The 288358-nt window shown below is 35.1% G+C and overlaps 1 protein-coding gene across 5 annotated transcripts; it reads left to right on the forward strand.

Annotated features, from left to right (window-relative positions):
• Nucleotides 1–30420: 30420 nt before the first annotated feature.
• TFEC (transcription factor EC) lies at nucleotides 30421–153831 on the forward strand. 5 transcript variants are annotated; one of them, XM_032870974.1, is made up of 9 exons: nucleotides 90289–90441; nucleotides 95322–95401; nucleotides 114238–114489; nucleotides 123180–123266; nucleotides 138472–138586; nucleotides 139699–139755; nucleotides 143326–143401; nucleotides 148067–148214; nucleotides 149087–153831. In XM_032870974.1, exons 2-9 carry the CDS (start codon nucleotides 95375–95377, stop codon nucleotides 149465–149467), a joined length of 1143 nt encoding a protein of 380 aa, XP_032726865.1. In that variant the 5' UTR covers nucleotides 90289–90441; nucleotides 95322–95374; the 3' UTR covers nucleotides 149468–153831. The 5 variants fall into 5 exon arrangements, with proteins under 5 accessions (XP_032726849.1, XP_032726858.1, XP_032726882.1 ...); XM_032870958.1 differs by lacking the exons at nucleotides 90289–90441; nucleotides 95322–95401 and adding an exon at nucleotides 30421–30667; XM_032870991.1 differs by lacking the exons at nucleotides 90289–90441; nucleotides 95322–95401 and adding an exon at nucleotides 30746–31114.
• The last annotated feature ends 134527 nt before the right edge of the window (nucleotides 153832–288358 follow it).

Consider the following 288358-nt stretch of genomic DNA (forward strand, 5'->3'; position numbering starts at 1 on the left):
TCTACTCTGTTCCACTGGTCTATGTGTCTATTTTTGCGCTAGTACCATGCTGTCTTGGTGATCACAGCTTTGTAATAAAGCTTGAAATTAGGCAACGTGATGTCCCCAGTTTTGTTTTTCTTTTTCAACATTTCCTTAGCAATTTGGGGTCTCTTCTGGTTCCACACAAATTTTAGAATTGTTTGTTCCAGCTCTTTGAAAAATGCCGGATTATTTTAATGTGTTTCCTGGCAGTCCTTCACCTCTCTTGGTAAACTTTTGCACTCTTGTCTTAATCTAATCTGCTGACTGTAATTCTAGAACATTGCTTCTATTGCCTCATGTTCCAGCATAAGACAGTATAATGGCTCCCGTTTGCTTTTTAAACCTGTTGTTCTGTTTCTCCTGAGCCTCTACAATCCAGCCTACTGGAGGTTATGTCTATTTCTGTTCAAGCATCTCTAGGTGCCCAGTCTAGCTGGCTTCTCTGTTTTTTGCTTATGTGAGGGCCTTTTTTATATCTGTGTTCTTTCACTTGGTGATTTTCCCCTGGTCTCTCCTTTTCCTCCCTTCTTTCTCCCAGTTCCTGGAATTCTTTAGATTTAGTTTAAGCTCCCACCCCTCTATAAACCTGTTTTTTCCAGACACAAATATAATCTTCCCTGAACTACCATTGTAATTCTTCCCAGGATCCCATAGTTTATCATTAAGTTGTTTTCTAGTTGTTTCTTCTGATTTGGTTGAGTTTCCTAACCTTGATCATAAACTAAATAAATTTAAGGCTTGATGGTTTTAACTTTTTTTTTTGACATTACCTCCATTCTTGGCACACTCCATAAATAATAACAAAAAAATACTAAAGAGATGAAAGGTGAGCTTTAATCAAAGAAAGCACGATCAAGAAGTGGCTCTTGAATGGAGAAGGTTTGTTGAAAGGCTGGGGACGGGTTGGGAAGCGGTGAGAATGGCCCATTGTTCCTACACGGTGCTGGATGGAGTGCTGGGCAGAGAATGGAGGCTGTCAACCCTGGTTATACTTGGCCATTGTTCCTGGGAAGCCCGTGTTAGCTCTGAGTAAGAGATAATTCATCAGAACGCTCTTGTACTTTTTTTCTCTCTTGCTCCGGGGCAGAAACTGCTCTACTTCACAGGCTGAACTTTTTACCTCTTGCCCTGCGAGGCAGAAACATGCTGCCTGAGTGCTTCCATTTTGAGACACCTTGTAGGAATCCTTATTGAATTGCTTTAGAAGAGTAGATTCTCAGCCCTCTAGTGCAGCAATCTGCCACAGCAACCACAGAGGGTGTTATATTTCTATCAGAGGCAGAAGCCTCCTGTAACATGGGCTCACTGGGCTTTTGGGGGAAAAAAGAGCATTTTGCAAGCCTAGTTCTAATTGAACATCTCCACGTTGCAATTATTATTGTATTTCAGTCTTGTAGCCTTTGTTACAGAGGTTTTTGTGTGAGTTAGGAGGGGACGCTTTGGGTGACTATTCAGGCTTTTACTTTTCTTCTTTAATTTATTAAAGTTCAAATTAAACAAGGCTCCTGCTGTTACCAAAGTTTTCTGAACTATTTTGTGTAAATGTTATTCACTCTTTGAAATCAATACAATTAAAAGTTGTGTTAAGAATCCTCCTTTTCAAGGCTGTGAACTTTTTTTCTAAGGATTTTGAACTTGTTTCAGGTCTTTGATTTCTTAAACACATTTCAGAAAGAAGATATACATGTTCTTTAATTGCTTCTTAAATTGGCAAAGTTATATTCTGTCTCAGACAAAAAACTTTAAATGATTGCATTTCTCTGTAGATTAGTAGCTTGTTAATTTTGAGGATGAAATGAACGGAGGAATAAAAATCATTTGACAAGGTATCTCAGGAACTCACTTCAAAAAGAAACAGTAGATGCAGATTCTGTCTAACAAGGCCCCATCTGAGATCAGAGCTTCTGTATGACGTGCTGGAGACATCTAGTGGACAAAAGTCAGAATGGAACATAAAACTGCACCCAGGCGGGATCCTAACTTTGAGATAACATTATGCTTTAAAAAAATAGGAAGGTATTTCCTTCCTGCATAAAAACCAGTATACTTTCTCTGAAAATAAATTGTCCTGTGTGTTTTAAATCTGATTTTAACTTTGTTGTTTTGAACTCATTATGACTATAATGGCCTATCTTGCTTAACTTGGCACAGTTATCTGTGTCAGTGTCAGATTTTAATTTAATATATCCTATACGTAGAGGGAGATCTCTCACTACCAATCTCGGAGAGGTAGATTTACATGGAACAAAGGACTGTTGTATTTGGCTAGTTATGTAATCTTTTTTTTTTTTTTTTAAAGATTTTATTTATTTGAGAGAGAAAGGGAGAGCGAGCGAGCACGAGTGGGGTGAGGGGCAGAGGGAGAAGCAGGCTTTCTGCTGAGCAGGGAGCCTGACCTGGGGCTTGATCCCAGGACTCTGGGATCATGACTTGAGCCGAAGGCAGATGCTCAACTAAGCCATGCAGGTGCCCCTAGTTATGTTATCTTGGGAAAACCTGTCTGAATCTCTTCTTTCACATGTAAAATGTGTGGTTAAACAAATATTTTTTTCTGGTTTGGAAATTTAAAAGCTTATTTGTATAGTATTATTTTTGTTTTCTATACTCCTTGACACTTTTGCGAGGGTTTTCACAACTATCATCTAAACTGATTCTTAATAAATGTCCTAGTTATTTACTGTAAAGTTTGTTCAGTGATGCTCTGGAAGGTGAGGGGGCTTATGACCTGAAGAAAGAGACCAAGTTTCTTGACATTCATTCTGACACACACCTAGTAGATCCCACTGTTGATGCAGTTCGAGTAAATTTCTTAATGTCTGGGGGGCTCAGCTCAACTTTCAACAGCTAGTAACTACCAGCTAACATCTACAGTTACCATATCCTTTACATACATTATTTCTAATCATCTTAGTAACCATGCAGAAAAGGATTATTAAACCCAATATAAAGTTGAGAAAGTTAAGACTCAAATAAGTGAAGACTCAAGCTCACCAGAGGGTCTGTGACAGGGCCTATGTGGACATTCCAGTCTCTGGCTTTATTACACAAAGCTGCAGAGCATCCCTTGACCAAACAAGGGAACCCCTGAAAGCTGGTGCTGTGTGTGTTTTCCCCCTGAGGATTGAAAAGCCTGTGGTAGGTGTTCCCAAAGTCTCAAACTGGACCTCTTAAACATAAAAGCCTGGAAACATAAATACAACTACACAATGAATGTCCCAGAAAATCTCTTAAAAATTATTTTAAAAAACAAATTAAAACAACTTGGTGAGTCTTTTATCTTGGGGGAAGAAGATCATCAAGAAAATTTATGACAATTGCTGATCACTGTGTGTTATATATTCATGAAAAAATGTTTAAGACACAGCAGAGACATGATAAGACATGTAAGTTTTAAGATTAAATTAGCCAAAACAAAGTTATAGAATAATTTTAAACAGCAAAATTGATTAAATTTGGAAAAATAGTACACAGAATCAAAAAATTACGTATTGTAGTTGGCCGCTTGTATGGATAATGCAATGAAAAATATTCATTAGGAAGTTTTTGGAATAGAGAGATGGATCAATTAATTAGTTGTGGTGACTTAAATACTCATGATTTATTCTGACAACATTGATCTGGTCACTTTTAGTTAAAGTATTTTTAAAATGTCACTAAAATTAAATGCTAACGGTATCATTAGAAACAGCACTTTAAGTATTTCATTTATTTTCATAAACGTGTTTAGTTTTATAAACAATTTGAAAAACTACTTAGATGAACTGCATAGTTATGTAAAACAGTACTCAGGAATAAATTGTTACATGAAAACTTGAAAGTCAATGAGCCAATATTTTAAATAACTTAATATTCAAATTTCTATTGAGTTTGGAAATATGCTCTGATTCATTAATGGTGAAACATTTACATTATTTTCGTTGCTATGTTTAAGAGAAATCCAGTGTGTTCAGTAATTACATTTTAAAAGAATAAATCTTTCATGACAAAAAAGGATCGATTTACTAGTACATAATTATAGATTTTGCCTCAACTAGATCTGTAATCCTAGCAGCATGCCCTATTTACAGCTAAACCACTTGCTTGATGAAGTCTATAATTTATTCAGTTGTTAGCATTTATCCATATTTGAGTTTTATGTAACTCAAATTAGTATACTTTTTAAAACAATGCTTTGAATTACTAAGCTATTTGGGCTTGTTTTCATTAATAAAGCTCAAAATATTACTGCTTACAAATTTTTTTCCATGAATAATGTCATTTAATTTTGGTCCCCCCCACCCTTGCTTTTTTATTCTGAGTAAATTAAATGCATAGCTTAAAACCAATTTCCTACACAATGCATGCAGTAATTGCAATACCTTATCGATACATATAGAGGAACATATAAAAGACTGATGTAAGTGAACCAAAAAAAGTGTATTGAGTATGCAAAATAAACAAATAAGTCACATACATACTAATAAGCCTTAAGTAAAGCCCTCTTTTATTTACTGTGAGGAACTGACCAGTCCTTGCAGAGAACCCTAAAAACTAATTTTCTAAAGCAATTTTTTTCATGTTAGTTTTAGTGATCGTGCACATTATAGAAAGGTAGTAACTAAATAAATATTATTTTAGTTTAATTGGATTAAAAATTAGAAATGCAAATTCTCCTTGTACTATATCTATAAGCCCACATCTCTGTTTTTATGGTAATACCCTTTTCATGGTTTAAGCCTATGAAGAAAAAACACTGAAGATTTTTAACTAGCTGCTTTGCAGGGGGCAGAAATGAGCAAAGAAGATTTAGTGGTGAAAAGAGCAAATAAATAGGTGCTCCAAGATTAAAAAGAGGGTAGAAGTGCATGCTGAGCTGTTGAAAGACCTCTCTGTGTTTAAAGAAAAATATTGTTTGGTGCTTTCACCAGTGCATGATCAAAATAAGAGGTACAAATTAGTTCATGGCTGCTGAAACTACAAAACATCATGCAGAGAGCTGTCTTTGGGAACGTTTTAATGAGGAGAAGAGGTCATCAGACTGTGACATTGCTTTTCAGAATTCTTCAAGAACAACACAGACTTCCTGTTCCAAATGTGGTAGAGAATAAAACAACCTTAGTAGTAATCGTACAACTTTTGAACCGTGCTCCTTGGAAATGCCGTACAGTGCTCATTTTGTAGCTTTAGTTAGCCATCTCAAAGGAAACGCTTCCATATTTTCCATGTGCCCTTATTTCAAAAGTACAGTGAAACGGTGGAGCTTTAACATGGATTATATTTATAAAATAAAGTTTTATTCAGGCTTCTAAAGAGATTTTAATGTTTTCATTGCTCCAGGTGAAATGGTACACGGTGGCTCTGTTCATTAACATTTAGCATCAGTGCAAAAAATCAAGGATTACCACATACAGCATAAAAGGAGGGATAGTATGACTTTGAAATTAAATTCACTACAATCTTAGTTTTGCCGCATTTCAAAACGTGATTTTAAAATGTATAAGTTGTTAATGACATTCTAGGTCAAATATTCATAGTCCAATATCAATCCTACAGAGACTGGCATTATTCAAATGTGTAACGTATTTGAACAGAAGCTGAAGAGGTTTTCCTGACGCTTAATAAATAAGACATTTATTTTGGTTTCAAAGACCAGTGTTATAATATTATTTAATACTTCAAGTATGGGTTGGTGCATTTTTGCCACTCCACCATGAAGCCACAAACTTCCTTTTGTTTTCCATGGATGTGATACATTTGTAAGATGTGTATAGAGAAAGAAAATATTTACGTCCATATATTTAATACAGTTATAAAAAATAAGAGACAAAAAAGGTGAATAGTCTTTTATATGCTAATGCTCACAATCTTATTAATCTCCAAGTTTTCTTATAATGTTTTTTTTCTTCCAAAATAAGGGATTCACAAATAATCACATTTCCTCCTGATGTGTAAAATTAATTGTCAAATGCGTGAAAATAATGTCAGACCTACAGGGAACAGTTTGAACTTGAGTTGAGATGGAAGACAGGCCATTTCTGCACACAGCAATGTTTCTGATTAACTTGTAAGAGGTGATTCAATTTGTGTTCAATTAATTGATTTAGAGGTAGCATTTTTTCCTTCCCTCTTCCTTTTTTATCTTATTTTCTTTTTCATTTTCAGCATAGAACAGAAGTCAAGCGTAGACTCTCTGCTTTACATATGATAAAGAATAAAACTGTCATACTAGCATTATAGCTTTTCAACTATTTCATGGAAAAGTTTCTTAACTTACATAGATCATTTACTGGACTCGGTCTTTTATATTAATTTTATTTCTTTTAATGTATGCAGCCTTTGTTCTTAAATGTTCTTATTCATAAACCAGACACATTTATGTTGACATCCTTAGCATGTAGAATTTTCTACAAAGATCTAGTATGGTACTTATTTTTAGCTTAAGCTCTCAGTCTGGTTTGTCTGGCCTGCTCTTTTGATTGCTTTGTAGGCTTTTCCTGTCAATAATTTACGCATTAGGAGCTGGTGTCAATCTATTTTTTGGTTATTTTTTGCATTATTAGCTTTCTGGACCTATTCTACTTTATCTGCACTATGAGTTCAACAATATTCTACTTCATAAACATTGTTTTTAAATCTTAAAGATGTCTTAGGCATCTAGTAAGCTGCTGTTCATGAGGCTTTAGTTAGCACTTACTATGGTAGCTTAGGGGAAGCCCTGGAAAATAACACACACAAAAAAATGAGAAATAGATAAAAATCTAAAAATTTCTCCCAATTGTTTCAAAGTACAATCCTGTCAGGAAAGAAAAAGGTGAATTTTGAGGGCATCAAAAAGAGTGGAATGAAAATCTTTAATTTAAGTAATTAAAGTATGTTATCTTTCCCACAAAACATTTTTTAGCAAAGGAAATTTTCTGATAAAGGAAGGATTTTTTTTCTTGCTAAATAAGATAAGCTTATACTTTTTGTTAGCAGGAATCTAAACATAAGGCATTGTGATGTAAACAAAAATCGCTATTAATCACTATTGTATAATTTTTGAAAATCAACAAAAACTTAAAAAGACTAAGTCCTTAAAAGTTTATGATAGCTATTATTGCATAAATTTATTTCTCTCTAAGGTACTGTATTAATGGATTTCTTTATCTCCTAATCTAGGAGAAAGCTATTATGAATAAAAATTTAAGAAGTAACTGGACAGAGCTACAAAATTGACGTTGTTCTGGAAAAGGGACAAATAAGGAATGGGATAAAAGGCAAAAATAAAAGTGATTTAAAATTGGCACATATTATATTGGTTACATTTTGATAAGAATATTCATCATATAAATAGTCTCAGTAAAATTTAGAGATATTTTGCCATTTTGAGAAAAGAATTTTCATCTTTTTTTTCAGCTACTACTCTTCCCTAGTTTGTTTAAATGTTGACTAAATGTTATAGTTCTCAGAAAGTATTCCACAATCCCCAGGGCATCTCCAAGACTCTTTCAGGAGATCTGCACTGTCAAAATTATTTTCAGATTAATTGTGAGAGGTTGTTTGCCATTTTCACAGTTTTGATATTTGTACTGATGGTGCAAAAAACAGTGGTGAGTAAAATTGCTGGTGCCTTTTCAAGCCTCAATGCCTCAGGGCAGTGGCACCAAACTGGTCATAATACTTACTGTGTTCTTCTTAACCCTGTACCCATGGGTAGAGACAAAAGATATCAGTTTTACTTAAAAATACCCTTGATCAGGCAGGAAATATTAACTTATTAAATTTTGACTCTTAAGCACATTCAGTTTTTCAAAAGCTGTACTTAATTGCTGATATTCTAAGTACCTCCTGAATATGGAGCTTTGATTTTTTTGTGTTTGTATTTTGTATTCAGTGTCTACCTAAATGGCCAAGTACTTCCTCTGACATATAACTGAAGAGGCTATAGTTGTTCAAATCCTTAAGAAAACATCAAGAAATGGTATTTTTAAACAGTGTTGTGTGAACAACACTGAAGGATACAGCTTATGGCTGATTGGAGGGATTTCCATGAATAATTTTGATTATGTACATTTTTGGGGACCCATAGGTCAACTGTAGGCACTAACTTTTCAAAACAATGCTGCCAGCTCCTTGGTACAGCTCAACACCTGGTATGTGTGTGGTGATGGAACATCATCCAGATCTAGAGGGAACAGCACTACTTTCTGATTTAAAAAAAAAAAAAAAAGCATTCATTCCCATCTTTCCATCAAATAATCTCTACTTTGGAGCATAAACTGAATATAATAACCTAATATGATTATAGGCAACAATAACGAAGTACCTGGAATCTACCATTTATTGTTATGTAGAGAAAGCTCTTTCGAAGCCACTTTCTATTCAATATGTGTTAACATCTCAGGGTACTAAATACTGTAAATCATCATTTGCTGTGAGTCCTTCTGGAGCAGAGGCTCCTCTTAATTTTACCATTGCTTAACAAATTCTCTCTTTATGGGTGGTGGAAATGATATAAAAGATAGAGGAAACAAGATATTTAAGGAAACAATTTTTTTAAGTATGCTCATGTTCTCTAGAAAAATATGCTTAAATATAAAAAAACAAGCACTGTTAATTAAAATCTTTCCTTCCCCCCCTTTTATTTTAGAAGACTCTATGAGGCAATGTTTTATCTGCAATTAGTAAAATGAATATGAAATAATATGATATACTTGTTTTTAAAAGATTTTATTTATTTTATTTATTTGACAGAGAGAGAGATCACAAGTAGACAGAGAGGCAGGCAGAGAGAGAGGGGGAAGCAGGCTCCCTACCAAGGAGAGAGCCCGATGCAGGGCTCGATCCCAGGACCCAGGGATCATGACCTGAGCCAAAGGCAGAGGCTTAACCCACTGAGCCACCCAGGTGCCCCTGATTATACTTGTTTTTACAATAAGTATAAAGTTACTAGACTGGTAAATGAGGAATCTATTCTAGGTATATATGTTAATGATATCTTTGTGATCATAGTAAAGATCTATTTTCTGAATGATAATATCATTAATTAATTATAACTGATTAGCAGACTAGTCTTGATTAGTGGGTCCATATTACCCCAGAGAGAAGTCTATATTGGCTGATCTTTGTGCCTTGTTTTTGTTTTTATCCTGCCAAGATATTTATTAATTATTTGCATGAAGATGCAGAAGTCTTATTGATAGTATATTGGCCCAATTTCACATGGTGTAAAAGCATGGTCATGTCTGTTTGCCATCGATATTTCATATTTAATAAATAAACCTACTTATAAATAAATAAACTTATCTTTAAAATTTGCTGCACATAAGCAACACCATAAATGAGATTGTGGCTCTCAATTTCCTAGGTATAATTTTTATTAATATAGATTAATATAAATTTTATTAATGTAAAAGGAAAATGCAACCATATAATCATGTCATATAGTTAAATTAGTGTTTATACTATACTTTGAGTGATTTTAATTTAGGCAGAATCTTGGCAAAAGGAAAGAAGATGGAAGGACGTCTTCAAGAAATAATGAGAAACAGCAGGACTGGAGGTTAGCTCTCAATGAACAGTTGTACAAAGGTTAAACCTGATGTGTCTGTGATTCATAGATGGAGCTGTCCATTAGTTGGTTGGAAATATGACTTAATGGAGTCATAGTTATCACTGGTATGAAAATTATTAATTGCATATATTACTTCATTTGACATTCACAATAAAGCTGTAACTCAGTTACCATTTTCATTTTATAAATATTCATTCACTCACTGATTTATGCAAATAATATTTATTAAGTGCTTACCTCTGCCAATAACTATTTTAAGTAGTAGGATGTAACAATAAAACATGCAAAAATCTCTGTCTTCAAGAAACTTCCATGCCAGGACAAGGAGAAAAAAAAATAGAAATTTAAAGACAGATTAACTAACCTAAGCTAGTAAGTGGTAGAGTTAATACTTAAACCTTAGTTGTTATTAGTTTTAAATCTCAAGTCTTTGATCTTTTCTTTTCTAAATAGAACTCAGATTAGTAAACCATGTCATGTCACAGAAGAGAGAGACACTAGTAGTGCTTATATTAATAGATGTGATACATAGAATGAGGAGAGGTCCATTTCCACCACAATTAGATTGGTCATTCTATGTCTGGGGTGTTATATTCTATTTCTGGCATGCTTGGATAATTCTTATGTAGTGGAATTTTTCAGAAGAGATGTTATCATAAGCTATGCTATCTGGAGGAACTGAGTACACTTTGCATAAAGAAATGAAGACTTAGAGGATACTTGGTAATTGTTTTATGATTATGAAGAACTGTGAAGTGATAGAGACTTGATTGGTCTGAGAGCTGTGTGAGACTAGATAAGGTTGCTCAATGCTGATAGTTTTCAAGAGCTTTGGGGAGATTTTTTATCGTATGAAACTGAGGTGGACAACAAAGGTCCTTTCTAACTTACAGAACATTGGATGGATAACATAAAAATTTATGATTCTATTCTGGGATTCAAATGTCTTATTACTTCCGCATGGTTTTCCATTCCTTTCTTCTAAATTAGTTTTGCTGTGAATTAAAATATAGACTATACACTTTTCATAGCAAAGATTTTTATTATCTTTTTATTTGCTTCTATCTTGTATAATTTTGATAAAAGCTCTACCAACTGATGTTTCCTTCCTAGTCTCCTATATTTGGGTGTTTATCGCTTCTTAATTTCTTTTTTATCATTTAGTATCTTAGATAGGAATTTCAATAATAATATGAGGTAAATTTAGAACAGTTACCTGGAAGTTTACAGATCTTTTAAACTCAGTGTTCGGACAACATGTGCCTTCTCAGTCTCCTCACTGGACTTTCTCCAAGTCTTAAACATATAGTACTAGTTTTTCTCAAGGGTCACCATATTATCATTTTCATTCCCTTTCCCCTGCATTTGATAGAATTCCTTTCATTTACTTACATCTTTGTTACGCTGTCCTAGATTGGCAACAGCGAAAAAGACAGATTAGGTTTTAGCTTTCATGGACTTCCTAGTCTAGCTAGTGAATGGATAAGAAAACAAATTACGAGCACTTTGTGGTAAGAGCAGTGGTAGCGAAACCATAGCAAGGAAACAATACACCTAACCTGCACTTGTTTAGTCTGAGGAGATTTCTAGTGAATAGGGTTTCAGATCTGTAAGTGAACAGAAAGGAATTTGCCAAGCAAATGTGTGTGTGTGTGTGTGTGTGTGTGTGTGAATGTGCACACTCATGTATGTGTGTTCTTGTATTAATGGTGGCAGGAATATAGTAATGCAATAAGAATGCAGACAAAAATATTAAATCATTAACATTATAATGTGTGGGGGAGGAGATTACTGAGTGTTGAAGGTGACAGGGAACCACCATCAAAGAGGAAAAAGTACAACAGGGAAAGACATCTGGGAGAATCACAACAGCCTCTTTTTCTTCACAATTTGGCTAAGAACTAGCTTTAGAAATTATTAAAATGTAAGAATACTGGGAACCAGAAAGGTAACAAGAGAAAAGCCATATAAAAAGGTTAATGTTCTAGATCTTGTTCTACTACCACTTTGTTGGTGAGACTTAGAAATCAATTTTATTACCTTTAATACACAAGTGATATTTAATGTTTTCCATATGCTTATTGAAATATGGTGTGCCAACATAAAGCAACATATGAAAAAGAAAATACAAATCTGTGTTTCCCTTTGTCTCTCAGTAACAATTCTTCCTCTACATGATACATCCTTATGTGGCAGCTTCTCTCTGTTGCCCTCTCTAGCCCAGTCACACTCAGACACTGCTACTATATTACTCTTCAGCACTTGCCTTTAAATAACACCTTGTCAAGTTACTTTGATTTTGTTTTGTTTTGTTTTGTTTTGTTTTTACCAATCTGAATATTTGTATAGTCTTTGGGTTTATAATACTTTTCTAAATTTGAAATCCCCTCGAAAAACACTGATAGATGAACTAAACCAAGAAATAAGCCAAAGGATATATAGCTTCTCTAAAGCACAAACTAAATGTCCTCTGAACTAAAATTCAAAACAGTCAATAGAACTGAAGCTGTGAGCATACTAGTTTGAAGTTACACTCTCCATATCTAGAAAGATAAGTGACGTTATATCCATATCAAACAGAATATCATATATGAAGCAGAAATATTTAAAGCGAGTAGAGAGAAAAAAATGATTTTTTTAAAGATTTTATTTATTTATTTGACAGAGAGATAGAGAGCACAAGTAAGCATAGTGGCAGGCAGAGGCAGAGAGAAGCAGGCTCTCTGCTGAGCAGGAAGCCCTAGGCAGGGCTTGATCCCAGCACCCTGGAATCATGACCTGAGCCAAAGGCAGCTACTTAACCAACTGAGCCCCCCAGGCGCCCCAAGAATGATGATCTTAAAAGGGGTGAGAATTCGTTAATTGAAAATTTCTCATCAGCAACAACAGAGGCCAGAAGATAATGGAGTAGTGAAGGGAAATAATTATAATCTAAAATTTTATACCTAGCTAAACTATTACTGTAGGGTCAGGTCAAAATAAATCCATTTTTAGAAATATAACTATTTTTAGAAAAGAATTATTCCTCAAAATAAAACTGATGCCATTACAAGAAACAGTGATGAGCCAAGAAATGACAAAAAGATGTCAATATATTTATTTAACTATCGACCGTATGAAACAATTAATTTTTATTTTTATTGTTATTTTTATTTATTTTAGAGAGAGGGAGAGGAAACAAGTGAGTGGGAGAAGGGGCAAAGGGAGAGAGAATCTCAAGCAGACTTTGTGCTAAGCACAGAACCTCATGTGGGACTCCATCTCATGACCCTGAGATCATGACCTGAGCCAAAACCAAAGGTCTGTTGCTCAACTGACTGTGTCACCCAGGCACCCACCTAATTTTTATTTTTATAAATCAAAGCTAAACTAAAACTACAGGCCAGTACTACTCAAAGTATGGTCATCAGATCTGTGTCTGTGCATGAATTACTTGTTATTGATCTTCAGTAAGTACAAGAATTGAGAGTAATTGCTTGCAATTGTTTTAGACATTTGATTGTACCTCATTATTGATTAGGGAGATTATTCCCACCTACTGAAAGCAGAGATTATTACATTGGATGAAAAAACCTAAGTCCAGACATGAACCATTTTTAAGAGCTCCATCTAAAACAAATCCCTTCAGAAAGGTTGATATTACAATAAAGAACAATAAGCCAGGAACCTAACATTAAAAAAAAAATCTGTAACAATATTTGAAACATAAAACTTTCCATCTGACCTGTTCCAAACTCCTAAAATTACAATTTCTCTATAGAGAAACACTCCTCCTTCCCCACTGTCTCAAGAGTTCTCCTTTCAGGAGTCCTCTGTTCTCTTGCTCCACTCTGGACTGGTTGCTGTGTAGATGCAGGACATAGTGATCCTTTAGGTGTCCTTTGTCTTCTTTTCTGTTGGAGTCCCAGTTTTTAGTTTTTTGAATTCCACTCCTTTTCTTTTTTTTTACTTTCACAAATGACTAACATATATTATTCAGTAGTGGATCAAATGAATATGCAGGGGAAATGAAATTTCAGAATTTCACAAATTTGTGAGTTTTTCTCCCCCACCCTCACACTTGCCTAATAATTAGGATGGTAAAGAATTCTAGAACAAAAATAATTTTCCCTCAGATTTTGAATGCTTATCTCCATTGTTTCCTAGCTTCCCCAGTTACTGATGTTGATTCCATCTCAAGTTCTGATCCTAGGTTTCTTTCTCACTAAAATTTCTTGGGAGAGTGATTTTTGTCATTCCCTAGGCTAGTTGCTTGATAGTCTTTTCAAACTGGAAATTAATGATCTAGTAAATTTTATTTATCAATTTATTAATTCTTTGATCATTTTATTCCCTCTTTTTTTTTCTTTATGTATCTCTTGACTCTTCATTTAATTACTTATTTCCTATTTTTATCCTATATATTTCCATTATATTTTTGTTTATGCTTCTTTGGATAGTCTCTTATGTTTATTTAGTTAATCAAAATTGATTTTTGCTATTTTTAGTGCATCCTGATTTTTATTTCATAAGATACATTCTTTTGTCATTCTGAGGCTATTAATTTTAGGCTCCGTTTTTTTCTCATTGCTTCTTTTTTTTTTTTTTAAGTTTTGTTTATTTATTTGAGAGAGAGAATAGAACAAGAGAGAACATGAGCAGGGGTGAAGAACGGGGAGAGGGACAAGTAGACTCCCTGCTGAGTAGGGAGCCTGATCCCAGGATCCTGAGTTCATGACTTGAGCTGAAGGCAGATGCTTATCAGTCTGAGCCACACAGAAGCTCCTCATTGTCTCATTTTCTTTAAGTTTCTTTCCTATAATGACTTTTTGGGGGAATTTTTTTCTACTGCTTGGTTTAATATCTCTAATGTGTAAAACTCCCACCTTCTAACATATCGGTAGAGGACTAAATACAGTGTGAGGATATGGTGAGCTAACTGTTCCTAAGTCATCAAACTGATTTCCCTTGCTGCCATCTGTACAAGCTCTGAAATTTCAGTTTGTTCAGTTCTTATACATTCATTCTAGATGGCTTCCAAATCTACAACTTTAGCTCTGATCTCAATTGTCCTATATTGTAATTCACAACCAGATATTTCCTTTTGAAAGGCACTTCAAGCAGGAAAATATGGCTTAATGAAGTAATCAACTCTCCAAAGATACCAGCCTTATTCCTCTTTTATTCTTAGTTTCTTTAAGTGGCATCATCTTTGAGTTCATTCTCTCAATTATCATTCATATTTAATCGATTCAACCAAATCTCAATTTTGTTTCTGTAGGATCTTTTGGAATTATCTTTTCCATTTTCTCCTGGTCACTACAATATATATCACCAGCTTTACTTTTTCCCTAAACTACTGTAATATAGCCTCTAAAGGGATCCCCCAAGCTTCCACGTTCAAGACCATTACATGCATTGTCATCTGGTTAATTGCCCCCAAGCAATGCCCCGATCGTGTCATTCAGCTGCTCAAAATTTTAATGACTTCTTGTTCGCTAGAGTAAAGCCAAATTCTTCAGCCTAGAATTGAACGGCTTCCATATTCTAGTTCCAATCTAGCTTTCTGATTTTTATTTCTCATTGTTTTGTGTCACATTTTCCATATATCCCAGTAAAAGAAATTAACGTTCTCTTACCCATCCTAGCTTTACCAGCTCTGTGACTATGCACATGATAAAACCTCTGCCTGGAATGCTTTCTTTAATATCTCTCAACCCTGTATATTTGAACTATGCATGTGCTTTAAGACAAATCACTGAGTCTACCTCTTCTATCAAGTAATCTCTTGTCCCTATTTTGCTGTACCTGCCATACATTTCTTAGTAGACATACTGCTCTCAAGGGTCAATTTAGTAGTTCCTTTACTTTTTATTCCCCAAATGCCTAGTATAACATCTTGCCAACTATGGGCATTTAGTATCTGTTGAGGCATGAAAATATAGACTTTATGCATAATATGTGGTATACATACTTGAAAGCTACCATGAAATCATTTACTAACTATTGAATATATATTGGTCTTCTTATCCCAGAAACACACTTGAGGACAGGGTCTGTGGCATTTTGTTCTTTGTTTCCCTCTACAGTGTCTTTCATCATGCCTTCATATGTTTTCCTCTTTTGTGGTAAAATAGCAATATATACAGCATAAAAGTAATTGTCCTTCTGTGATGCCTTTGAAATGTCAGCTTGAGGAATTGGGGGGGTGGAATTTACATAGGAGAAGCATTTTTTTTTTCCTTTTCTCAAGATAGAATCAGCTGCTACCCCTTAAAATAGTCTAATTATTTTACTGGAGGCCTAGTTATAAAACTACTGGCAGTTGCACTAGAAATAGAATTCTGGTGTCACTTAATGAGATTTTTCAAGTTCACATTACTTATTCTGCAGACTTCTTTATTTGAGTAGATTGTTTAATATTTTATTTGTTTTATTATTCACATTTTGGGGGTAAAATATCCGTTCACATTCGAAGTTGGTTGAATTGTCTGCCAGAGTTTGAGTGCAGAGAACTTTCTCTTCGTTCTGTTATTTCTAAGTTTGCCCCTGTCTCGTGTGTCTGTTATTCACATCCCTGGAGCAGGTTTGCTGCTGCTCTCCAAGAAGCAAAACTTTGTCTTACCTGAGAATGCAAGTGAACATTTCCTTACTTCTTCACAACAACTTCCTTTTCCTCCTGTGTTTCCCTGCTTCTCATCTGTGAAGTGAGCTTCTCTTTCTGCACCCTAACCAACTATCTTCTGCAGCAAACTTTCCTGATTAAATTGTACTGTATATTTTGAAGTATATTTAAATGCATCCTCGTGTTTGGGGGTGTGGTACTTTTCTATCTAATTTGTCACTTCCATTTTACATGTTAATGGTGGATAGGATTTATTTTTCATAGAATATGATTCCAGAAATCTTATCCCATTTTACACTCCCTCTTCTTCCCTGTCCCCACCACCAGACCACTGTCTCTTTCTAAGTCAGCCGTTTAATTTTTTGCACTCTCATGTTCTGTTTAACACCATCCTGAGATTTGTGGAAAGTGTATTGAAGCCATGAAACTTCCTTTGCAGAATAATATGTGTAAAACGATTAGAAAACAATTAAAATACTAAACTCCATGGTAATGACCACAAATGTCAGAAAGTAGAGAAAAAAGAAGTGAGCTTTGTGGAATTTGGATTGGCCCAGAGGACTTGGAGGTTGGTGAAAGGGTGGCTGTGTTTGAGATCTGGAAGCGGTGAAGTAACAGTGATGAAAGTAGCCCAATGCACAGGGAATATGTGTGCTGAGTGGAGTGTGGGGTTACACAAGGCTTGTAAAAGATCATGTCAGGGTCCTTAAGCATTCAAGCTTGTAATAGGGAAGTGGGATGACAAAAATTTTGTTTAAAGAGATTGACTTCAGTTAAGATGCTTAGGGGCTTATGGCATATAATAAAAAGAGAGGAGGAGCTCAAAATGTGACAAAGTAGGCAGCTCATTGTAAAGATTAAAATAATGGTAACTGTAAATAAAATACTTTAAAAACAATTTGAATTATAAACTAGGAGGAACAAGGCCAGAGTGAAAGGAACATGGGAGATTGAAATCCAAGGGATGAAAGAAGAAGCTTCAATGTTACCTTACGTTTTTATAACAAACCCCAGTATTTTTGGATTTTACTGTGCTTTTATTCAAGTGCAATTATCCTGCTGGGGCCACTAGGTGGTGATCTTTGTTAGTCGGTAACGTGATTCTTTAAAGAGTTCAGCAGTTGCGAGAAAACCCACGTTTTTGTTTCATGCAATTCCTCATATACAGCATTTTCACCTATGGTTATACATCCATAAATGTTTTTCCTCCTCCTTTATTCTTTTTAGCCTGTGCTTTCAGGTAAGATAAGGGAGATGGGAAGGAGGTAAATATGAGATCTCAGTCCTTATACCTGTTTGGTTTTAACACTCCTGGCATTTCCCAATCCTGGTCCCTTGCCCTTTGGAACAGTGGAGAGGGAAGAGGCATCATTTATCTTGTTGGCCTCTTCAGGATCCTCTGCCAGGGGTTCTCTAGGATAAAGCCAGTGTTGACTATGGTGTGGTGAATGGGGAGATGGGGCTAGGTGGCTTGCCTGATGGGTAATTCCCACGCCATTACTCTGTTTTACTGGTCCCCAACCCTCATTATGTTTACTATCCATAGAATCCCATCTTCTGCCCCTATAAAGACCCCACCATGATGGAGTTTATAAACTAAGCCCCTAGGTCCTTATGCCAAGTTGCAAAGAGCCTACTACCTGGCAGGTGGAAAGGGATAGAACTTGTCCAGTGCCTGTTAAATGAGTGATCAAAGGATGAAGGAACAAATGAGCGTTGGTAATACCTTGCAGGGAGGGGGAGGTCCCAGAATGCCAAAATGAATGTTTCCACGGAAATCTTTCCACGGAAAGTTTTCCACAGAATGGTTTCCACGGAATGCCAAAACACAACATATGTGTTGTGCTCTTTAGTGCTCTTGGTGTGGGTGTTGCAGGTTACCTGGCCCATCATACCCTGTTGACATGGAGTCCAACCACCACCGTTAACATTGTTCTGTGGGGAAATGCTTCCCGAGTTCCAAACACTTAACTTACTAATGAACTTTTGTTAACCTGTGACTTTATAAGAAGTTCTTATTAAATAATAGCACAGTTCATAAAAGTCACTTTTGAAGTTCTTAGTCACAGCAACATGTAATTAACTGTAAAGGCTTAAAGTGCAAACACTTTTTTAATGCCGAGTTTCCTGATGATCTTTAATAAATCCTTGCAAGTGTAACAACAATTACAACTTCAATGGCTTAGTAAGTCTGAAGGCTCTTCCTAAATTTATTTCCAACATCTCCCTGTAGAGAAGAAATTCTGGGCACCTAGCTACAGCTGTACATCTGTTACCTGTTCTGAAAATTAGGTTGTCAATTTTATCTGTAGTGGAAGAAAGGAAGGTTATTTTCTTTCCTCCCAATAGCTAAATTTTAATGAAATTTTTTATTTCACTGATTTAGTCTTGACTGCTTTTTCCTTTCCATTTGACCTTTTGGGCAAATCAGGCTTTTAGCCAAGAATCAAAGAAATTTGGGTCCAGGTTTAGGCAAATCCCAGACGCATTTCTTATACCTTATTTCCCTGTCTTATCTCTGTCTGACAGAGATAATCACCACTTAATATTTATGATTTAGAACTCTGACCTAGAAATAGTAAGTCTGTAACATAAAATTTCTTGATAGCAAGTCAATACATTTAAATGGTGCTACATTTTAAAATAGTGTTTTGCTTTTTATTTACTTTTTGAGGTGAAATTCACATCACATAAAATTCACCATTTTAACCATTATGAAGTGTATAATTCAGTGACTTCCAGGGCATTCACGGTAATGTATCTGATTCTGAAACATTTCATAACCCCCAAAATAAACCCGTACCCATTAAGCAGGCATTTCCCATTCCTCCTTCCCTCTCACCCCTGACCACCATTAATCTGCTCTTTCTGTTTGGGTTGGCCTGTTCTAGACATTTCACACAGAATCAATTAATCAGTATGTGGCATTTTTGTGTCTGGCTTTTAATTAACATATTGTTAAGGTTCATCCATGTCATAATATGTATCATGACTTCATTCCTTTTTTATGGCTGAATAGTATTCCATTGTATTTATGCAACACATTTGTTTATCCATTTGGGCTGTTTCCACTTTATTTGCTATAATGAACAATGCTGTTATTAATCATGTTTAGGTTTTTGTTTGAACACCTGTTTTTAATTCTTTTGAATATATACCTGGGAGTGGAATTACTGGATCATATGGTAATTATATGTTTAACTTTTTTAGGAACGTAGTTTTTATTTTTATATATGATAATATTGATTATTCTTCAGAAGGTTATTGGATGGGATTTATTATTGCAAACACAGATATTATTTACATATGATGTCTTGGACTATAATATTAATCAGTTAATCTACTAATTCTTGTCTCCATATTCAATAATAAAACTTCAAAGACAGAGTAACTCTGACAGTTAAGGAAACATGAAATAGTATGTCTTCAATCAAAATTACTGAGGCATATTTTCTGTTCCCATCCTGTGCTTTCCTTCAATAAACATTCACTGTGTTCCAACTGTGCATCAAGAATGATTGTAGGAACTTGGAATACAGACAAAAAGACAACAGGATTTTTACCCTCGTGGAACAGGGATGTAAGAATATAAGAAGGGGGAGAGAATTTTAGATATGGATAAGAGCTATGAAGACAATTATGTAGGGAACTGGTATGAAGTTTCCATCCTAGACTATAAAATTGGTACTTCTCAAATTTTAAGATGTTTGAGAACACCCTGGGATATTATCGAACTACAGATTTGAATTCAGTGAATCTTAGGCGAAGTGCCTTGGGCCAGGCAGAGAAGGCCTTACCGTTTAATGACTTTTCAGCAGGGACATGAATATGGAGTATGCGTCCAGAGCCAGCCTAGTCAAAAATATGAGAGAAAATTCCAGGGAGAGGAAACAGCTTTTGCAAAGGTTCCATGAAGGGAGTCGGCTTGGCATATCTGAGGGAAAGCGCTGTAGAGTAGTGGTCCCTCCCTGACCCATACTTGGTTCAACAAACAGAACAAGCCAGAACTCTTTGATCTCTTACACCAGTTATAGCCTCTTCCCCAATAACCAATGAATGAATTCATTCTTAGATTGAAGTGTACCTTTCAATCAGCTTCCTTTATCTTGTCCAATCTATGTTTGCAAAAATGTCTTCTCACACACCACTTACTGCAGCTCTAATTTCTTTCTAACCTTTGATTTTTTTTCTTTCTTTTTTGTTTTCTTGCCCTTTCACTTAACATTGTGAACATGTCCAGTGAACTAAACTATTCTGAAACTTGATTTTACATGGAGATAGCTAGGTATATTTAGGAGTTCCTGGAGTTTTATAGCTTTTGTTGTTTTAATTCTTTTGGAGGGGACTATTATAAATAAGACTATGTTATGTATATAAGTTTATATACAATATAATTGTATATAAATCCAATGATGTATCTCCAATTAGTTTCTTAGAATAAATTTTTAAAAATGTAGTAACTAGACTTTTGATAAACAAAGCTTAATTGCCCCCCAGAGAAAAGTTCTAATTTATATTCATACTGTCAGCAAATAGTCCTTATTTCACCTCCTTTTCCCCCATATTAACTGACAGGATAATCTTTTTTTGTTTATTTTTTATTGAGATACAATTTATATACCATAAAACTCATTTATATACCATAAAACTCATTCTCTTAAAGTATACAGTTCAGTGGTTTTTTTTAAAATGTATATTCATAAGTTTGTGCATGTAATCTTATTTTTTTAAAAGATTTATTTATTTGAGAGAGAGAGCATGTGCATATGCAAGCAAGAGTGGGAGGGACAAGGGAGAGAGAACTTCAAGCTGACTCCCTGCTGAGCATGGAACCCAACACAGGGCTTGATCTTGAGACCTTGACATGACCTGAGCTAAAATCAAAAGTCAGATGCTTAACTGACTGAGCCATCTAGGCATCCCTTGTACATATAATTTTAAAAGCTTTGTTAAATTTGTGTGTTCAAAGTCCTATTTACAATCACTTTTTTTGTTTCTCTTAGTTTTATATATAGTTACTTGGATCATTATAAATAATAATCATGTATTATTTCTATTAGTTTTAATTCCTTTCTTTTTCCTGACCTATTTCATTGGCTGTTCCATACTTTTCTCAATGACCGATAAGACTATTTTGCTCTGTAACATAGGAGTTTGGAAAGTCCAACTGATCTGGATTTAGTATTCTGCTTATTAAATACATAGTGTGGTGCAAATATTTGTGATTGTTGAGTTTTAAGTTCTCCATTTGATAACAATAAGGAGTATTCATAAATAGGCTTATTGAAAACATTGAAGTAGATAACTAATATAAAATACTTAACCAAGTGTTCCATATATGGTGATATTGATTCTTTTTTCGTGAATTTCTAAAGATCATTGCTGCCCAGGAAATAAAACCATGTGACAATAATACACAAAAGAAGACAAGTGCTACAACTAAATTATGTTCATAGAAATAGTTATTACTGAACAATATCTTCTAGACACCCTTGAGCCAGACTATCTCTGCCTTTTCTACATAGAGTTATTTTATTTTATTATGCTGCCTACATATATCCAGGATCCCATTTATGTCAGCTCAGAATTACAGCTGTTTGTATCATTAAAAATCTCCAGAGAATCTGCAAACTCTCTTGGATAACTCACAAAGGTGCCTCACAGCCCTGACAGCCGTAAATTCTTTTTTTTTTTTTTTAAGATTTTATTTATTTATTTGACAGACAGAGATCACAAGTAGGCAGAGAGGCAGGCAGAGAGAGAGGCGGAGAGGCAGAGAGCCTGATGCGGGGCTCAATCCCAGGACCCTGGGATCATGACCTGAGCTGAAGGCAGAGGCTTAACCCACTGAGCCACCCAGGCGCCCCACAGCCGTAAATTCTTAATCTCCAAATTAGATACTTCCTACTGTACTTTTGGACTTTTCTCTTTAGTATAGTAATATTTCATAACATGCAGCTATTGAGTTTGTTTTTGTTAGAGAAAGACTGTTAGACTATACTAATCATATCTAAATCCTTTAAATACACCTCATTTATTACATTAAGAAATAATGACCTATATACAATGAACAATTGTATATAGGCGCAGGACTTATCTGGGGGGAGAAGAGCCACCAGAATGCCTGAAAGTTAATTTCCTTGTTATGGAAAGATTCCAGCAGGCAGTCAGCTGACCAAAAGAAACTGTTTAAACTTGTAATGCAGACACAATCAGCTGGCTATTTTTAAAAGTAATTGAGCACAAACATCTTAGTGAAGAGCTTAGTAATAACTCTGAATAATAATGCAGATTATTTTGGAACTTGCAAACATTTTCCAGTTGTGAATATATTTGAAATGGAAGAGATAAATAATTGAATAGAAAATTTTAGTATTTTGTAAATGCTGAGAAATGTGTTTTCTTTGTTAGACTGACCATCAGCAGTGGTATGAAGTGATGATTTAGAGACAGGGTGAGTGAAATGTCTATTCTTGTCCCAAGTCAAGGCATTCACTGAAAAAATCGCTTCAGGCCATAACTTTGGCATGCCATGGGTTAAGTAAAGGTCAACTCCAAGTGAAAAATAAGAATCAGTTGATCTTTTGGTCTTAAAGGGGCAAAATAGTTATCATTTTAGATGCTTTTAGTGCTCTTATAATTCAAGGATTTTGGATTTCTTTTTCCCTCAACTGAGAATTTTTAGGCCAGTGGTGTCCATAATGTATACGAGTGCCTGGGGGCATTTTGAAGGGGAAGAGAAGAAAATTTACCATATTTTAAAAAATGTTCTCACCTATACAGGCTCTTGCATGATATTTAATAACTCAGTGATGTGGCTAGCCCTCAGGGGTTTGCAGTGCTTTTTATATTTAAATTAATCATAACCATTTGGAACACAGGTTATCTGGAATACTGTGTTCTAAGCCCATCTTTGGCTCACTGTTTACGCCTATAAAAGAAATCTAAATACAGACTTATAATTAGTTCCAATATTTCTTCTAACTTATTTGTCTCTGTTAAGAAGGTTGTGGTGCCAACCTTTGTCAGTCAGTGGGAGCTCAGGAGCTCTCCATGTCCCTTTGGTTTTTAATCTTGGGCTCCAACCCATTGTTTAGAGAAGCTAGGGGTGGTACCTGCCCAGCTGGGTGCTGAAAAGATTGCCCAGGATGGTTCATATGATGTAACCATCATATAGCAAGAGCTCGTTAAAGGTCATTTAGGGTTATTCTTATCCCTGCTCTGTACCTTCTGCAAAGAAAATATTGAAAACAGCAAAAAATAGAGGACTCTCCAGTTATCTGGGTAATTCTGACACATACTAACAACTGTGTAATCAGTGCATGATTATGTGTTGTGTGGGTGGTGTAGATACTGGGCACATTTCTCCCAGGCGTTGGAGACTTTCTTGGATTTCCTGTGTAATTCCGATAATTCTCTAAAAACAGTCTCCCACAGCCAGGGGGATTTGGTGAGAGGTAGCTAGATAGCATCATAATAATACCTAGGACCAACCAGGCTTGATAGATTTCTACTACAACTAATTTGTTTGTGAGCTCAAAGGAAGGGGTGAAGTTTCTGAATAGCTTTGCTAGAGAAAGATATTGGCAAAGCACAGACTCTGCCAAAAGTGGCACATGGTCCAAATTAAATGAGAAGTGTCCCACCTTTTCCCTTTCTCTTGGTTACAAGATGTCGGTTGTTATTATATTTGGTTGCATAGGCCAAAAGGAAAAACACCTAAGCTTGTGAGGTAGAATTCGTTTCTCTTCTTTTAAGAAAACTCTTCCTCTTGGAATGTAAAACTGGGTAATTTTTTTTCCTATTAAAAACTGATGCTTTCCTGTAGGAAAATTCTTCCTGTGACTGGTAAAAAATGATTGTGAAAATAAAGGCTTATTGTAGATTACACTAGACCAGCCAGAGAGCCTTGGAGTTCAAGAATTAGTAGACCTTTCCAATGAGAATCAGCCTGAAATTATGTCTATTTATGTGACATGTGTTCTTATTTGCTCATTCATAGAATAGTAGATTCTATTATTTTTGGAGTTGTAAGGGGCCTTACAGGCGCTGCACACCGAAGGTGGTCAGTCAATATTTGCTGAATAAATGCATGAATGTATTTTAATGTCCCTCTCATTGTTGAAACCTTTTCTATTTTTTATATACTACAAAGAGTCATTTAGCCTGTGCTTGCACATTCTAACGAACTAAAAGCTTACAAAATTCAGAGGCAGCCCTTTTCATTGGTAGATCACTCTAATTATTGGATCTTTTTCTTTCTTACTTTCCTTTTTTTTTTTTTTTTTGAGCCAGATTTTATCACCGTGTAATTTCCACCCTTAGGTTTTAGTTTGGTTTTATGGGAGAACATTAAAATAAATCTACTTCCCCTTTCACATGAAAGTTCATCACATATTTCAAGACAGCTATCATGTCCCCATAAGTCTTTTCTTCTCCAAACTAAACTACCATTTTTCAACTGATAGTGTTTCCAGTTCCCTAACCATCCTTATTCTTCTTTTCCCTGTTTTTTGGTCAATGTTTCTAATATATTTATTTATTTTATCATCTTCTGTATAATGAGTACTTTATGAATCAACAACTGTGACAGCTATTTTATTTACATTATTTTATTTAACTCCCACACCAACCATATAAAGTCAGCTTTCCCCAGTGAAAACACCATGTCAAGGCCATCCAGCTAAGAAACATGACTTGGATTCATACTGACTGTAGATAACCACCAAATCATGTGAAAGTATCTTAGCCTTTCTTTGCCTCTGTTTTCTCATCAGTGAAATGAGGATTATAATCATCCCTACATCCTAGAGCTGTCATAAAGATTAAATGAGTTCATATTTGTAAAGCACTTAAAAAAGCATCTCGCCAATAAAAAGCACTGTAAGTGTTTGTGAAACAAGCAAACCTAGTTATGCTTCCACACCCTACCATATCCTATAATGTGTTGCTTTTTTTTTTCTTTTTTAAGTGGGTTTGGTATGTCTCATCAAGGTCCCCCAAGTATATCCCTGTGTTAATTCCCAGAACCTGTAGATATTACCTTATACAGTGAAAGGGACCTTTGCAGATGTGATTAAGGATCTTGAGATGGGTAGATTTTCCAGGGGGACCCAATGTAATCATAATAGTCCTTATAAAAGGGATGCAGACATTTGAGTCAGGGAGAACGCCATGTGACTGTGGAAGCGGAGATAAGAATGGTGTACTCTGGAAGAAAGAGCCACAAACTGAGAAATATAAACTATTTTTAGAATATGAAAAGGCAAGGAAATGGATTCTCCCCTATTGCCTCCAGAAAGAACTAGCCCTGACAACACCTTGACTGATTTCAGACCTCAGTCCTAGAAGATAAAAAATTTGTGTTAAGCCACCAAATTTTTGATATTTTCTTACAGCATCCACAGGAAACTCATCCAGCAATTGTCCCTATTTGATACCTTGCGTTAGAAAGATCTCAAGTATAAAGAACCTGAGTTATATCTGTGATGAGTATCATAGGCATTGTGCCCTAATCAACATCCAGGAAAATACATTTTATGTCCAGAACATTCCTAGTTGCCTGTGATAGTCCCAAGAGCCTTGAGAAAGAAGTCTAATTAGTAAAAGGCCATACTAGCAACATTAAGTCTGCCCTACCTTCCCCCTTTTCTTGGGTATCAGCCATGCTCCTGACAATTGGTAAGGGGGAAATTTATCTCATTGGTGCTTTTGTTTTTATCCTCCGTCAAATGCCCTCCCTCCCCCTTTTGTTTAGGGCCTCCTCTGCATCTTTGAGAGTGAGTTGCTCTTTCTAGGTGGTATCTTCCTTCAGCCCCTCAAATGTCTGTTGTCATTCTTTGCACATCAGTCTTAACTGAGTGAGTCTGATATTCCTTACTGCTGGCCACAGTACATCTTGGAAGCTGCTTTTGTAAACCTTCAGTTGTTTCTAAGAGGTAGAAGAAATGTCTTCCACTGAGATCTACTTCCTGTGGCACAGATTTGCATTTCATGGAATCCTACATCCTTTAATCTTCCTGAAGTTTGGGTAAGAATATACAGAAATCCCTCATCTCCTCTAAAATTCTACCTCCCTCATTGCACCATGTTGACCATTGCTAAACTTAAAGAGGAGCATCACTGCTTTTAGAAAAAAAAAACCTCTTATCTTCCCTCTCCGTAAATTATCACAGGCTTGCATATATATATTAATTCATCCCAAGTCATCACCTTTGCTGTTGGATTTGTTTTGTTTTTGTTTTAAAGGCCACAAAAAATGCTGTTCGCACACATTGAGTCTTTGGTCAACTGAAATCTCCAAATCTATCCCATATAAATTAATGGGGAACCTGGATATTTCCCAACTTACATCTATTTAAATTTTGAACCCACATGAAATATTGTGTATTTTCCACCTAAGTGGGTTTGGCCCACTATCTTAGGCTATCACACTATTAATAATAATAGTAATTTACTGAGTATTATGTATCCAGTACTATTAGGGGTTTAAATTATTAAATTGCTTTTAATAATAATTATTACTAAATCATATTGTTATAATAATAATAAATATAATAATAACTTTATTTTTTTTTATTTTTTTTTTTTTAATTTTTATTTATTTGAAACACAGAGAGAGAGAGAGAGAGAGCACAAGTATACAGAGAGGCAGGCATAGAGAGAGAGGAGAAAGCAGGCTCCCCGCTGAGCAGAGAGCCCGATGCGGGCCTCGATCCCAGGACCCTGAGATCATGACCTGAGCCGAAGGCAGAGGCTTAACCCACTGAGCCACCCAGGCGCCCATAACTTTATTTTTAAATGCTGATTTTGGCATTCAGTCAATGTTATTTCTCCCAAGTTAGTTTTCTTCCCCCATATTTGAGCGGTATCCATACTACATATTTAGCTGTGTCCTGTTAAATATGTTAAACAGCAATGCAGAAATGAAAGGTTCTGTGTTGGGGTGCCTGGATGGCTCAGTTGGTTAAACATCTGCCTTCAGCTCAGGTGTGATCCTGGAGTCCCAGGGACTGAACCCCCACCCCCACCCCAAGCTGGGCTCCCTGCTCAGCAGGGAGTCTGCTTCTCCCTCTCTGTCTTCCCCTACCCACCACCCCTGCTCATGCACACTCTCTCTCTCTTGCTTACTCTCTCTCAAATAAATAAATAAATAATCTTAATTTAAAGAAAAGAAAAGAAAGAAAGGTTCTGTGTCCACCATTACAAATGTTACTCAAGGTCAGTCTCCCAAACTTCTTTGCATTTGTCTTCAAAGAGCCCTAAAATATAGATATCCAAGGACTGAGAACTATTTTTAATATATCAAGTGAAAATTTTGGGAAAAATTAGGCTCATGTTGAAATATTAATCAGCTCTCTTTGGGATTGATAGTTTTAACAACTTTGCCTCACTAATAACTGAGCTTGCGTGATTTATTTTATCATTGAGCACATTATAAAAGACTTTGTAAGATGCTTTGCTGAAATTAAGAACTGATATATTATACTCCTCCTGACAATCATCTTAGGAAGATGCATCACTAATTTTATTTTATAGAACACTGTATTAGTTTCCTAGGGCTTTCATAACAAATTTAAGCCACAAACTGGGTGGCTTAAAAAACAGAAATGTATTCTTCCACAGTTTCGAAGACCAGAAGCCCAAAATCGAGGTATCAACAGGAGTGGTCTCTTCTGGGGGACTCAGAGGGAGATTTCCGTGCTTCCTCTCTCCTGGCACAACTCCCATCTCTACCTCTGTCATCACATGGAACTACTCTTCTCTCTGTGTCTGTCTTGTTGCTGTCTCTTTCCCTCCCGTAAGAACTCCAGACATACGAGTCAAGGCCTCACCCTATTCCAAGATGACCTCATCTTTTTTTTTTTTTTCTCAAAGATTTTATTTATGTGACAGAGAGAGATCACAAGTGGGCAGAGAGGCAAGCAGAGAGAGAGAGAGAGGAGGAAGCAGGCTCCCTGCAGAGCAGAGAGCCCGATGTGGGGCTCAATCCCAGGACCTTGAGATCATGACCTGAGCTGAAGGCAGAGGCTTAACCCACTGAGCCACCAAGGTGCCCCCAAGATGACCTCATCTTAATGAGCAATTTAATTACATCTGCAAAGACCCCATTTCCAAATTAGGTCATATTTACAATACCAGAGGTTAGGACTTCAACATTTTGGGGCGGGGGGTGGGGAAGGACATAATTCAACTCATAACAAAGAGAGAAAAGGTGAAATCACTAAAGTGACCAGGGAATGCATACGGAATGTGAAGCCAATACTTTTGTCATCATATCATACTCTATTGTTTCCAGTTCCCTGTCTCCTAGAGAATTCCACTTTATTTTCCATGTCATCATAGGCTAGCTGATTAATAATTTTCTGTAGAATTTCATGGGTACCAAAAATATATCTCACTAATTCTTGGCATCCAAATCTATTATTTCCCATCTTTATTAAGTTGTTCTTACCATTAACTCAGGTTCCTCAAGTACTTTTCTTGTTTCCAAACTCGCATAATTGCTCTTGACAATTTATTTAGATTGGTTTGCTGATTCCTTATCACCCATACTCCTATACTGCGCTTCAATTTCATTTTAATGATTATTCTATATATTCTAGTTTAATGCATAATGAGTTCTTCTTCTCCATGTGCATATCCATTGTTCCTGCTCTGTGATTTGTCATGGAAATCACTGGTCTTTTCCTGCATCCACCTTCCCTTTATAGTTCTGGCACCTTTCCCTAAGGATTGGCAGTTCAAAGTAGGGCTCAGCCAAATTCAGTCAGTTAACCGACCAATTGATAATTATTGGATTTCTATTATGGGCAAGGGCTGTTTAAGATGGGGGGTGGGTTCTAACAATGTTAGAAGCAACACATAAGAAACCTTGCCCTTGAGGAGCTTGTATTCTAGTATGGGGAACACAACAGAGTAAGCAGGTAATTGTAATAGTATATGGTAACTGCTCTGAAAATTATTGAGCAAAGATGCCCATGTGCAAGAGGAATACCTTACCCATCTTTTAAATAGTTGCTAGTATAGCATTTTTGTAATTAGTTATGTTTTTTCATATATTGTTCCCTTATTATTCTATCATAATATCTACTTTTTGAAGACATGTGTTCCTTTTATAGATCCGGTGGTGCCTAAGACCAGAGCTCCCACATTCTGTAGCCACTGTATTTTTTTGCCTTATAATAATGTACAATACATTAATCAAATAAGAACAGTATTATTAGGGTTAATAATATTAACCTCCTCTTTTTTTTTTTTTTTGCAGATTCATATCAATGATATTGTTCTTTAGAAAAAAATCAGAAAAACAAAGGTTGGTATGATATCTTACGAACGCTTAAACCAGAGTTTATCTAAGAGAGGTTATTTAAAGATATGTTAGAGCATTATTCTAAATTCCCTGGGGTGCATTTGTTTAATCCAGACACTTCACATTATTACAAAGTCTTATGCGGTGTGAGATTTTATAGAGACTAGAAAGAAAAATATATTTTTCCAGATACATTGAACAGTAATATGGATGGCCATTAGCTACACATTCAGTTCCTCTAGCAGCTTCCTTGTTTTACTTTCATGGCTTTTTAAGAGGTTACTTCTAGGACAGCACTGCTCTTCAGTCTGCAATAGCTCAAGTCAGAAACTGAGTGGGGGAAATGCGGTATCCATTGTGGTCTGTTTTTCACTGTGACAGTTGTTCATATTTTGTGTTTGTTTCTCTTTTAATGAGGATGCAACTTTCATCTAGGGAGATGTATGGATCACTTGCTAGTGCACTTAAATGCACTAAGGCACTCCATCAGCTGGAAATTGTGACTTGTAGCTGAATTATTTTTGCACAGCGAATGGTTTTCCTTTTGACATATTTTAATATACTTGCACACTGAGAGCAAGAGTGGGTGAACAGAAAACAGACTGTTTTATTAACCCAGCAGTCACCTTTGAGGTTTGTACATGTCCACTTTTTTTCTTGCCTTTGTACATAATCCCAAGAGGCTGGTACCTGGCTTTGCTCAGAATAACAAAGTCAGGCACAAATCTCCAAACACAATTGTTAGCTGAATGCCAACTGTTTCTTCTCATCTTTTTTTTTTTTTTAAACTTGAGCATTAAGAATTGTATCTTTATGGGTGAACCATAACCATTAAAGAATGAGTTTGTTTTTCTATTTTAGATGCTTCCCCTATCATTTACTAGATTTATTTCACAATATATAATCTTAGATAATAAAAGAGAATAATTTTTTGCATGTTTTTTGCAGAGCTCCTTTTTTTCAAATCCATTATTAGTGAGAAGAAAAGAAGACAAATATGTTACAAGCTCTAACCGGACTCCAGTTTCAAAAGAAAGAACAATTAGGAGAAAAGGAGAGGAGACTTCATCTCAGCCAGGAAGCCAGGGCCCAGCATACACAGTTCCACATGCAATTTTCATACAAACCAATGTTTCAGAGACTTTTCCCAGTAAGACCAGAAATTTCTTCAAGTCAATTACCATCCTTTTCTAAGGTATATATCTATCTGTGTATATATATACATATATACACACATATAGAGAGAGCCATAATTTCTAAGTAAATATAGTAGGTAATCACCTCTGAAATTTTACATTTTACACCTGTGAAAATTACATTTTAATTTTACTCAAAAGTTGAAGAGCAAGTAATAAAAATCCAGAGCCTTCTCCCAGCTCCCAGTAAGTAGCTCATTTAAAAGAATGTAAGTATCAGAGTGACAAAACATCCAAAGTACATAATTTTCTCTTCCATATCATCTTTATCAACATCAGCATCGTGATAATAACACCAGTTGATATTTTGGATGCTTTTATACTTTACAAGGAAGTTTCATATCCTCTCATTTGACTATCCAAACCAGTGAGGTGCGCCTTATGAACAGAAACATTATTAAGAGTGAAAAGCCTTTTAAAAGCATTCCAAGACTTCTAAAACACAAGTAAGTGGTGTGGTATGTAGAAAGCATGACATCTTTGAGTTAGAATTCTGAGTCTACTTTGCTGATTCTATAATATTGGGCCTTTTAAAACATCACCTTGTTGAATTGTTCAATTTGAGAGATAATAATTATTCCAAGATTGGTTATAGAGTTTGGTTGAAGATTACCTTTTGTAGAGGGTCTGTTTTAGTGTGTAAAGGTAGCAAATGTATTTTAGATGGGATTTTTGCAGGGAAGTGGGTTAGAGAACACAACTTTGAAGACAGACACAATGAGTGTTTGATCCTAAAGCTAGCAACCTATTCAAGAGAACACACATAGATACCTAGTAGATCACAGATGCAAGATTAGAATCCATTTTTTTTTCTGACTCCTAGTGTGCATCTAGAATTCGGTTTCATTTAAACACTCTATATTTTGAGCCTTCGACCAGTTTCTTGATCTATAATTATAAGATACAAATATGAAAAAGAGAGACCTTACTATGAAGATTTTGTAATGTAGACGGGTAAGTAAATAAATACATTAAAAGAAAGACTGTACCATACGTATGGTACATAGTAATTGTACATGGGTTCAGTGATGCCATGGAAGGCTTTATTATTGTGAGGCATTCGAGTTGGACCTAAAAGTATTGCTACATCCATTTTCAGGGAATAGCTATATCAATCATATTTGCTTTAGCTTTCCTATTAAGACTATTCTTAAAAATAAGACCATTCCATTAACCTCTTATAGACTTTCAACCGCAAATGCTTATTTATTGTGAATTAAGCTTTCAAAAATCATTGCTCCTTAAGGTCATGGATACTTTTATTTATACTTATTTCTGACTTTATTACATTTTTAAAATTCTTTCTAACTTGTATTTACTAAACTCTGTTTAGGTAGGAATTTTTTTTAAATTTTTAATCTTTAATTTTTAAAATTGAAATATAGTTGCCACACAGTGTTACATTGGTTTATAGCATAGTGATTCACCATGTCTGTATGTTACTCTGTGCTCCCCACAAGTGTAGATGCCACCTATCCCCATGCAAAGCCATTAAAACACCACTGATTATATTCCCTCTGCTGTACCTTTTATTCCTGTGACTTATTCATTCCATAACTGGAAGCCTATATTTTCTACTTATCTTTACTCATTTTGCCCAACCCCTCTCCCTCCCCTGTCTTCCTAAGTAGACTTGCTTTTCATGGAAAAATCACCTAAGATTGAGTACTATAATTTTTGTCTTCTTAGGGTTCTCCTCCCACCCCCTCCTCAAAACCTCATTATCAAAACAATAAAATTTTAGCACTTTTTAAGCAAGTGCTATGGGAGAGCCATCCTGTTAAGTACTTCATGTACATATTCCTAATTTCTTAGTAATTCAGTAGAATAGTTGTAAGCCCCAGTTTGCAGATGCTGAGCTAAGGCTCAGAGATTTTAAGAAATTAGTTCAAAACTACACAATTAGCAAAATGGCAATATTGACATTGATTATTTTTCTACCTAGTTGGAGTATAACACTTTCTTACTAGGTTTATTAGTGAGAACTCAGATGGTTTCCAGTAAGAATACCGATGTGGATGCAGATTGAGCCACCAAGAGAATTTGTTGGTTTCTATTCCTAGGAAAGATAGCTGATACCAGGGCTGACTGTACCAGGACTTCAAATATGTTAAGAATGTGTTTGTCTCTCATCTTTGCTTTTCTCTGCATACTGTGTTTCTCAGACCAACTCCTCCTAGCAGCAAACCATGTAGGCTTCATTCCCTCCAGACTTACATTCTCACAATTTGCAACTTAGGAAAATGGGGGCTTATGTTACCTAGCTCCAGTGTGAAAAATTTCAGATTAAGACTTGCCCGGGATCACAGTTCCATCCCTTGGTCTGGTCATTAAGGTGATGGTGAGTGCTATGCTCATTTTTTTTTTTAAAGATTTTATTTATTCATTTGACACAGAAAGAGAGATCACAAGTAGGCAAAGAGACAGACAGAGAGAGAGGGGAAAAGCAGGCTCCCTGCTGAGCAGAGAGCCCGACATGGGGCTCGATCCCAGGACCCTGAGACCATGACCCAAGCTGAAGGCAAAGGCTTAACCCACTGAGCCACCCAGGCGCCCCTATGCTCATTTTTTATTGGTCAGGCATTCACTTCTGTGACTGTAGGAACAGATGGAAGGGATAGTGTGTTATTTGAATTAGGTGGTTGATACTCTATAGATATGCCTTCCAGGAAACAATTAGGCAGTAGTCCCAATTTGGGGCTCTTTACACAGGCCGTTATGATACCTGTTCTCATAGCGTTTGTTAATTTTCTACCAGTAACACCCCTAACTGATTAGATCTATTAAATTATATCTGCAGGATGGAAAATTTCTCTCTAATTTTACCCACTAAGCTAAAGTATGTCAAGTTTGTTACAAACATTTCTTTATGGGGAGGAAGGATAGAGGGAGAGCAAGTCTTAAGCAGACTCCACACTTAGAGGGGAGCTCCACTTCTGGCTCGATTTCATAACCACGAGATCATGACCGCAGTTGAAACCAAGTCAGAAGCTTAACTGATTGTGTCACCCAGGTGCCCCAATATATTATGAGATTTCTTAACACATTTTAATATGTTTCAATAAATATTTTTTATTTTGAAGTATGAAATGTGGCTGTTTTAGAGTATATAAAATAGGCATCTTCTTTAAAATGGAACATTTCTTTCTGAGCATAGTCATGTGCCATCCCTGTGTAGAATGTTAATGGACAGACTCTATGTGGGAAGCTCTAGCCTCTGGAAGTATCTAATTTCATTTTGTTGATAACATGTCAAGGGGATAAAAATTATGAGAAGAATGTAGTCCCTTTCTTTTCTATAATAATTTCAAACTTTTCTTAAATTTCCCACTGCCCTTCCAATACTCATAATTACTGGGGGATGGGTAGGGCCTAAGAGATGGGGAAGAGGAGATGGCTGATTGGGGAAAAGATAATGGGATAAAAATTTAACTTTCTAGTTAAATGTATTTCAATCTTTCAGTTTAAAGTGTTTGCTTTCAGGTTAAATCTGTCTCTTTTTGGCTAATGTTGTCTTTCATGGGTATGAGGTAAAGCTTATGTGTCTATGTGTCCTCTGACCAGACTTCTTGTTGGCTTTCACTGCTATATCTATGGCTAATGGGATTCATGGCCTCTCCTCTTGGCTGAGGCAGCAAAAGTGGTCAATGCTGGTAGACCCTGAACCTCAATCATAAAGCCCAGGCTGGACTTCCTTATGCTACCCCTTAACCACTGGGGGCCTAAAGGAATACTTGTCAGATCACCATTTCTGATATGCCAAGGTCACTCAACACTATCAGAGTTCTAAATGGAACACAGACCTAAGGCTCCTCTTGTTCATGTTTATTCTCCCCATTGGGGTTTCTGTCCTTTTCCAAACTCTCTAGTGCATACACACTAGTGACTTTGCTCCAGAACAGGGAATTCGAACCTTCATGTCTCTCTTGTTGTTTCTCTTTGTCTTCTTTCTACAATTATTTTTCACCCCTGGAGGAAACATATTAATTCTTCTTGGCCTATTAAAAACCTCCTATATTTACTTTTTCTAGGGTTGAGATCCACCTTTTTCTCTGGGGCCATGAGCAAAAGGGTAGGGAGTTGGAATACGGAAAGGAAAATATATATGAGGTGTATGTCAAGGATATCAATCCTAATTTTGGGGTAAAGCTTACAGAACAAGAGAGGCAATAAAAAAAATACCCAATCACAGAATCAATTGCTAAACATTCTATGCTTCCAGTTTTCTAGTTGTACATTGGTTGTTCTAAATTTGTCAAATAACCTGTAGAATTTGGTTATCTCCTCCAGATAAATCTCATTTCCATTTATGTTGAAAAACCTTTTGAAGTTATCTATTTCAAAGACCTCTTAATAACCCTTGATTAAAAAAAATTAAACTCAGACTTAAAAAGTAAATTATGTCAAGTGTCCTGTGTATTACCACTTACATACTTTGAAAGTCCCTCTGCCTCTAGTGTTGATAAAGGGAACTTACAGAGACTATAGAGCTAAAAAACATTAAGTGACAGCTATGCGTTATCTATAAAAGTTTTTTAAAATCGGAATAAAGATTTTTTCCCCTCCAAATTCCATTTGTTCTAAATATGAGGAATACATGTTCAGACCTGAGCAAATGTAGCTGCTACTCTCTGATACCAAGTGATGGGTGAACTGAAATGCTAGCAGCAGCTTAAGCTAAGTTTATCCAAGTTATGATCATCTTCATAATCAAGAAGCCTAAAGAACTCACCTAATCCCCATTGTGTTTTCTGAATAATACATTATTCATTATTATACATCTGAAACCCGTAGTATCTAATACCCTGTGAAATAGCTTTATAGCCCAAGAGTTTACTAATGGAGGAAAATGGCTCACTGAAGCCAAGGGGTACAAGAGTGGGAGTCATCTATTTCCTACAGTCTTTAAGTATAAGACAGTCTGGCACTTTGATTCATATAAATCAATACCTGCTTTTCAGGAGCTGTCTTGATTTTAGGTAATGAAGCAGAGAGAATTATACAACCTTTTGGGTGATATTTTGTGGCATCCAAAGATGTTATAATATTAATGTTCTTCTTCACCATGATTGGCCTATAATTTTAGCATAATTTCCTTTTACTTACCTTGAAACATGGAAAATTGGTCACCTTTAACTTTATAATCGTCCTCCATAAACGTGAAGACCGTTGTCCATTTTCAGTTCTTCCTTGTATGTCTCTTTTTTTGAGGCTTTTAATAAATTATTTTGGCTAACAGTCACCTCTTCAAATTTCTCCTGGTTACTTTGAAACTGCATCATAGGGATTGACCCCAAAAGAATTCATTAAAGTTTAAAATAACATGTACTCTACATACAACTTTGTTTTATGAATTTTTAATAACAATGCTCCTTTCTTCATTTTCAATTACTTGTTAAATATGAAGTCCAGTTATATACAAGCTAATTATTTCTATTAGCTTCCAGTAGATGAATAATGATATTTATATGAGCTCTCTGACCCTGTGGATAAAATCTCAAACACAAAAAGCTGAGCAAAGCAGAAATGGTATATATGTCAACTCCAAATTACATTTTTAATATTAATCTAAACTATATGAGCAAAGAGATTCAGTTCAAGATTAAGGTGGTGTCTGGATGTTTTGTGAATGGTTTTATCTCCCTAGATTCAACTGCTCCCAGTCTCTCTGGCCTTCCTTTCAACTTTCTCCTGTTTAGGTCCAAGGGATTGCTTGTCTAAACTTTTCTGAGACTTCTCCAGTCTGATTACACACTGTGTGAGCAGCAGTTTTGGCAGACCCTCTTTTCACTTGCTAGCAGAGAGAAAACTAGTTTCCATTTTCTTAGTCTGGTTTGGTTCCTAGTTACAACTCTTTCCCTTTGTCCATCAGAGACCATCTACCCCTGGGGCTCCAGACGTTCCCTCCTGCTTTCCTCCTACCCATGCTCCATCTTGTCCCCCGCTCCGAAAGTGTTCTACCACATTCCAGGCTCTTGTTCTCAACATATGCTGTTTTATTTTCTTACACGGCTTTTCAAAGTTTCTGAAAATAACTAATCTTATCATGTTGGGGGCTTTTGGTATTGTTGGTTTGTTTACTGGGTGTTTGGCTCAACCATTGAAAATGTAAGCTGCATGGGAGAATGGGTCTTGTCTATCTAGTAGATGCAGTTCTGGGGACTAGAACAGAGTCAGTGCTTACGAAGTATTTGTTTAATAAAGGATTCTCCTTAAAACTGTGCTTTGGGGATCCATTTTTTTTTGAGGGGGAGATGGCTTCTCACACTATCCACAGGCAAATTAATACATTATCATGTTTTCAATAAATGTAAATGCTCTAACCTACAAAGATTAGCGTTGATGTCCTCTGAGCTGACATCCAAATATCCAGCTGCTTCTTCCTAGAGGCTTTTTCAAATTCGATATATCCCACGCTAGATTTGTAATCTAGTGTCTCCCAGTGCCTTCTCAAATAAAACAAAACGAAAACTCTGCTCATCATTCAGTGTTTTGTACTTCATAACTGGAATATTTATCCATGCATTTGCTCAAGTCTTAAAACTAGGCTCATCCTTTTATCCTCTCTCTGTTATTGTAAATTCTTTTTGAGTATCTTTCATACTGTTGAATCTGCCTCATAAATAGTTCTCAAATCTACCCACTTTCTTATACTGCTGCTAGTCAAGGTTATTATCATTTCTCATGTATTTAACTACAGTGCTCCCTATTGATGTCCTTGCTTTCTGTCTGGTTCCCATCCAAACTTTTGCACCAGGTATCCCCAAGGACCTTTCACCAAAGAAATATGTACCCTTTTCCCAAATAAGCAAACTCACCAACAAAACCTCTTCAGTGGCTTCCCCTTCTCTTTCAGATAAAGTTCAACCTCCTTAAGTTGCTTCGAGGAGAGATGTATCCTTACTCCTCTTACCTTTCTTTGCATACTCTTAAGAGTGAATGATTGAGCTTTAGGCAATTTCCCCTACATTATACTTTTCTCAGATGGACTATAGCTAGAAGCAAATTTGAAATTATATTATCCAATAAGTACCTTATATCCTGTTTTTCCATATTAACACTTGAGAATGGAATATTAAAATTTGAAAGCAGAGGGATGTGGTAGGATGAACATTTTATGATTAAAAAAACACATTCCTTAAGATTAAAATACACAAAAAGGGTTACTAGCAGCAAAGCTTGGAATTTTCCTTAAGAATCATCTTTGGACCTACTCCAACACATGAACAAATGTTCTGTTCCATCACCATTTTCAGACATAGCTAAATGGCCAAATTATTTTGGTCTAGAAAATTTTCAAAACACTTATTAGTTATGTCCAATTGTAGCCATAGAAATGTATCAATAACATCCTCAAATATTTTCTAATGCTTTTTAATAATTTGCAGTATATTCATTATTATCCCCCATGCCCAGCCCCAAGCTTTTTTCGCCATCAGTGTTAATTTAAAAGCAAAAATTCCTTTGCTAGTTCTTGTGAACAAAAACATTCCTCCTCTTTCTTCAGCCAGTTATTTATGTAGTCAATCAGGTCTGCCATTAGGGCAAATAGTTTCAATATTTTAAAGACTTTAATCCTTGAATTGTGTAAAGTGTGAAAGGTACATATATGTTAAACTTATTTAAAATGGTTACTTCCTAATTCTACCTTCATCTTCTTTTCTTCCATTACAGTTGGAGCAGATTGCAATTGCTTCCTTTCACTGTTATTAACTTTTCCCCTTTCATCAGAAAAAAGATCTTACTTTCTTTGATTCTCTTACTGATATTTTAAAAGAACTTTTTTCCCTCTCTTGCTGTCTCTCAGGCAAGTCCTGACTCAATAGGACTTTGTCATTCACTGTCAGTCTTTGTGTCCATCCTCTTATCCCAGCCTAGTTTTCTTCTTTTTTCTTTTTCTTTTTTTTTTTGGGTGGGGAGGGAGGGAAGAGGTGGAAGTAGGGAGCATTGGTGTCGAGAGTCTCACATCCACTTCTGGCCTTAAGCAAAATGAATTAATTTCAAATGGAAATTGCAGTTTACATCAAAAAAGTTAAAATTTTTTAATGAATTAGAGCCTTATGTAACACATACTCATCTAAAGAAATTTTAGAATAGGACATCCAAATAACTAATAACTGGAAAATTCTGATCTTGGGCTGTAGTCACTGAAGATAAGGAAAGACATCTGCTTCGATAGCCCATCTGGCTTTTACACAGGCATTTCAGACTCAGTATGCTCTTGCTCTTTCTTTTATCTATGCCCATCTGCTTGTATGGTGTGTTCCCACCCTAACATATTTTCAGACCCTTGCCATAGGGCAGAAGTGCCAAGCAATTATTTGTTGAGATAGATAGCCCACATAATACTGTAAGTGACATCTGTTCTGTAGGAAATCCCTCCCTTGTGGCAGCAGTGTCATATTGGCAGCTCATAGGAATATCAAAATTGACATACAGGAACAATTGAATGTTTCATCTTTTCCTGAATTCTCACTCAGAGAGCATCCAATACCAGATGCTTTAGAGGGCCCTGTAACCCCCTGACTCTCTCTCTTGTTCATGCTACACCTATGGTAATTGGCAATACTACACTATGGGGAAAATTTCTTCCTGACCCCAGCTGGTAACCAAATTATGCCCTAAAGCATGAAGATTGGCATATTTTAAGTTTATTGTAGCTAAGATGGTTGAAAAAAAGGATGTTTTTCATATTAATGTGCTTACCAGATTGTTAAACCTAAATAAATAACTTGAATAGTAAATCCTACAAATTACTCTTAATAACTCATTATTTGGCAGAATTACAATGACAGATGAGCATTTTAATCTTTTAAGAGTGCTGATCCCCATGTTTGCCAATTATTTCCTTCTTCTTTAAACTATTTCAAGCAGATGATAAGAAAAATGGTTCACAGTCCATAATGGTTCAAGATTTGAGTCTTTGAATAAAAGTATATTTGGTAAGACATATTAATTAATTCTCAGTAAACTCTGAATTTCTTGATTTTTAGCCATTTCATGTTAAAAAGACAAGCAGAATTTAGAGGCAAAATCATTATAGGCAAATTAAAAATGTAATATGCAAGGTAGGTTCTGAATAAATTCAAACCTAACTCCGTTCCCCCAAAATATCTACATTGGTGGTGTTACCCTCTTTAGTGATCCTCAGAACACCACAAACAACCTCAGACTGAAAAAAGTTAGAATGGTGTAATTGTTAAAGGTTTTTAACATTAGAATTAAAATTAAATTACTAATTATATAATTGAATCAACCCATTTACTTAAGTTTATGTTTGAGTAAGACTTAAACATTTGGTATGAGTTGTATTTTGTAATACCTACTAACATGAGAATTAGTGACTTAAAACAACTTTTACCTCTTAATAATTCTCTATGCTAGCAATATGGGCTGGGTTCATTTTAGTGATTCTCTCTCTCTCTCTCTCTTTTTTTTTTTTTTTTGCTGTCCCATTGGCATACTGTCTGGGGATTGATGGTCTAAGACAGCCTCACTCAGAGGTCTGGTTTTGGTGTTGGTGGTCTCCTGGACCATTTTCTCTAGTAGGATAAGTTGCCTTCTTCCTATGTTGCAGAGTTCTAAAAGCAAGAAGAAAGGGACCAGCCTTAATGTGGAAGTTATTTCATACTTCTGTTTGCATACTGTCCCACTGGGCCAGACTCATGCTAAGTCCAGAGTCAATGTGGGAGAAGACTATAAAATAGAGCAGATACAGAAAGGTTTGATTTTTGTGGGTGGTTTAACTATAATAATCTACCACATCTTGTTACTATATTGCTAGCAGGAACTTAAAGTACCACCATTACTGGAATATTGTGCTAAATTCTGTAAATCTATAAGAGAATTGTGTAAATAATATAAAGATTGGTAAAATTAATTCTTCTTTCTATATATTTTAGATACAAGTTCTTTGTCAAATATGTAGTTTGCAAATATTTTCTCCCAGCCTATAGTTTATCTTTTTATCTTTTTAATAAGATCTTTCATTTTCATAAGAGCAAACCTTTTTAATTTGGATACTATCCAATTCATTAATTATTTCTTTTATGGGTTGTGTTTTTGCTGTCATGTTTTAGGAACTCCATTTATACATTGCTGTATATAATCTGTTTATTCAATTTGCTAATGTGTTGTTGAGGATTTTTACATTTAATCCCATAAAGGATATTGGCCTGTAGTTTTCTTTTTTTCCTTTTTCGGTATTGTTTTTGTGTGACTGTGATATTAGGATAACACTGACCTCATACAATGAGTTAGAAAATGTTAGTTCCTCTCCTATTTTCTAGAAAAGATTATGTAGGGTTGGTATCAGTTCTTACTTAATGTTTGGCAGATTCCACCATCGAAGCCATCTGGGTCTGAAGATTTCTTTTTTGTAAAGTTTAAGTTACAAATTTAATGTAATGGTTATAGAGTGTTGAAATCCCCAGTCAAAACTGTGGGTTTGTCTATTTTTCTTTCAGTTCTATCAGTTCTTGTTTCATGTATTTTGATGTTCTGTTGCTTGGTGTATACCCATGTAGGATCACTATGTCTTCTTGGTAGACTGACCCTTTTATTGTTATGTAATACTCTTTGTTGCTGGTAAGTTTCTTCTCAGAAGTTTATTTTACATGATACTGAAAGAGTTTACTCTTTTTTTTTAAGGTTTGCATTGTATATCTTTTATAATCCTTTCAATCTATTTATATCATTTTTTGGAAACAAGTTTCTTATATAATTTGATCATGTTTTTTATCCATCCTTTTTTTTTTTAAGATTTTATTTGTTTATTTGACAGACAGAAATCACAAGTAGGCAGAGAGGCAGGCGGGGGGTGGAGGGGGCAGCAAGCTCCCTGCTGAGCAGAGAGCCCAACTCAGAGCTCATCCCAGGACCCTGGGATCATGACCTGAGCTGAAGGCAGAGGCTTTAACCCACTGAGCCACCCAGGCGCCCCCATCCTGTTTTTCTTTTAATTGATATAGCTGAAGCTGAAACAGTTAAAATTAATGCAACTATTGATATGTTAGTGGATAAGTCTTGTATTTTATTTGTTTCCTATTTGTTCTCTCTGTTTCTCATTCACCTGTTTTCCTTTCCATCCTTTGGGTTACTGAAAGTTTTTTTTTTTTTTAGAGTTTCATTTGACTTGTTTACAGTGTTTTTGAGTATACATCAATATATCATTTTTAGCGATGACTCTAGGTATTACTATATACATATATTTATTGTCACAATCTACATATGTCACTCTCTACTAGAACTGACATTTTACTGTTTCGAGTGTACTTTACTCAAAGCAGGAACTTTACAACTGTAAAGTAGAATTCCATTTTGGCACTTTTACCCTGCCAACTTTTAAAATATAATTTTCTTTATTTTATTTTCTATATACTTTTAGCTCACATGAAATGGTATTATAATTTTTGCTTCTACTAACAAACATAATTTTAAAAATTCAAAAACTCATAAAACAATTTAAAAATGACTCAGTTCAAAGTTGGGCAAAAGATCTGAGCAGATACCTCACTAAAGAAGATATACATATGTCAATTAAGTGTCTGGAAAGATGTTCAGTATCATATGTCAGTATGGAATTTCAAATTAAAACCAAAATGAAATACTACTACACATCTATCATAATGGCCAAAATCTAAAGTGCTAATAAAATACCAAATGCCAGCAAGGATGTGAAGAAACACTTTTTTTTTTTAAGATTTTATTTATTTATTTGACAGACAGAGATTACAAGTAGGCAGAGAGGCAGGCAGAGAGAGAGGAGGAAGCAGGCTCCCTGCTGAGCAGAGAGCCCGATGCGGGGCTCGATCCCAGGACTCTGAGATCATGACCTGAGCTGAAGGCAGAGGCTTTAACCCACTGAGCCACACAGGTGCCCCTGAAGAAACTCTTAATTACTGCTGGCGGCAATGTAAAATGGGACAGCTTCTAGGGGAGAGAGTTTGGTATGTTGTTGTTTTGTTTTGTTTTTTTCTTACAAAACTAAACATGCTTTTCTTTCAGATTTTCTACATAGAGGACATGCCATCTATGAACAAAGTTTTATTTCTTTCCAATATATATATTTTTATTACCTTTTTTTGTTCATTTTATTGCATTAGCTAGAACTTCTAGGAAGAACCTGGAAAGCATTGGTGAGAGTCAGTGTATTTGCTTTGTTCTTGATCTTAGTGAGAAAGCTTCATTTCTCACAATTAAGCATAATGTTAGTTAGATGTTGGATTTTTGTAGATATTCTTTTTTTTTAATTTTATTTTATTTTTAAGTGTTCCAAGTGTTCCCAGTGTACAGTGTTCCAAGATTCATTGTTTATGTACCATACACAGTGCTCCATGCAATACATACCCTCCTTAATACCCACCACCAGGTTCACCCATCCCCCCAACCCCTTCCCCTCTAAAACCTTCAGTTTGTTTCTCAGAGTCCACAGTCTCTCTTGGTTCCTCTGAGGAACTTTCCCTCTATTTCTAGTTTGCTGAGAGTTTTTATTATAAAGGGATGTTGGATTTTATTAAATGCTTTTTTATATCTATTGATATGATTATGTGATTTTTTTTCTCTTCAGCTTGTTGAGGTAATGGATTACATTAATTGATTTTTAAATGTTGAATCATTCTTGCATACCTGAGTTAAATCCTAGCTGGTCATGGTGTATAATTGTTTTTATAGATTATTGGAGTCAGTTTGCTAGTACATCAATTTGTTGAGGATTTTTGCATCTATGTTCATGAGAAATGTTGGTATGTGGTTTTCTGTTCTTGTAATGTCTTTGTTTGGGTAATGCTGGACTCATAGGAAATATTCCCTCTGCTTCTGTCTTCTGGAAGACATTGTAGAGAATTGGTATCATTTGGTAGAATTCACCAGTGGAGAGTCCATCTGGGCCTAGTCCTTTCTGTTTTGGAAGTCTATTAATTATTGATTCGATTACTTTAATAGATGTAAGTCTCTTTGGATTGTCTACTTTTTGTATGAGTTTTAGCAAATTGTGTCTTTCAAGAAACTGGTCCACTTAATCTAGGTATAAAGGGCATAGAGCTGTTCATAATATATTTTATTATCTTTTTAATGTCTGTGGGATCTGTTGTAATGTCCCTCTTTCATTTCTGATACTGACAATTTGTTTCTTCTTTCTTTTTTTCTTAGTTTCACTAGAGGCTTATTGATTTTATTGATATTTTCAAAGAACTAGCTTTTGGCTTTGGTAATTTTCTATTAATTTCTTTTTTCAATTTCATTGATTTCTGCTCTAATTTTTATTTTTTGTCTTCTTTTACTTACTTTGGATTTAATTTGTTCTTCTTTTTCTAACTTTCTAATGTGGAACCTTAGAGTATTGTTTTAGATCCTTTTTCTTTTCTAGTATATGCATTCAGTGCTACAAATATCCCTCTAAGCACTGCTTTCACTGTATCTCACCAATTTTAATAAGTTGTATGCTCGGTTTTATTAGATCAAAATATTTTTCTTGAATTTTTTTCTTTCACCCATGTGTTATCTGATCCATGTATGTTGTTGAATCTCCAAATATTTTGAGATTTCATGCCATCTTTCTATTGTTGATTTCTAGCTTAAATTCGTGGTTTAAGAGCACTCAGTGGTATGATTTCTATCCTTTTAAATTTATTAAGATGTGTTTTATGGCCCAGAATGTGATCTATCTTGGTGAACGTTCCATAAGAGCTTGAGAAATATATCATTTGGCTATTGGATGAAGCAGCCTATAGATGTCAGTTGATTAATTGCATTGAATTTAAGTGTGTCCTTAGTGATTTTCTGCTTGCTGGATCTGTCCATTTTTGATACATGGGTGTTGAAGCCTCCAACTATAATAGTGGATTCATCTGTTTCTCCTTGAAATTGTATCACTTTTTACTTCATATATTCTGTGGTTAGATGCATACATATTAAGGATTATGTCTTCTTGGGGAATTGACCTCTTTATCATTATGTAATGACTTTCTTTATCCCTGATAACTTTCTTTTCTCATGAGTCCACTATGTCTGAAGTTAATGTAGCTATTCCCACTTTCAATTGATTAGTGTTAGTATGGTATATCTTATATTTTTCACCATTTATTTTTAACCCATATATTATATAATATATAAATATTTGTGTATTATTATTATAACATTTATATTTAAAGTGAGTTTCTTGTAAACAACATATAGTTGGATCTTGTTTTTTGATCCACTCTGACAATCTCTGTCTTTTAATTGGTGCATATAGGCTATTGATGTTCAAAATGATATGGTTGGATTAATATCTACCATATTTGTAATTGTTTTCTCTTTGTTGTTCTTGTTCTTCGTTTCTATCTTTGTCTTCCACTCTTTTTCCGTCTTCTATGGTTTTCACTGAACATCTTGTGTGACTCCATTTTCTCTTCTTTCTTAGCATATCCATTATACTTTAAAAAAAACTTCTTAGTATTTTCCCTAGAGTTTACAATATACATTTACCACAAATCCAAGACCACTTTCAAATAATACTATATCACTTCATGGTAGGGCTAGTACCTTCTAATAACAAAATATTCCTAATTTTCTCCTTTATGTTCTTTGTATCATTGCTATCAACTATTTCACTTATACATAAACATGCACACACACACAAATAAGCATGCATAATCAAGTACATTCTTGCCATTATTATTTTGGATAGACTGTCTTCTGTTAGATCAATTAATAAGAAGAAAACTAAAAGCTTTTATTTTTACCATCACTTATATTTTCATTTCTTTATATAGATCCAAGTTTCATCTATATCATTTTCATTCTTGCTAAAGAGCTTTTTTTTTTTTTTTTTTTTTAGGTTTATTTATTTGAGAGAGAGAGAGAGAAAGAGCACATGCAGAGGGGGAGGCAGAGGGAAAGCAAGAAGCAGACTCCCTGCTGAGCAGGAAGCCCAAGGAGCTTGATTCCAGGATGCTGGGATCATGACCTGAAACAAAGGTAGATCCTTACATTACTGAGCCACCCCATCACCCCAAGAACTTGTTTTAACAATCCTTTCAAGACAGGTCTACTGGCAACAAATTTCCTTAATTTTTGCTTGTCTGAGAAAATATTTCTCCTCACTTTTCCAGGGTAGTTTTGCAGGGTTCTAGGTTGATATTTGTTCATTTGTTTGCTTTCCTCTCAACACTTTAAATATATAATTCCATTCTCTTTTTGCTTGCATGTTTGCTTTTGCCCCTAGATAGATAAGGTGTTTTTCTTTCTCTCTCTCTTTTTTTCTCCCTCTGGCTTCTTTCAACATTCTTTATCTTGGATTTTTTTAAAGTGTGAATATAATATACCTAAGTGCAATCCTTTAAGCATTTTTTTTTCCTGCTTGGTGTTCTCTAAGCTTCCTGGATGTATGATTTGATGTCTGACATTAATTTGGGGAAATTCTCAGTTATTATTGCTTCAAATATTTTTTTGCTCCTCTTCCTTCTTCTGTTATTCCCATTATATGTATGTTATACTTCATGTGGCTGTTCCATGAAGTTCTTGAATATTCTGAATATTCTGTTCTGCTTTTTTCAGTCTTTTTTCTCTTTCCTTTTCAGCTTTGGAAATTTGTATTGTCATATCATTAAACTTAGAGTTTCTTTCCTCAGTCACATCCAGTCTACCAATGAGCCTATCAAAAACATTCTTCACTATTATTATAGTGTTTTTGGTCTCTAGCATTTCTTTTTTATTTCATTTTAGGGTTTCTATCTCTCTGCTTATATTAGCCATCTGTTCTTGCATGTTGTATACTTTTTCTAATAAAGCCCTTAACATGTTGATCATAGGTTACATATTTTTAAAATTCTTGGCTTATAGTTCCAACATCCCTGCCACATCTGACTCTGGTCTTATGCGTCAGTCTCCTCAAATTATGCTTTATTGCCTTTTGGTACACCTTGTAATCTTTTTGTTGAGAAGTGGGCATGATGTATTAGATAAAAGAATCTGCTATAAATAGGCCTTCAGTAATATAGTGGTAAGTTGTATGGGAAAGGGAAACATTCTATAATCCTGTGATTAGGTCCCAGTCTTTTGGTGAGCCCATGCTTCTGGACTTCACACCTTCTCAGTTTCCACTTCCACATACCTTATGTGAGACAAAATGTCTAGATGGGGCTGACATTGTGTATTTCCTTCTCCCAGGTATGTTAGGATCCGGTAAAATAGTTTCTCCTGAAGGAAGGTCTTGTTAAGAAAAACAGTGCTCTAATGTACTTCAAAATCATTATTTTCTCCTACATTTTGTCCGAAATAGAAGGGAATTTTTCTTGATTATTCATTGTGAGAACATGGTAGAGCTCCTAGAGATAAAACTGATAAAAGTGGGAGGCCTCATATGTCTAGGTCTCTTAACTTCTAGTCTTATCTTCATTGTGCCTCCAGCAATTTGTCATTATAGTTTAGATTTTCCTACCATGCTGCTGGTTCCCAAGAAGTTTTCTGCTTCTGAGTTTCTGCTTGGGTAAGTTATGATTCTCTATACCTGTTTGTCTGTCTCTCCAGTTTGGGAGGAGACAACGGTTTGCCCTGTGACCTCACTATTCTGACAGATCTAAGAAGAGTTGTTGATTTTTCAGTTTGTTGTTTTTAAATTGGGTGTAGGATGGGGTGGCTACTTTTAAGCTCCTTACATTTTGGACCAGAAACCAGAAGTAACACACTTCCTTTTGTTTTATTTTTGTAATTGGTATAGTAGCATGAGTGAAATGTTTTCCACGTCCAATAAAACAGCAACACTTCACAGAGAAAATAAGTTTTAAGGTGAGCTAAGGCAACAAAGTTTAGAAAATTCAATGGTTTTATGGCCAAATATTAGACTGCATTTTGAAAAGGTCAAACTCTAAAAGGAATATTAAGTAACCAACTCTGTATTATAAATTCTATAAATCTTGGATACTGTTTTAATGATATCTTTGCAAGTGGGTATTACACCTGTTAATTAAAGTTGAAAAAATAACCAACATCCTCATTATTAGTATCTGTAAGTAGCAATTCATCTGCTGGGTATCTGAGGCATATATATTTAAAGCACAATGTGCTACATAAAATCAGTGATAGTTTAATTAGCATCTGATGGGAGTTAGCCAACTTCAATTTACAGCATAAAGGTTAGGTGTGGTGAGCTCATTCTATAATCCTGATGCTATTATAATAATGAATAGTAAATTGACCACAGAATATAAAAATAAGAGTAGAGGAAAACCATCCATGAGTTTGGTAATCTGTAAAGGTACTAAATCCCAATAAAAATGTACTCTAATTTTTAATTTTTAATACATTTATCATTACATGGTAGTGCTTTTGGGAGGCTAAAACCTGAACTCTAGTCTAGACCTAGACATAATGAGAAAAAGTAATCACATTAACAGCAGTTGGTCTTACATCTGACTTCAAACTAGTTCTGATTTTTATAAAACTTTTCAGGTTACCAGATGCTAGGGGCAAATTCTTTGCAGTGTTTATGATTTCACACTTAGGAATCAAGATTACTTATGTCCTTTTCTACCTTCTTAATGTATTTAAAATGACCTCATATATTATTTTGTTAGTTTTTAACCATCTCAGTGGTTTCTATATTTGTCCCTAATGCTTTTGAATTATTTTTGTGGTATTTGTCTTTATAAATTCATCTGACATTTATAATAAAGTCTATCAATTTGTACAGTTTGGGGAAAATGGAAAAATGAAACAAAACAAAAGCAAAACCCTGTGTATAAAAGTTTTACAAACTGCCTTTGGAAAGTTGGTATTTGAGGAAGATAAGAAGAGTGAACAAAACCAAATTTCTGATATTGACTTGGTTATATCTATACAAACTTTTAAAGCTTACATTTCCTTTAAGTAAATCACCAATGAATAGATTTTCCTAACAAATCACTTAGATCTTTTTCACTATCAGGGCATCAGAAATCAATGAACTCATATAGTTGGGAAAGAAACAGGGATATTTCTATAAAAAGCAAGAGATTATTTTAGCCATAAACAGATGTGTCAAAAAGACTGTGGGATATGAAGTTACAAAGAGAATATGTGTTTGCTAAGAGCACATAAATGACAGAGCAATAAAATTAAGCAAAATAATAATAATAATAATAATAAATAATAATAATAATAATAATAAAATAAGAAGCAAAACAAAAGCTAATCCACTCTAAACCATTTAACAGGGTAAGTCATTTATTATACTGTAAATTAGGTAAATTTAATCTTCAGAATTGAAAACTCAAATTCTGCATTTTTTATTTTTCTTCCTAAAACACTTTCTGCCTCTCTTGTTGCCTTGTGCCTTTATAATCTCTATTCTTCACATATATGTCCCTGAGAAATTTTCTTTTGCTTTAAAACACAAAAATGATGGCCTTTTCTATGAACTGTACCTGTAGATTTTTTTTTTTTAACTTTCCACTTTTCAAGCATAAAATTCTATAGACAACACTGCAGAGTTCATGTGTCTTGCCATGGTTTCATGGATGTCACGTCTTGCCTCTTACTAGGAAACTTCCCCTTGAGGACAAGGCCCAAGACTACTGCTTTCTTTGAAACTTCAAAGTATTCAGTCTGCTGATGTGTTAACTCAATAGGTACTCAGTAAATGTTAATTGGTTGAATATAGGAGCCAATGAAAGGAATGCAAATTCTTTGTTAAGACATAGTTAATCTATTCTTTTTTGGGACTGGTTCAAATTGCTGTAAGGGCATTCCTTGTAGCTGTTTATTAATTTAACTTGTTTTTGTTGTTGTTGTAGAGCTTAAAGACATTGGCTACTTTTCTGGTGATCATTATTTCACTTCTGTAGTATACTTTTCAGACACAGGATTAAAGATCTGATCTGGCAATTACTCACTGACTCCTGAGGTGACCTACATTTTCTACATTAAAAAAAAAAAAGAAAAAGTTAAGGGAGCAGTAGTGACAGTCTTATTTATTCAGTGGAGATTGTCTAATTTAAAAAAAATTCATTAAATCATTAAATTTGCTAATGTGGTCAGTCTCTCTTTAGCCATGGCCCTGATTTTAAGTCAGTTCAACAAATATTACCAAGGAAGAATGTATATTGAGTAAAACTTTAATTTATACACACACTTATCAATCTTTCTTTTTAAACTTTGGGTTTTAAAACTTCACCATAATGGGAAAAAATCTTTAGTTGAAAAATAAAATGCTAAAATATCTGATTATGCTTATTTTGCCTCAGGTAACATATTTATTTTAGAATTGATGGAATACATGAAAGATATATTTGCCAAGATTTTTGTCTATTTAAACCTGCAGTTCCAAGGCACAGTTTTAATCCTATTAAAGCTAATTGAATGAGTCTGCAGGCTTTGTCAGTTAGGTGAAGTTCAACTTGTAACTACTATTAAGGAAAGAAAAATACAAGAACCAAACAGTAACGTCTAACTTCTGCCATTTATTCTTTCCACTTGAACCTTAGGGCAATGAGAAAGAATGCTTTCTGAGTTCATAGGGCAATTCACTGGAGACATTGGGATGAGATCTGATCTCTTAAAAGGACAATTAGTAGGGTAAAAAAAAAAAAAAAAATAAAAATATATATATATATATATATATATATATATATAGAGAGAGAGAGAGAGAGAGAGAGAGCGCGCGCCCCTGTGTTTGGAAGTTTAAATTATGTCTTTATGGGGGATCCAGTAGCTCTACTGGAGATAAAGGTCTGACAGTGTTTCCATTAAAACACCATTTTCCAGAGCAAACACTGTCAATGTAAAAATTTGCTCCAGGCTAAAGTTGGCATCAAGATTCTAGCCTAGAAGCTATTTTGTTTTAGAAATTCATTTGGGCCAGTTTAGCTTTTGGTTAAGGGGATGAATATATGCGTCCAGTTGTCCAATTGCTTTTTTTTTTTAATGTAGTTATGAAATTTTTTCAATCGTATTTGCAACAGGATAGTTTTTTCTTCATGCAACTAAAACAGGCATATGTTTATAAAAAGAGCAGTTTGGAACTTGGCACATTTTCAACTTTGGATGATTTTGTAAATTAGGTTAAGTGATTATAGTTCTTGTTCATTATTATTTCAAAATTTCATGTTGAAAATGTTTCTCCATTTAGAGTGCAACTTAATTTTGATATCCATTGAAAGTCAAATATCTTTGTTTATGTAGGGTCTTGAGTCTATGCTCTTATTCTCCCATAGAAAGATTTTTTAAGTAAAGAATGATGATTTTGTAATGGTAGTGACGTTATAAATGTCTATGAATTACTTATATTAAAAACCTCCTATTTGTGATGGCCTGAAGGAAAAACAAATTGGGGAAAATACAATCTTAAATTTTTTTGAGCACCTGCAAATTATGTATGTCTATTATTTTTAGATATTTATACTCATGATATTACTTATACATTTTCTAGATTAAAAAAAAGTTTCATCTTTGAGAAAAAAAAATAAACAAGTTTAAAAGTCTAGTATTTCCTACTTCCACTCCGGTGGAGAGACCTCACTTTGAAGCAGCATCCTGGATATCAGCTGTCAGTCTGTGTGATGGTTTGACACATGTGGGAGGAGTCATGCTGGACTTCTATGGTTAGGGACCGCTTCCCAATCTCTGACATCCTAGGCCTCTGGACAGAAGAGAAATTCCAGGGATAATGGCTAGGACAGAGCTTATGCTCTTTGTTTTAAAATCAGCTTCTTCATATTATCCTATTTGTGTGCATTTTCCTCTCATAGCTAATGGTTGACATCTACCTGTTCTCAAGGCCCAACTTCAATGATTCCTCTTCAGAGATATTTCCCTTAGTCTCTTCCACCTCAGTGGGAATTAGTATCTCTTCTTCTAAATCATTATTCAAATTTAAAGAGTAGCCATAGCTGCCTATGTCAGTTTAAAAATAAATATTTATAGGGGCGCCTGGGTGGCTCAGTGGGTTAAGCCGCTGCCTTCGGCTCGGGTCATGATCTCAGGGTCCTGGGATCGAGCCCCGCATCAGGCTCTCTGCTCAGCAGGGAGCCTGCTTCCTCCTCTCTCTCTCTGCCTGCCTCTCTGCCTGCTTTGTGATCTCTCTCTGTCAAATAAATAAATAAAAAATCTTTAAAAATAAATATTTATATTTTTTAATTCACTTATTTATGTTTTTCAGCCTATAATGCTAATAATGTATTTCTATCATTGTATCCCCATCAATGTCAGTCGCTATGATTTGTGCAGGATGGTCATTCAGTAACGATTTTGGCTAACCTCTTGTTCAGGCCACCATAAAACCTTTTAAATGGTCTCCTTGCTAAAGGGTCATCCCCTCCCCATCATTTTGCATATTCTAACACATTACATTCCTGAAGTAGAGATCTACTTGAGTCATTCTTTCACTAAAAATCTCTCATTGGCTACTTTTCCAATTAAATGTAGACTCTTCATCCTTATATTCAAGGCCTTAAATAAATTGGCTCACTTCCACTTTTTCACTGGTAGTTTTTATTACTTTTTGTGTACCATGTTTTCAGGTCCAGGCATTATGCTTACAATTCATCAAATACATTCCATGTTTCTTGTGATAAATACTATGGAGTAATTATACATCACAGGATAGATATTGTTTCCACTTACTACAGATGTAAGCAAATACATGGCAAAGTCATAATGAAATATCGATTTAGTGATAATGTACTGTGCTGAATTTATAGTTGGCTGAATATTTATACATGAAGAGATTTTTTTAAAATATACAATATTGGGCGCCTGGGTGGCTCAGTCGGTTAAGCAACTGCCTTCAGCTCAGGTCATGATCCCGGAGTCCTGGGATCAAGTCCCGCATCCGGCTCCCAACTCCACGGGGAGTCTGCTTCTCCCTCTCACCTTCTTCTCACTCATGCTCTCTCTCACTGTCTCTCTTTCAAATAAATAAATAAAATCTTTAAAAAATATATATATACAATATTATATTACTTTCATGTGTATGATATATTGATTCAACAATTCTATACATTACTCATTGCTTACCATGTTAAGTGTAGTCCTCATATGCGGTTATTATATTATTGACTGTATTTCCTATGCTGTACTTTTCATCTCTGTGATTTATTTGTTTTAGAACTGGAAGTTTGCACCTTTTAATTCCCTTTATCTATTCCACCCATCCTCTTATTCATCTCCTCACTGGCAACCATCATTTTTCTGTATCTAAGAGTCTGTTTGTTTTGTTTTTTAGATTCCACATATAAGTATACATAAAGAGATTAATAATAGAAGAGAGTAAACAACTTTTTCAAATTTGTACAATCACCAGGTACAAGAACTGAGGCTTGGACCCAAGATTATGTCCAAAGTCCTTGTATTTAGTTAATAAATTTCCCTCTCTATATATACCATTTTGTCCCCCTTTCCCACCCCCATCTCTGTATCTCTGTCTCTTTTTCTGTATATGTATGTGTATTATATTTATATAAGTATATATTCCATATATATACATTATATATACATATATATGTGTGTTTATTTTTAATATCTTCAGTGATGACGTTAAATGTATTTATACTTCAGTTATCTGGAACAATGGCTAAGATGAAAAGTAACAAATATAAATGTGAAGCTCTTCATTTATATTTGAAAAATCAACACTGCAAGTACAAAGTTGTCTAGACATAGTTTTAGCATTAGGTTATGTGAAAAAGGAAGGGTTTTAGTTGAACACAAAAAATAATGACCAAGATTTATTGAGACTTTCCTATGTACTAAGGACTTTCTTAGATTTTCATATATATTGACTCGTTATTTACAGTAACCACAAGAGGTGGATACTGTTCTCATTTCCATTTTACATATAAAGAAACTGAGGAACACAGATGTTTATCATCCTGCCACATTCTTTGGTTTTCCAGTTATTTCACAAATATTTAGTGGACATCTACCATGTGCTCAGTTTTGGAGATGAGTAAAGCAGTTCTTGTTGAAAGAGAGCTGGCAGTCTAACTGGAAACATGGAAAGAAAAAAAAATTACAGTGCACTATGAAGAGTTCCATAATGGGTCAGCACACATTTCTATAGTTCTATAGCAACACTAAGGTTGGAGGTGGGGCTGGTTAAGCCAATCTTTGGGAGCTTTAGAGAAAATTCCCCAAAGAAAGTTATTCCTAGGTTAAGATCTGATGAATGAGAAACAGACAGCCTAGATCGTAAGGGACCAAGAAATAGTGGTCTAAGCACAAAGAACAGCAGGTGCAAGAACTCTGAAATGTGAGAGATGGTGAAGAACTTGACAACAAAGTCATACAAAGAAGGATAAAGAAATATGTTCCATATTTATCTCAGAAATTGGACTGAAGTCAATTGTGATAGCAAGTGTTTTCTGAAAGATTGCTCTATGGAGAAAATAATCTTAGTACACATTATTCCGGAAGGAAGAGTGACCTACAGGAATTAACATGTAGGAGTTAGAATGTGGCGATTTGCAGTTGGGTAAGATAAAAAATAAACACTTATGTACTAGATTGATCTAACAGCAGAATGGGTTTGAAATTCCTATTACTGGAGGCATTTAATTACAGGTTGAAAGAATTTTTTTCATGAATACTGAGCGACTTTTTTTTCTTTCTTTGGGAAGGAAGTTAAATTGTTTTCAGAGATACTTTCTACCTCCCCTACCCCTGAAATCATAACTAGATTGTAAAGGATGATTTAAGAAAAGATGAACAATGGAACGTAGTATTCCAATTTGCGAGTAAAGAATTTGTAGAAAAGGAGATATATTTGATAATATTTAAAGTTCAATTTGTGAGTGAACACCCTAGGTACTTTGGAAAAATAATAAAGGAATATAAAATGTTGGTTTTTTTCATTATATATATTATTATATACATTTTCAATTTATATGTGGAAAGTAGGACAGATCTATCCCTGTCAATATTTCTTAGTAACCTATACATTCTATTTTGGTAGGTTACATATTTTAGAGGGCCCAAATATTAAATACAGAATTTTTTATTTTTTAATTTTCACCTGAAACCCTTTCTTAAAAGATAAATGATTTTGTTGAATCTATGAATTGGTATAGGAAAATATTTAACACCATTTTAAATGTCATTTATCCCAAATAAATGTATTTTAAGCAGAGTTTTTTGGAATAAAATTCTGGGCCCAAGTTTGTGAATTGGTGGCATCTAGGCTTAGTTGGAAGTTTTTAACATTGGCTGAAATATCTTTTCTTCCTTGACCTCTAATTGATTGTGGGTCATGTACCAAGGAGTTTTGTCATAAAATTTCCAGTAATGGTCCAAATAGTGGCAGATTAAGCCAGAGAGTTAAATTTACCAAAGGAAAATAGCTCTCTTATTGCTGTTGCTGCTCTACTCTAAAGATGTCACTTCACTACTCTTGGCAGATTAATTTGGCATTTGGCAGGTTCAGAACTATCTCACCTATAGATCCAGAAGGGAATATGTAATGGAAGAATAATCTCGTGAGACATAAGGAAACAACTGTGGGAGCAGAAATTATATAATTTTATAATTTCCATTCTGTTTTAGTGTAAGCAGTTTGCTATTAGTACGAATAGGGGAGAGAAGTTTAAAATAATGACTTGGCAGAACATTCTACTTTCTCTCTTTCCAGTTAAATACCAACTAGCTATTCTTCTAGGACCTCATTCCTAAAAGTAAGATTCAACTTTCTCCAAGTATGGATATTGTCACTTTGCATTTGGTGCAAACAAACAATTCACTGGGAGAACTGCAGTGTGTTATAGCATTGCCATTTGGGAAACAGTGGGTAAGGTAATGGTAAAGAAATATTCAAGATTCTAAAAAATGATACAAGAACAATTGAATGGTAATTTGGAGTTGGCTCTTTCTAAATCCCTGGTCCTTAATATGGTGTCATTATTTTAGGAAAGTGTCTATTAACCGATAGCCAGAGATAGAGGCAGATAAATATTTAGGTTAAAAAAACTGGGCTGGGGGAATGAAGGGGATTATAGTAAAGCAAATAAGTCCTTTGACTTCTGGGACAGGGGTTAACATCAATTCAGAGCACTCTTCTTTAAGCATGAAACTTTGAGTTAAGAGAGTAAAGTCATTAGAATCAAACTACTTTTTAAAACTATCATTTACCTTTAATTTTTATTAAGGAAAATAGCTTAATATCTTAATAAATCATGTGTGAAAGAAGTTAAATTTAAAAGAGAATAATTGGCATTCTAAAAATGAGGAATAGGCAAGCTACAGTCTCTGAAAGATGTATTTTTGCAGATGTTATGTAAGAGTCCATTAATTCATGGGACTATTTTTGCCTTCCAAATGTTAATGTTAGAGCATCTTATGAAAGAGAGGTTAAAAGGATACATTTAATAACTTTGGAATCATGGTTGGTTATTTTTGTGTTAGCTTTATCAAAAGGTCAATCTGGAAAGTTCTGTCATCGGTAACACTGTGAATAAACTAACCAAATACATTTAATACATAGCTCCAGCTAAAGGTGGTATCTATGTAACTTTGAATGAATGATTGGCCTAACCTCACTGGAGCTAATAATTTCATTTTAACTCCATCTTGGACTTATTTTATTCTTGTGACATTTAATGAAATCTATAAACTTTTAAAAAATCTTATTCAACAATTACATACTTTGGGCTTTTGAACATATTTTTATTTAAACCAAGAAGTTATTGGCCTGTTCTTTTGATATAATTAGTTTGTGGAGCATAGCATTTTATCACCTGCTTAATGGAGATTAATAAATGCAATCCATGTGGTTAAACTAGTTCTATAAATTAGACTTTTAAGTAAAATTTTATCAGTTCATGCAAAAAAACCTCTCTCTACCACAGAAGTAATTAGAAGATTTATGAAATTTCTACTTAGAAACAGGTCCCATGTTTTACTTCTCTCTTAATTTATTTATTATTTATTTATTAATTTAAAAAAAATTTTTTTATAAACATATATTTTTATCCCCAGGGGTACAGGTCTGTGAATCGCCAGGTTTACACACTTCACAGCACTCACCATAGCATATACCCTCCCCAATGTCCATAACCCCACCCCCCTTCTCCCAACCCCCCTTCCCCCAGCAACCCTCAGTTTGTTTTGTGAGATTAAGAATCACTTATGGTTTGTCTCCCTCCCAATCCCATGTGTTGCATGATTCATTGTTTGCGTATAACATCCAGTGCTCCATGCAATCCATGCCCTTCTTAATACCCATCAACAGGCTTACCCATTCCACACGCCCTCCCTTCTAAAACTTTCCATTTGTTTCCCGGATTCCATAGTCTTTCATGGTTTGTCTCCCACTTCGATTTCTCCCCCTTCATTTCCCCCTTCTCCTAATGTCCTCTCTCTTAGTTTAAAAAGTCTTTTTGTATTCTTTTCAGCAGTACAAAAATCAACCACATTATATGCATTGTTCTTTAAATAAAATATAACTTCTTGTCACAACCTAAAACACCCTGTGTGATCTGACTGTTATCTATCTTCCTAATCTAATTCTAAGCCATTCTTTTTTTCTCTCCTTACACTGAAAACTGGCCTTAAGTTAGTTCCTCAAATTCTACAAGTTTACCTCTAATGAGGAACTTCTGCATATGCTATTCCTTCTGCCCTATTCTTTGTATGGCTTCCTTAAGTTAATGGCCCTGTTTGTTAATGAGTCTCCTCCTTCTTCTAGTTAGCCTCTGTTAATTAGCACTCACAGTAATGTTTATCTGTTGATCTTTTGACGACACCATTAGACTAAACTTCTGTGAGGGCAGAGACCCTGTATGATTAATTCACTCTTTATCCAGAGCAGCCAGAAAATTCTTGTTATTTAGTAGCTGCTCAATAATTACTAATCAATGAAAACACAACTGCAATAATTGAAAAGAAATCAAGTACTTAATTATTGCAAAGCTCTGATATAGGTGCTTTCAAACAATTGTCAAATACTTATGAAAACTGAAATATATTGGAAGCATGGATTCTTGAGGATTTTGAAAAATATAAAGAAGTATGAGGCATGATATGCTTTATACATCCCAGGAAGCACTGTAAGGCATGATTATTTTCTTGAAATTGTATTTCAGGATTATTACAATAGTTAAATATGGAAAATTTCCATAAGCTCCATAGACTCACCAGTTAATTCCATTAAATATCCTGATACTTTTGAAGTAGTGCTTAGGTCATATATTATGGAAACTTCACCAACATGCCATAATAAAAACTGAGTCTTTTCATTTCAGATCTTGGCTGACAAATGGGCAAAAAAAGTCATTTTTATTAAAATGAGTTGTGACTCAGAAGGGAAGAAGAACAATTTAGTATTATAAAATGTTTAGCAATTAGTTAAAATAATTTTGTTATAAATAATATTGTGTTTCTGGCATAACTGGTACAAAAGAAAATTTAACTGCTGTACCATCATTAGAAGTTTAGGAAAGATTATATTATGAAGTAAAGTTTTAATCACATCTTAAAGTTGTCTTGGTTTCTTTTGTAGGCAACCCAGTGAAAATATTTTAGGCAAAACTTGAAAAGATGCTGGAAGGACAAGCAAAAATGCCAAGAATTGGGTTAATTGGCGTAATACAAGGTGGCTGGGCACAGTTGGGGAAAGTGTCAGAGTAGGGAGAATCCCTACCAAGAAAGACGGTTTGTGCAATTAGCTCTCTGAACTTTAACCCTTCGAGAATAATTAATGAGTAACAGAGGGGATCAAGACAAAGACACAAAGTGATATGGTGGGTGCTAGCAAGTAATACATCAAAGAATGCTCGTAATTGGCCCTGTGGCTTTCATTCTTTGCCCTATTTCTTTCAATTCATTGACTCAAAATAATGGGTTCAGGTTCATTATCAACAGGTTTTTAGCTGTAAGACTACAACATTACAACAAAGCTTGGATTGTGGCAGTGTTGATGGCCACGTTAAGAAGTTGTAGTTGGTAACCACTCCTGGCAGAGGGAAAATAGCCGATTCTTTCTTAATGGATCAACAGCATTTACACACATATTCAGAATCTTGAAAGCCTTATATTTTTCAACACTACAATGCTGGAATATGGTTGGTGTGGGCAGGTATGTATATTTCCATTTGAATGATGTATGAAGCTGTGGTGAAAGGATTATATTCCCTGTATTATTTTAAATGAAACTAAATTATTGGCATATGACACATAAAGACACTAAGGGTTTTGTCTCTCCAAACACGTAACTGTAGATTCTTTTTTATATTTTTGAATTATATAGTTGGCAGAAATTTTGATTCCTTTTATTTACTTTAGATCATAATGACAGAAAAAAATGGAAAGTTTCCCAAGAAATTCCTAAGACAAGTGTTCTGAATTCTTTTAATTTAGTAAGCCAAGCTTATTTAATATTTGGATATGTTTTAATAATAACTTATATTTTTGTGCACAAGATATGCAAATAGTTTTAAGATTTATCCTTTGTTATTTAATTTTGTGTGTTCATTATGTAAGGCAAGGTAAATTTTATTTTGTTGTACTTGGATACTTGAAAAATATCTTTCTTTGCTAATCACTCTTAAGTTTCTAGAGGAAGTTAGCACTGTAGTTATTAATTTATCTTATCATGTTAGTACAACTAATTTCAATTTTAGAAATTAGGTGTCATGATATAATTGAAATATTATAATTGCTAATATCTATCAGCCTAAAACTAATTAATGCACATGATTATTTAAAATGTCATATTTTCATAGTGCTTAATATTATCATTTTATCTAAAAACATTTTAAACTTGAATTTTATTAAAATCTTCTATATTTCTAGCTATTTATTATATTATAAAAAAGCAGCCTATATATTGGGAAATATACCATATATTTGTTGATAATATTTCAATCAAATTTATCTCAAACTTTAGAGACAAATGGAAGTCAAATGCCAATAGATATTTAGTTTTGTGATTTCTCTTAATTTAACATCTATTAAAATGTATTGGAAATGATTGATGGATATGAGGCTGACTAGAAACATAATTTCATTATCTCACAAAAATGAAATCTGTACTAATTACCTAAGATGTGTCTGCCAACAGAAAAATTTATGACATCATCACTAATTAATTAGAACATATTGTTGGAAAATTATTATGATTTTAATCCATGAATCTACAAATTTAGCTTTTACATTTCCTGGTGGACAATTTTTAACTCAGCATATTTTCTTCTGTTTTAGATCGTATGATATATTAGATTTTATATGAAGAAGATACTCTTTTTTTCCTCAGCAGTAACAGAAAGCACCTTTTTATTTTGGTTAATAAATGATTTGTTAATACACAACATTAGCCAACTATTTTCTGTGGTTAGTTAAAATTTTTCTGGATTTATAATTTTAGAGATTTAAGAGTACCTAGAGAATATCTTTTGACTTTAGTTTACCAGGTTAAACTAGCAAAAGGTCCTCCCAACTCTAATATCCTATGCCAAAGTCTGGGTGAAGTAGTAAATTTAAGAGTGGGGCTTTTGGAGGATTTGCCTCTCAGTGTTAATGTCTCCGCTTACCCTGAAGCAAATGGGTATGTACACATATTTATTATTTCTGTATGCATTCCATGAATTAATAGGTATTAATGAAGGATTTCCTGGTATAACTAGCATTGCAATAGAAACATTGGAATATCAAGGATGAATAAAAGCATTATCACTAATCTCACAGTCTCTTGGAAGAGAGAGATGTGTAAACATAATAACAACATAGTAATGTTCAATACCATAATGAGTACATGAATGCAATTCTTTCCAAGGAAGAAAGGAGTCATTAAAGATGCCTGAAGGTCTCCTAACGGACTTCATAGAGAAGGTAGCATTTAAACCTGGGCTTTAATTGATAAACATTAGTAAGTCAGGAAAGGTGAAAGGTGGAGGGGATGTATTATATGAAGGTACTGAGGCTTAAAGAGCGTATCTGTTGAAAAGCAGAAAGTAAGTTGATTGGAAGATTATCTTGAGTTTTGAGTACTTATTGGAAAGTTGAAGAGTATTTGGTTAATTTTGTGTGGGGGGCGGGGTTAGGCTGAGAAGTATTTTGTATTTGTGCTAAAGGTTTTGGACTTAACTTTGGGAATTATAGGGGAACTTGGAATATCTATAAGAACATGTACTTTAGGAAGACAAATATGTAGTCAATGAGTAGCTGATCTGGAGAGAGTAGTGATTGGTGGCGTGCAGCAAGAACTTTTTGGCAAGATGCTATGATTATTTAGATTATAAATGGTGACATACTCACCTGAGGCAGGGGCAAGTGAGCATGGAAGAAAATAGAACTGATTCAAAGATTGCTGAGAAGAATCCACAGGATTTGATACCGCCAAGTAAAGAAGTTGATACAGTTGAAGGAAATTACCCAAATTCTATTTTTTTGGTGTTTGGGACAATATAATATATTATTTCTTTGTAAGAAGATAATGAGATCAACATTCAAAAATAGTGTCATTGATACATAATTTATATATCATTTAGTTCACTCACTTAAAATGTAGAATTCAGTGGTTCTGAGCATATTCACAGAGTTATGCAAACAACACCACAATCTAATTTTAGAATGTTTTCATCATTCCCCTGAAAAAAAAAAATCACACCTATTAGCTGTCACTCCCTCTTATTCACATTTTCTCAACTCTGATCTACCACTACTATGCTTTCTATTTTTGCCTATTCTGACCATTTAATATAAATGGAATACACAATTTTTTGTGACTGGCTTCTTTTGTTCAGTGTAATGTTCAAGATCCATCCATATTATTGCATGTATAAAAACATCATTCTTCATTTTTATTGGTAAATAATATTTCATTGTATGGGTATATTACATTTTATTCATCCATTAATTAATTGGACATTTGAGTTGCTTTTACTTTTTGGCTATTGTAAGTAATGCTGCTATAATATATATGTAGAAGTTTTTGTATAGATGTAAGGTTTCCCTTCACTTGGGTGTATACACCTAGGTGTGGAATTACTGGGTCATACAGTAATTCTATGTTTAACATTTTAAGGAACTGCCAAATTATTTTCCAAAGTAACTGCACAATTTTACATTCCCATCAGAAATATGTGAAGGTTCCAATTTCTTCATATTCTTTCCAACACTTGTCATGATTTTGTTATGGTCAACCAAGTGTAGCTGAATTCATTGTGGTTTTTGATTTATATTTCCCTAATAAATAATGATGCTTAGCCTCTTTTCATGTGTTAATTGGCTATTTTTATATCTTTTTTAGAGAAATATCTATTCATATCCTTGCCTGTTTTTAAATAGAATTCTTTATATTTTTATTTTTGAGTTATAAGAATTCCTTATATATTTTAGATAAAAATTCTTTGCCAAGTATATGGTTTGCAAGTATTTTCTCCCATTATGTGGGTTATCTTTTCACACTCCTGATGGTATCCTCTGAAGGACAAACATTTTTAATTTTGAGTCGTTTATATATATTTTTCTTTCATCCCTTGAGCTTTCACTGTCATTTCCAAGAAACCATTGCCTAACCCAAAGACACAAATATTTCCTCTTATGTTTTCTTCTGGGAATCTTATACTTTAAACTCTTATGTTTAGGTCTATGGTCCATTTTAGGCCAACTTTTTGTTTGGTGTGAGGAAGGGGTTCAATTTCATTCTTCTGTGTGTGGATATCCAGTTGTCTCAGCACCATTGTTGAAAAGATTTCTTTTCTGTTTTATTTTCTGAACACCCTTGTTGAAAATCAATCGACCATAAGGTAAGGGTTTATTTCTGGACTTTTAATTCTATTCCATTAATCTATGTCTGTCCTTGGCCCATGCCACCTGTATTGATTATTGCACTTTTAAAATAAGTTTTGAAATTGATAACTATAAGTCTTCCAACTTTCCAACTTAGCTTTTGTTTTTTAAGACTTGTTTTGGTTTTTATGGATCTATTGAATTTCCATATGAACTTAAGGATCTACTTCTCAATTTCAGCTGCTGGAATTTTGATAGGGATTTCATTGAATTTGTAGATAAGTTATCTGCAGATCAATTCAATTTTATTGAATCTGTATTGCAGATTCAATAGATTCAATTTAACAGAATTGAATATTCCTATCCATAACCATGGCACAACTCATCAAATATTTAGATCATTATTTTCTTTCAGTGACATTTTGTCGGTTAAGATAAATATCTTGCATTTTATTACATTTATCCCTAGAATTTTCTTCTTTTTGATGCAATTGTAAATAGGGTTGTTTTCTTAATTTCATTTTTCAGATTGCTTATTTTAGTTTATAGACATCCAAAATTTTGTTTATCGATCTTGTATTCTGCAACCTTGCTGAAATCATTCATTCATTTTAATTTTTCAATGGATTTCTTAGAATGTTCTATGTACAAGATTGTTCATTTGAAAATAGAGATAGTTTTTCTTTCCAATTTGGATGCCTTTTATTTATTTTTCTTGCCTAGTTCCCTTGACTGGGCTCTCTGGGACAATGCTGAATAGAGGTGGTAAGACTAGACACCCTTGTCTTGTTCCTAATCTTAAGGGGAAAGTATTCAGCTGTTCTTCATTAAGTATCAACTTTTGATATCTGTTGTTGTTTTTTTTTTCAAAGATATCCTCTATCAAGTTGAGGAAGTGCTCTTCTATTCTTAGTTTGTTGATGGTTTCTTATCATGAAAATGTATTGAATTTTGTGATTCTTTCTCTACATTTATTGAGATGAACATGTGGTTTGATGAAATGGAATTTAAAATTTTAAATTTAACAGCCATGGATATACACCAGTACACTTATAAGTCTGCTGAAACATTTTTTTTTAAAGATTTTTATTTATTTATTTGACAGAGATCACAAGTGGGCAGAGAGGCAGTCAGAGAGAGAGAGGAGGAAGCACGCTTCCTGCTGAGCAGAGAGTCCGATGTGGGGCTCGATCCCAGCACTCTGGGACCATGACCCGAGCCAAAGGCAGAGGCATTAGCCCACTGAGCCACCCAGGCGCCCCCTCCTGAAACATTTTTGTAACAAATCTTATTTTTAGAAAAAAATTTTTTAAGAAAAACTTTAGGTCCAACTACAAAAGCATGATCTGTGTATCCTATACTTCAGTATCCCATACTGAATATATTTTTTGTGTGTAAGATTTTAAAGCAGTTATTTTTTTTTTTAAGATTTGTTTATTTATTTACTTGGCAGAGAAAGCAAGAGAGCACAAGCAGGCAGAATAGCATCTAGAGGGAGAGGGAGAAGCAGTCTCCCCACTGAGCAGGGAACCCAATGTGGGGTTCAATCCCAGCTCTGGGATAATGACCTGAGCCGAGGACAGATGCCTAATGACTGAGTCACCCAGGCATCCCATGTGAAAGATTTTAAATGTATTCTGTCTATAAAATAAAAATAACTGAAATTATTTCATAAACACACACAACTATGCAGCCCTAACTATATTTTTATGCATTTTCAACAAAGACAAGAATAGGGGCTAATCTTTGAGAAAGAAATAAACAATGAATAAATTCACTTCTTAGAATCTTGATATATTTCTATTATGAAAAATACACATTTCCTAACTTAAGTAATACTATATATTTTACTCAAAACTGTGACATACGGAACTAAAAATGGATTTCTCATTCGATATGTGGTATTAAAACTTGAGAAAATTCAAGCACATTATCATAGACAGTGAGGAATCATAAGCAGATGTTTAGATCAGAATAGGAAGTTATTAGCATTCATAAGAGAATTATTTAAAATAAGATTTGTGTATTATGTGGCAACTGCAGAATTTCTCTCACTGTATCCTTTATATAAATATAGCAATCAATATAAAGAGATCAAAGAAATCTTTCTATATCTAGTTAAGTAGAATTTTTAGGAAAAGTAAAGAGAGCTATTTTTCAAATTTAGCAATTATTCTTAAAGTAATGTCATTTCTTAAAAATATCTTTGATTATATAGTATATTAAAATCTCAGCTCAAGATAAATATTTCTGTATTGCTGCATACTGAGTTGCCCTTTAAGTACCTAATAACTTGATTCATATTCAGTTTTTTTTAAACTTTAGTCTGCCTGCTGTGATGAAAGAGCCATCTCATCTTGTATTAATTTCATTTGATATATAGAATATCATTATATCACAGCTGTTGGGAAGCTTAAATTTCTGAAACTCTCTAAACTCTAAAAGTAATATTTTAAACTTTTTGTGTTGGGAGTGTTTCTCTTTTCATTAAGTTGACTGTTTTAGCATCACCTAAATATAGTAAAAAATGTTAACTTGTTGATCAGAAAAAAATAGTTTATTAAAAAAATCCCTTTCTTGTATAATAACCATATAAAATAGCTTTAAATGTGTGTGAATGTATTTTGTCATTTGAATCCTTGCCTTTTTTTCTTTTAACATTCTGCATAGAGAATTGAGATCATTCTCAGTCTCAGCTGAGAGGAAATTTTAAGTCAATTTTTTTGTGCATTCATTACCTGAGTATGTGTATGTCTGTGTGTTATTTTGAAGTTTGTGCCCTTACATTTTTGTTCTGTCTTGCTCTTCTCTGGGGACTATTTCTTCAAATACATTTCTGGAAAAAATTTTTTTTTCATATTTCTATGATGAAAGTAATATTGGCAGTTACATTATTAAATTTGACTTTAACTATGTGATAAAGATATCTAAGAGTGTTCCATAATTTGGTCATAGAGGAACCTTATTACTTTAAAACTAAATTTTTTCACTGAAACTTCAATTTAGATCTAATAGACCCTGGTATTTATTGTGATATGTATTAAGAGATAACATTCTAAACAACTGCCAAAAAGAATGTGTACATTGAATGTGTTTTTTTCCCACTTCCAATGTGTTTATATTTATATTTTCTTCAGATTTATCATATAATTCAATGATACTCCTTTCTAAGGATATAACAGTAGATTTTTAAGTACCAAAATACTAAAATACCTAACACCATAGTTTTGGATTAGATGATCTGAGAGAATTTATTAGTTCAATATTTGTTCATAAATATTAGGTTTATAAATAATCTTTTTTTTTTTTTTTCAGATAAAGACATGGGGGGTATTTTTGTATAAATAAACATAAATGACCCATTTGTTTGCATTAGGGATTAATGTGATCTCTTGATTTGTCTGGTGACAGAGAAATAATAAATGAATATACTTGACGTTTTAATATAAGAAAGCATATTGAATTTTATAGATTTTGCTAAGAATTAGCAAGTTTTAATTTCTTTGGGGATTTTGAAAACAGCTGTATACTCACACACATATATTTATATTGCTTTATATATGCATATTTTATGTATATACAAAATAAATATGTATGCTTATATTGTTTTACTATTATTATATATGTGTTTATTTATATTATTTTAAAAGAAGCAGATCTGAGAGAATCAGACTATATATCATCACTGGAGGCTAAAAATAGTCAAATGTCTTGATAGATTAAAATTACTTGATAGTGAATTTGAGGTAAATTTCTAAATATATATATATTTATTTAAGGATTTGTTTATTTATTTTAGATAGAGAATGAGTGGGAAGAGGGGCAGAGGGAGAGGGAAGGAGAGAGAGAGAGAAAGAATCCCAAGCAGACCCTCCACTAAGGATAGAACCAGATGCAGGGCTTGATCCATGACTCTGAGCCAAAACCAAGAGTCAGATGCTCAACCAACTGAGCCACCGAGGCACCCCATCTAAAAATATTTTAAAGTTGATTAGTAGAAAGATTAATTAATTTTGGTTGTCAAAAAAAATTTTTTGGAAGCTTTTATAATTTTTGGTATAAGAAATCATGAACCTATCAACTAATGCAGGGGCTGTGAGGAGAAAGGTGGGGATTAACTGATTAACACATTAGTGGTATAGGATTAATTATTAATTATGACCTCTTTGGAAAAGGAAGCAGTGTTCACTAAAAACCTACATGAATAAATAATGTCAATCTAAAATTATAGCTCAGAATCATGACAGACATCTATTACATTCTTGATTAATAATGGTCCCTTTACCTGAGGTAAGGTTCTAGCAGCATTTCAGAGAATACTTTATTTCAACTTTTGCTCTTCAACATTTTTATCATTTACATAAAGAGGGAGTATGTGTCCAATATGTTTTTAGGATTACTCAAGATCTTTGTTTCTTACTGAGTCAATTCTGATGAGATGTATTTTTTTGGCAATTGTAAATTTTGCTTTCAAAATCATTGCCATATAACTATTGGCTATATTCTCTTGTACTTTTAGTCTCTTCTTTATCTCCTTTATTATATTGTTTATGTCTTCTCTATTTTTTGATCAATTTTTCTAGAGATTTATCTGTTTTGTTAGGTTTTTTATCTCAAAGAACCAACTACTGCTTTGTTGATCTTCTCTAGAGTACTGTGGTTTCTATTTCATTGAACTTGAAGAATAATTACTCTTTCTATGTATGTGAGCTCGGCATGTTAGCCAAGAATCAAGTGTGGAGAAATGTAATGTTAACAAACCCCAAATTTAATACATCTTAACAAATAATAGTTATCTATTTTTCCTATTTCCAGAAGTTGTGTTCTTATTTCTGTTGTTTCTTTGTGTTCAGCATTTGCATTATTTTTATTATTTCAGTGTTTAAGTTCAGTATATTCTATTCTTGGACCTATTCTTAGAAAATATTAAATGTTACAGTAAAAATGAGAGTGTGGATCTTTGTAAAATAGCCTGCACATACACTGAAGAGCTAGGTATATCTAAGAGATTTTCTGCAGTTGCTTTATGGCTTTGGGATATATTTTTTGTCTCTTACTTTTAGATTATTTATTACTAAGACTTGTGAAGGCAGAGCATTCTTTTCTGATAGTGTTAAAAATTATTAAAATTTTGTTTCATAGATAAACTGTTTATACACAAGACAACATTTCTCCCACTTCGTTAATTATTTCAAAAATCAGTCAAATTATTCAAAGAATTATAACTAAAATGTTTTGTACATATTGTTTAGACTGTTAGAACTTTTTAAATTCAGGAACTCGATTTAATTATTTTTCAGACATAGATATTTATTTTTCAGCTTTTTGCTTTCCTATTTGCTTACCTCCCACAAATTTAATTCTGTCCACCCACAATTTACTCTCCTTTCCTTTTAGGTTTTTAAAGTCAGATTCTCTGAATGTTTGTTTTCAAGTCGTACTTAATGTAATACTTAAACTATTTCTAGGCTTAGCAAACTTGAAGTAGTTTTTTGCCTGGGTTCAGGGAGATCAGGGTCAGGCTTATAGAAAACTAATCATCCTGCCATATAATGCAAGGGAAGCAGGGACCTCCAGATCTCTTCAACCTCCTCAAAAATATAAAAAAGAAATTGCTTCATTTTCCTTGAAATCCTCATTTTATTTTGAAACACTCCCTGAAATTCTACCTATTAAACATTCATTCAAACATCCATGAATAATAAGTCTTCCCTAAGCATCTGAAATAAGTAAACCAAAGTTTATAAAATTGGGGAATCCTTAGTGTAAGCCATGAAAAATAAAGAGGTTTTCCTAGTTCCGCCTCATGTTTTATGGCCTTTTCCTTCTGGGCTAGTGGGGCTGTTCTAATTCTCCCCTTTATAAAATTCCATATGCAGTAATTCCAATCTAAGAAATTTTAGTAGAAAAATTAGAATTTAAGTGTTAATTTAAAATGTGCTTTACAATTTACACAAACTGATCTCAAAGATCATGATTTTTTTTTTTTAATTTCATTGTATTTTTTAAGACACAAGTAGTTCTTAGGTAAGAGAATGATTGAATTCCCAATATTTAACTTGAAATCACCTCTTGGGTAAGATGTATTATAGTTTTCACATGCATTGTACTGTGACTTTAATAGATCATACACTCCTACTGTGTAAACTGCCTAGGGAATAATTTAGTAAATTGCAAATTGCATTATCTTCTCAAGACTAATAGGGTACCCTTGAGCTACTGAAGATGCAATTTATACAGTAGAAATAACCTATGATATATATATTCAGCTCCAGAGATTTTTTTTTTTTAATTTGTAAGTGATTTTTTTTTTAAACGTCACAGAAAACAATTACAATTTGGCTAAACTCCTTTATCTGAACTAGTTTAACACTTCACCAGTTAAGTTCAAAAGCTCTCAAGCTTTTTAAATGTTTCCCAGGATCATTACAACTCAGAGAAAGAAAATTTTTAATCCCAAATGTAAGTCAATATTTTAAAATTAGAATATATGTTGCTCTTCAGCTTTATCTCAGACACATATTCCCCAACAGTTTTAAAAACATTATCCTCTATTTTATCACCACTAACTTAGAATTACCAACTAAAAAAAAAATATTTTCCAGCATATTAAATGTTGGTTAATATCTTAGGGAGGAACCCACTTTAGCCTAGATGAAAATAAATGTATATTATAATAATTTCCAATGAGAAATGCCACTACCTCAGTTGCTATATATTTGTGTCCTCTGATGACTATATCTGATCTTTATAGCTTTGTGGTGGGCCTGCAGTCAGAATAAAGAACTGGTTAAGTGACTCAAACATTTAATGGCAGCAGGTAATGAAAGATGAGTGAATTTATTTCTTCATTAAGCACAGAAAAGCCACCGGGGCCATCAGGCTGTGTTAGGTAAACAGAGCACCTTCTTCCCTGGGTGGGCCCTGAATGAACATTGCCAGCATTTACCAGGAAGATTCTAATTTTACTTTATTTACTTTGCTGACCAAGGCTCCTTCTGTTTGCTATATTCTTTCTTGAGGTAAGATAGTAACTTCAATCAGGTTGTATTCATCTTTTTTAAACTGACTGGGAAGCCCTTTTCTCCCTTTAGGATGGTGCTGTGTAACTTTAATGTGATGTTATGTCTCAACTGTGCTGCAGAGGACCTGCTGAAATTCCTAGGGGAACAGCAACTGCATCAAATCCATACATAAATGTGCACATATATTTAGACACCTATATTTAGCCACCACCATACAATAGGTGATGAAGCTGTCACATGTTCAAATGATGAAATATTCTTTAAGAATCAATTTATAATCAATTTAAAATTCATGCCATAGTTGGTAAATGTGCTATAATCTGTACTGAATATAAATCCTTTGTTGATGTCCATTTTTATCAGTGTTATACATAGTCAAAGAGTTCAGCATGGCTCTTAAAAAAAATCAGTATTCTACCCCCTCACCCTGTCCCTTCATTTTCTCTGTCCCAGAAGCATCTCCATTCATGACTTTAGCTCATATGTTTGGTACTTCAAGTCTCTAAGTAATGTATTTGTAGGATGAATTCCAATAAGTCATGTTATTTTTTCCATGTGATATACTGCTGGATTCAATTTACAAAATTTTTCTTTAATATTCTTTCATTTATGTTCATAAAAATATAGATATGTAAAATATATATAGATAAAATATAGATATGTAAAACTACATATAGATATGTAGTTTCCTTATTTTGTAGAATCTGGTTTTGGTGCAAGGTAATACTAACTTTCTAGAATGAATAGGAAAAGATTCCCTCCTTTTCAATTTTCTGGAAGAGTTTGTGTAGAACTTATTTTATCCTTATCAATGAAGCCATCTGATCTTGGAATTTCCTTTATAGGAAAATTTTTTATTTCTTTTTCTTTGATAGATATAGGCTATTCAGATTACCTGTTTCTTCTTAAAATCTTGTTTCTGTCTTTTAAAAATTTTGTCCATTTTATTTTTTAAAGTTTTTATTTTTTTGGCAAAAAGATGTTTGTAATATGCACTGATCATCATTTTTTTTTAAAGATTTTATTTATTTATTTGACAGAGATCACAAGTAGGCAGAGAGGCAGGCAGAGAAGGAGAGAGAGAGGAGGAAGCAGGCTCCCTGCTGAGCAGAGACCCCCCCCACACACACACGGGGCTCGATCCCAGAACCCTGAGATCATGACCTGAGCCAAAAGTAGAGGCTTTAACCCACTGAGCCACCCAGGCGCCCCTGCACTGATCATCATTTTACTACTTTTAGTATATATAGTAATGCCACCTCTTTCATTTCTTATTGGGTGGTTTGTATTTTCTTTCTCTATTTTCTCTTCTGCCTAGCTAGAATTTTGTCAGTTTTATTTATTTTCTCAATAACCAGTTTTTTGTTTCATTAATTGATTTCTATTTCATTAATTTTCATTCTGATCTTTAATATTTCCTTTCTTTTACTTTGGGTTTAATCTGTCCTCTTTTTCTAGTTTCTAAAAGTGGAATCTGAGGCCTTTGATATGAATCATTTCTCCTTTTTAATATAGAAATATGCTATTAAAAATCCCTCCCTAAGCACTGCTTTACCAGCATCTCATAAATTCAGCTGCTTTATTTTTATTTTCATTCAGTTCAAAATACCCAGTTTCTCTTTTGATTTCTTTTTTGACTATGTGTTATTTAGAAGTATGTTATTTTGTTCCAAATGTTTGATTTTCCAGAGATCTTTCTGTTTTGATTCTGCTTTGATTGCAGAGAACATACTTGGTATGACATGATTTTTCAAAAATGTTTCAGTATTTGCTTTGTTGCCAATACTATGTTCTATCTTGGTAAATTTTTTCATCTACACATGAAAACAATGTGAATTTGTTGTGGTTGGGTGGAATCCCTAAGATTTCATGGGCGCTTGGGTGGCTCAGTTGGTTAGGAATCCAACTCCTGATTTTGGCTCAGGTCATATCAGGGTCCTGGGATTGAGCTCTGCATCTGGCTTGTGCTCAACGTGGAGTCTGCTAGAGGTTCTCTCTCTCCCTCTTCCTGTGTTCTTACCACCCCATCCCAGCGCCAGCTCACACAGCCACGCACACACTGGTGCTCTCTAAATAAATAAAATCTTTTTAAAAAATCCTAAGATTTCAAGATTTTCTATTTCTTATTGGAGTTCCATCAGTTTTTGCTTCATATATTTTGAATTTCTGTCAGTTGCATGACTGTTTAAAATCATTATGTCCTCAACACTTTCATTATTATGAAATGGACTTCTTTATCCTTGCTGATATTCTTTGCTCAGAAACCAACTTCAGTTGATTCTTTTGACTAGTGTTAGTATAATATAGTTTTTTCCATTCTTTCACTTTTAAAGTATTTACTACTTTATATTTAAAGTGTATTTCTTGTAGGGAGTATACGGTTGGGTCTTACTTTTAAAAAAATGCAGTTTTACAATCTTTGCCTTTGAATCAGGTAATAAAACCATTTACATTTAATGTAGATTATTAATTATTAGTTTGGGTCATTTAAACCTATCATCTTAATATTTGTGGTTTTTTTCATCCATTTTTTGTTCTCTTTTTCTGCTACTTAGATTAGTCAAATTAAACAAATATAGTTTTATGTACTTTGATGGCTTATTCATTATAATTCTGTTTAATTATTTCAATTGTTACTTTAGGGTTTATAGTTTATATCTTTGACTTAACACAGGTTACCCTTAGTTGATACTATACCTCAATGTGTACTATTAGAACATCACAATTGTAGACTTCCATTTCTCCTCTCCCCTCTCTTGTGCTATTTTTCATTAATTTTGTTTTTACAGATATTGTAAACCTCACATTGCCATTGTTATAATTTTTGTTTAAAGAGTCAATTATCTTTTAGAGAAATTTAAATAGAAAAAATTCTTGCATATTTGCCCATAAATTACTATTTATAGTTCCTTTCTTCCTTTGACACTTATAGTATGGATTTTCCGGTGATTAATCCTTCAGATTTTGTATGTCTAGAAAAGTATTTCACCTTCATTTTCAAAAGATATTTTTGTTGAATTTAGAAATCTAGGTTTATCATTTTTATCTTTTAGTATCTTAATGATGTTCTTTCACTGACTTCAGTGACAGAAACTTACTGTCATCTTTACCTTTGTTCCTCTGTACATAACATGTTTTTCCCCTGCCTCTGGCTGCTTTTAAGATTTTGTCTTTATCACTGGCTTTTAACAATTTAGTAATATATGCTATGATGTTTAGGGCTTGGGGTTAATTGAGCTTCTTGAATGTATGGGTTTATAGTTTTTATCATATTTGAAAAGTTTTTGGCCATTATTTCTCCCAATATTTTTTCCGTTCTCTCTCTCTTCCTAACTCTGGGGATTACAGTTGCACTTATTTTAGGTTACTTGAAGTTGTCCCACAGCTAACTGACACTGCGTTCATTTTAATTGTTGTTATTCTTGTTTGCTCTGTATTTCTTTTTGAATTGTTTATTTTGTTATGACTTTGAGTTTCCTAAACTTTTTTCTCAGCAGTATCTAATCTGTTGTTATTCCAATCTAGCATACTTTGCATCTCACAGATTGTTGTTTTCATCTCTGGAAGTTTATTTTGAGTTTTTTATATAGTTTATGTAACTCTCCAAATTTTCTCAAATACACAGCACAGTTATCCTAATGTTTTAATGGCACTTTCTGCTTATTTTTAAAGATTGATTTTTCTTTTTCTTAAGGATTTTATTTATTTATTTGACAGAGAGAGAGCAGGAGAACACAGGCACAGGGAAAGGCAAAGGGAGAGGGAGAAGCTGACTCCTCACTAAGCAGGGAACCCAATGTGGGGCTAGATCCCAGATGACCTGAGCTTAAGACAGATGCTTAACCAACTGAGCCACCAAGGCGCTCCAAGAGCAATATTTCTTGATTGATTTTTCTCCTCACTTTGGGTTGTGTTTTCTATTTCTTTGCATCTTCGATGATTTTTTTTTTCTTACAGATCCCAGACATTGTAAATTTTACCTTATTGGATGCTGAATATTTTTGTATTCTTAATGTTTTTGAGCTTTGTTCTAGGACACAATTTAGTGACTTGGAAAGAATTTGAAAATTTTGTGTCATGTTTTTAAGGGTTGTTGTTGTTGTTGTTGATGTTGTTGTTGTTGTTTAGATAGGAGTAGAGCAGCACTAGATCTAATCTAGGGTTAAGTATCCTGATAACTGAGGCAAGATCCTTATGAGCTCTCTACCCAATACCTATGAATCATGCTTTTCAGAATGTCTGCTGCTCTAATCATTTCAGGTGGTCCTTTTTTTGGTTTGGGTTATTTTTCTCACATAAATAGTATCACAGTTTAGTAGCACAGTTTAGTATGTAGATGAGTACTTTGAGAGGGATACCTGCAGATATCTGGGGTTCTTTCTCTGTGGAGCTCTTTTCTTCCCAGTATACTGCCTTGAGAACTCTAGGCACCTTAGTCTCCCTATATTCTCATTTCTGCTTTCCCCACTCATAGAATCTGCCAGCTTCTGCTTGGGTTGACTTTCTCTGTATCAGGGGCTGGAAACTCTCATGGCAGTAAACTAGGGAAATCATTGAGCTTACTTTTTTCTTGAATGTCTCCTGTGTCTCAGGGATCATTCTCTATTGACTCATGTGCAGTTTCTTGAAAGTTGTTTTTTCAAGTTTTTTTTGGTCATTTTTTAGTTGTTTCAATTAGGAAGGTAAGTCCAGTCTCGTTAGTCTTTGTCAGCTGCAGTACCATTCAGTTTGTGCTTTCTTAACAATATTTTACTACTGTTTTAGTGAGGTTTAACAATATGTAGCAATAGTTATGATAAAGATAATAGTTATCTTTAATAACTGCTAATTATAACATCAGTGAAAACAGAAAGAATATGATACAGTATGTACCAAATAGAATCACCTAGAAATGTAGGTTATCATAGTGAAAAGATCATAGAAACATAATAGGAATATCTGGTCCTTGAATGAAACCTACAACTGATTAGTTTGTCAGTCATATTTTAAGCTTTTGTTTATTATTGATTTTCTTATTTGCAAAACAGATATTACTACAGCCATAATATATTCATCACAGAATTGTGAAATCATGGGATGATATATATATATATATATATTACTTTGAAAAATCGACACTTTATGTATAAGATCTCTTTAAAAGTTTTACGTTTTAATTTTATAAAATTTTTATTATAAATCTTTTTACTGTATATAATCCATGTATATTTCTTATGTTGCTTATATAATTTGTAGGGAAAGCCCATAACATGAAAGCAGTACAAAGTCCAAATAGACTATGAAATCATTTTAAAACAAATATTATAAAATATTTGTATGTTTAATTCTTTTGGAATTATTTAGCTTTCTATTCTTTCTTATACACATATATTTCTATCTTTTTTGATTTTGCCTACATAATTCAAAGAGGATTTAAATTAAAGATGAAATAGGATGAAATAGCAATGGAAAAAGAAAAAAAGTAATATTTAAATGACAGACATTACTATAGCATTGATTCCAAACTACGGGGCCTATTGCTTTTAAAAGCACAACTTCAAACACAATGCTAAATTTGTTTTAAATATAACTATGGAATTACTGAGAGGGATCTTTTCCCATTTATGTCAAAGATGAAAGATGATTTGTGATAATGCATAGCTATTTTCCTGTCATCATAATTGGACTTATTCACTAAACTGAATTAACAACATAGATGATCAGGGAGTCTGCCCATTGATATCTAATTACACATATAACTAGTGATAAAAATTTTAGATTGCAGTTTGTGCTTTTAAAATACTTTTGCTTTTATAAAATGCCATATACCTTTATATAATCATATGAATATAATATAAAATCATAGAATGAAATTTAATCTAATTTAACAGACTAGGAGTATAATTCTGACTTGGTAAAACTTGTTTATTAGTTTCCTTAAATTGATACTGATGATAAAGATATATCAAGTTTAGGAACTTAATCTGTGAGTAGGACAAATCTGAATTCAGATGCTGACTCCATTAGGAGGCTTGCCAGAGAAAACAGATGATGCCCAGCTATCTCTGAGTGTCAGAAGAACAATACTTTTTTTTTTTTTTTGTTACCTGTATGAACCACACAATAGTTGGGATATACTTTCACTTAAAAAAAAACAAACAAAACATTTTTATCTGAAATTTAAATGTATCTGGGTATCCCGTATTTTTATTTGCTAAATCGGGCAGCCCCATCCATCTATCATCATTTCAGTATTGATCCTCTTCATTCATTCTCTGATCTGGATCTGTGTCATTCTCTAGATCTGGGTCATACTCTCTAAAACTGGTTTTGTCTCAGTCATTTCAATACCTCTAAGATAATATCTTTAATACTTTGGTCTTTTAATCCCTTGATCTTTTTTCCTCCTAGGGATCTTAGACTCTATTATGTTAACCATCATTTTACATGATTATATTCTAGACCCCATCATTCCAGATACAGGCACATCTTTCATGATTTTTAATTCCGTGAATTTCATCACTAACTAACGCATCTTATTTTTTATTTCATATCATTGAAGAACCACAACTGCAGCATTAATTCTTTTTTACTCCATTGGGACCTGAAACTCATTGATCTTTCCACCATTTCATTACCTTTATCTTTCATGATCGTAAGTAATTCTCTCCTTATTCAATAGCTTCCACAGTTCTTCATGGCAGTATAGAATTACTGTTATATGCAGCCAGACTGCCTGGAATAAAAGGCTTAAACCCTGCCTTTACCATTTACTAGCTATAACCTTCAATAATTTACTAAATCTTTCTGCTTCAGTTTGCTAACCTATAAAATGGAAATGATAACAGTATACATGCCACAGAAGATTATTATGAAGAAAAATAAATTATATAATGTGCTTAGAAAAGTTCCTTTTTGGCACATCGTGTACACTATCAGGTTAGCTTTTTTATTATTGTCCTCAGTACTAACATTATTTTTTTTTAAGATTTTATTTATTTATTTGACAGACAGAGAGCACAAGTAGGCAGAGAGGCAGGCAGAGAGAGAAGAGGAAGCAGGCTCCCTGCTGAGCAGAGAGCCCGATGTGGGGCTCGATCCCAGGACCCTGGGATCATGACCTGAGCCAAAGGCAGAGGCTTTAACCCACTGAGCCACTCAGGCGCCCAGTACTAACATTACTGCCACTGGAAATGTCAAAATGCCTTTGTTCACACTTAAATTTTTTGTCCATCTCTTTCTTCACCTTTCTTGTCAATGAAAATCTCAATCCTATTTAAATCCAACTATACTCTGTACATGCCCACACAAAGTATAGGGGAGAAAACCCAAAACAAACTGGCTATTTGGTTTCACTTTAATAACTATGAATTTCCAGTTGGTTTTTACTATCGCCCAGAAATTCAGTTACATGTCCAAATGCATTCTGTCTTTGAAATCTCTCCTTTCTCATCAACCTTAAATACCTCTCCCTGCTCTTACATTCTTCACCTAGGAAATGGGAGCTATCAGAAGAGAACTTCCAAGAACTCTCAACTCCACAGTTCCCATTTCCCACTTCCTAAGTCTGTCCACACTCCCTGGCTTCCTTTCTTTCACTCAAAATGGACTCTTGACCACCACCTTGACCAATCTCCCCACTGTGAGCGCCACCCATCTTGACCAATCTCTCTATTTGTGCTCTCCTGTATGTTTGCATTTTGCTATCTAATAGGCATATCAAAGTTAAAATGCTGCAAACCACCCTGCTAATTTCTCTAGCAACCCCATCCTCAGGACAGTCCCTCAGGACATAGCCTTTGCTCCTCTCTTCTCACAGCACAAATCTTTTGCATGAGGTTCCGAAGAGCACCTGACATGCCACAAAGTTAATTTAACTAGTCCTTAGTTTGACAATATGGATTAAGTAGATGATAAATAGTAGCACCTATCAAGAATTTTTGGAAGAGTTAAACCATAATACATGAAAAATGCTGACCCCAGTGTGTAGTAAACATTCAATAAGTGTTTGCAGCTATTTTGAGTATTATTAATGCTGTTCCTTTTTCTGTTCCTCTCCCTCCTCCTCCTGAGTGTCCTAATGTGGATAAATATACATACACATACATCTGAATATAAGACATCACGAGCATAACTGTTGTGAGATGTGTATTCACACACAATAATACTATTTGCTTGGGTTCTGTAGAAGAGGCAATTCCTTTTGGACTATTCTGTGAGTTTAACTTGAGAATCCCATCCCTAGAAATCATGTTTTATGGCATTAAGAATTCAACTTGAGGGTTACCTGGCTGGCGCAGTTGGAGGAACACATAACTCTTGACTTGGGGGTCATTGGGTATAGAGATTACGAAAATATATAAATAAACTTTAAAAAAATTTCAACTGGAGCCAGACTTCCTGAGCTTGAATTTTACCTCCAATATGACTTTGTGTCTTACTTGAACTCTACACTTCAATTTTCTCATCTATAATATGGGAATTATTAGTACCTCCTCATAGGATTGTTTAATTTTTCCATATTTGTATTGTTTTCAGTATAATTACTGAGATATTAATAACACTTTGTAAGTGTTCACTCTTGTTTTTATTGTAATGAAGTGGTCTTTTCTGTAAGAAGGTTTCAAGGCATAAATTCAAAAGATTGCATAATAGCTCATCTCCCTTGCAGGTGTTATGGTCTATACATATGGGAATAGCTTTTTACAACTTCAAAAATGTAAATCATTGTGAGATTTTTTTTTTTTTTGCTGCAGATCCTTTTGCTTTTTTTTTTTTTTTTTGTACTTACATCTTTCTGGAATGAGACAGGATGATTTTAGTCGCACTTAATGTGCAGGGAATATCATCCATATGTTTGTCAATTTCATTTATTCATTAGAGAGCTATTAAGTACTAATTATATGTTGGGCACTAAGTTTTGTGGTTGGGTTCAGTGGTGATTAAGCTGAAAAAAAGTCTGTTCTTTTTGAGCTCATGAAATAAGGAAGAGATATTTTTCACATAAATTACTAGGAGCCCAACTTTTCCTTTCCTTTGGATACCTGTGTTAAATTAAGGATCCAGCTGACTTTACAGCATCATATGGCGCCAGTTTTTAGGCAGCACAACAACACTGGGATACATGGGCTATAGGGTGCTAATTTGCTCAGGTTTCCTCCATGCAATTCCTTGCATAATTGGTAAAATCAAATTTGGCTTCCTTTCCACTGAAGTAGACACTGCTGCTCAGTGGAAAATAATTTGAAAAGGAGAAACCCTTTACGGATGCTGGCCTGTCCCAGTTGGGTATTTTGCACCTTACATAGGCAGGTTCCGAGCCGAACTACAGATTATGCTTCCAAGCCTGAGACCAGTCAGCTCTCAGATGCCTGAAGCCAGCAGGTGTATGCAGTCAAAATGCTGTAGGAGAGAATGATACTCAGCATCTGGCTGTTTACCAGGAGCCAGTGATTCCCTTTATTATCTAACCTTAAATATGCTTCCCAAATGGTTGTTGCTCAAAAACTGAGGAAAACACGAAAACTAAATAAATTGTAGATATTTTGTTGATATGGTAGCCCAAAGAAAATAAACTTACCATTCTGATAAGATTTTGTAACTAAACAAGTATAGGCTAGTTACATCTATTCTCAGTGACCCATGAAAGGAAAGAATATTCCAAACAATTTAATTCCAAACAATTTAATTTTATATTCAGAACATGTAATAAATCTCTTGTTTTGAGTATAAAGAGGCATAATATTAGTACTAATTAAGAACAAATGCTTATTCTCATTAAATAGATTTTGTACAAATACCTTAAAATATCAGGTAAGAAGGGGTAGCACATTATTGGCCTGTGGGATAGCCCATAAGACTTGCTCTAGCCATGATAGAGAATATGCATAAAAAATTTTAGACTGTTAAATAAATCCCACTCTTGTCTTCTTTAGGTCAACTCACTACTATGTTTAATATTCAGAGGGTTAATTTCTCAACTTCTGAGAAAAACTACATTTTTCCTATTGGAAGACTTAGGTGCTAATTCTGCCAGAAATTTAAATGATCAAATTTTAGAGATTGTAGATTACCTTTTTATTGTTGAGCAAATAATTATGCATTATGTAGCAACTGAGAGTCCCAGAAATTGGATGGTAGTGGCTTTGTAGTTCACGTTCATGGGAAGACCCCATAGAGCAGGCAGAAGAGTTCCTTAATAGCATTAGCAATCCTACCTATACATTCTCCTTCAGCTCAGTAGTGTTTGGTTTATTTTTCATGACCCCCAAGTAGACCAAATATGCATGAGAAGTTGACCTTGGATTTGTCAGTATATGAGTAAACCCACTGGTGACCTCCCATGACTTTTCTCTGTAGCAGCATCTCAAATGGTCACAGTCTCAAATACTTAGATGTGCATTTTTGTATGGGTTTCCTTTCCTTTTTCTACTTAACTATTACTTGCAGGTAAAACTATGTTGTTTTTAATACCTTTTCTTTGAAAATAAGGAATGTTTTATTCTTAACACATTTTTATAAATGTAAATAGATATCTCAAATTTGATCATAGGTTGCTTGGCCAGATTTGCTAGATGAGAACTGCCTATTTTTACTTAAATCCTCCTGTTCTGTGACTCAGTTTTAACAATTCATGTTTTAGCCCACCATTTTCTCCTCAGGTTTGGGGATTTTTTTAATGATTTTTCCATTCATAAGCTTATTCCCCTTTGTATAACCTTCACTTACAGTGCATATAGTTTTTTAAAAACTTTGGTCCTCTGTTTGTAGAGTGTGAGGCATCTATTATTAATAAACTATTGGTAGATTTTTTTTTCCTGAAATGTCTTGAGAGAATAATGTTCTATTACTCAGGAAAAAAAGTCTTTCAGAATGGGGTATTCTTACAGAAAAATCTTTATATACACATATGTTCATAAGATACACTATTAAATTTAGTAGTCCCATCACATGTAAGCTTCAGATATTGTTGCTTTAATGCATTCCCTCACTACTTTGATAAAAGCCTTAAGATGTTGCCACTAGTTCTTTGATGATTTCCTCTGATGTTACAGTACCTTTCTTTTTTTCCCCCCAAAAAAATCTGTTTTGCATAAACATGAGAAGTCAAGGCAGTTTGAGTTAACAAGTAAAGAGATTCAAGTTTTAGCAACAAATGTACATATATTTGTGATCAGTTCTCCCACACATTATGGCCCTCTCTTTCAATGTAAGGGAAGTTTATTTTAGATTTCTGGGAAATATAACCATTATCTTTAAAAGGAGCCAAGTAAGTTATTCAAGTTCATAGTTTCAAAGTTTATTCAGCCTTTTCTTCATTGAATTAATGAGAGTTATTAACAAAAGTTAGAGGGAAAAGAGTCATATTGACCTAGATATTGACTTACTCTTACTCTTTTCTCCCATCATCCCTGCCTGACTTCTGAATGTGTCCTGAATTCTGCCGGATTCAGGAATGGATGGGTTGTTGTTTGTTTGTTTTTTTAATGTTTAGTTCTAGCTTCCAAATCAGTTTGTGCTAATTACTTTTAACAAAAAGCCGTTATATCCCGAGTTAGGTTTTATACTCCTATACAGATGAACCTTTAGCAAATTAATAATGAACTTAGCATTGTCCATTTAATTATGAAGTTCTGCTTTCAATTAGACTATAGTTAATAATACAGTATTATATACCTGAAATTTGCTCAGAGTATGTCTTAAGTGTTTTCACTATAAAAAAAGGATTGACTATGTGAGTTGATGGGTGTGTTAACTATCTTGATCTTGGTAATTATTTCGCTATGTAAGTATATCAAATTATGTTGTACATTTTAAACACATATAATTACATTATTTCATCATTCTTCAATAAAGCGGGAAAAATTTTTTAAAACTCCTAATATTCAGAATTAAATAATATTAGTTAAAGAACTCCAAATTTACTTTTGATATCAGGTAGTATCCATTTCATAGCACTTCTTATTATCAGGTCGTCTACATTGTGAATGTTTCCCTGAGCCCATGTAACCCATTTAGTTGTTCCTTCTTCATATGCAGTGCCATACTTCTAGTGCTTAGGCTGTATTATGTATATTTTTTTTGTAACCAAGCATGTTCATCTGTGGTTCTATTCTAGAAAAGAATGCTATTCTACCAACTGTCAGTGGTACCTGTAGGATTGCATTTATCTCATTGTGCTAAAATGTCATTTTCACTTTGCTACCTATACTCTGTGAATTGATAATATAGACATCTAAAACCTAACTATTGTGCCTAATACTTTTACCTGTTTTTTCTTTTCTTTAAAATTAAGGTTACTAGGCACCACTTTCACTATTGTTCCTTCTAGTCACCCTATTGTGTGTCTCTTAATACCTGGTTTATAGCTTCCTATCAGATTGCCAGCTGAAGTTGAACAGTTGTAGGTCTGCATATTGTGCGAGAGATACATCTCTTGCCTCTTGTTTTGTGAAATGTCTGATCATGAATCTCTATCTTTTAGGAGTGAGAGTCACCAACAGCCATTTTACTTGTGTGTGTGTGTGTGTGTGTGTTCTCTTTGTTTCAGAGCTGATATCCAAAACAGGGGAGCATGACAGAGAACACAAAACCTGTGAAATCCCTGTGTTTTTAGAAGCGCTCTGTTTTTCCTGCTTTGAACTGAAACCAGACAATGAAGTACAGTTTCTACATGATTAGCAAGATCTACACACAGGAGAAAAGAATTACTTCTGAGCACACCATTACTTGTCACACATTTCAGATATACCAACATGGTTACTGACACCAGCTCTCTTTTTCTCTTACTTAACATAGGAACTTCTCAAAGCTTTGAATTTTACAGTCTCCTAACTTTTTAATTTCTGAAGTGTGTTACCTTTAAAAAAAAAAAAAAATCACCGTATTCTGCAATACACACAAACACCACCACCTAGCGCAAGTCCTGGCACTTGGTCCATATGCCCAAATTACCTGAATGTAGAACTGATTATTTGAAGAGTATTTGGCTTGCATTTTATGATAGTCTGCCACTTTCACTAGCATTCTAAAAGTTGGTTATATTTTCATTTCTTTTTTTCTTTTTATATTCTTCTCCTTTTTTCCTCATTAGATTATCAAAAAACAAAAGGAAACATTATTATATGGGGAATGTAACCCACAGAAATGGTCTATGGAAAGATAAGGCAATTCAAAGCTCACACCCAGTGCAACTGATGTGTTTATAGGATAGTCTAGACACACCCGGTAATTTGCAGTTTGAGAAATATTTCAGTTACCAGATTTAACAGGTCCTTTTTGTTTAAATTTCACAATAAAAGATAGATACTCAAGCTATAGGAACTAAGTATCTTGGGAAATTAAGTACTAACCTTCCCTTGAGGGAAGCCTCTACATAGTAACATATTCGATTCTAAATTTTCTAAACCATAGAAGTATATCTAATCTCTCTCTCTGTCAAAATAAAAGTGAATGATCCAAAGTTAATTTTTTTAACCATTTGGCCTAATATTCTCACAAACATGGGTTATTGCAAATTTGGGTTAAATCATATTGCATGGGTTCCAAATGGCAAGGGTGCAGTTGGGAAGGTGGTTTGGAATATGTTGGATGGGTTTCACTGATTGTCATATTAGTGGCTAGATGTTGTGGATGTGTGATTCCATGTTTGTACTTGCCCGGTTCAGTGTCCTTGATCCAGGCATTCAAAGCTGACCACCACAACGCTGTGCAATTTCAGTATTATATTATAATCAATTTTTAATCCGGGGTGAGAAAATAAATAAAAATGAAATGCTTGAAATGCAATTGTAAAATAAAACCAATATTAAAATAGCAGTCTTTCCATTTATAATTTCTGATTTATATGTCCTTGTAGAAATTTAAGGGAAAAGTTATTTTAAGTGCTGTTTTGAATATTTATTTTGGCATCTTTCTTCTGAACCCATATGAACAAATATACAGGTAATTATATTTTATTTTTTAAATCAGGAAATAAGAATAAATCATGCTGGCTACTTCCTAAGATACCAAGATTCCATTAAAAAAACAACAACACTATTCCTGCCAATGAAATCATTTTCCTTGGGATTTGTTGACATCCTTATTAAAATCCTACAAGCCTCATTTTTCTTTGTTTTATTCCCATACCATGAAGCACCTACTGACCAAAGTGAATTTAGATACCATTGACATTTGTGGTCACCAAGAGTAGGAATTATCTCTAACAGATCATTTATACCTTACTTTATTCTACTCATTTTGTTCAGTTCACATCTAGACCTCTCCCCTCTTCCATTTCTTCTTATTTTACTTTGTCAGAATATAGTTTTATAATAGATAAAAATATCAATGAAAAATTATAAATTATAACAAAGAATGTGCATTGATGATTCTTTAGCATGCATGGGCTAAACCTCTAAAGGAATGGGGAAAAAAAAAAAACCTCAAAATGGAAAAACGGAAAAATATTTCTACATTTTCTTCTTCCAAATCTCTGCTCTTATTATCCTTTCCAGGTTTTCTTCCTTTAAACATAAGTGTATTATTGCAACTATTACAGTTTCTTCAGGAAAACTTTATGTTTGCTTGTAACAAAATATATATTTGTGAATTGTCTCTGAAAGATGACAGTTTCTCCCATGTAGATAGATCCTGGAAGGTGTTTTGGCATAGAGAACAAACATCATTATACTGACAAACACACATATGCTTATACGCAGAGTTTGTTTTTATTTTAGTTCTTACCTCTCCAAATGATGATGATCAAAATTATCATCTTCATCTATCTGTCTGTTTCCCCTCCTTTTCTGTACTGAGTCTCTCCTCTTATTTGTATTTATAGTGAAATGGCTCAGAATAAAGCTCACAGCTTCTTACTGGGTGGACTGAAATTCTTTGGAGACATTAAGGAAAAACACACCTTCACTGAGGAGTAATTCCCTGGGAAAAGTTGATATATTAAAGGCTATTAGGAGAATGTTATAGTCACTGGCCCTAATAACAAATATCCCTGTTCTCTCTCATCAACACATAGGAGGATTGCAGATTAATTTCCTTTGAACTAGGCATGGCCCTTGATAGCTTCAGCCAATGAATGATAAACAGAAATGAGTCACTTCCTGCAGAAACTTAAAAAATGTGTATATATGGTTCTCCAGATCTTGTTTCCCTACCTCGGTGGTACTGAAATCATATATGGACTTGGGGTTTCCATAATGCTGGTTCCTTTAGTAACTGTGGCATAGAACTCTCCCCTATTCCACACTGGACATGTAGAGTATGAAAGAGCATTTTGTATTTAACACTCTGGGTTTTTTAGAGTTGTTTGTTTCAACAACATATCCTATCCTTCCCTGTCTGATAGAGAGCAACTGTATGATTTTGGCAGACTGTAGAGAACTTGTCATTTTTCCAATCTCTAGTGAGCTGCAATGTCAATCATGGGGCATGGTGTCTTACTTGAAACATCCTAACATTATAAAGGAAGAAGCGTTATGCTTTTATTTATTTTATGGATAATACATTGTCTAGTCTGAGTATAACAGTGCTCAAATTAGATGGCAGCCTCCATGGAATATTTTTTATTTCTGGAATTTTATATGTAATAATTCCTTCACAAATTTAAATATATCTTCCCTCTTTACCTTAAAGATTCATTACCTTCCAAATGCAAATGCTTTTGGGAGGGAGAATATTTTAAGTCTTACCAGTCATTTATACCTTAGTGAATAAAGTGGATAATGAATTAGAGAGTCTTCTAAAAATAGTTTTAGATAGCAGAAAAATTAGCAGATGATAAGGAATTGTGGTACCTATCTGGCAAAAGGGAAAAAGACATAGAGATTTCATGTTAAAGACAAATGTTGCCTACTACATAATTTTCAGAAGGGCTGGTTCTTGTTTAATACCCTAGCGTATGCCAAGATCAAGATCAAATATCAACTCTAGGGAAATCTTAAAGCCTTTGGCATCGTAGAAGAATTAAATTATATTACTGCCTTAAAGGTTTCCAGAGACTTCTTGTGCTTCAAAACTGAGTTGTTGGGGACAGAAAAACTTGGAAATGTCATTTGATTCTCTTGTTAGAATTTACCCATTTATCATGGAACAATGATTAAGTCCATGTACTTCTGCTAATACAGGTGGATTGATGAGTTGATGTTTCTGAAGTTCACTGAGGTAGATGAAAAGTATTTTATAAAAGTAAAAAGTAACTAGTGCTGCAATTGTATAATGATATGCATATTTTACCACTGTTCCACAGCCCTTGTAACTGGTTCCTTCTGGTTAAGGACATAATAACTCTGATAGGATAAAACTTAAGTGCAATTTTATGTTTTGAAAGTTTACAAATATTATACTTGCTTGTATGCTAATAAAATAGTAGAAATCTAGATAAGTTTCAATGTTCATATTTTAGTGGGATTAACTCTTGTCTGTTAAGTGGTCTGTAGTTCTCAAGTTTCAAAATTCAAGATCATTTGGTGTTTGTTAAAGCACTATTCAGGCAAAACTTAGAGTTATGACATAAAGACATGGGATACTAACTTTTAACTTACATTTTCCCAAACTGATAATGAAATCAGAATTTTAAATAATCAATGCTAATTATTTGCCAAGTGATTGAATTATATTATTAATCTCTCCAAAAGCATGATTCCTATTTATGGGTGACATAAATTTCAGTTCTGCCTACTCACAACTGATTTTGTTTGTTTGTTTTCTATCGTAATATTGATCTTGGACTTTCTTTCCAAACTTCTTAGGAGAGATATATCATTTCCTTTGATTTATTTGATTTACTTTTAAGAGAGAAACTAGGTTTATCAAATTGGAAGTCTTCTGTGAAGTAGTGATTGTTTTTAACTAAGCTACTTGTTGGTAAGAAAAGAGTTATATTTATGAGCGTAAATATCCTCAATATTGCAGGTGTCTAGTTATAAAATCAATTTCCATTAAAAAGGATTTTACCTTTTATCTTCAAGACTTCTGTAAAAGCAATCTGAATTAACAACAGATGTGTTGTTTTTCCTTTTTGAAAGGCTAATATGCTCCCTTCTCTTCTGCTTTTTACTGATCTGTAGAGCTACTCTCTTGAGTCCCTTTCCAAAAGTATTAACTGCCATTTGGCAAGCAGTAATTTTTTCCCATATGATCTGTTAATATTTTTAATGCTAAATTATTTAATTTACACATTATATATTATTGATTACCTTAATACCCCCAAGTATATTTGACTTTAGAAACCCACCATCCTCCACTTTCATCACATTTCTTATTTCAATATCCTATTTTCCTACAAAATCAGACAAAAGAAAACAATCCTTTTATTCCTTATATTATTTTTGTTTGTTATTTTAAATCTTACCCCATTAAATTACTGTTTTTCTATCTTTTAACTATTTTTAACCACGGGTGATTTATCTGTCAAATTCTATTAGATTTTAATCTCCTTGAGGGTGAGAACCATGTTTCTCTTTGTCTCCTAGTGCCTGATAAATGGTAAGCATCCAATAGAAACTTACTAACAAATGAATAAATGAACAAATGTGGTTTTAGTTTTGATGGGAAGGTTAATGTAAAGAACATGAAAGCTTAGTATTTAATACAGACTGTCTACTGTGTGACAGCACTAGCTCTAAATACTTGGAGCAGAGACTACTGGTGTTCTATCTATACTTCCTCATACCCCTTACAGTTTCAGTGAATGACAGCTTGTCTCCCACCAGCCTGCAATGGCAGTTTTGTCAGAGGGCTGCCCTCATTGTGACAGAATCCACTTTGCTTGCGTGTAAGTTGGGCAGGATGTGTCTAGGAACTGATTTTCCTGGGAGGCAGCCTGAAAACAGTGATTGATAGATTTTGGGGGCTTAACTATTCTATATTCTTTACTCCCTGCCTAGGTTAAGTCAGAGATATGTAGTTTACATAATTTTCAGTGTCATAAAACTAAGTTAGAATCATTACTAATAAAAGAAGAAAAAGTTATAATCCAATCCAGCAATAAACACATTTTCAGGTAAGAAAACAAAAAAGGAAATAATTAAATATTTATAATGTAGTGGTGACAATTAACTACCTAGTATATGTTTTCTAGCTACAGACAAAAAAACCCATTTTCCCAGTTTTTGCTTGGTCAAATTATAAAAGAATGCTTCTTTTCTTAGAGAGATTTTAATATTTATGTAATCAAGTGTGTTGGAGAGTCCTTTGTTGATATATTACTCTGTGAGTTATAAAATAATCACTCATTTTTCTAAGTGATGTTTTGAAATTTTTGTGTTTAAATATTTAAGGTTTTAAAATTAGATTTTTGGTGTAATAGAGGTATGGTTCTCTCTCTTTCTATTTCTCTTTCCTTTTTTTCTCAACAAATTGTCACTTATCCTTAAAGTATTTGTTGAGGAATGTATCAATTTCCTACTAATGTAACATACAACCTTCAATATATACTAAATTTCTAAAAATGTAGAAGATTTGAGTTTTCTATTATATACTAGCAGTAAACTGTTTTAGTTAGTGTAGTTTTATAATGTGTTCAGTATCTTGTTTTTCAAGTACTTTATCCCTATTTTTTATTTTAAAAATATTTTGCCCGTTTTTCATTTATTATCCTTAGTAAATAATAAAAATACCCATAGAAAGCAACTAGAATTTTGATGGATATTATATAGAATTTATAAATATATTTGGTATTAAAATATACTGACATAACACCCTAGAAAAATGTGTAAAGTTCCATCTGTTCACACATACACACAAGTACACTTTCTTTTTTTCTCTGTCTTTCAAAAGAATACTATAAACAGAAGGTCAGATATGATCTATACTTTGAAAAAAGGAGATCTTGCAGCAAGACATTCTAAGCAGAAGGAAAGGAGGATGTTTCTAATAAAGCTTGAAGTCCAGACTCAGACTGGGTTGTGAAGACTTTTGTAAGCTATTTTAGAGAATTTGGATTCCAAGTTCAGACAATAGGAAGTTTCTGAGGGTTTTAAGTAAGGAAGATAAAATGATGGAATCTGTGACTTAGAAAGATAACCTTTAAATCACATGGTTCGTTCCTGTGGCAACCAGCCCCCACCCTGAAGCTATTTAGGGGCCCACCAAGTTACCTCATTAACATAAAGCCCTGTGAAAGGGACTTATTATGAATTTGAAAAGATGCTCGGCTCACTGTTATCAGTAACCAAACATGGATTTTTTTTTTAAGGATTTTATTTATTCATTTAGTTAGTTAGTTAGAGAATGAGAGCTGGGGGCGGGGGAAGCAAGAGGGAAAGGGACAGGCAGGCTCTGCTCTGAGCACAGCTGCAGAGCTCTAGGAGGGGCTCCGTACTTGATTGTTCAACCCTGAGATCATGATCTGAGCCGAAATCAAGAGTTGGAAGCTTAACCACTGAGCTACCCAGGCGCCCCATGTGTTCTTCATAAATACAGTATCACACAAATAGTATTCTATCCCTAAATGTTTTGATGTATAACCCAATTTTTTACATTAACATATTTTAATCCAAAAACATACATGTTTATTACATAAAGTATAGAAACTATAGGTAAAAATATATTTTTTAATGTAACTCTTCTGTTGGAACTCTTAAAGAGATAAACAGTTTCTTCAGGAGTATATAGTCATGTGTGCATTTACAACTTTTCAAAACCAAAATGTATGCCCATATAATAATACAGCTTCAAACCTTACCCTCTGAATCACAAAAATGTATTTTAAACTGTAATTCAATCTAAACTAGTTTAGATTGCCTAGCCCTAAGTGTTTCTCTTTCTTAACAATGTCTCTTATCCATCTTATTTTTTATTTATAATATTAATCTAAGTGAGTTTTATTCTAAATTAAATACTTACTCCTTCCTATCACCTCAGAGATTTAAATGTATGATAACATCATTGGAAAACATTAAGATGACTCCAAACTTTGCTACTGACAACAAGGGAACTTTTTCCTAATAATTTTATAGTTCTTCAAGCAAGATATAAAGTGCTGAGATATTTTCACGTAACTTCCACTCCTTGAAAAACATAAATGTCAATTTAGTTGCATGAATTTTCAAAGCAGAAAGACAAGAGAAATCTGAATGTAAACTTTGCATTAAATTTCAGTAATTAGTGGGAATGCTTTACTTCATATATTGTTAAAATATAGATTTAGATAAAGTAAGCAAATGGCATAAGTGTTATAGAATAAGTGTAGATTTTCTCAGTACAAATTATAGTGTGGGAACAAAGTTGCATCGTTAGATTTTTAAGTTCATGCAGATAACTAATACATAAAATGAAACCTTTTGAAAATTTCATTTGTAAAGGCAGTAAGTAACCAGTGCTCATCTTCCTTAAAAATACAGATCACACTGGAATATGAAAAAAAAAATTACTAGAAATATTATAAGCTGGATTATATATCTTCCACCAACATAGGAAAATAAAATATTCTTGAATAAGATGAAAATTAACCTGGAATCACTTTGTGTGCAAAATCATATTTAAGGTAAATGTGATTATATGAAATATGGGAAATTTGATGGCCTTAAGCAAAAACTCAAAATCTATTAGTGTTCTAAACAAAACTGCAATTCTTAAAACCTGAAAATTAGGACAGGGCAGTTTGTTGAAGAACTGTTAAATGTGAAACTTAACATGTTGCAATAGATGTGGGATCTTAGTCCATTTTGATAACAGCCATGTGCTGCTTGTGTATATGCTAGGAAGAAATGTTAATTACGGGGCAATAATGGGCTCAGGGAGAGCTTTTACTGTGGCCACACTACTGTAGAGTAGTTTTGTTGGAGTGCTGTTTCTCAAATTGGTAGCATATTTCAGATAAAGAAAGGAAGTCCCCCATACTTGAAACTGCTGTGTCATTTCTTCTTCCTTAACTGAAATTCCAACCAAGTTTCAGGAAATGCCCTAATGAGCCACTTCTCTTTTCTCTTTCCTCAACTAAGTGAATTCCAACCAGCCCTAACTGTTCATTATTCATGATCAGATCATTTACTCTGGTTGTCTCTTTTGGCATGGTGCTTATGTTATGGGAAGAGGGATGATAATTTGGTGCTGTTTGTAGAGGTGATAACACTGATAGAATCCAATCACTGCTGGTAGGTAACTAAACTGGCAGGTTAATTTTCTGTACTGTGAAGACAAATCTAATCAATACTTATTTTACTTTGATATGTGTGCCTTGCTTATACTTATGGTTTCATCTTGTGTGATCATTAGGTATCATGAGCTGTGATTTGCTATAATCTAGGTAAAATATATCTGAAACTTTATTAATGTCTTATTTTTAATCAAGATTAGAAACACTGTTTTAGTTCATGATAACCAAAGCAATTTCTTCTTCCAGTTTAATATTCTTAGATATTTACTAAATTGTACTGATTTAACATTTTATTGCATCTTATAGGTTATTTTATGAGTAAATGTTAATTTCCGTTTACATTTTAGCAATATATATTTTATTGGCTTTTGACAGTAAGAAAATATGAGTTCTGTTCATAGCTGAATTAACACCACATAGTACTTTAGTGTATGTTATTTTTCCAGGGTTAAAAGTTATTCTGGTTTTTTAAATGAATATTTGGATCTGAAAAGTTTGTAGAGGAGATGTCAAATATCTCAAAGCAACAACTTTTTGTAGTAATAGTTTTCAATTGTTATAATTAGTAAAGTTGTGTTAGGGACCTGAAGATTATGTATCTGTTTACACACATATGTACACATCTATTTCTTACATATTTGTTCCTGTGAATTATAATCCCATATTTTCAAAATTGCCTTAAATGCTTCATTGGAAATAGACATTTTGAGAAAAAAAATAAACCTGAAGTAATCTTTAATTCATCCCAAGTAGCTTAATTAGTAACTTATTTACAGGAAACTTCATTTAACATTGACACTAAAATAACCTCTTCCCTATTCAGAGACTGTGTCAACAAAGCAAAGTGAAACAGAATGGGAATTTCTTATCAAAATTATTCAGACCATTCTGCTTTACTTCTCTTATAGATGAATCTAAGTGTACCTTTATATTTTCAAGTCATTTTTGAATGAATACTAAATCTTTCACTTTTTTGGTGGAAACTACCTTGAAGAGGCCAAATTTGTGATCTCCATTTTGAGAGTACAAGGTCTTTTTTCGCTATTAAAACAAATGGAATATATGTGATTTCCATGTTGTCTATTTTTATGGTTTTGATTATTAATATTATTTTTAAAATTTTCAGTTTCATTACAAAGCAGTAGAACAGTTAAATGCATGAGTATATTTTGTTGAACTGAAACTTGGAGCTCATGTCAAAAATGAAACGAGCTGAAAAACGTTTCTTAAGCGTCAGCTGAATTTTAATGACTATGGGACAGGGTTTGTAATAAGTTCTAAATAACCAAAATAATTATAAGACATTAAAACATGATGTAAATATCTAGCATAAGTGAAATTTTCACAAACTGTAGTAATTAACACAGTGGAAGTAGAAAACAATTTTGAAAACAGTGGTTTGAGTAGTCAAAAAGGAGAAATAGGAAAGGAAAAACTGAAAGAAATGTAATATTCTTACACAATCGTTTCAAATAAACTAATGAAATACGATTCAAAGGGGATAATGATAGATATTGGTAGAATAATAATCATAATTATACATGTGGAAATGCAATCATTCAACTCTTTGGAAATCAATGTACAAATCAAATTATCTGAAGTCAGTTAGACATGTCAGATTCTTACAGAGATAAATGTAACTCTTTTAGTAAGAAATACTGGATTAAGCACCAGAGAGATACCAGATCTAAAGAGGTGAAGTTTACTAATAGCAGACTGCAAATTTTATGCTATTTGGTAAACGAAACAAATGTAAAATGTAGCATATAGTTCCTGCTCAGGTTTTACTGATTGTCTTTACTAAGATCAGTAGGAAGAGTCTGTGAAGCATAGAGCTGAGGATGTATGAGGAAAGCGTGAAGAACCACAAGTGTCTTCAAAAACATAAGCTATGAGGGGAGAGCTTAACAACAGTCTTATAGAAAAAATGAGTAGCAAGAAACTACTATAAAAATATTCCTTATTTTATAGAGGTGTGAATTACCAGCCCGTTAAGGAGTCTGTGGGTTGGGGTGCAGGTGTTTGGAGACATATCAAAGATTTGGCAGACATCACTTTGCCTGTGAGAGCTTAGTGGATGCATAATTATGTGATTCTATTAAAGTGTATTCATTGGAGCATGGGAAGTCTGGCTGCTTACTCATCAGCAAAAAAAAAAAAAAAAAAAAAAAAGAAGAAGAATTGTATGAAAATGTATTACAGGTAGTTTAAGTTAAATGTCAGAAAAATTGGGGGAATCTGTATTATTGAAAAGTGAAATAGTAAGGTAGGTTTTAGAATTTCCTCAGGTAACTAGTTTAAAGAACAGATTGGTCAAGGAGGGAAAGCCCTTGTTACTGGTGTTGTAATTGCTCTCAAGACACAATGGAAGGTTGGATCTAATGATATAAAAGATGCATTAGGTTGCTGTTTTTCTTTTTTTCTCTTCAGGTTTGAAGACTAAGTGAGATTTCAAAAATAGGACTAAAAAAAAAGCAAGAAGGAAATAAATCTAGGAAGTAGAGATTGAATTTTAATAAGGATTCTTATGTTTCCTGATGTTCAGTTCTAGGAGTTACCATGGAAGAGTATCTACAAATAATTTCTTACCTTTTCTGAAAGACTTCTCCTTCACCTACATACTAGCATACAATGTGATTCATTTTCTGGGTTTTTCTACTGGGCCAGAAAATCCTTCTATCCCTCCCTTTTGTTCCTTCCTTTATTTCTTATTTTATGAACATGTTTCCAATACAGAAGTTCATATGCACATGAACAAATTAAGTTCTGAAAGATATTCATCTTCCTGAGATGTATTTCCATCCAAATAAGAATTTGAGCCAGGACTCTCTCTGTCTTCAATCAAATATTTTGCTGTGTCCTTTTAACTTCCCTTTGCCAAAAACTCATTCTATCCACCATCTTTCCCTACTCCCACCAAAATCTAGACCAGTACCTACTACTTTGAAAATTTGTCTACAGACAGGCAATGATCTCAGCTGGTGTCTGCAAGGAGTACCTCAGCAGCTAAGATGTTTATAGTCTCTACTCCCTTTGATCTTGTACAGACTCAAAAGGATCTGAACCTATTGAACAACCCGAGGTCTGCAATAGAAATTTTGTCAGCAGCATTTTTTACCATCAGACTTTAAGTTCTGGTAAACTTTTAGGCTTTCTCTTAATTACTCTTGGGCCAAAAGGGCATTAATCCTTTGGTCATACTGGCAAATGTTTCTCTCCATTTAGACAATTCACTTTCTCGCTTCTATAGCTTATGTTTATCCTTCACATATGCAAGGCTCTTTTCACATGATGGATGATTTGCTCTTTCCATCAGAATTAGATCTATAATTCAAGACTTTTTCCCATAAGTATATTCAAACTTCTTTACTTTCTCTCTGCTCTCAAATTATAAAACATCTATTGTTGTTTTTATTGCAAACAACCATTTTTTTTTCCTTATTAGACTTTTGACATGTTGTGGTCATGTAGGGTTATAGTATTTGGAAAACTCTGAGAATATCCACTCGTAGAGTGTATCCACTCCTAGAGTAGGAACAAACCGGTGGGTGAGTCTGCCCAGTGAGATGACTGACGACACTGTCTTCTGGAGAAGGTAGAAAATGTATAATTTTGTCTTCAGTGATAACTTAGTTAATATCTATGGTTAAGTTGAAGGTATATAAGTAGAGGATTGTACCAGGTGCAACACTAGTTTTTAAGGATGCTAAGATGCCTAAGATAGGGTACTTGCCAATGAGTATTTGAGGCATTTCTACAATTAATCGCACTGACAAGTTTTAAAAGTATATATCAATTCCCTATGAGTCTGGGGGTTTGGGAAGGGTTCAAAGAACCCTTGAAAAATAATTAGCTATTCTTTAGGCAGGCAAAGGATAGGAGAAAGGTATCAGACAAAAAGACTAGCATGTGCAGAGTTGTGAAAAGCATGGCACATCCAGGGGTCTTTGATTAGAGCTTGCGATCATTGTGGGGAATAACATAAAGTAGGGCTGGAGAGTTAAGATGGGGGCAGACCATAACTATGCTTTTAAGGGTTTTAGGATTTTAACAAGAGGAGTAGCTTGATCTGATTGTGTTTTAGCTGGATATCTCTGGCCATTTGGAACACAGTTTGGGGGGATGAAAGACTAGAGCCATTAGTTTTAGATTTTGTTTATATAGTGTCCCTGTATCTGCTTTAAGAGAAAAAGGACAAGTATGTGCCTCTGCATAATACTTTGCAAAGTGGTTGCACCTCTGGCAAGAACAGAAGGCAAGTGCTTTGCTAAAAATATGATAGAACCTACTTCATAAGAAAATCAAAGGTGGTTGACTGTGTCATTTTCCACTGTAGAAATAACCACTGAAATTGAACATGGATTAGCTCCCAAACCAGTGGGCCAGGCAAATATTTGCAAGTGACTCAGTGATTTCTTTGTGGTTGCTTGGTTTAGTGTTGGTAGAACACACTGAAATGGGAAGTTAGAGTTCAGCATTTGCTTCTAACTTGCCATGTGACTTTGAATAAGTGTGTGTGTCGGGGGCGGGTTTTCTGAATATTCTAAGTTGAATTAATAATATCTGATGTGGAGAGTGAAGGGCTAGGGCTGGGACTGAATGTGAAGGACAAGGGGTCTGGTGGTGGTAAAATTTAGGTCTCCTGTGCCTAAAGAGTAGCTCTGGATTCACTCCTGGGATTTCAAACTTAGATTGGATGTGGGAACTCTAAGATTGGAAATCTAGGTCAGAGCCAAAGGGAGGACCTCTCTCCTTCTCCCTATGGGATCTTTGATCTCACATTTCTGATAGATATTAAGAGCATAAAACATAACCATGGACTACTATCTTGTATTTCTGGCCCTTCCCCCCCCCCCCAATATCCTTTCTTAAATACAGGCTCAGAGGACTCAAACTTAGGACAGAGCTCTCAGAGCAAAATGAACTAGAGCATGAAGCAACTCTGGATAATTTGGGAGGTAACTTTTAATTTGCCTTTCTTCATAGGTCATCTCTGTTTTTCCATATTTTCTGGGGATATAGTACCAATTCACTCACATTTGTGTTTGTTTCAACATGAAATACTGGTTGTACTAAGTAGTATCTAAATTCATTTATATTCAGCCTTACTGAGGACACCCAGTGAAATGTATGACAAAACTTTTGACCATTTGCTTACGATGTATTTCTTTCAAGACAAAAATAAACAACAAAATAGCAAGCAAAGATATTCCAGAATATGCTAGAAGGAAAGAATTTATAAAATAAATGCATAAGCTAAAATAGTAAGTTCTCTACTTCGGGATAAAAAGGAAACAGTGACTGTTAACTACTCCTACTTGAGTAGCAGTCGTCTTAGAAGAGTTTTCATGAATATCAAAAGCAGCTATATACCTGGAGTCTTCTCTTCTCCAGCTGATAAAAGTTAACACTGATCGGGCTCTCATCCGTTGCAAAAGGCTTTGCATGTATCACCTCATTTGAACCTGAAAATACCCTTGAGGCAAGTGCTCTTATCTCCATTGTTCAGAAGCAAAAAAATGAGATTTTTTAGAAGATAGGTAACTTTGCCAAGGTAATCAATGAGTAAGTGATGGGGCAGTGACTTGGTTCTAGATCTGCAAGGTGCTTAGATACAAGTAAATTATATAATCTTTTTTTTTTTTTTTGGTCACTTTTAGATTTAAACTTTCTTTGTTGTTCTATTTCATTCATTTTGAACAAAATCCCACCTTTATTGCAGAGAAGGGGAAACAGTTCAAGGGAGAAAGGTTGGGGGAAATCAGAAACCATGCTATGCTAAAAATGGTGTCCAGGCTTACACATGGATAACGAGGTCTTTGACCGTATTAGATTTGCAAAAATAGCAGTTGCAGAGGTAACAAGGGACCAGAATAGATGGCTCTATTTCATAAAAGAAAGGGGCAAAGTGAAAAGACTCATTAATGTTGAAGCAGTAGATGGATAACCAGTGACAAATATCAAGTAGATTTCCTTCAGATTGGTCAGAGAAAGGTCATTGATTATTTTTGGTTAAACTGGTTCACAGAGGCCAGGTCTCCACTAAAAAAGGGAATTAATTGCTTCCATTTCCCACTAATTGCCTCAACATTTCCCTTTGCTTTGTCATTGGAGATTTGGTCAGAGAGGCAAAAAGTCAAAAGTCAGAGTGTGATGGAATCTACATAAAAAGGGAATCTGAGGAGACCAAATTATGGCATTTGGTATAATAATTATAATGATATTTAGCATTTTTTCCCTGGGAGTGCTGTGGATTTTTAGAGACCTTTTCAATCTTTAATCAGACCGTAGGGCACATTTAAGAGAGTTCACTGTTTTTATTTCCATCTAGAGGATAAGGCATCACAGAGAGATGAACTGACCTCGGGCAAGTCTCCTGAGATATTAATCCTGTATGTTGGATTGCACCCTCCTATGTTGAGTTTTAGCTAGAAGCCTGGGCTCTTCCCAGAAGTATCATTCATTCATGCTCCTTCAGAGTCTAAAGACTTTTGTGCACATTATCATCTGAGATTACGCCTTCTATCAATTACAGAAAAATCACCCAAGAAAACAGCATGAAATGGTCTTGATGTCACAACTGTTGCTCAGGTTTCAGCTTATTAATTGACATTCCAGCCATTTTCAATTAATAAGACATTTTATTTTGTGTTTGATGACTCAACCAGTCTTTGAAATGCTGCCCAGCTCTAAGTTCTCTGGAATATATGAATTTTGTATTCCAGACATTTTGTTTTATTGTTCTGAAACCCAAAGCATATAGAAAGGGGAAAGAACATGAGCTCTGGATTAGTCAGTGTTTTACTACCTTCAGAGGCCCAATAGACAAATGTTTCTTTTTAGGAAGTCTCAAATCTTCAGTATCAACTACTTTTCTTTGCTGGAAGAACCAGAAATATGTTGTTCTTAATTAGATAGTTGTTACACTATAGGTCACTTATGACCTATTTGAATGAGCATAGGTTTTAAAGATGGTTAGGTTTCAAAACCAGCTCTGTCATAACCAGTTGTTTGATCCCAGACAGGTTATGTAACTTGATTGAGACTCAGTTTCTTTATGTGGAAACCTGATACACCTCATTAGGTTTCAAGGTTATAAATGAGAAAGTGGTGGTGAAGCACCTTGCTTAATGCCAGCATAGAATGAGGACCTAGAGACCTTAGCCATACGCTTATTGTTGCTAGAAATTATAAAGATATTAAATAATATAACTATTAATTGAGACAAGGTTTAAAAATCTTTAGATGCTGGTATAAAAGAAGCCCAGTATTCTATAGAAATGATTTATAAGAATTTATAGAATAAGATAATTTAAATTAATTTAATTAATTAATTAAAATTAAATTAAAATAATTTATAGAATAAGATGCTCTCATAGTTATGGTGAACTTGAGCTGGACCTTGTTCCTCTGGTCAGATGCCTCTCCATGGCAAGTCTTCCTTACTCTATCCTAATGAAAGTGCTTTCTTCCCATTGCCATTTGGTAATCAGAACTATTCTGGGAATTGAGTAATATTATTGTGCCCATTTTAAGATTAGGGTATTTACATACTGGGAAGAAATTGAGTGGCCCAAAGGCACACAGCTTGTTAGTGAGGAGTCCAGGTTTGAAAACAGGTAGGCTGATTCCAAAACCTGTAATTCCAACTGCTTCTCTAACAGTGCTTTTGAAACATCAGACTGTAATTTTAAGTTGTCATCTGTGCAAGCTGAGAAATTAAATTGCCTTCACCTCCACTTTAAAATTAATTAAGGGGATTCTTAAAGCTTATCCTTCTTTTGACAAGAATGGCTAGTTACACTAAAATGGAAAACCAGTCAACAGTGACATCTATGTGACTAACCCTACATTGGTTTCTTTCTAAGTGTTTTAATTTATTTTGTCTCCAAAAGTAAAACTAGCCCAGTCTTTGTCAGGACACAGGTCTCAGTCCTCTAACCAAAAACTATTAGGAGCTGGGCATATGGGTCCTTCCTGCTTCCATGGTGCTTTTCTCTTGGCTGCCTTTCCCCTGTCCCCTTCTGTAGTTCTCTGGCAGGCCCAATGAGCCTTTTCTCCCCAGCACTGAAGCTGAGGACCAACTCTGAAGAGAACCCTAATTGTCTAACTAGTTGCTCACAACATTTTTGTCTTGTTTCTCTTAAACAGTGTAACCTAATAAAATTCCTTTAAAATATATAAACAAGGCCTACGTACTACTAACACAGGAAGGGCTAAGACTATGTATACATGGGAAACCTGGTTTGACTATTTTGATTACTTGACTGCTCAAGTCAGTCAAAAAGTAATCACCAGTGAAGCAAACCATTCTGACAGATTTTTGGCCCACTGTGACTGCTTATTTGACTGGCTTGCCTGTCAGGTTGAAGTGGTCAGATTGACTGGAGACAGTCTAACTGAGAAATTTAACTCTGGAGGACGTGGGTGTCTGTATACCAGAATCACTTTAAATAACTTTATTTGAAATCTATACCTATTTTCCTGGGACCAGTGGGAGAAATTTGAAAGTGACACATTGCAGCATTTGACTTTCTGGAGTGAGATGTCTTGTCGCTTGCTAGAGCTAGCAATATATTTATAGGCTACAAAACAATCACATTTTTCCCTATGCGCATATGGAGTTCAATAGGATTGAAACTCTACCCTAACTTGGCCAAGTCTTAATAAGGCATCAGACTCTGTAACTCTTCTGAAGGGTTTATGATAGATATGTGACAGCAAATGATTTCTCAGATATCAGGATACCAATTCAGTCATTAGTGACTTGTGGTAAGGGCCACGTTGACCTTGCCACTAATAGTAGTTCTAAGAAGAAGAAGAATGTATAAGAGAAAGAAAAAAATCAAAATAAAATACCAAACAAAACCCTTGGTCAGATGCAAGAGAATCTGGTTGACATTATTACTTGAGCTACTTTCTGAAAGCAAGCCCCCTTATATATCTATGCTTCTGTTCTTTTTGGAAGTTTACTTTGAAATGAGCTCCCAGGTTTGGACAAGACAACACGATAAGGATGGAAAAAATAATTTATTCTCACATGACAATATTGGATTTTTAGGGGAAGAACACATCAAGGTTATTATCTGCTGTAAGCACATTTTTATATGGTCTGGTTTATGTTGGTTGAATATCCTAATATGTTTACATTGAGAATTTGAAATATCCTGTTCTTGTTTGAAAGACTTATTCATGTGTTGCTCTTTAACCTTCCTAAAATTCTAGCTTTACTCACGGACATGGAAATGTTTTGTAAATGTCCGGAACTTTGATGCTAACTCATGTACTTCTATTAAATGTATTTAATAATAAGATTAGGTAGAAGTTAGGGCTACAGTGTTAGTAAAGACTTTAAAGTTATGACACTTTTCCTAAAATAACTTGCTTACTTGTCATATTTTCCCTTGCGTTAGAGTCACTTGATGTATCATTCTGGTTTTGGTTTTTCTATTTTTTTTTTAATTTTGTGATTAATTGAGGAAAGGAAGCTTACTTTAGTTTTGTTTTCAAAGTTTATACTTTTTAGTCATTTTATGATTAAATGTTTTTAGCAATAAAGCCCTTTGAGTAAAAGAGAGAACAAAATCAAATCTCAGTTTAAAGAATGCTATAGAGAGGCCATTGGGATATATATTTAAATTTTACATGTCCTCTACATTATAGAATCATTATTAATTATGTTTCAATGATCATCTTGATGCTTCAGGGTTTTTACACATTTAGGATTATTTCCTTAGGCTATGCAAATGTATTGCACAAATTTACTTCCTTAGTAGTAAGTGACCTGGGTACTTGTTGCATTGTTCCCTCCTCAGCACTAGGTATTAAGAATTAGAATGTATTTTGTTAAGTTTAAAGGCAAAAAGCTTTGTTTTAATAATTACGTCTGATGAGGAACAGAGACTCGTTAGTGAGACCAGTGAGGATTTGAACTTTCGCTTTGCTTCAAAGTTCCTTAATGTAGCCTCTATCTTCACTTTGGCCTCTGGAGAGAATTAGGCTGCTCACCTCAGTGGCTTTCTATGAGGATTGCCTGACACAAGGTAATCCAAGCTCTGCGCCTGACACAAAGCAACACTTACTTACTCACTATACTTATTACCAATTTATGCCATTATTGTCATTATGATAACTAGTGTAATTTTTAACTTTGAAGAGAGTACAGTGTGAGCTTATGTGGATTAATTTTTTAACTGTGTCACTTCTATAACTTGGCTAACCTCTCTGAGCCTTAGTTCATCAATAACATGCATAAAATAAGGGATTAGAATCATAAGGGACCAAATATGAGATCACAAAAGGGATCAGTGGATAAAAAAGTTCTCTGTTAATAGTAAAATACCGTATAAAATACAGTATACTGTGTCCTATTCATTCTATTTACTATTGTCTTTGGATTCCAGGGCAGTTGTCTGCTTACCCTATAATCTTGTAGCTGCATACTTAAAAATTCAGTTTCAGTGACAGAGAAGACTCACATAAATTGTGACAATGATGGTGTTATTAAATGGTGAAAACAGAAACCAAATTATCTATGCAATATACCACTGTTTTTTATTTAGTCTCATGGAAATATCATATTCAAAGTTAACAAATGTCCACCATTTTGTCATCATAAGATATTCTACAAGCAGTAAATGAGAAAATTAAGACCATGTTTGATGCTGCAATTTTTGGAGATAATTTCCCATTGAGAAGAGGAAGCATGGTTGATAGTACACTTCACCAATAAATCTTTTATGGTAGAATTTTTGCCACAACCAAGCAAGTGATCCGTGTTAAGAAGCTGGGACATTTATGGGGATGTCGGCTGGTTTCCTAAGCAGAGAGGTAGTGAGCAACTGATAGGAAAAATGAAAATGTAAAAGTTGACAGGGGTAGATTCTGTGGAGGGCCTTCTTCAGGGGATTTCAGAGGATGATCCAGTGTCCTAAACTGGGGCCTCAGCCTTCCAGCTTTCTTGCTCTCTTACTCTTCATACTTTCTCTTTAGTCTGATTGACTCTTAATATACAACTATCCCCTCTTCTCACCTTTGGGCCTTTGTTTCCTCCCTGTCCAGTCTTTACTTACTTCTGTCAGTTCTCACTGGTAGAGGTGCTTTTTGTCCCATTGTCCTGTTACAACTGACCATCCTCGACCAGCACAGCCTCTCAGCTGCACTTTAATCCTTAATTTGATCACACCTTCAAAAGCCCTTTGTAATGTAAGGTTACATATCCACAGGTTCTGGTGATTAGAACGTGGACTTCTTTGGTGAGGGAAGCATTGTTTTACTTACCACAGAATAATTGAAAATAATTGGTAAAAGCTTAAAAGACTAAAACAGTATATTTACTAATTATATATATGTTTTTCTTTTTAAATTTCAGTGAAAAGGTTTTCTTTTAATGCTTTGTCTGCTCAAATGAGAATGGAAATACAATTCTGGATCTTCATCTCTGAAGTTACAGTAAATATTTTCCACATATTTCAAAGCTACAATATTAACTAGCATTTTGAGTTTTTTGTTATTTCTTAAAAGCAATTGACATGCACAAAAAAGATCTTACAAAGAAATTTTCTGTTATTTCACCTCTTGCCAAATTTTTATATGTATTTGTTTATATCTTAAATTTATTCCTCAGAGCAAGAAGTTTAAAGAGATCAAATAGAATAGTCATGATATTTATTTAGAACAAGCCAAGGTGAAAATAGTATTTTCTGCCCTCCTCACCTCCTCCTTCCCCATCCACCTGTTCTCTATCAAGAAAAGGTGTTAGATGTTTTTAGGAAAGAAACATTTATGTAACAGTAAAGATAATATAAGGAAACTTCCTGGGGAAGAGGGCTAGGACTCTTCAGAACAGTGTACATTAAATACACAGATCTAAAGACAAAATTGGAACAAAACATCTTTAATAAAAAAAAGAAATTCTCATCTAAAGTTAGTATTTCCTGATGGTAGATTTCAACTATAGCATTGTCCCATACTGTGTAGAGAAGCCAGATCTTACATCATGTGAGAGTTACAAGACAAAGTGAAACACAAAAACAAAATCCTGAGTGAACCAAATCAAACTTAACTAATCATGGGGAAGCAACTGCAAAGGTTTTTCCACCAGAGTCAGCTGGTGGATACTTGTCTATGGATATAGGACACATCTTTTTCTAATAATGGAGGCTGGAGTTAGTTGTTATTATCCTCGCGAGCTGGTAATAAATACCTTGTAGTTGAAAGAATACCCTACTTGCAATCAAAAGACGTAAAGTAGAGTTCACTTTTTCGTCTGAGTGATTTTGCGCAAGTCCGATAACCCATCTGAGCTTCTGTTTCTTCATCAATGGAGTGAAGACAAAAGTTCTTCCTTAGACCATTGGAACGTTGGATTCCACGTGTGACGGTGGCTACTCTTATACGGTATTCTTGGACTTTCATTTAGTCCATGAGGTCCTATGATCAGTCTTCTTGATAAATTAATGTTTCATGGCCAGGTACTTTCTGTAACTATAAAAAATTTGCGACAGAAGTATGTTTCTTTGATTCAAAAGGAACACTGTTCTTCGGTGACAAGGGGAAGGTGAAACTGTGTGCAACAATCTGTAACTGCAGGCCTTTCCTACATGAAGGCATGATGACTGGAGGAATTTGATTAATGTAGATAAAGTAATAACAGATGCATCTGAAACACAGAGAGCCAGACATCATCCTATTTACTAGTTAAGTAAAACAAAGACAATGTAGATTTTGCCCTTTTTTTCCTGGAAATACTAGTAATAACTATAAAAATTGAGTGATAGAAATGTACTTATGAAACAAAGCCATTTTCTGCAGTTTGTCAATCAAAATGAATAATTTCAAAGTCTCATTTTCAATTAGATTATTTTAATATTTAACTACCTAAAATGCCCCAATCGTATTCTTTAGAAAATGGTTAGACTAGAATACCACAGTTCTAATGATGACATTTTATTATCATAAAAATGACTTCATTAATTGATGATCATATATCAACTCATAAAGTAGATACAGGATATAAAAAGTTTTCAAGCCTGAGATAGTATAAAACCATTTAAATTGTTTAGAATTTTTTTCAGGAATAAACCTCTGTGATCTTTTTATTCTCACAAAAAGATGTATGAATTTGTTATAAATTCAACTACCTTAAGAGACCTGTGAGTTTGTTTTACAACAAGATCTGTATAAGTTGACAATATATGGATATTATCCCAAATCTAACCATTGAGATATATTAAAAATGTAAAAATATAATGCATTTATAACAGAATGATGCAAACGATGCAAGTATTATAGGGAGGTTTGGATTTTGTTGTAGGTGTTCCCATTGATGGTTTTGAATCTATTTTAGAGCATGTAAAATTAAAAATAAATTCACTCATGACTTTCTAAGATATTTGAAACAAGACCTCTTAAAGAAGTCAGTCTTGTTTCTCCTTTATTCTCTGAATCCTTGAAAGAACATTTACAACTTCATAATGAAAATGATTTAAGGTCACTATACTGAGGATGAAAAAAAGTACGTTTAACCACTACATGAGAGCTTTGTTTTAAGTTGAAAGTAACTGTGAAGTATAAAGTATCATCTAAACACAACTGTTGGTTTCTGAAGCAAAGAGGACTTATAAAAGTTCTCTTAATAAATATTAATGTTTAAGCTTTAATGCAGTCAGTTAAACTTTTAAAAAAATTTAAGACATTTTACTGAATCTAGCTTAAGCAACTAACTTGTATTTTTCTACATTTACGAAAAAAATTTAATTATATGAGAAACTTCTGAAAGCTTTGGGGAAGAGTATTAACTCATTTAAACACAGCTAAAAGCACTACATATGAATATGTTTAATATCAAAATATAATCTTACGCCTTAACCTTTCCTTCTTTTTTTTTTTTAAGATTTTATTTATTTATTTGACAGACATAGATCACAAGTAGGCAGAGAGGCAGGCGGGGGCTGGGGGAGGAGGAAGCAGGCTCCCTGCTGAGCAGAGAGCCTGATGCGGGGCTCAATCCCAGAACCCTGAGATCATGACCTGAGCTGAAGGCAGAGGCTATAACCCATTGAGCCACCCAGGCGCCCCCCCCAACATTCTTCCTTTTTAAAGGGAAAACACATCTTTCATTCATTCAGTTGGTCTGTTGAATCAAAAAGGACATTTCCTCATGTCATTAGTTCCCCAAGAGTTAACATATTCTTCAATATGAATTTTGATTTTTGACACATTATCGTTTCAGAAAATAAAATGAAGTTAAATATTGTGCTGAAGTTTTTAAAAATAACTGTGGAGGCCCATTCAAGTTTTTTATTTATGATATTGTATGATTAAATAATATTATTTATTTAAAACCTATAGCATAGTCCCTTCTTCAGGCTGTTTACTCAATAAACAAAAAGAGTACAAAATCTATTATCCGAAAACTTAGGGCTAGATGTGTTTTAGAATTCTCAGTATTTCAGATATAGTACATATAGAGAGGCCTAAAATGGCATGACATACTCAAACACATTAATGTATCTGCAGCAATGCCTACTAGTATCTATTATGAGACAAAGAAAGATTTTAAATAGCCTTACTTTATTTCTGACCTGATTTTGCCACAAAATGGGTTTGCACCAGATTGAAATAAAAAACAAAAATGAACTTCTGATTTTCAGAGATTTTTGGATTCTGGAATTACAGTTGAAAGATTGAGGACTGATAAGGAGAGTTGCAATGCACTTGGATTAGGAAAATAAGTCTATATATCAAAGGGTTGAATATATCACTTTGGAAATAGGAAAAACAAATAATGATTTTATTAAGGAGGATTTACTCCACTGTGTAACACATACAAACTTCAAGTGAACTCTTGCAAAGTGTGTAAAAAAAAAAATAGAATCTAGGGAAAAACTAGAGTTTAGAATCAGAATTGATTACCTGGTGTGTAATTAGAGCTTGGGAGTCCACCATGTTCAGTTCTAGGCCCTCTCATCTTCTAATTCTGTACATCTCCCCCCAAATCATCTCATTAGTTACCATCTAAGTGTAAATGTCAAGCTGGCTTTATCCACAGTGCATACTTCTGAGTTCCAGACCCATGTATCTGGCTGCCTACTTCACACCTTCAAAACACCGCAAACTCATTGTGTTCAAAATCAAAATTATGATTCTCTGTCCCTCCCAAAACCCCAGTCTTCTCTGTGAAGAGTATCACTATCCATTCTCTCACTTAAGCCAGAAACTCAGGTGATTTCTTAATCCATTTCTAAGCATCTCTGAAATCCAGCTACTTGTTTCCATGTGATACCTCACTCTTATCCCATGACCCTAGTTCAAGCAACCCATTTTTCTTTCCTGGACTCTCCTTTTACCGTGCTAGAACTCATTTAACTGAACTACTATGGTCCCCTTCCCTGTGATAAAGAAAATAAGACACCTTTGAACACCTAAAAGCATTGCAAGGACTGGCCTCCTCAGTGTCATACCACACCATAATCTCTCTGCTCCTTCACGCTTCACTCCTCTCAAGCATTTTTCTCATCTTCCCTCCTCCCATCAAAGTCTTTGCACATGGTGTTCCATCTTCCTGGAATACATTCTCTATACTTTTGCTCTAATTACTTCCTTTTCATCTTCCAGATCCAGCTCTACCATCCCTTCCTCAGGCAAACCATCCCTAACTTTTGTCTGGATAATTTCTGTCCACAGGCTCTTAGTCTTGTGTATCTCTCCTTCCTATTCTAACAGCACTTGAGAATTTACAGTCATTTATGTGATCGTTTGACTAAAATCAGTCTCTTCTGCCTGTCCATAGATGCATAAGGAGAGGGACTATGTTTCACCTTCCTCACCACTGTTACCCACATTAATGGCTACTGGATAGAGGCACACATATTCATTTGAATGACTTGCTTCTCTTTTATGTCTGTCTGCTTGCTTTTGAGATACCTTTTACTTTAAAAAAATTTATCACATTGTGTTACAATTATACGTTTAGTTATATGTATCTCTTAATACACTGTGAACCTTTGAAGACTGGGCTATGTCTGTTTTGTTCAGAATTATATCCCCAGAACTTATCATAGTAGCATAAAATCTGATGTGCAGTAGGCACTCAAAAAAGTATTTGTAGAATCAATGAATGCTCAACCTGTGAGTACAGGGTCAAATGTATTTTAAAGTATTATGGCTCAAGTTATCTCCATGTTTCATATTAACTTATTTTGGTCGTTGATGATATTGCCAGTTGACTTTAGTGTGCGCATGGCCTGTTGTGTTCTTTTAAAGCCAACATGAGGTGGTCAGTCTCTGATGTCATTTGTAATTGACATTTACAGCTCAAAAATTCCAAATACACAGGCCCTTAAGAAACCGAGGAGAATAAATAAACTATAATTATTGCTTATATTTGTTCTAATTCTCTTAAAGGTATAATATGGTGATTTTCCTGAGGTGCTAACATAAACAAAACAAATCAGCACAAGCATAGATAGAACTAGACTGAGTTGTAAGGGAAGCTTAGACTTTAAAGTGTAAATATGAGTGCTTATGGAGTGCAACCATTTTTACTGCTAGGACACTACTGAATTACAAAAAGAAAAAAAACTCTGCTTAATAATATTCATGCCTCTTTAAAGTCTCATAAGTGTGGGTCTCTCCTCAAAGACATACCATCGGAATTACCTAAATTCAAATGATTGGGACTGACGGGATATGTTACAATCACATTTTACATTATTATCCATTAAATAGCTTTGGATTATATAACACTCATCTGAAATATGCTGACAGTTATTCAGAAATCTAACTAAAACTTTTGATGAACCAGGCCCTACTTTGTTCAGTAGTTATATCTCAATCAGACAAGCTCGACTGTATAATTTTAGGTTTAGTCAAGATGAGATTTATGGGTATATCATATCCAAAGACTGCTGCAAAGAAAGTAAGATTTGAAGAAATGAGTTATTAATCTTTACCATATAACATTAACAAATGTCGTGTGGCTTTTATAAGTAGCTACCTAGAGGTAGTAGATTCATGAGCCCCCCAAAATAGATTTCTTCTTATATACCTCTGATGCCAGGAATATAATGAATAGTCACCTATTATTCACTTGTGAAATCCAAGCTTTTACTTCATTTATTAAATTCAAGTTTAGTACAAAATTAACAAAATTAAATAAGGACTGTCATGTCGTAGTGAATGGGATTTTCTGTCTTGCTTTTCAACAGGGGTCTGTGAGTGTGTACATACATGTAAATGTGTGTGTGTGTGTGTGTGTGTGGTGACAGTGTACATGTTTTTCTTTACTATCATGAGGTACCATATTTACTATAAATCTATTTCTTGCTGAATATATTTCTGTTTCTCCTCTTGCAAATAGACTAAACATGCTTATTAGGTAGTGCCCACGTTTGCTTGATTGATTAGCTTGGCTAGTCAAATTAATGGTGATAAAAAGTCTTGTTATTGAGATAATTGCTTGTGTGATGTTTGCCATCACTTTTTAGTTTGGAGTTTCAAAAGGCCGGTACCCAGAAGGTGTTTTATCTCCTCCCAGGTCCTGTGCCCTCAGTTTAGATAAGTGGTCTCCAGGTGGATAGTGACATGTGGGTCATAGACCTGCTTTCTAGAGAGGAATGACTTTCCCTTGGGACTAGCTTTAACAAAGAGCAAACTCTCATTAAATGTTAAACTCTCAGTAAATGTTGAAAGAATTAGCTGAGGGCTTTTATCATCATCTTATGGTTTCTCTATAAAAAGATAACATTTTAAAAGAAGCTTATATATATATGTGGGAATCATGTTTATAAGTTTTTATATGATGTACAGCAGTATTAAGGAGATATGATACAAGCAGACAGTCTTACAGATACAGAATCACAGGGTTTATTGGAGTCCTTCAAAGATTTTTTTTGGTGCAACTACCTACTTGCTTCTAAAATTTCTTTGTACATTATACTCTCTCTGTTGTTATCCACCGGATGGGATATGAAACCCATACAAGAACTAGGTCAAAAGACTACAGTATAGAACACTGAAAAGTAAATTGGAGGAATGAACTCATGTATCTAGGAGCATAATTTGAAAGCCACTGTGTGAAAATAAGAATGACTCCACGTGGGGGCATAGAGAGTCCTTCTAGCCAGCACTGCATGGCTAGCCCACATTACTCCACAGTCTTCTACCTACCAGGAGGTCTTATACCCAAATGCAAATAGGGTCACTTAATAACATTTTGTTAATCCTAATTAATTCCTAACAAAATCTTTGCTGATGTGTAAAGTTGAACCCTCCCAAGCCTCATCTAAATTCTAAGACTTCAAAAAATTTTATCAGACATCAGTTACCCTAAATTGTTTCCTCTTGTTTCACCTGCTATTGTCAAGAGAATGTAGCTGACTTTTTTCTATGACATTTGGCTGCTTTCTCCTGGACCTCCCATCAATTCTCTTAATAGTCAGGATTCCTGCATCTGTTCTAGCCCAAGAACAAATAGAAAAAGGACACACACACACGCACACACACACACACACACAGACACTTTGCATTTGTAATGTGATCCCCCAGTCATCATGTTTCCTGCAACCAGGAGAATGCAGTTTTTTGCTTCCTGACCAAATCCTTCCCTTTAGATTATTGTATTTGTAGGAATTTGTGTTATTCTAATTTTTAAAAAATAGTTTACCCGTTAAGCACATTGTCCTAGTTCTATTAGTGGATCTAAACATTTTTTTATAGCTCACTAATACACTATATCTAATTTCTTAAAAGACCCCATCCCTTTATTAGAACATGAAAATCTAAACTACATTTGAAACATTAAAAATGAACTTTTTAAGCTAATTTTTTCATTTTTTTAACTCCAAGTAATGGAACTTTTTTTAACACCTTAATTTCTATCTAATGGTTAGTTTGAGACCATTGTGTTGGGGTGATGGCCTTACCAGGTGAGCCTCTGGGTTAGTCTATCTGAAGATGGAGTCTGCTGTGTAAATTGTTCTGGAGGCTGTGAGTGCTATCTCAGGGTCCAGTCAGATTTGTACAAGGTTATGTATTTGGGCTTTTCACTGGAGCTGATTCATATTATGCCTTTGATCAGAAATAAAAATAGTGTGTGGTGTGGTACATTGCCTAGATGATCCCCTTCACAAGTGAGCCACTCTTCCCTCCTCCTGATCCTGTTCTCCTCACACTACTGTGGCTGAGGTTCTGAAATCAACCCCCAACAAATCTCCTGCAGGCATGTCTCAGAGTATATTTCCTAGGTAACCCAACTTAAGGTGATTTTTTTAAAAATATGGGCATATGAAGAATTTCTTTGCCTATTTTACAAAAACTGCTATTGGGATTCTTGTTCAAGTCCTCCATGAAAAAAATCCAGTTTATAAATTCTCAGATATTATTTGTAAAAATATTTGTCTTTCCTCAGAACTGGTATGATCTAATTACTTAATAAAAAATATATATTAGGTTGACCCATATAGATAAAATATATATATATGTGTGTGTGTGTATATACACACACACACACACACACACACACATATATATATATATATTTAATTCTCCTTTTTCCTTGGCTGCCAGGATGTTCATGGGTAAGTTTTTATACTTAATTGAAATTTAATCTTCAGCCTACATTTCCTGGTGTAAATATCTCTTACCACATTCACACTTCATATTTATTTATAATGTCTTAGAAAATAAGGAGACTATAAATATATTCTTTTAAGTGAAATAAAACAGATTTCGCATGCAGGCATTAGATTCAACATGACCATGTCTATGTTTAGTTTCCAATGGTGGTATATCCTAGTGGTAATGCTCAAGCATAGTACTAAGTTCTGGGGATATGATTTACTTATTTGTTTTCATAAGCAAAATTCCTTTACATTTGGATGGTCTCAATCTCTTTGATAGTCCAGTGAACCAAATCACAGTCTACAGCTGCTCCGACTTTCTAGGTGAAGACTTTGACATTCTGGTTATGGTTTACCAGCTCTTCTAGTAGATTCCCAAAGCTATCTCGGGTCATCATAGTTACTCAAATGCTGTACTTCAATGACTCATTCATTCATTCACTGAACGCATGTAGATGCATTTTTAATCACCGGCTGGGTGCCATTCTCTGGGTTATGTACAGGATGTATGGGAGGAAAACTGTCAGCAAGAAAAACACAGTCCTTGCCCTTGGAGATCTTTCATTTTTCTTCCCTGTCCAAACTCTGACTAGACCTTCATTCTATGAAGGCAGGCACTGTGCTGATTTCCCTTCTGCCTTCGATGTACCTCTCAGCACACAGACACTTGGCACTCAAAATATATTTCTTGAATAAGTGGATAAATGAACAAGGGCAACCTATCATTTCATCTACTTCATCTCACAAAATACTGGGATCTTCAGTAAGGGAAAGCCAGTAGTTTCATGGCTTTGTCTTCAGATGCCAGGCAATTTAAAAGTGTTTTAAAATAGGCTTCACAAGGGGCACCTGGGTGGGTTAGTCAGTTAAGCATCTGCCTTTGGCTCAGGTCATGATCCCAGAGTCCTGGGATCCAGCCTCATGGGCTCCCTGCTCTGCGGGGAGTCTGCTTCTCTCTCTGTCACTCCTCCTGCCTGTGCACTGGTGCGCTCTCTCTCTCTGTCAAATAAATAAATAAAATAGTTTTAAAAATAGGCTGCACATGGTTTAGCTGCTGCTTTACACTTAGTTGTCTCATTGTTCTGATAATCAGTTCATGATAGGAGACGATGGAGATTTTCTGGGGAGTACTTTTTTCACATTCCATTGTATCTTTCCTGCTCCACTAAGCTTTTAGTCCCTTATGCTTGCTCTACAGATGTTCTGTAGATGGGGTCCCAGACGGTCCTCACTTTTGCCCTCTAACCCATTGTAATTTTCTGTAAAAAAACAAACAAAAACCCCAAAAGACAAAACGACAAAAACTCAATAATTTCGGCAGAATTAAAGTTAATCCCATTTTATGTTTTGCTTCAACTCTATAGAATGGTCTGCAGAGGATATGGTGGTCTTGTTTTGAGAAAGGAAACTCTATTCATGTGAGTTCTTTTTCACAACTAACATATGTGAATGCTTCCCAAGCTTTTTTTTTTTTTAACAAATATCTCTTTATTTGGCTGCAGATATAGAAGGTTTTTTTTTTTTTTTTTTTTAAATCTATTTATTTGACAGAGAGCAGGAGAGAGAGCGAGAGAGAGCACAAGCAGGGGGAGCCAGCGCAGGGAGAGGGAGAGGGAGAAGCTGGCTCCCCACAGAGCAGGGAGCCTGAGGCAGGGCTTGATCCCAAGACCCTGGGATCAGGACCTGAGCCAAAGGCAGAAGCTTAATCGACTGAGGCACCCAGGTGCTCCTGTCTCCCAACTTCTTGTCTTCTTTCTTGTTTTCTTTGATCTTTTGCTCTTGAGATTTCCTTCCTTTTGCCCCTGTGCAGGGCCATTTCCTTCCAACACCTGATTTAAAACCACTTCCTCTTATAATTCATTTAAAAATCCACTGCTTTTTGTGGCATTTTTAATTCATTGTATACATCACTGAGCTTTTCCTTTGCACTCCAGTCATTTCAATTATTTACTCAAGAGCCAATAGTACTCAGTGTTTAGGTAGGCTCTGTATTCCAGCTCTGTCCCTTACTAGCAGAGTAATGAGAGGCGTGTTATTAAATCTCTCTGCCTCTGTGGCTTTATCTACATAAGGCAGTGGGGATACTAATGATACTTCACTCCTAAAGTTGTAACAAAGATTAAAGGAAATAATGAATGTAAATATCCTGGTACCTGTTGCATGTTATTATTATCATTATTGTTTTTACTGTAGTTGATATTAATACTGCCTAACTAGATCATAGGCCTGTAGAGCCCTGGGATCACATTACGACTTCTCTTGATGTAACACCAAATGCAATAAGTACCCTAATGAAAGCTCTTAAAGTCAATGGATGAAAAGTAAAAAATGAATTAGTTAATGAATGTTGTAAATTCTGATTCAACATACTTTTCTTAGAACAAGAGGCATTTTCCTTTCGTGGGGATACAATGCTCTTTAGTCTTCAATTACATCGTATGATTTGTAAATCTGGAGATGCTATTTATAATGTATATTTTGTAAATGTACACAGATTAAGAAGGATTAACTAAAACTGTAAGATAATCTAAACAGCTACCCTAGAAAAATGATCACTGGCATTTTAATGAAATGTTATTTTACAACTTTAAAGCTCATAGCAATATAATTAGTAATATGTGTAATCTTTATTACCAATCTTAATCTTTTTTATATGACTGAAAAATTATTTTATGGTACTACAATTAAAATAATGCTAAAAATGTCAGCATAACAGAATTAGACTAAAGTAACTACTATAATATTGTACCCCAAACCAGCTAATTTAAATGCAAAATACTTTGTAAAGGCTATTTATCTGGGCTAATGCATGTTAAGGGATTTAAGGAGTAGTTTGTGTAGCTGAAATAAAAGGAAAAATAAGCACTGTACAGCAATCTTTACTATTGTTTAACATGAGAGAAATATTAAGTAGGTTTATATATAGGCCACTTGAGGAAAATGTATTAGAAGCCACATCACAGCATAGTAAATATAAAGAGGACTGGCAGGCAATACTACTTTCAAAGTCTTTTAAAGGAAAAGCTTGACGTGGTTAAAATTACACTTCTGCACTCCATGTTATATTGTTAACTGTGATAACTAGCTAGAATTTTAAGGCTATGTTTTGAAAAGGGATTTCAAAATATGGGACAGTTGTTTAGTTGACACATGACACTGGTTAGATTTTTCTCTGAATGCTTCCTATGATTCATAATCATCTACACAATTATTACTAAGTGAGAATATGGAAAAGCTTAGAAGTAAGATTATGTATGTATGTATATACCTATGTAATCTCTACACCCAATGTGGGGCTCAAACTCACAACCCTGAGATCAAGATCAAGCCAGATGCCCCTAAAAATAAGATTTTTTAAAACTAAAAATAGGGTATGCCTGGGTGGCTCAGTCCATTAAGCATCTGATTCCTGATTTTGGCTCAGGTCCTGATCTCAGGTTTGTGGGATGAAGCCCAGAGAGGGCTCCATGCTCTGCAGAGAGTCTGCTTGAGATTCTCTCCCTCTCCTTCTCCCTCTCTGTCTGTTCCTCCCCCAACTGGTGCTCTCTCTTTCTCTCTCTCTCTTTATTTTTCTAATAAATAAATAAATAATTTTTAAAAATAAAAAATAAAAATAAGCTAGCACAGAATTTTTTTTAAATATGGAAAAAATTACTTTGATTACTTAGATTTCACCACCCATATCATACTTAATATTTTATATATATATTTCTAGTTTCTGTTCATCATGAGCAATTTTTAAAAATATTTGATAAAAATAGTTGTGATTATGTCCCATGGAATATTTATATGTAATATTAAAAAATCCAAGAAATACATATTATATGAAAATTACTCTATTTTCCTTCTATTATTTTAAGCTTCCTTTTCTAGAACCTCAAAACGTATTGCTACTTATATATTTATTCCCAATTTTGGTTCAGTTACCTGTTATTTTGAGAGCTCTTCTTAAAAACTTGGTTAGCATTGAACATATTTTAGTAAGTTTAAGCTACTTCTTAAAAATGGTCATCCATTAGTAGGGTACGTAAATTATGATAGAAGCATAAATCGTAAATTTGAGAGAAGTAGATGTTGTAATGTGTCTATTAACATAATTCAGTTATTGAAAGTAGAAATCTGATTTACCAGGTGATACTACACATTGTATTTGTTTGATTTTGATTTGGTAGGTCTCAGCACATCTGGAAAATCCTGCAAAATCCCAGCTACAGAAAGTCCAGAGACAACAAGTAAAACCCTTCATGACCCTTGACTACCAGCTTGTCAACCAGACTCCTAAACGGTCACACCCTCCAACACCAAGCAGTGCGCTTCTGGTGCAGCAAGGACACCTGTCTCCCGAGAGTGACGCTGGCTTTACTGGAAATCCACTCACCAAGTTACTAACTCTTGGGAAAGAAGATGACAATGTGGAATGGCATGTATGTCTAGTAGCTACTTATGAAAATATATAATCAGCTTTTGAAAAAAACTGTAGAGAGATTAAACTCTACATTTTTATAGTAAACATTCCAAATGCAAATGTATTTAGCAAAAGGGATGTCTTAATGTATTCATTTATAATAGTTAGTTATGCACATATTGATTCCTCTGCATAATAAAATATAACGGTTCATTTCTCAATACCTCATTTCAGTTATGTATCAGTGTGAGTCAAAATGGGCTCTAACAGTCATTTATGTTAGGAAGATTTAGCTTTGTAAGGATTGTCTGGTATATTTAGTTAAAATATTTATCGATAGTTGTATTATCTTAAATACCCATTAAAATAAAACAGGAAGAAGTTGTTTAAATAGCAGTCAACATGTGCTCTAAAATAAGACTAAAAATGTTATTGCACTTAATGTTTTATGGAATTACATTTGGATTTCTTACTATTAATTATTTATTCATTCATTTCTATTTTCAACAAATACTGTCTACCGTTTACTAAATAACAGGAACTTAGAGGTGCCAGGGATACAAAATGAATAAGAATGTGTACCGTCATGGAATTTATATTTATCGTGACCTGCTTATGAATGAACCTTCGAAAAGTACTGAAGAATGAATTGAACTGGCAAACCACCAGACCTGGGAAAAAGACTTCCTTTAATATCTCAGTGTAGAAAAACAGCATTTATAGCTGAGCTTTCTATTCGTTTCCTTTTCTTTCTTTCTTTTTTTTTTTTTCCATTTGATTTGTTAGATGGAGCCATGGTCCTGTGATCTCCTGCGTTTAATCTTCCCATCTACATTCCTGATGATTATTACTGATTTCAGATTGCTGCTTTTTGCTGTGAAGTCAGTAGCTTCTAGTCACCAAAGAGTAATGCTCAGTATCCCATTATGTGAATTCCAAAGTGGTAGAGGAAGATTTCATTTTTTTACAAATTTTACATTCATCAGGCAAAGGGAAAATAATAAGTATCTGGTAGACTGCTTAATAAAATAGAAAACAACCACAAAACAGGACTCATTGAAATCCAAAACTGAGCATAAAGCTCTACATGGATATTTACTGATACTTTTCAATAGTGACAATATAAATAATTGTTTAAAAAAAGCAATGTAAGGTTAGTTCTCTATTCACTCTATGAAGAGCATAAAAATATATGTAGGATGAAAATCATCTGTATAGTAAATATTAGAACTCAACCAACACAATTTTTCTTACTACCACCTTCTTCCAAAGTTCATTTCATTGTGTGGAAGATTGATTTCTAAGGGAAAAAAACAAATCCTTAAGGATTGTCATATGCCAGTCAGTTCCAGGCAAAACCCAGAATATGATATTATGTATCTTATGAAATATGTTTTCTAAAAAATAGGAAAGGATAAGTAACATATATCGGTGTTCTCAGGTTTTCTTAGTAAATGTTTTTATTCCCTAGGTACACAACTTACATTTTCTTTTATAAGAATTTTTTACATTATAAAAGAAATCTATGTGATTTTAGTAGTCTTTTAGGTGGTGCCTGTCAAAGGAAGCTGCTAAGAAGGGCCAAATGCCCCAAAGGTGCGGAGCTCTGGGGACAATGTGCACATTAGCCACGGATTTTTTTTTTTTTTTTTGCTATTTTTTAAACCATTGTACCTTTGACTATGTATGTAAAGTTTCTTCTATCATTAATTCTACTTAATCATGATTTTATTCAGCATGTTGTAGTTTTCGTCAGTGTGTGTTCTCTTGAAGTCCACTTCTTATGTGCACATTTTCACATTCTGCCACCATTCACGGTCTTGTTATCTTTCACAGCTAAGATGTATCCTATGTCGTTGCAGTTTCCTAATATTTTTTGATTCATGGGGTTAGAACCACCACTTACTAGCTGTGTGGTCTCAGTCCTTAACCTCTCTTCCCAGCACTCCTACAACTGGAAGAGCTGCTTGCATTTTTTAAAGGTCCTAACACAAAGGCAGAATGGGGGCTCAGGAGATGGTGGCTATTGCCATTCTTTGGCGTTTCTTTTTCCTGAGCTTGTCTTGCTGGGACATCAGAGAACATTTCATTAATTCAAAGAAGAAGTCAGATATCGTGGCTACTACAGAGTAAGTCTGTAAGAACATCCTTAGTTTCAGGATTTGGGGGTTGGTATTAGGAGTAACTTGGTGATTAATGGTCTCTGAGACAGTGAAATACAAAATCAAAAGAAGCGTTTTATAGCCTGGGCCTTTCCAGAGGATAAAATTTGTACTCCTGGCACAGAAGACCCTTCCATATTTAACCCTTGCCTCCTGACCCAGACTTATCGTTCAGCACTCTGTGCGTCAGCCATATGGGTTCACTAGTGGTTCTCACAGTGGTCGGGTTCTCCATTCTTATGTCCTTTCTTTACCATCTACTCATTCAGCCTTCACCATTTGTCGAGATAATTCTAAGTCTCTCTCCAAAATTCATCTCAGGTTTCTTCTCTAAGGTGCTTTTGCTGGTAGTTCCCTGTGTAGATAAGCACTTATTCTCTGAATTTTCATAGTAACACCCATATCATGTGGATAAAAATTGCATTTATCACAGCATTTTCATAGAACATGCTATGTTTTAATTATTCATTGTCTTGTTTTCCTACCAACTGTAACTTCCAGGAGCTATAAGTTGAATGGAAGAGGAAAAAAGTTAGCAAATAATTATAATATTATGTAGCAAGGACAATGGTACAGATAGGAGCATGAAAGTGCTGTTCTTATTCAGAAATATCAATAGTAAAACTTGGAGAAAGTGGCTAGTAGAACATTTACACAGATGAGGTAGGATGAGTGGAAAATAAAGATGGGGAAGACCCAGAAAATGCAGTGAGCAGAAAAAGGGAACAGGTGGTAGCAAAAGTTGACACCAGAGATGTAGACAAATCACAGAAAGGCTGGCACTCCATGCAAAGAAATTTCAAATCCTGGAAAGGTTTAAATGTGGGGGCTGGAGTGACATAATCAGATTTGGCTGTAATATCATTCTGTCTGCTATGGAGGAGAGCAATCCTGGAGAGAGAGGGCCACTTGGGAGGTTACTTCTATAATGCAGTGAAAGATGATGAGACCCTCTATCAGAATATGCTAGAGTTGGGGTATCTGGGAGATCACCATGTGGAGATGCCAGTGATAGCTACAGATCCAAGTTTGCCTCAAGGAGAGTAATCTAGACTGGAAGAAGAGATTGAGAGTTGTCAGCATGGGGTGGGGGAGCGGGGGACAGGGGGATACTTAAAAGTTCACGTGAGAAAGAGAGCTCCTAGAGATCATGAAGAGAGTAAGAAGAGCAATGAACCAAGGATGGGATTGAGCCATTAGCAATATTTAGGGGGTGGTCAGAGAGGAGGAACTATAAAAGTAAAATAAATACATAGCCAGTGTGCTGTCATCGAAACCAAAGAGTTAGCTTAAAGAAGTTAGTTTAAATGAACTATATACTCAAGTGTGGTAGCCAAGTCTAGCAAAATAAGGGTTGATAAATATCTTGAGTTTGGCTGGTAAGCAGTCAAGAAAACAACAACAACAACAACAAAAGGAATTTCAGTAGGATGGTTGGCAGAAACCATTCTTCCACCTTGAATTCAGAGTTGACAGGAGGTGGAGAGGTAGAAACCTGGGATGTTTGGGATCACTGGGCCAAAAGCTAATAAGGCAAAGACAGAGAGAGAGAGAGTCATAAACTGAAAATTGTTTAGTTGACTTGTAACAGGCTCTAGATTGGATCTAAAAGGAAGATTGTGTTTTGGTCAGTGAGATCATAGAATTTAAGATTTTAGAAATGTAGTGGTTTAGAGGATGACAAGACTCAAGGCCTGTGCTAAAGAATAGGTGAAAGGAAGGCTAAAGTCAGATTTACGATTTTGAGAGAGGTGAGTTAAAATATTCAACTGCAATTGTTGATTTACTTTTCTGTAGAATTCTGACAGGTTGTTGCCATAGATATTTCTAAATGCATATCAATTTATGATCATTTGGCATTATTTTTCCTTTAAAATTTTATCTTGATTCTTATATGGCCCAATACTAACATTACTACTGTGTTTTCCATTTGGTCATATTTGTGGTACAATTTTCACTTTATTTTCAATTTTCTCTTATTTTATTTTAATTAACTATTATAATACTTTTTAAAAAATCCATTTTGAGAGTTAGTTTCTCAAGCAGTGTGTTAGCTCATTTACATTCCTTTTTTTACTTCTAGGATTTATTACTTTTTTAATGTTTTAAAATTACTATACTTTGTTTCATTATTTGTTATTTTTTTTTTCTATCCCCCATTGAACAGGTCTTTTTTCTCTCTTTTCTTTTTTTGTTACTCTAATTTTTTAAGATGCAATAGTTATATCTTTTTCTATATCTATATCATTGTTCAGCAAGATCTATGTCATATCCTTAAGTAAAAATCTTCCTTAGGGGGCGCCTGGGTGGCTCAGTGGGTTAAAGCCTCTGCCTTTGGCTCAGGTCATGATCTCAGGGTCCTGGGATCGAGCCCCGCATCGGGCTCTCTGCTCAGCAGGGAGCCTGCTTCCTCCTCTCTCTCTGCCTGCCTCTCTGCCTACTTGTAATCTTTGTCTGTCAAATAAATTAATTAAAAAAAAAAATCTTCCTTAGTATGGTCTTACCGCCTTGTTCTCACCTATCATCCTATATTGGGACTTACAGTATCTCTCTCTTTCTCTCTTCTCTCTATCCATATTCTTGTTTAGGCCACAAAAAGTTTATTTTTATTTACTCATTTTTCTTTTTCTTTTCCTTTTTTTCTAGAAGATTTATCTATTTATTTTAAAGACAGAGAGGGAGACAGCGTGCATGCAGGGCTCGGGGGCGGGGGTAGGAGGAGAGGGAAAAGGAGAAAAGCAGACCTTGAGATCAAGACCTAAGCTGAAATCAAGAGATGGACCCTCAACCAACTGAGCCACCCAGGTGCCCCTATTTACCCATTTTTCATTTGTATAGATTTCATAATTTTACTTTTCATCTAACTGGAATACTTCCTGGAAGAGTGTTTTTCAAAGGTCTTTTTGCTTTAAAACTTTTGAGTTTTTAATGCCTTAGAACAATTTTATTTCACCCATGTACTTAAGGGATATTTTATTGGTTATAAATGTTTAGGTTCAAAGTTCTTTACCTTTAATACTTCAATTATTATCCCATTGTCTTCCTGTACCCAGTGTTGAAAAATTTCATTGTTGGTCTTTCATAGATCTTGTTTTTAAACTTTTAGAATCTTATAAATGTTCTTTCTTTGCCCTCAAACCTCATACTTTGCATACCTATTATCTCCATTTTGATTTTAGTCAAAATAATTTGGTTTTTGTTATATTTCATTATCTTCATCTATCATTTTGAACATACTTATTCTACTGATTTGTAATTCTTCTTTTGTCTAATATGTTATTTCTCTTTCATCTGATATAAAATATTGTGTTTATTGTCTTTTCAAAATAACAACTGGATTCTTAGGTGAATAGTTTTGAGGATTCCTGGAAGCTATGAAGCAAGATTTTGAATGGATTTTAGATCTTAAAGTCAATTTAGGATAATGGAGGAACCAATGTCTTCAATAAATTAGGGGCAAATTCAGTCATGAAGGTGGATGAGAGAAATGAGGGATAGTGGTGTTAGGGAAGCAAAGAAGAACCTCCAATGAGGCTGAGCTTTCACATGTAGGAAAGAAAAGTTTCTTACTGAAATAGGAGAAACCTAAGCATATTGGTTAACAAGGAAAAATTAAAGATGCAGTAGAGTGCGTCATTTATGATGCAAGTTTCCAGGAAGAAAAGGGATAAATGATATATATAATTTTTGCTGAAACTACTGGAAGTACCCAAAGAAGAGCATTTATATAATTGTGGTTAGCATCCTTCTTTCCTCAGGTCTTCTTTACACCTGTTCAGTATAAATTTGTTGTTCATGGAAGGATAAATGTGAATGAGAGAAATATCATGAAATTAAATTTTGAGTTTAATAACAATCAAGAATATATTTTAAAACTTTCATAGACTGTATTAAACAAAAGAAAACAAAATATGCATATTTATTATTCTAGATCCTTTAAGGATCTCTCGATGCGCATGGAATAACGTCTAATGTCCAGACCATATGTGAAATCTAAAAAACAAAACAAATGAACAAACAAAAAAGCAGAATCTGACCTATAAATACAGAGAATGAACTGATGGTTGCCAGAGGGAACAGAGGTGGAGAGTGAGCAAAATAGATGAAGGAGAATACAAAGTACAGGCTCTCAGTTATGGAATGAATGAATCATGGAAATAAAAGGCACAGCATAGGGAATGCAGTCAATGGTACTGTCATAGTGTTGTAGGTGACAGATGATAACTATACTTGTGGTGAGCATAGCATAACATGTAGACTCATCAAATCACTCCGTTGTACACCTGAAACTAATGTAACATTGGGTATCAACTACATTCAAATTTAAAAATTAAAGTTAATTAATTAAAAAATGCAAGAGCTGTGCTCTTGAAGATGGTACTCACCAGCCACATGTGGCTATTTCAATTTAATTTTAAATTCATTCAAATTTACTAAAATCTTTAAAAATTCAATGAGATCAAAAACTTAATTCCTGAGTGCCTAGGAATTTAAATAAAAACTTGAAAAGAAAAGATTTAATTCCTCAGCTAAACTACCTACACTTTCAAGTGCCCAGTAGCTATAAGTGATCAGTTGCTAATATATTGGGCAGTGTGGATGACATACCTATGCTTAAAGAAATTTTTGTTGGACACCACCAACCTAGAAGCTTTTACAATATAGAGGGCATAGTTTTCAACTTCATCTCAAACCTTTCTCTTGCTCCCTTCCCACTGACCGACATTCTTTCTCCAATATCCATTTTCCCACCTCAGGGTCTTTGTAATTTTTGCTTCCTTTCCAAGGACTATTCTTTGCCATGTTACTCATGTCTTTGTTCAAATACCAGTAAGTCCTTCTCTGACCATTTTCTAAAATAACACTCATTCCCATCAAGCTCTCTCCCTACCTGCTTTAATTTCTTCAGACCACCGTCTGTTATTAAGCTGTTTCTTGTCTGTTTCCTCATTAGCGTTAGAGTTCCAAGAGGGCAGAGGCTTTGTGGTGTTTGTTTTTATAGCTCTAGTACTTGCAACAAGGTCTTGCAATAAATACTGCTCAACAAATATTTGTTAAATTAATACTGAGAAGTGTTCCAATTTTTTTTGGCATATCAACTTTGGGAGTATCTTAATAGAAGCCTGAATATTTGATTCTCTAAGGTTCTCAGAAATCTTGCTTAGAAGATAACATTAACAGAATCATAAAATATTCTCATACATCTCTCTGAGTTTACTCCTAGTTGTTTCTGCCTATGTTATAGGAAATTCAGAGTACCACAGTTGTATAAATTCAGCATTCTCATTACCTTTTTTTTTTTTGAAGATTTTACTTATTTATTTGACAGAGAGAGAGACACAGCAAAAAAAAAAAAAAAAAAAAAAAACCCACAAGCAAGAGGAGTGAGAAGGAGAAGCAGGCTTCCCGCTAGTGAGGGAGGCTGATGTGGGACTGGATCCCACGACTCTGGGATCATGACCCTGAGCCTAAGGCAGACGCTTAACTGATTGACCCACCCAAGCGTCCCTCTTTTTTTTTTTTTTTTTTTTTTAAATATAAGACTTTGTGTGTGTGTGTGTGTGTGAGCTATATCACCTGCTTTTTTTTTTTTTTTTTTTCTTTTTTAATGTTACGTCAATGAATCTTGGAACACTACACCAAAAACTAAGGACGTACTGTACGGTGACTAAATACAAGCTTTTGAAATCTTCTCCAGCTAAAGTACAGGAGAGAAGGAAGGCTATTTTAGAAAGGAATTGGGAAAGAGAGTAAGAAGCTGACTTAAGTTAGGACGTTAGGGCCAGATTTCCAGAATTTCAGTCCTGCCTTTGTCACTCACCAGTTTCATAATCTGGAATGAGCTATTGAGCATTTTTTTTTTCCTCTCAGTTTCTTCCTCTGTATAATGGAGATAATGATAGTATCACTTCGTAGAGTTGTTGTGAAGATTAAATGAGCTGATGGATGCAAAACACAGAGAAAGTGCCTGGCATATCCTCCAACACTGTATGTTTGCTTTTGTTGCTGTTTAATGGGTCAGTGACTATTGTTGTTGTTGATATTCCTATTATTATTATTAGCCATTAGGGAAAGTTGGATAATATGTTCCCGTGTAGTTTGTATCCATGTGGACCAATTGCCTGGTTTGACCACTGCTATTTGAATATCCACCTGTAAGATGCAATCAAAACATTTCAAAAGGAAAGTAAAGTTTGTAAGAAGTCATCCCTTTACATGTTAAGTACACAGGCTCTGGCTTGAGGCACATGATAACCACTCTGTTTATATAGATACTGATTTCCAAGGGACTGGCCCAGGGTGATTTGCCCAGCCATCACCTGCCAGCTGGCGGAAGCAAATGCGTGGAAAAGCAACACAGATCAAAGAGTGGCAGGATTTCTTCATTTTAAGTTCTAAACTGCTCTGGGTTTTGATATACATATAACCTTAATTTAAATATTCTTTAAAACTTTGAAAGAATGCTAAATTTTTTCTCTCTGAATTCAAGCTGAAGCACAACTCTTATCATTATGCACAGTATTCTAAATGTATTATATTTTGCTAGATGGAAGACGTAATTGAGGATATAATCGGTATGGAGTCAAGTTTTAAAGAGGAAGGAACAGATTCTCCTCTGCTAATGCAAAGAACAGTAAGTGTTTCTAGACCTGAGGAGGTCAATGAGATTGAAATAAATAATGGCATCTGATGATTAAAAAAAAAAAAGAAATTTAATTTGATTAGTAAATGGTGTCTTCTCCTACGTTTTTGAAACAGGCACAAGATAACAGATGAATATTATGAAATATTATTGGTGCAGAAAAAGATTATGTAATGTTATTGAGGAAGACGACAGAGCTTGCGATATTCTCTCTTCTCTCTCTCTATACTTATCTAATCCTTATAAACATCCATTTAATTAAATATCTGCTATTTTCCATGAGTGATTTAATCTTTAGCATATAATCGCAGCATATAATCAAAACATCTTCATGAGCTAATGGCTAAGTTTTGACTAATTTACCACAGCTAACAACTATCAGATTCAGAGGCTCTACACTTTGTAGAGACCAGAAAAAGATTATAACAACAAGAAATATGACTTCACTTTAGAACCAATAACCAAAGATCAAAGATGAACTTAAGAAAAGCAGAACAGGCCTCACCCTACTTTAAGGCCTGTAGACAGACCTCTATGTTGCAATCAGCACAAATTCCTGGAATAATGTGTCATGAAGGGATGGTGTCTTATCTCCTCTTTGACTGCTGTTGCCTTCTCATTGTTCATTTATTAATCACTAAAAATGTTATTTGTAAAGGGCGTGCAAGGTCTTTTCACCTACTTTGAAGGGTTATTGTTGCTTGGTTTGTTTATGGTTTTAGATCTTTTCAAAAAGTGGGGAAAATATGAAAGATTATGATAGAGTTATTTTAAACATTTCATTTAAAGAAAATGGATTCTGACTATATTGTGTAGTATGGATATTTTTCATCAGCAAATCAATGAGCTGGGATATGTTAATGATGAACATATAAATTTAAGACCTAAAGAAAGTATCCATTTTTTTTTTCTTTTCTGTTCCTTTTTTCCCCAGACAGAATATCTAGAGAGAAGCATCTCTTTCCTCAGATATGCAGGGCCTCCTAGAATAGGTCACGAATACTGGCATTATCTGACAAAGTTCAAATGAAGTTTAAAATTTAGTCTTTTTGCAGCCTTTATTTTTATTTTATTTTATTTTTTAGGATAAACTGACAATTCTTTCTACCTCTTCTCTCTTCAGATTTCAGGCAGCATAGTTATAGGAAATCTGACTAATTTTCTAGATAAATATATTATTAATGATAATTTCTCCCTGTCTAATTTCACAGCATGAAGTTACTATTTTCTTAACTAGTATTCAACCTCTGGGTTTTAGGAATTGATATTAATTTCCTGCAATCTTTTCTTTGTATGTAGTACTCATTAAAATTGTATACTGAAACATTTTCTTTGTCAAATTATCTTGTTTTGTAGAGGCTGCATAGAATGCCTTCCTCAGGGCAAATTGGTGGCAATAACTATCTGGAATTTGCATATGATAGCTAGGATGTCCTTTTAAAAAGATAGATACTACAGGCCTACCTGCACTTACATCAAGAAATACCAATCAGCAATCACTGATAAGTCTAGATCTACACATAAAACCAAAGAGTTCAATTAACCAAATACATTTATTCAACAGGTATTATGTACAAAGCATAATCCATTTACTATCGGAAACTCAAGTTGAGTAAGACATAGTTCACAAGTCAGGAGATCACATGATAGTGAGGCAATGAGTGAGGTGCACCGGAGGGGCAGGGAGGGAGTGTGTGGATCTCGGTGTTAAACCCAGATTCTAATCTAGATGTTGTGCAAGTCACTTAACCTCTCTGCTATCTTCTGCATTATAAGAATAATTAAAATCTTTTATTTCCAAGGCTTTATATATGTACTACGCTTACATTAGTATACTAGTATACTACATATGTACTTTTGAAACACTAGTCAGAGATCTTCTCTGGGGTTCAAGTGAAGGAGAAACTATATTACATTGAGATTTTTTGGAAGTGCTTTAGGAAAAGATGATATTTGAAATACAGTTATGAGGGATACTTAAGATTTTAAGAGGTAGCCAGGAACACAGAAAAGTAGCAAGTTAAGAGAATAACATAAGAAATGTCAAGAGGTGAGAAAAAAAAGAATGCTTAAGAATGGCTGGTAGAACAGATAGGAAACTCTGAAGGATTTTTATAGTTCATGTGGATAAAAATAAAGACCTGTTGGATTCAGAGGAATGCTTTGAGTGAGCGTGTTAGCAAGTGAACTTTTGGTGCAGATGGTCAAATCTGGCTCATCTGGGGCTTAAGCATGAAAGAAATTTGTTGGTTCATGTCACGTGTAAATTGTTAATACTATCGCATGCAGGCAGCCCTCCATAACTTTGCCTTTGTTTTCTGCCGTGCTGGCTTTTTTCCCAGCTTGTGAGCAAGCACTATCATAGCCTATTCCAAGCTATGCACATAGCTCCACATAGTTTCTTCTTGCTAACCCAGTTTTTGTGTTTTGTGTTTTTTTGCCGACATCTACTTCTTCACAAGGAAGAGAAGTTTCTGATTAATTTAAGCGAATCTTGGTGGCCCCGCTTTCCCCTAGCAGAAGATAGTTTTAGGAATGAGCTTGTGTTGTGATTTTGACATGTTGAGCAGCTCCCTGGGAATATTCTTAAGTCTTTAAAGTAGACCTAAAAATGAGAAGGGTTTTGCCTCTCTGTGATATTGTAGGACAATGTGACTGATGTAGTCATTTTATTGCCCAGAAGCTAAGTAAATAAAGAAAATCAAAAGAAACAAAGGGAGAAGAAAAGCTGAAAGAAATCCTGCTTATATGCCCCTGGAGAATTCTTTACCTATGGATTTCACATTATGTAAGATTTTTTTTCCTTTATTTTATAAGCTAAGTGTATCAGAGTTTTTTGATTGTTATATAGCCAAATTCATCCTAATGGATACAGTCAGTCAGGCTTGGCAACCTAAGGGAAGGAGAACATCGTTTTCCCCTTAGTTCCAGTTAAATCTCTGGGATGATTCTTACCAGAGCAATGTCTGTCATTTATCTACCCCAAGTCAATTTCTCTGGGTCTTGGGCCCACCCTAGAGCTGTGGATTGAGCAGCCCCACACAACAAACTACCTAGACTAAGAGCGAGAATGAGAATAGGAGTTGTTGTGCTCACTTCGGCAGCACATACACTAAAATTAGAACAGGAATTGTTAACAAAATAAATGTCAGGGAATTCTAACGAGGCTAAACCAACAGATGTCCTTCAAAAGTGAGATAGTTATCAATTAACAATGATTATTATTAATTTCTCACCTATTATGTGAAATTCACTTTTCTATATATTTTACGTACAATTTCTCTAGTTCTTCTAGAAATCTGTAGAATCTCAGGGGCTGCTGACTGAGTGTGCTGTTAGTCATTTTAGCAGTCTCTTGCTGTGGAAGCAGGAAACCTTGGATCTCACTTAGCTAAGATTTATCTTAGGAACACTACGTATAGGCTTAACTAAAAGTCACATAATAACTTCCATTGATTGGAAACTTGGAAGTTTCTGAGGGGAATCTTGGACCACTTGTGGTCATCCTTCCCATTTATCCAGGTTGAATGAAGGAGTTCAAAGTCTTTGCAGATCATTTTAGCCCACGTATTTCTGACCCAGAAATGAATGTTGAGTGATCAGTGACTAGAGTTAGAATAATTAAGAAGTTACCACTTGCTTTCTAACCCTAACGTGTCAGTGTCTTCTTACTATAACAACTATGTAAACTAGATTGCAAAGAGCCAAGGTGCAAGAAACATTCAGCCAAACCAGTCACACATTTGACAAAACCCTAACCTGTCAGTTTCTCAGTTTCTTTAGTGTCAGTTTATTTTTCTCTTCCCCATTTGGCCATTCCTTCACATGATTGCATCCTAGATCTTGTTATTGCTATTTTTTCTATCCCATAAGATCTTCATTTCACACTTTTTCACCCTAACATTCTATTTGTACCTCTACTGTAGTGTTATTATTTCACCAGTTGTTCAAGCTCTAAATCAATGGACTCTATCACTGTTTTCAATAGCTATGACTTCACATTCACAACATTTTGGAAATTTCTTTAACCTGTCTAGAGTCCTTGGTCATGCACTCTAACCAGTCCTCTTGCAAACACTCCTAACATCTCCCTTATTTTTCTTCATTTTACTTCCTTGGCAAAACCCCTGCCCTGATTAGACTTCTCTCATCTTACTCCACATCTCAACCCGAGCAGCTTAATGGATAAAATTTCACCACATTGTTCTTAGTACTCACCTCAAACACATCACCGAAACTTTGCAGGGCCTTTCACCACCCATTCTGCAGGTATACACAGCTATGCCCTGTGAAAGTTCTCATTCATTCAGACCAGTTTTTAATATCTTCCCTTCTCTCCTCAAAACCCCACAATTCATTGGCCATTATTCATTTTGCAGCCAATTTCTCTTTTACAATGTATTTCAAGGAGCAAATGTATGCAACACTATTGGATTCATTCATTAGCTTGGCATCACCAATTCTACTAAACCATCTGCATCTGTTTTCATTTCTTCTGCCATCTCTTCTATTAGAATAGTTGTTCTAGCTCATAATCTAAGGCCAGCCCACCACTTGTGCCCTGGATCTTACTCCTTCTTACCTTCTCAAGGTCTTTCCTTCTCTAAATAGTGAGTCCTTCTCCTCCATAATCAGTCTATTCTGATCTATAGGATTATGCATATAATCATTACACTGGTCTTTAATAACACTCCCTAAAAGTAAAACCAAAACTCCTTCTGAACACATTTTCTCTCTGGTTGCCACACTATTTCATGACTTACTTACACAAAGAAGGGCTTCTTGCTTCCATCCTCACCCTGCCACCATTTCCTACCCTTCTGTTTTCTAGTCTCCAACAGAGCCGTTGTCCTCACAATTCTAAAGGAGCTCTTAAAACCAACCAAAGTAGAAGCCAGTAGTAAGGTCTTCATTCTCACCTCACTTGGCTTCTCAGTGGTATTTGCCGTGGTTGACCATTTTTCCTTCTTCAAGTATGATCGGGGATTCTCTGGCACCACATTTTCTGCTTTTCTACCCACCTTCCTGGTTCTTTCTTTTCTAATAGGTGTCTAAATTCTCACCTGTTCCAAGGCACAGACTTTAGCCCTTTTTTTTTCATGTTTTTATACATCCTACAGGTGATCTCTACCCTTTTCTAGCCTAGATATCTCCCCTATATGCTAGATCCATTTATCCTACTGCCTGAAATCTTTTATGCTTCTACCGGACATCTCAAACTTAATATGATTGACAGAAAGCTTTTGCCCCCCCCCCCCCATCTACCCAAATCTACTTTTGGTTCATCTAGAACCCCTACTCCTAAAGAGTCATCTTTCTTCTCTCTCTTACTCCCATACCTCCACATCTATCAGTACATTCTAACAAGCATTCGAGATTTCCCAAATCTCCCAGCTTCTTATCAGCTCCTCTACTAAAAACACTTTTCCGAGCTACCATCATCTCTCACTTGAACTTCAAAACAGAATCTAGCCTAACTTCTCTGCTACTTCTTGCCCCTTACAGCTGTTCACACAGTAGCCAAAATGATCTGCACAAAGCAAAAATTAGATCCTGTTTGTCCTTGCTTAACATTCTGTTAACTTCCTAAAATCCTCAGAATATAATCCAGACATTTTACCATTGTCAGCATTTCCCTTTAACTTTAGGCTTTGGCCTCAATAGCCTTCTTCCTGCTCCTTGAACATGACATACATACTCTGATCTTAGGACCATTGAACTTCCTTTTTTGTTTCAGATCTTTGCATGGCTGCCCCTTTGCATGGCTGAAGTTTCCAATCCTCAGTCAGTATCAACTTGTCACAGAGGCCTTCCACAATCAGCCTAGCTAAAAGACCCCATCTCATCAGTCCCTAAATCGCTGTCTTATTTTGATGACCTCTGACACTTATTAGAATGATTATTTTATTTACCTATTTATTATGTGCTCCCACCCCTAGAATGTAAACTCTTTGAGGATAAACATTTTGTCTGTCTTGTTCACTGCTATGTCCCTGGAACCTAGAGCTGTGACCTGTTTATTATTTTATCCTCAGCACCTAGCACAATGCCTAGCACATCATAGGGGGTCAGCAAACACATGTTAAATAAATACTTCAAAATCCACACATATTGAAAAATTTATTCCCATTATACATTAGTATTTAATAATTTTTTAACAGAAAAAGCAGTAGCAACAAGGATAACAACTGTTATAATAGCTACTGTGCCTCAGGTACTTGTTTTGTGACAAGGATTGTGCAGAACGCTTTTTGTGAAAAATTGTATAGATATCCCAATAAACCTATGGGAGAGAGGCTAGTATTACCTGTAATAACTTTACAGTTGAGGAAAGAGGCTTAGAGAAGTTCAGTAATTTGTCCTGGTTACCGCAGTTAGTGAATGGCAGGGGAGGGTTTGAATCCAGTCCTATAGGATACCAGATGCGACAACAATCCTACCCACCCTCCTGTGCCAGCAGCCTCAGAAGGAAGCTGTTTCCTAGAACTGTAGAATCCTAAGATTTGAAGGAACTCCGGCCTGATAGAATTCTCTGCCATACACATGTAGGCTGATAGCCAGTGAGTTTAGATCTGTCTCCCTATAATTTCCACCAGGTGGTCTTGGTATCACCCCTTCCTTTTCGAGACGTGGTGGTGCAGAGTAACTCATTTCTTTTATCATAGATAGCTATTTTTTCAATCAGGTGTCTGTAAATGCTGGTGGCATTTGGCAATCTCAGTAAACTGTTATGGTTCAAGACCATTCCAGAGACGAGGACTGAGTAAATATTAACAACCCCTTGCATTTGGTTGGAACTTGAGAGAACGGCATAACATCAACAAGCAACCTTTTGTCAATCACAATCTAGAGCAGATTAGTCTTAAAGTCCAAGGAAGAGCCAAAGTTCACCTTGGCGCTGAGTTTTCTGCCCAGTCCTCTCAGCTATTGTTTGCCAGTTTTTAAGGAAAAGAAAATGATGAAGTAGAAAGAGAAAACGGTTGCTCTCGTGAAGGTTAGAGACACTGCAGCGTTAAAACTGGTGAGCAAGTGCATTTTGGAATTCTTTCAATGTCTGGAGATGAAGCCACCTTAAATACTGAATGTCAGCTTTATAAACTAATAGTCAATAAAACAAGGTATGTAGAAATTGAGCTTGGAAATGCATAATATATAATCTGCTGTACACCAACAAACTTGTTTACTTACAACATAGTTTTAGGTGCTCTGAATACAGTAAAAATACTGTTATTGTCTCTGTAGTAAAAAAAAAAGAATTGTTAAAAATGTATATTGGGACTTTTCTATCAGAAAGTGAGGGTTCCACTGGTTATTTATTGTAGTGTTTATATTAAGTCAATCGCTGTTTTTATTAATTTAGTATTAAGTAGATCATATGTATATAAAGTGTGTGAAGCAAAAGTATTTCTAAGTTACCATCTCTATTTTGTGTTTTACCTTTTCTACTTAAGTTATAAGCCAGCTGGCCAAGGACAAGGGACCTTCTACTCCCGCCCAACACATTATTTTTCTTCACTCATAATAGAACAAAAATAATAATAACTCAGTGGGACTTCCCTATTCAATGTTTGTCATTCAAACCTCATACATAGCCCTGCTTTTGCAAATAAAATACAGAGGGAGATCAATAGTGTGTGTCTTAAAACTGGAAAAATCTAGTTTACTACATTTAAATGAATAAATACCCCAAAGGAAAAAAATAATCTTTTAAATGCCATTTTTTTTTATGTATGCATACATTGTGTGGTATGTTCTCCCCTACAGTGCTCTCTCTTTATGCCTGATGTTTCTCTTCTTTTTATGTCTACAGTTATTCTAATAATTTCAGGCTACTTTTACCATTTTAGTTCCACTGTGAATGTCTTCACAGAAAAGAAAAATAGAAGATCCAAACAACTCAGAGTTTTCCCATGAAGCTTACACTAAATATGTGATGTAAATATAGACACATAGATATCACACATACACATATATATGTAAGGGTATATGAAGTTTTTTGCTTTTAGTGTTTATACTGAAAAATTTTCTGAAAATATATAACAAATGTATTTTCTTTCCTCTTTTGTATTTATAATGAGATTATCTGGGAGAGGGACATATCATACACACAGACCACGCCTACATATAGACAAACATACATAGTATACATATATGATACATCTATACACATACATTATGCATACATATATGTACACCACACACACACACACACACACACACACACACACACACACCCCTCTCCAGAAAATTCTCGGGCTTTTAGATAAGTAATTAATTTTCATGAACATGGTAAGTAGTATATACTACAGTACTCTCTTTGCTGAGTGGAATATAAATGAAGAGGGGTAAAACAATAAACTAAATTATTAAATTTATGATTGAGTTTATTAGTCCTGTATGTTTTGGTGAGGAGAAAAATAAACAATGCTGCCATGAAAGACAGTGTTGGAGAACGTTTGGACTTTAAGTTGAGCCTTAGAGAGTAGGTTGGATTTTGATACTTGAATAAAACTGAGAAAAAAATTGTTCAATGGCTTCCAACTTTTTGCATGTTCAAATCACTTCTTACCATTCAAAGTGTTAAGGAAAGGACCTTTCCAGACTAGGGTAGGTAGTAAAGAATCCAGCCTTTGTTTCATATAGACCCAAAATTAAATCCCAAGCCCACTATTTCTATAACTGTATGATCTTGAGATAACTTAATTTTTCAGTTTTAATTATTTTATATTTAAAATGGGAAACATTTTAACTCCTCATGGAGTTTTTACAAAGATCACTTGAAACTGTCATATCATCTTCCACAACAACTGCATCATTTCACATTCACATCATTGGAAAAGGTTCCAATTTTTGCACCAACACTTGTTATTTTCCTTTCTCTTGATAATTGTCATCTTAATGAATGTGAAGTGGTATCACATTGTGGTTTTAATTTATATTTCCCTAATGACTAGTGATGTTGAGCATCTTTTCATGCGCTTATTGGCCTTCTTCTTTGGAGAAATGTCTATTCCAATCCTTTGCCCATTTTTTAATTGGGTGGTTTGTTGTTGCTGCAGTTGTTGAGTTGTTGGAATTTTAAGAAAATATAATCTGGATATTAATCTCTTTCTTACATGATTTGCAAATAGTTTCAATATTATACTGATGAGTTATCTTTTCACTCCCTTTTTAATGTGCTTTGATGTACAAAGCTTTAAATGTTGTTGAAGTCTAAATTCTTTTTTTTTTTTTTTTTGGTTGCCTGTGACTTTAGTGGTAGATTTAAAAAAAAAAAATCATCACTGAGCTCATTATCAAGATTTCCCCCATCTTTTTTCTAAGAACCTTCATAGTTTTAGCTCTTATGTTTAGATCTTTGATCCATTTCAAGTTAATTTTTGTATAACATATAAGATAAGGGTCCAACTTTGTTCTTTTGCATGTGGAATCTACTTTCTCCAACACCATTTTTTGAAAAGACTGTCCTGTCCCTATTGAATGATCTTGGCACCTTTGTCAAATCATTTCACCATATAGTTGAGGGTTTATTTCTACACTGTGTCTGAAATAGTGCAGAAATTCCACTCCATCGGTCTATGTCTGCTATTATGCAAATACCCACTATTTTGATTATTGTCACTTTATTGTAAGTTTTAAAATCTGGACGTGTGTGTCCTCCACCTTTGTTCTTTTTCAAGATTGTGTTTGGGGACCCCCAAAATTCTATATGAATTTTAGAATGGGTTTTTCTTTTTCTACAAAAAGTGCTTTTGAGAGTCAATTGAATCTGTAGATCACTTTGGGTACTGTTGTCATCTTAATAATATTAAGTCTTCTGATCAATGACTATGCAAAGTCTTTCTATTTATACATGTCTTTTTAAATTTCCCTTAGCAATATTTTTCATTTTCAGTGTACAAGTATTTTGGCTCCTTGAGTAAATGTTATTACTAAATATTTTATTCTTTTTGATGTTCTTGTAAATAGGATTGGTTTCTTAATTTCCTTTTCAGATTCTTTATTGCTAGTGTATAAAAGAGATACTGACTTTTGGGTGTTCATTTTATATCTGGCAACTTTGCTGAATTTCTTTGTTGGCTCTAATAGCTCTGTGTATATATGTGTGTGTGTAATCTCAGGTTTTTCTAAATATAAGATCATGTCATCTATGAACATGATCATTTTATTCATACTTCTCCAATTGGATGACTTTGTTTCTTTTTCTTGCCTAATGACTCTGGCTAGAATTTCTAATACTATGTTGAATAGAAGTGGTAAAAACAGACAACATTGTCTTGCTTATTTTTAAATCTCAACTTGTACTCTTAGTATTACCTTTCTTTCACTTGAAATAGTATTTATTTATTCTTAATTATTTTTCCTAAATCTTGCCAGAAACATGTCATTTCTGTTAATTAAAAAAAAAAAAAACTTGCTTTGTGGATCTTTTATATTTTTTTCAATAATTTTTGTTCTTATTTTATTATCTTTTCTACTTTCTTTGGGTTTATTTGGTTATTTTCCTAGCTTCTTGAGAATGATAATTTATCAAATTTCAAATTTTTATCTATTTTTTATATTACTTTTTAAAGGTGTAAGTTTCCTTGAAAGCATTGTTTTGCCACATCCCAGAAGTTTCTTTATGTGTATTTTTAGTATCTTTTACTTATTTCTAAATTCCAGCATGATTATTTTCTTTACTTTTGAATTATTTAAAAATTTCCAAGGATTTTAGAAATCAAGTCTCTATGAAATACATTGAAGGTGTTTTTTGACAGAGTTCATAATCAATATTTATATATGTCCCATATATACTCAAGAAAATTATATGTTCTCTAATATTTGGATATGGAAGTTTGCAGTATCTATTGGGCCAAGTTTTTAGTTTTTTTATTCAAATGTTCTATAACATTACTGATTATTGTTGTCTGCTTGACTTTCCAAAAATGAGGAGAAATGTCAAAATTTCCCACTACATTGGCGGATTTATTAATTTTACCTTACAGTTCAAAACATTTAGTTTTGCATATTTTGAGGTTATCTTATTATATGAATGCATGCCTATAATTATAATTCATTTTTTGAGAATTTCACTCTTTGTTATTATGTAGAGACTGTCTATCCCTAGTACATTTTCTAATTTTTAAATCTATTTTCTCTGATATTTATATAGCTATGTCAGTTTTCTATGGTTATCATTTACTGGCTATATTTTTTTGCATCCTTTAATTTTCAATCTTTGTGTGTCCTTCACTATGTAGGTGTGTCTCTTGTACTGTCTTATCCAAACTGTCAGCCTTTTTGCTGAGAGGTTTGACTCATTTACACTGATATGTGTTCACCTGTTTCTCCCATTTTATTTTATTATTTAAAGTGTGCCCATTTATTTCTCCTTAGTTTTAACCACTTTTACACCCTTTGGTTTCCTTCTACTTCACTTCAATCATATTGATATTATCTAAACTTTAATACCAAGTTATATCATTATATATTTCTTTTTTTTTTTTTTTACCTTGGTTCTCCTCATCTTTTTTAGACTACAACCACTTACTAAGGTATGTGATCATTTTTATTTTGTATTTTTGAAGCATATCCTTTAAACATCTTCTTCTATTTAGGTACTTTATCCAAAACTGTTTTCAATGTTAGTTTTTCTGGGTAAACATTCTTAAGTATTTTATGACTCTAGGAATATTTCTTTCATGGCCTCATTTGTGAATGACTCTTAGGCTGGATATAAACTTGTGTTTTAAGTTCTTTTCTTTCAACATTTAAAAAATATTCATTCACTTTCCTCTTTCATTCAATGTTGCTATTGAAAACTCTTACGTTAACCAGATTCTTGTTCCTTTGGACATAATCTTACCTTTTCCTCTTTAGGCTTTTAGATTCTCCTCTTTGTCATTGAATACTGTAAAATTTCACTATAATATGTCTGGGTGTAAGTTTTTCCTATTTTTTAATAAAAATAAAATCATAATAAAATAAGATATAATAAAACAATAGACTTTAGTTAATTCTCAGAAATGTATCTCCATTATTTCTTAAAAATTTTCTTTCTTCTAATTTTATTTCTCTTTCTCTCTGCAACTTCTAATATTTGTATTGTAGTTCTAATAAATCTGTCTTCCATACTAGCTAGATTTTCTTCTATATGTTCTATTTCTGGGTCCTTTTCTTCATCCTCCTGAAAGATTACTTCAGTTTGGTTTTATAGTTTACTAATTCCATTATTCCTTTCTCACTGTGTTCATGATGCTATTTTCCATTTTATATTCTTTATAATACTATTTTTCAAGTACTATATTTTCAAACCTCTTCTTTCTGCTTATTCACTTTGGCCATTTATATGTTAATTTGTTCTAATTTTATATTATTAATTATTATAAACTTTTTATTTTTTAGAACGAACATTAGACTAATTTAAGAAAATTGGTTTCATGTGATCTTTCTTTTTTTAAAATTTTTGCTTCTGGTGTTATCTCTCACATTGCATGTTGTTTTACTTTTGAAGTAATCATTTTCCTCAAATGTTTTGATATGTTGACTAGTTTGTTTTCTTCAGGAATATCAGCTACTGTGAAATTACATATGTGAAAGTACATATGTGAGAAGGTCAGGGCCTAGTCTACTTCAGTCTTTATAGTCTTACTAATGGAGGTGTGACTAAAATCTAGGGTGGAGAACCCTAAACAACAAGAACCACTGGCAATCACTCCTCACCTGAAGGCAACTTCTGATATCAGGGGTTCATGCTTTTTACCAGAAGGAAATATTGTCTTGAGGAGTATGTTCTAACTTTTGAAAAAATATTATGATAAATTCTTTATTATATATATTTAAAATTTGTGATTTTGTTGTTAATATTGATATGTTCCCCTATTGTCATGTCAAGGGTTTGCTTTACTGAAAAAGAAGTGTTTTTAAAACCAGAATAATAAATATTTCTTCATAAAATATCTATCCAGTTTCCCACTAATCTACAAAATAAAGTTAATACATTACCTAAGTAACTTATACCTTTGAGAAAAGTAGATACAATTTTGCTTTGTAAGCCTTTTCAAGGGTGTATGTAATCTTTAAATTTTCACTAACATTGTACTCACATATTTTAAAGGAGGAAAGGCACTATAGATAACAGGAAGTATAATACATATTTTGAAATTGAAACCAGTTGTCTAATGATATTCAAAAAGTGATTAGCCATTTACATGAAATAGAGTGGTACCTACAGCATAAAATTAAATACAATATTAATCATTATGCTTTAGGGCATAAATTGAACAATAATCAAGGTCAGAAGAAAATGTAATATACCTATAGTTAAGCAGGATTAGATTCATTATCAGAATTCCAGCACCATTTCTATATTAGGTATGGTCTGACCAAGTAACATGGACCCAGAGTAATGTTATAGTTGGGAACTTATCACTTTACTGTTACATTATATATGTAATATAGCTCCTTTTCTTCTTAAACATTTTTGCAATTTGCCACTGCTGCATTGAAATCCATCTGAATTCAAGCTCTTCAGAGAAAAGTGCCCTTTCTCTTGTTCCTTCCCTCTTCCTTCCCCCTCACTCCCTATTTTTTTGTTCAGCACATCCATTATATTTCTCAAAGGCACAGAGGAAATGTACAATTCAGGTTGGTGATGCCTCAGCTTATAACCAACAAGATTATCAAAAAAGGTCTTGGAATTTTTTACTTTTGCAGTATGACTAAATGACTCACACGTTAGGGAAATATCTGCTTTTAAGATTTCTTCCTAATTGTATTTTTCCTATATAAGCACTTATCATCTATCCAATTTGATCAACTATTTTTTAGATGAGGAACTTGAACAGGAGTAAATACTCAACTTAAGTGTTCTCTTCCAAGATTTATGAAGTAAAAATACATTTTAAAACAGTGAGTTTATATAAAGATGAGTCTTAATAGAGTAAATAATGAAAAGAACCAACATATAAAAATATGTATCAGAATAACATATTCATCTATGATATCCTTATTGATATACATATTCACATATATTAGCCTGATTTCCACTGTATTTTTCAAGTTCCTTTTCCTCCAAAATTCACAATATTTGTTACTGTAGTTTAATGGATTATTATGTCAGAATTAATTTTGGTCTTAAAATGTTCTTTGTTCACATTTATTTTCAGTCTGACTTTATAAGTATCAAAAATTTCCCTCAGTTTGAATTGGAGTTTTACAAAAAATGTAAATAAGGAATTAAGAATCTCTGTAATAATATAGTTATAATTTTGTTGGATTATTTGTATTATTTCTAATCCTTAAGAAAAGAAAAAAGTTGCTACTTATTTGGTTCTTATTTTACTGCCCAGAAATGAAATATAGGTACTTAAAATGGAAATATTTTAAATGTTCAAATCCTACATTTTAAATGTGGCTTGCTCTGGAATAATGAATATTAACTTGAGTTATGACTATTATTTAAATTAAATTTTCTTGGGAAGTCAAATCAATAAGCACATTTTAAATAATAAATTTGTACAATTTTGAATTTTGTTATAAAACATCTTAGTTTTCTGAAAAATTGTTCTCAAGAAGCACATTAGAAATTGCAGTGTTTCTATAATTAGATGTACCTTATATCCACCAGAGGCAAAAGTAGTTTTAGACTACTTTTGGTTACCAGCTGGGATATTTATAATAATCTAGAACATTAAGTGTGCGATGAGAAAAAGTATGCCTTCCAGGAAGGAAAGAAAGTTTCTCACTTAATTAACAGTGTAAAACACCTCTTGACTATGAGTTGCTGGTAGCACTGATGGCATTAAGAAGGCTTCCAAAATGTCCAGCCATTATACCTAATTTATGATATGCAATGAACTTTCCAGCTTTGCTAATATGTATATTGATTTGTCCAAGCGATTTTTTAAAATCTTACTCATTTATAACCAGGTAATGTGCAGATCAAACTTCCATAACTTTGTAAATATTAATCAGAATTTTCTTTCATGAGTGAACTAATTTCTTTTTTTGCTTAAATATAAATAGCTTTTTGTCAACATATCCACAAGCATCCCATAATGATTTTGAAAAGTCAATGCATATTCACTCTTGTTTAAAATTAAAATGCTGTATATAACAATTATTAATAAAATGGCAAATTTAAAATACGCATCTAAATATTTCAGTGTCTATAGGAGGTTTGATTCATCTTTTCTTCCTTTTATTTCTAAAGTTGTCTGGAAGTATTTTGGACGTGTATAGTGGTGAGCAGGGAATTTCACCAGTTAATATGGGCCTTACAAGTGCTTCCTGTCCAAGTAGTCTGCCAATGAAAAGAGAAATTACAGGTAATGTTGCTTTTTAGTTTTATCCCTTTTAAATCAACTACTTCCTTTGTTATATAACAAATTATCCCAAAATTTAACAACTTGAAATAATAAATACTTACTCTCTCATATCATCTCTATGGGTCAGAAATCCAGAGATGGCTTAGAAAATTGGTTTTCACTCAGTCTTCCATAAGGCTACAGTCAAGATGTTGTCCAGAGGTACAGACATTTGAGACAAGGCAGGCTAAAGGATGTGCTCCCAAAACAATTCTGTTGCAGGTCTTGAAAGTTAGTGCTGTTTGTTGGCAAGAGACTTTGTCTCTTTACCATGTGAACCTTTCTATGAGGCTGATCAAATGTCCTCATGACATGACTGGTGATCCAAGAGACACTAAAGTGGTACCTGAACATGTTTTTTATGACCTAGTCTTGGTCACACTAGTGACCACACTAGTCATTTTCACATATTCTGTTGGTATCCCAGGTCAGCCCTGTCTAATGTGCAAAGAAACACCCAAGGATGTGAACATCATTGAGAATCATGGTAGGCGATGTTGGAGACTATCACAAATGCTTGCAACCATGTAGCACATAAAGTGTCATTTCCTGGAAGCGTTTGATAAGAATACCTAAGAAGTGTTGCTAGTTCCAACTCCAGGGATGTAGAAATCATAGTTAATTATGAAAAATGTTGGTTGTAAAAATTAAGCTGAAATGATTTTGAATAATCTTAAAATTCTTAAAATAATAATAATGATTGAGCAGTTTAATATTTGCTATGCACTGTACCTCTTTTCATCATCACAGTGATCATCAGATAGGTATTATATTATGCCAATTTTATAGATGAGGAGCTGAGACACAGAGAACTTAGGTAATAGATCACATGGCTATTAAAAGGAAGGCCAGAATACAAATCCAGGTTTTACTATTCAAACCCTAAAAGGTTAGGCATTGCCTCTTTCTTAAAGAGTGCTTTGCTCCAAATTTCTAAATATTGGCATAAAAATATTATTATGCCATTTGGAGCAAGTAATATTGTATTTTCACCTAATATTTCTGAATTAGTTTGACTAGAGAGGTTGTAAAGTAGAACTAAGCACAATTTAAATTATCTTCCTTTTGATCAGAAACAGATACGCGAGCTTTGGCAAAAGAGAGACAAAAAAAGGACAACCACAACCTCAGTAAGTATATTTTCCTTTTTTTCTAAAAAAAAAAAAAAAAAAAAAAAATTAATGCAAGAGGAAATCCATGGAAGTTAAAATATGTGGTCTTTTATTGTCACTTTGTAAGTATTATTATGAGGTCACATGACCAAAATAACCATAATGAATAGTATATGTTCAGTAGTTGTGCTATTTTGGGAAATTTAAATCATATGAACCCTCAGAAGAGCTACATAATTTTAGGAAGTGAAACATCTCAAATTGTCTCCTTACTCACTCTCTCTCTCTCAAGCAGACTGGGTGTGACAGAGACGAGTGCATTTAGTTACATTTGAACTCTGTTGTGACTCTGACTCGAAGGTTTAGAGATAAAAGTGGCTTTAGAAAATGTACACCACTTATAAAGCAAGAAACAACTCCACGTTCTCATCTTTCTGTGTCAATCTGCCCCTCCCTTCCTAATGATAAGTTATCTGAAAGACATTGCTGACATTGTACTGCTGAATTCTACCTCTGCAAATTAATTAATTCATTCATTAATTAAATGTCTGTGATGCCTTCCTAGGGGTCAGTTTGACTCTGATGACTGGTCACATGAGATGAGAAATACAAGTGAGGGAAGTAGGTTAACAGCAGTATTGAGCTTGATAGTGTTTGGTCGTGTCTCAAGTGCTTAACTGCCTCAAGTGAGCTTGACTGAGTGTGAAGCCTTCTTGTTTTGGAAGGCCAATCAAAAAATGAGAAAAGAATAAAATAGAATAAACATAAATAAAAACTTCAAAGTTCTAAAACAAACCAGGATTTTCTTACATGGGGTTAGCGGAAATTGATCCTACAGGGACCTGTGGACCCTACATCTGTCTGTTCATATTGTACCTGCTACATCACAGGCTGATCAGAGTTTGCTGATGGTGAAGTTACGAGGAAAGAGCTAACAAGGGGTTCTAACCATCTGTGAGGTTGTCGTGGAAAGGGAAATGTTCTCACTCTGATAGTCCTTAGCAGTAGAGCAGATCACCTTTGGTCCAGATTGTGAGACAAGTAGAACACAAGTAGGGGCGAGCCAGTTGTTGACAGAAGGGATTAATACAGCAAGGAACTATGGGTTTCTCTCTTCTTTTAAAACCTGTTAACTCATGACTCTCCTGGCTCTTTTCTTCTTTTCTCTACATCTCCAGTTTAAATAGCAGGTCATTTAGCATAAAGTATGATAGGTGCCTAGTATGTCTATTGTCAAGTGTTTGCTAATCTGGATTCCCTTACTGGAAGATGTTGCTTTTTGGAGATCTCAATGTTAAAAAACACTTTAATATCCTATTGTAAATATGATGAATCTAGGACCACCCCTAAAATTTGGCAAGAGGACAAATGGAGACCCACTTACCAGAAGTTTAAATATTTAAAAGTTCTAACTCAAGCTAGAGAGTGCTACCTTAAGTATTCTCTATTCTTTCTAAAGACTGGAAGGCCAGGTGTGAATTAAGAATTCTCAGATCATCGGAGCTCTGACTGGGGGATGTCAGGGTCAGGCAAAGCTAGCCTTAAGCCAGCAGCCCATCTCACTGCTCTCCCTACTCCTTGTTTCTTTCTGTACTGCCAGTGGCCTTGGACATGAGTGCGCACATTTGTCTTATACATTTTAACTCCACAACCACTGGTGTAAATAAATTCCCTCGTCCGAATCTTGAGCCTAGAGGTGAGCACATCAGTGTCATGGTCCTCACTCAGGAGGATGGACCCAGGAAGGGGCCTGCACAGGCTCTGGAAGTGGGCCCAGGGCATTTGGGAGGATAGCCCCAGTGTGAGTTACTCAGTGTAGTTTGACTCCGTGAACTGACTTGCTCAGCTGGGAAGGAAGGGTGTGGTGAGAGAAGGCAAAAGTGGCTCCTCTTAAGTATGGGTCCAGGATAGGTTCCTCTCTCACCCTGATCTCAGAACAGGAAAGAATGGATATATCAATACTGTGGAGAGTGAAACCACAAACGGCATGCACTAAACTTGGTAATTTCTTAAAACTTGACTCCTTCGCAAATAACTACTACTGGATATGAAAACATTGAGGAACCAAAGTTCTCATTATAATTACCCATTAAAAATTTATCAAGCACAATCTAAGAAGAGTAGAATAGGAACTTCTGATATTTTACATAAGGTACATTTAAATAATAGATTTTGAAGAAATATTATAGGACGAAACCTTATTTTGAGGTAAAACTGTGAACATCCTTGATAGCTATTCTTCATCTTATATTTAAAAGTCTGTTTTATAATATAGTAGTATGTGTGAACATAGAATTATTAATAATTCTTACTGTGAAATATGTATGTATTTCTATCAGCTTTACCTTTGTTTATCTTTTCAGTTTTTTAATGTGGTGTCATTGTTTTTTGAATTAACTCCCTCAAGAATCAATTATATTCTAATTTTAGAGTAATCCCAATATATTATTACTGAAGGTCAAATCCATTCATGGTAAATTGCTTTGTAGAGTCAATTATTATTCTTTCATGACTTTCCTTGTTTGTGGTAGCAGATCTTAATTTTTAGCATGCATTAAGTATTTTCAACTATTTTTGATATATGATTTTCTTCTTCATGACCTTTTTCTTCCTCCATTTTCCTGGAAAGATTTTTAAAATGTTACCTATTGAAAAAATACTGTGTAGAAGGATATGTTGTGGTTCTTGATTCTAGGAATATAGAGCAGACTATAAGACTACACTATACTCCATAAGACTGCTTTCTCATAGGGGTCAAATATAGGAAGCTCTACTTATTTGTATATCTGATATTTACTGAACATTAATTAGATCATAAAATTTCCAAAAGCAGTGAAGTCGTGGAAATGCAAACAAAGAAAACAGTCTCTGAATAAGAATTTATACCAATAGTTCTCAAAATGTGGGCCCTAACAGCATCAACATGACCTGGGAATTTGTCAGAAATGCAAATCCTTGGGCCCCAACTGATGTATGCCAAAAGTTGAAAGCCACTACTCTATATATTATTGAAAATTTTTAAATTAGAAAAATATATTTACAGTCTAATCAACACTTATTTAATATCTCCTATATGCCAGACCCTCTGAGAATAGAAAAATGAGGAATAAATGACCCCTGCCCTCAAGAAGGTCACAGTCTAGTTGGGCACACACGTCCGAGATCTGCCAAAAGTTGTGTTGGTTCTCTGGGGATTGTATGAGAAGAGTAAAACATGGTGCAGACCTTGAAAAATTATGATCCTGATGGTCAAAATGAGTATGTGTGAAATGATGATCCAAAAGATAAATATATATAAATACATATGCATTTCAGTATGAGTGAATATTATAGCATTTCAGAAAGTGAAAAAAGTTGTTTTGAGAGAAAATGTTTTTAAAGCATTGTCAATACTAGAATCACAATTCTAATACTGTCATTTTTTACTTTTAGATTGAAATATATTTGAATTTTTATTTTGAATACTCTTTTGATTATAAGGAAATTTTTTCACTCACTGTTTTTTAAAGATTATTAAGAAAGTTTACAGCTGTCCAAAAGTGAATTATGCTTCAATGAGCATAATCAATAACATTTCTCTTTTAATAGTTGAAAGAAGAAGAAGGTATAATATTAATTACCGAATCAAGGAGCTTGGCACTCTTATTCCAAAGTCTAATGATCCGTGAGTTCAACAATCATTTCCATAATAATGTAATAGTTTGAATACCCTCCAACATGGGTGGGAGGGAAAAGAGGAGAAGAGTACCAATTGCTAAGAAACCAAGTAGCTTATGGTAAAGGTAAGGCAACTCCTGGTTTTATTAAGTATCTATTCGAGAATGATAGTTATTAAGCATCAATGTTGTTACTAACATTTGCTCTTCTGAGATGTAGGAAATAAGGACATTATTTCTTCTCAGTTCATAGCAGGTCTTTCGATATGGCACCAATATTGGTAAATTTAGTGGTAGTATCAAATGTTGTCTATGACACTTCTTGTATATTCAGTTTACAGTTATAGCAATTCTTCCAATGTGAGATTTATGTTACATGAACATTGAATTGTTAGGTTTTCAGAGGTCCCTAAATTCTGGAGCCATGCAGGTAAAAAATAGGATTGTAAAAACATGCTGATTGATGCCAACCAATAATTAGTTATTTTAATTAAATTTTCAGCCACTTTTTGGCGTCATACACAAAATCAGTTAAACAAGATGTTTGAGGTTGTAAATTTCAGGAAAGAATTGATTAATCAAAGTATCAAGTTAGAATGTCGAATGTCTCTCCAAAACATAAAAATAATGGCCTCCTGGGTGGCTCAGTGGGCTAATGCCTCTGCCTTCGGCTCGGGTCATGATCCCAGGGTTCTGGGATCGAGCCCCACATCGGGATCTCTGCTCTGTGGGGATCCTGCTTCCTCCTCTCTCTCTGCCTGCCTCTCTGCCTACTTGTGATCTCTGTCAAATAAATAAATAAAATATAAAAAAAACATAAAAATAAGATCTGTTGCATTAATAATGACTTCAAAACGTTTCATTCAAACTGAGAACTGGCCTCTCCAAATACTAGTGATCATCCATTATTCAAAAACAGTGATGTTTGATAAAGTGATATTAGTGAGATTTGGAAATACTCTTTCCCTGAATCCAAATGTGCCAACTCACTTGGACAATTCAATAATTTGTAATAGAAGGGAAGGTCGTATTTCTCCTCATGGGCATATTAGGTGCAATGGCACAAAGAGCCCCTTTTGGAGAGTCTGAAGAACTTGGTCATAGTGTAGCTGTCATTTGATAACTCTTCAAATCACTTAAACTCTCTAAGCATGCAACTCCTCCTGTTAGCAAAAGAGAATACCCATTGTCCTGATGGGACTTTTCTTCTTTAGCACTTAATATATATACATGCACATTTATTCACCAAGCATTTGAGGTAAAGCCAAGGCTTTTTTTGTTTGAATATGTGTTTCAACTTTTCTTTCTTACATAAACTGCACTAAAATGTATAGTTTATTTTAATTTCTTTAAAATAAAACAAAAACTCATACAACTCAAATATAGAGATACTTTTAAAATGTGTATACCCTTATTTGTGACAGCATATTTTTTAGCAACCCAAATTTACTGACATTTTAATTGAGTTTTTCCAAAGCTTTTAATATAATCTTCCTAAAAACAGTAACTATTTTTATAAGTGCTTTCTTTTTTGGCATTCATACTTTACTAGCTAATGTACCTATAACTTAATTATATTATCATCATAGTAATTACAGTGGGCATTAATTTAACCGCTCAGTCAGTACATGGCACCACACTGACAACAGAAATACCTGGATGTATCAGAGGGTAGCCCAGTGCTCTCTATTACCTATTTTGTTCTGACAACAGTCAGTGAACATCACAAAGGGAATGGAGTGTTATTAACCTTGAAAGTGATTGGATAAAGGTCAGTTGAGAGAGGTTCTCTTGTAACTGGTGGAAGCTAACCCACAGTGCTAGAGCGTGGTTATATGCAGAAAGCGCATGAGAATTCAAGACTGGACTCTGAAGCCTAACTGACCATCTTCAGATGTCACTATGCTTATAAGGCACCAATCGTATGGTTGGGTTTTTATAAACATAAAGCCAAATACTATATATGAGAATACCGTACAAATGATAACGCTTCTGTAAGGGATGACTATTCTATACTTTATAGAAACTTTGGTTATAAAAAGGCTCCTTTCTCCTTCCAACTCACGGTCTGGAACAGTGAATGGCAACCTTTTCCTGTAAGGGACCAGATAGTAAATATTTTGAGGTTTGTGGGCCACATAGCCTGTGACAATTTTCTAACTGTGTTGCGGTAGCATGAAAGCAGACATAGACCATATGTACATGAATGAACATGGATGTGTCCACTGAAACTTTATTGACAAAAATAGACCACAGGTCCTAGTTTGTCTGCCCCTGATCTAGAATATAGAAAATCAATTTATCACAGAATCATATCCAAAAGAGACTCTCACTGGTAAAATTTTATTGTAAACATTTTTAAGTGTTTTCCTCCTCCTTATGGATCTCAGAAAGAAGTATCATTATTTATTTTAATTGTATTATATGTATGGAAATGATATTTATTTTAGGTCTAATTAAAAACATTAATTAATTCAACATTGACGATATCTATATGTGGTTCTGTGCACATAGCAGGTAGAAGAGATGCTTCATTGTCAGCTGTGGCATTCCAGACATCCAATACCAATTGTGTTTCAATATATCTTATCCCTTGGCTTGCTGTGGCCTCACCTGTTACTCTAGGGCTTCTTTTTAGGGCCCACCAGTGTGAGTCCCATGGGTGAATTCAGAACACAGCCTCTTTAAAGCTTGGATCCATGGGGGGACACATGGGTGGTTCAGTCAGTTGAGCATCTGACTCTTGATTTTGACTCAAGAAGTTGGTTAAGAAGAAACCTTACATATTAAAATGACTTTAAAATAGAATGAACTTAACAAATTTAGTGCAAATGATGTCAGATAGAAATGGTCAGAAGACCCATTGTGTGGTCTTTACCACCATTTTGAAGGTTTATTTAAATAAAGAGTACCTTAAACTTCAAAGTTGACTGGTGGTTATCCTTTCCATATTATTTCTTCTGTCTTTCTAGGTTTTTTTTTTTTTTTTTTTTTTTTTTTTTTTCCCCATGAGAAGAAATAAAACAAAATCAGGGCCAAAAGTCTCCTGCTGCAGCTTAGGGTTTTAATTCAGGAGTTCACATTTTTGAGTTACAAGTACCTTCTTAGCTTAATGACAAAAGTAGCCCCTTTCTCTGTAGCCTTCCCATCACCGGAGAAGTCACCGTGAGTGGAATGAGAACAGCAGCTATGATGGCCCTAGAGGAGCTGACAAAGCATTTTCACACTCTTGACAGACTCTAGTAATGGGTTGGTGTCTTTTGGTAGAAAATGTTTTAGCGTTTTCTAGTAGACATTTTCACCTGCCAGTAGAAAAGTATATCTTCCTTTGATTTATTGCCCCTAATGGAAGTATCACCTAACCTTAACTTCCAGTGAGGAATATGCAAGCCAGATTTTTCATAAACTATATTTTCCCACTTCTGATCACTTAATACATACATATTAATTTCAATCTATCTCACATAGATCATATAAAACAAAAGTACATAAAGTGTAATTCTAAAAAAAAAATTTCCTACATGCTGGGATGCCTGGATGGCTCAGTCATTTTTGATTTTCGCTCAGGTCAGGATCTCAGCATCCTAGGCTCCAGCCCCACAGTGGGCTCCATACTTAGTGGGGAGTCTGCTTAAGGACTCTCTCTCACCCTCTCCCTCTGCCTCTCCCACCCCACTCATGCTCTCTCTCTCTCTCTCTCAAATAAATAAATAAGTCTTTATAAAAAATTTCCTACATGCTTACTTATGCTGTACTAAAAAAAATAATCTCATGACTCTGAACTGAAAATTCATCAAGGTTTTCTACAACTCTGATTAAATTTAGCAATTAGTTTGACATCATTCTCCACATGTATTATTAATTCTCATACGGGATTAAATTCATTGATGTATTTTTCCAGAAGTTGCAACCGATCGCTTGTTTCATAATTCCAGATTTATAATTTCTCCTGACTTAAAAATAAGTTTTAATAAAATATTTTTCCTGTGCTCTAAAAAGATTATCTGGTAATGTTTAATTTATTTACTTGTCTTAAATTTATTTAAAAATAGGCATCCAACTTTTAAATCAAGTATTGATGTCTTTGTGCAGAAAAATTTGCCTAATGATTCTAGAAAGTTTTGCTCTATTGCTTAAAGTGATGTTGCTAAACTCTGATTTGTTTCACAATCACTCAGGATCACCATTCAGAAGGGACCTTATTTTTTTTTTCTTAGAAGCATAAAAGCAACCTTATTAGAAAGTAGGTTAAAAGACTGGTACATTCGAAATGATCTTAAAAAATTTAGGCTTAAGTCCTCAGTAATGTACATTTCCTAGTTCATTAATGCAGAAATACTGCACATAGATTTTAATCTCAGAGTTAATAATAAAAGCAATTTTCACTAAAAATATAAAAACTGTAATGGTAGAATCATGATATTGCATTTAGCTCTCCCACAAAAAGTCACTTTATTACTTTCTTTTGACACTTATTTTCATTCTGGGATTAATTTTACTATATAAGGGCTTCTTAACTATTCTATTAAAATTTCTATTCAGAAGCAATAATATCTAAGAGTGAATAATAGTCATGTAAATCATTATTTCATATTAATGTAAAAGATTTTGTAAGTTCTTATGAATTCTGCTGACATGCACAATTGTGAAAAGGTTATCTCTCCGTTCTATAGTGATATGCGCTGGAACAAAGGAACCATTCTAAAAGCATCAGTGGAGTACATCAAGTGGCTACAAAAAGAACAACAGAGAGCTCGAGAATTAGAACACAGACAGAAGAAATTAGAGCAGGCTAACAGGCGGCTTCTACTCCGGATTCAGGTTTTTATAAAAATGTTGCCATGAACCACGTCACTTATATGTGACTTATCCACCATCGGTTTTATTCATTGTATCATTTATTTTTCTTATTAACAATTATTTTCCTTCTAAAGGATAATTTTATTGCCTTTTAGAAGCTCTTGGATTGGGTTGTTTCAGTTAGACTTTGATTAGATGTCCACGATCAAGGTGGCTTTAAAAGTAGAATGAATAACAACTAATTGCAAAATGCCTAAAATAGAACCAATTTGATAAGCACATGATGTTATCCCAGCCAAAAACTAATAATAATTAAAACATTTTTTTCTTTATATCATATTGGACACTAAATTGTTCTCTCTCCCTTTTATTTCTTTAGTAACATTGCTATGGATTTCATTGCCGCCAGGCATATTATGCCAGTATATATTAAGTCAGTCCTCATCTGTTCATGTGACACAAAATATCAAAATATGGGTTTTCATAACTCTCAAGATTTTTTTTATGTGAGCGTGCTTATTGCCAGGTAAAGCACCACTCTGTTCCATGAAATGGTCCTATAGTGAGAAATTAATCAGGACGAACAAATGAAATATTTTCCACTATCTCCAAATGGTTATATTGTAATCTGAGCCACTATGGAACCATTCTATGTTATGTATTCCCTTGAACAGCAATGAGAAAAGAATTTTTTTTTAATCTGTATAGTTTTCTCAGGGTTATTTTTCAGGCATTAGAAACACACTCGGTTCCATTACTTGCAAAGAATATTATAATATGTATCAGTCTTCATTTTGAATGCTTGTTAATATTTTTTTCTATTTCTGGTTTATTTACTAGAGTTAAGTCCACTTGCAAAGTCATCATTTAATTATTATTGTTTGATATTGCAGGAACTAGAAATACAGGCTCGTGCTCATGGTCTGCCAGCCCTGGCTTCACTTGGCACAGTTGATTTAGGTGCTCATGTCACCAAACAACAGACCCATCTTGAGCAGAATTCAGTAGACTATTGCCAACAACTGACTTTGTCTCAAGGGACCAGTCCTGAGCTCTGTGATCAAGCTATGGCCTTCTCTGATCCTTTGTCACATTTCACAGATTTATCCTTTAGTGCCTCTTTGAAAGAGGAGCAAAGATTGAATGACATGCTACTAGATGACACAATATCTCCATTTGGAACAGATCCTCTGCTATCTGCCACTTCCCCTGCAGTTTCCAAAGAAAGCAGTAGGAGAAGTAGTTTTAGCTCAGATGATGGGAATGAATTATAAACAAAGCAAACAGGCTCAATTCATCAACTGGGAAGCAATTCTATGCTGGTGCTATGCAAGTATGTTCTGTTTCATATATTGCTTTGGCTTAGTTTTCTCAAAAGGAATAGACTGTTCACGAAAAACTAGAGATGACAGAAGAATTCACAGGAAGAAGAAACATGGTGTTGAAGAATTATTGAGAATGATTAAGGATTTTTTCTTCTTTGACTAAATTGTGTTTTCCTGAAAAGAGGTACAGCATAAGAAATAACTCCCTACTAATGTTGTCAGAGTGGAGATGTGGTGATGTATTACTGGAACCATCAGACTGCAAGGAGAAAACCTACTGAAATACGCAAACCATTTTTCACTTATTCACTTCCAACTCTTCTATTCAAGTCTTGTGTTAGTCATCAAGTATCAAGATCAACAGCTCTCATAGTCCATTGACTTCCTCCACTGTCTGCGGGGACATGTTGAAAGTTCAAACTTGCTAGAGGAAATAGTTAAAAGATACAGAATCTGTCATATTCTAATTGAAAAGTGAATCTTCAGTAAACATTAGAGTTTTCCACAATAAAATACCAAAAATTTATGAGAACTTTGCTTCCTAAAATGAGGCCTAATCCCTCTTGTCAGTTCAATTACACTAATTCTGAGAGTGTCTTTGCATATTTATGTTCAAAAAAGGAACATGTTGAATAATTTCCTCAAGAATATGAGCTGAAATTTTACTCCTTCCCACAAACATACACTTACACACAGACACACAATGTAGGTAGTACATGTCCTTTTTATTTTCCTTTCCTTTCATGATTTTTCTAATCGGGATCAGAAATTGTATTCCAAATCTTCTTTACTTCATCCAAAAGAGATACTGGATAATCAGTTTCAATAAATAGAATACCCCCCCCCAAAAAAAAGACTTTACTAGGACTTCTCAGCTAGCTACAATTTATCGCTGTCTCTAAAAATGGATGTAAATTAATTAGTTGATACAGTTTTGCTCCAAATTGACAAAATATAGAAACTTTGTTTGCCAACTGACAAAATAATTAGTGAAACAGAAACTCTTTCTTATTATATTGAACTCTGAGTGGACAATAAAGCTCCATTCCCATAAGTACTTAGGATACCCTGTCACCTTTGCTAGCTTTGTTAGCGTTTATTAAAAATATTTATATCTCTAATGCTCTACTCAAAATTTTCTTTCTCAAGAAAGAAAGCTCAAGCTTGGGATTAGGAACTGACTTACCAAGCAGGTTGCTCTGTGCTATATCTCCATGAGTGATCATCTGAACAATGACTATTTATGGAGGGATATGCAGACTTCAGTGGATCCTGTGAAAATGTGGAACAGATGAACAAGATATGGTCTTACTCCCCAGGGAGTAACAAGACTACATGAGGAACAACAACAAAAGATAGAAGACACATAGAATTAAGCTCTGCATGGTACAGCAAAAGCTACAAATACAGAAGGTCAGAGAAAATGGAAATGAATGAAGAAGGTTGGAAAATCACAAGTCTATGGGAATGTAGAATGTAACTTCTCTTTAAAAGCATAAATTTGGTGAAAGGGAGGGCATATTAGGGAATAATATCAACCAAATGACAAAAATGAGAATAAATTGAGGAAGTGTCTTCATGGAACATTCATTAGAAAGATCTGGCCACCCTAGAAGATGTCTGCTTGGAAGTCCTGAAAAATAATTTTGGCAACAGATTATAGAAGATCTTGAATAGTAGGATGAAATGATATGGTACAAATTGAATTTTTTTTACTAGGAGGGAGAAGCCTAAAAATTAAAATGCTACTGTACATTACTAAAGTAATTCAGAGGTAATCTTTCTTGAATATTAACTTTGGGATAAATTTTTGAAAGGGTGCTTTAGGTATTACTCACAGGGAAATATGTCATCACAAAATTTGAGACATAATGCTAATGAAAGTGGGAAAATATTAAATTCCTATGGTCTAGTAATTATCTCAGGCTTAGCTTACAGCATTAGCTCAGAGTTTGGAGAATTAAAATAATTTTTATTGTTTGACATGGAAAAAATAACTCTAAATTTATAGGAATAGTCATTAAAGCCAGATAGATAAATTCATCTGAAATAGGCCATGTGAAAAAGAGCAATAAAATACACTTCAAGAATTTTTGAGAGAACATTATATGCTTTTAACTTCATGATAAAATTCTACTTTATTATCTAGGTTGATAGTTTAATATAACAATACAAATCATATAGAAGGAATATATTTTTAAATCCATGCAAAACACATTCTAAATAGAGGCTAATTTCTGTTTTCATTTTATCCAGTATTCTCATTTCTTCGTATTTTGAGAAGACCTACACTGGTGATGTCATTACTCTGTCATTCTTTTCAATTCTGTTTAAATACTACTACTCCATTCCTGAAGGTCATTCCTCATAATCTTAGCTAATGTAAGGACTTGACACAGATGGTAGTCTGAACAAAAGAGATCTGAGAAGAGTACTACTACTATTTCTGCTACTTTCAGATGATAATAGCTATCAGGGGATTGTAAAATGGGTAATGGATTTTGAAAGACAAAACAAAGAGTGGTGCTGTGTCACAGTCAACTGAAACAGATTAAAAAATTAATTTTAGTCAGTAGTACTTAACTTTTTAAGGTATTGAGAATCTAGTGAAAGTTATAGATTCCCCCAGAAAAATACAGAGTTGTATATACAGTCCAATATTTGCACACACCAAGAAGTTTTAGGGACCTCCCAAATGTCTTCTTAGATGCCAGGTGAAGAATTCCTCTATCAGGAATTACTTTAATGGAAACCACTGTAGTTATGTATCCATTAAGAGCTAAGTGGGTAGTGAATATCATCTACAGTGATGGAGGAGGGAGCCCTGTTTATCTGTACATCACTCTCCCAACCCTAAGAGTGTTGAGGTTGCCTAGGAAAGTAAAGTATATATAGCAAACACTTGACTATTCACAAAGGAACTTGTTTACTTATAAAGTAATCTCCCTTCAAACATCCCTGTTGTTTATATACTTCCTATTATATACTCATGTTATATATTCATGGTCAGTTTCTCTACGATTATTGGATATTGTAAACATATGCCAGTAACAGTTTAAAATAATGCAGTATGTATTTCAAGGCAAAAATATGTAAATTCAAAAGAAAATTATGTGAGTATCTAAGAATTGAGAGAGATCCTTGAGATATTTTTGTAGAAATGAGACTTGTAATATTAAAAGTTGTATATTGTTTATCAAACAGTTTTGTCACAAATAAGCCTCAGCTGTCACTGGACTATTAATATGCAATTAACTAAGATTTGTTCACTCAAAAGATTATTGCATAATTGTAATTACAGTAATTGTAATTGTAATTACAAATAATTGTAATTACAGTAAACTTTGTTTAAAATAAGGTACAAGTTTTATTTACTTTTAGTTATCTTTTCAAGATAATGTCCCATGCAATCTTACATCTCTATTTACTATAAACTATTGGCTCTCTTTTTTATGGCTATGTCTTTTGTGTAAGCAGCCTTCCCAGTTCCAAATTATCTTAAAATAACAACTACCTCCTTTGAGTACCTCTCCATATATTTCTTCTTTTAGTGTCCTTTCCCATTACTGGAAAATTTATATATACAGAAAAAATTTCCTCAGTTTACAGACATGGTATCAGTAACTATAGCCTTCCTTATGTGGGTACAAAAGCTCTAAATAATAAATACCTAGATGAGCTGGGGACATTGAGAAATAGCCTTCCTCTTTTTTTTTTAACTCATTTTTTTTCCACTCACGTGACTATAAATAAAATATTTAATAGCTCTTACTTTTAAAAAATTAGGTACAAGTTTCTCGATTTGGCATGCTCATTTACCTTTATGTCAGGGGAGAAGTTAGATTTCCCAACGTTAAGAAGAATGTATTTTTTCTTTGTTTTGGTAGATTGAGTCATGTTAATTTTTTTATACTTCAAGGTATCTTGAAATTTTTTTTCTTGCTGTTCTGATACTGTGGAATTTTGATGTTTAAATAAATAAATGTCATAACTAGAAGTGTTTCAGTGTTTTTACAATATCTCTAGGCTGATATTTACTGATCTTATAATATCTAAAATGTAGATGAAAACTGGAATCAATTAGTCATTTTGCTGTGTTATCAGCACTAGATCAACCATCTGGGTTTCTTGAAAACACCTGAAGGATTGAATTTTACTTCAGTATTGATAATGGCACAGCCTATATAAGCTACATGGAATGACATCATTTGGCCTTCCAGTGCCCTGCATGTTGATAAGTGTAAGATGTCAACTCGAGTTAGTGTAAGTTACATATACGGAGATGTCATTAAATGTACTTAAGAAATACTAAACGCATTTAGAGTGTTGCTTATCTAATGTGTCAGATGACCTTCCCATAATCATTATTCATTGCATGTACCAATATTTTATCATTTGTATGATATTTAATTTGTAAATAAGGAACCTATTCAAAAACTGATAAAAATAGTTTTCTTTAAAATTTTTTGTGTTAACTTTTTTTTCTGTGACATTATTAGAGAATTTGAGTGTATAGGAGATTATCAGAAAACAGTTCTTTGGATTAAAAAAGCAACCTCCCACTGGATCAGTTAATTTAATGATGAAATACTACTTTCTGCTGCTCGATACATAAAAGGGGATGTTTTGTCTTCTTCTTGTGAAGAGATTTATTTATGTATTTCTATATATCCAAAGTATTTCTCTTAACCCTCAGTAAAATGTCTTTTTCCTACATTTATTCAACAGGCTTCAAGAATAAAATTAAAGATTTTTGTGTTTGCAGCACTACCTCTCCTATTCCTTCACTATCATTTTATTATAAAAATTCTATATTTTCAACTTTGCTTTTTCCACAGAAATAAATGTTACTTAAAACTGGTGGTTATATATAACAAACAAATGAGAAAATATGTAAAAGAAATTGTAGACTATCATTTTGCAGAAAAAATTATATATGATCAGGAAGTTACACATTATGTTATTCTTTAATACATGACAACTGAAGTTTAAAAGCTAACTAAATTCAAGGATCTTACCTAACAGCATTGCAGTTGCTTATGGCATACAAGGCTAAAATTAATTCAGCTATTTAATCTTAATAATAACAATGTAGTTAAAAATCTTTGACTTTAATAATGTTTTATACATATAAATAGCTGAAGTAACATTCCTATAACTTTAATCTAACATTGCTTAGATCAAGAAAACATTGCTAGTCTAGTAAGACCATAGAATTTGTAATTATTGCTATTTCTCACTTTTATATAGCAAAGTAATGTGTCTTATCATCTAGGAAAATGAAGAAAACTGGTGTGTACACTAATGCATACATAAATCTTTGTGAACATTCTTTAAAAAATGTACCAATATTTTCTTTGAGTATATTGAATGAAAGCACAAACTTATTAAATGCTTTAATATATTTTTTATTCTGCCTTTGTCTATAGAGTGTACTGGAAAATACAAAATGTGGGTTAATCATCGGAAAGGATACTCAACAGCCCCAAGACTTCACAACTGACAACGGCCTACTACACAGTCCATGCTGAAAAGAGTGACCCAATAGTTCCCTATTAACAAAAATAATAGTTACACTCTTTATTATAGTCTCCTACCATCTGCTTTTCCATGCTGCTATGGTTTTGACTTATGGGAAATATTTATCAAACTGTTGCAAATTTGCTAACAGGCATAATCGTAGCAGTGCAATCACTAAGAAACGCTGCAAAATCTTTTAATATACTAGATGGTCCCCAGATAATCTAGGGTAAATAGAATACTGTATTTTAATATGTAAAACATTTTAAAGCTGCTAATTGGTATTGACTAGCCCTATCCCTTGATAATGAAATTAATAAGGATTTCAGTTAAATGTTAAGACACTCTAATATTTAATACCATGTTTATGAATTTTCATCTACATACCTTCTTCAAAAATAATCAAACAGGATAGCTCCAAGTTGACTATAGAAAATAATATTTTATGTTCAAGTATAGGTTCATTCCTTTTTTAAGGCTATACCATGTGAATATTTTTTAAAGCATTAATCAATGCCAAAAAATACTGATCAATATCATAATTTCTGTGTGGAAAGAAGTAACTAGTATAATATAGATCAAAAAATCAGGATAATTTTTTGGCCCTATACAGACTGAAAAAATGGATGACTGAATAGATTTTATACCTGACTGTTTATCGTGTATATACATACATGTGTGATGTGTTTGGGAATGGATACATGTGTGCCCATGTGGGAGCTTACAAAAAAAGTTTTCTAATGTCTTGGTATTAGAAACGACTCTACTATAAGAATATGTTATTCTTATATTATTGTTTATTGGAACCTACACATAGGCACTATTTGGAGTTGTCCCCAAATTTGGTCTATTAGACACACGCACGCGTGCGTGTGCGCACGCGCGTACAACACACACACACACACACACACACACACACCTTGCTCTGAACTGAGTCCAAAAGGTGGGATGGATGAAGACAGCTGTAACAGGGTTTTACTATTTTTGTTAAAGTAAGTGATATATGTTGCTATCGACCATTTAGATAATAAGCATTGGGTTTACTGACCACCAATATTATCACCTGCAGTGTTCTAGCTTTGTAAAATGTAATAAGGCTTATTGGTTAAGTAGTGGATACCCATCATGTAAAATATATATCACTTTCATTAATTGGCATCCATAAGACAAGAGTACAACATTCTAGATGGTGATGATTTTGATAGGACCGACCACATTGCGGTTAAGTATATGATTCACGTAATAAGAAAAAAGGTGCCTGCAGGCTATTGTTCCTAGCATGGATTAAAATTTACATATTGCTTCTCCTTATGTCAAAACATCTGGTGCCTGCAAATGTTAACATTTCGTTAAAAAGTTTCACAAGCCAGGAAAAGTGGATTGGAAACATTGCATGTGAATCATTCAAGCATTATAATAGAATAAGAGCTATGTTCAGAAAAAATTAAATTGTTGCAAACAGTACTATAGTCAAGATTGTAATTTATTTGCTTATGCAAGTGAAAGGTGATGCTGTGTATCTGTGGAGAAAAATAGTGTTTGAGTTATATGGTTATCTCTTCAAAAATACTTATTTCTTATAATTATATGGAGCAAGTAGGTTTCTAAGTCCTTCAAGATTTTACAATGACTCTCAACAGAGACTCTCTCAGCCGTCTATAGTTCTATAAAAGCCATTCTGATATACCTAAGAATAGGAAGAGGGAGATATCTGAGATTTTATTCATTCTGCCATTAAATTTTTATTTACTCATTGGTAAATGTAAGAAGTATATTTGAGGTGCAGATGAATTACCTTTCCTATGCATGTCCCCAAATCAAGAAAGATAGACATCCTTGCACCTTCCACCATAGTCCAGCCTTCTGTTCTATAATCTGACAAGGCCACTTCAAGATTTGCCTACATTTAAAGCTTTCTTCACCACCCCATTCCACAGTTATCATTACTATCATGGTTCCTGCTGGCTATACCAGCTAGCTGCTATTTAAAATCTTTGTATTGCTTTTTATTATAGCTAAGCATAGATTACCTGCCTCATCAAAATGGACGGGCATTGCAAGCAAAAATCATGCCTTAGCTTTCTCTGTATCCCACATTACTTAACACGGTGTCTTGCTTGACATGTTATTTCCTTTAAAAATCAATAAGCGATGGTTAATTTTAGGTAAGGAAAGTGTGCAAGTGTCAAATAATTCAGATAATGAAATGGTCCTCACTCAAGGCTGTGACAATTCATTGGAATGAATCTATTCCAAGCTCTCTTTCAATTCTTGCAATTGCAGTGAGATAAGTGTTTGTGTTTCTTTTGGCTTATCTAAAATATGAGTTTGAGATATGAAAATATTATCACATGTTGCAATAATGGATTTAGAGAAATCTACTCTAGAATTCATCCATTTATTCATTCACTGTTCCTTTAATAAGCATCCCGCAAGGATGAATGATTGTTGCTAAGGGGAATATAAAAGATGAAAGTAATTGAGATCTTTCTATAAAGAGTAGTAAAGGCTATGCTGGCAGAATGAAGGGTGCTGGGGAAGCCCAAATCAGGGCATCTGTACCAATATCAGGGAAACTTAAACCTAGGGGCAAGGTGGGGGCTGCATGTGGTGCAAGACGGGAAGGTGAGGCAGAGGGAAGTGATCTTTAAGTAGAGGCAGCCAGTCTGATGACAATTACTGATTGAGAGGGCTCATCAATACTTTCAGTACATAGAATATAACTGGGTGGGGTCAGAAATTTTAGACTTATTTGGAATAATTAATCTTGAATTCATATTTATCACGCAAGATCCAGGTTATTCAGATACTTGGTCAGAGGACCCTTGTGTTACTTCTCCTAAGCCTGGAGTAAGAAGGCATATATTACATATCTGTGTGTGTGTGTGTGTGTGTGTGTGTGTGTGTGTGTACATAGGAAGAGCATAAGTATACTGATATGGTGAATCAAAGTATACAGTTATCAAATTATTACTTTTTCCCCAAAGGTTTGTTTATTTATTGGAGGGAGAGAGAAAGAGAGAGAGTGAGCATGACTTGGTGGGGGGAGCAGATGGAGAGGAAGAGGGTAAGAGAGAGGGAGAGAAGCAGACTCCTCGATGAGTACAGAGCCCCACACCGGGCTTGATCTTCATGACCCTGAGATCATGACCTGGGCCAAAATCAAGAGCCAGTCCCTCAACGAACTGAGCCACCAAGCATCCCTATTCTCAAACAGCTTTACCACTACTCACCCCTCCTCCCAAACGGGTGATGAGCTGCTTCTTTTTCTTATTAGTAGAAAGTATATAGTAAACCCGACACTTCCAGTAGTAGTTCCTCCTTGAAGTACCTCTCCATGCTCTCTGTGAATGCCCAGCAGTATTCGATACACCTTGCCCCTTTTCATTCATTTTCTACATATGTCATTTAAGAAACCTAGTGTGAAGAGAAAACTGCCTAAGTTGAAAAGCGTACTATATCCTTGGATGGAAAAAGTCAATATAATAAAGATTTTAATTCTCTCTAAATTAATTTACAAATGTTATCAATACCAATAGGTTTTTGTAAACCAGACAAGTTGACATTAAACTTTATAAACAAATGAGGAAAAAAAGAAATATCTGAAAAAGGGGAGAAATGAGGAAAGATAAGCACTACCAGATATTAAAACGTATCCTGACGTCTCACGAATTAAAAATCTGTGGTATGGGACGTGAATTAACACACTGTCCAAAGGACAGAAATAAGCTTAAGTATAATTGGAATTAAAGAAAAGGAAGCATTGCAGATCAACAGAAACAAAACTATTCTATTAATAGTATCAGAATTATGCCAAATGCCCATCTATATGAGAACTACAGCGTGTCTGTGTAATGGAATATTATGACCCTGCAATGAGAAACAACAAAATCACTCTGTGTTTTGATATGGAAAGGTCACTGTGAAAAGCTTTTAAGTTAGTAATATATGGCACCGAGTTGCGTGTATAGTATAGTCTCTTTTGGGTGATGAGAAAGGGAGGAATATGAATTTATATTTGCTGTGTATGCAAAAACAAGTTGTTAGCACACACAAGAAACTAACTGTGTTAAAGTGGGAATAGACGTGGAAATATATTTCACTAAATATCTTAAAAATTTTTTTTGAAGCAGCTGTGTAATTTTGGTAGAGTTGATTCCATTCTGAGTTTCAAAGGTGGGTTCTTACACTAGGGATTGGTTCAGATAACCCAGGCACACAATTGGTTCATGGCTTTTCCTTGGTACATAATTGGTTCAAGGGTGTAAAGTTCAGGAAGCTCAGAACTTTTGTTTAATGGTTTTGCAAAGTGATTTGCTTGCTCTCTCTTCATGTTTGTGAACAGGACAGCATGTGGGACCAGTTAAAGCTGGCAGCCATCGCGTCTTCTGGAGGAAAGTCAGCGTAAGGACAAAGCAGACATATGTGGGGCGGGAGAAGCTTGGAGAATTCTGGAGGAACAACTGCAGCACTAATTGAATCCCATCCCAATCCTGCCCTGTCCCATGTCTTTTTAAGTTCTGTAGTTTAAAACAGAGCTTCTTTCATGTTTTAGCCAGTTTGGGTGGGAATGTCTGTTACTGGCAAATGAAAACATGCTAATAGATACAGCAGAACTAAGACAACATTGCCTAATCTTCTGACAGACATGGCCATGTGTGGGAGGCACCATCACCTGCAGAGCATTAGAGCACGACTCCCACGTGTTGATGTTTAAGACAAGAGCAGGAGATTGAGAGAGCCTCCCTCTGTGCTCTTCGTAGGCGGCATGGAATTGTTCACAAGTTGAAACCTCCATGGACATGTTTAGGGACGTGGATCCAATGTGCTCAGTTCCTCTAGCCTGAAATGTGTGTGCAAGGAAACTTAGGTGTCAGAAGACAGCTCTTTTTCTTTTCAAACAGAGCAGGACTCAGTCACAATTTTTTTTTGGCATCCCCCATAAGGTAACTAGTCTCTTGCATTGGTGAAAATAAGTTAACTTACATCGTTTGAAAAGTTTCTTTACATTTACAGAAATGCAAGTAATTCTGAATGCAAAATGGACAGGATCACCATGAAAATGTGGCTTCTTCCTTTCACCCATCTGTCCATTTCTCAAACAGTTCTTGATTTCCTGCCAGGTGTCTGGTATTTTACATCTGTCAGTGGTTGACAGAGATTAGGTTTCCCGAGTTCCCATCCTTAAGAGACTCATTGGTGGAGGAGAGGAACCAGTACGTCCACGAACAAACACAGAATCATATAAGAGGCCCAAGTATCCAGATTTATGGGGGTCAGGAAAGGATTCCTGGAAGAAAACGCTTCTGCCCTATGTTTGTGGTGAGTGTCGCTATTCCAAGTCACTGCAAACAGATTTCTTAAAATTTTAAAGTAAATTATTTTGCTTGTTTTTTTAACGTAAATCAGTGTTGTTTTTTTTAAAGAAATAGCTAGTAGCTATGAAGTCCAAATGGTATAAAATAGTACAAAGAGCATGATATATAAAAAGATAAACTGTACAATTATATGTAAGTCTGAACTCCTAAAATAACATGAAAGTATGATTTAGTCATCAAAATATATAACATAAAATTTATATTTGACCATCAGATTCCCACATTGTAAAGAAAGATTCCATTGATCTTTTCTCGTGTTCTTCAAGCCTGTTGATGTGTTTTTCTGCATGTGTGTGAACGTGTGTATGTGTCTAAGTGTATATAACATGGATAAGGTTTGTTTTTGAAAAAATAAAGTCGTGCTGAGTTTACTTTTTGACTTATTTTCGTAGGGATATCTTTTCTGTCATGGAATATTTTATACTTTTTATAAATGCTTCATTGCAAAGATGGAATTGATTTTACTTAACCATTCCCTGTTGGTGGACGTTACCTTTTCACTTTTACAGAAGATGCACAAATCCCCATGTACATGTCCCCTAGTACACACGCAGAATTTTCTCTAGGACCCATATATGGAAAATTAATATCTAGAATATGAGGTAGTGTCTTCAAAAGTAGGTGTATTATTTTGTATCCTTACTTAAAGCATTTGCTCCTTCCGTATGGTCACAACTCAACAACACTTGATTTTGCCTTGTTTTATTTTTATCAATTTTATGCAATAAAATATTTGTTTTCCCTTATTTTACATTTCACTGATTCCTACTAAGTATAAATTTTGAAAGTACATTTTTGGCCATTTGGGGGTTTTTTGAGTGTGAGCATTCTCTTTCTATCCTTTGCTTCTTTTCTTGTTTTATTGTTTGTTGTCTGAAACTATTTTTTAGTTGATTATAAGAATTCTAAATGTATTCTGGATGCCAATTCTTTGTTGCTTATACCTTTGTAGATATGTTTTGCTAGACTGTGGCTTTTTTTTTTTTTTAACTTTATTCATGCTATACCCTTTGAAACAGAAATTTTAAACTTTGACATAGTCAAATTTTTCAATCACCCTTTCTGAGTTGTATTTCATATACTGATCTAGGAAATTTTTTATACCCTTGTTAATTGAAGATACTGCACATTTTACCCTATAATAGTTTAAAATTTTTATTTCGCACACTTAAATCAAAGTTTTCAGGTGTTTATTAATAAAAAAAAATCAACATTTTTATTTCAAAATGCCAATATCACTTATTCAGTCCTCTCTCCTTTATAAAATGTATGTTTATCATATATTGTATTATATGCAGGTATTTTCTTGTGTTCTCTTTTTGTTTTGTTTTTCTGTTACATATCATTTTGTCAGTTCCGTACTACTTTAATACTGTTTTAAAGCAATCAGTAACATACAGGAGAGTATGTTCCTATACCCTTCCTTCAGAATTCTCTTTGCTATTTACAGGTCTGCATGTGAATATGAAAAATATTTTTCTAATTTTGTAAATCATGCATATATTTTAAAATTGCATTTCATTTAAAGAATAATTTGGGGGAAATTTACATGTTTAATATGTCATATCTTTCACTCTATGGCAACTTTTATGTGCCTAACAGTGTTTTGTAATTTTTTTTTTAAGGTCTTGCTTATCTTTAATTATATTTTTACCTCTGTTTTTAATGTTCCTCCTACAGGTGCAACTTTTTTACATTAAAATTTTTTGTTGCTTTTTTATATTTGCGGTAGGAAAGCTTTTATGTTTCTAGGAATTTTCCCATCTCATCTAAATTTTCTAATTTATTAGTACACAGTTATTCATAGTATTGTCTTATAATCCATTTAATTTTGTAAGATTGGTAGTGAAATTCTCTCGTATTCCTGATTTTAGTAATTTAAGTCTTCTCTCTCTCTTTCTCTCTCTCTCTCTCTTTATTTATTTGGTTTTTTTTCTTGGTCAGCCTAAGCTACTGTTCTTTGCATGTTGACATATAATCCAGAATTTTTGCTGGATTTTTTTGTTAGTTATAATAATACCTTCATAGATGTTGTTGAATTTTCTATATAGACAGTCTCTCAAAAACTTTTTTCTTCCTTAGTAATTCTTATATCTTTTAGTTCATTTTACAAGTATTAATTCGTCAGCTTCTGTTACTACTACTAGTGTTAAATTAGCAATGATAGGGGCTTCCCGACTTCAGTGGTGTCAATAAAAATTATCCTTTCAAGAAAAGTATTCAAGTTGGGAAAATATAAAAGGGAACATGGAGTGATTTTTTCAGTGCTTGTGAATTTGACTTTTTATTTACTGAATGATTTTACAACTCTGAGGGGGTAGGTGTGAACTTGCAGAAAATTGATTGCAATGTAAATTATTCTCATATTAGAGAAAAGCAGATCATCCCATCCATGCCAACACAAAGGACTTTTGCCTGATAGTAATAAAATTTATTTTAATACAAGTTCACTTTGTGTTTGTATCAAAGTTATGTTTTAACTTTTTAAAACTATGCTGCAGCAATGAAAATGTTTATATATATTTTTAGCAATAAATATGAAGTTTGTTGTAAGTTTTTCCTAAATTGTTTTTACCGGGCTAACTAAGTTCAATCTCCTCATATTTGCGTGTGGAGTGGAGTTTGAGGGGTATTTGTCTTTAGTTAAATTTTTTGTTTGTCTAGCTTTTTCTTTCTTCTTTTTGTTTTTATTTCTTTCTACTTTTTAATTTATTTTCTATGGATATCCAATTTTCAGTACCATTTATGGAAAAGACTGTCTTCTTCCACTGAATTGTCCATGTACCTTTATTGAAAAGCCGTTGTCTATGTAGTTGTAGGTGAGTCTCTGGACTCTATTCTGTTTCATTGACTTTGACTAATTTATGTCAATAACACATTGTCTGGATTATTGTACATTTATAAAATAACTTGAAAGCACATAGTGTAGGTTCAGGATTTTTTTTCTTTTTTGGGTTTCTTTATATTTCTATATGAATTGTAGAATCACCTTTCAGTTTTTGCAAATAGATAGTTGAAATTTTAATTGAGATTGTTTTGAATCTATAAATCAACTTTGGGAGAAATAGCATCTTAAGAATATTAAACCTTCAACCCAAGAAGATAGTATCTCTAGTTACTTAGGTGCCTTTAATTTCTTTCAGTTTTGTAGTTTTCAATGTATAAATTTTATAAATTTTTGTCATACTTATTCTAAGTATTTAAATTTTGATGCTGTTGGCAAATGGCATTTTATTTATTTCAACTTCTAATTTTTGCTTCTTATACATGGAAATACAATGTTTACAAATTTAGCTTATGCAATCTTGCTAGTCTCACTTATTATTCCTAGTAGTTTATTCTGTAGAGTCCATCAGATTTTCTATATAGATGATCGTGTTGTCTGTGAGTAAAGATGGTTTTACTAATTCTTTTCCATTGTGGATCCCTTTTATTTCTTTTCCTTACCCTACTGGTTCAATGGCTAGAACCAAAGATACAAATTGAACAAAGATAGTGCAAGCAGACATTCCTGTAGGTTTCTGATCTTTTGGAAGAAAACTTTCAGTATTTTGTCATTAAATATGTCTTTAAATAAAAGGTAAAAATACCTTTTATCTGGTTGTAGAAGTTCCCTTTTATTAAGTTATCTGCTGCTACATTAGAAATTACTAAGCATCCAACTCTTGGTTTCAGTCATGATCTCCCAGTGGTGGGCTCTAGGCTCAGTGGTGAGTCTGCTCCAGATTCTCTCTCCTTCCCCCTCTGCTCTTCCCCCGACTTGTACTCTGTCTCTCTAAACAAATAAAAATAATTTTTAAAAAATTAAACCACAACTTAATGGTTTGAAAAACAACATGCATTATCCTATAGTTTCTGTGGGTCAGGTATGCAGATCCCACTGAGCTAAAACTTTATAAGTCCTTTACACAAACCCTGTGACAAATGAGTTTTTTCTAATCTGTTTCAGAAGGCAGAAAGTGCTGTAAAGAAATTAAAGTTCAGACCCTATTAAAATGGGGAGTCCTTGGTAAACATCTTGGGCTTTTAGGTGAGAAAGCCTATGCCCTAGGAATAAGGATTATGCCCTAGGAGTAGTGAGTCTATCCTTGGAGTATCAGCAACACTGTATGAGTATGATACACTCTTACATAAAGTCATATTCACCTTAACAAAGCCTAAAACTGAGTCTTGACAGCTGCAGTTCACCCTCTAATAACTTAACAATTTGCCAAAAGAAAATTTTACACTCTCCAGAGGAAAATAACATAATCCAGAGTTTCTTTACTATAATTTTTACAATGCTCAGAATGTAATATAATATTATCACTAGACATGTGAAGAAGCAGGAAAACGTTACTGATACTAATAAACAAGACAGTTCTTTTGTTTTTAAATTAACAGGAGCAAGTCCAGGGATAATCCAGATTCAGAATTTAACAGAAAATTACTTAAAAATAACTTTATTTTCCAAATAATTTTAACTTTGCAAAAAAAAAAATCCTATTTTGGATTTAGAAGCTTATTAAAAACCATTGTTTCTCTCAATTTCCGTGGTAAAAATTCTAACATTCTCAAGTAAATGAGAGTAAATATATGGTCTTGTGAGAGTCAAGAAGGAGATCAGTGCAAGGAGATAAAAAGGAGAAACTTCATAAACAAAGTTAAATAATGCATTATTTCCCTTCTTAAAATTTCAAATTTAAAGATAAATACAATTTTTTGCCTATCAAATTAAGAGAAGTTAAAATAAGTATCAATATAACACTGTATTACTACTTGAAGGGTTAAATTGTATATACTTAAGCAATGTGACATTATATATCAGAAACCTTAAAATCCTTAACATATTTGATAGTAATTTTATTTCTAGGACTATATCTTCAGAACAAAATTGCAAGTACAGGCAAAGATTTCTATGTAAGTGTGTTTATTCTAACCTAATAAAGTGTCAGGAACAAACATATTTCTTATAAAGTTGACTGATTTGTTAATTATTCACCCTTTTAAAAACTCATGCAATCATTTAAATATTAATTTATTTAAAAATAATATATATAATTATATGTAACTGATATATATACACACATATACATATATGTATGTAATAATATGTAATCATGTATCATATATACAGTACTTTCTCAATTAAACAAAATTATATGCATACAACAACTAGAAAATAACAATAATATTAATACGTATTATTTTTGGCTCCAAGACTATGATTTAAAGTTATTATTTTCTTGTATACATGCTTCAGTATTTCCCAGCATTCCCACATGATTGTCTCAGACATCTCTTTCACATACTCGGAATCTCTTACTTTCCTGTCCTTGTACCTTGAATAAGCTCCTCCAGACTTTTTATCTCTGCTTGCTGATTAATCTTCATGGATCAGTTCAAATTTTGTCTTCTCCCAGAACCCTTCCGTAGAACCTGTAGCTGGAAATTATTTTTACCATGTCTGAAGTGTCATAGTACATTATCTCTACTTCTTTATGGCCTTATCACTTTCCACCCTGGATTTTAGCTACTTATGTATATATTATAATTCAGTGGGTAACAGAATTTAAGTTTGTTGAGAAAAGGAATCTTTTAAAATTTTTTTGTATATTTCACAGCATCTAGCTTAATGCAGAACATGTGGGCATTTAAAAAAATCTGTTGAAGAATACATTTATGAAAATATAGATAATAATCAAAACCAACAATTCAATAATTCAGAATTTACTATGTGATCATTTGTGTACATATTTGAGGATATGGCTAAATAAGCTCTGTCTTTCTTCAAGAACAATTTACTACATTAATGACAAATATACATACTATGCTTTTCACTGGGTAGTCATTGCTGTGGATATTTAATATAAATTAAATCATTAAATCTTCTTAATTACCCTATGAGGATATTTAGACATGAGATGCTAAGAAACTTGACCGAATCATATGGCTAGTCAGGATTAGAACTCAAATAGTCTGAGTCACCAAATCTTGTTCTTGGTCATATTACAGTGTTCTGAGTTTTCATTAAGTCTTCTGATATGTCGCATACCTCTGCAAAACAGTGGTTATGAAAAATCCTTTCATCTGAGTGGCATTAAGTTTTGTGGATAAATTACATACATATACCCATTTATATTTATTTGTATTTATATGGATATGTGTGTATATGTATGTGTATGTGTGTACACACACACACACACACACACACACACACAGAGGATGAATATACTTCAACGCCTAGCCAGTTCAAATTAAGTGCTAACCCTGACTTGCCACAACTATCAATTGTCCATCTACTTGCCTTTATATTTAATCTTTGGATTAATTGACCAGAGTTTTTCCCAGAAAGTCACCTGAAAATAATCTATATATAGCAATCTCTGTCTTTACAAATGAATGCAGATAATCCATTAGGCAATTAATTGTTAACTTTGTCCTGAAAGAATAAGGTTAGAAGAAATTTATTTTTGTGGAAAGGGAAATATGGCAGTAACAAGTCTACAATGATGGGACCTAACTTTTTTTTTTTTTAAGATTTTATTTATTTATTTAACAGAGAGAGATATCACAAGTAGGCAGAGAGGCAGGCAGGGGAGGGAGGAAGCAGGCTCCCCACTGAGCAGAGAGCCCAATGTGGGCCTCAATCCCAGGATCCTGAGATCATGACCTGAGCTAAAGGCAGAAGCTTAACCCACTGAGCCACCCAAATGCCCCAGGACCTAACTCTTGACAGGTTATAATCCAGATGAGTAACTCAGGAGTGCCCTGTATGATTCTTGGGAAACTAGGGGTAAAGTTGGGGATTAACAGCCATGCTGGTCAATGCCTGGGTAAGAAAGGCAGGAGATACTTGAGTCTTAATCTCTTTAGAATTTGCTTGGGGATGTCTGGATGGCTCAGTTGCTTAAGCAACTTCCTTGGGCTCAGGTCATGATCTGGAGTCCTGGGATCGAGTCCCACATCAGGCTCCCTGCTCAGCAGGGAGTCTGCTTCTCCCGCTGACCTCTCCTCCTCACATACTCTCTCTCTCTCTCTCATTTCTCTCTCTCTCAAATAAATAAAATCTTAAAAAAAAAAATATTGCTTGGGATTAACCTCATTTTGGGGAAATTAATCTGAAGAACCCAAAGACCTATCTAGAATATCCTAAAATTACTTACAATATCCCACTATATGTTATTTTTAGCTTCTTTGAGCAAAAAAAAAAAAAAAATTTAAAAAGCAGATGGAAGAATTGTTTGGCATCCATCCAGGCCATCTGGTTTAGCCACAGAGACACATCCACTAGGACAATTTACTCATTATAACAGAAGGATACAGCTTAACAGGATAGAAGACTGGAATTCCTCTTCATCGTCAAAGATGTGCCCAGAATATTTGAAGAACTGCCATTGTCCTTCTATCTTCCCAGAAAAGCAAGCAAACAAACAAAAACTTGTAAATACAGATAATTTGGAGGCTGACAAAGGCTATGTGTCTACCAAAACCAGTCAGTTCAATGAAAAAAAGAAGTCCATCATAATTGTAATTTTCTTGCAGAGAGCACTAACAGACCTTCTAGACTCTTCACCTCCTTTATGGAGCACCATCCTGTCATGGTCATTGTGGTGTGATGTCTCTTTTGATTGTGTACTAAAGCACCTTGTTAAGCTTTCTGGTAGCCCATATGCAGATGGTCTTTTGTGCGTCTCGCAATTGGTTACATCTGACCTGTCAGAATATGTTCTAACTATTATGGCCTACTCTGAGATCGCACAAATACTTTCCCCAGAATGACAGCTATTCCACAACCTTGGATTTCTTTTTTTATCCAAAAACATACCTTGTGTAAAAGAAACCTCTAAATACAATGAAAAATGACATTTCCATATATGTGTTTTGTAATACTTTGTCCCCAAATACTAATACCTGTACGTGGTACATAATTCTAATGATATAATCCAGTCTTAGTGTTTTACTGCCATTCATAAACTGCTTCAGCAGAACTACTTGTGATTTACAGCGTCAATAGAACCCTTTAAATTACATCCTATATTATGTCGTAGGGCATGTATTGCCCTATGGTCTCACATGCAATGTCAGAGACGGAGGGAACAAGAAACGGAGAATTGTGATTTCACTGTAAATCAAAAGCTAAGTGTTGTTTATGAGCACTGGGGTTTTAGCGCATGATATCATTTCACTTTTTTTCTTCTTATAGCAGTTAACCTAATCTGGGACAAAAACCTAATTCAATCAACAATTATTTATACTTTAATGTCTTTGGCATTGATAAGGAAAGGCAAATACTAACCATATAATTCTCCTAAAATTACTCTGTTATTTTAAAAATTGGCTGGATTTTTACTGTAAGAATGGAAAGAATATTGAAAGGGGTGCATGCTTATCCTCATGCTTATGCATATGTTGTTGGGCACTCTACAAACATTTGTTGAGTTTTCCATTAGTTCTAAAAAAAAATGAAATTTACAAATTAAATTGATTTATTAATTTGTGCATAACTAATAATATAAAACAATGAGAGTTGCACTTGAGAACCCATCTAGTCACCAGTAAGTTTGTTTGTTTTTTAATTTAGATGATTTGATAAATAAGTGAAATCACAGTATACGAGACATAAAAGTTGGATTCAGAGGAGACACTAAATTCATTTCATGGCCTAAATACTTGAAGTTTCATATCATCTTTAGTGATTTATTTTAAGACTTGTGATGACAACTGTGATTTTTCAAAGCACTTTAGGGTAGCATGACCTTGAATTTTTGCAGGAAAAGATGTCTTTTGACCTCAGATTTCCCCACAAAATCTGAGCCTAGTAGTAAGTAGTTAGAGTTAAAGCAGTAATAATTTGTGATTAAAATGCAAACATTTCATCTGAGCATAACCAGTTTCACTTACTTGGAAGTAAAATAGTGTAAGAGGCAGACAAAATCAGAGGGAAAAGGCAGGAAAGCACATACACATACACACACTTTTCATCTTATAACCATTATTACCGTTGAACATACATGGAGAGGTACACTTGCTTCCGAATGAATATATCTTGTCTCTCCCATTTGTGATTTGATGTCTCCAAATCCTGACTAAACCATAAGCAGCGACTCTGAGATTCTATCAACAAAAGATATGTACACAGATGAACAAGAGTCATTTAAAAAAAAAAATCGATTCTCAAACCCATTTGGATTCAGTTAATCTCTAAAGAGACTGGTTAAGAAATCAAAGAAGTAGATGAGGTTATTTCTACATTCTATGTGTCTAATATTTACCTGCAGGCATATATGAAATAATTCTTAAATAACTGTGGCTACTTAAAATTTACAGAATTGAACCTATGCAGGAAGTAGTTGATCTTCAACTGACGCAAACCAGAGAGTGTCTTAATGTTACTCTAAGGAATTTTAAACTGACTCTGTTAAAGCTGAGGTTATTTGCCTTGGGGATGCCTAATGGAAGGGTTATTATAACACTGTCCACAAATAGGGGCCTTGAGAGAGTCAGGCCACAGCACTCCATAGACAGCTAATACATTTGACCATTGCCCTGTCACAGGGATCTCCAAGGCCAAAGGTCATACCTCTTCCTTAATATTTAAATAAAGATACTTGACAAAAGCAAAAAACACCTTATTGCCAGTGATGGCTGCTGCTCAATTTATAAGAACCTTTACAAAGTCATGCTAATTCTCGGCCTTCTTAGAATGCGTGGTAACCTTTCATAAATCCATCTTTTCCAGATGTCCTTGGAAATGACAGTTATAAAACTACAAATGATTTGTAATGCAAAATGGGACTGACAGACTTGAAGATTAGGGCTCCATGTACTAAAATGACTAAGATTATAGCTAACAAAAGACATAAAATACATCAATAAATAGCTCTGAAGTAGCTCAAGATTATTTTAAACATCCTGAGTCAATGCTAGAACAAAACAAAAAGGGAAACTCATGCCTGTAATGTTAGAAGTAGCAGTTTACCTCATGAAGATAGAGGAACAGAATTCCTCTGTGCGGGTCAGCTGGAAAACAGCAACCCAGTTACACTTTTTTTTTCTAGGCAGTAGAATTGTTTTTCTCTTATGTCCCTTTTTAACTTGTCAACATATGAACTTGAGTCTTAAAATCTGTCAGGAATACTGGACTCGTCAAATTTAATTATATATTCTCTTTTCCTTAACTTTTAAAAAAATGAGTCAACAAATGCTTATCCTCTTAACATATCTACAATGAATCACAAATTAAAACCTAATGAAAACCAATTTTTGTACTTCATCTTTACTGCTGAGATGACTTACATTCACAGGGTAAGTTGGGGTTCTGTATTTAAGCCACACATATCAATAGATGTTTTCAATTGCCTATTTTCAGGGAAACTGAAATTCAGGAAATATTTTGAGGCAAAACTACAATGCTTGTAATCAGAACTTTTGAAAAATTCTTGAGGAAATGATTAAATACTACTTTTTTGTATAATTTTGAATGACCTACATGATAAGCCCCCTGCCCTGTAGCACTTTCATTTAGCGAGTGTAAAGTCTGTCTCCAAAACCATCAGAACAGTATTAGGAGCTTGGACCCGACAGGACCTTCGACCTTCTGCTGGAGAGGGAGCAGCAGACAACACATTTTCAATGTTTTGGTTCTGTGTGAGTCTTATTGCTCCCTTCTCCATGTGTCCTCTTCTTGAATTTAACTCCTTTCAAGTTATACTCACTTTGCTTCTTCCTGATGGCTGTTCAATGACAATGAAATCAAGTCCACAGCTATGATTCTGCTAGGAGTGGGGAGGAAAAAAAAAAAAAAAAACAACTTAAAAATCAGTTGAAACCTTCAGAATTCAGTCCTCTATTTGCATTCAGAGAGCTTGAAAGTGAGCCACAGCCTTCCGGTATTTAGTGACTTAGAACTAGAATTCTACTGAAGACGTTTTTGTAGAGGAGCTAATATATCTTTGAAACAGGAAATAATACATTTTCAAGGAATCTCTACATTTTTCTATGAATAGTTGCATTCATTAGTCAAATTTACTCAAAGTAGTAAGCTCATTTCTAAACATTTCTGGAAACCGTATGTGTGCTAAGTTTAGTTAACTATAAAATAGATTTGACTAAAGCATGGAGAAAGGATATTTCCTTTTCTTGCTTATTTTTCCAGTGCCATAAAATATGCTATCATGTTTACAGTATGTCAGAGTGATGTCATACGCAGAACACTAAAACAGATGATGTTTTCAATATGTGAATGAAAAAAATCCCTCAGTGCTCACTAGGGGCCCTCAAACCAAAACACTACAGTGACACTAGGTAGACTGTACTGGGGAGGCCAGGCCCCTGTGAAAACCAAGGCATGCCTTAACCTGTCACATGGTCAACTTACTCTCCCTTCTCACCCAGTCCATCTTATTAAATGATTAGGTTATTGGGTGGAAAAAGCAGTGCACTGTGGGGTCCAGCTATGGAGCCAAGAAGATGGGCCTCTTCTAGATATTTTAATCGTCGGACTGCAGTATTAATATCATTCCTTCAACATTAGCTTAGCATTTATTTATTCACTGGAGCCAAGAAAACTCACTTTTTGGGATTTTTTGAGAATTTGACTTGTAATTTTCATTTCATTCATTCATTCATTCATTCACTTATCACTCCACATTTATGTCTTCCATGTATCAGCAGCTCTTCTAGACACTGCAGGACATGGAGGTGAGCCACGGAGTGCCTCCTTTAAAGGCCTGATAATCATCTTAGTGTTATCCCCTCCTCAAATGACTTGACTTCATCTTCATCTTGACTCTCTTCAATATTAACAGAAACACTTTCACTGAAAGAGATCATTGCATTTGCCTTTCTTACCTCACCTAAGATGTGGATTTCTACAGGGAAAGAGCTAGGCTTCCGTCATTTTTAGAACCCCAGGCTAAATGTTCAATTAAAAAAAAATACAATGAATGAATGAACAAACAGAATAGATAGCAGCAGAATTATATTTGCTTTGTGAGCTTCAGTTAGCTAGTCTTTATCCTAACATACTCAAACACTCCCATGACACAGTGTTTTCAATCCTCTTAAATACTATCTTACCCCAATCTTGGTTTGGAAAACTTTAAAAGAAAAAAGCAGAAGGGGAAGCTTATGATTAAAACATGGGCCAGAGTAGCCCCTGTTTACTGTGTGGCTATGCTTGAGAATAAAATAGACCCAAAGTCAAGATAAGAGTCACACAACTTTTTACATCTATTACCAATCATCTATTTTTTAAAGATTTTATTTATTTGAGAGCGAGACAGGAGGGAGAAGTAGGCTCCCACTGAGCAGGGAGTCCAATGTGGGACTCAGTCCCAGCACCCTGGGATCATGGCCCCAGACAAAGGCAGACACTTAACCCATTGAGCCACCCAGGGGCCATGTCATGTCATATTGACATTTACAACATTTAATGTCATTTAAATGATTCCCCAATTGATAATTTCTCGTGCAACGTTTATTTGGTTTGATCTATGTCTACCCTAAGATGGGTATCATATAGTCTTATAGGATTTATAAGATCCTTATAAAGAATCTTAAATGATTCTTTATAATATTTCTTTGGTACACAGAGAATGCCATCAACTCTCACCCCCCTGCCCCACCACTCTCTGTTTGCAACACAGAAACTTTTTTTTTTTGAGTAACATATTATTCTTTTTTCTCTTTTAAATATAAATCCAGGCTGGCAGACACAGTGCTTATGTGTAGACTGGATTGAATCAAAGCAGCATTCTCCTACTTTTCCTGTGCATAGGAAGTGATACTAACAAGAATCAGATTTTCCTGGACCCGTAACAGAGTAACAGAGGGAACAACTTCTGGCACAGTAATTCTTTGAACTGGAACCATGAGGGCAAGTACTAACGTATCCTCCTATTGCATGCAATGCCTTATGCACAAAAGCAGGTTTTTTTTTTTTGGTTGTTGAAATGGATGGAGTCAGATTTGCAGTACAAAATGTTTAAGGGTATGTGAATATTTTTATTTATTTTGAAAGATTTTATGTTCACAATTCATCTGTTCAGATGAAGAATTTCAGTTTTGATTCCATGTAATTTACTTATGGAATGGATTTGAGACAGATGTTTAGGAAGATGTTTTATAAATATTTTCACTTGATCAGAAGAAGTGAAACAACTCATAATCCAACAATATTAATGCAATTAATACAAGCTTGTATTGTTGGATTATTAGTAGTATTTATTAAGCACTCATAGGATTTGGAATAAGAAGTCTAGAGCCCATGATCTGCCATTAACCTCAGTGAAACTCACTTTCCTCATCTGTAAAAATGAAGCTAATTATACCAACCTATAGGTTCAAAGGATATCACAGAAGTAAATGTGTTTTTCAATCTGTACCATCTCTAAAATTATATAATTATTTATTTCCCTTACAATGTGAGCTATGTTAGGACTAGGATCATTTTCATAAAAATTTCTATACTGAACACTAGTCCTGGCACGTAGCAGGTGCTCAATAAATGTTGAATGTATACATATACAAGAATGGATTCAGGATACGAGAGCTACAAGGATTAATATGATCCCCATCCCCTGAAAATTATCATCTTGTAGAGGAGAAAAATGTATGTTCCATACACCCTGACACAATTTAAAATTATTCCTGTATAACCGCAGCAGCATGAGAGTAATCACCGATCTGGTAATTTCTCCATTCTTTCTTTTTGTGTGCAAACATCTGCAGAACAATACATGAGAACAAATTCAAGCTCGCACTGATACATGCTACTGTTACATTCTTGTGAATTTTACTGTACGAACAAAGAAAAATAAAACCAGAGTTTTTAGCGTTGGGAGAAGTACTTTAGATAACAAATATATCTAGTGAGGAAAATAACCCCATATTACACAGATGCCTTTTTGGAGATGATAGGTGAACACTCCCATTTCCTATTTCCCTATATTTGATGTAGAAACAGTGGACTTCCAGAAAATCCGTAATGACTGAACTTGGTGATTTCTCATAAGGAAGGGAAAGTAAGCCTAATGTTTCACTCTAGTGAAAAAAATGAAGGAAGATGTTGGTTATAATAACTTAAATCTCAAGGATATTTCCTATCAGAAATATTTTTGTCGACAAACCTAGAACAATCAGGGTTTAGCCACTCTAGCCTTCTTTGAAATCACTTATTGGCTAGAAGATAGTGTGGAACAATAGTTGGCCACAGCTGTTTAATTGGCAAAGGGAAGGAAACACCATAGGTCAATTCAAAGTTGGGCTTAGTCTCACCCGTAATTCACTCTCAGTCATCTATGTGGCTATAGTAAGATCTCAAAACAGTGAATGCAGGATTGAAGCTAGGGGGATTTCAAGTATGGTCATCAATTCTGTTAAGCAGAATTCTTCTCATGGTATCCTACAGAAACAGTCTTCATTTTCCCATGCATAATGTTACTTTGTATTTCTTTAAAGCATTTTATCTTTATAGCAACATTTGACTGGGGAAATAGTGATATCTACTTGTTGCATGTAGAGAAAACAAAGCACAGAAGAGTTGGGGACCTACTAAGGGGACCTGTTTACTGGCAGAGCAGGGGCAATAATCCAATGTTGCAGAAATTAAGAACACTCTTGTCAGTGGAGTGTTCACTGGTCCACTGGTGCATGTTTCTTTTCTTTCTTTCTTTCTTTCTTTTTTTTTTTTTGCCAGAAAGCTTCTCTGTAATAGCACATCTTGTACCAATTTGGTGCTTCATGCTGTTGGAATGGGAATAAGGGTGAGGATGACATCGAATGGTGGGAAAGGATAAATTTTGGCTTAATTTGTTGCAGTCTGAAAGAAGAGTATATAAAAAACACAGCCCCAAACTAGAAGTGAAATTAAAAATAATGCACATATTTAGTGCAGAAAGAACTCTTTTTCTCTTTATTCCTCCCTTTATTTCTTTATGATTTTATCCCCATCATCTGCATGCACAAGAGAAGCAAAAGGGGTGGTAGTCTATGTATACACATTCATAATTAAGACAGGGGTCTGCAACATACCTGAAACAAGAATGAAATTACATTTGCAGAGTTCTTTCCTCTTGCTAGTGTGTGCATGTATGGGTGTGCCTGTGTGTGTGTGTGTGTGTTTGTGTGTGTGAGGCCCTCAAGCAAGGCACAAGGTGGTGGGGTATGTTGGTTGCATTTCAGCCCTTTGGTCAGACCCAATCGTGACTTTTCCACTGAGAATTTTGGCGCACCCTGAAGACTTCCGTTTCCATCTTTACTCTTTCTCAGAATATCCTAAAAATCTTATGGAAATTAATTTTTTGTAGTGCATGAGTGGGGAGACCTATGAGAAACAGAAAGAGTGCAAGGAACCCATTCAAGAAGTGCATATGTCTAGAGAGACAGGGTTCAACATTGTTAATGGAAATAGTTACAAACTGAAATGTGCAAGTTTTATTTAAAGAAGACATGACATCCTAAGAATGTGGTTCCTTTTGTTTTAAAGAAGAAAGAATCTGAAAGGAGGGCATATAATAAATACGTTGTTTTACGCTTTTCTACTTTTCAAATTTTTCTTTTAGCCATTAGAATGATTAAAAAAAAATCTCAAAGCCTCCAAAATTTGATGCTATTTTTCTTTCAAGCTCCATTCTAACATGGAAACAAAGTCAGGGAAATAACATTGTGAGACTCTCTAGCAATAGTCCCCCCCCGCCCCCCGTGTGCACTCCACCCCCCCACATCACTACTGATTCTCATTTAGCTAGCTGCCAGCCACCAGCCCAAGTTTGGAGAGATTCATGGCCCACCTTTCCTCGGAATTATCATGTCCTGTTTTATGGGATGTTCAGACTTTGGTAAGAATGGAAAGATAGATCCTCTTCAGTATTAACTGAGATGTATTAGTATGAGGGCTCTAAGGGTTGTGAATTACTTGGCTCAAAATTTCATCGTCCTGAGGAAAAACTGAAGAGGGTTTTATTAAAGACAATAGGCAGAATTAAATGTGATGAAGAAAGCCAGGGGCTGACACTGAAAATAAACATAGTCACATGAAATACTCCTAATCAGTTTGGATGAACATCTGAACAATAATAAAAGCTAAAGCTCTATTGTGGTTAATTTTTGAAAAAGTATCTGTAACAACTGTCATTGCTATAGAAGAGAATTTCAGAAATTGTGACTGTACACAACTGGTTTCCACAGTTGTGATACTTCTCTTAAAAATTGTGACAATATTTCAGTGCCGAGTTAAAACTACAGCATTGAATTCTCAACTTCCTTCACTTTCTCCCTTATTCCTGGAGCACTTCCTTAAATTCTGTAGCTCTGGGTCACAGTGTCTCCCTGAACTAAAGAGGCTGTCCCAATTTAAATGAGAAGTTATGTTACCACCCAGTTGGTAACCACAGTAAGTAGACCCAGACTTCTCTGGGATTTAATGCCAAATCTCTAAGCAAAAAACATACCCTAATTTTTATATTTATCATTAATATTGCTTAAAGTAGAAAATTTTTAAGTAGTCAAATTAGTTATACATCAGAGTGTGAATAAAGTGCAATTGGGTGGAGAACAGAGGAAAAATAATCTTAAAACTAAGGAGCATTAAATTCGTTGAATGAGATACTCTAACCTGGAAGCAACGATTTTCTTCAAATAACCCATGCTTGGGTGCCTCCCCACTCCGCATATGATGGACTTGTGACTTTTTCCAAAAACTAACTTTCAGTTATTTATTGTTAAAAGTTATGATTTATGAAAATCTGGAAAATCCCCCAAACCCCACCTTGCCTTCCACACATAGCAAAGTGCTTTGGTATTTTTTGTATGTCAAAATATTACCTACAAATAAAGTATAAATTCAACAAACAAATAAATAAATTCAAAATATTACCTACAAATAAAGTAAAAATTCAACAAACGAATAAAGTTCTAGATTCTGTAGTGCCTCCTAATTCAGGTTGCCCCCTCACAAATCTTGTCTTTCTTCAGAGATATCCGTAACTTGTTTTTCAAAATCTTAGGTCTAGAAGTCAAGTCTCCCTCAGGCGTGGCATTGCTGTGCTCTGAAATGCGTTACTTGCTCGAACAGATCACAGATCCTAAGCCTTAAAGAGGAATGCAGTTTGCTGTTTTGGAGCTGCTGCTTAAACAGTGGATGCAAGTTCCGTTTTTTCGGAGGAAGCCTAAACAATAAAACCCTTCTCCGAGGCACTTGCATTTTTTTCCACTAGAGGTCTCTCTCGTAACAGCTTTCCTTTTGTTGGGAATCATTAATTATTTTACTCAAAGGAACAATTCTACCTTTTAGATTGGAATGCTGCACTTAACATGTTATGCTAGAGAAAGATATAATACCTCCTTAGCTTGTTCTCCTCCTTGATGGGTAGATATTAGGTTGACTGAATGAATCATCTTGGGTATTTTACTACACAATTGGCTACACTTTAGCAAAGAAGTTGGAACTTTAACCTATGCCTCCAAAAGCCTCAGAATTTGACCCGTTAAAACAATATGCTACAGTAAATATGCCTTATCAATGAGCGCTAAACAGTCAGGCTTTGAATTCTCCTAAGAACATCTAAGATCTGGTACTAACTTAGATCATTAAATCGCAAGCCCGAAATTGTTTCACATTCACTACTTCCACTTCAGCAAGGAAAAAAAAAAAAAAAAAAATTTTTCTCATTTGTGTAGGGATATTTAATTTTGGCTGATTCCTTGTATATTCTTTTTACAGAAAATAAGGCATTAGCTTCAAAATAATCCATATTTTATTATGGAGGGGGTTTTTTGGTATTTAAAAGGTGTTTTCTGAGGAAATACTAATTAGGAGCTACATTTTACCCAAAAAAATTCCCTTACTTTTAACTAATGCAAAAAGACCAGTAAGTTTCAATAATGTTAAAACAGAAAAGAATCTAAAATGAAAACAAGCACCAAAGACTTTTAAGGAAAATTGCATTGAACAAAGTACTATAGAATAAAAAAACACACGGACATCAGTCACAAAGCCATTTAAATATTCAGCAAACCCAAAGAGTGAGCAGATTTCTGAGGATGGAAGTAGAAAGACAGTGCTATGCTCCTGACACAAGAAATTCAATGGGAAGATGTGAAATGTGAAGAAACAGAGGAGCGCCTAGCAAATCAATTTTAGTGTTATACTGAAGGTAGAGTATGTCGGCATGAACGGATACAGTGGCTAAGCACAGAGCAATAGTGTATAATGAAAAAGGGCACAAGGAAATTTGACAAGCTGAAAAATGTACCACCACCTGGCCAGGAGAACACAGACCTGTCAGACAACAGTTTTGAGAATCAGAATCTGTCCTAGAACAGAAGCAGAAAATAGATAATGCATTATTTACATTATTGAAATTGTAGTCTGCTACCCAAAGGGTTTACCCAAAACCTCTTCCTCCAACCGTAATTTATTAAGCAGTTAAGTACCCGCTTTCTTTCAACACCGGTTCAAACATATCCGTGTATTTGGTGAGAGTCTAAATCCCCACCTGCCACAACTTCTACTGTCGGCGAATTACAGGTTGTGTAACAAAAACAACCCATCCATGGAATTAAATATGAGATTGGCACATTTTTTACTGGAGCAACTAGTAGAAGCAGGCATTTTGACAAAGTTTTGGGGCCTGTGTGTGAGTGCCAGCACCCCCCAATTGCGCCCCTCCCCCTTCAAGAAAGCACACCCCCCACTCCCCCCAGCTGGCTGGGCTGTTCAGATGGCAGAAACTACAGCACAGACATGGCAGACTCCTGGGACTTCCATGCAGGAAGGAGTCTAAGAGACCAGTTTTTTCGCTTTACAGTTGAAGAGACTGTTCAAGGAGGTTGGTGACTACCATAGAACCCGATAGGACTGGATTATTCTGAGACCTGAGAGCCAGTGGTTTAAAAACAAACAGTGGTGTGGTAGCATCATAGACAGTTGAACACACCACAGTGATATAGAGACTCTAAAAGCTTTGAGAGTTAAAGACATGTTAACAGCATGTTATTATGGAAAAAACATATTTTTGAATATTAATTGGCTCATTTTAATGGAATGTAAAATAAGCACTATCTTTAAGAAAGATGGTTTTTCAGGATAGGCATTCAGTGCAGGAGGTTTTTTTATCTATCAGAGGACACTATGCCCCTAAAGGTATGTTTCCTTCATGTTTCTGTTACTAAGTTATGAACTATTATCTCTGGTTTCAGGCAGTTCTTATTATTTTTTATTTAATCTGGAATATTCTAATTAATAAGAGGGTAGATTGACCCAGTCAGCCATACCCAACTGTAGCAACAACAAAATTATCCAAATGAGAGCAATGAATAAAGGTTTTGGTTAAGTGGTAGGTTTTTTCCTTTCTTTCTTTCTAAGACAGTTTGTTGCTGAAATTAGTCCACCATCAAACTTGTGTATTTCAAAGTACAGTTTTGAAAAAAGGATGGTAAAATGTCATTAAAATATGGGAGCTAGGGGTGCCTGGGTGGCTCAGTGGGTTAAAGCCTCTGCCTTCGGCTCAGGTCATGATCCCAGGGTCCTGGGATCTAGCCCCACATAGAGCTCTCTGCTCAGCAGGGAGCCTGCTTCTTGCCCCCGCCCCCCACCTGCCTCTCTGCCTCCTTGTGATCTCTGTCTGTCAAATAAATAAAGAAAATCTTTAAAAAAAATTTAAAAAAATGGGAGCCAAAAATCTCTATAAGGGAAAATTAGAGATGAAGGAAAAGGAAAGGAAAAGCTGGCTTTTTCCATGGGAATAAAAAAATGTAATACTTCGTCTTCATGAGATCTTTTTCTTACCTACCTACATAAACAGAGTAGTTGATAACTACATTTCTTTGTGTTTATCCCATCACCTTTATTCAGACAATTATTGGCATTCTGATGTTGAGCATATTTTGGGAAAAATGTATTCTATGTAGTTTCCAAACTTCAAAAAGTTATTACACTTTCTTTCTTGGTAACCCTTTAGGTAAAAAATAATGTGTTTATTCTGTTAGTTACCAGCGAATTATAAAGGAATGCAATATGTTTGAGTCAGATTGGTTCAGACTTGTGTGCAGTCTTAATAACTAGAAGGCTTTACTTTTAATATATTTTGGAGTGAGAGGGGAAACAACCTAGAATCCCCCAAAAAGGTTTTCTAATTTTCCCCTTTTTCATCAGTTCTCCCTCTGTCTTCTAATCCTTTTTAAAAAAAAGAAAAAATCCTTTTTCTCTTTCATTCTCCAGTGACATTTTAGAAAGTTATTTGCTTAGCTTTTGTTCCCATTTCTGCTTTCAACCCTGGACATGATTCCTGAGGTCATTGAAAACCACTTGGAAAACAATGTAAATTTATTTTAGTGATTTTTTAAAAATATATGCTTCTTAATTCATATGTATATATATAGATTAGTTCTTCCCTTTTTTTTAGTCTACCATGGGAATAGAACTATTCAGGTATCCCCTCCCAGGATTAAATTATAGATTGTAGTAATCCCCAATCAGAGATAAAAATGCCAAGATGATATGGATCAAGTGTGTTCTTCCACTGAGAAGATTGGGTTTATTGTCTAAGCAAAAGCTGAGCCCTCTCCCTGTGTGGCCAAGCTGGGTGTGGGCACAATTTATGAGACAAACCCTGAAATAGGTTCTTGTTTTCCTTTTGGAAATTTGCATGTTTTTTTTTTTTTTTTCTCTGACCATTAAGCTTTTAACAAGTGTTTCCCTAGATGGAGTGTTTTACAGCTGGTTGTTAAGGTAAAATAGCACATTACCCTACCTGTGCCACGACTGCACCAATTAGATCATGCAGAAGTTTGTGCATGAAGGCATTTGGATTTAGCCCTGACTTGGGTGAACTTAAAAAACAATCCGTTTTTCTTTGGGAGTTTTCTTTAATGGAGAAAGAATATTTCCCTGTAGCAAACGTTCAAACCATGTTGTTGCTAGTTCTTTTGTTTCGGCAGATCACTGAAGTGGCACAGGAAACACAAGATGGAATGTCACTGGCTTTATTTTACTTTTAAAAGGGCCTACTTTATTTTCATAGGACTTTGACGTATTTATGTAATTGCTTTCCTTGAAAGTACAAGTGAGTTGTTTTTTAAAACGCCTTTGTCAGTAACCATCTGATATACCATTTCAATTGGCTTTGTTTACAGAAAATTTTTGACATAAATAAATATGAATATTGAACCAGTACAAATGCCTGGAGCAGTCAGCACAGTGGATCATACATCAGCTGTCATCGTGAGCTGAAACACGTCTACACACTCAGTAGCATATTTTGGGGCCTGATTAGAACAGTATGTCATCTGGGAGCACCAAGGAGGACTTGCCAGGCCAGAATTATTTACAAGTTGCATTTTGTGTCCTAGAAAGTTTTATAAGTGAAGAAAAAGATATCTGGGGGGCGGGGGGGGGAACAACCTAAAAAAAGATAATGCAACATGTTGGTTTCAAATATGCAAATGATAATTTTTAAAAATCTCAAACATGGTATTCAGTAGATGTTACAATGTTACAAACAGCCAGAGAGAGTTTTATAACTCAATGCTTTTTTTATTCCCCCGAGTGTATGGGGCACACAATGTTAACATAGTTTCAGGTATCCAACATAGTGATTTGAGAAGTATATACATTGTGCTATGTTTGCCACAAGGGTAGCTATGTAGCTCAAGTCTCATAAAAATATTTTCAAATATTAAACAAATAATAACATCCAAATAATAAACAAATATTGTTATTTATACAGATCCTCTCTTTCTGGGTCACTGTGGACCTGGCATCAGAGAATCACTTTTTGATTAGTTGTCTTTTTTCCAGTTTTCAACTCAAAATGCCAGAGCATGATTGGTTGACAAGGGACCCATGTAGGAGACTATGCCTGTGGTTGTGTGCTCCATGCATGTTGAGATAGGCTGTGTTTGTTGAAGGTAAATGGCTATGTGCAATGTCAAGACAGGTAATTAGATTCGTGAAGGAGAAGGTTAAATCTAGGATGCCCTTGGAATGAGCAAAACTTTATTCTCAAGGACCTCAGATTCCTCCTCTATACCCTTTTTTCAACTTTAAACCCTAAGTATTCTTATGTATACTTTCCCTCTTTACATCATTTTTCCCCACCCTGCTACTCTTTCCACCTTGTTCTCAAAGCATTTTAATGGCTATTAAACTGTTAAATAAAATGAGACAAAGATGTATCATTTACACTTTAGAAAAATTTTACCTATCTCATGTTCCTAAATTCATACTTCAGATAATTTGCCCGACACTAGTCTGGCTATCATCTCACTCTGTAGGGTTTTCTCCAAATAAATACGGTACAAAAGCTAGACTTCTATTTGAGCAATTGGATTCCAAGTTTCCTAAATAATCAATAATAATGATAAGTAGTATGAAGAAAGAGCTAATAACAAATAAATTATTTCATAATTAGAATTTAAATCACTTTTCTTCTATAAATGATTATAGGTAGTTAACATACTTAGGTACCAAAATATTGTGGTGTATTTTGAGGTTTTTTTTCTTAGAAGAAAGGAGGTTTACTTATCATATATTTTCACTGAGTCACTTTTTATTATTTACCTCATGATAAGTACAGTCACAAAAGACACAGCTAGATGGAAGAGATGGGGATCAGGGCATTTTGTGGCCATTTTTGGCCATTCATCATATGTATATGAGGTTTTCTTTTTAGTTTAACAACTTACGTAAAACATTTCTTCCTTTAAAAAAGATCTGCTCTTTTCTCTGTCCCACACTACTTAAATGTTATGCCTAAAAATGTTAGTAAATAAGTTTATATGAACTTTAAGAACTTTGGCTATTAGCCCTTTCTTACTTTCTGATATTTCAATCCGTTAAAAGCAAAAATGTTAGTGCTTTTTTGTCAATAAGAATATAAGACTCTAAAGATTTTCATGTAACTTTTAAAGAAAGTCTTAAAATCTGTATTTGTAGGGGGAGAAAAAAAAAAAAAAAAACAGAAATAGGTCTCTTTCCTGCCCAGTAGGATATTAATGTATACAAGTGATGGGAGTGGGTGGCTCAGTTGGTTAAGCATCTGCCTTCATGATCTGCCTTCAGCTCAGGTCATGATCCCAGGGTCCCAGGATGGAGCCCCACATCAGGCTCCCTGCTGGGCAAGACATCCGCTTCTCTCTGTGACCCTCCCTGTTCTTGTGCTCTCTCACTCATTCACTCATTCACTCTCTCTCAAATAAATAAATAAAACCTTTAGAAAAAAAAAAGTATTTTTGAAAAAGAAAAAAGAAGTGATGGGAGCAATATGGGATAGTGATACTTTTTGTAGGAAATTACTAAGAAACTGCTATATTTATATGATACTTGATGATATTGATAAAAAAACGGGCTTGATAATTAGAAATTAGCTATGTAGGGAAAGGCATTATGTAGGAAATAATCTGGATTTGCAAATGATGTTGATTTGGTTTTATTTTATCTGAATGTTTACTTTTATGTATACTGTATATTGACCATAATAGTTCAGCCTGTTCTAGTGAAAATGGATGAACATTCTCAAACAGCTCCTTATTTTTTGCCAAAAAACTGGCTGAGATTTATTTATTTTTAGTAAATAAGGGACAATATATAAAGACATAAATGTGTTTTTAAATTTTTCAAACTCAATGTGTTTGCCATAGGAAAGTTACTATATCAGTTCTTGTTTTCAAGTATTTCTAATAATCCACAGCTTTGCTTATAATAGGTGCTGATCCTAGTGAACATAGAGGAAAATTTATCTTGAAAATAAATGTCCATTTCCCCAAAAATATGTGATACCTATGAAACCAGAAATTTTGTAACTTATTTAAAGATGTAAGGAACTTAAAAACTTATGTTTTCTTATCTTTCAAATAACTTATCTTTCAAATAAAAGGAAATTACTAAATATATACTCCCCATGCAATAAATAAGAGAAAATGAAAAATTACTGTACTAATATTAGTTATTCCATTTGGAGATGGGCATATTTCTTGTCACAGTCTGTTCCACAAGTATTTTTCTAGTGGTCACTGAGATTGTGAATCAGATCTAATTAGTCCTTCTCAACCATGTTAACACTGAGGCTTTTCAAGCACTCAGGCAGAATTAGTATTATGATAATAAGAGAATTACTTTGAATGCTATGTAGGGAAAAAGTTCCGCATGCAGGAAAAAAAAAAAAAAAGGATCAGTTGCCATAATAGGTAAACATTGTGTTGTCTGGTACTGTGCTTTAAGTATGGAAGTCTAACGACATTCTTAACACTGCAGAGGTGTGTGGAAAGCCATGACACATGTCTCTGGAATATAAGGGCTCTCCTTGAGCTGGGGAAGCTTTGCATCCTCACATAAGGAGTCAGGTAACTTTCAAAACAGTCTCGGCCAGGGAACCAAATGTGTGGCACCAACTCTGGGAGTTGTAGCTGGGCTCCTGTGCATGCAGCTGTGTAGACTAAGGAATCTTAAAGAATGAGGATAATGTTGGAGAAGAGGGGGAACCTCTTTAGAAGAAACCCATTGAGAGAGTGATACGTGAAAGATTGGAATATTTGTTGTTCGTTGTCACTGATAATACATTTTAACGTATATGTTTAAAAAATTCAGTGTTCTGCTGTATCAAATATTTCTCATTGCTCACTGAAATAGCGTCATTCCCAGTCAGGCAAACATATCAAAGTTGACGGCGTCTCTTGTGGTAAGAGTTTACCACAGTAATTTTAATTTTGAAATTTGTCTACTGAACCACTCAGTGATAACTATATAATTACTAATAATTCTGACGGCTGACAAATAAAGTACGGAAAACAAGTAAGCAGGTGAAATTTTATTTGAAAATATACCTTAGATGAATTTTCATTTTGAACAGGATATTTTGGTGTTGCACAAGCACAGATTAGACATATTGTGTGAGTTATAAACTTAATTTAGAGGGTGCCTCGGTGGCACAGTTCATTAAGCATCCGACTCTTGGTTTTGGCTCAGGTCATAATCTCAGGGTTGTGAGATTGAGCCCCACATTGGGCTCTGTGCTCAGTAGAGTCTGCTTGAGTTTTGCTCTCTCCCTCTGCTTCCATTTGTGCTCTCTCTCAAATAAAAAAATCTTAAAAACCAAAAAAAAAAAAGAAAAAACCCCTTAACTTAGTTTATCATATATTAGTATTAGGCAAGATTTAGCCTAGGTGCTTTCTTAGCTGCAATAAAACTTACTTTCACCTTGTATTTGAAATATAATGTATAGTTGGTACAGAATTTTTCAAGAAAACTATGATTCTCGAAATAATCGTGGTCATGTGCATATTATAATAGGTCTCATTTCATAAACATGGAAATCAAGGCTCAGAGAGATGAAATGACCTTTCCAAGGCTAAATTGCTTTTAAAAAATAGAACTAGGGTTAGACATTTGGATATCTTGGACCAGTACTCTTTTCTGTTACCAATAGTGCCTCTTACATCAGAAGGTATATTTGAATTGCCTACCGTCACCTTCATTTAAATATACATATACTTAAAATTAAGTCATTAAAAATAATTGAACTCTGTACTTTTAGGGAAAGAGGGAATATGAAATGTATTGGCTCCTAGCAGGAGGTTGTCCCAAGTGAAAGAGCCAGGGGGTACTCTATCAGAAACTCGGGAAAGTATTTGTAATATTTGTCACAGGAGAAACACGACCAGATTGAGACAGTATCTTTATCACTTCTAGTCCAGAATTCACTCCCAGGAAACAAAAAAACAAAAGAGAAAAATAAAGGGCATCTGCCTAAATGCCTATTAGAGGGACTGTGTTACCTGAAAAAAAAAAACAAAAAAACAAAAAAACACACTTGATTCTTTCAGAGAGATGCTGTTCAAAGTTTGTTCAACACAGTTAATAATGTAACCAAAAAGATAGTTGCCTCAATGCTTATTGAGAAGTATTCGTTAAAATGCTTGAGATTTCAAAAATGACTTGATAAAAATTTCAAAGTATTCTTCAGAACTTTATAGGAATGCTAAAAACTAAGGATTGCTAAAACTTTAGAAATACAAAAAATTACCCTAATGGTGACTGGTCTTCAGTGTTGTTTTTAGAGATACCAAGTTTCTATTATACTATTTGCCTTGTCTAAAAAATATGGTGAGGTTTTGGTTTCCATGGTGACACAACTCTTTTCATACATATTTATCATCGAAATGCCAGAAACCCACCCCGTTCTATCAAAGAATGCTACTTTAGCACTTAATAATGGAAGTTAAAGCTGATTTATTTTTTATGTCAGAGTGTTTTAAACAGATCCCTCTATCACTGAAAACTGAGGCAGCATTACAGTCATTTTCTCATAAGCAGTTTATTTCATACATGACTTCTGAAAAATACTTCTGGTTTTTAAAAACTGGAGAAGACTTGGCTTCCTTTTTCCTGCAGTCAGCACCACAGGGATTCCCAGCTAAGCTTTCAAAATGTTGCAGAACATACACTGCATAAAGCACACAACCTTCAATTTCATTAATACAGTGCTCAAAAGGAGAACATGCACATCTTGCCTTTGCCAATGCTCAGAGAGCAATAAAGTTATTACCTATTGCAAAATTAATATTTTGGAAAGTGAAATGCTTAACTTTTCTTCCATTTACTATCTTTTTAGAGGTGCCTAATTTTCCTTGAGATCTGCATAGAGATTCTTGTTTTTCTTCTACCAAGGTCCTTTTTCTTTAAAAAAAAAAAAAAAAAAAAGAGCCCCCAAATTGGGTATATGTTTACGTCATCTTAAATAATTCCCCTTTTGTTTCTACACCATCTCTTAGCCCCTCCCTTAACAGTGCTCTCATTTTGAAGTTCAAGTGTTGTGGCTAGTTTATTATTTAACTGATTTTGCATATTAAAACCACCAAGAAAGGGAAGAAATATAATTAAAGCAGTTAATTGTTATTAACCTGTTTTTGTTGACACAAAACAACAGCATTGTATTTAGGAAACGAATGAAAACATGATGAGTTAAATAAGTTTCAGACACAAATAAGACCTGTTTAAAAGCCCTTACAGTACATCAAAACAGTACAGATAAAAATGTATTGGAACCTCAAAGAAAGGAAGTTGAATGAAAGGTAAAGATCTAAGTTGTCACTCAAAAAATAAATTGGACATAGAGGAGTTCAAATACTCCTATCCCCTATTAGGGTGCGATGTTCAGTTGCATTTATTCATCTTCCTAAGAGAAGTAAGGGAGCCCCGGAGGGCGGCACATGGAAGTGGTCTGGGTCAGTTTCCTTAGCATCACCTTAGGCATTTGCCCATGGGAATGCTAGCTCAGCTGTCACAACATGTTTTGATTTTGGTTTTATATGAATAAGCCCTCTTTATGACTAAAAATTCAAGAATGAAAAGAAAGAATTTTCAAAATCTTCCTCTATAAGAGGGTGTCTTATTCCAATTTAGACTGTTCTCTCATTATCACATTCTTTGGAGAAGATTTTCTTCTTGACTCGATGCAGCAGTTCTCTTTTAGGAAAGTAAATTCTTTGGGATGATTACAAATGATGACATTTTTGTGGTGCCCCGTGCACATTCCACTGTGGTCCAGAGACGTGCTGCTTCTACCAATATTCCTTAACTAGTGAGTAGAATGCTACATTCAGAGAAACTCTGAAGACATTAAAAAAAAATGAATGCACCACCTTAGAATCTATATGTTGAAGCACACTTATTTATTATAAAATTATGTAGATTTGTTCTATAGAAATTAAAAAAAAACATTGAAGTAAAATGGATGTGATTTAAAAGAACTTGAGATTGTTATCTTAGAAATAACAGTGATTGACATTTTGACACATTTTATTCCAAATTGTCTCATTCATAAGTATGATAACATTAAATGCATTAAATAAATCCAGTCAAAAGGCAAAAATGGTCAGTCTGGTTTAAAAAACAAAAACATCATTTAACCACATGCCATTTCTACAAGACATCCTAGCTTCAAAAATACAAATGGATTGAATGTAAAAGGGTGAAAAATATATATATGCCATGCAAACAACAACCATAATAGAGCTGAGGTGGCTACACTAGTATCAGACAAAATGACTTTAAAACCAAAATTAATGTTACTAGGATAAATGGAGTAATTCACAGTGATAAAAGTATAAATCTATGAGGAAGCTATAGCAGTTATACACATATTTGCGCTAGATGACAGAGCCCCAAATACATGAAGCTAAGACTGACAGAACAAAGAGGAAAAAGACACAACTCAGCAGTAATAGTTGAAGACTCAGTACCTCTCTTAAATTACAGATAGAACAAAGAGGTAGAAAATCAGTAAGAATGGACACGAAGAATATTATCAGCCAGCAAGACCTAACAGACATCTATTGAACACTCCATTCAAGTACAGTAAAATATACATTCTTCTCAAGCACACATGGGACATTCTCCATAGTGGACCATATGTTAGGTTATATACAAGCCTCAGTAAATTTAAAAGGATGACAATCATAAAAGGCATGTTCTCAGAAAGTAATGGAATTTAGTCAGAAATCTGTAACATAAGGAAAATTGAGAATTTCACAAATACGTAGAAATTAAACAACATGTTCCTAAATCATTGATGGATCAAAGAATAAATCAAAGGGCAATTTGAAAATACTTTGAGATGAATGAAATGAAAACATATCCTACCAAAACTTTTGGGTTGCAATTAAAGCCATGCTTAGTAGGAACTTTAAAATTGGAAAAGCTTATATTAAAGAAGAAAGATCTCAAATTTAAAAAGAAATCTTACGTTTTATCTTGAAAAAAAGAACAAATTAAGCTCAAAGCAAATAGAAAGGAAATAATAAACATTACACATAAATAAAATATAGAATAGAAATGAATAAATAGAAGAAATCAATGAAACTAAGTGTTGGTTCTTTTAAAAAGGTTAAAAAAATTGACAAATCCTTGACTAGACTGATGGAGAACAATAAAAGGCTTAAATTACTAAAATCAGAAGTGAAAGAAGTGTGAGTCATCACTACTGACTTTACAGAAATGAAAAACAATTATATTAAGGGAACACAATAAACAAATGTCCTCCACATTAGGAAAATTAGATAAAATGGATAAATTCCTAAAAAGACACAAACTGACTCACAACTGACTCAAAAAAAAATAGGAAAATCTGAACTACTTAAAAAAAGTAATTGGGTCCAGAGGGCTTTCCTTTAAAATTCTGCCAAATATTTAAATAATTAGTTCTCATTATTCACAAACTCTTCTATAAAAATGTATAACAGGACTTCACAAATCATTCTGTGAAAACTGTATTATTCTGATACCTGAACAATACATGGGCACAAGACAAAAATAAAACTGATGACCAACATATCTTATGAATATGGATTAAAAAATGCACATACTAGCAAATTGAATCTAACAATATATAGAAATTATAGAAAATAGAAAATTTGAACAGATCAATTACATGTAATGAAATTGAACTGGTAACCAAAAACTACCAAAAAACAAAAGTCCAGTACCAGATATATTCACAGATGAATTCTACCAAAAACTTAAGGAAGAGTTAATACCTATCTTCCTCAAACTATTTCAAAAAATGGAAGATGAAGGAAGGCTTCCAAATACATTCTATGAGACCAGCATTACTCTGATACCAAAACCAGACAAAGAAACCACAAAAGGAGAAAACTACAGGCCAAAATCCCTGATGAACACAGATACAAAACTCTCTACCAAAATATTAGCAAACTGCATGCAACAATACATTAAAAAGATCATCCACTATGATCAAGTACGATTTATTTCAGGGATGCAAGGATGGTTCAATATTTACAAATCAATCATCATAATACAACACATCACCAAAATGAAGGATAAAAATCACATGATCATCTCAATAGATGCAGAAAAAGCATTTGACAAAATTCAACATTTATTCATGATAAAAACTCTCAACACAGTGGGTTTAGAGGTAATATACCAGAATATAACAAAGGCTATATATGAAAAACCCATGGTTAACAACGTATCATTGAAAAACTGAGAGGTTTTCCTCTATGATCAGGGAAAAAACAAGGATGTCCCCTCTCACCACTTCTACTCAACATAGTACTGGAAGTCCTAGCCTCAGCAATCAGATAAGAAAAAGAAGAGGCATCCATATTGGTAAGCAAGTTAAACTGCCACTATTTGCAGATGACATGATACCATACATAGAAAATCCTTAAGACTCCACCAAAAAACTGCTGGAAGTAATAAATTTAGTAAAGTTGCAGGACACAAAATGAACACCTGGAAATCAGCAGTGTTTCTGTAGTGTTCTGCAAGTGTTTCTGTATACATTAATAACAAAGTAACAGAAAGAGACATTAAGAAAACAGTACCATCTACAATTGTAGCCAAAAGAATAAAATATCTAGGATTAAACTTAACTGAAGAGGTGAAAGAAGTACTCTGAAAACTATAAAATATTGATGAAAGAAGTTGAGGATGATACAAACAAATGGAAAGATATTGCATGTTCATGGATTGGGAGAATTAATAGTTAAAGTGTCCATATTACCCAATTGAATCTACAGATTCAGTGCAATTCCTACCAAAATACCAACAGCATTTTTCATAGAACTAGAATAAATAATACTAAAATTTGTATGGAACCACAAAAGACCGCAAGCAGCCAAAACCATCTTGAGAAAGGAAACATACACACACAAAAAATGATATTTTGTTTTTAATTAAGCTAAATTAATTAATTAATTTGAGGAAGAGTATAATTTTTCCAATTGTGTGTCTTTCTACCAAGAGATATGGCTTATCTTTCATTTATCACAATCTTTTAAAATATGATTTCTTAAAGCTCAAAAATTTTTTGTCACATTTCACATATCTTCACAATTTTAGAGTTAGTATAGTGATTAGTGATTGCCTTTTAAAATAGATTAAACAAGGGGCACCTGGGTGGTTCAGTCCATTAAGCATTTGCCATCCCTTAAGCTCAGGTCATGATCTAAGGGTCTTACAATCAATCTCCACGATCAAGCCCCACATCAGGCTCCCTGCTCAACGGGGAGTCTGCTACTTCCTCTGCCCCTCTCTCTAACCCCACTCTTACTATCTCCCTCTCAAATAAATAAATAAAAATCTTTAAAAAATAGATGAAATAAAAAAATATTTTAACATTGCTTTTTAAATATATTATTTTTAAAAATAAAACCTGTACATTTTGATCATAGAAAAGAGTCTATGTATTTATATTTTACACATACATATAGAAATGTATTTATATTTTACACATACATATAGGAAGATAATAATTGAGAATCAATAAACACTATTTGATAAGTATCTGATAAAAATGATGAAATGCTTAATAATGCACTGCTTAATTCTACTAGGATTTATATATTTCTGTCCACAATTAGATCAGTCTATAGTTTTTTTTATGCATACTATCTCAGGTCTTTTTTTTTTTTTTTTAAGATTTTATTTATTTGACAGAGATCACAAGTAGGCAGAGAGGCAGGCAGAGAGAGAGGAGAAGCAGGCTCCCTGCCGAGCAGAGAGCCCGATGCGGGGCTCAATCCCAGGACCCTGAGATCATCACCTGAGCCGAAGGCAGAGGCTTAACCCACTGAGTCACCCAGGCGCCCCTATCTCAGGTCTTGATATCAAGAGTATGCTAGATTGGTCTGTGAATTGGTATGTTTCCATTTCAAAGTGTTTTATTTTTTAATAGTTAATGCAATTTTAGAATTTTCTGTCAGATTTATATCAACATTTCTAGAGGTTTTAAAATTATTTTTTACTCTTTCATAACTATTTACTTGTTCAGATATTCTTTGGTGTCCATTTGGGGGGGGAGTTTTTTTCTTGAAAATCATTCACTTAGAAATTTCTACATTTGTTAGAATAGGATTATGCTTCATATTATCTTAGATTTTGTTTTTCCAATCTCTAGACCTGTGATTCACATATTCTGATTCTTCTTTCGTGTCATCTTATTTGATTACAATAGACATTTTATTATATGTATATTATTTTTAGAGCCAACTTATGGATAACAATTCTGTTTTTTCATTTGTGACTTTGAAACTGTGCTTTTATGCTTTTTAACTCAATTTTTGTTTTCTTTAGCTTGGATTATATTTCATCAAACTTCTGGAAAAATATTTCAGTTTATTTAGTTTGTTTTCCTTGCTAAATAATTAAACCTTTCAACGTGATAAATTTACCTCTATTCATATTATTGGCCACATATGCTTTAGTTTGCAATGTTTTCATTTCTTTTTTTGCTGAATATCATATAATTGAAGTTTTAATTTTTTTTTTCTGTATAAGTAGTTATTTAAGAGTGTTTTTTCCACTTTTCACATCAGAGTATTTATTTTTTTATTTATGGCAATGTGGTCTAATAAAGTGTGTTTTGTGGAACATATTGAACCAAACTTTATATGCTAATATATGATCCATTTAAAAAATACTCCATAGACACATAAAAAACAAATTTATTTTTATCAACTATAATTTTACATTATTTATCTTTACGTTCAAGAAGGCTTTACAACTTTAATTTCTCTTTTGCAGTCAGGGTTTTGATGCTCACTACTCATACTTTTGTATTACACCTACCATAGTCTTCATTTATTTATTTTGACTCATCTTGATTGATTATCATTGGTTACTGAATGATTGCTTTTAGGAAGTTTCTGTGGGTGGCATATTCCCTGAATTCTTACATATCACAAGTTCCTTTTATTGACTTCACAAAAATTGGCTAGGTTTTGGGACACCTGGGTGGCTCATTTAAATAGCTGCCTTCAGCTCAGGTCATGATCCCCGGGTCCTGGGGTCAAGCCTCAAGTAGGGCTCCCTGCTCAGCAGAGAGCCTGCTTCTCCCTCTCCCTCTGCCTGCTGCTCTACCTACCTGGGTTCTTTGTCTATCTCTCTGTCAAATATATAAACAAAATATTAAAAAAAAAACTGGCTAGGTTTATAGACCTTAGCTCATAAAAACCATCATAGTTATGTACACATTATTTCTTCATGTGTTATTACTGAATATTATAGAGCAAAAGACTTTTTTTTCCATCTTCTTAGGTGAACTAGTGTTTACTCCTTTTTGTTGTGTCTGGAAGATTCGTGGTTTTTTTTTTTTTTAAGATTTTAATTATTTATTTGACAGAGATCACAAGTAGGCATAGAGGCAGGCAGAGAGAGAGGGGAAAGCAGGCTCCCTGCTGAGCGGAGAGCCCGATGCAGGGCTCGATTCCAGGACCCTGGGATCATGACCTGAGCGGAAGGCAGAGGCTTTAAACCACTGAGCCACCCAGGCACCGCCAGATTCGTGTTGTTTGATCTTGGATGTTTGCATAATGTTTTTTATCTTTAAATTCAAGTTTGTCATCAGGAAATTTACCTGAACCTCTAGAAAAGACTTGGTGTTCTCGACAACCAGATCCATAGTTTTCTGAGTTAAATAATGCTTTTTTGTTTGTTTGGCCCCCTCATCTCATTAACAATAAATACTACCTCTCTTTGCTTATGATTTCTCTTTATGTAATATCTTATATCCATGTATTTAATGTCTCCTGACAACCATGTCTAGTACATTGTTTTATTATTTTCATATCTTGGTCTTTCCCCTGTTTTCAGGAGGGCTTCTTAAGTTCATCACCTCCCTATTCAGTTTCCTGAGGTGCCAGTTCTAATCTTTTCTGTGTCAATGAAAATTTAAAATTTTTAACTTTGCAATCCTAATGTCCTCTACATGTCTTTTTTCAGCCCATTTTTATGCCTCCTTACTTCTCGTTTCAACCTCCATGGTCAAGCCTTTTGCATGTTAAGACTTCTGTCTTAGAAAACAGAATACACTTGACCTACCTTGAGTCAAAAAGGATGTGTGGCAGTGTCCATGGCTTAAAGAATGCCAGAATAGCTGAAGAAACAAATTGTAGGTTGAGATTTCAGGGATGACTCCTACAGCCATACTGAAGAACCTGTTTACCATGGGAGATGATACTTCCTCTTTGATCAGAAAGCTGTCTTCCGATGTGCAACATGGCTCCCGCAGCTCCGGAACTATACTGCCTCTCCAACAAACCAGATTCCATGTGGTCAGTCAGTCAGGTACCACTACCAAGAAGTCGCCTTGATAGCAGCTTCAAACCAACATTATCCATATAATAATCTGTAAATCGCAATAGATGCTACACATCCTGGTTTGACATCCACAAATCTAGTGACCAGGCAATGGGACCGTCACTAATGGTGCAATAGAAAAAAAAAGAAAAAGCACATACCTCTTTGACCATGATTACCAGTAGAAATAGAGAATTCTTTTGTTTCGCTTTCCCCTTCCAAATCTCATTAGGCTGTATCAAGTGGTAGAACCACTGGATGGGATAACACCCAGAAACTTGGCTGGAATGGGATCTGGAAAAAAAAATGGGGTTTTAGTTTTCTAGCATCTGCTTTATCAGAAGCTACCTTGAGAGGAATTTTGCCAGACACTGAGTACAAAGCCATGCTATCTACCTCAATTTACTGCTCTGGATATTCAACTTTGAACAAGCCCTTCTTTCCTTCTTTCCACCTTCCAGATGACAGCAAGCAATAGCACAGCAAAACACATCCTGCAATAACGCGTTTCTTATGTGCTTTAACTTATGGACTCAATTACAAAGTAAACTAACACCAACATGGCTCATGTAAAATGACAGGAGAAATGAGGAATATAAAATTGCCTAGCAAAAATTCTATAAATATAAGCACACGGGAAGACGAGTATCATGAGGTGATTATTATTTACAACTTCCTTCCAAAGCTCCTCCTCAGGTCTCTTCCTCCTTGGGCAACATATCAAATGCACTGGGATTTTTACCTGGTGAATGACCCAAATTATCACATCTGCAGTTTCTGAGACTTCACTGATTGTGCATGCTATTCCATTAAGATTTTTTTTTTAAGGTTTTATTTATTTAAGAGGAGAGAGCTCACAAATAGGGGGAGGGGCAGAGGGACAAATAGACTTCCTGCTGAATGGAGAGCCCAACATGGGGTTCGATCCCAGGACCCCGAGATCACACCCTGAGCTGAAGTCAGACACTTAACTGACGGAGTCACCAAGGCACCCTCCATTAAGTTTTGTAGTTGGACACACCGAGCCAGGATGTGTCCTAGAGGATTCCTGAATCATAGATATGTTTCTCCCTGCCCTGCATAACAGCTGCAATTCTATTTCCTCTTTGTAATCAGGACCACTCAGCCCAGGAAATACAATAATCCTCTTTCTATCTATTGGTCCAGTGGCATGAGTATCTCAGTACTTAAAAGCAGTAGTCTCAACTTTCAGTTCAAAGAACCCTTGATGTGTTCCTGGTGGAAGCATTCAACTCTTGAGTGCCAAGTCTCTAAATTATCAGAGACAAAGTCACAGAAATGAGAAAAAAAACTATTATTAGTGGGTCCATGAATGTACTGATGAAGGGTGCCATTAATATAGCCATCCCGTAGTGCCTAGACCAGTGTATTCCAATGATGAGAAGAAAAGGACTACACATTTTCTAAATGAAAGGATATATCATCCTGTAGGGAAACATTCTATCCCAGCAAGATATCAACTTACAGTTTTCAGTAGTCTATTCTATCTTTACAAAAGTCCCATTGTTTCTGAGTGCATGCTAAAAATAGTGAACCTCTTGTGAGTCAGCACACTTTCTCTCCTATTTCTTCTATATAATGGATTTCACAGTCAGTCAGTAGTTGTGTTGTATGGTAATACCATGGTAAAAAAGTAAACTATTCAGCAAGTCCAAAACATATTGCTTACAAAACAGGCAGTAAAGTCAAATCTGTAACTATGATAAGCCAGTTCACTCACTGGTTGGTATACTTACTTCCTCTTCCATACAGGAGGAATCCAGTGGAATCAGCCTGTCCCCGCTGCTCAGTGGGCTTTTCTGGCAGTGATGCTATAGGTTGCTGAATGCCCATAAATTCATGTTTTCCCTTGTCGACAGTGATGGTTTAAGAAACTCTTTGCCACTATGTGTCTACCTTCTAAGGCTAACAAAATCATTGCTGCCTTCAATGCAACTAATACAGGAAATCAGTTACATATTTTCACTTCCTGAGTGTTTCCTGTTCTGTTGACTATACACTGTACAGCCCATCTCGAAGAATGTGGAGAATGGAATAGCACTGCAGGTAGTTAGAGCCAAAGGGATTTATTGCAGGATCTTAAGTGGCCCACAGAACTGTCAGAAGACCTAAAGAAATGGAGGCACCTGCCTCTCAACATCCACAAAGAGGTTATCCAGACATTAGGGTACTTACTAATGCTGTTGCCAAAATACCCAGATATCTCTGTTATGAGATATTATGTGTAGAACCTCACTTCCTAGGAGAAGAGTTCAGGCTCCAATACAGAACTTGCCAGCAGAGGGAGGAGTCCTTTATGCAATTTCTTCTCTACTTGGTAGAGCTACTGCCCCAGGATCAAGTGCTCTGATCCTTCTGCCTCACTTTCAGGCCAGGTATATTGCAAAGTTGCTCTTGTGCCTCCTCCTGCCATGGCTGCCTCTTTGTCACGAAGGAGCTGGGGCCATGCCTAGGGCTGGCAGATAATGCGCAGAGGACCCAGTGAATTTTAATTTCAGACAACAAATATAGTTTTAGCTCAAGTATGTACCAAAGCACATAGGGCAATGCAATCGCAGTGAAGAAAGTTTTCACTGACCCTCTGAAATCGTTTCGGGGCACCTCAGATTTTTATTTGCTGCATCTGCCAAACCTAGCCATCCTATACTCAGTGGAATTCCCCATGTATTAGAAAAGCCAAGATAGCTTGTGGCCTTGCTGACTTTCTGGGAGGCCATATAGAATTGCATCTGAGAGTGTCATCTCGAGTCAGATTGCCAGAGTGTACATCTTAGTTCCTTTCCTTATTTTTTGAACTCAGATAAGTTACTTAAGTTTTCTGTGCTTTACTTACCTGTGAAGTTGACCTATTAAGGTACCTACTTCAAGGGTCAAGAGAAGCATTAAGTGGCATAATTCATGTTTGGCATTTAGAAAAACATCTGGCACATATGTTAGTATTATTATTTCTGCTGGGAGAACAAGGAAATGCTGGAGACTCCCCTAAACGACTAGTTGGAAACACTCATCTGCAACAGAAAAGTGATCTCAAATTTAAACCTCCCATCTTCCCCATAGATTTTCCTTGCCTTCAGTGTTCATGTTTCCAATTAAAAAGGTGTCAGGGTTCTGCCAGCCTGTCCTCTGATTGCTTCCGGAGAGTCTGAACGCATTCTCAAGAGAGGAATTGTGAACTAGCCTTTGGTGCCTTGTCATTTCATGTGCACGAGATCTAGCAGAAATACTTTGCTATTTCTGACAATGGAAATCATAACCCTTCTCTGGTCTTTAACTGATGCACATTAGTGTCTATTTTTATATTTCTTTGGTCATTTCAGGAGATGCGTAACAGAATGGAAATTAGACCGTTGGACTCGAGTCCATCAGCTTTCTCAAGATTCCAAGGCATAAGCAGAACCATCATTTTGTTTTAATCACTTGACTGTATTGATACTTAATAACTGGTGTGATACTTAAAATTCAGAGAGACAATATTGGAGAAAAAATCTTTCAACATGAGCTTCGTTGACTGGCTCACTTCTGTGTTGTTTATAAATTTTAGCTTAACCCTCCTCACTAGTTCTCTATGTTAATATATGAAATTCCCTCTTTTTTTGCAGTTAATGTAATACAAATCTAATCCTTATGCAATGATTCTAGCTCAGGCTTCTTTCCAGTCCTCTGGAGTTATTTATATGCAATTTTCAAACAGAGATGATCTTTCCTATATGCACTAATAATATTTACATTTTTAAATGGAACACAGACTCAAAGTTGAGGTAAAAGGTTATGAGGTCAAAGAAACATAGAGATTAGATCTTTAACCATGCAGACTGTAACATATTGAAAATAGCAATATCATATTTTTGCAAATTTCATGCTCTCATTGGAGACATAGATACCTAATAGAAGGAGGATTTCTTTTTAAAAAGAATAACTGTGTTCATTAATAACTATTAAGTTAACCCACATGAAGACTGGTGGCTATTAGGATAAAAATATATCTGAACAATCCCAAACAGTGATGTCTAAAATGTTGCAGGAAAAGGGGTAGAAATAATGGAATAATATTTCAAACAATCAGTGATAGTAAAGTGAATGTAAAGTTCTAATTAATGGAGCTAGTTTTTCAAGGGGTGAAGTCACTATTTGCAGGGAAGCTAAACACTGAAAGATCATTTCAGATCTGCCCTACAAACTATTGGTGAATTTAAAAATTTTTATGAAGCATCACAGGATGAATACAGAACCAACGCAAGGTCTGAATGCAAAATGCAGGCTAACTGAAGTGTCCTTCCTTTTCCCAGGTTCTCTGGACTCATCCCTCCAGAAAAGGAGTCGGATGAGAGAATAGTCTGAGATCCTTCTCAACAACTTGTACAGATCTTGTTGCCTCTTTTTTTTTTTTTTTTTTAAGATTTTATTTATTTATTTATTTATTTGAGAGAGAGAGAGAGAGAGAGAACATGCAGGAGCAGGGGAGGAGGGAATGGAGGGGGTGGGGCTGGGAGAAAGAGGGAAAGAATGCCAGGCACACTGCACTGAGTTTGGAGCCCGACCTGGGTCTCCATCTCAGGACCCTGAGATCATGATGATGGGGTTTTGGAATATAGATGAGGTTCAGTGGGGTGGAGTCTGGAGCCAACAACCAGGAAAGAATTCTTGAGAGTCTTTGGTGCAAAATGGTGGTTTATTAAAGCACAGGGACAGGACCCATGGACAGAAAGAGCTGCTGTACCAGGGTTTTGAGGGGTGGTTGATTATATACTATAGGGTTGGGGGAAGTAAGGAAAAACGGATGGTTTCTAAAAGAATTTTCATATGCTAAAGAGCACCTACATGACAATGGAGGCCTTGACGTTGTCAATTTAAGGTTGTTTATCCCTCTAGTAAGGCATTGACATTAAGATAGTTGGGAGATTCCTGAAAAAAATATCACACATGTCCCACCCAGGAGTGGTCAGTGGAGGAGGTTGCAGGGTGTCAGGTAAAGCCAGGCTTCTGCTCCCTCATCAATGACTGAGAGGAAACCAAGAGTTGGACATTCAACCAACTAAGCCACCCAGGCACCCTCTTATTGCCTCTTTTTTTTTTCTTTAAGATTTTATTTATTTACTTGAGAGAGAGAGAGAGCATGAGAGGGGAGAGGGTCAGAGGGAGAAACAGACTCCCTGCTGAGCAGGGAGCCCGATGTGGGACTCGATCCCTGGACTTCAGGATCATGACATGAGCTGAAGGCAGTTGCTTAACTAACTGAGCCACCCAGGCACCCTTTTATTGCCTCTTTTATATGAGAATAAGGTTTTCAGTGTCATGACTGGAAGTTTATGCTCTCTACTGAAGTTAGATCTTTTGTCAAAACACTGAAGAGCTCTTTCAGTGTCTAATAGAAAGTTTCCTATAGTATATCTCAAGTGGTAGAAGTTTATGCCATGGACATGGAACATCTTGAGATAAAACATTCCTTTCTTTTACACATTGGCCCTAGTTTCTGAGTCTCAAGCCTTGTTATCTAATAATAAATTATATCTATAATTTACCCTTAGAAAAGTGACAGTTACCACATTCAACCTCTAAGTTTGGAAAATATTGGTTTATCAATACATGTGTAGATTAGAGGTCAGCACACTTCTTTCCTTAAAAGGCCAGACAGTAAATATTTTAGGGTTTACACACCTTAGGGTCTCTTTTGCAACTCCTTGGGTCTGTCATTGGAGGGGACACAGCTACGGATGATGCATAAACTAAGGGGCATGACTGGATTCTGAGAAAACTGCATTTACAAAAACAGCTAACAAGACTGTGGACGGTAGTTTGCTGATCCCAGTACTAGATAACACCATTTTCATGTAACAAAGTGATATCCTTCATCTTTTGCATTAAAATTTTAAATAAGGGTGCATTATTTTGCTTCTTACTTCTCTAAAGTATGTGATACACAATTCCTATACCTTTATTATGCCTGTGTGTTGCCTCTATGTATAAACTATAACTTAAGAGTTAAACTTTTATAAATGAATTCTCCAGAATCAAGAGATGTTTGCTTTCTGATACCGTAATTGTTTTATTTTAAGGAACTCATGTCTGTGTCTTATTTTTATGAAATTTACATGAATAAATAACACAGAGGAAAAGGCAAAAATCCTTTTTTTTTAACCTGAAGAGGTATGGACTCAGATGAAAATAATAGTTTATCCTGAAACCAGCCCCAATATAGAAAGGAAAACATAAGTTACGAATTAGAATTGCTTTGGTCAGCTATCATCCTAACCATTAAAGCATTCAGGAGTATGGGCAAAAGAGTAATGAAGAATATATAACTTTACAAAATGAGGATAGTCCAATCCCATAATCTGACATATGAATAAATTCCATTTGCAGCCCTCAATAGAAGTACTGTATGTTAAAGAACAAAAGAGCTCCAGGCTGTTTTTCATAATTTTTCTAATCCATTGTTTTAATGGAATGGATGAGTTTTGTGGGACTGAAAGAAAAAAGAGAAGAAGAAGCCCTCTCTTGTGAGCTGTGCATTTGCAAATAGTATCTTAGCCACCTGAATAAGGTACAGTAGTTTGAATAATGACGATATTGTCAATGATGCATTTTAAATCAATGTAACTCTAAAAGAAGGCAAGATCTTTCCTTCATTTCACATTACTGTATTTACCATTCTTTCTAGCTTTTTCCAAGGTAATAAATAATAAAAGAACTTAGGCTAGAAAAAAGTGACAACGAAAGAGGAAATCCTGAACACTTATTTTAACAAAAATAATAATTAGTAGTGTTCTATAAATAACTCTAACAAACATCTGCAAGAAATGGTAGTTCTATGAAGATGAATAAGCATTCTGGTTTGCAACTATAAGTGCTATTTCTGAAATTGCAGCAATCCATAGAGGGAAAGAAGATAGGCAAGGTGGGCCCAAGTATTATTTCTTTTACATATGTATGGCCCCTACCAATTTCAAAAGGAGCTCCACACTCACAAGAAACTTATAGTTCTGAATTTGGAGAAATATAGTCTAGGAGATCATTTTTTGTGTCACCAAAAATGAGCTAAATCCAGTATAGGAGAGAAAGAGTTAACTGAGTGATCTAGTGACATCTTTTGTCAGAAAAAAGCGGATGAAAGCTTCTAGATGTGGTGGTGAAAGGGGACTGTGACACATGACTTCTAAGCCACATGAGTTACAATATAGAAAAATAGTCAGAGAAGACAAATAGAGCTACCCTGCATCAGGCAAGGGTGTATTAACGAGAAGAGTCTGAGCTTGAATTCTGAGGTTCAGGAAGAGGAGCAGTGTGATTGATGGTGAGAAGAGCACACAAGTGTTGCTGTTTTCACTGCAGCCATAAGTCCTTGCCCTTGGACCTCTAGTGTTGCATCAGCTGGACAATGTCATTGTCAAACCTAAGCTCTACATTCTAGTAATTAAAAGAGACCAGAAAGCACTACTTATCCTGGATTCACTCACTCCTCTGTTAGAAACATAGAGAAATAAGGGAGCTCCTTTTCAGGGAGCTCAGTGTGTTTTCTGATGAACCAGAAACCACAATGGGATTTTGATACTCAATTTTAGCCCTAGGTTAAATCATGGAGTGCTGTGTCTCAAAATGAGAATAAAATAAGAGAACTCATTAAAAAGACATGTTATAACCAGGAGCATTTAGTCTTAGTTAGATAAGACTTTGAAAGAAGGTGATAATAAATAACTCTTCCACTGTATTAAGAAATATATTAGGATTTGACCTAAGAGAGCATCATGTAAATAAACCCTCTGACCATCTGTGTAGAGAAATTGGCAGTCACTCTATTTATTTATTTATTTTTGCTACCCAGACTGGGGTGTTGGTTTCTTGGTCGTCAATGTTGTCTTGAGTTCTTGGCAACTACAATAGCATGTGCCTTGCAGATAATAGAGACTCATATTTGTCTAGGTACCAGTTAAAAAATTTGGAAATTTTATGTAGCTGCACCAACAAAGGAAGGCAACTGCTTAACAATAAAAAAAATTGGAGAAGAATATTAAACTGTGGTCTATCTATATAAGACAGAAGGTTTTTAGTTGAAGTGAAGGAAATTAACTATAGCCAATTTAAAAGAAAAAAAAAATCTCGATTAAATGGCTCTCAAAATCACTGTGATGACCAGAGACATTGGTGTGGAGGTTGTGTAGCCAAGGACAAAACTGAAATCATCTTGCAAAACCTGTCCATGAGGACACCATCCTCATCACCACCTGGCATGGATGAGTCCAGCTGTCACCACCAGCAGTGCCAAAGCTGAATCTGGGGTACTTGCTACTGGCAATGTTACCCAGGAGCCTCTGGGAGGTGGACATGTCCACTCCTGGTCCCCCTGCCCTCAGTTGATGTACTTCCTCGTGGTTCTGCTCTTTCAAGTCACTGGCTCCCAGTACAATGTAGGGCAATGTATAGCTTGTGTCCCCATGCCTGAACTGCAAGGGAAAATGGGGAAATTGAGCATCCAGCAACTTGAGTTTTCTAGAGCTGGTTGTACCCAACAAGGAGGAGGACATCCTCACATAAAAAGGGGATGGAAATGTTGTGTAGTCAAAGGGAAAGACGAATGTCTACTGTACCCACAGATTCAAAAGTCCAGTGGTTAAGCGGTTCTAGGTCAATAATTTATTAGCCCAGTGCTGTCAGTTAGAGCCTAGATTCTTCCTATCTCTTCTGTCTGTAGTCCTCAGTAAATTGGCTTTTGGTCTTCACTTTTTTTTTTTTTAATTGTCTTTCTGCATCTGCCCATGTGTGTCCTAAAGCAGTTGTAGAATTTCTAAATTATCCCATATTCCAGGCCCAGAGGATACAGCAGGAAGAAAACCATCTGGGATTAAAGGCGTGAGGTTTTCTAGATAATGGGTAGCCGGTAGCATCAAGGAAGACATTTGATATACTTGAAAGATATTCACTTAAAAGTGTCAGCTCTGGGAGTGAGCGAGATGTAAAATCTCTGAGGATAAAATTGTGCTTTTTACTATCTCTTGAACCCCAGGGGAACAATGACAATAAGCCTGTAGAAACCCCTAGGACTACTTATTGATATGAAGAAATTCTTGAAAAATGGTTCTGACCAAAAGGAAGATGGAGAAAGGGATCAATAATTTTATTATCTGTTACTGCTACCTACACAGTTCTCCTATAGGGCTCCAACATGCATCCCATCAAAACTATCAAACCCAAGACTCATATACCAATATTATAATTTCATTCTTTTGAGTTTTAATATTCTATTAAAGCATAAAGAAACAGTCTCAAAACTCTTTCAGTTGTAAGTGAAAGAAAGCTTAACCCAACTGGCATAAGCCAAAGAACTTACTAGATCACATAATGTAAATGTCCACAGGAGAACCGACACTAAGCACAGCTTCTGACACCACCAGGACTCAGTTTATCTCTCTCTACTACTGCACTGATTCCAGTGTCAGGAAAGCCCCTCTCTGGGGGTTACACTGGGCACAGCGGTTCCAAATTTTACATTCTCACAACTTCAAGGTCAATAGAAGAGAAAAACAAATTGATTTGTTCCCAGCTCTTCCATCAACATCACATGGGCTGAGATTAGCTCGCATACCCATCCCTGAACCTCTCCCTGGCCCAAGTAATATGTCTGTTCTGAAGAGTCACATAACTCCCTCTGGAATCTGGAGGGTAATCATCCCAACCTGAGAAGCCCAGAACCTGAGAAGGGGAGAGAATAGCTCTCAGAAGGAAGTTTGGCCAAGGTTTCCCAAAAGAGGTGAATGAATTCAGCTGGAGATAAAAATAAACTGAGCCCCTAACACTTTATCAAAAATTATCTGATTCTGGCCAAAGGCAAAGATTGGAAAGAAGGTAGATATCTAGGGAAGAAAGAAGCCTGGATGGAAGAGGTGGATACTGATGGAGAGGGGTAAGAGCAAAACACCCACTTGTACATTAGCTCACAGTAAGTACTAAAAGCAGAGGAGCCTTTGGACTGCTCTGCAGGGTTCTCAGCTCACAGAAAATGAGCTATTGTTTTCAGGCTAGGTATGATGTTCCTTTTCTTTAAGTCTAAAAGTCAAAGAAGTCCTGGAATTGGGGGAATTTATCATTTTCATTTGTTAGCATTCAGTATCATTTATTAAGAGCTGGTTTCTATGCTAAATGTTTTTGTAAGTATTAATAATCAGGAGGGCAGGCTCTGAAATGAGACTATTTGCACTTAAGTACTCACTCAACAATTTACCACCTTATGACTTTTGGCAGATAACTTTAAATTGTTTATGGTTATTTCCTTATCTATAAGATGGGAAGAAAAAGAGTCCGTTAACTCACGGGGTTGTTGTGAGGATTAAATAATTTAAAGTGTTTAGAACATTCCTTATCTAAAGCAATTGCTGAATAAATAAGAATTATAAGTATTAAGTATTGTTGTTAACTATTAGTTTCCTTAAACCTCCCAAACTATGAGATAGGTACTATTATTATGCACAAGCAAACTAAATAAAAATAGACCAGCATAGGTAGCAAATGGAGTTGGCTGGGATCTGAATGCAGATCTCACCAGTCCATAACCTGTGCAGTAAAACAAATTAAGCAGCTTTTAGGATTGTAGATCTTCTGCCAGAATTCAGGACTCCCTGGACATAGAGAAAAGAAAGAGGGAAACAAATAGTTGGGTTCTCTACCATTTTCCCTTCAGTTTATTTCATGATTCATGTTCTTCAGAAACCGTTTAGACCATTGTACATTAAATAATATAGATTATATTCTGGAAAATACTTGGTTTAATGTAGGTAAGAAACAAACCACATTCTCATTTCTAATTCAAATTTGGTCATAGCCTGAAAATAATAGTAACTTGGAATTCCACTCAAAAATGTAATAGATCAATCAACCAGGTAGCCTGCATACCATTAAGGACTTAATTTGCTGGGACCAGGAGTCCACCTTTTTCAGTTAAAATAAGACTAATGCTTAGCATATCAATATTTAAGCTGAATCTATTTTTATTAATTAGGAGTTGAAGGTTGTCAGAAACTCACTGCAAATCGTCAATTACCTTGTACCTGGGATGTCCCTTATAAGAGTATCACATTACACAGCCATAAAAAATTCAGAAATAAAGTAGAATGTGCAGGAAAATCCTCATTTAAAATTGAAAGAATGAAAATTAACCCTTATTCTTTAAGAGACCTGTGTCTTTCTAGGTTCTAAAAGTATTAAAGAATACTGTAGATAACCAGTTCTTTTTTGTTCTACCTAATCCAATTGAATCTACTTTAAATAGCCATAATTGGTGATTTTTCAGATCAAAGGTCTTCCTCAGATCAATAAGCAGAGCTTGTCTATATTGATTACTAGCCATGCCTATGAAAATATCATCCATTACATCGGAAATGTAGTGGAATGAAGAGGCTAACACCAAATTGGAAGGAAATCAATGAGTTTCATGTAGATAAAAATAAGCATGTTACCTGAGCAGAGAACATCAATTTTTTATGGACCCTGGACCAAACAGCAAAGGAAAAAATGATTTAGTAGTTCAGTCCTCCGAATGCTCAGAATGTCTTCTTATTCATAGTGGAACTTCCTCTAACCCAGCAGAATTTCATCAAAGAGAAGAGGAAGGAAAAGGGTTGAGAATTCTTAATTTCTATTGATTACTATAAAAACATCCCTACATTTTGTTTTTTAAAGTCCAAGCCCCACATTCTCTACATGTTTATAAAAAATAATCAAAATACTTGATTTTTCTGCAGAACTTAATCTCATGTAACTATTTCATATCCCGACAGCTATGGCTTCTGCTGCATTAAAAAACATAGTAGATGAAGAGAATTATTAATTTGTAAAATCTTCAACTAAGAAATCGTCTGAACAAAATGCTAGCTTAGATTTTTGACAGAATTTTATTTTCCCTCCAAGGCTTATTGCATCAGTAGGTTACACTACTCTGGGTACCCACTAAGAACCTTGTAGCTCCTTCCCACTAGTGAGAGGGATCTGAACTTGTGTGGAGAACATTTGGCTGCATGCTTCCTTTTGGTCCAGGACTGCTGGTCAGGTGGCTGGACATCCTGACCTAGCCCTTGGTCCCGAGACACCCAGGATTATTAATACATCCCTACTGCCATGAATGCCAGAAAGTTTTGGTCAAGTCAGAGTTGTTGGTATGTGGAACATAGCCAAGGTTCACTGTACATATTACCATTATACAATCAGAAACAGTAGGTTAGGTTGGCTTAGCCAGGCAACCAGAGGTAGAAAATGCATTTTTAGTTGTGTATGGCTAGGCAGAGGCTACTCACAAAAGAAAAAGCAATAAACAGAATTTCTCAGGGGTGCCTGGGTGGTTCAGTGGGTTAACACTCTACTCTGCCTTTGGCTCAGGTCATGGTCTCAGGGTCCTGGGATCAAGCCCTGCATTGGGCTCTCTGCTCAGCAGGGAGCCTGTCTCCCCTTCTTTCTCTCTGCCTGCCTCTCTGCTTCCTTGTGATCTCTCTCTCTCTCTCTCTCTCTCTGTTAAATAAATAAATAATCCTTAAAAAAAATAAACAGAATTTGTCAAAATGAGATAAAATAGAAAATCAGGGATAGAATACAGAGAACAGTGATGTTGGTCTGACTGAGGATGATACCTAAGAAGAAGAAAGGAAGAGAGCTGAAAGATCAAGCTTAGACCAAATGCTAGGACAGTTCCCAATGGGCTAACTATGCTAACAGTGGCTTTTTGGCTAATGTCACCTTAAACAAAATGGTTGAGGAATTCCTTTAGCAGCCCCTAACTGTCCTCTGGAATTTGTTTGTTCTGATCTTACGAGGTCTCTGATGTGTATTCTTTAGTCCAGGAGTTTTATGCCACTGTGCCCAGAGGGCACTCCACTTCCTCTGCAAACAAGGAATTTCCCTGAGGGCTAAATTTTCAAACTCTGGAATTGTCCCTTGGGGTATAGCTCCAGAATAGGGAACATTTGCACCGTGTAGAAACCCTCCAGAGTGATCCCCAAATAGGAGTTTGTTATTAGTTCCCAACATTAGAATAAAAAGATTACCTGGGATGCATGTAAGTAGTGTTTAGTTTCTAGGATAGGTTCCATGCCTGATCAATGTGGAGTCTATGGGCCATCTGTAAATATCTAGGCAGGGATGATGATGCTCACGTGTACTTTTTGCTGCCATGCTTACCAGGCTTCTTAAAAGTTTCTATTGAAATGCAAGTCGCCTAAGGCTCTTAAGACCAGGCATTGGGGGAAATCCAACAAATGCAAAAGGTTGGGAAAGTTCATATCACGATTCAAAATTAATGCAGAAAGTTCAAGTTGAAAGTAGGCTGACATCAAAGAGTCTTGGCAACTCAAGGTTAGCTGGTGAGGCATGGTGTGTGATTTCTAGGCAATAGGAAGAAGTCTCAATGTTAGGTGAGGGAACAAGTCACAAAGCAATGAAGTCCATGCAAAGTTATGTGAAAGATTTTACAGCTGGGGGGGCACCTGGGTGGCTCAGTGGGTTAAAGCCTCTGCCTTCGGCTTGGGTCATGATCTCAGGGTCCTGGGATTGAGCCCGCATCGGGCTCTCTGCTCAGCAGGGAGCCTGCTTCCTCCTCTCTCTCTGCCTGCCTCTCTGACTACTTGTGATCTCTCTGTCTGTCAAATAAATAAATAAAAATATTAAAAAAAGAAAAAAAAAAGATTTTACAGCTGGGGTCTAGACCCAGCACTCAGGGAACTGGCAAGGGTCTGAGGCCCAGTTGAAGAATCTACAGCTTCAGCAGACAATTGGAATAGACTCAGAACCAGGGACTATGTCAGAATGTCCAGCCCCCACTGGCCCTGGACCAGAAGGAAGGATGCAGCCACTTAAATGTTTTGGACACAAGTTCAAATCCTTCTCACTCGTGAGAAGGAGCTGTAAGATTCAGAGTGGGCACCTGGCAGAGGACGGGTGCAGCGTGAGCTTTCAGACAGTGGAGGCCTAGAGATATACCATGATACTCACAGACTGCTCAGCAGTGCCTGTGATGAGTAGGGTTACATGGGATTTATACTTTCTTTCTTCATGTCTGTGTTTCTTAAAATATCTGCAGTGACCATTTATTACTATAATAATAATGATAAAATCTGATTTCCAAGTGTACATGTTTTTAAAATAGTATCTTTATTACACTAACTGGATAGGGGCTGATAAGACAATTAACTAATTATTCAGCATGTAAACTGCATACTTACTCCTTTTTATGCATTTTTTCCATACAAATAGACCAATTTGACTAGAGAAATATTTTAGAATAAACTCTTCTAAACAGTTTGTGTATAATGACAGACTTAACTGACCAAATGTTGTTTTAAATGTATTCATTGAATCAACAAGTACAAATATTGTTCCATATGGAGCCAAAGAAATATTCACAATAAAAGAATTATTAGGGGGCATCTAGGTGGCTCAGTCAGTTAAGTGTCCAACTCATGGTCTAGGCTAAGGTCTGGATCTCAGGGTCATGAGTTCAAGCCCCACATTGAAAAAAAAAAAAAGTAATATAGACAGCAAATATTGGGGCACCTGGGTGGCTCAGTTGGTTGATGGTCCAACTCTTGATTTTTGCTCAGGTCATGATCCCAGGGTTGTGAGATGGAGCTCTGTGTCAGACTCGACACTCGGTGGGGAGCCTCCTTGAGATTCTCTCTCTCCATCTCGCTCTGCCAAGTCCCCACTCTCTCATACTCTAAAAGAAATAAATATATCTTTTAAAAAATAATTATTTAAAAAATTAATTGTTTAGAACTTAATTTATATTTTCCTTGGGGGGGAAACAGTAAGTAGCTGTGTAAATTTCTATTACTTGATTGCAGTTACCAGTTTATAATAATATATAGACTGTTACATTAAACTACGTTAAGAAAACCCACAACACTTATAGAAGTTCCAACAGGTTGCCTTTAGCACCAGGAATTGTAACAGTAAAACTGATGATGTAAAGAGTCTTCCCATTAATGATGTTTCAATTTTTTCATACTATTAGCCAACTTGAATCTTTAGTCACTGAGATGTTGCTTTGGTAAGCCCTCAAGAATCTATATAATTGATAAAACATGATGTCCCTACCCTATAACCATACTGAATGATTAAGTAATATTTAAAATCTGGACAGTGTTGGTTATCAACCTGTGATAGTTCAGCCACTTCCTGACTCATATTTTCAAAATGTTCTTTCTCCCTACATGTAAATTACTGATCTAAAAAAAAAAAAACCTTATTGGCCGAAGTTCACTGCACCCCCAAACCATCTTATGGCTGTTTTATCACTTCTAGCTATTTTTTTTCCTTACCATTAAATATTCAGAGAAGTAGTGTTTTTTTTTTCCCCCCCCTCTGGTTACTTTATTCCAATTTCATCTCTGTGATTGAACTATCTTTAATTTCATTAATAAAGTAGAGGCTACCATTTAATCCTTAAAAAACTAACTCCACTACAGAGACAGGAAGTGCACCAGAATTGTTGATAGGGATGTTTATTAGGAAAAACCTTTATTGGAAAGGCATTATGGCAATTTCTATCAAAGTTTTAAATGTTCTTACCTTGTGACTCAGGATTTCCACCTTTAAGAATTTCTGCTACAGGTATATACACTTATTTAGAAAATGACATACGTAAAAGATTGTTGTCCTTATTTTTAATAGCAAGATGATTTTTTAAGAGATTTTTAAATTTATGTTAGAGAGAGAAAGAGAAGGGGGAGGGGCATGAGAAGGGGGTGGAGGTGTGAAGGAGAGAGAGAGAGAATCTCAAGCAGACCACAGAGTGCAGAGTGCAATTCCTGGCTGCGTCTCATAACCCTGAGATCATGACCCAAGTCAAAACCAGGAGTTGGAGGCTTAACTGACTGAGCCACCCAGTTGCCCCAGTAGCAATATAATTTGTAAGAGCAAGATTTTAAAAACAACCTGGGGCACGTGGGTGGTTCAGTCAGTTAAGCGACTGACTCCTGATTTCAGCTCAGGTCATGATCTCTGGGTCCTGGAATTGAGCCCTCCATCAGGCTCACCTATCAGCAGGGAGTTGCTTCTCTTCTGCTCCCTCTTCCTCTGCCCCTCCCCCCCATTTGCACACACTCTCTCTCAAATAAATAGATAAATCTCAAAAAAAAAAAAAAAAGATTTTAGAAACGACCTATTATATGGAATTATTCCTAAAATATGACATCCATTAAAAAAGTAAGGTAATGTGCATAAACTATGACAATTATTATTTAAAAGGACAGAAAATAATATACCTACATATTGGTTCATATATGCATAAAATAATGGGAATCTTAATAACCTTGGCTGCTTTCAGGATAGGTAGTTGAATAAGAGGCCACTGAGATAAGAGGGAGACTTTTCACCATATATCTTTAATACCTATTGAATATTGAATATAAGAATGTATTGCTTATTTAATACATAAATAAAATTTAAACAAAATCTGAAGTAACTCACCTTGGTAGTAACTAGGAAGCTAAAATAATACTTGGATAATTAAATGATTTGAAGGCAGAAATCACCATGCATGACTGAATAGGAGATGGGAGTCTTATCCGCCCCCCCATTGTCTTTTAAAAGGAGAGAATTCATTGATTTGCATCTGAATACTTACAAAATCTCACTGGGGGCTTTCCCAGATATTTTGAACATCAATATTCTATTTGGCAAGTCACTTTATTAATTTTAGGATCAGTGCTAGCTTTGTATGACCTTAAGTGTTAACTGATGAGATTGTTGTAAAAGAAGAAATAGAAATTTAAGAGTTTTATTCTTCAATAAATGTTGCTTTGATTAAAAAATAATGCTGTACTTTATATTTTGGAGATCAAAATAATAATGAAGATTATGTCCTAATGTTAAGTGCAAGGGTTCTTGTCTTTTGGGATATATTTTCCAGGGATACTTCATACTAGATTTTAGGAAGTGCTGTATTATAAACAATTGTTAAGGGAACATAGAAATTGTATTCCAGGTAAAAGTTGTTTTAAAAACTTTAGAACTTTCTCTAGTGATGACCAGGAGTCTGAGGTCAAAGATGTATATGTAGAATTAAAAAAAAAAAAAAAAATATATATATATATATATATATGTATATATATACATATATATATATATATATGAAATTTGAGTGGAACAGAGCAATATTCACAGTTACTCCCTTATTTTATATAATTTTGAACTATATGTAAGTAATTATTTTAAATATTGTAAATAGGCATTTGACTACCTTACCCTCCATAAGTACTATTCAAATTTATGAGGAAAAAAATCTTTACTTGGATTTCTCATTGGAAAAGTGGGGAGTTGCCTTATTGTATGAATTCCTTTATTTGGTATTGCAAAGTATTTTAAACTTTCCCAAATAAATGTATTTTCAACATTTGCCAAAACAAAAGGTGAGGTTCCTTTTATTTTTGTGCTTTTCTAACCATATACCCTTTTTGTGTATTGTTCAGTAAGGCTTTCAGATTCAGACAACTTTTATTCCCCAGCAATGTAAAGTATTTTTAACTGCACAGATAGCATGAAAACAGGTAAAACAGCCTTTGAATCCCATTATTTTAGATGCATTACAGCCCTAGGAGTCAATAGAATCTAAAACTAAAATCATTTTAATAAAAGCTTAGGTCTCTGAGATTTTATTTCCTGCAATGTTAGGGACACGACAGAATAAAAAGCCTTTCTGTTTCATTACTAAAGACCACTGTATTATCATAGAGTTTGCAAATTATCCACAGCTACTTCAAATAAATACTTCTCTACAGTGCAGTACTCTTAAAATATTTGGGGTAGTTGAAACAAATCAAATGAACTCATGCACCCATAAAAAATGCAGGAAAGCTGAAAACACAAACACTACTGTGGCTTAAGGAATTTGTAGTTTAATGTAAACAGGGTGGCTGAAATGCTAATCTTGTATTTATTTAAAACAAGAGGAAGGTCATGAAAATAATTCACCATACTGATTCTGGCATGTAAAGGGAAAGTGAAGGCCTGTCAGTAAAGAAAGGAATGTTGATGCTGGATCCAACTAGTGCTGTTTACTGTAGTTTTGCCTATGAGATCACTCTTTTTCAGGAAAGCTAAAAAGCGGTTTGTAAGCTTTGTTTTACGAGGGATGCCTATACAGAGGATAAGGATTTAACATCATTTTTAAGCCTAAAATTAAAGTTCATGGTGAGCTAAAACCATAATGTTAATGAATTTGTTTTTAAAGAACATAGGTTACCTGTATTATAAAACGGCCATTTACATGTAAATAAAAATTAAGCCACTCATTGATTAGGAATTTCCATCAAAATTTCCCTATGACTTTGGTGGAATTCCCATATTACAGGCTTTTGAAGGAAGGTCACATGAGCAGATCTTGTTTTGTCAGGTGGATGGTCTCTGGGATACAGAGACTTGATAGAAACCAGCTGCAATGACCTGACATTGGTTAAGGCTGAAAACTCAGACAGTGCAAACAAATACTATATCTTGGCTCAAAATACCGACCACATCTGCCAACAATTAGTTCTATATCAGACCTAGAAAGGGGCACCGAAAAACAGGATCAGATTACAGAGAAAGCAAATAAACAAGGGCCCCTGCCTCATTAGTCATCAAGTGGATACAGAGGTAGCTGATTTCTAGACTGAAGCTCAGATTGTCCGTCGCGGGGTTCGGCAGATAATAGCCTTAGTCAAAGCGGTACAGGGACGTTGCATGTTGATAGTCTGATAGGGCCACTGACTTCTGGGTGCCACCCAACAACCGTTTATTATTTCAGACAGCAGAGATCATCTGGACAGGGTGGAGCACTCACCTTCAGAAATGGAAGATTTTAAAAGCATTCACATGTCATCTACTGCCATTTCTGGTCAAGATTTATGACACAGTTTAAGGTGGCCATAGATAAGAAAAAGGCTGATTTTCCCTAAGGTGCCTCGTTTCTCCCCAGAAATTCACTTTTCTAATTCTCTTTTTAGACTTTCTTCAACTTTTCTAAGACAATGGGTCTGTTCAGGATGATTTTTAACTCCTTGGCCCGAAAATGTGGCTTCCTGGATGGTTATTCCTGGTGTCCTGATTGTTTGGCTTTTGGTGTTCACTTTTTAACCCAAGAATTGTCAGTTTCCTTTACTTCGTGGATGGTTTCTTGGTCTCCCAGTGGACTGAGGTGGTCCTACCGGTTATCAACTAATCTGGGTTGGCAACGCTGTGGCCATGGCACAGAAATACTCTGTGCCCCTCTACTTGGCTGTCACTGTTGGTTTTCCATGCCTTGGCACAGTGATGGGCAGATTCTGCTCCAGATACTGAGTTTTAGGCTCTCCTTCCAGCCAGAGTCACCAACCTTCAGCCCGTTCCCCTTCACGTTGGATACCCGTCTTAGAGAGTTGAATTGCAGGGTGAAGTGCCAGTCTTTCTACCCAGAGCAATTGCCTTTCCCCTAGAGTTTCTGCCATCACTCTGCTCCTTCCAATAAATGTCCCTTCCCCTTTCCCTGACTTTTTATAGTCACTTTTTCTGGAGTGCTAATCAACAGAATCACAATTAAGTCTTCTCTCTCGGTTCTCTTGTTTGTTTTGCTGGGTGTCAGAGATGTCTGAAAAGCAAGGACAAGATAGAGGGAGATATATATAGATATATATATATCTTTTTATATATATCTATATATATCTCCATATATGGAGAGATATATGGAGAGAAAGAGAGTCATGTGGGATTACATTATCTGCAGAATGTCAGTAATTTAATTGGGTGGGGGAAAAGATTTATTAAACAAATAATTCTTTTAGATCCAATCAACGTTTATTCAAGAACATTATTTTAAATATTCATTAGTAATAAAGCAGAAAAGTTTGGCTATAGACTCTCTTCAATATAAAAAGAAGATGGACTTTTCTACTCTTATATTCCACTTGAAAGAATAATTTAATTAAAAGGCAAAGCCAGCAGGAACTTTATAATCTGCATGCAATGCAGGATATTATATAATGACCTTCATTTAAAACCCAAATCATTAAAACTAGTAAGTCTAACTGGTGACAAGGGAGATTTCAACATCAGGCCCAACAGCTTAAAAATATGAATAAAAATCATAGCTTAAATGAATCAGTCCATTGAGAACTTATCGCAAAGTAAAATGAGAGAAGAAAAAAGTTACCTAGGCAATGAATCCTTCTGCTGCACTATTTTATCTTTTGACATGTGCTGCTTTTTTCTTTTCTTTTTTTTTTTTCAGAATTTCCTCCTCTGTATAAAATAAACCCAAATCTATTTCCTAGAAAAAAAATTATTTTAGACAATTTGGATGCACCAGAGAAAATAATCTTTAGAGGTGGCTAAATCACTTCTCATCCACCCCAACCTCATTTGTCACATAATCTCCAGAGACATGAGCATTTGAAATAAAGAGTGTGGGGGTGGAATGGGGAGGGGGGCGGGGGGGGGGGGTGCTTCAGCCCTTGGAGAAGCATGGAGAACTGACTACTTACTAACCATTTCTGGCTGTTTTTAAGCACTAAAACACTAGCTAGAAGCTGTGTTTAGTTTCTGTAACACATATCTTTGTTTTGACATCAACTCCTTCATATGATGGCCATCCTTAATACAGATAGGAGACCTCAACATTTAAATGTGAGCATGATTATTTTTGTTTGTTGAAATTACTTCTAAACTTTAGGGCAAAACAGCGTAAGGAAGTGAAATTTTTGTTACAACTATAGCATGGTGATACTTCACATTCACAAAATTCTCTTTCCTTTCTTTTTTTTCTCAGGTTTTTTGTATCTGTTCTTTGTCTGTTTACTTTCTCATGTAAGCTATTACCCCAGTTCCCTCTGTCTCCTCCTTCCCTGAGTTCCCAGGTGGTATTGTTTACCAACTTGCCTTCTTCATGATGACTTCCAGAAGTGAACAAAGGAAATCCAGAACACACTGTCTTCTTTGGAAACATGATGCCAGAGTTTCTAGGAGAGAGATGAAAATTAAGTCAAAGTGGTCATTTGATGTCATGTGAAAAAAAAAAAAAAACTGTCGAGTTTATTACAATATCCTTAGTAGTTGACTATGGTTTCATTCAGAAGCTGAATCTGCACCAAATCAATAGAATGAAGGATAAAATATTTTCTCAACCAGTGAATGTGTTTACTTACATGTAAACAATAAGTTTGATTAGTTATTTTAACATGAATTCACTAGCCACTCTGTTAACCAATAATTTAGTCATATAATTAGTCAAACTAATTACTTAAGCAAATTTGACTAAACATATCAATTTATAGATATGTATGGGGCATTAGCATAGTAAAGACTAGTCAGTAACCATAGAAAGGAGAACAAGATTGTCCATCCCTTACCTGTGGTAGAGTGGACTGTTTTTACCAAATCATTGTTCTATTGCTTCATTATTGAAAATAGACTTTAACTGTAGGAGAAATAAGTATTTACTGGATTAGGAGTCTGAAGACTGAGTTTTGGTTCTTGGTCATCCTCCTGGCATGGTCATGTTGGACAAAGGATGCTTGTACTTTCTCGTACTTTCTGGTCCTCATTTTCTTTGTCACAAAAGCATTATACTAGCTAGATGATCTTATTTTCACAATCTGTAACTGAATATGATGTTAGGTCTGGAATATGTGTCCCAAAGGACAATACAAATATGAAGCTAGATAGGTCTTTAAGTCACTAAATTTCAATGAATATGTATTACTAATTAATGGTATTGTTATTAGCATTTCATAATGCTGCTAAAAATGGAATATGCTTATAACTAGGTAAAATATGAAATGATTATCAAAAATGCATTTGATACTACAGAGTATATTAGTAAAGTTTCTCTCGTTAAAAGTAATCCCTGTAAAGTGTTTTTAGTAATCACTTGGATTTTTAATGACCTTGTTTTACAACAGAATAATTAAAATTTAAATTAAGCTAATAACAATAACATTAAGAGATACATAGAAAAGCAATCAAATACCTTTGCATTACTCAATATTAATTTTTAAATTGGGTTATTTTACATTTAGTTTCACAGCATATTAAAACTGTACATATAACGCTTTATATATGATTGAAGAAACAGGATAAGATGTTGTTCAATAAGTAAACTTCAGATAATTTTTGGAAAGTAATATCTGAGATGTTGTTTATTTATTTTGGCAGAATAAAGGATATTAAAGTTAATTAGATGTAGTGAAAAATTGATGCTAAAACAGCTTATACACTTAAGGAATATTATAGTGTGTATTATCCTCATAGTTAACTATGTGAAAATGGGCAAAGATTTACCAATGTCTTATATTGGCTTATTGAGTCATTCGCTAATTCAACAAACATTTATTGAAGAAACTATAAGATATATGTATCAGATAAAGCATAGAATATGAAAACTGATATCTTAGTTCTACCATTTATAAATATTAACCCAGTAACTTCACTGAACCTCATTATTCTCTAATTAATAGTTGCTAACTGATTTGGTTGTTGTGGAGATTGAGAGGAGTAACACAGTAAAGTCAGGACAAAATAAAGTTTTGTTGAACTGAGTTATCATGACCTCTACTAGCTACCATATTGAGGTACTGTACTTACAAAGTCTACCTAATTGTATATGAAAGTCAACAATGGCTTTCAGTCCCATATAATACATTCATATGTTAGTCCTACCAGAATACAGTTTCACCCAAGATTTGGAGGCCATTCAGAAAATATTCTGTCTGTCTGGATGACTTAGCTATAGCCAAACCTGAATCTAGCAGCCAGTGAGGGGTGGGAATGTCATCATAGTTTCTGTTGTATCCTTTATTCTAGTAAGTCACATTGAAAGGGAAATAAATAAATAGTCAAAGCTTTCCCATACTCTGCACAGTGAAAGGCTTCTGGGATACCTAGGGAAAAACATATTTTAAAACCGTTGAAATGTAAGCTTGACATTTCTCAAAACTTTTTTCCAATATGGGTAATAAAAAGCTACCCTCTGAATATATTATACAAGATAACACAGAAAGAAAATTAATAGAATGTTTTTCTCATCTTCTACATGCATGCCATGTGCTGCATGCTGGAAACACAGGGTTCAAATCACTATCATCTTTCCCTAGTACTTAAATAGTAGAAAAAGCACAGATCAGAACAGAACATTCTCTGAATCCTGTCACTTGCATACAAATGTATTCAGATGACATAGCACTACTTAGAGTAAATCTGGAGGAGAAATAACTCGGCTTCCGACTGATTTCAGTTTCACTTGTCCCTGGTTTAGAGATAATAGATTAGTATTAAATGGAAATAAGTCAAGGTCATGGTTTTTTGGTCATAAGTGAAATTCATCAGCCTCAGCCTTTTTTCCTATATCTCCTCTGACTTCTACTGAAACTTTTCCTGTTCAGATGACTTATGTGAAGAATTCGAGTGGTATTTCTGTAGTAGGCTTCAATATGATATTCACGGTCCTTAGTAAGAAAATTACACTACCTGTCAAATTGATGTTCAAATGCTACCATGCCTTTATGGGACAGCCTTCCTCTCCTTTGATATTATATGTTTCCAATAGAGCAGACAGATTTGTTTCAAGTTGAGATGAGACATTCATTATTAACTCAAAAGAGTTTCATTGGCTGATTAGTTTGCTCTCCAGTCAAGTTCTGAACACTCACATTTCTTTAAACTATTTTTGATCCACTAATAATTTCTTTTCTAATAGCCTCAATTTTTTCATCTTCCTATGTCTAGAAAGCATTTATTATTTCCGTATTTAGCAGAGAGAAAAATAGCACTCCGTGACTTCATCTTCCCTTTATCAGTGTGGTGATAACAATTACAGACCGAGGCGTTTTGTATTTCTCTAAGATACTTAGATTTTTGGCCGAAGACACCATTTGTGCTCAGCATAAAACATGACTGCAGACGCCCTTCCCATAACCTGGAGAAAGACTGTCATAGAGACAGTCTTTCTGTCTGGTAGTGGAGGGGTGTGCTTGGAGTTCTTGGACAACACGCTGCTGTGCTGTCAGGAAGGGCTGGCAGGCACCCTCAAAGTACCTGGCGGCAGTGTGGTGATGAATTCTCTTTTCTGTCCTTTAATGGTTGTGCGACATGAGAATGTCATTTACATTCTGTGACTCAGTTTCCTAATTTACACAAAGATAGTGTTTCTCAAAGGAAGTCATGATAAGGGCAATGGAGAGAAACAAGATGTTATTTAAATTCACAAATTCACCTACAGAGGCTGCTAGCTTCTACAGAGATCAGTTTTCGGCCCTTAAAATAGTTTCCCCTTTTGCCATTTGGTTGTAAAAGATGAGCTTCAGGATACGTGTGGGAAGGTCAAAATTCTGTAGAGAGGGGCCAAGACTGCTAAATTGCTGTGCTTAATATAGTAAAAATCGTGAAATTTCTAGGAGGAAGAGAGAGACCTAGAGGTATCCAAAGCATGAAGAACCCAGCCACTAGGGTGCGAAGGGGATAGAATCTGGGGGGATCTTGGTTAATAAAAATAACGGAGAATACAAAATATGTGCTCAGATTTAGCCTCTGACTCTGGAATGCCTAATTTTGGTTTTTACTAGTGCTGTGACCTTTGGGCAAGTTGATTAGCTCTTCTGCATCTCTGTTTCCTCTTCTGGGAAATAAAGGTTATAATAAAACCTACCTCATAAAATTTCTCTAAGAATTAAATGAACTGATAGTTGTAAAGGGTTGAGACCTATGCCTGGCCCACAGTGTTGGATGTGATGCATGGTGTCTTTTCCCAAAGTCTAAATTATCAAATTTAGGGTGATACCATAGTAACTTGGGGTGGGGAAGAGGTTGGGGGTGAGACAGGATGCAAGAAGACATTTCAGCAAGACAAATCCAGGGGAGAGTGACTTTCGGCCTGGATGAATTCAAAGCCCTGTGTTATTCCCAGTCTTTGGCAGGTGGTGGTAAGAAAAAAAATACAGTTGTGAAAATATTTAGGTTTGCCAAAGATAATGTCTTATTAAAACAAGACAGTTTATGCCAGGCCCAATTATTTCTTACATGATTTCTGTGCAAATCTTTATAATTGGACAAAGCCCCAATCCTAAAATATCTCTTTTTAAATGCATCCAAACTCCACCAAAAGAGTCCATTTGAATTTGTTGTCTTACAGAAATGACATTAAAATCTATGCCTAAATATCAACGCATCTCTTAATTCATATGTGTGATGGTGTATATATGCAAATTGATCATAAAAAACATTGGCAAACATCTTACTGCATTCCTAGGGTATTTGCTTAAAAGAAATGACATATTGAAGTAGAAAAATTGGCTTATTTATTGTTAGAACATATCTAAGTTTCCTCAGAGCTCTGTACCTATGCATGTGTTTTGTTTGATTCTTTTGGCCAGTGTAGGTCCTGGGAAAGAGTCCTTACCTGGATGTGGCCTTTTGTGTGACAGTTATAGAACTCCCAAGTAACTGAAGAATGAGTCAAAGGTTTTTATTTTATTTTATTTTTTTGAGTCAAAGGTTTTTAAACAGTTTAGGCAGAAATCATATTTTAAGAGAACCCTGAAGTACAAACATAGGTTATACTATAGAAGATTCGATGGCACCCCACATAGCTAATCAATCAAAATGAGAAACAGGAATACATAGCGAGCTACATTATTCCTGAACTACAAGAGTACTCTCAGAGCTGGTCTGAATCCAAAAGTTAAGTTTAACCGCATTAAAATCTCACAATTAGCACCAGAATCAAGAATGAACCTAGAGTTCTTACTTCCTCTCTCTAGTGACTTTCCCAGTACATTATTACTGCTCAAAGTAGAGTGACTGATTTTGAGCAAAGGGACTGGTCATGTGGAAAGTAAGGAGAACCAGTTGTCAACAGTCTCTGTTCAAAACAAACGCAATTTCTTGGACATTGATAGTTTCTGTTCATTCCTGCTCTTATGTAAATGCCTGTTAAATGAGATAATGCATACAGAGCACTTAGCAAAATGCCCAGTCCGTAGATCACACTTGATAAACCATTATTTCTATCTTCGTTAGCCATGCACTGGACTTTTTCTACATCAGAGATGTATGAATGATAACACTCCTGTGCATGGATCTTCAATCTTGAAGGACAACAGCATATCTATTTGTGAAATAATCTACAGCACTATAATGGGTGTCATTAAATCTTGTCTACCTGAGGCAGTATAAATCATTCGGGTAAATGAACCAATTAAAAACCAATTACCAACACGGTCTGACAATGGAAGATTGAAGAATGGAAGGAAAGGCTAATGCGGCCTCCCTGAAGCTGGGAGGAAGGCTCTACGTAGCCCTGAGGTTCCAGGGAATGGATTTGACAAGATGGTTAGATTGGGGCTGTTCTTCTTAGAGGCGTTAACTCCTGCATTTCTTGTGAAAAACAGATAACTTGCTGGCTAGATACAAAAGTGAACTGCATTGAGCAAATTATCATGTGATATGGCTCTTCGTTTGATTTTTTTTTTATTCATTTGGTTTCTAATTTACTTGAAGCGAATAGTTTCCCTCTGAAAATTGTCTTGATTTGGGTCTCTGATTTAACATCCTTCAAATCAGTAAAAGCCAGAAAATTATGAACCTGTTTTTGAGGCAAGAAAATTTGGTTGAATCAGATGGGCAATCCTAAAGAAATCTGAAATCACCATTTTAGTAACAAATTTATTTGATATGAGAGGATATTGAGCAGATATTTTAACGTGGTTGTTTTTACAGCAGGCCACTAATTTGTTGATTCAAATGGATTTTTCATTTCTCGTGAATATATGTTGGTTATATGCAACAGCATAAACACATTCATATACCAGCAACAGTGAATGTGGAAATCATCTTTGTTATCCCATGGAAGAAAACCAGGTCAATATTTTCCCTTTATAAAAAGCTTCTCATTTACTTTACTATTGATAGGTAATTTTAAGGTCCTTTGCTTCCATCCCTACTTTTCCATTTCTAGATGTTATAACATATGGGCAATAGGAAAAGATTGTCTAGATTTTTTCCTATATTGTTTTTTTATCACTCAACACGACTGGGTCCCTAAGGTACATGCATTGCCTTTAAAAGTTGCATTTTATCAGCATCCTCTAAATGTTGACTGTTCCTCAAAGGCAGTGACTCTCACCCTCTAACTTTTCACATTAGACCTGGGGTCCTGTTTAAGGAGAATCCCCTCAGTCTCCAGGTATTCTCATGTCTTGAGTCCAGGCTGGAGCCTAGGAATGTGCACATTATGAAGCAGGTGTCTGATTACAGCATATTGGGAAATACTGTCCCTAAAGAATTCCATCTTGGCGTTCTTTCCATTAAATCACGTGTTAATGTTTTTGTTTTTGTTTTTTTCCTCCCTGATCACACAGTTTAGGTGATATTCATGTCTAAATTGACCACACCAATCATTCACTGTTATATTGCTTCAGTGGAATTGGTCTGTTGAAACCATGCATTCTGCTATTACATTATAAACCAGAGCTCCTGTTCTTAAGTCTAAGAAATCTATTTGAATACACTTAAATGCAACAGGAAATTTATTAGAAAGGCACTAAAATATTCTGTATTACCAAATCCAAGAAAGCTCAGTACAGTCAGTCAATCATTGTCTTTGCTTTCTCTTTATGTTGGCCTTACCTTCTACAGATGCAGACTGACTTTCTGATTTTTGGGAACGTGGTAATGAGGCATAACAGAGCTGTGGTTCTCACATGTGTTGAAAGTACTGGTTTGCATTATCTGTGATCCAAAAACAAACAAACAAAAATTCCATAGAACGGCTCTGACTGGCCTAGCTTGTGTCAGGTGTTCATATCTGCTTTGGGGTATGAGGGCTGTGAGAGCGTATCATCTTCCACTCAAAACACAAGAGTAAAACCAGGGGTGGGTCAAGTGTTTCCCAGAACAATGGTTCTGTCCTTTGAAGAGATAATGGCTCCTGAATAGCAGTAGATATTCACTGTATTTTCTGGTACGTAGGTATTATGAAACAGATTCATTATTTGATTTTCCTCAACCCTTATCATTTGAATGAAGACTGGTATCTAGAGAGAAATCAGACTCTCTGACTCAGTAAATAGACATCATTCCCTATGTATTTCTACCTCAAAATTCTCTTTTCTATTCTCCACTCCTAACTCACTCACAAATACACACCCTCACACACAAATAAATTCAATGATGAATTCGAAATTTTCAACACTCTAACTCCTTAACTCATTTTTATCTACCACATCTCACTCACATTTCCATTAAAGGTATTAACTCAATGAGGAATCTAATAACAAATTCTGATAAAAAATGATTCTCATTTTCTGTTTCAAAAATATCTTGAAAGTGATAAAGTTTATAAGCTTCCATCTTTTTATCTTATTTCTTCCAGGTTTATTGACATGTAATTGGCATAAAACATAGTATAAGATTATTGTGTACAACATCATGCTTTCATGTGCAGTACACAAACATTATAAAATCATTATCAGAATAAGTTCATATGTCCATCACCTCATATGGCTATCATTTTTTGCATGTGTCCTGAGAACTTTTAAAATCTACACTCATGGCAACTTTCCAGTACACAATAGAGTGTTGTTCTCTATGGTAACCATGGTGTGCAGTGCACCACCCCCCAAACTTACTCATCTTATAACTGGGACTTTGTACACTTTGACCACCTTTGCCCATTTCTCCCATTCAACCTCTCACCCTTGGTAAACACCAGTCTACTCTCTGTTTTTATGAATTCAGGGTTTTTTTTTCTTTTTTCTTTTTTTTTTTTTAGATTTCACCATGTATATGGGAGATTATATAGTATTTATATTTCTCTAAGCATAATGCCCTCGAGGTCCATTCATCTGACACAAATGGCAGGATGTCCTTCTTCTTATGGCTAAATAATATTCTTATATATAGATATTATGTATATATAACCCATCTGTAGGTAGATACTTAGATTGTTTCCATGCCTGGCTATTGTAAATAATGCTGCAAAGAATATAAGGATTGGGATACATATTTGAGATCGTGATTGCATTCCCTGCAAATATATACCCCAGAGTACAGTTGCCAGATCATATGGTAGTTCTTCTTTTAATTTTTAAAGACACTCCGTACTGTTTTCCATAATGGCCATTTCAATTCATATTCCCACCAACAGTGCACAGAGGTTCCCTTTTTTCTACATCCTTGCCAACACTTACCTCTTTTCCTTTTGATAATAACCATTCTGACAGGTGTGAGATGCTATCTCATTGTGGTTTTGGTTTGCATTTCCCTGATGATGAGTGATGTTGAGCACATTTTTGTGTACTTGTTGGCTATTTGTATAATGTCCTTGGCAAAATGTTTACACAGGTCCTTTGTCCACTTTTTTAAAATTAGATTTTTTTTTTTGCTCTTGAAATGTATGGTTTTTTAAAAAAATGTTTTATATTAGCACATTATCAGATTTGAAAATATTTTCTCTCATACCATAGGTTTCCTTTTTTTTTTTTTTTTTGATCATTGTTTTGCTGTTCAGAGGCTTTTAAGATTGACATGGTCCCACATACTTATTTTTGTTACTGTTTGAGCTTTTGATGTCGTATCCAAAAAATCATTGCAAAACCAGTGTCGAGATTTTTCTCTATGTTTTCTAAGAGGAGCTTTATAGTTTCAAGTCTTATACTAAGTCTTATATTTTCTATGAGGAGCTTTATAGTTTCAAGTCTTATATTAAGTCTTTAATCCATTTCAAGTTAATTTTTGTAAATGATGTAACACAGAAACCAAGTTTCATTCTTTTGTATGTGGATATACATTTTTCCTAGCACTTTTTCTTAGGAACATTATATTTTCCCCATTGAGTATTCTTGGGTCCCTTGTTAAATATTACTTGGTCATGTATGTATGGGTTCATTTCTGGGCTTTCAATTCTGTTCAATTTGCCTGTTTCTCTTCTTATACCTGTACCATACATACTGTTTCATTACCATAGCTTCGTGGTATAGTTTGAAATCAAGAAGTGTAATGCCTCTAGCTTTGTTCTTCTTGTTCAAGATTGCTTTGGATATTTGAGATCTTGTGAATTTTATAAATATGAATTTCTGTAAAAAATGACATTGGAATCTTGATAAGGATTGAATCTATAGATGGCTATGCATATTATGACATTTTAGTAATAATTAATTTAATTCTTCTATTTTATGAACACGAGATACCTTTCCATTACTGGTGTCTTCCTCAGTTTCTTTTATCAATATCTTATAATTTGTAGTATATAGATCCTTTGCCTTATTGGTGAAATTTATTCCTAAGTATTTTATTGTTTTTGATGCTACTAAAAATGGAATTATTTTCTTTGTTTCTTTTTCAGATGGTTTGTTGTAAGTGTATAGAAATATGACTGAATTTTGCATGTTGATTTTGTATTCTGCAACTTACTAAATTAGTTTATTAGTTCCAACTATTTCGGTGAAATCTGTAGGGATTTTTATGTATCATATCTTATCACCTGCAAACAGAGACAACTCTATTTCTTCCTTTCTGCTTTGGATGCCTTTTATTTCTTTTTCTTGCCTGATTGCTCTGCTAGGACTTCCAGTACCGTGATTAATAGGAGTGGTGACAGTGTTCACCACTGTCTTGCTCCTAATCTTAAAGGAAAAAGCTTTTAATTTTGCACAATTGAGTATGAAGTTAGCTGTGGGCTTGCCGTATGGCCTTTAGTATGTTGAGGTACATTCCTTCTATTTCCAATTTGTTGAGAGTTTTTATCATAACAGATTTTAAAGGTTGTTCAAATGCTTTTTCTGTGTCTATTGAGATACTCATAGGATTTTTATTTTTCCTTCTAGTAATGTGTTTTATCACATTTACTGACCTGCAATTTGAACTGTCCTTAGATCCCAGGGATGAGTCCTACGTGATCATCATGTAATATACTTTTAACCTGCTGCCAAAGTTGGTTTGTTAGTGTTTTGTTGAGAATTTTTGCATTTATATTCATCAGGGATATTGACCTACAGTTTTCTTTTCTTGTAGTGCCCTTATCTGTCTTTAGTATCAGGGTAATGTTCACCTCATAAATGAGTTTGGAGGTATTCCCTCCTCTTCAATTTTTTGGGAGAGTTTGAGAAGGATTGGAATTAATTCTTCTTTAAATGTTTGGTAGGATTTGTCAGTAAAACTGTCTGGCCCTGAGCTTTTCTTTGAGAGGTTTTTGATTACTGATTCAACCTTCTGTATTGGTCTATACATTATTGATCTGTTCAGATTCTATTTCCTCATGATTCGGTCTTAGTAGGTTTTCTATTTCTAGGAATTTATCCATTTCTTCTAGATTGTCCCAATTTGTTGGCACATAACTGTACACAGTAGCCTCTTATAACCCTTTGTATTTCTGGGGTATTCATTGTAATATCTCCTTTTTCATTTATAATATTACTTATTTGGGTCTTCTCTTTTTTTTCTTGACTAGTCAGCTAAAAGTCTGCCCATTTTGTTTAAGTCTTCAAATAATCAACTTTGAGCTTTGTAATATTTTCTATTATTTACCTATTCTCTATTACATTTATTTCTGCTCCAATCTTTATTATTTCTTTCCTTCTGCTAACTTTAGGCTTAGTTTGTCTTTCTTTTTCTAGTTCCTTGAAGTATAAAGTTAGGTTATTTATTTGAGATCTTTCTTTTTTCTTGATGAATGTAATGTATGTATTAATCACTGCAAACTTCCTCTTAGAACTGCATCCTAAAATTTTTGGTATGTTCTGCTTCCATTTTCATTTTTCTCAAGGTAATTTTTTTATGTCCATCTTGATTTCTTCTTTGATCCATTGGTTATTCAGGCTATGCTTTGAAATTGGATGGAGTCACTGTCTGGAGTCCCTGCGTGGGTAAGGCTGCAGGCTGTGTTCAGCAATCAGGCAGGGTTGTACTGCTGGTGGGATTAATAGGCTGGCCTCCAAGGTTGTTCATTGTTCAGGCTCCCTAGTTAAGTGGGGTCAGAGGCTATGCTCAATAGTTGGGTAGGGCTGCTGGCTTGGTTCCTGGCCTGAGAAGGCTGTAGGATGTGCTGCATTGTCGCCAGCATCTGCAGCCATTCTTCATGGAGGAGTGGGTTTGACGCTGTGCTCAGCAGTTGAGCGGAGGTACAAATTTGGTCCCCTTCATTGAAAGGACCAAGGATATGCTCCATGAGTGTTATAGCCTTGTTAGCTAGGATCCAAATCAGGCATAACATCTAATAGAGCTATGGCAGTCAGGACTCTGACTGAGCTCTGATGAGCAGAGCTGCGGCTAGGATCTCTGCTCAGGTGTGTGGTCTGCTAAGGCCTTAGGGCTGATTGCTATAAGCTCTGTTCCCCTTCTCCGTCTTAACATGAACCCCAGGTCCTCAGGTTCCCCCAGTGATCCCATGAGATAAGACCTGAGAGAACCGCCTTAGAAGCATCCCACAACCCTAGGCAAACAGAACCTCCACCTTGGTTTTACTTTTTCCCACAGAAGATGCTGTAGGTTCATGGGGGCCCTCTTCATTGGGCACTGCTGGCCTAGGGAAGGGACAATGAAGTCAAAATAAAACCACTTCTTTTACCCTTCTAATATGGTCCTTGTTGGTCTCTCTTGTCTAGCGGGGTACTTCAGCCTCACCCCCTTCAGGCTCACCCCTTCCCTCGGTTCTGGGATTTTTCAAGATTTGTCTTGTCTGGTTGTTTTTCTTGTGAGTGAGACTAAAGTCAAGAACAGTCTGTCACCATCTTGATGACCTCACTCCTGAGAGTGGTAATTTATTTTTTTAATTGTTTAGCCTATTCTTCATCGAAATAACAAAGAAAAAAGTATTTACTGCCAGTGTTCTGGTGAGTTTGTAATTCTTGATTGCTTATGTTGTAATTGATTCTGTGAAAAATCCTTAAACCCAGAGATCCAATATATCTGTTCAATACTAACAATTTGTATTTTATTTAAACATTTTAATTTACTTTTCAGTACTTGAAAGATACCAAGTTCACTTGCTAAATTTATTTGCCAAATTCAAATTTTAAAACTACTTTGTAAAATAATTTATAGTTTAAAAAGAGACCATTCTTTCTCCATTGAATTGCCTTGGAATCTTGTCAAAAATCAAATAATTGTAATCATAATTTAGAGCTATAAACTAAAGAATTTCCTAGAGAATCAACAAACTAAAAATAACTCCACAGAGTGGTGTATTTGAATTAATAAACCAGGTTCCCTACCAGTAGTAGGGATGTAAAAATAATAAAGATACTGCGTCTGCCCTTGTTTTCAGTAAGGGAAGCCCTCACTCAGGTTTCTGTTTGTACCTGTGTATCTAGAACTAAGCGTCATCGCCACGTCCAGATTGAAGAGGAGATAGAAATTGATTTCTCTTTATAGTACCAAAAGCAAAGAAAGGCAGAAAGAAGGGAGTTGCAGTGGATATTTAGTGAGCCTCCCCACCATATCTACTGCATGGAGTTTCCCTGGAGGAGAGATTTTCAATCTGTATATAGTGGTTCTGTAGTTGGTAGTGTTCCAATTGCTCTGTTTTTTGGGGGGGAATACATATGATCCTTAGAAATGGTACTGAGTGTTCTCCATATCAGTCATCTTCTCTAGTACCTTTTCCAGGCCTGTATACATTTTTTGCATTTTAGTAAAGTTCTTCAAGTTTGTACTTCTCCTCAACTAATTTTAAATGTTTGCAGCATTAATGTGTGTTTTAATTCTGGTTGTACATTCTTGGTTTCCTATTGATATCCTAGTTTCAACCTTTGTTTTCTTGAGGAATGGTCATATTTCTTATTTTATTAGTAAAGATTCAAGTTCAAAGCTCTCAGCCAAATTCCTCAGTATTTGAAGGTACTCACCTTGCACAACCCCGATACAGTGATGTGCAATCATCTATTTCCTTTTTTTTTTTTTTTTTTGGTCCCCAACAATTTAAAGCAATGATTTAAGTGAATAGATACAGTTTCCCAGAATGTAGTATGCCAAGATTTTTTTTTTTTAAGTTTCTGATTCTACCAGGAATACTTTGCTTATAGGAACTAAATGTTCCCTAACTGTAATTCTACTCTATCCTCCCCATCCATTCTTGCTCTGTGGTTTCTGAAGACTTGTCATGTCTGAATAAATGTAAAAGTAGGAATAGGAATAGGGACTTAGAATAGTGATGTGACCATCCTCACTCATGAAGAATTAAAAGTGTGTAGAAAGCTTTTGTGTTGGCGGAGCCCATGATTCATAGATTAGACAAGGAATAAGCAGAAAACATATTTCTACCATTTAAATACATGGGTTCCATTTCATAAAGTAGCTATGCCACAAAGTCTAAACAGGCATTTCTCCACATTTCTGGCAGTAGTTTACCAAGCAGTCTTAGTTTTCATTGTTTTCTGGTCCTCCTGGGTATTTAGGCATAGCGCTGGGAAAGGCTGTATTGGAGAGTGCTGATCAAATGCCATTTTATGGCAGAAATCTCTTGAAAGTTGATCAGAAAGAATCTCGGAGATAAGAGGAAAAAGGGACAATAGCTATGTCCAGATTCTGTATCTCCTGTGAAATCCTTCTTGAATAATGTAAATTTTTAAGTGTGATTTACATGTTTTTAGAATTTCAGCTAATTCAGATAAGTATATCCAAAACAGTGCTCAGATGTTTGCCTGTATTTGGTTGCAGTGTTTTCTTTATAAGGATCCCATAACCTACTTCGGATCCTCTGAGTCACTATTCTCTATTTTACAGTGTATTCCACATTTTCCTTCTCAACATTTTTATTAGCAATTTTCATTGTCTTCATTACTTTCCCCTTATTTAAATTTTCCTTCTTCATTCTTTTTTAAAGACAATTTTTAAATGAGCTCAATATATCAGCCTTCTTAGTGCAATAATTAATTCTTTGCTTCCTCTCATTTATTAGTTGCCCTATTTTCTCTTCCGTTTCTGTCTTTTCCCTGATATGTCTCTTACACACTTTTTAACTCTTTTTCTTCTTATGATGTATAAAGTCAGTTTGTATTTTTTAGTTGTTTATTTCTAATTAATTTGTTTTGTTCTCTTTATAAATATCTCTTTCTTTTTTGGAAGGAGGATAAATGGAAACATATGGTAAAGCTAACTTTGATACTCTAATATGGTTTTTTTCTCTTATCTTTCAGTTTTTTCCCCCATTATAAAAGTGGTTCTTCATTGTCTTGTATTTTGTAATTTTTTTGTTAAACACACAAGAAGCTTCAGGATACCAGTTAACCCTATCTGTAACAGCAGAAAAAGCACAATTCATATACTTAGAAAGGTTGACTGTTAATTATGATGTTGTTTATTTTAAGTGACTCTGCCTCTTTGCCTCCACCCCAATACCCAACTTTGCTCTTTACTTGTTAGGCCTTTAATTTATTTAATCTTAGATTATTTTAGAAGATAAGACAAACATTTTTTCAAGTATTCACAATAATACTAAAAAATGATAAAATATTGAGAAATGGAGTTTTATATCAGATTTTCTTTGGATCATTTTAAATTAGCTAGCACATTTTTGGTTTGCAAATAGATCTTTAGACTAACTGAAATTTGTTTTAATGAATGAAATCACTAGATTTTATGAATGTGGATAACACTAGGGGGCAGCATGGTATCTGGAAAGAGGACAAGGCTTAGTTTCAAGGAGCCTGGGTTCTAATCTTGATTTATTTATTGACAAAGAGAATAATCCTCTGAATTTTTTTACTTCATCTACAAAATATGGGGCACTGACCATGCCATCTATTGGGGCTCCTCAAACTCCAAGCATTTATGTGTAATTCGCCTCTTTTTATAGTTTGTGCAAAGGTAAAAATTAAAGTCAAATCCAAATTCACATTGGTAGGACTTACATTAAACCAATATGCTCCTTCTGTCACTGCAAGATTTCATTCTTTATAATTTGTGTTGGGGAGATCTATATCATGAGCCCCTCCCCCTAGAAGAGCACATTGTACTTTGTAACAGTAAGCGGACTATGAACCAAGGAGGATTTCGAGAAATGGCTTATGTCCAATTCCAATATTAGGTGGCTATTAAAAAATAACCTTGAAAAACTGTGCCTCAGCAGTGTCTCAGTTGTGAGTTATGCTGAGAGAGCAATTATGAACTCTTCATACTCCAAGGGCTTACAAGCTGTTGGCAAGACACACAGGGTCCTGTCACAAAGAGAAATTCATGGGAGACCCTATCATTGTTGGTCAGCACAGTCAACAGAAGCAACTGATGGTGCTGACAGAAAGTGATAAAAGCCACTGTTGGGAACCATTGACTAGAACTTCTTTGGGGAACTCCCTTTAATCAGAATTTTTAGATTGAGTGTTGTACTAGGGAGGGCCTTTCAAAGTCTCTGGCGGGTTCTACCATTCAAATATCCCTTTCATGTGGACAGTACTTTGCTGAGAAAAGCAGCTCTATATGATTCCTAACATAGAGGTGGTGACCATATTCTCTTCCATATAAATTCATATCCCAGATTATAGCTGATTATTTCAGGGTTTGACCATTCCCTCAGTGACAACCAACCTATAAGATGACCCAGGGCTTATGAAGGGGCTTGAAATTTAGTCGCTTTCAAGAAGAGAAATTATTCAAAGTCTATTTCTCTGTAATTTGAACTAGCAATATGGGGGAAACATCAACATATTAGTAGCAGAAACAGAAGCTAAAGGACCTACAAAGAAAAGGCAAAAGGCAGATGCTAGAAGAGGCAGGAAACCATAGTAAAAGTTAAATTCTAAATTTGAATATACTGTGAAGTTGGAAAAATCATTACAAAAAGGTAAAAATGGGATCCTTGGTAAGTGCAGAAGAAAAGATAGAGATCAGCTGAGAAACTGTGTTGTGAAAGAATTGTCAGTTACCGCTGCAGAGAGGACAGTGAGATAATACAGCCACTAGTTCAACATTGGCTCCTTCTACTACCTGACTCTGTGTTCTGACTTCAGAGACAACTAACTGCACGAATCTTTTTCCTACATATTTATGAAGCCTGATCACATGACTAAGATCCCTCTTCCTCTACTACTTATTCTCATGTACTGCCTTGAAATAATTTTGATGTTAATTGAGGTAACAAGAACTGTACCATGCAATATGACTACAAACTGGTCTCATAAGGTGCAAAAGTCAATTCTAAAAAAACCATGTGAGTTAACCAAAATTCAGTCAGATGGCATTTTACATGCATTTGGATTATATAATGCTAGAATTTGAAATTGTGCAGAAGTCTGTGAATTTCAAAGGTCTTTAAAGCTTTTAATTAGGCAGGTACAATAAGCAAAAGAAATAGATCATTAAATCAAATGATACACCTTGTGTGCCAGTAATCAACTATTTTCTTTCAGCTCCAAACCTATCTCTTTCCCATGCCTTGTGATAATAAAACTGGACGCTGTTAACATATTTCCTTTGCCAACTGGGAAAAATGCTAGGCATCATCAGTAGAGGGCATTGTCCAGTACTACAAGTCTGTCACAAAGAGAGATACCTTCTTTTGGGGTTCTGGTCTTCCATTATTATTCAGTTCAAGAGATCAGGGGTCTTCTACAGAAGCAATCCAGGTGAGTCCTTTGTTTATGATCTCCCTACCAGTGAGGACTTCTGAGCAGCTCTGTTGTGGTCACATCCCCCAGCAACCACAGACCATTTGTATAGACTAGTTCTCACTTAACAGTCTCTCAGAAGTTTCTTTGCCGTCAGTAGTCTCTGTGTTCTCCCTGAATCTGAATCTCAATCTTGGGGGCAGTGCTTTCCTAATCCTTCATTTTTTGTTTATTTGTATTTGGGTTTGTTTTTGTTTTATTGTCCACACTCCCTCATCTTAGAAGTAGTAATTTCTTTCTTATGTCTGCTACTTCTGAGTGCTCTTTCACCCTCTTTATCTACCTTCTACTGGTTAACAATTCTTTTTATTACTGTAGTGACTGTCTCCTGACTGGATCCCTCGTTTAGGCTTTGCAGACTTCTATAAATACTGAATCAAAGGATTTGAGCTACCTGATCGTCTCCTTTGAATAATAAAATTATCAACACAGCAAAAATGAATAGGGTTTTGTATGTCACATCAAGATGGCCTACAAGAATCCAGTCAGTCTCTCATTCAAAAGCTTACATAGTTGTCTTCACTAGTGAGAGTATATCTTTAACTCTGGGAATTTTTTTAATTAAGTATGCAAAAGCAGCTTAAGTTGGAATCCAGAGGAACAGATCCAGATAGAGTTTTGTGTATAGGAACTCTCTTGGGGAGTGCTCTCAGAATCAACATTTATAGGGGAATGAAGAAAGCAGGACTGAGGAAAGAGAGGAGTCCATGCATGATGCCCCCACAGAAGGTCTTATAGGATCTCACAGAGACCTCAGGAACTGGGAACACAATTCAAAGTTTTCCACCTTGATGATGTTTAGGACAAAGTCATGTAAGGTAACAGTCCTACAATAACCAGTCATTTGACATGAGCTGGCTCCAAGAGGACAAGTTACCAGGACAGTGTGTGGCGAGTCTCTTTAGGTAAAGGCAATTTCTGGAGAATGACTCTGTTGACAACCTACCCATCAGTTACACTCCCACCAGCTGGGGAAACAGGTATCACTGTACTAAAGGGGGTTTCCGAGCAGATGTATTAATTATCTACTGTTGCTTAACAAACCTACTCAAAATTTTGTGGCTTAAAACAATGGACAACTTGCATTCTGCTCACAAATTTGCAATTTGGGGAGGGCTCAGTGGGGATAACTCTTTTCTGTACCTCTCAACATCAACTGCAAAAATTTGAAGGCTGGGGGGCTGAAATTATCGGAAGACTTGCTCATTCACATGTGTGGTATTTGATGCTAGATTTCAGGCAGGACCAGAGCTTGCGCTGTCAGTCTCTCTCGTGGCCTGGGCTTTCCTTACAGCATGGTGGCCATATCACTTCCTCTGCATCCTAGTTTTGAGGCAATGACAAAGTCTTGCCTAAGTTTAGGAAGCAGGGAAATAGACTCAGCCACTCGATGACATTACCAGAAATATTGTTGTCACCATTTTTAGAGAATATAGTCTACCACAGCAGCACATCATAAAATCTACTTACAAAAAGAAATGAAAATCATAGTATAAATATTTTGTTAAGAAGGAATTTGTGTATGACCAACATTTTATTTACTCTGATATTTGAGAGAATCTTGGCATTTAAAGAAAAGCCTTAAAACTTCAATTTAGATGTGTAAGTGAGCAGTTTATTTAGAAACGATTTTAAGTTGAAATCTTACTGTGTTTTCTTACAGAACTAGAACTTTCAAGAAAATGTCAATCTCACTACATTTTTATGTTTCATTTTTAGATTAATGAAATCATTTTAGTATTTGGGAAGATCTGGTTTATTAATTGAGTTATTAAAGTATTTTAAAACAAAAAAGAATCCCTAAATTTGAATGTCATTTAAAGTATGTCAGAAGACATATATACATATATATGTAGGTATATGTGTTTAAATATACATAAATGAAACCAAACATTATCCAAAACTCTCCCCAAAATGTTCATTATAATCTGCACAATCATTAATACAATATTAAAATTTTCTGAACTTAAAACATTCCTGAACTCTAAAAGTTAAACTAAAAGATTAGGGAAAAATTAGAGTTTTGAATACATAACTTTATTAAATTGAATAACAGCTCTTAGTTCCCAAAATACAATTCTGAATAGTTTTTGTGTGTATAAAAGCCATCTTCTGGATATCCCTTCTTTCTCTCCACCAAAATCTCTCATGAATATCATCAAGAGGGTCAACTATTTTAGAGATACTGATTGTAACTCCCAAATTTTTTTTTAAAGATTTTATTTATTTATTTGACAGACAGAGATCACAAGTAGGCAGAGAGGCAGGCAGAGAGAGGAGGAAGCAGGCTCCCCGCGGAGCAGAGAGCCCGATGCGGGGCTCGATCCCAGGACCCTGAGATCATGACCTGAGCCGAAGGCAGAGGCTTTAACCCACTGAGCCACCCAGGAGCCCTGTAACTCCCAAATTTTTAATACAGGTTTTGACCTTGGAGAAGAGACTTATAGAAATTTACAATATCAGCATGGATCAGCTCAACTATATGTAGAATGCAGTAGTCCTAGGACAGTGGTACACAAACTACTCTTTTGCTTTCCAAGATCATCTTCTAAAGGTATACATTTTCAAGAGCCTACAATGTACAACAGACAAAAGCAATGCTATTTTGCTTATAGATCTGGGTTGAATTTGGCCATGACCAATGTATTTTTATCACCTCGCACAGCAAATTTTGAAAACCATTGGTTGGTCTAACAGATAAAGAAATTAAATTTTTTAGAGCTCAAGATATTATTAGCAATTGTACTGTCGGGATCTACTGATTAATTGGAAGTGAAATATTTTTCTTTTGCTTGAACTGAGAGACTTCACAGGGTCAGTTCTGTAGGTTAAAGCTTATACAACATTCTTTATTTTGAAAACTTTTGACGTTAAAATTGTTGGAGTTTCTAGAGATAATATAATTAAGCTTTCAATGACTATCTTTTATTCTGTAAATATTTCTTTTGCAGCACATGAATTTTATAGCAAAATAACATTATGCTAAATAAATTGGCTAGAGATGTAATTAAAGATTGGTAGTTTTCCATACAGAAAAGATATGAAACATGTCAAGATAGAGGCTCCACCTTCTAGAACTCTCTTTCTACACTGGCCAGACAGATTCTAGATTTGAGATTATATGATTTTAAAATGGAAAGGCTGATTCAATTCCAACTGTATATGTTGGCATGTTTTAGGTGATTTGTCAACAATTAATGTGTAAAATTTCTGAAAATTAACAATTATGGCCCTAAATTGAGTACATCCCAGCTATGTATTATTGTTCACCAATGGCATTTGTGAGAATAGTCCATGTACTCCTACCCCTAAAATACTACATATGGATGAAGGCTCAGTGGTGCAATATTTCTGATAAAGAAAAACAGGATAATATTGTATTAAGGTGTATTATATTAATTTTATGTTTGACTTAATAAGTTTTTTTTAACTTGTCTTGTAAAAGAAATAATGGTTTTGTTGTTGCATGTCTATTATTTTAAAACTTGTTTAAAAGATGGAGGACATTAGAGACCTGTTGTGGTTGGACTCTTCAGGAAGCAGCCTTTGAGATGGGGATCACAGACTTTGGTTGTAGATATATCTGTGATTGAAAAAGAAACCTTGTGGAATTTATAGCAAGCCCTATGAGGATAATCATAACATAGACCCTTTGATTTCTGGAGTGCAACCGTATCATCTTTGACAGAAAATTGTACACCACTCAAAAACTAGCAGCTGATATGCTCCTGGGTTTTAATAGAGAATGAGCATCTATTATGAGACATGAATCAACCATGTAACAGAAATGACCAGCACGAACTGGGCTCTGTTAGGCTTCCTGACACATAAGATTCAGTGGGCCCAGAAATTACTGTAAGACAGAAGTGGCACATCTGGGATAAGGCAAAGGCAGAGCCAGAGAGTATACTGTCATGTCACCCACCAATGTTTTACTTGTGCCTCTTGTCCATATTTATTGCTCATACCTGTGGCTTCACAGAGTCCCATATGACCAGCTGATAGGATAGGGGAGAAAAAAGTTCACACTTAATTTATGAATGGACTGCTGCTAAACCCAGAGTTGACCCTGAAAGACAGTGGTGAAAGGAACTGCTCCCAATGAGTAAAGCTTTGGGGATGAAGCACCTGGTCATCCATGTTGTACAGAAAATGGAGTAATCCAGATGAGAATATACAGACTCATAGGCTATGGTTGTTTAGGACCTGGAAGGACCTGGAAGGAGAAAGAGAATTAGGAGCAGGAAGGTCTGGGGAAAAGCATGTAGATAAACTTATGAGAGTATAAATAAACTGTGAAGACCTTTCCAGCAAAACTCCTAAGAGTTGCGGGTGCTTTGTGTCTCCATTTCCTTACCTCCCATGTTCTCCTATGCTTAACATCCTGTGGGCTTTCAACTCACTATTTCACTGTCAAGGTCACTAGTGATTCCTGTCTTGCCAAATCCAAGGTCTGTTCTTAGTATATTTCCTTGATCTCAACAGCATTTGACATTCATTAATGGTCACTTCTTTGTTCTTGAAACAAGTATTTTTTCACATGTGTTCTCGGGTATTTAACTCCCTTGGCTCTCTTTCTATTATACTGAATACTAGTTTTTAGTCACTTCTTCAGGATTCTCATTTTCTTTCTGTCCTTCTGCCCCAAGGCTAAATTTTGGAGTGTCCCAATGCTAAGCGTTCCACCTTCTTCTATTATCTATGTAAGTTTACTCATAAGCTGATGTTAATACAGTCCCAAAGCTTTAGATGTCACCTGTAGTCCTGATTCTTCCCTGAGCTCCAGATTGGTATATTCAACTGTCTTCATGCCTCCTTCACTTGGATGAATAATGAGTGTGCCTAACTTAAAATGTCTAAACCCAAACTATGGATTTTCTTCTGGAAACCTGTTTCTCCGTGGTGTCATACTTGACTCCTCTCCATTTTACATCACATCTGCTCCGTGAGCATCAGATCTCACATTTACACTCAAGACACAGTAAAAACTCAACCCCTTCCCAAAATTTTCATCAGTTTTCCCAGGATAAAGCTCTTCAACTACTCTAAAACCCATCTTGTCAATATGCCACAGGTCTATTATTGTTCTATTGCAACCAGTTCTCAACAGAACCATCCTACTAATCTTTTTTTTTTTTTAAGAGATATAGATTTATTTATTTTATTTTAAAAGATTTTATTTATTTATTTGACAGAGAGAGAGATCACAAGCAGGCAAAGAGTCAGGCAGGGGAAGGGGAAACAGGCTCCCTGCTGAGCAGAGAGCCTGATGTGGGGCTCGATCCCAGGACCCTGAGATCATGACCTGAGGCGAAGGCAGCGGCTTAATCCACTGAGCCACCCAGGTGCCCCGCTGCTAATCTTTTTTTAAAAATGGAAATAAAATCATGGCACAGTTCAAAGCCCACCATTGGTTTCTACTGCATTCAGAATAAAGTCTTCACTCCCTATCATAGGCAAAAGGGTCTACTTCATTTAGCCCAGCCTATGTTTCTGACCCCTTCTCTTGTCCATGCTTCCCTCCATTTGTTCTTTTTTGGCTGGCTAACATTTTTACCATTATCCAAATCTATTATTTTAATTTTACTTCAAGGACATTATTCTTGCCATTTCTTCTTCCAGAAATCCTCCTTCTCTAGATCTTTATGTGTTTCTCTCCCTTACTTCATTCGAGTCTCTAGTCAAAGGCCACCTTCTTAAAGAGTTTTTGCCTGAGCAGCTTATTCAAAACACACACACACCTTTCCACCTTCCCCTTAGCTCTCACTATTTTTCTTCAAAACACTTACCTGGCATGCTGTAATCTTTTCATTTGTTTGTTTTCTCTATTTTTCTATAGAGGATAAACTCATGAGAGTAGACACTTATTGTTTAGTTCACTCCTTACCTTCAGTACCTAGATCTGTACCTGAAATATTAGTATCTCAGTAAACATTCGTTGAATGAAAAATCAATTTTATAATTCATTGTTTCACCAACATTGGAAGATATATAAGAGGTACAATATTTAAGCCATTTTGCGGGTGAAGAACATGAGGCAGGAAAGTTAAGTAACTTGGTGAAAATCACATACTTAAATTATTCAATGTTCCTATATCATAGCTTAAAGGGGAAATATCTTTTAGACTTTAGCACCAGGAGAAACATGCCTGTTTTGGAAATATAAAGAAAGAGAATTTTTTTTTTTTTAATGTTCATATTTCCTTCTTAAAAGTTGCTTCTGGGAACTTACACCAGATCTTCAGGTAAATCACTGCATTCTGTTGTTGTTGATCCTAATGCTTTGTTTATTTTAGTTCATGTTTTTTATGCTGTACCCATTAACTAAGTCTTCTCTCATTCTGCTTATGGTCAAATGTGCTTTATTTTAAGTTTTAAAATTCAGCTGAATAAATTTGGCAAATTAGGTCAACTCCAGGCCAGAAAAAATTGTAAGGTATCTATGTGTTATAATTTTAGGTATAGGAGTTAGCAAGGTAAAGTCAGAGCAAAATGATTTTTAACAGTCTACCAGGCTTTACAGATTTATCAAAGAAAGAAGAGCTCGGGAAAAAAAGACCAAATAATAAATGAGGGTGTACGTATTATTAATAATTCTGTTAAAAAGGCAGATATATTGAGCTCATTTAAAAAATCTCTCTTTAACAAGAAAAATGAAGAAGGTAACGTGGGCAATTAGCTAGTGACATGACCACTGCATATCTAGGTAATGATCAAAGCGTGTGGGTGGTATGACCAGCCCAACCTCTGAAAGGGGGGTGCACTCACTGAAATGAGGCACAGTCTAGGCATGATTAACTATTTAAAGTTCACAGAGAATGCAAGTAAATTATTAATTTGTTTTAAGATTTTCATGCATTTTCCATGTAGTCATTTAACTTTACAATACACTAACCTGTTAAGGTTTACTATGAATTAAATTTTTTTAAAATTAAATAATGAAATAATAGTTACAAATGCCAGCTTTTTAAAGGAGGTAAATCATACAGAATCAGCAGCAGGAATATACGTGCAGAATTTTCTTTGCCTTGGAAAGAATCTATTCTATTTAAAAAATAGCAGCATTGACATTCTTAGGAGCAAAATGGATCCATGGACACAGTTAATTATCATGCTACCTGATACTATGTTTTGTCATGTTACATTATGTCACCTCATGCCATATATCTTATCATACTACATTATAGTATGCTATATTATAATTTTTTTTCTTACCTATATCCCATAGAAGAATTTAAGTTCTATGAAGCCAGAAATTGAATTCCCCCCACCCTTTTTTTAAGGCTTATATGTCTGGAATAATAATAGATTCTCAAAAATGATGAATGAGTGGATAAATGAATGGTTTAAACTTTAGAGTTTAATGAGAGACTTGCTTACAGTAGTTACTTAATTTCTAACTTTTTCACAATTCTTCATAGGTCTCACGCAGTTGGTATCTGGGAAAATAAATATTTTTTCTTCTTTAATTGTTTTTCATTTCTCCAACAAATATTAAAAATTAGGGGTGCCTGGGTCGCTTAGTTGGTTAAGCATCTGCCTTCAGCTCAGGTCATGATCCTGGGGTCTTGGGAACCAGTCCCTGTCAGAGATAGGCTCCCTGCTTAGTGGGGAGTGTGCTTCTCCCTCGCCCTCTGCCCCTCCCAACTCTTGTGCTCTATTGTGAGTTCTCTCTCTTTCTCTCAAATAAATAAATCTTTTTAAAAAAAACTAACTGTGTTCCATGTACTATGCTTGGTACCAGGGTTATAGTGTTGAACACAATGGATTAACTTTTTACTCACCCTTTGCAGTAGAATGGAGGAGACACGAAACAAGTGAAAAATTAAATAGGGAAATGGAGGCAGGCAAAAATTTCTGAGACAGAGAATAGTGGTTACTCATTTAGTGAAAGTGACCCAAATTCTCCTTGACTTCATAGAGAAAATGAAATTTTGAATGGAACTAAAAGGATATAAATGAACCAGGCATGCAAAAATTCAGAAGAGCACATAAAAAGGCCTTGGGATGGAAAAAAGCTTGATCTGTTTTCAAACTGAAAGTAGGGTCTAGTTGTTTTTAATGTAGTAACCAACAAGTTGAGTAACTTTAAATAAGATGGGAGCAATAAGGGATGTTTAAAAGTTGACTTTCCTTCCACTAAATTAGGGACCTTGAAGAGACATGCAACTGGAGATACCTGGTAGACAATTAGATGTACTATTATATTATTATATTATTATACTATTGCTTAAATAGCTCTAATAGCATACTGAGCTGGACATATGAAATTGTGAAAAATGAACGAGACTGTGTGGAGAAGGAGAAGAAATGATCTCCTGAGATGGAGGCCCATGAAACTTTTGTTATTTGCTGGTCAACAGAGAAAAGTAAGACAGCACTAGAGAATGAAAAGGATGAATTTTGGAAGGGAGGGGTAACCTGAAATAATAGTATCATTATACTAGTATAGTATAATAGTGTCAGGAGGGGATGAGGTTACACAAAGAAGGATATAATCCCCAATTCAAATTCTGAGAAAGATAGAATGGTGTTTGTGGCAAATATGCTAGACCAACTTGGCTCAGCATCTGGTGTATCCTTCTGTGAAATAGAGAAGGCCATGATAAATACTCTGTGTCCCAGAATTCCATGCAGATTGGTTTCTGGAGTTATTCAGACTTTATGAGTTGTGTTGTATTGCACTAAGGTGGATTTTAAACTGAGATGAGTAGAGACAGAGGTTACAGTCAGACAGAAATGTTATTTTCTCATGCAAGTGTAGCAAAGGTAGTACAACTCTGGAGGCTAAGATCCTGGCAGCAATTCCTAACCATTTCATCCATTGCATCCGAGGTATCATTCTTCTATTAAAAGCAGACTAGAAGCAACTTTCTGTTTCATGGATTGCAATTAATGCAGTAACATCTTCAAGCTAATAACTGATAGAGTTGAGGTACCTGAACTTGCAGATTATGTCACAAGTAAATGTTTCCTCATCTGGTCCATTCTGCGGTATTTTTCAAGTTAATAATTCCTACAGCTCTAGTCCAGAGCATTCTCTTCAACACTTTCACCTGTTTTGTAAGGTGCTAATTTGTCACAAACTCCTTATAATAAAAAAAATTACAGATTTTTTTTTATTTTTGCAACTGAGCTCAGACTGATAAAGGGTCAAGAGAATTTAAAAAAAAATATATATATATATATTTATTTATTTATTTAAGAGAGTGAGAGTGGGGTGAGGAGCAGAAAGAGAATCTCAAGCAGACTCTGAGCTGAGCACGGAGCCCAATGTGGAACTTGATCTCACTGCCCTGAGATGATGACCTGATCCAAAACCAAAAGTCAGTTGCTTAACCAACTGAGCCACCAGGAACCCCGCAGAGTGAAGTGACTGTTAAACAGGGGATCAGTAGAATCCGAATAGGTCATGTCACCTGATTGGATTTGAAGGAATGAAGATCTGGTTTGAGTGGAGTATAGAATACCAGTCATCTGTCAACCAGTAGCAAAATAGTTTCTTAAGAAGAAATGACTGTGGAATAAAGTGTCTGTTAAAGGCATGGCTTGGACTGACCACATGGCAACTATTATATCATAGAATAGTGCATATGAAGAATACAAAATTTTGGATGGCTTCACTGTGTTTAACTGTATTTGAGAGCTAAAGAAAGAATATGACAAACTCAAGGCTCTACATTCCCAATTCAAGTCAGTGTCTCATCTCTTGTATCTCAGATTTATACACAGAATCTGTGGCTATAAGCTGGAGAATCTACAGTATAGACTGAATTACGGCTACATTTTTTTTTATGTGAACATAAGACATTCAATTTAGGAAAAAAATTAAGGCTTTGAGAGTTAGAGTAATGACATTTGGAAGGATTCAGGTGATTGAGTACCTCAACTCCAGACAGCACTGAACAGAAGCAGCCCCACCTTACAGTCTGAAGAGTCTGGTTTACCTCATTTGAAGGTCCTTTAATAACATTACCAAGGGTTATTGCTAGCCATCCTTATGCTCTACCACTATAATGCCTCCACAGTCTCTAATCTGTTAGCTAGAATCAGATCTCAACATGCCCAACAGGGCCATTTGCCAAGTCACACTAAGAAAAGAAATTTTACATGTCAAAAGAATTCATATTTGAGCTAATCTGTATTGGTAAAAACATGGGGAATATGTATATGGATTTTTCAGTGATTGATACACCATGGAGAAAATAACAAATTCTTAGATAAGACAAAATTTATCAATAGAGGGCATTTATCAAAGTTTCTGGATTCAGTGTGCTACCTTGAGCAGTTATAAGTGGTTCCTTAGTTGGTTAACTAAAAGTAGAATTCAACTATGGTCTATGCTCAATGAAGTTAAAATTGTTTGATGCTATATACAAGAGGGACACCAACATATAGGAAAATTGACATATTAGAATAAATATATCTTTATGCAGTCTACTCACTCACCCTCTAACTATGGTCTCTGCTGTTTTCAGTGGCAGCTATGAAATCCTCATGGTAGTGTTTCACTGCCAGAGACAACGAAGCAGAATTAGTATGACAGACACAATGAGGGAACAAGGGAATGAACTGTTTCATCCATGGGGATCTTTGCTAGTGGCTAGTGGATCATGGGGTCTCTAAGACTGAAATAAATGAAAAGTGCATGGAAACACTACTTAATCTCTTTAGTGATTATAACCTTAAGCTTGGTGAAAAACACCTTGACCTCAATTTCATGAAAGAGAGTTACATTGGCCATGCAATTGCCAGAATTAACTCACTGGGAAAGTGGATATAATTGGCAGAAGATCCCTTAATGATATAAATATCTTTATTTACTATAAATCTTCTATACCATAGTACTATAAATCTTCCTCCACTTGCAACTATTTATTAGAGTTACTAAGTACCAGGAAAAGGAAAATACCCAGTCCTATCAAGATTATGGGAGATTGGCTCTGAAGTAGCACAAATCCTTGGATATGAAGAACATCAGTGGTTAGATGAAAATGGAATTTTGCTCTGTTGTCCTCTTACAGTTGTCTCGGTGGCTCTGTACCACCATTCTGTATTTACTTTTGTACCCAATGATAACACTTAAATAAGTACAATTAGAAATTGGCAGAAACCCCACTCTGACTCCTTGATCCATGGCTTCAGAACCATCATCAAGAGAAAATCAAAGCTGTCAGAGCTTCTTAATCATACTGAAATAAAACAATAGCATTCTTGGATAAATCAAAGATATTAGTACTGCCCTCAAAGACTTGAAAAAATAAATGGGTGGTAATTCCTATCACCTTATTTAATTCATCTGGATGAATCATAGCAAATGACAGTGGATTATTGGAAGCTTAATCAGATGGTAATTCCAAAGGTAGCTGCTGTTTCAGAAGTGGGTTCTTTAGAGGAGAAAATCAATATTGACCTTTGCCACTGGTGCACATCTAGTAATTTTGACAGATAATGCATTTTTCTTTCTATCAGTGAGCAAAGAACATCAGAAACAGTTTGAATTTACCTGACAGGGACTGAAGTACATCTTCCCTGTCTTACTGTAAGCTTATGCTAGCTCTCCAGCTTTCCTTCCTAAGTTAGTACAGAGGTACTATAACCTTCTTACCTTACCATGAGGCATTGTTACTCTGTACCTTGATGACACCATGGAAGTCCTACAGTTTCAAGGGAAATACTATTAAGCAGAAAACTTGATCTACAGGAAAGAAGAAGAGTTCCAGAAAATATAAGTATATCTAAGAGATTTTTTTCTTAATTTTTAAGAAGACTATTGAGTCTCTAAGATACTAGCAATAGATGGTGGGGTTTATAATATATGCAGAAGCAAATACATGACAATAGTTGCAAAAATAACAGTAGGTATTGTAAGTTTCTTACATTACATGTGAATTAGTATAAATGTAATAATAAATAAATAATAAATAAAACAGACTTATTGCTAAAAATCCAAAATAGGAGATAAATGGAATACTAAAACATATTCAATAAATACAAAAGGAATAAGGAAAAAGAGAAACAAAAAAGATGGAGAAAATAACAAAGAGTAAGATGAAAGCATAATAATTGTCAGATATAGAAGGAAAAATTAATAACCCCAGATCATAGTTGGAGAACTTAATACTGCAGTCTCAGTAACTTATAGGACATGCAGGAAAAAAAATGTCATTAAGAGTATAGAAGGTTTGAACAAATATTAACAAATTTGACCAAATGACATTTAGAGAACACTCACAACTTCAGAATAAATATTTTTTCCAGTGTATGAAGAATAATCACTAAGATATACTACATGCTGATCATGAAACAAGTCTCAATACATTTCAAAGAACTGAATTAGAAACAACAAAAGATAGAAAAAAACAAGTGCCACTACTTAGTCTATGTCACTCTTGTCACTCTATTGAAATCCATGGATTCATTTCAGACATTCCTTTTCTCATCGGTATCCCTCAACTACAGAAAACAATCACCCACACACTTCTTTGATATATTCTCTGACCACAGCAGAATTAAGTTAGAGATCAATAACAATAAGATACCTGTATATCCCTTAATATTTGGGAATTAAGCTGCACATATCTAATATTGAATTGATTTTAAAATTCATGTAGGAAACTAGAATATAATTTGATATAAATGAAAATAAAGAACACAACATACCAAATTCATTGTATGTAGTTAGAGTAAGTGGGAATGTTGTAACTTCAAGTACATATATTGGACAGAATAAAGTTTTAAAATCAATTCTCTAATATTCCAGCTCAAAAAGCTTAGAAAAGGAGAGCAAATTAAACAAAAAAAGTGGAGGGAAGAAAATAATAAGAGAAAAAAAATCAATGGAACAGAAAACAGAAAAACAAGAAAGTTGAAAAGCTGAAAGTTGGTTTTTAAAAAGATTTTTAGAAAAGAATTGATAAAATTATAAGAAGGGAAACATTGAAGAGTCTGCAGACAATGAAAGGATAATAAAGAGAAATTATGTACGACTTTTTGCCTGTTTTCCATGTGTCCATTCGCATGAAGCCCAAGTACATGCAAAACTAATTCATGGTAATAGAAGTCAGAATATTCAGAAATTTTGAAGGTGCTAGAAAGAGTCTATGTCTTGATATTTGAATGGTGGTTATATAGTATACTTACATAAAAATTCATATGAAGTTATGTTAGGTTCCTTTAAATACTTTCTTGTGTATGTGTGCTCTGTGTGCGTGTGCATGTTACCTTAAAAACAAATGACATATATTTATGGGTCCTGTCTATAGGTCTACTTAAAACTAGTTAAACAGTAGGCCAAGTATTTTTACTGAGTTCCTATACTTCCTGACTATCTACTTATTTAACATAGGTTTACTGAGACTCTATTCTTTTTTTCAAATTAAAAAGAAAGTTTAAAAAATTTACAACCCTACCATGGCAAAGATATGTTTAATTTGGCATGACAGTCTCTGTAAGAAATGAGAGCTATGCTTCACGTGCTATAATTATGCCTTTAATATTCTCCCAGGAAAATGGTCTGGTTTTGTTCTGTGACACATATAATCTCATATCTACAAATAGTAAAGAATATTAGTTTCAGACAGATAGGTCAGGAATATCAGCAGACAAGGGAATCTCTAAGAAGGAACTGGTCATAGCTTTTATAGGTTATAGATTTCACAGAAAAAATGCGGCCAGTGTAAAGTTCAGTGATTCTTGGTTCCTGATTTGAGTAGATAAGCTTAAAGAGAGAAAAATATTTCTGATCCATAACAGTAAATTATAATCCTCAAGGTTTTACAAATCTCCACACATGAATATTAACTTGTAAGCCTTAGAACACTGTGGCTGTTTTTTTTTTTTTTAATTTTAATTTTTTATTTACATTTTAATTAACATATGTTGTATCATTAGTTTCAGGAGCAGAATTTAGTGATTCATCAGTTGCATATAATACCCAGTGCTCATGACATCAAGTGTCCTCTTTAATGCTCATAACCCAATTCCCCATCCCCTGACCCACTTCCCCTCCAGCAACCCTCAGTTTGTTCCCTATAGTTAAGAGCCTCTATGGTTGGACTCTCTCTCTGTTTTTATCTTATTTTATTTTTCCTTCCCTTACCTTATGCTCATGTGTTTTGTTTCTTAAATTCCATATATGAGTAAAATCATATTGTATTTATTTTTCTCTAACTTGTTTTTCATAGCATAATACCCTTTAGTTCCATTCACATCGTTGCAAATGGCAAGATTTCATTCATTCGATGGCTGCGTAGTATTCCATTTTGTCTATATACCATATCTTCTCTATGCATTCATTGTTGATGGACATCTGGGTTCTTCCCATAGCTTGGCTACTGTGGACATTGCTGCTATAAACATTGGGATGCACATGCTCCTTTGAGTCACTATTTCCATATCTTTCAGATAAATATCTAGTAGGGCAATTACTGGGTCATATGGTAGTTTTATTTTTAACTTTTTTTTTTAAGATTTTATTTATTTATTTGACAGAGAGAGAGATCACGAGTAGGCAGAGAGGCAGGCAGAAAGAGTGGGGAAAGCAGGCTCCCCACTGAGCATAGAGCCCAACGTGGGGCTCGATCCCAGGACCCTGAGATCATGAACTGAGCCGAAGGCAGAGGCTTTAACCCACTGAGCCACCCAGGCGCCCCTATTTTTAACTTTTTGATGAGCCTCCATACCGTTTTCCAGAGTGGCTGCATCAGTTCTCACTCCCACCAACAGTGTAAGAGGGCTCCCGTTTCTCTACATCTCTCATTTCCCGAATTGTCAATTTTAGTCATTCTGACCTGTGTGAGGTATTTTCTCATTGTGGTTTTGATTTGTATTTCATTGATCCCGAGTGATGTTGAATATTTTTTCATTGGTCTGTTAGCCATTAGTATGTCTTCTTTGGAGAAATGTCTGTTCATGTCTTCTGCCCATTTCTTGACTGAATTTTTTATTTTGGGGGTCTTGAATTTGATCAGTTCTTTATAGATTTAGATTTTTTTTTATATTTTTATAGATTACTAGCCCTTTATTTGATATGTCATTTGCAAATATTTTCTCCCATTCTGTAGGTTGCCTTTTCATTTTGTTAATCGTATCCTTTGCTGTGCAAAAGCTTTTTATCCTGATGAAGTCCCAATAGTTCATTATTGCTTTGGTGTCCCTTGCCTCTGGAGACGTGTCTGGCAAGAAGTTTTTGCAGCCAAGGTCAGAGAGGTTGTTGCCTGTGTTCTTCTCTAGGATTTTGACGGATTCCTACTGTGGTTCTGTTTTTAAAGCCAGATATTACAGAGCTTTGTATGTATTAATTAATACCTCTTCTAGTTCCCACAAATGAAATTGATCAAATAAAATATGAAATTAATGATATTTTTTTAATATCCTTTTTTTACTTTTTTAAAAAATATACTTTTTTTAAATTTAAAAATATATATACTTTTTTTAAATGCATGTGGTCAAACCATGCCTTAGGGATAAAGGTCTGTCTGCAGTGAGAGACATTGGAACAAAAGCTTACCCGCAGTGTGCACAGACATGTACCCCATGTTCCCATAGTCCCATACTCAGACAAAAACACACTTTGTACCTTTGGATAGCAAAAAAAAATAATAATAAAAAGATAATCCTGCTCAGTTCTAGTGCCCAAATAATATAACCTTGAGCTTTCTTTGCAAGTTACTGCTACCACAATGAAAATAGCATCACTGATATTCACGATGTTGTTGTTAGAGGACATGTCATTATTTTTGTATGCATAATAATGAGAAGAAAATATTTTTTTCTTTTTGCACCATAAATTATTGTAAATTTGCTAAGAACGCTTTTTTAATTATTTCTTTTAAATGCCTCTCATGATTTTTATTTAGTAAGTTGGACCTTCTCCAAGTCTGTACAAACCAACTTCTTTCCTTTTCAACTTGATATTGTTTCTGAATCTTCCTTCCACAGAAGTGAGATAGTCATGGGGTGCCTGGGTGGTTCAGTTGGTTAAGTGTCTGACTCTTGATTTTGGCTCAGGTCGTGGTATGAGGGTTTTGGGATTGAGCCCTACATCGGCTTATGTGATCAGTGTGGAGTCTGCTTGAGAATCTTTCTCTCCCTCTGCCACTGCCACTGGTACTCTCTCTAAAATAAGTAAATAACTCTTTTTTTTATAAGTGAAATAGTCACATCAATATTAGTGTCTTTTTTTTTAAGATTTTATTTATTCATTTGACAGACAGAGATCACAAGTAGGCAAAGAGGCAGGCAGAGAGAGAGGGGGAAGCAGGCTCCCCGCTGAGCAGAGAGCCTGATGCGGGGCTCAATCCCAGGACCCTGAGACCATGACCTAAGCCAAAGGCAGAGGCTAACCCATTGAGCCACCAAGGTGCCCCACATCATTATTAGTGTCTTAAATGCCTTCCAAATCCTAAAAAGAGAAGGCCTTTTGAAGGCAGTTAGGATTCATGTACAACAGAAAAAAATAGGTTAATGTAGATACATTCACAGAATACCTGATATCTTTCAAGGCATTAGTTAAACACATTTGTTTCAGGAAAAGACACTATTTCAAAAAGCAAAAAAGCAGTTTCACAATCACTGTGATTATATTTTAATCAATAATTTTATGTTACATGTTGACTATATCTTAGCTGTCATAATAATTCAATTAAATTACAATGTAGTTTGGCTTGATTCTTTGTCAGTGGAATCCATAATTGAATCACTTACTCTCATTACTGTAGTTTTTGGGAACTATGTGGATTTTAGAGCTGAATGCCTGCTTGAATAGGGTATGACAAAAACCCATGAAATCGGCAATGAATGTAAACATTTAGGACTCAAACAATACTTAAAGTCTCCTCGGAAATAACCTGCTCTATAACAAACAAAATCAGAACATACAGAGTTTTATGAAGCCCAAAAGTCGTAAATTCCAACCTTGTATTCAAAGGAGAAAAAATTTTAACTATTGAACAATGTTACTGAAAGCTTTGAAACACAGTACAATCATCCTAATTGGCATGGTCTGATAGAAATATAAATGTGCCAGAGTACCTGGGTGGTTTAGTTGGTTAAGGGTCTGCCTTTGGCTCAGTTCATGACCCCCAGGTCCTGGGACTGCTCAGCAGGGAGTCTGCTTCTCCCTCTCCCTCTGCCCTTCACCACCACTCATGGTGTCTCTCTCTCAAATAAATACATGAAATCTTTTAAAAAATGGAAATACATTTTTAATAGAAATTTAATAGGATTTTAATAGAAATTTAATAAATTTTAATAGAAATTAAAGAATAGAAATATAAAAATATTTTTAATAGAAATTTAAAAATACCAATGCTAATTGGTGGCTCAGAAAAACACATAGTTCTTCAATAATCGCATTTGTACTACATTATTTTAATTTCGAGAGAAAATACATTTAAAAATTTCCAGCACTTTATAAAGTCTATCAAGTTATAGAACACAAGGGAAGACGTGCCCAAAGAAAGTAGTTGAAACCAAGAGCAGCTGCCTGGCCAGAGGAGTAAAAGACTTTCTCATTAGCCCTCTGATGGATCTACAATCACCGTTTTTCATAGCTCAGACAGCAGGCTCCAGCCTACACTAGTGTCCGGGTTTATGTGTGATCTTCAGGCGTCATTGAATACAAATCTCAGTGAAAATCATGGTGATAGTCAAGAAATGAGCCCTTTCTTCAATTCTGAGCAACATACTGAAAAAACATCATAAGATTTTGAAAAGAAGAGAGTTTTTTCCTCTCTGCTAGATGGAGAGTGTTTTTTTTTTTTTTCGTTCTTTCTTCTTACCAAACTGACAATGGTATAAAATTTTCTAACTTAAAAGATTTCACTTTCATTTTTAGCCAGCTTACTTGATCCAGGGGTTAAGAATAGCTTCCTCTAATGGTGTCAATCTGGAAAAAGAGAATGACTTTCTCAGAGGAAGTAACTAGTCAGTTGCTGTCTGGGCAAGGTGTAATGTAAAGAGAGTGGGATCATCCAGAGCCCTCCTCCTCTGTCTCCGGTTCCTTCCACCACGTCCAGCTGCTTTTTCCTCAAACTATGGCGTGAAACTGGAGAGAAAAAAAAAAAAATGGACCTGGCAGAAGCATGTGACAAAAGCTCTATGGAAAAGTACCTTTCCTACAACACTGACTTCGTAGCTCACAGCTAATTAATCCCACAATAGAATGTGAGTTGGCTAGTTGTATTTTGAATGTCCTCATGTGGCCTCTCTTGACGGGACTTGCCACCAAGGGTTTTAAGCTTTCACCCTATTTAATATTCATGTCTAAAGAAGCAAAGTGCCTTGGGATATTAAGAATTTTTTAAAAATTGGTCCTTTAGGTTTAGATTATAATGGAAAATTCAACAGCTATAGCTACTGGAGACAAAAGGTGAAAAATTCACATTCTGGAAGTAAACTATCAACTATATGCTGAATAGGAAAAGCCATAATTATTGGACAGTGAAGTGACAGTTTCTGCAATTGAGTGGTTTAGTAAATGGTACCCACAAGAAGTTAATATCCCACATGCTATGATTCCGGAGAGCAACGTTCTTCACAGTGGGAACAGTATTTCAGTAAAGACTGAGTTTGGACGGAAGAAGTAAAATCAGATTTCAAAAATATATTTTTTTAAATTTACAATGTTATATTTAGTGAAGCACCAATCCTTATGTATAACTCATTGCCTGTTAGTTATTCAGGTCTTTGACGTATGTGACTCGAACCATACTCAATTTGTGGAAAGCAGATAAAATTTGTTAAGAAATTTTCCTCACTGAAATTCCACATTGTTGCCAACACTGTTCCAGTCTCATGACATATGAATACAGCATGGAACTGGTACCACAGAAGACAAATATCCTGAGGAACTCTTGAGTTAATATTTGTGATGGCTGTTGCTTACCAGGGTACATATTTTGGAAAAATTCCCAAGTGACACTGAGCGGCACCCTTGGTTAAGAAACGCCATAATGAGAAGTTAAATGTGGATGCTTCTCTACTCTTATTTTAGGGAAAATAAACTTGGAAAACTTTTTTTCCACTTCCATTTTCTTGTTTCCCCCCACTCCATACTCTGTTTTCATCCTCCAAATTTCTTCCTCTTAGTAATAACCAATTTTGTTTCTAAATTTTACCGAGAGAAATAGGAGAGAGAAGGGTCAAAACAAGTAAGATTTAAGGCCTATCGATCACCTGTTGATGTTATGTTCTAAATCCCATGCTATCCGTGTTCTGCTATAGCACATTGCCTGGATTTGTGGTTGCCTATAATTAAATAGGATTCATTCTGCCTCTTAAAATGAATGCCAGCTCCCAGCAAAGTCTATTTGGTGGAGGGAATCATCATGTCGGGATGACTCAATCCTCAGCTACCTTTACATTGCGAAGTCTACATGTGTCTTTTCTTCACCTTGTTATAATGGGAATTTAATAAAATTTCCCCTACATTCAGATAGTTGGTAATAATGGATAAAAGGACTCATATTCCCTTGGATTTAGAAAGTCTATTCCCTAGAACCCAACATTAAAATAAAAATTCCTCTGGAAAGTATAATATATAAATTCCATATTAGGTATTAACACAATTGGACTAATTTTCCTCATAATCTTTCTTCACTTTGGCAATTAGGAGGCAAAATATTCAACATATAGAAAAACCTGAACTTTAAAATTTTAATAATCAAGTGTGGGGGCACCTGGGTAGCTCAATCAGTTAAGCGCCTGCCTTCAGCTCAGGTCAAGATCCCAGGGTCCTGGGATTGAGTCCCACATCCCTCTCCCATTTCTCCCTCTCCCTCTGCTGCTCTCCCTGCTTGTGCTCTCTCTCTCTCTCTCTGACAAATAAATAAATAAAATCTTTTAAAAATTGGTTAAAAATCAAGTGTGAATAAGGAAGGTACAGAAACCAGAAGGGTCCCAAGACTTGACTTGCACAGGATTGGGGAAATAAAGAGAATCCTAGACAGCATGTTGGTCCTGGGCATCTGAAAAGAAGTGGCTCTGTGTACCAAATATGTGGGAGAACAATGGGCCAGTGGAAGGGTACTAAATAAAAACATTGATGACTTCATATAATTTGAAGAGACTCATATGGCACCTAAGCTCAGGCCAAGTAGGTACTTGGGGGCAAAGAACCCAAGATTTGGAAGAAACACAGCATCCTTTTTCTGATTTGAACTCTATATACAAGGAAACTGAATTCCAGTGATATTAAATGAAACACAAGGTAATATCCTTCTTACATGATAAATAGTTTTTGTTCAGCTCCTTACAGAGTACCCGCAACCTACTAGCTCTTGCTAAATATATATTTATTGATTGTTCAGCTGCTAGCATTTATACTTTCATTTGAATGAGTTACTGTCAGTGTTTCCATTTTTATGGACTCCTTCTTTGATAAGTAGAATGCCGAATGTAATTTAAAACCACTTTAACTGTCTTTAAAAGGTTTCAGGTTTCAATAGATTTTGAAGAGTAGAATCTCTTACTTTGGAAAATGGATAGATAACTAATACTATATATCAAATATAGCATCCAGGTTATTTCTTTTCTCTTGTGTTGGTATCAAACACATGGGGAACCTGAATTCACATCAGTATGTGGACACCCAGCACAATAATTGGCATCACTAAGAGAAGATCCTCCGAAAAGGCACACTGAGTTATTTCAAGTTACCATTGGTGGACATTTTGAAATGTGTATTTTTATTGCTAGATTACGTTGTTCACATCAGGCCGTAGAAAGAAAGGGATTTCTGCAATCCTCTGACCAAGGAACATTTTCCACCAAGAATCATGACTGCTGATTTTTTTGTTGTTATAAATATTATAATTTTTTAAAAAGATTTTATTTATTTATTTGACAGAGAGATCACAAGTAGACAGAGAAGCAGACAGAGGGAGGGGGAAGCAGGCTCTCTGCTGAGCAGAGAGCCCTATGCAGAGCTCTATCCCAGGACCCTGAGACCATGACTTGAGCCCAAGGCAGTGACTTAACCCACTGAGTCACACAGGCACCCCTGTAATTTTTATCCTACAAAAATTAACTAGGATTTTAAGTGACTCAATCTACATGAGTAGACTCTACTTGAGTAAACTCTACTCATTCAACTGACCATGTGTTCTTAGTTGAATTATGAACCTAAAACTCAAGAGTTTTGCCTCCTGTTAAGATACATATTAAAAATGTGTAGACTTTATAAACTGAAATAAGCAACTTTGAAAGATGATCTTTATGAATAGAGAAAACAAAAACTTGTTCACCTTACCTGGGGTTTTTTTTTTTTTCCCCCACATTGTCCCACTTTTCCCCCCATTAAAAAAACTGACTTCCAAAACTCCAGAACAATCTTTCAAAAATCATTCTCATTTCATTAAAACTATAAATATAATGACTATTTAAACTACTTTTTGTAGGTCACCTGGATGGTTTAGTTGGTTAAGCGTCTGCCTTCGGCTCCGATCATGATTCCAGGGTTCTAGGATCCAGCCCAGCATCTGGCTCCCTGCTCAACAGAAAGGCTGCTTCTCCCTCTCCCTCTGCTTGCTGCTCCCCCTGCTTGTGCGTGCTCTCTCTCTCTCTCTCTTTGCCAAATTAATTAATTAATTGAAAAAATTGAAACTACTTTTTTAGAAGCCTTTTTATACTTCTTTTCCATTGAACACACTAAGCGTGAATATGAATAATGCTTTGAATCAAGGTGGTGATGCCTTTAGTGGGATCCACATCCTTCTTTGAGATTATGACCTATCGCATATCTTTCGGGGGTAGCTCGTTCTTGGGAGACAGTAGTCCAGTGATTCCCTCTGCAAGACTTGTCAGCAGACTCCCGATGGCCTTTGTTCTGGAATATCTTCTCAAGGATGTTTGTGTAACGAACAACCTTGGAAGAATAGAAGTAGTATCTATCGGAGCAAATGGGTAGATTTGTTTACAGCCTGGTGTAATAAAGATAATGCTGCCTTCTGGGAAAAGGTCAGTCCTGTTTCACTGCAGCCTATCGTGAAAGGTTGTGATCCCCTAAACCCAGGATTCTTCAGATGGAACACAAACCCTCTGCCCTTCAGCATGCTCTTGGAAGCCTCCCCCCCCCACCCCTCGTGAGAATTGGGAGGGGAGGGCAGCTGATCACATACGGTGATGCCCAGGCTGCTTGTTGTGCCTAGATACTAACATCTTCTGATTCAGGGGTCTTATGTCTCCTGCCAGCTTCCATGAAGCCATGGTAGGCTAACTTGTTCACTTGCAAACAAAGTCAAACAAAGTCAAATCTCAGACCTGTTACAGTTCTTGACAGTACTTAAATTTTTTAAAGTGGGCTCTATGCTTACTGAACGTTTACATCTTATAGATGTATGTTCAATGGTATTTTTAAAAGTTAGTTATACAAATATTTGAAAATACAAACCTTGAGTATCTTCTCAGATTTCCAAATGTGTCTTTCTCATGGTTAACACCTTGCTTAGGCTGGGTTGCCCCTCCACACCACAGGGTGTGACACCTGTCTTTCCAAGCATCTGCCGGAAACCCAAATAATGAAAACTTCAAGTTCGGTTAAGTTAACTCCCCTTGCAATGGAAAAACTTTGGCCATATTTCTTCAGCCCTGTTCTCTCTATCTCCTCCTTCTAATGTTCCAACTATGATGAGGTTACATGATTTGATATTGTACCACAGTTTTTTGAAGATACGTTCTCTTGTTTCTATTTTCATTGTTTTTCTCTTTGTTTTTCTGTTTGGGTAATTTCCGTAGAAATTAAAGCTCATTGTTTTTTTTTCATATATATATATATATATATATATATATATAGTGAGAGAGAGAGAGAGAGACTGACTGTGGGAGTGGGGATTGGAGGGCAGAGGGAGAGGGAGAGAAAGAATCTTAAGCAGCCTCCATGCCCAGTGTAGAGCCTGATGTGGGGTTTGATCTCATGACCCTGAGAACATGACCCTGAGATCATGACCAGAGCCAAAATCAAGAGTCAGATGCTTAAGTGACTGAGCCACCCCAGCACCCCTAAAGCTCACTGATTCTTTCCTCATCTGTGTTAAGTCTCTGTGAGCCCAGCCCTGGCATTCTTCATTTCTGCTTCTGTATTTTTTTTTTTTTTTTAAATTTCTGGCATTTACTTTTGACCCTTTCTTATAGCTTCCATCTCTTTATTGCTAATTACCCAACTAGTCTTACTGGTTCTCTACCTTTTCCTGTTAAATTACTTAAACAAGGGGACTTTTTCCAAATAAGGCAAACACAGCCAATCAAATAATCTCTGTGCTTGGCTGCCACTTTTTCTCTATAAAAATCTCTCCCTGAGCACCAGGCTGTGGAGCAATCCTTACCACTTGCCTGATTGGAATTGATCATTGCTCAAATAAACACTTAAACATTTTAATATGCCTCAGTTAATCTTTTAGCATTCCTTTAGAACCTTGAACATATTATTCATAATAAAATTTAAATCGCTGTCTGATTAGTCTAACATCTCTGTCATATCTGCTTATGGTTCTGATGATTGCCTTGTCTCTTTGGCCTTTTTTTCTCGTCTTTCAGTGTACCTTGCAATTTATTGTTGAGAGCAAAGCACCTTGTATAGGGCAGTTGAAGCTGAGTTAAATATGTGTTCAGTGTGAAGGTTTCTGTTCATCCGGCCAGTAGTTGGGCTGTATTTTATGCTTGTTGTAACTGTGGGTATCAGAGGCTTCAAATTCTTTCCATTGCCTTGTCACCTTATTTTTGTCTTGGTTTTGGTGCTTCCTTTTGTGCTGATTCTCAGAAAAAGTCTGCTTCTCACAGGTGTCCAGGATATACTCTGCTGTTATTGTTACTGAGGTCTTACTATGTTGGTGGCAGGATGTGGGGAAGGGGGGCATTTTCTAATCTTCTCATAAGTCTCAGTCATAGGGCTGCACAAGAGGTCTGTGTCTCAGGGATGTGTCTTCCCCCCACTTCCTCCGTGCCACCTCCCCACCGCCTTCTAACCCCTTCCTCAGGGCTAGCAATACCTCCCAGTCATCTTGGTCTATACCCTTAAAGCACTGTTTCCCTTGTAAACTGCCAAGCTATGCTTTCCCTGCATGTTTGATTGTGCTGTGATGTCATTTCTCCCATCAAGCCCTCTGCTGTTATAAAGCATTCTAGTGATTTTTCTTCCAAACTTGAAAAACCCTTAAAAGAGAAATGCTTCAGGGCAGTTATTGTTCAGGATAGTTTTGTGTGAAAAAGACCAAAGTTTCAACCTCTTAGCCTCAGAATCATAAAACACACACTTTAAATAGGTATCTATGTATATCTTATACCTTTTTAAATAGAAGTTACTCCTTGCCATTGATAAATTAATTATTATTGGGGTGAGTTGGCCTCATCTTCATTACCATGTTCATTGTTAGGAGCCTAGAAGAGAGTGTCTGATTTGACATAATCCTGGATTTCCCGTTGTTTTGAATTTCTCTTATTCTTTTGTTTTATATTTTAATAAACTGGACATAGCATATATTTGGTCTGCTTTTATGAACTTCTATATGTTCACTGTTGGAAATTTAACTTAGATATAATCACACCATTTATAGGGTAAGTAAAGACTGATATAAGTACATTTATATAAACAGGATTATTAGTGCTATTAAAATTATATAGAGCTTGGATATTCTATCCCTATATGCTCAGAACAATTGTGCCGGAAGCTAAACTAATTTAGGGGAGGCAATGATTGTGTGTGGTGTGCAAATTCATTCATGTGTGTAAACAAAATGAATGAAACCATCAGCTTATTAAGTTATAAACTCAATTATCAAAAACCAGATTCTCAGCCTGATTCAGCTTTCAACTCCCAGGGTGAAGAAGATCTTGAGAAGTTTACATTAGCATGGTGGAATTTACCTCCATTTTGATGCCCCCTTCACTTTGATATGACTACAATATCTGTATTATTGGTTTCCACCATGATAGGTCATTTTATTCAGATGATTATTTTAGAATGTTTAAATTGTTTTACTAAAATTCTTTGGACTGGCCTGCATGATTAGAATTCTGTAGATTTTGCTTTTGTGAAAATATGATTACAACTTTTAAAAATATCCTTCTTGCCAAGTTATTGATAAAATTAGTTCTCTAGAATAGTAGGTCACATAAAGCTTGCTTTGCAGAAATGTGCATGCAGGTTTGGAAAACACAAATCTAGAGGATCTTTTAGGGGTTTACTCCTGAGAATCTAGGAAAATTTAATCCCTGAGTGAGGAGTACACCTAAAGTTTTTAAGGTGCCTGGACATTGATAGGATTTGTCAAATAAAAAAATAAATCCAGACTTACTAAGGCAAGACTTTATTAAAAACGTTTATTGCAAGCGGGGAGAAAGGGGCTATTGAACAGGGAGAACACTGTGACTGTGAGATCCTCACGGTTCTGGCAAAAATGTTTTCTTTTATATTAAGTTAAACAACTGGGTGGGGCAGAGTGAGGTGGGAGAGGGGCACAGGCTGAGAAAATAGATCAGAGAATGTTTTCCATGTGGTCCATCTGTTCTCTTGAGGAGTGGTATCCTGGCACAGGATGAGGGTGGGTCAAAATTCAGGGCCCTAAGAAGCTTAACCAAATGTTGACTAAACCATCATTTTTTCCCCCAATTGATCCATGGGAACAGGCAGCTCAGCTAATGGTGTATGGGGTTAAAAAAAAAAATTATATATATATATATATATATATATATATATATATATATAAATAATTTGGAGGGTTGGTGTTTGACCTCATTGTAAGTAAACAAGGGGTAGGGATGGGTGTGGCAAGTCCTAGCTAAGACTCCAGGACTCAAGAGGGAGGGAATTTCATTGGGCTTGAGTAAATTTCAACATTGTCAGATCAGAAGCTGTTTCGTTGAGCTAGATTTAAGACTTTTTGACTCTGCTGCACTTGCCCTTGTATCTCCTGGGCCTTCTGGGTCTTTAGAACCTGTAGTGTCATGTACCACAGCCCTAGGTTGTGTGGGGCCTGAAGGGAATAGAACTGGGGCTGGGACAGAGGCGAAAAGCACCCCCCCTCCCCCGCCTTTGCTTGCCAGACTGCCATGTGGCAAATAGCATGGAACTTGTTCAATACTTTTCTTCCTGGGGAAAGACTGCAGTGAATGCCAGGAATAGCTTTCCCTTAAAGACTGTCCTCTGACCCTTTGAGGGTTGAGATGTTTGGACACAAGGAGCTAAGGCTTTTTTCGACTTTGTTGAAAACTGAATATTCAGTTTGAATGGTTTTCTATTTTTTTAAGTGACTTTTAAATCCTTCTATAATTCTAATTAAGCTCATCTTCATCTCCGGAGGTTGGCTAGCTCTAAGGCAAGAAATAAAGGAAGCTTGCTCGCCAGGCCAGGCTTCCTAAGCTCTCACATCTCTACTTGAATTGATTTGCATTATAATGCACATGGGCAGGAAGATAGGTAAATTGAATGTGTGATTAACTGAGCAAAGAATAAAGCCCATATAGAGTTAACATTATTGCTCAACTACTCGCAGGTCATTTCTGAAGGATGGAAACAGGCACTCTCTAAGAATGAATGTATGAAATATGATGATTATCTTATTGAATATAAAACATTTATTACATCATCCAGTTCCTTTTTATTTAACTTTGAAATGTGTTAAACAATTTCTAAGATGAGAGCTAATCATGCCATGTGGAGGTAGCCTAGTGCTGGCAAAATGGGAAACTCACTGGATCTGGAAATGATCCTTTTAGTACTAACCAGGAGATATGGTAAAATAATACAACCCTACCTGGGACATTAGGATTTTTATACAGTTTCTCAAAAACTGAATTAATGGGAGCTTTATTATATTTGGTAAAAATATATTTCCTATTCTTGATTGCCTTTTGGGGAGTACTAGCGCAGCCCAAAACATGTATCTTAGAAATAATGAACTATAGATGATAATAAGAAGTAGCTTTTGAAGATATGTTTTAAAACATCACCCTGTTCATAGGTGAGTTTTTCTTAACCATGTGATAGCCATGTCACATGACCTAATATCACTCAGAGTAAAGGATCTTTTGACATTCTTCACGAATTCTGTTTCTCACATTCTTGACATTTTTGTATAATGCTTTGATGATTTCAATATCACCTTTAGACTTTCACGATACAGTTGCTCAGATAAAGTTTGTATTAATCCTAACAATACATATATAAACACTTTTATTTCATTGTCTCTTTCTACGAAAGGGTGTCCATGGACAGATTTTGCATAATCAAGTTAATAGTGTTCGTGAATCTGCATGATACTTCTGGTTTATTTTCAGTCTTGGTTCTTTCCACTTTATTAAAACCAATCATAATAGGAAAATGTTTATTTCATAGGGAAAAAATCCTATTTATAATTATTAGCATATGGTAGAGCATGAGATTAAGTAGTGCTTTATAATTGAATTGTGTACAATAAAAATGTTCTGGAAATAATGTTTCCATCTGTTTAAAAGAAAATAATATTTCCAAAAAATGACTAATATTTTTCAACAAGTAAATTAAAAATCATCTTAAGTCATTTCTGAAAATCACTGTTGTTGAGTTATATAAGCTAAAATCAACCTAAGTTTAAGAAAATGATAGCAAAGAATGTTTTTGTTTGTCAAAGAATTTCTAGACTCCTGGTAGGAAAAGCATAAGAATGGTCAATTCTGACACCTAATTTATCATTCAGGGATGAATTAAGGGATATACAATTAATGGAATTCAAAACATTAAAGTTGATGATACTCCTTTCTTTTTGCAAAAGTAATTTTTTTTTTGTTTTTTGTTTTTTAGATTTTATTTATTTATCTGACAGAGTGAGAGATCACAGGTAGGCAGAGAAGTAGACAGGCAGAGAGAGGAGGGAAAGCAGGCTTCCCACTGTGCAGAGAGCCCAATGTGGGGCTAGATCCCAGGACCCTGAGATCATGACCTGAGTCAAAGGCAGAGGCTTAACCCACTGAGCCACCCAGGTGCCCTGCAAAAGTAATTTTTAATTACTTGCTGGATAACTCACAATATTAACTTTAACATGTTAGTGAAAACTTACATGATGTATCATTTCCCTACTTTAATATGTGGGATTTTTAATTAGATCAAATTTCATTTTTTTTTAAACAAGTGTTCCTAGTTATCAAGGGTAGAAATAAGATTTCAGCCAATCCAAATACAGCACACATAAATAGTCAAGGTAGTATGGTTCAATAATGCAGTTCATAGACTCCATGAGATTCCTGTTAATTCCACATTCCCATGACCATTAATAAGAATATGAAATGGTGCACAATAAATGCAATCATGTATAATTCCAATAATAATTTTAAATTCTACAACAAACAACAAATCTTTTTTTCTTTTCTTTTCTTTTTTCTTTCCTTTTCTATTTTTTTTTTTTTTTTTTTTTTTGGTTTTAGAATCAAATTTAGAATCTCTGCATCATCCTTTGACCAAGTGGTGAGTGTATTCACCTTGTTAAAGAGAATTATCCAAAGCTTTGGAAATAAAACAGAAAAATAATTGTATTTCCTTAATGTCATGCTAGAATTGTCCAACAAGATTGCCTGAGGCTGAGTGAGGATCATCTGATTTTTCTCTGGGAATCTAACTTTGTTTTATTTAGAATCCACACTCGACCAGAGCCAGGCATTTTGCAGCTCTGAAAAGTACGAAGTTGACTTTTAGAAAACTAAAGTGTGGTAATTTTCTTTTCTGTCCAGTGGAAAATTTAACTCTCAAGGTGACATATTCCTTGATACATGGGATTAATTCATTCTGTAACTTTCTAATCTTATTTCACCGTCCTTATTTCAACGACTATACGCGCCCAGTTCCTCTCATCTTTTCTGAACTAGCTTTGCCGTCCTGTTGCTTCCCTCCTTGTTAAGTTAAATAAAACATAGACTGGTGCTTGCTCTTTATTGGTGAGAATTATGTTTCTTTTAATTTGAAAATTACATTTTAGTAACCTAAAGGCTTTGAAAGAGAAAATAAAGAAGTGAGATAAGTAGAAATACAAATAGAGAAAGAAGCAAATAAAGGAGAAGAGGGTGAGGGGTAGACAGAATTAGGCACTGATCTGTGAGATTATGCTGGATGGTATATTCATTCCGGTGGTCGTGATAAAATATTATAGATCTTTTAAATCTTTTAATCAACAAACTGAAACGGTGTTGTCCAAGAATAACTACCTGCTTTTTATTTTTTTAATGTATAATCCACAACCGGAGCATATAATTAAACATGCAGAGAGTAGACTTGTGCTAAATCAAATAATATTTGTTACAAAACTTTGCAGAAAGGAGGGTTTTTATTCCTTGTTCAGCCTAGCTGTTACTACATTGGACAGGTTCTATTGAACACTCTTCTGGCATCAATTTTAGTGAGTTTTATCTATGATGTTTGTACATTCATGTGTACTTTGTTATTAAATTTAAGACGTTGTCCCACATAAAGCCTTTATGGATGAGGAGAAAAGTTTTCAAATGATGTTTAAAATTGCATTGCTCATCAGATCAAAAGAAAAACAGACACCAAATGTTGGAGTTTAAAGACAGGAATGGTTTGATATAAACCTAAAGAACTTTGGTTAAATTCTTTCTATACCAGTATGAAAGATACCATACCTCCCTGAAAATAATATTGGGGGGGAAAAAGGACAAATACACACACATATATATTTCCTCATTGAGGATCTCTGATATAAAAAAGGTCTGCATATAAAAGACAGTCCAGAGACATCTTTGAAGGTTCTCTTTCAAAGCAGCTCCACTTTCCCATGTGTCTGGGGATTTCTGTTATTAATTGAAGTTAATTTTCTAGGATATCAGTTTGCCGTGCACGTGGGAAAGATTGATAGCCTCTTCGATTCTCAAGAGTGTTGAAAATGACACTGTTCCATCACCGGGTGCCTTCACTTTTATCATCACAAATCAAATTATAAACATCGGGGCAACCTTGCTGGAATCTGGCTTCGGGAGATTTCCATAAGATTAATTAGGCGGCCAAAGCAAAGATGGTAAAATAGAAAGGGGGAGGAGGGAGGGAGGAGGGAGAGTGGAACCATTCATTCCTCACAGAATGGAAAGTCAATTCAACAATGGGTAATTAGCGTGGGCCACAGATTCTCAAAGGCACTGAGGACACTGGACTCTTTCTCGCACTCTGATGTTTAGTGCCGTATTGTGGACCCCTCATTTAATTAGTGCACTTTGATACCCACAGGAGTTTGAGGCTCCGGGGCATGCTAAACACGGACTGACACCAGCAAGCTTCTGCCTCCTTCCACTCTAATTAGAGACACAATGAGCTGCAAAGACAATGTTTTACTCCAAGATTTCTTCAGCAGATACCTCTGGCAGGAAACAATCGTTTATTTTGTGTCTATATTGGTATTCAGATGAAATTGTTAGCATGCAAAAGATGAGCTAAGGGCACATATCTATTAAAAATGCTTAGCAGGGTTCAAAAATGATGGAAGCAATTTGTGGGGGGGAAATGTATTTTTCCTTCTCCGAAACAATTTATTTTGCTGTGCTCTAATTAGAAATAAACTTTAAACCATAATGCACATGACATTGTAAAGGAAATATCAGTACTTTCTTAAAGTTCCTGTACCTTAAATAAATAGTCCTAAAATTATCCAAAAGCAGGAGGAAGAATAAGAGGAGAAACCCCTCTCCTTCTCTGAATTCAACTGCACTGAAATAACTAGCCAGCACTGGGGAAAATGACAGAGGTCATTTTTACAGAAAGATTGCTAATCTGTCTAGAGCTCTTTAAAGAAAGCCCTGAAACATTCGCAATGCCAAGTTAAAAAAAAAATTTATAATGTTAGTTTTGATGGACAGTTCCATGCTGATTGGAAGAATATAAATATCCCAAGGGAGACTGCATATTGAAAATTAATCTCAGCATCCACAAAATACTAGTATGTGTTGCTTTAACTATACCCTGTAAATCCTGTGCCCCTAAAATTTAAACACAGGGCAAATGTTTCTCTGTGGTATTGTTGTCTATGTATTTCTGCAACACATGATCAGCTGGCAAAATATAATGTCTCAAAGCATTGCCAACCAAATGAATCAGTGCTATTATCTTTTTATGCACCTGTATGTCTACCCAACTACCTATTTGCCCACCAAACTATATCTACCTTTTGAGAAAATGAGACCAAAACCCCCAACTAAAAAAAAAACTCCTTTCTGAGATTACCTCTCCATAAAACAAATATGCCCCGTCTAACTTCTTTTGCCTTTACACTCAAAACCTCTCCTCCCACACACCCTTTGCTGTTCATTATGAAATAGGTCAGAAGCCAAAGACACGGTTTTCTAGGAAAGTAGCTTGTCCTGCTGCTCAGAGTTTCCCTGACTCCTTCCACGGATCTTGTTTTGTCGATCCCCATCGATCCCCATTCTGAATTTACGTCTATGCAGGGATCTGTGCAAGGATTGTTAAACAGGTTTCATCTCCAGTGCCAAAGCCAGTAGACTGTGAGGATCTCCTGGGAGGACAGTTTTTAGAAAGACTGTTAATTCAGTGGGAAAGAATGCCCTGATTATTTCACTGGTTTGGCTTGAGATGAGAGATGAGAGAAAACATCGGGAGTGATGCAACCAGCAACATGATTTTGTCAACTTTTCCCTGGACTGAAGTGCTAGATGTTTAGACCTAATTGACCCACTGTGCCAGTTACCTGTCATTCTATTATAGTTTAGAGACTCCGTGACCAAATCTAGGAATCTGGCTTAGTGGCGCCTGTTCTACCTGGTTACTTATCTGGAGAATCTCATTATGGCATTTCAGATCTATTTCTAAAAACTGCAATCTTCTTTGGGCATCTTGGCAGATTGTAATCTGCTATTAATTCACCTTACGCTAACCTTCCCTGTGAATAGTGAACATGTCCCACATCTGACTTGAATCTCAAAGTCAGATGTCCAGGCCAACAAACTCTGATAATGGTCTTGATGTGTTATTGATGAACTGTCTCATCTGGAAATGCCGCCTTATGATTGAGCAGTTCAGAAAGTTCTGGGTTAGTCTTTAATAAATCATTGTCCAGTTCTGTGTCCTCTCATGTTCCTTGTTGGTATTAAAATGATTTTTTTTTAAGTGTCCTGTTTAAGTGCCTGGAAAAGACTATACCTATGAAAGGGATATTTATAGTATAAAATTAAGCCTAAATTAGAGAAAATGCCCCTTTCTTGTCTGTTTTAACCAAATAGATATTTCTAAGCACCTGATAACCGTGCCTATAGTAAGCTCTTTATATTTTAGACCACAAAGCTGTGTTTCTGTACCTTTTGGGAGAGAGCTAGCAGTAACATGTACTATATAACTTCTAGTAATAATACTTTAGTCCGCTGGAAAGCAGAATCCTGCCTCCCAAAGGTAACCTATTCCCCATCTAAGTCACTGAAGTAACCGCTGAATAATTAGCTAGCAATACCTTACATATTAATGTTTCAAATCATTCATCACAAATCCTCTATTCAGCCTCAGCGCCCTTTCCTAAAAAAAGATTCATGCTTCCAGCTAGGAAGGGGTTTCTTTTCACATATAACAGAAGACAGTGTGCTCAAGGAGAGACACTCCGTCCCATTATGAATAGTTTACAAATGGTTAATATGCCTTCATATTTTCTGCATGTCCTATTGAAAATCATCTCATCTATTATTAAGACATGCACTAGATTATAGGTGCTTTTGGGCAATACTTAATTTATTTTTTTAAAGCAACAGACTAAGGAAAAAAATTCCTTGAATATGTAACGTCCTTAGAAAAGTTGACTTCGTGGGTCACAAAGGTGAGTAATGTTTCCAAATCACCTATTTGCAGAGTAGAATGACATTACCTAGATTTGTATTTGGACATCCCTGAAGACAGATGAATGTTATATGCCATGTAGCATCTGGTGAAATGTGACAGCATGGAGCACGAAGCTTCGACATTATTTCAGATTACAGGCTATGCCAAAAGCCATTTAGCAGCACTAGCAGAAAGGAGTGAAGGGACTCCAGTGAAAGGTTTCTCTGCTCATCACACCTGCTTTTTCAAAGTTTCCTTTATTTCCACTAGCCTATTTTCTTCCCGTTCTTCTCTATCTTCCCTTTTCATTTAGAAATTCATTTCATTCCCTCCTGTATTCAATGATGCTTCTTGCTTCAGGGGCCTTTTCTAGTAATTTATTCCATATGCTTATTATCCTTTGTGTGAAAGAGTTTTGCCTTCTTTTTTGCCTTGTTCCCAACTTTCTAATTTTCAGATCATATCTACTTACTTCTCTGGTCTTGAAGCGTAAAGACTTTGCTTGGATCGATTTTATCAATCCACCTTATAATTTTTAAAACTTCAATTGGGTTACACCAAGTCTTTTCTTTTCCACTGAGGATTTGCTCAACTTTCCCTGTCTTTTCACATAACTTAATCGTTGAGATCTGGTATCATTCATATAATTGCTCTTCACTGTTCCCCCAAAGAGCAATTAAGCCTTGTAAAGTTTTGGTGACCAGCACTGTTTAAATTATATAAGGCGAGGTCTAGAAAAGTTCTAACAATAGCAATACTATCATGCCTTCAATTGATAAAGGAACTGACTGCTGCAGTTTGAATTTGCCATTACTAAAACAAAAAAAAATATTGCATTACATGCTCAATAAACATTTATTATCGATCATTTGACAATCAGATGACGTGTGTGTGTGTGTGTGTGTGTGTGTGTGTGTGTGTGTGTCTTTTAATAATCCAGTCAAGCCAGGTAAAGACGTACCTTTTCTTTACAAAGCACACCTATGTTCAGATTTCCATTAGGTTCATGCCAATACAGTTTGGAGGACTTTTTCTTTTTTTTTATAATCCAAACCATCTCACGGGGGGTTTATTCAAGCTTCCCCTGCTTGAATGTAGTAGTGGTACATTTTATTTTATTTTTAGTACTTGTGCTTTTTAAGTAAATAGATACTTCTTTTTCCACAAAACTTCCCGCCTATGAGTCTTTCTATTTTAAGTGATTAAATAGTGGGATATTTATGCACAAGGCAGCTAAATAAACATGAAATATGTCCTTAAAAGGCTATAATTTAGATAAGGAATTCCTAATTTCTTTTATCATTTACTACTTACACATTTAATTGTAAACCAGTTTTGATTTATAATAAATATTGAAATGAAGTCTTCAAGGTATTAGATAACGGAAGCTTTAAAAACATCTTCGTTAATGGTGGATTCTTTCTCAAGAAGAAGAATAATGCTTATTTCTAAAAGCCTTGCTATGACCTTTACTTATATGAATTAGGTGACTTGGGAAAAACTAGTTCTCTGATAACTGCACTTACTTAAAAATTGTTCAAATGAAGTTAAATTATAAAATGGTTATTTTTAAAGACAATGAAAAAAGGCTTTTAGAGGTTTTTCTACACCTTTTAGAGGTTTTTCTACAAATTGCTTGTATGTAATATCCAGTTTTAGATCTCTGAATGAATATGGATGGAGGGCAGTGTGCAAACTGCCCAGATCCTCATATTATCTTAATGACTCAGAGCCGCAATTCTCAACCAACTCACTGGCCTCTATTTTTCTGAAATACCACTTTGATGTACACTGGTACTAAATAAGAAATTTCAGCATAGACATTCTTTTGACTAATACCCACCACTGAGATGACTTTATTTTTTACTTGAGAACAAAATGATGGGTAGTTTTGGCAAGGGGTCAAAGGGAACACTGTTATTTCTCTTAGAAGAGTGGGTCTCCACTCATGCTGCACATTAATATCACCTGGGAAACTATACAACATGCCAATGCCCATGTCTAACCCCAGGCCAATTAAATCAGTCTGTAAGGGTGGGCTTTGGAAATTGATGTTTTTAAGCCTGAGTGATACTAACGTGCGATCTGAGTTGAGATGCATTTACTTAAACCAAGAGTTTTCACCTGGTTGGGGGTGGCTATTGTAATCACTAGAAGGTATTTTTCAGAATGCACAGAATATGATGAAGTATGGGCTAGGGACAGTATTTCTGAAAGGTCCTAGAGTTTATATTACCATTCTTGTTTCTCCAAGGAATCTGAATGACAAATCAATATGTATTTTTACAAAGCTCACCATATGTTTCTGCTATGCCCTTCACTCACATCTAAGAATTATTTACTTGGGTTATTTGTCCAGACATATACGTATAATTGGGTCAACACATCAAATTAATTGTTTGTAAGAACTGTAGTCATATCCTGAACACTCATCCTGAACTTAAAATTTCTGGAATGTGTCAGATAATACCCCAAATTTTTATTCAGAAATGAAGAGATTTGCTACACTTATGTTTCTCAAGGTGCTTTCTTTGAACGAAGTCTTACAGTAAGATAATAATTATGTCTTGCCCTTCCCCCAAATATATATATTTGGGAGAGAAGTTCTTTGATCTAATAAGATTGGAAGATGTAGCTTCAAGCAGTGCTAAATCGATGTATTTAATGCATAATTTATCAAGCCTTGAATGTGCTGACATACACTGGAAATCTTCTAGAATAGTGCTCCTCAAACTTTAACAGCATTCATTTGGTAGCATAGTAAGTTGAAAAATACTAGCTAGGAATAATGCTGTTAATAATCAATCAAAACAAGGAAGAAGGGGACATGAAAGGAATTAATATTTATGGATTAATTACCATTAAGTAACATAATCTTGTTAATATACCTATGAGGTAGGTGATATTTCTCTATTTTACAGAAGAGAAAACTGAGGTTGAAAGAGATTAAATAAATGACAGCTAAGATTATGAATCCAGAATTTTTATTTCAAGACTTGAGCTCTTTTCACTGTATCTTCTTTTATTCATTCCCTTTTGCCTTTTAAATAGGGTAAACTTTTTCTACAGCAAAATGCATAAGTCTGAAGGGTATAGCTTAGAAAATTTTAATGGGTGCTTACACTCAAGTATCCATCGCTCAGAGCAAACTACTATATTTCCATTGTCCAGAAAATTTCTTCATATTCCTCCCCAGACAATAATCACTCTCCAAGAGTAGGTTCTATTCTGATTTCTAGCACCATTGATTAGTTTTTGCCTATTCCAGAACTTCATACAAATGGAAATATACTTTACTCATTCTCATCTGACTTCTTTCACTTAATACAGCACAGTTATTTTGAGATCCATCCATATTGTGTGTATCTGTGGTTTGTTTATTCATTCTCCTATTGGTAGACATTCAGATTATTGCTAGTCTTTTGCCTATGATGAATCGATCTTTTATGAATATTCTTGTACAAATCATTTTTTGGAGACATAAGCACTCATTCCTTTGGGAAAAATACCTAGCAGTGGAATTGCTATATCACAGAGTGGGCATATATTGAACTTCATTAAAACCTTTTGAGCATTTTTCCAAAGTTATAGTATCATTTTACAAAGTCTTTGTACCACCAGCAATGAATGGCAGCTCCGGTTATTCTATTTTTTTTTCCCGTAACTGAACCTCACCCCACTCTTATAAGGGCCTGTTTGCTTTAAGCTTATGCACTCCTTGCTTGCTGACCTTAACCGACTGAGCCACCCAGACATCCCACCTTGTTTGCTGACCTAAACCTTATCATTTGTAGACTTCTGTTCAGATTTTGCAGACCACTGGCCTTGAGGAACAAAGGACCAGACTTTCCTGTTAGATAAGGCTGAACACACTCCAATAATGGCCACCATGGACCATGCTATCCTAAGAGATGCCTGGGAGCCTTGATCATTGGCAGAGCAGAGGAATCTAGAAGCCTAGGAAGGACAAATAAACTGCTGAGCGCCAGCTTCTCCAGCACATAGCCCTGCCCCCTCCCCCCCATTTCCTGCGCCTTCCTCTTAAAAACCTCCCACTTCACCTGAATGGAAAGATGGTCTTTGAAATGTTAGTCTGCCATTTCCCCAAGATGACAGCCTCTTGAAGAAAGTAACCACCTTTCCCAACAAAACTTATCTCTCAAGTGTTGGCTTTTAAACAGCGAGCAGCCAAACCTGAATATGGAATCGGTCCTCTGTCTGGTAACATCACCTCCTTTTAATTCTCAACTTTTTTTCTGTTAGGTCCGTGGTCAAAGGAGCGAGACTGATACAAAGCGAAGGTCAAGCAAAGCTTTATTTTGCGCCAAGCATCAAGAATCAAACCGACCATTCAGGGCTGCCTCTTACAGAGAGAGCGAGCGACTCCCAGCCTCACAGACTAACTTTTATAGAGCAAAGGGCATGTGGTTGAGCCTGGCCACACATAGGTGGCCAATGAGATTGCAACACACAGAGAAAGCTGCACAGTCCTGCTAGGTCACACACGGGTGGCCAATTGAATTACAATTCACCCCATAGTAGCTATTTGAACTAGCCTATCACCTTGGTCAGAATTGGCACCCAAAAGGCACCCAAAAGGCAGGGCCCACACTCCTTGGTAGCTAGGGAGACAGTATGCGAGCTCCACTGATTGGATGTCTCCACTTGGCCCGACTCATCCCTGCATTCGGGCTGTTATCTCCACCTGACCTGGCCCGCCCTTGTATTTGGGCTCTGTTATCAGGGACTGGTAGACCATATTTTACTGGTTTCCCAGACTTGCTTTTAAGTAAGTTCCCCTAGGGTGGGGGGCGGGGGGGCAGGGTCAATTTAAGCTTTACTGCATAAACAACAAAATCACTGTTTAACTGGATGGAATCGCTCTGGCTAAATAGGCCCTTACATTATCCATTTCATCCAAGCTATGCAAAACCCTTCTGAGAGACTGTCTTGGAATAGTGTGCAAAATTATTGGAAAAAAAAAATTCCCCTAACAACTGGATGAGTGCCCACCCTACCCAATTTTAATAGGGTGATTTGTCAAACCAAAGAAATAAACACTTGATGAAATGGTCATCATGGAACCCATATTAAGGGCTAAATGCAGCTATTGATAAGGAAAAGTTTTTTTAAAAAGGAATATGGAGAGACAAGATACCTTAGAAAGAAAAGGAAGGCTAGGTATGGGGAAATAGGAGGTATCAGAGACAAATACAAACAGGGTATATAACAAGGCAGGCACATTGCAAGGTGACTGGGATCCACAACAGGTGAATGCCCAGAGAACCTTGACAGGCAGGGCACACACTGGACAAAGGATGAGTAGCAGCCAGGGAGCTGGTGGGAATTGCCTTCTTTGAATGGGTTCTGTTTCTAAATCAAGCATGGAATCATACTTTTGCACAACTATTTTGCAAACGAACATTTACCCCCTCACTTGCTAGTAGACTAATGTGATTTTTCAGCCCCCACTTTTGTTTACCAGCCATTCCCATGCATCAACCTGGTTTTGTTCAGGTGCATAATTTCCTTGGTTCTTTCCTCCCAAGCGTGCTGAGCTCCTCAAAGGCAGACTCATTTTGGTTTCGCCCTCTGCGAGGCTACCTCCGTGCTCTGGCCTCTCTTTATATAACACCATTCTGTTTCTAGGCCAAATATTCAACAACTTCCCTCAGTCAATTTCAAGAGCTCAGCAGTATCACCTAAATCTGGAGCTCTAAATCAGTCTCCCCAGGCTAAAATTAATCACAAATCTCCCCCCAAAAAAGCATTTTAAAGACACTCACAGCAGGAGCTTAAAAGTGACTCTTTGAACAACTAAAAAATAAATAAAACTCAGAAGCAGTTACTGACTTCCTATTCTTACCCATTGGCTCAATTTGCTCATGGATGTTATTTTATGCTTCTGGAGAGTTTGCCTTCTGTGGTGATATGGAATTTAGACACAGCTTGTTAGGATCAGCTATGCCATTTGCCCAGGGAATTTCTTACAAACCATCGATGAGGCTGGAGCGTATCAGGAAGCAGTATGTTAAACTTTTCTCTAATCATCACCACATTAGACGTCATCATTCACTCAGAGGTACATAGAAAATAGTCCTTGCCAACTCGATAATCTTCTTGGTGTAGTTACCATTTGGTGATGCATGACCAAGAAATACATAGGATCTGCAAATAGCAGCCACATAATTTATTTAACTTGCTCATCTCTCTCATGTTTCATACTTTGCTGACTAGCAAACTTCAGGTGAATATAGTAAATACGTGAAGCATTATAAACCAATGGCCCAGATTATATCTGATGGTTTAGTTCTAGGTTGCCATCCATAGGAGGTAATTAAAATTTTCTCGAAGGATTGATTTTTGAAAAATATGTTTAACCCGGAAGCTTATCTTTTTTTTTTAAAAGAAGATTATTTATTTATTTATTTGATAGACAGAGATCACAAGCAGGCAGAGAGGCAGGCAGAGAGAGAGGAGGAAGCAGGCTCCCTGCCGAGCAGAGAGCCCGACGCGGGGCTCCATCCCAGGACCCCAGGATCTTGACCTCAGCCAAAGGCAGAGGCGTCAACCCACTGAGCCAGCCAGGCGCCCCACCCAGAAGCTTATCTTGCTCAAAGTTGCTAAATTGTTGTCTTGTTTATTTTCATTAAAGGTAGTACAGAGTTTCTATCTTCTTAGATAGAAGTTTAAAGTTTAAAGTTTAAAATTCTTTGTTTAAAATTAGCTTTAATTTGGGGCAACTGGGTGGCTCAGTGGGGTAAGCCTCTCTGCCTTCGACTCAGGTCATGATCTCAGGGTCCTGGGATCGAGCCCCACATCGGGCTCTCTGCTCAGCAGGGAGTCTGCTTCCCCCTCTCTCTGCCTGCTCTCTGCTTACTTGTGATCTCTCTCTCTCTCTCTCTCTGTCAAATAAATAAATAAAATAATTTTTAAAAATTAGCTTTAATTACTTAAAGTTAACCCAATAAGAATACAATGCCTCTGAAAGGTTTACTGGTTCCATGGGGATTTAAAATAAGAAATTTACTGTTCGTTATTTTTCTTTTTCAAATATCAACCTTGGGTAAATAAGACAGAAAGTAATCTAGGAAAGCAATATGTGGAATGTAATTATATGACAAAGGATCTCAAAAAACTTTTGAAAAACTTACCTAAATTTTTTTAAGTTTTAAAAAAATATCCAACCATTCTTAAAGGAAAAATAAACACATTAAAACTGTAAAGGAGAAAGCAGCACCTGCCTTTTACATATGAGCTAATTCTCACAGCCTCATAACATATACAATGGTGTCACAATCCCCACGTACTATTTATTTGAGTTTTATAAAAACTCACTTACGTAAGAACTAAGAAAAAAATCAATTATCACCTACTGCATAATACTTTTAAAAACCTTCCACACATCTTTACCTTTTCCCTTTTACATTGTGTGTCCACTTGTTACAGTTTATGACTGCCAATTAATGTGTGATGCAGGAAATGCAGATATTATCAAAATCACTGACTTTTAAACTTTTTTATCTCCAATTTTCTACTTGATATAAGTGAATCAAAGACCTTTTCTTCACCCTATTGTTTTTACTCTAAAAGCCATTCAGCTCTTAATGAAAAGGAATAATAAGTACTAGTTGTAAAATAATCTGTCAATCAATCAGGCAATTATACTTTGGGTAGACCACTCATGGAGCTTCAGAAAAGATTTTTTAAAAACACAAATAAAGGAAAATTGCAATTAAATTATATATAGATTGGAAAACTCCATTTTATATTGACTTTATAACTAAAATTTGGAGAAAGGCCTGGGTGACTGTACTAAGCCAATGTTGAAATGGGTACATTGAAAGAGACAAGTAGAACCCTGACCAGTGGTCATGGAATAAATGTTCCCCTGAGCTCTCCATTCAAGCACCTGGGAGGAGAAGAGTATCCCCTTCTACTTATTTCATCCTTGTAAATCTCTTGGTTCATTTTGGTATTTTACTGTATTATTTGTAATGGGGAAGATGATATCAGGAAATCAAATCCCCAGGAATAAGACAGAAAATAACATGATAACTTCCTTCTTTCATGAAACCAATCGCAAAATAACAATAACTTGAGGAAATATTTGAGACCATCTGATGTATACTATAAACTATTTCTAAACTGTATCCTGCTTTTTCACTTTTTTAGATAAAAACTTTGTGGATAAGGCTAAACATCCAGGTTTTCAAGGATTTTTTTTTTTTTAGTGTGGGGGGAGGCTACTCTACCTTCCTTCAGCATGACCTCTAAAATGGTGTTCATCAAATAATATCCTCAAACATTGCATTTTTATCTAACTACCAGAAGTACTTGTCCAAATAATTTGTGTTTGCAAATTTAGAGGCTGGGTTAAGACCATTTGCAAAAATTGGCTCTGGAAATGTCAAGTACATACAGCCTTTCTATAGCATCATAAATATTAAAGGGTAGAAAACTTAGATCATTAATTTCCAGAGAAATAGTACGTCATAACTATTTAACACTCAAAAGCAGAGGCTTCAAATTGGGGGGTGGGATACTTGGAACTTCAATTTTAAAATCCCCCACCTTAACTATAGTTTATTGGGTTCAAAGATAAACTGGGTGAACTTCTTTTTTCTTTTTCTGTTTAAGAATGAACATTTTGTGTTCCGTTGACCTCTTGGGATGTTTAATTGGACACACCTTGAGAAGGAACCTCAGAGCTCCCTTGACTTGTCCTGTGAGGGATGGGTATGATAAACATCTCCCCCTACAGTACAGTTCCTGGCTGCAGCAAGAGAAAATGGCCGTTGTTTCTTATTCCATTCATTTAAGAAAGACACAGTGAGAGGTAAAACATGGACAGTCTGGGTTGTTGGAAATAAAAAACATTAGGTTTCATGACAATTTTGTGTAAACTGTGTTAAAACATAATGCGGTAAAGTTCATAGTGGCCCACCCATAAGATTCTAGATGAGACTAGATTCTAGATAATAAAGAGGTGTTTTATCCCTTTCAGAAAGAAAAATTCCTTATGGCCACTCTTTTGCTTACTCAAACATAAATTTAAAGAAATAATAGTAATGGTAATATTCATATTAGTATGCCTGACAGTTAACAAAATGGTTTCTCATAAGCTATTGTATTTGATTTTCATAACATCATGGATGGTTTGCATTATTATTCTTGCACATCGAGAACACTGGAAATCAGAGAAGTAAAGTATTTTATAAAATGTTACATCATTGATAAGTTACAAGTTCATGATTCAAACATAATGAGATTTAATTTCAAAGCCTAGGATAGTTTAGTAAGTATCTAAAAACTGCCATTTACATTTATTTTAATTATGAAAGCTATCCTCAAGTGTATCTGAAATTATTGGAAATCCCACAAAGCTTGTGTAAAAGGTAAACATTTATTTTTAGACTTTAATGTTTCTGAACGAATAAACAGCTTTTGGGATTTTGACTTTACTTTTCTAATGGTTTTTACTTACATAATATTTTTATTTCTCTGTGACAAGTAGAAGGGAAGGTTTACATTCTTTGGACTTCAATTTCTTTGAAAGCATCAGTTATTATCTCTGAATTCTTAAGTAGAATGGGGACATTATTCTTCGACCTGAGAATTTAAAATTGTTTATGTTATTTGGGCAACATTATGATCTAAACATAACTCCATCTGATGCACTGGGTTGTACAACATTTCTGAATACAACTCAAGACTAAGAAATAGAGTAAGGTTTAATCTCCAGTATGGTGGAAAGAGTGACTCTGAATTTACTTCTTTCTGGGACTTCCAAGGTCAACTTCCATGATCTACTGATCTAAATCTCTGGTTCTGATCTCTAGACTGACCATGAGCTTGGCTGCAATGTCCTATCACATCATAAATTGAAAAAAATAATAAACCATCATGGTTGGGGACTTAGGAAGGGTATGAGTTCAGGATTCCATCTTTTCATCCTACACTTCTGTATTCATTTGCTAGAGCCATGGTAACAAAGTACCACAACCTAGGTAGCTTAGACAACAGAACAAATTTTTTTTCCTCACAGTTCTAGAAGCTGGAAATCTGAGATAATTTGTTCTCACGGTTATTTTCTACTGTAGCTTCTCTCCTTGCCTTGCAGATTCATATCTCCCTGTGTCTTCACATGGCCTTCCCTTTGTGTATATTGGTCTCCTAATCTCTTCTTATAAAAACACTAGCAGGGATGCCTGGGTGGCTCAGTTGGTTAAGCAGCTGCCTTCAGCTCAAGTCATGATCCCAGCGTCCTGGGATCAAGTCCCACATCGCGGTCTCCTTGCTTGGCAGTGAGCCTGCTTCTCCTTCTGCCTCTGCCTGCCACTCTGTCTGCCTGTGCTCTCTCTAGCTCCTCTCTCTCTGACAAATAAATAAATAAAATCTTAAAAAAAACAAAACAACAACAACAAAAAACACCGGCAAATTAGACTCTGTCCCATACGAATGACCTTATTTTAACTTCCGTTTTAGACAACCCTCTCTCCAAATACGGTCACATTCTGAGATACCAGGGGTTAGGACTTCAACATATGGATTTTGAAAGTACACAATAATACCTTAACAATCTCTTGCTTCCTGCTTTACCACCTGTTTCTTTGAAAGAATAGTTGCTTGTCTGGCTGCTCAGTACCTGGACACCCATGGAGCCAGTTTGCCAGATAGTATCACAGGGCAGTAGGAGGCCATAGCATGTAAGCGTGGTTCTCCAACATCTTCTTGACTTTCTCCCCTGCATTCCCACTAACAAAGCAGCACATGACCCAAGACTTGACTCTAAAGAGTTTCTTTTTCTGAAAAGTATCATTTTAATGTTACATATGCCAAACAAAGATCACAAAATCTAAGCTTTTGTCCAAAATATGTCCAAGTTAAAAATACATAAATAAGGCTCTTCGCCCCATGTACCTTTCCAACTTCTGTAATAACTCTCCTGTCCCAGACCTAGTCCTGAAGTTTCCACTTTCGTACCTCTTCACTCTTACTCCTGTGCAATCTGGTTCATTCTTAAGTCAGTTCAGGGACATTAGCTCTTGAAGACCACCACTGAATTTTCTACCACCACACCCAACTGACAGTCTTCTTTCCTTATCTTCCTCATCAGACTTCACACTGCAGTCTTTTCATCCCCGGTCCATGCCCCAAATCCACTTAGTGAATTCTAAAGTTTTGAGATTTTTTAACTTCCTGGTGGATTTTTAAAAAAAATTATTATTATGAGTTGACATTATATATCCTCTTTTTCCTTAAATTCTGTTTTGTCTGACATTAAGTTATTAAACCAATTTATTTGGTTAGTGTTTTGGTTAGTACTGGCATATGTTTTCCCAAGACTAATATAAACTGCTCTCCATCGTCTTGTCATTCCTTTGAAGGTAATTGTCTGCCATTTCACTATTATGAGCTATAATTTGTATTTTTTTTTTTTCCTATTCACTCTCCTTGGGATTTTCTGGGCTATCTGCTTTTCTGTATATCTGCACATATATATGGTATTTATATATTTAAATATGCCAATTTTATATATATTTTATATATGTAAATAAACACACACCTATTTTTCACTTCATCGTTTGTGTCTCCTAACCATTCCTTAACATTTTCTTTCTTTTTCTTTTTTTTTTTTTTAAGATTTTACTTATTTATTTGAGAGGGAGAGAGAGCACGTGTGCACAAGCAGGGGGAGCAGTAGGCAGAGGGAGAGGGAGAGAGAGAAGCAGACTCCACACTGAGCAGGGAGCCCGATGTGGGACTTGATCCCAGGACCCTGAGATCATGACCTGAGCCAACTGACTGAGCCACCCAGGTGTCTCTCCTTAACATTTTCTACATCTGTCTGTCCATGCCATATTCTGAGTAATTTCTTCATTTGTGTCTTCAATACAGTAATCTTCTTTGTATCTATCTATGTCTAAATTGCTGTTAATCATGCCCATTAATTTTTTATTTAAATAATTATGTGTTTCACTCTTTAGAAGTTCTGTTTGTTTCTTCAAATAATTTTCTTGTATTTGAGTTCTGTTTGTATTTCTAATCCATTTATTCATTTAAGCATATTAAGTATGTGAATACTCCTTTTTCCAGGCATTCCTAGAGCTAAAGACTTGGAATTTTATTCATTTGCTTCTTTTTTTCTGTTCTCTTCCTCATGGTATCTTATTTCCTTGTTTGTTTTGTAGATTTTGACTGCAACCTATTTTTCTTGAAACTTTATCTGTGGTAGGTCAGTGAGAATGGATATGGGTTTCTCCTCAAAGTTTGGAACTTGTTTTTGATATCATCTGAGGGCACCATCAATCCAGCACCACTTTATAATTCTGGAATACATATTAGTTGTTTATTGAAGGCTCTCTATATATCTAACCTCCATGTCCTGCAATATTCTTTCCTCCCCTTTTTCTAAAGAAATATCTTTTTCTCTTTTCTTCTGAATGCTTTGTTCTTTTGTTTCACCTATTTTTTTTTTCTCTGTGTTTAATCTGGAGTTTATTTTAGGTGTAGACCTTTGCATTTTAATAGCGATCTTTCACCTACAATTTAGAATTTGTTCTTTTCATATCCTCATGCCAATTATTTTTGTATGGATGTTAATGGGGACTTTTAGCATCCTAAACTTATTTTTTAAAGCATGTTTTTCAGGGGCACCTGGGTGGCTCATTTGGCTAAGCGCCTGTCCTTGGCTCAGGTCATGGTCCCTGGGTCCTTGGTCAGCAAGAAGCCTGTTTCTCCCTCTCCCTCTGCCTGGGCCTGCACTGCTTGTGCACACTCTCTCTCAAATAAATAAATAAAAATCTTTAAAAAAATGCACAAAAAACATGCTTTTCATATTATTCTAATCTCATTGAGGTTGACTTCTTGTTATATATTTTAGGCAATTGTTTAAATGTTTTTCTACCATCTTTCTCCCTTTCTCTCTCTTCTTGTCTTCATGTTCTTCCACTACTTTTCTTTTTCTCCCCATCCCTTTTCCTCTTTTCTCCCACTCCTCCCCCCTCTTCCTTGCCCTCCCACTGCCCTTGCTTTTCATTCTCACTCGTTCTCTTCTCATTATCCCCGTCTAATGGTCTTCCATTTACTGCAGTTCAAATCTATAACCAAATCCTGAAATGTCTTCTGCACCAAGGCACCGTTATAGCTCTTGCATACCAGTCCCCAAATTCTTCCCTGTTTCCTTGTAATGCTGTTTGTATATTCACCTGGTTCTCTAGGCTTGAAGCTGTTCCTGTATTATCAGCATCTCAGAATCCACATTCCTATGGCTACTGTAATAATTGATCACAATCTGGTAGCTTACAAAATACAAATTTATTGTTATATAATTAGATCAGATGTCTGAAATGGGTATCACTGGGCTAAAGTCAAGATATAAGCAAGGCTGCTTTGCTTCAGGAGTCTATAGGGGAGATCCATTTTTTTTACATTCCCAGATTCCAGAGCCTACCAGCTTTCCTTGGCTCCTGGCCCCTTTCTCCATTTTCAAAGCCAGCAGCTTTGCATCTTCAGGTCTTTCTCTGACTTTGGCTCCTTTTCGGATTTCATCTACTGTGTTTTCAAGACCTCAGTTATAATAGCTTCACCCAGATTATCCAGAGTAATCTCTCTCTTTAAAGGTCATTTGATTAAAAACCTTAACGCCATTTGTAATCTTAATTCATCTTTGCCACGTAACCTAACATAGTCACAGGTTCCATAGATTAGGATGTAGGTATCTTTGGGGGACAATTATTTTGCCTACCACAGGAATATTGAAGAAATGTGCAAACCTTATTGCAGAAAAGGTTTTACAGTTAATGTTGAACAGTTTTTAATCTTTTTAAAAAACCTTCTTTTTTTCTTATCTTTTAAAATCTTTCTTGAATATTTTATGTCATTAAAAAGGGCTTCTGACCCTAAAGATCCCGATACTTATAATTTGGAAATGTGAAGTATTACTCATGACATTTGCAGGTTGGAGCTATTCAATTCCATTTCATTTGTTATATCTTATCTGGAAGGTTGGAATTTGTTACATCATAAAAAAGAAATACATAATGTTAGAATATCAATTTTTCAAAATATTTTCTCTCATACATTAGTGTAATTAATATGAATATTTTGTCACTTTTCTGAATGCTAATTTTAAATGAAACAAAAATTCATTATTTCCTATTTTTCTGTCTGCTTTTTTCTTTTCCCTTTTTTTTTTTTTTTTTTTTTAGTTTAAGAGGGATTTGTTTTTACAAGACTAGTGCTCTAACCTCTGAGTTACAGTCTCTTAGGATTTGTTTTTAATGTTAAGCATACCATTGATCTTAAAAATGATCCCAAACATTCCTAAAAATCCATTTTCTGAAGCTTTAAGACCTATATTCCTCATAAAGATTTTATATTTAAGTGGATTTATTTTGGAATTTTTTGGTTGATATTTATTTTTCTACTATGATGGAGAACCTTTTGTTTAAAACTAACATGTCAATGGAATAACCAATCAAAGGGGATCCTGAAAATGTCTATCATTAATTAGACAATGAGCATTTTCAAATATTTTTCTTATTTTTCTTCAAACTAAATGTCTTATTTTCATGGAAAAATAATAAAGTAAAGCAACAGCACTAACAAACTATGCCAGTACCTTATCACAAAACACACATCTTACACACAAAAAAATTTAAAAACTTTAAAGTATCTACAACCACAAAATAAGAAATGTATAATCTGATTGGCTATTCCTTTAAAAACAACCTAAAGTATTGGGTAAAAAATATTGTGAAGTGTGCCTGGGTGGCTTAATTGGTTAAGTACCTGACTCTTGATTTTGGATTGGGTTAAGATCTCAGGGTTGTGAAACAGAGCTCTGTGTTGGCTCCTTGCAGGGCATGGAGACTGACTAAGATTCTCTCTTTCTCCCGCCCTCTGCCTCCTCCTCTCTAAACCATACATACATATAGATAAAGATATACATATACATATACATATTTTGAAGAATTATTTTCAGTGTTTTAATAAGCTGGAAAGGAAGAAAGGAAAAAAATCAGGTCAAAAATTGAGGGAAGGTAGAAAACTAGAAAGTTAGGGAAAGCATGGAAACTGTCTTTGTGTGTATTGAAAAAGATAATTTAATAGTTCCAATAATACTATGAAAGAAAAAATTACGTATCTAAATAAATTATAGATCAAAGGTGATATTATATTAGAAATTAGAAAATATTTTGGAAATACCAATTATCAAAGCTTATAGAGTGCAGGTAAGCAGTAATCAGAGGGACATTCATAGCTTTAAAATACTTAAATTAGAAAAAAGATAAGGGCTGATAATTAATGAGCAAATTACCCACTTAAGTTAGACAAGGAAGAGCAAAATAAACCTAAACAAAGAAAAATGTCAAGGAAGAAAAAAAAAATAAATATAGGAGAAAAATGAATGAAACCAAACAAACACAGAAAGGATGAACCAAACCATATATTGCCTCCCCAAACCCCTCCAAAACAAACAAAAAACAAAACAACCAAATAAACAAACTGATAAAATTCGCACACCTCAGGAAAATCTCAGATAAAAAGAAGGAAGCAAAAACAACGAATGTAAAAAGGGATGTACATACAAAATATAAGGTGATAAAAAGATAATAGAAAATAGTAAAAACATCTTCATGACTAAAATCTTGAAAACTTAGAGGACACATTTCTATACAAATATAGTTCACCAAAGTAAATGGTGAAAGTATATATGAGAATGGATAGAAATGGATATTTGAAAAGTTTTATGGCCTTAACAGGATTAAATCTGTAGTTTAAAATTACTCCACAAAGAAAACTTCAGCCTAAACAATTTTACTAATAAGTTTTTACAAAAATGGAATGATTTGAGTTAGTAATTTTATACCAACTCTTTCAAGAGTTAAAATAGAGTTTATTTCCTAATTCATTTTACAAAGCTGACTTAACCTTGATAGCAAAGTTCAATGAAGATGAGAAAGAAAAGTATAAGCTGATTTCACACATAAACATAAATGCAAGACTCCTAAAGAAAATATTAAGCATTAAACTCAAGTGTAACCAAACAGCAGGAGGGAGGGAGGAAGGGCAAAGAAAGAGAGAGAGAAAAGGGAGAGAGGTAGAGAAAGACAAAGCTGAGTGTGTCCAAGCAATGGATGGTTGCTTTAATATTTTTAAAAAATCAATTTTTGTAATATATCACATTAAAAGGAGGGAAGACATTTTAACCTCAGAAGATGTAAAATAAGTATTTGATAAGTATTTTCATGAGAGAAATAAAAGGGAATTTCCCTGCTGTGATAAAGAATGTAGATTCCTGTGTTGCCTGGGTGGCTCAGTAGGTTGAACCCCTGCCTTCAGCTCAGGTCATGATCTCAGGGTTCTGGGATCAAGCCCGGCATCTGGCTCTCTGCTTGGCAAGGAGCCTGCTTCCCCCTCTCTCTCTGCCTGCCTCTCTCCCTACTTGTGATCTCTCTCAAATAAATAAATAAAAATCTTAAAAAAAAAAGAATATAAATTCCTGGTAGATTCCTACAGCAAACATCACATTTTAATGTTAAGCACTGTATTTTAATGTTCCAATATTGCAGAATGACCTTTCAGATCAATGGGGAAAGGATGAGTTTTCAATAAATGATTCTGTGACAACTGGTTTATTCACCTGGAAAGAATAATATCTGACCATTACCTCACTGATATATGCAAGTAAATTTCAAGTGAATTAAATATTAAAGTATAGGTGATAAATGTATAAAAATTATGACAGTAGGGCAAAATAACTGATGATCTTAGGATATGGAAGCATTGCTTAAGTAAGATCTAAAAAGCATGAACCATTAAAGAAAAGATGACATCAAATTATATTAAAATTCTGGTTATTTTCATCAGATTATACAATGAAGAGAGTAAAAAGACAAGCTACAAACAGGGAGAAGATATTTCTAATCTATATCCCTGAGAAATGATTAGTATTCAGAATTTCATCTAATCCTTATAAATTAATAAGAACAAGAGAAACAATTCAATAGAAAAGGGAGGAACAAACTTAAACATTCATTTCACAGAGGAGCCCTAATAACTAAATTGGCAAAAACTCTTACAGAAAACTTTATGTTAAACACTATACTTAATGTTCCAATGTTGCAGAATTAAGTTTGATGTTCACAAAAAGATAACGGATGTCCACTACCACCATTTATTCAACAAATACTAGATATAGGAGTATTTGGGGGGTAGTGGGGGGAGAATCCCAAGCAAGGTCCACACTCAAAGGAGAATCCGAGGTGGAGCTTGATACCAGGAACCTGAAACCTTGACCTGAGCCAAAATCAAGAGTCAGATCCTTAAATCAACTGAGCTACCCAGGCACCCCAGATAAGAATATTTGGAAAAGCCAAGAATCAAGCAATATTTCACAAATCTAATAAAGAGGCAAAACCCAAATACAAAAAAACTAGAATGCCTCGAGAGATATAACACCCAATGTAAACAACTTGAGTTTCCTAACACACCACTATCTCCAAGCTTTCCCACTCCGTCTTTACAGACGCCGGCGGTAGGCGCCAACTGGCGCAGCCCGGAGCCCGAAGCCGGGGGAAGCCCGGGGAAGACTGAGGGCCAAGGTGGAGCCAGGCCGTCCGCACTCCAGCGTCCCGGCATGCTCTGGGGTGGCGCAGGCTTGGCAGCCACGGAGGAAAAGCTGTGTGGCGGGAGCTACGCTCCGAGCACTGGGTGAGTTTCTCTTAATACTTATTTTCTTCACTTTTACTTCTTTCCCCATCTGAAATGGCTCTCTTGGGGTTTACTTCATCTGATTAATTTGGTCTTCGGCTGTATTCAACGTGAGTCTCGATCCTTCCATTGTACTTTTTAATTGAGCAGATCGTGGCCTTGCGTTTTAAAATCTCTATCGAGCCTCCACAGAACTTAGCTTCTTTCTTGTTTTGTAAGTACATGCTGTCGTTTTACAGATGCAATATTCTCTTGAGAATTGCTTAAGAATATTTAATTAATCTTCTAGTTTTTAAGAATTTTTTTTTCTTGTCTTTTCTTTTTTTTCCTCCCCGAGAGTAGGGTTAGTATGAGGCCTCAGAGCAGCGTCCCCCTTTTTTGGGTGCATTTTCTCTGCGTATATTGGGTACTATTTTTTTGTTTTGTTGCTTGGTACAATGTAAAACTCCTCTGTGCTGGCTGGCCTTTTGCTTACGGTGACCACCTAGGAAGAAAACTCTGTTTAGCAGATTCTCTGTTTAGCCTGTCTCCTGACAGAAAGCCTACCCTTATATATTATGTTAGAGACTATTTAATAGAGTTTTTCAGTTTTCCTTAATAATTTGATACATACATATGTGTCTATGTAGAATATGTAATTTTTGTGAAAGTATTTGGTGTGAGAGAATAAAAGTTACATTACTTTATTCTTGTTGACGTTTTACCCGAAAGACCTTCTTGAGAAATCACTGTGAATCTCTACATTGCCTTAAAGTACTTCATATTATGTGGCCTGATAATTCCATTTCTAGACTTTTGTCCTAAGAAATTATTAGAGGCATATCCAGGTTTCAATATAAATATTCTTATTGTAGTTATATTTGTAATTATAAAAGTAGTAAGAAATCTGCCAATAAGGAAGAATTACATAAATTTTAAAATACATATTTATGTATGTAGACATTATAAATCCTATATTCACTTTTTTTTAAACATTAGAATACTTACGTATAATGTTAAATAGAAATGGCAGGACATAAGAATGTGCATATATTTTAATCCCACTTTGGTTTTATATATTTATGTGTTGGGGTGGGGGGAAAGCTTGGAAGGAAGTATATCAAAATGTTAACAGGGTTACTGTAAATGTCTTCCTTCCATTTCCCCCTGTATTCAAAATTATCTACAAAGCCAGGCATTACTTTTACAATAAAAAAGAAATAATAAGTATTATTTTAAATTAAATCTCATTATCTAAAATTGAATTCTTCATCTTCTTTCCCAATGCTCTTCACTTACTGACATTTCTATCACTACGAATGGAATCATTTTTTTCTGGTTTCCCAGAATTAAACTATAGATAGTGTTTTCTTCCCTTCCAGTATATTTGACCTACACGGCCCCACTTCAGGTTCTATGACAAAAGGCATATATATTCTTTTTCCAGAGTTGGGAGAACGGTGAACATGATGGCTGGAAGCAATAGTATAGTCTGTTACATGTGCTTTGTTTGACTGGGCCTGTATTTCATGCTTACCCTGGAACATTGGTATAGCTTAACTTGAACTATATATGTGGAAAATGGGGGAAATTTGTGGTGCTGTCAACAGAAGGAAAATGTATGCCAGAAAGTTAAAGTAAAATTTTAAAAAAGCCCACTGTGAGGCTTCTTCCTAGGTTTGGGGATCTGCATGCCACAGACTATCAAAAGAATATTCTTTGTTTGTTCCTACTCATTTTGTTCTGAAAGTGATTTACAGTTGGTTTAGACTGTGTGTTTCCTTAAGGCAAGGATTAAGCCATTCGTATTTTTATTCCTAGTACATGGATAGTGCCTGACTACAACAGTGAATCTCTTTCTTTTGTTAATAATATGCCCTTTCATGTGATATTTACTTTATTGTCTTCTTAAGCAGTTATTTAAACATTGTATGTTCTGAAGCCTCTATACTTGTTTCCTCATCTTACAGAATTAAGATGCTGAGAATTCAAATGCTAATGCTCCTTATAGTTTTCATACTTTAAAATCCAAATATATTTACTATACTAATAGAAAAGTGGTTATAAATAAGTTTAAGCCTCTTCCATTCAAAACCTATCCCTTCTGTATCAATGAGTTTACATGAAGCAGCAAGTAATAAAAAACCCAATGGCAATACATTTTCCTTAAGAACTTAATAAGCTTTCAGTCCATTTTCTTGTCAATTCCATGTGTTAATAACTGCATCCAAAATTTTGTCTTAAAAAATGTTTCTCAAAATTTAATGTGCTTATGAATCACTTGGGAATCTTGTTAAAAAGCAAGATTCTGATTAAGCTGAACTTAGTGGTAGAGTATGAGATTTTGTAATTCTAGTAAACTCCCAGATGATGCCAATGCTGCAGTGGTGGCAAAGAGTCTATAGCGTTACTCTTACATTTAGACAATACTTGGTGTTTGGAGTTAATGTTCTGCTTAACCCCACGATTCTTGGTTTTAATGGCCTCTACATAAAAGCTTAAAACATATATTGGGTAAAAAGAACCACCCATAATCCTATATTTGTCCCAGCTACACTTCTTTAATCTTTTGGAAAATATTCAGTAAGAGGCTCCAATTTTATTAATTTTATATTCTAATTACCTTCCCCTTCCCTACCGCTTCAAGGTTCTCAAATTTGTAGATTAGAAAGGTGAGATCCTCTCTGCCCTTGCCCTACCTCTTTCATTCAGTCATTTCCATATTTTTTAATCTGTTACCTTGCAAAGAAGCCCTTCCATGTTTATCTTGCAAATAGGCAAAACATTTCCAAGAAAGGTCAATTCAGTGGCTCAACACTATTATCGAGGAACCTGATTCTTTCTATCTTTCCTTTGTGTCTTTCTTTCTTGTTCTGATGCACAGGGACACCATCTTCCAGAGCAAGAAAAATGCAAGGAAATGGCTGGATATTGAACTCTAGTCTTACTGGAAGTGAAACGAGAACATCTTAATGTGGCCATCTAGTTGTCTACTGCATGTATGAAGAGAGATGACTTGAGAAGCAGATCTACAGTGGTAGTGTTGGTAGTGGCTAACAAATTAGTTGGCTTATCAGGGACATGGGAAGAAAAATTTTCAATGAAAAATTGAAAAAATTTAAAAAAAAGTAGATTTGGGGGACAGGTATGTGGGCTGACAAGTTTGAAGAGGTGTGGTATCTGACAACATTTGTATAGAATGACTATAGCATGTATGGATTTTCTGCCAAGACTGATTTTGGCTCTTACCATTGCTGTGTCCAGCTTATTCAGGCAGCTTGCCTGCAGTGCTTCTACTAGCAGCACCATTCATGAATTTGTAAAATGGCTTTTATCAACTGTAATTTTCTTCCATATATATCTTTTTTTAACCTTTTTTTTTTTTAAGATTTTATTTATTTATTTGACAGAGAGAGAGAGGGAACACAAGCAGGGGGAGTGGGAGAGGGAGAAGCAGGCTTCCCACTAAGTAGGCAGCCCAACCCCAGGACCCTGGGATCATGACCTGAGCTGAAGTCAGACGCTTAATGACTGAGCCACCCAGGCGTCCCTTCCATATGAATCTTATCTGACTAGCGTCACATTTCTTGGCAATTGGTCCACAACTCCAGAATTCACCAGTGTTTACTACATGTCTCATCTAAAAGCAGATGACCTGCTAAAGCCTCAAGTTATAGTGCAAACAAGGAAATACTATGGGAGAGGAGGATGATATTCTTACAGGATGAGATGTAGGTCTTAAACCAGCAGCCAATACCAGGTTAGGCTCCATACAGGGAATATATAAATCTGAGAGTTAAGGCATAGGAGTGGGAGTGACCCCTCTTGCAGTTACTCTTAATTATACATTAGAAGAATTTATGCTTTCTGCTTCGGAGAGTATATAGTACAATGAGTTTGAAGGGTATAGTGCTTAAGAAAGGTATGCTTCATGAGGAGACATCAGCATGTTTCCAATAAATTGGAAGCTGGGACTGTTCCCTGGACATTTTGAGTTTCTCATGCTGCTAAAACATCAGGTGGAGAGAGTGAAGGTCACTATTCTACCCTAGATGATTTATCACAATTACCAGGCAGAAATTAGATTGCTGTTATGGAATAGAGGAAAAGGGACTACGTTCAAAACTCCATCAAATCATTGGTACCACTTGATACTTCCTTACCTAGATACTTCCTTACCTAGCGGTCCTCAGGAAATTGTGCTAACCCAAGGAAGACATGACCACCAATGGCTTAGAATTTATGGGAATGAAGATACTTACCACACTGCCAGATCCAAACCCTGTTTAGTTAAAGAGGCTGGCAGAGAGTAAGGAAAGCACAGAATTATAGCACGTTTGCTATGATTATTAGCATGGGCCTTGTGACCTGCTACAGAAATGAAGAGTGTAGCAGTTACAGTTTATATTATTAAGTGATTTTTTTTTCTTTCCATTTTTTACTGCTACATTATCTGAACAACATTAGTTGTAGCTAACATTTTAGATTTTCAGTTAACAATTGGCCGATTAGCAATCTCAAGATGGCCTTGGATTCCTGTTAGGATCCTGATTGATTTATCTACCTTAGAGAATCTCATCTCATCCCATGAGTTTAATTTTTACCTCCATGCAAGGAAATCTCTGGCTATAACTCTGCCATGAGCTCTGAACATTGATATCTCATTGCCTATTGGTTTTCTTTAGTTTATTGTTTTTCTTCCCCACTCCCTGTAGTTAGCATTCTCCCTGAACCAATCAACTAAGCCTGGTAAACATCCTAGACTATTTCTCCCCCTCTCCTTTTAATTCCTAAGGTGATTTTTCTGTTGATTCTATATTCTAAATACTTCTTCATCCTGTCCTAGTCTCAAAATCACGAAGGCTACAGCCCAGTTTAGGCCCATATTTTATCTTACTTATATTATCAAAAATATAACCCACATAAAATTGGGGCCTTAACCCCCACATGAATCACATTTGAAGAAGCAGTAGTCCTAAGGAAAGCTATAATCAAAAGAAATTCTAGTTTCTGATGTAATCTGTCTCTTAGGAAATATCCAGAAGGAGGAAGTACGTTGGTAATAAACGGCAGTTGCACTTTAAACCTCCCCATCTCCTTATTGCCTCTTTGCTTCACCCTCCATGTGGATGACAGCTGCTTCTCCCAGACAGTGCAGCTGTTTGCAAAGCTCAACCTAGTATATCTTTTTCCCCTGCTTGTGATTTCTTTTTTTTCCCAATATAAACTTCTGTTTTCTTTTATTGAGGAAGTCCTTCTCCCAGTTAACCTGAATGTCCTTTAGAAGGTCTTTAGTACTATGCAAGAAGACCCTTTCTTAGAAGTTGGAGAAAGAGGAAATAAGGGAAGTGGAGCAGAGCAAAGAAGGTGTTGGTTTGTTAAGACCCTTACATTTTCCTCGAGAGAACTAATTAAGGGCTGCACACTATTCCTGCTATTTGGAAACTCCTTTTATTCTCCAACCATCAGCATTCTGTCATTCCCCCCATAAACCCCATTTACTCCTTTCTAATGGGTCAAATGGCATTACTTTTGCTCTCTGTGGGGGTACTGCCTAAATCTACCTGTTTGTATTTTTCCAAATTCCTGTCAGTACACAATCAGCAGACATCCAGTGTTTTGATTTAATAAATCTCTGCTAGGGATAAGCTCATTCATTGAGTTCTTTTTTTTTTTTTCCTAAAGCTTAAGTTAGCCATGAAGTGTGCCTCTGCTGCAACTAATATAAATATGGGGCATTTTGTGGGCCTTCTCATGTGTGGGAAGGACCAG

Source organism: Lontra canadensis, unplaced genomic scaffold (assembly GCF_010015895.1).
Source record: "Lontra canadensis isolate GAN:19392208 unplaced genomic scaffold, GSC_riverotter_1.0 scaffold2, whole genome shotgun sequence".
Classification (NCBI taxonomy): domain Eukaryota; kingdom Metazoa; phylum Chordata; class Mammalia; order Carnivora; family Mustelidae; genus Lontra; species Lontra canadensis.

Coding starts and splice junctions, on each gene's coding strand:
- TFEC (XM_032870958.1), top strand. CDS start 30,470: ATGTTACAAGCTCTAACCGGACTCCAGTTTCAAAAGAAAGAACAATTA. Junction 114,490..123,179: donor ATGACAATGTGGAATGGCAT/GTATGTCTAGTA, acceptor ATATTTTGCTAG/ATGGAAGACGTAATTGAGGA. Junction 123,267..138,471: donor CTCTGCTAATGCAAAGAACA/GTAAGTGTTTCT, acceptor TTATTTCTAAAG/TTGTCTGGAAGTATTTTGGA.